This window comes from Tachyglossus aculeatus, chromosome 23, assembly GCF_015852505.1.
Source record: "Tachyglossus aculeatus isolate mTacAcu1 chromosome 23, mTacAcu1.pri, whole genome shotgun sequence".
NCBI classification, from domain to species: Eukaryota; Metazoa; Chordata; class Mammalia; order Monotremata; family Tachyglossidae; genus Tachyglossus; species Tachyglossus aculeatus.
In genome coordinates, this window is record NC_052088.1 from 9,269,275 (window position 1) to 9,488,232 (window position 218,958).

The window sequence follows — 218,958 nt, forward strand, 5'->3', positions numbered from 1 at the left end:
GTATATATATATATATATACACACACACATATATATTTATTTTTTTACGTTACTGTCTTCCCTCCTCTAGACTGTAAGCTTGTTGTGGGCAGGGAATGTGTCCGTTTATTGTTGTACCTTACTCTCCCAAGTGCTTAGTACAGTGCTCTGCACACCATTAATTGTGTGCTATGTACTCTATTTACTTTGTACATATTTATTCTATTTATTTTATTTTGTTAATATGTTTTATTTTGTTCTCTGTCTCCTCCTTCTAGACTGTGAGCCCACTGTTGGGTGGGGACCATCTCTATATGTTGCCGACTTGTACTTCCCAAGCGCTTAGTACAGTGCTGTGCACACAGTAAGCACTCAATAAATACGATTGAATGAATGAATGAGTTGGACACAGTCCCTGTCCCATGTAATAATAATAATAATGATAGTATTTGTTAAGCGCTAACTATGTGCAAAGCACTGTTTAAGCACTGGGGCTTACAAGTGGCACTCACACTCTCGATCCCCATTTTATAGATGAGGTACTGAGGCCCAGAGAGGTGATGTGACTTGCCCAAGGTCACACAGCAGACAAGGGGGCGGAGAGGGGCTTAGAACCCATGACTTTCTGAGTCCCAGGCCTGTGCTCTATCTGTTACGCCATGCTGCCTCTCATAATACCAAGAGAATACCCACCCCACTTCATCAATCAATCAACCAATCAATCGTATTTATTGAGCGCTTACTGTGTGCAGAGAACTGGACTAAGCACTCGGGAAGTACAAGTTGGCAACATATAGAGACCCAACAGTGGGCTCACAGTCTAGAAGGGGGAGACAGAGAACAAAACCAAACATATTAACAAAATAAAATAAATAGAATAGATATGTACAAGTAAAATAAATAGAGTAATAAATCCGTACAAACATATTTACATATATACAGGTGCTGTAGGGAAGGGAAGGAGGTAAGGCGGGGTGGGGGGGGGTACATAAGAGATTTCATCTTCACTGAGCACACCAGACTACCAAAACCATTTGGTACTTCCTGACGGTAAATCTTAAATTTACAATACCTCCTTAAATGGGCTCCAACTGCTTCCAGGTTTTGCAGGATTTAATGGGTCCCCGCCTTACCTCCTTCCCTTCCCCACAGCCCCTGTATATATGTTTGTATGGATTTATTACTGTATTTATTTATTTATTTTACTTGTACATATCTATTCTATTTATTTTATTTGGTTCGTATGTTTGGTTTTGCTCTCTGTCTCCCCCTCCTAGACTGTGAGCCCGCTGTTGGGTAGGGACCGATTTGAACCGATTATCGGTTGTCCCACTCGAACAGATTCCCGCCACTCTGAGAGTTCGGGGCTCGCTCCCGCCCGCCCGGTTCAATGGAAAACGGCCCAAACGCCGACAGATGGCAGTGGTTTTTAGACTGTGAGCCCACTGTTGGGTAGGGACTGTCTCTATATGTTGCCAACTTGGACTTCCCAAGCGCTTAGTGCAGTGCTCTGCACACAGTAAGCGCTCAATAAATATGATTGATTGATTGTCGGCGGTATCCGACTGGCTGCCTTTCTCACGCTTGACTCCACGTCAAAGCCCCGGACGGAGCAAACTCGATCTACTCACGTTTCGGGTCCAGGCTAAACGGTCCGTGTTGTAGCCCATCATGTTCATGAGGCAGGTCACGAACGAGTTCCACTCCGAACGATAGCTGGGACCTCCCGGGGCGTTGTGAGCGTTGTACCACTTGACCAGTAGCTGAACGGCTATCTCCTTCGGCAGGATGGACTTAATTGCTTGCAGGCACTTTCTCACTGGTTAGAGGGAAAGGGTGGGTTTGGGGGATTTTCAAACACAACATCAGCGCTTTGCAGACCCCCGGGGCGTGTTGGAATGCAGTAAGGCCAAAACAGCCAGAGAAAGTCCAGAGAAAAGGGAACCAGAAGGGCTAACCTTCTTCAGAGCAGGCGAGGAAACACGGGCGAATACTAGTGAAGTGGAAAGAATTGGCGAAATAGAGCCGAGCGCTGAGCTAAACCGAGGGGAGCAGGAGCTCTGGGGGGGAGTGGAATTCAATCAATCAATCAATCAATCGTATTTATTGAGCGCTTACTGTGTGCAGAGCACTGGACTAAGCACTTGGGAAGTCCAAGTTGGCAATGTATAGAGACGGTCCCTACCCAACAGTGGGCTCACAGTCTAGAAGGGGGAGACAGACAACAAAACAAAACATATTAACAAAATAAAATCAATAGAATAAATATGTACAAGTAAAATAAATAAATATGTGCAAACATATATACGTATATACAGGTCTGTGGGGAAGGGAAGGAGGTAAGGCGGGGGGGATGGAGGGGGGAGAGGAAGGAGGGGGCTCAGTCCGGGCAGGCTGCTCTCTTACCTAATTCTGAGGTGGCGATTTCGGGAATGGTGATCCTGACCATTAAGCCATTGCTGAGTTCCTAATCGAAACGAGAGAAAGTCAGGAAATCAGCAGCCTCCTAAACATCTGCTTCTTTTAAGTCATATTCCTTCAATCGTATTCACTGCGCGCTTACTGTGTGCAGCGCACTGTACTAAGCGCTTGGGAAGTACAAGTTGGCAAGTCATACTTAAAAATCTAAAACTTTCGTAAAAAGTAAAAGCCAATTTTTATAAACAGAGTTGTTCCACGTCTACAGAACATTCCCCGTTAATAATTAGCAATAAAAATCGCACTGATTGTCCCGGCATTTTCAAACCTGCTGTCTACATCCCAGCCATAAGGTGTTTTTCAACAGATTCCCTGAATCTGTCTTTTTTTTTATCGTATTGGTTAACACTTCCTGAGTGGCAGGCACTGTATTAAGCGCTGGGGTAGATGCAAGATAATTACAGTCCGAGACCCACGTGGGGCTCGCGGTCTTCATCCCCACTTTACAGATGGGGTACTGAGGCACAGAAGTGAAGTGACTTACTCAAGGTCACACAGCAGAAAAGTGGGATTAGGACCCAGATCCTCTGACCCCCAGCCCCGTGCTCTTTCCACTAGGCCACGTTACTCTCTGACTTTCCTTTCCTAATCCTACAGTCTTGACTCCAGGAGCTGGATACTAGTGGTGATTCAGGAAAATAAACTGTGCAAAACCCAAATAACTAAAACCCACAGCCCATAAAGATGGTTTCTTTGTTAACTGCTAATGACGGAGAAACCTCAAAACCCAAGCAGAAAATGACGCCTGACCACTTAAACTGAAGCAATGCAAAACAACACTTACTAGAGTCACCCTATTGTGGACAGAGTCTCTGACTGAGTGAATGTACGTTCCAAGCTGTTGGAAAGTACAGTCGTCGATATAGGAAGAATCGTGAAGTTTGGAGGTATCCCTCACCTCGGGAACTGGAGACAACAGCACTACCTGCCAAAAAAAAAAAAAAAGAAACCAAAAAAAAAAACCACCCCAAAATGGAAATACCGGTCATTTAAAACTGTTGAACGAATTCAGTGATGGAAAACCAACAATTTCTCGTGGCTCGGGGAACCACGTCAAAATAAGCCATGCTTCCCAAGGTCACAGTGCTGCGTCCAACCCGATTATCTCGTATTAAGCACATGGAAAGTGCTTAACAAATACCACAATTATTATTACTACCATGCTCTGCTAAGCGCTTTAACCAAGTACAGTGCTCTGCATACAGTAAGCACTCAGTAAATACAACTGATTGCTCTGCTCACAGTAAGCACTCAATAAATACCACTGATTGATTGATACAGCAAGTCCCCACCTCCACGGGGATTACAATCCGTGAGTGAAAGGAAAAATCAACCAATCCAAGCACTGAACTAAGCGTTTAGGAGAGTAAAACCTAATAGAGTTGGCAAACGTGTTCCCTGCCCATGAGGAGCTTACAATCTAGAGGCAAAATCAATCAACTGTATCTATTCATTCAATCGTATTTATTGAGCACTTACTGTGTGCAGAGCACAGTGTCCACAGCACCATACGATAACTAAAATGGACCAAGCGGGGAGAGGGAGGAGGGACTGAGCGAGGAGGATTCCTTTGGAAAACTCAATCGTTCCCATGGCTTCAACTATCATCTCTATGCAGATGACACCCAAATCTCCATCTCCAGCCCTGATCTCTCTCCCTCTCTGCAGTCTTGCATCTCTTCCTGCCTTCAAGACATCTCTACTTGGCTGTCCTCCCGTCACCTCAAACTTAACACGTCTAAAACAGAACTTCTGATCTTCCCACCCAAACCCTGTCCTCCCCGTGACTGAAGATGGCCATCCTTCTCACAAGTCCGTTCCCCCGGCGTTATCCTTGATTCCTCCTCTCTTTCTAAATATGTTTGTACATATTTATTACTCTATTTATTCATTTATTTATTTTACTTGTACATATCTATTCTATTTATTTTATTTTGTTAGTATGTTTGGTTTTGTTCTCTGTCTCCCCCTTTTAGACTGTGAGCCCACTGTTGGGTAGGGACTGTCTCTATATGTTGCCAACTTGTACTTCCCAAGCGCTTAGTACAGTGCTCTGCACACAGTAAGTGCTCAATAAATTGATTGACTGATTGATTGATTTCTAACCACATATTCGATCCATCGATACATCCTGTCAGTTCCCCCTTCACAACATCGCTACGATCGGCCCTTTCCGCTCCAGCCAAACTGCTAACGCGTGAATCCACGCACTCATCCTCTCCCACCCTGATTACTGTATCAGCCTCTTCGACGATCTCCCGGCCTCCTGTCTCTCCCCATTCCAGGCCACGCTTCACTCTGCTGCCCGGATCACTCTGCTACAGAAACATTCAGCCCGTGTTTCTCCACTCTTCAAGAACCTCCAGTGGCTGCCCAGCCACCTCTGTATCAAACAGAAACTCCTCCCCATCGGCTTGAAGGTGCTCAGTCACCTTGCCCCCTCTTACCTCACCTCGCTGCTCTCCTCCTACAACCCAGTCCGCTCATTCCACTCCCCTCATGCCAACCTACTCACTGTATCTCCATCTCACCACCGCCCTGTCGCTCACGCCCTCCCTCTTCCCATCCGACAGACGATCACTCTCCCTCCCTTCAAAGCTTTACTGAAGGCCCACCTCCTCCAACAGGCCTTCCCTGACTAAGCACCCCTTTCCTCTTCTCCCACTCCCGGCTGCATCACCCTCGCACTCAGATTTGGACCGTTATTCGCCCCTCCCTCAGCCCCTAAGCACTTACGCAGAGATCTAAAATTTATTTATATTCACATCGGTCTCCCCCTCTACAAGTAAGAAGCTCGTTATGGGCAGGGAACGTGTCTGCACTCACCCGAGCGCTCAGTTCAGTGCTCTGCGCGCAGCTAGGGCTCACTAACTGATTGACGAGATAATCCCCCCGGGGCAGAAATCCCTTCTTACCTCTTCCAAGGAGCCCAGGGGTTGACTGAGAGGCTTCGGCGTGCTGATGGTGTCCAGTGGCGTGCTGGGCCGTGGCATGGTGCTCGACAGGGTCAGGGATGGAGCCAGCAGGCCGGGGATGAAAACCTTCCCTACCTTGGGGGCCGCGTCAAGGGGGAAGAGACGTTGGCGGGAAAAAAATTCAAATGAGAAACCATCGGCCGTCTTGGCCAGAGAAACTTTCTGGGAGAAAATACAGAGGTGCTCACACTTCTTCAGAGACTGTGGTCAGTCAGTTGGTTTTATTCAGCGCTTGCTGTACGTATCTGCGATTTATTCAGCGCTTACTATACGTATGCAATTTATTCAGTGCTTACTATATGTATCTGCAATTTATTCAGCACCTTCTATATGTATCTGGAATTTACTCAGCGCCTACTATACATATCTGCAATTTATTCAGCGCCTACTGTACGTATTTGTAATTTATTCAGCGCCTACTATACGTATCTGTAATTTATTCAGCGCTTACTATACGTACCTGTAATTTATTCAGCGCTGCTTACTATACGTATCTGAAATTTATTTAGTGCCGCTTACTATACATATCTGTAATTTATTCAGCGCTTATTATATGTATCTGTAATTTATTCAGCGCTTACTATACGTATCTGTAATCTACTCAGTGCTTACTATACGTATCTGTAATCTATTCAGCGCTTGCTTACTATACGTATCTGTAATCTATTCAGCGCTTACTATACGTACCTGTAATCTATTCAGCGCTTACTATACATATCTGTAATCTATTCAGCGTTTACTATACGTATCTGTAATCTATTCAGCGCTTACTATATGTATCTGTAATTTATTCAGCGCTTACTATATGTACCTGCAATTTATTCAGCACTTACTATACGTATCTGTAATTTATTCAGCGCTTACTATGCATATCTGTAATTTATTCAGCGCTTACTATACGTATCTGTAATTTGTTCAGTGCTTACTGCACCTATCTGCAATTTATTCAGTGCTTACTATACATACCTGTAATTTGTTCAGTGCTTACTGCACATATCTGCAATTTGTTCAGTGCTTACTGCACATCTCTGCAATTTGTTCAGTGCTCACTATACATATCTGCAATTTATCCAGTGCTTACTATACATATCTGTAATTTGTTCAGTGCTTACTGCACCTATCTGCAATTTACTCAGTGCTTACTATATATACCTGTAATTTGTTCAGTGCTTACTGCACATATCTGTAATTTGTTCAGTGCTTACTGCACATATCTGCAATTTGCTCAGTGCTCACTATACATATCTGCAATTTGTTCAGTGCTTACTATACATATCTGTAATTTGGTCAGTGCTTACTGCACCTACCTGCAATTTATTCAGTGCTTGCTATACCATATTTGTAATGTTTTCAGTGCTTACTGTACATACCTGTAATTTATTTATTCATATTATTATTAATGCCTGCCTCCCCCTCTGGACTGGAATCCCGTTGTGGGCTGGGAATGTGCCTGTAGATTGGTACTTTCCCAATATGATGCTTAGTACAGTGCTCAGCACACAGTAAGTGCTCAATAAATATGACTGACTGAATGAATGAATGCAGAGCACTGTACTAAGGGCTTGGGAGAGTCCAGTAGAACAATAAACGGACACGGTCCCTGCCCACAAGGAGCTTACGGTCTGGACTGGCAGCGGTCACCAGGGGCTTCGGTCCCTTGGGGCTGGGAAACCTAAGTGGGTCTATTAAGGAAAGAGCCAAGAACCAATGGCATTTATTGAGCGCTTACTATGTGCAGAGCACTGTATTGAAGGTTGGGAGATTAATTTATCTACAGTAATGTCTGTCTCCCTCTCTAGACTGTACGCTCACTGTGGGCAGGGAATGTGTCTGTTATTTTGTATCGTGCCAAGAGTTTAGTACAGTGCTCTGCACATAGCAAATGCTCAATGAATAGCAATGACTGATTCATTCATTCATTCAATCATGTTTATTGAGCACTTATTGGGTGCAGAGCACTGTACTAAGCGCTTGGGAAGTACAAGTCGGCAACATGTAGAGACGGTCCCTACCCAACAATGGGCTCACGGTCTAGAAGGGGGAGACAAAGACAACAAAACAAAAAAAGTAGATTGATTGAGGGATTGAATCAGCTTTTCTGCTCTTTTGATCTAGTCCTGAAGGAACCTTGTTATCTCTCGTTCATTCATTCAATCAATCGTATTTATTAAGTGCTTACTGTGTGCAGAGCACTGGACTAAGCGCTTGGGAAGTACAAGCTGGCAACATATAGGGATGGTCCCTACCCAACAGTGGGCTCACAGTCTAGTCACAGTCTGCACCCACCTCAGCGCTTAGAACCGGGCCTGAAACACGGTACGCGCTGAACGGGCACCAAAATTTTTCCTCAGGAAATACTGTTGTGGGAGCGATTGGAAAAAGCAGGCATTTCCGGACTTACCCGAACGACTCCGGTGTACAAGACCAAGACTCCGTGGCCTTCCAGCACCAACATGGTGTCAATGCTCTGAAAGCACAAGCGAGGAACTGAGCTTCCCGATCCGAGGGCCCGCGCCGGCGGCCGGGAACGGCTGCGAGGCGAGCAACGCTTGCCGCCGAGGCGGGCCTACTTACCTCCACGGCGGCCGCGTCTTTCGCGGGAATGCTGGCGACGGAACCAAAGATGAGCTGGGTCTTGTCATTGCTCTCCTGAAACTTCACACAGCTAGGCGGGAAAAGTAAAAAAGAGAGACAGAGAGAGACAGAGATAATAATGATGGCATTTGTTAAGCGCTTCCTACGTGCAAAGCACTGTTCTAAGCGCGAAGGGGATCAGGTTGTCCCATGTGGGGCTCAGTCTTCATCCCCACTTTACGGATGAGAGAACTGAGGCACAGAGAAGTGAAGTGACTTGCCCAGTGTCACGCAGCTGGCACGTGGCAGAGCCGGGATTCAAACCCACCATCTCTGACTCCCAAACCCGGGCTCTTTTCACTAAGCCCACGCTACTTCCATCTAGTCCAAAATACTGCCCGAAGAAAGGAAGAAACAGTGCTTGGCACCTAGTAAGCACTTAATAAATGCCATTATTATTATTATATTATTATTATTATTAAAATGGGGATGAAGACTGTGAGCCCCCCGCGGGACAACCTAATTGCCAAGATCAGGCGATTTTGATTGTTGATCGCCTGATCGACAAGAGCATCACAGAAGCAGCGTGGCTTGGTGGAACGAGCCCGGGCTTTGGAGTCAGAGGTCATGGGTTTGAATCCCGGCTCCGCCACATGTCTGCTGTGTGACCTTGGGCAAGTCACTTAACTTCTCTGAGCCTCAGTTCCCTCATCTGTAAAATGGGGATTAAGACTGTGAGCCCCCCTTGGGACAACCTGATCACCTTGTAACCTCCCCAGCACTTAGAACAGTGCTTTGCACATAGTAAGCACTTAATAAATGCTATTATTATTAACATCAACATGATCATTTCCACCAGTTTCCATCCCAGGTTCATTCATGCATTCATTCAATCGTATTTATTGAGAGCGTACTGTGTGCAGAGCACTGTACTAAGCGCTTGGGGAGTACAAGTTGGCAACATATAGAGACGGTCCCTACCCAACAGTGTTCGCCTTCATTTCAGAATTTCCCGTGAGTGTTGATCTTCGTCAGTAACCGCGGTAATGCTGCCGCAGAATTACGCAGCCAAAGAGAAGAAAGAGGGTCTCCGCGGTGGGCTTACCGAAGTTGGAGCTGCGACTCCACTAGAAAGCACAGGAACCTTTGTCCACACAGGTCAGACGTGATGAATACTTTGGAGGCCTGAGAATTCTTCTCCCTTTGGATTTGGAAGGTAAAAAGAGGAGCCGTCAGCGTCGAGGCGGGTCGGGGGTAGGCGGGAGCCGACCGCCACTCGTCTCCGGTAGAAGGGGAAGACCTGGAAGCGGGGCTGTGGGGATTTGAGGACCCCCGCGGGGCCAAGCTGGGGAGGGGGCTTACTTGGCCCTGCCGCCCCCAGCCCCTTCTTTCATTCAATCGTATTTATTGAGCGCTTATTGTGTGAAGAGCACTGTACTGAGTGCTTGGGAGGTCCAAGTTGTTAACATATAGAGACGGTCCCTACCCAACAGTGGGCTCACAGTCTAAGAGGGAGAGACAGACAACAAAACAAAACATATTAACAAAATAAAATAAATAGAATAAACATGTACATATAAAATAAATAAATAGGGTAATAAATCCGTACAAACATATATACAGGTGCTGTGGGGAGGGGAAGGAGGTAAGGCGGGGGGGGATGGGGAGGGGGAGGAGGGGGAGAGGAAAAAGGGGGCTCAGTGTGGGAAGGCCTCCTGGAGGAGGTGGGCTCTCAGTAGGGCTTTGAAGGGAGGAAGATGTGGGGATGAAGATGTGCGGAGGGAGGGCATTCCAGGCCAGGGGGAGGATGTGGGCAGGGGGTCAACGGCGGGACGGGCGAGAACAAGGCACGGTGAGGAGATTAGCGGCAGAGGAGTGGAGGGTGCGGGCTGGGCTGGAGAAGGAGAGAAGGGAGGTGAGGTAGGAGGGGGCGAGGGGATGGACGGCCTTGAAGCCGAGCTAATCAGGTCCCACCACGTCCCTGCCCCACATGGGGCTCAAGGTCTTCATCCCCACTTTACAAATGAGGTGACTGTGGCGTGGAGCAGTGAAGCAACATGCCCGAAGTCACAGGGCAGACAAGTGGCGGAGCCGGGATTAGAACCCAGGTCCTCCTGACTCCTACGCCTGCGCTCTATACACTAGGCCATGCTGTCCCTTGTGGGGAACAAAAGGCAGGAGGTGGCCAGCCAACCAACACTCTTACTGTGATACTACAGTTCACGGGTCAACGTGCAAGTAATAATAATAATAATAATGATAGCATTTATTAAGCACTTACTATGTGCAAAGCACTGTTCTAAGCGCTATGGAGGTTACAAGGTGATCAGGTTGTCCCACGGGGGCCTCACAGTCTTAATCTCCATTTTACAGATGAGGGAACTGAGGCCCAGAGAAGTGAAGTGACTTGACTATAAACCCCGGCACCTTACGGATCATCATTCATTCAAACATATTTATTGAGCGCTTACTGTGCGCGGAGCACTGTACTAAGCGCTTGGGAGAGGGCAAGGAACAATCACCAGCCCACCACGAGCTTCCAACCCACCCGCCCGTCTTCCGGACGGAAGAGTTTTCACGGCCCCGTCCCGGAGAGGTGAGCCCCAAACCTCGTGCTGGCGAGCGCTTCGGTCCAGAGGTGATCGATGCAGAGTTCTGGGATGATGGGCTCCGTTTCCGGGGCAAGGAAGGAGTCGGCGGGATTACTGGTTGGGGAGTGGGAGACGCTCTGCCTCTTCGGGGACTGGGTGTGGCTCGCGAAGTTGGATCTCTGCGGCCCTGAGAAGGAGTGCACCCCGAAGGCGGGAGAGTAGGAGCGGCTGCAAAAACCAAACCCGGGTCACTTCATTCGGGGACGGAGCGGGGCCGTCGTTCCGGATGAAAACCCCAACAACAATTACGCTCATTTTTCTAGACTGTGAGCCCACTGTTGGGTAGGGACGGTCTCTATATGTTGCCAGCTTGTACTTCCCAAGCGCTTAGTACAGTGCTCTGCACACAGTAAGCGCTCAATAAATACGATTGATTGATTGATTGATTAAGCGCTTCCAAGAGCCGGGCACTATTCTGAGCGCCGGGGGAGACACGAGGTAATCAGGTCGGACACGGTCCCTGTCTCACGTGGGGCTCCCGGTCTTCATCCCCATTTTATAGATGATGCAACTGAGGCCCGGAGAAGTGAAGTGACTTGCCCAAGGTCACACAGCATACAAGAGGCGGAGCCGGGATTAGAACCCAGGTCCCTCCGACTCTCCCGTCTGAGCTCTATTCACTAGACCATGTTGCTTCTCTAATATATTGATTCTTTACGGGGTGGCCCCAGTCAACCCATCAGTGATAACTGAGAAGCAGCGTGGCTCAGTGGAAAGAGCCCGGGCTTGGGAGTCAGAGGTCATGGGTTCAAATCCCGGCTCCGCCACTTGTCAGCTGTGTAACCCTGGGCAAGTCACTTCACTGTGCCTCAGTTACCTCATCTGTAAAATGTGGATTAAGACTGTGAGCCCCACGTGGGACAACCTGATCACCTTGTATCCTCCCCAGCGCTTAGAACAGTGCTTAGCACATAGTAAGCGCTTAACAAATGCCATTATTGTTATTATTATTTATTGAGCACTCCCTATAGTAATAATAATAATAACGATGGTATTTATTAAGCACTTACTACATGCAAAGCACCGTTCTAAGCGCTGGGGAGGATACAAGGTGATCAGGTTGTCCCATAGGGCACTGTTCTAAGCGCTGGGGAGGTTACAAGGTGATCAGGTTGTCCCACGGGGGGGCTCACGGTCTTCATCCCCATTGTACAGATGAGGGAACTGAGGCCCAGAGAAGTCAAGCGACTTGCCCAAAGTCACGCAGCTGACAATTGGCGGAGCCGGGATTTGAACCCATGACCTCTGACTCCAAAGCCCGGGCTCTTTCCTCTGAGCCACGCTACTCCCTATGTTCAGAGCACCGTACTAAGCACTTGGGAGGATGCAAAACAACAAAATTACCGGAAGTGTTTCCCACTCACCACGAATTTACGGTCTTAAGGGCAGGAGGGAAGAAAGGTTCAGACGCTAATATGCGAAAATAAGCAATTGATACTACATCAATTACTAATATAATACTGAAGCAGCCTGGCCTACTGGGTAGAAACCGGGCTTGGGAGTCGGAAGGTCTTGTGTTCTAATCGCGGCTCTGCCTCTTGTCTGCTGTGTGACCTTGGGCAAGTCACTTCACTTCTCTGGGCCTCCGGTCCCTCATCTGTAAAATGGGGATTAAGACCGTGAGCCCTCTGTGGGACAGGGACTGTGTCCAACCCGATTATCTCGTAGCCACCCCAGCGCTTAAAACAGTGCCAGGCACACAGTAAGCCCTTAACAAATACCACTATTATTATTATATAGTTGAAAGATTGAGCCCTAATAATAATAATTATGGCATTTGGGAGAGTCCAAGGGAACGATCAACAGACACATTCCCTCAATCAATCAAAGGTATTTATTGAGCGCTTACTGTGTGCACAGCACTGTACTAAGCGCTTGGGAAGTACAAGTTGTCAACATCTAGAGACGGTCCCTAACCAACAGTGGGCTCAAGGTCTAGAAGCTTCCAATCCACCTGCCCGTCTTCCAGACGGAAGAGTTTTCACACCGTCCCGGAGCGGTGTGCTCCAAACCTTGTGTTGGCGGCTGTTTAATAATAATAATAATAATAATGATGGCATTTGTTAAGCGCTTACTCTGTGCACAGCACTGTTCGAAGCGCTGGGGGGGATACGGTGTGATCAGGTTGTCCCACGTGGGGCTCAGTCTTAATCCTCATTTTCCAGATGAGATCACTGAGGCCCAGAGAAGTGAAGTGACTTGCCCAAAGTCACACAAAAGACAATAATAATAATAATAATGGCATTTATTAAGAGCTAACTATGTGCAAAGCACTGTTCTAAGCACTGGGGCAGTTACAAGGTGATCAGGTTGTCCTATGGGGGGCTCACAATCTTAATCCCCATTTTGCAGATGAGGGAACTGAGGCCCAGAGAAGTTAAGTGACTTGTCCAAGGTCACACACAAGTGGCGGAGCTGGGATTTGAACCCATGACCTCTGACTCCGAAGCCCGTGCTCTTTCCACTGAGCCAGGCTGTTCGGTCCTGAGGTGATCGATGCAGAGTTCTGGGACGACGGGCTCCGTTTCCGGGGCAAGGGAGGAGCCGGGATTAGAACCCGTGACCTTCGGGCTCCCGGGCCCGGGCTCTATCCCTACGAGTGTGAGGACTGGGGGTGGTTCGTTGGTACCCACCTGAGGGCCGCCATGTTGGAGATAGACGGCGAGCGAGAGTACAAGTTGGGTGACGCCGTGGAGCGACTCTGGCTGTGGATGGAGGAGTAATTCTGGAAAGGGGAGGCGGCGGGGGAGTCTCCTTTGGAGAGGCTTCTCAGGTGCGCCGTCAGGGAGCTGTTGGTGGCCAGCTGCTGCGGGGTTACCCCCGGCTCGGAGAATTTCAGAACCGCGTTCTGCTCCTTGGGTGGCGGACAGAGAAGAAGAAAGCGGGCTTTCGAGGGAGGGATCGAGGTAGACCCGGCGCCTATTCTGAGGCTCTGGCTTCTGCTGGAAACTGGCATCCTAGTGCCAACCCCTCGCCCACGTCCTCCCCCATTCATTCGTTCAATTGTATTTATTGAGTGCTTACTGTGTGCAGAGCACTGCGCTAAGCGCTTGGGGAGTCCAAGTTGGCAATGTCTAGAGACGGTCCCTACCCAACAGTGGGCTCACAGTCTAGAAGGGGGAGACAGAGAACAAAACAAAACATATTAAAGTAAAATAGAATAAGTATGTACAAATAAAATAGAATAACAGGGAACTCCCGTCCCCTTCACACACGACAGACCCCCCGGCTCTCCCCACCTACAAAGCCGTATTAAAATCACATTTCTTCCGACAGGCCTTCCCCAACTCAACTCTCCCTTTTCCCACTCCCTCTCCTTCCTGCCTCGCCAACGCCCTTCTCCCCTTCTAGACTGTGAGCCCATTGTTGGGAAGGGACCGTCTCTAGATGTTGCCGACTTGTACTTCCCAAGCCCTTAGTACGGTGCTCGGCACACAGTAAGCGCTCAATAAATACGACTGAATGAATGAATCTACATCATCATCACTGTGGTATTCATTAAGCGCTTACCATGTGCCACGTACTGTACTAAGCACCGGGGTGGATACAAGCAAATCGGGTGGACACAGTCCCTGTCCCATGAGGGGTTCACAATCTCACTCTCCACTTTACAGATGAGGCCCAGAGAATTAAAGTGACTTGCCCAAGTTCACACAGCAGACAAGTGGCAGAGTCAAGATTACTACTACTACTACTACTACTACTAATAATAATGATGGCATTTATTAAGCGCTTATAATTTGCAAAGCACTGTTCTAAGTGCTGGGGAGGTTGCAAGGTGATCAGGTTGTCCCACGGTGGGGCTCACAGTCTTAATCCCCATTTTACAGATGAGGGAACTGAGGCCCAGAGAAGTGAAGTGACTTGCCCAAAGTCACACAGCTGACAAGTGGCGGAGCCAGGATTTGAACCCATGACCTCTAACAACCAAGCCTGGGCTCTTTCCACTGAGCCACGCTGTAAAGCACTGTTCTAAGCGCTGGGGACGTTACAAAGTGATCAGGTTGCCCCACGGGGAGCTCACAGTCTTCATCCCCATTTTACAGATGAGGTAACAGGCCCAGAGAAGTGAAGTGACTTGCCTAAAGTCACCCAGCTGACGATTGGTGGGGCCGGGATTTGACCCCATGACCTCTGACTCCAAAGCCTGGGCTCTGCCAACTGTCAGCTGCGTGACTTTGGGCAGGTCACTTCACTTCTCTGGGCCTCGGATCCCTCATCTGTAAAAGGGGGATTAACACCGTGAGCCCCCTGTGGGACAAAGTGATCGCCTTTTAACCTCCCCAGTGCTTAGAACAGTGCTTTGCATGTAGTAAGCGCTTAATAAATGCCATCATTATTATTATTATTATTATCTGTTCAGAGCTTACTGTGTGTAGAGCACTGTACTGAACCCCCCTAGACTGTATGCTTGATGTGGGCAGGGAACGTGTCTGCTATATTGTTAAACTGTAATAATAATAATAATGATGGTATTTGTTAAGCGTTTACTATGAGACTGGCACCGTGCTAAGCGCCAGGGTGGATACAGGCAAACTGGGTTGGACACAGTCCCTGTCCCACGAGGGCTCCCAGCCTCAATCCCCATTTTACAGATGAGGGAACTGAGGCCCAGAGAAGTGACTTGCCCAAGGTCACACAGCAGACGAGCAGCACTGGGATAAGACTCTCCCGCGCTCTTGGTTTAGAGATCGGTGCACAGTGAACGCTCACTAAATAGGACTGATTGACTACTAAGAGGGTGTGAGCCCACTGTTGGGTAGGGACCGTCTCTATATGTTGCCAACTTGTACTTCCCAAGCGCTTAGTACAGTGCTCTGCACACAGTAAGTGCTCAATATATACGATTGATTGATTGATTGACAATACAACGGAGTCGGCAGCCGGTTCCCTGCCCCTAACGAGCTAACGGTGGAGAGGACGCGGCCGGGGAGGGGGTGGGAGGAACCGACTGTACTTCCCAAGCGCTTAGTACAGTGCTCTGCACACAGTAAGCGCTCAATAAATACGACTGATGATGATGATGACGACCGTCACGACCTCGGCGAGGGCGGGGGGTGGCAGGACCCTTACCTCTGGTTTGACTCTACGCAGAGCCCAGATGGAATGCGAGCCCTGGACGGCGTCGTAGGTCATGACGATGGAGGGGTCCGCGTTGAGGAAAACGATTCTCATGGAGCTGTCCGCCACGTACTGGACCCGAGACGTGCCGAACAGACCTAGGGGAGAGGGCAAGGTGAGGAGCGCTACCCTGAACTTCAGGAAAAGAAGGGAAAGGGCTACGCGCTCCAGGTTTTTCCATTCAAGTGACTCCCAGGCCCGTGCCCTGTCCCCATGCAGCAGATAAATGGCAGCAAACCTTGTGACTCCCAGGCCCGTGCCCTAACCCTATGCAGCAGACAAATGGCAGCAACACTGTGACTCCCAGGCCCGTGCCCTGTCCCCATGCAGCAGACAAATGGCAGCAAACCTTCTGACTCCCAGGCCCGTGCCCTTATCCCAATGCACCAGACAAATGGCAGCAAACCTTCTGACTCCCAGGCCCGTGCCCTATCCCCATGCACCAGACAAATGGCAGCAAACCTCCTGACGCCCAGGCCCGTGCCCTATCCCCCTGCAGCAGACAAATGGCAGCAGACCTCCTGACTCCCAGGCCTGTGCCCTATCCCCATGCAGCAGACAAATGGCAGCAAACCTTCTGACTCCCAGGCCCGTGCCCTATCCCAATGCACCAGACAAATGGCAGCAAACCTCCTGACGCCCAGGCCCATGCCCTATCCCCCTGGAGCAGACAAATGGCAGCAAACCTCCTGACTCCCAGGCCCATGCCCTATCCCCATGCAGCAGACAAATGGCAGCAAACCTTCTGACTCCCAGGCCCGTGCCCTATCCCAATGCACCAGACAAATGGCAGCAAACCTCCTGACGCCCAGGCCCATGCCCTATCCCCATGCAGCAGACAAATGGCAGCAAACCTCCTGACTCCCAGGCCCGTGCCCTATCCCTATGCAGCAGACAAATCGCAGCAAACCTTCTGACTCCCAGGCCCATGCCCTATCCCCATGCAGCAGACAAATGGCAGCAAACCTTCTGACTCCCAGGCCCGTGCCCTATCCCCATGCAGCAGACAAATGGCAGCAAACCTTCTGACTCCCAGGCCCGTGCCCTGTCCTCATGCAGCAGACAAATGGCAGCAAACCTTGTGACTCTCAGGCCCGTGCCCTATCCCCATGCAGCAGACAATTGGCAGCAAACCTCCTGACTCCCAGGCCCGTGCCCTGTCCTCATGCAGCAGACAAATGGTAGGAAACCTTCTGACTACCAGGCCTGTGCCCTATCCCTATGTAGCAGACAAATGGCAGCAAACCTTGTGACTCCCAGGCCCGTGCCCTATCCCCATGCGGCAGACAAATGGCGGCAAACCTTCTGACTCCCAGGCCCGTGCTCTGTCCCTATGCAGCAGACAAATGGCAGCAACCCTTCTGACTCCCAGGCCCGTGCCCTATCCCTATGCAGCAGAAGAATGGCACCAAACCTTGTGATTCCCAGGCCCGTGCCCTATCCCCATGCTGTGGACAAATGGCAGCAAACCTCCTGACTCCCAGGCCCGTGCCCTATCCCTATGCAGCAGACAAATGGCAGCAAACCTGGTGACTCCCAGGCCCGTGCCCTAACCCCATGCAGCAGACAAATGGCAGCAAACCTCGTGACTTCCAGGTCCTTGCCCTAACCCCATGCAGCAAACGGCAGCAAACCTTGTGACTCCCAGGCCCGTGCCCTAACCCCATGCAGCAGACAAACGGCAGCAAACCTTGTGACTCCCAGGCCCGTGCCCTATCCCCATGCAGCAGACAAATGGCAGCAAGCCTTGTGACTCCCAGGCCCGTGCTCTGTCCCCATGCAGCAGACAAATGGCAGCAAACCTCCTGACTCCCAGGCCCGTGCCCTATCCCCATGCATCAGACAAATGGCAGCAAACCTTCAGATTACCAGGCCCGTGCCCTATCCGCATGCAGCAAATGGCAGCAAACCCTGTGACTCCCAGGCCCGTGCCCTGTCCCCATGCAGCAGACAAATGGCAGCAAACCTCCTGACTCCCAGGCCCGTGCCCTGTCATCATCATCATCATCAATCGTATTTACTGAGTGCTCACTGTGTGCAGAGCACTGTACTAAGCGCTTGGGAAGTACAAATTGGCAACATATAGAGACAGTCCCTACCCAACAGTGGGCTCACAGTCTAAAAGGGGGAGACAAAACCAAACATACTACAAAATAAAGTAGAATAGATATATACAAGTAAAATAAATAGAGTAATAAATATGTACAAACATATATACATATATACAGGTGCTGTGGGGAAGGGAAGGAGGTAAGATGCGGGGGATGGAGGGGGGACGAGGGGGAGAGGAAGGAAGGGGCTCAGTCTGGGAAGGCCTCCTGGAGGAGGTGAGCTCTCAGTAGGGCCTTGAAGGGAGGAAGAGAGCTAGCTTGGCGGATGGGCAGAGGGAGGGCATTCCAGGCCCGGGGGATGACGTGGGCCGGGGGTCGATGGCGGGACAGGCAAGAACGAGGTACAGTGAGGAGACTAGCGGCGGAGGAGAGGAGGGTGCGGGCTGGGCTGTAGAAGGAGAGAAGGGAGGTGAGGTAGGAGGGGGCGAGGTAATGGACAGCCTTGAAGCCCAGGGTGAGGAGTTTCTGCCTGATGCGCAGATTGATTGGTAGCCACTGGAGATTTTTGAGGAGGGGAGTAATACGCCCAGAGCGTTTCTGGACAAAGATAATCCGGGCAGCAGCATGAAGTATGGATTGAAGTGGAGAGAGACACGAGGATGGGAGATCAGAGAGAAGGCTGATGCAGTAGTCCAGATGGGATAGGATGAGAGCTTGAATGAGCAGGGTAGCGGTATGGATGGAGAGGAAAGGGCGGATCTTGGCAATGTTGCGGAGCTGAGACCGGCAGGTTTTGGTGACGGCTTGGATGTGAGGGGTGAATGAGAGAGCGGACTCGAGGATGACACCAAGGTTGCGGGCTTGTGAGACAGGTGCAGCAGACAAATGGCAGCAAACCTTCTGACTCCCAGGCCCGTGCCCTATCCCTATGCAGCAGACAAATGGCAGCAAACCTCCTGACTCCCAGGCCCGTGCCCTATCCCTATGCAGCAGACAAATGGCAGCAAACCTCCTGACTCCCAGGCCCGTGCCCTGTCCTCATGCAGCAGACAAATGGCAGCAAACCTCCTGACGCCCAGGCCCGTGCCCTATCCGCATGCAGCAGACAAATGGCAGCAAACCTTCTGACTCCCAGGCCCGTACCCTATCCTCATGCAGCAGACAAATGGCAGCATACCTCCTGACTCCCAGGCCCGTAACCTATCCTCATGCAGCAGACAAATGGCAGCATACCTCCTGACTCCCAGGCCCGTGCCCTATCTCCATGCAGCAGAAAAATGGCAGCAACCCTTCGGACTCCCAGGCCCGTGCCTTATCCCCATGCAGCAGACAAATGGCAGCAAACCTCCTGACTCCCAGGCCCGTGCCCTATCCCTATGCCATACTGCTTATCTATCGATGGTTATCGATTGATCTCTGGTATGTACTGAGCGCTCGCTCGCTTTGTGGAGAGCCCCACACAAAACGCTCGGGAGGGTACGCTACAACAGAGTCGGTAGATGTGACCCCTGCCCGCAAGGAATTTAGAGGAGGAGTTGGGCGTTAAAAACAGATTATTGGATTGGTTTCATCACACCCCACAGACAAACGTTTGAAGTCAATGCCTGCCGATGACAAAGTAACAAATCATCTTTAGGAGGCGTGAAGATGGAGCCATCTAGTCTCGGCTTGCTACCGCTTCAGCAGAACCCTTTCATTTTGGCCTCACGATGGCTTCTGCTTAGTTACTCAGTTTGATGAAGAAAAATTGGATCTCGCACCTGCAGTATTGGGGAGCATCCAGCTCCTCACTTTTACTCGCTTTTGGCCCGCTACACATCCGCCATACACCCCCTGGCCCGGAATGCCCCCCCTCCCCACATCCGCCAAGCTAGCTCTCTTCCTCCCTTCAAGGCCCTACTGAGAGCTCACCTCCTCCAGGAGGCCTTCCCACACTGAGCCCCTTCCTTCCTCTCCCCCTCATCCCCCTCTCCAACCCCCTCATTTAACCTCCTTCCCTTCCCCACAGCACCTGTATATATGTATATATGCTTGTACATATTTATTACTCTATTTATTTATTTTACTTGTACATATCTATGCTATTTATTTTATTTTGTTAATGTTTTGTTTTGTTCTCTGTCTCCCCCTTTCAGACTGTGAGCCCGCTGTTGCGTAGGGACTGTCTCTAGATGTTGCCAACCTGTACTTCCCAAGCGCTTAGTACAGTGCTCTGCACACAGTAAGCACTCAATAAATATGATTGATTGATTGATTGATTGGGGGCTCACAGCCTTCATCATTTTACAGATGAGGTAACTGAGGCACAGAGAAGTTACGGGACTTGCCCGAATGACTAAAATGAACAGAAATCCTGTCCCGGATAATTTGTGACTGTACATATAAGGAAGTCCACATTTATAATAACGATAATAATAATAATTACGGTGTTTAAGCGCTTACTACGTGCCAGGCACTGTCCTAAGTGCTGGGGTAGATACAAGTTAATCAGGCTGGACTCGATCAATTGTATTTATTGAGCGCTTACTGTGTGCAGAGCACTGTACTAATAGGGACTAACAGGGATAGGGACTCAGTCCCTATCCCACGTGGGGCTTCCACTCTTAATTAATCAATCAATCAATCGTATTTATTGAGCGCTTACTGTGTGCAGAGCACTGTACTAAGCGCTTGGGAAGTACAAGTTGGCAACACTCTTAATCTTACAGATCTTACAGATGAGGTCACTGAGGCCCAGAGAAGTGAAGTGACTTGAACAAGATGAAGCAGACACAGGGCAGAGCCGGGATTAGAACCCAGATCCTTCTAATGCTCTATCCGCTATGCCATTTTAAATCTACTCCCCTTAAGCTAGTGAGTGCAGAACAAAGTAATCTCAGTTTTGAGGTTTGGACGGGCTGACCTTCCAGCTCTAGGATAAAACCACCACAGAAATCTTCCGAGGACCATTCTTCCTGACGTCTAATATTCAGTTGCCTCCAAAGCTCTGCTCTGCTCAGCTCTCCCCCTTCTAGACTGGGAGCCCACTGTTGGGTAGGGACCGTCTCTATGTGTTGCCAACTTGGACTTCCCAAGCGCTTAGTACAGTGCTCTGCACACAGTAAGCGCTCAACACGATTGAATGAAATGAATGAATTTCACGTTACCTACCTGCTTCTCTTCTCTAAATAAACTTGGTTTCAGCCACCACAGATCAAGCGGTATTAAAAAAAAAAAAGTGCTCGACTCTCAACCTTTTACCCGGTATTTTCTACTTCACCCGCCATCCCCATCATGCTCTCAGTGCGCGATCTCTTGCTTCGTTCTATCACAGCACTTCACCATAATAATAATAATAATGATAATAATAATAATAATAATAATGTTGGTATTTGTTAAGCGTTTACTATGTGCAAAGCACTGTTCTAAGCGCTAGGGGGAACACAAGGAGATGAGGTTGTCCCATGTGGGGCTCACAGTCTTAATCCCCATTTTACAGATGAGGGAACTGAGGCAAAGAGAAGTGAAGTGACTTGCCCAATGTCACACAGCAGTCATGTGGGGGAGGCGAGATTCGAACCCATGACCTCTGACTCCCAGGCCTGCGCTCTTTCCACTGAGCCACGCTGCTTCTCTACTAATAATAATTGTGGTATTTGCTCCACGCTTTCTATGTGCCAGGCACCGTCCTAAGCACCAGGGTGGATACGAGCAAATCCGGTTGGACACGGTCCCTGTCCCACATGGGGCTCACAGTCTTCATCCCCATTTGGTCACCGAGGCACAGAGAAGTGAAGTGACTTGCCCGCACAGCAGACAAGTGGCGGAGCCAGGATTAGAACCCAGGTCCTTCTAACTCCCGGCCCTGGGTTCTATCCACCAGGCCCTGCTACTTCTCACAGAGTAAGCGCTTAACAAATACCACCACTATCAGGACTATATTATTACTTACCTCCAGATTTACAAACAAGAGGAGTGATTTCATCCAGGGGATGCAGCATGCTGAACATGGTGGGTAATGGTTCTCTAGGGAAACACAACAAACACGGTTATTAGCAAGACACATCACATGCAGCTTGTCTTATTCAATCATATTTATTGAGCGCTTACTGTGTGTAGAGCACTGTACTAAGCACTTGGGAAGTACAAGTCGGCAACAGACAGAGACGGTCCCTACCCAACAACGGACTCACAGTCTTATCCTGCTATAGTCAACCGCCACAATGTTACATTAAATCAAGGCCTACTGACTCCCCAGATGACCTAGCCTTTCTCCACCCTCTAGCATTCCCTATTTACCATCTCCTCTCTGACCTTCGGATTCCTACTCTTAATAATAATAATAATGATAATGGCATTTATTAAGTGCTTACTCTGTGCAAAGCACTGCTCTAAGCACTGGGAAGATTACAAGGTGATCAGGTTGTCTCACGGGGGGCTCACAGTCTTAATCATTTTACAGATGAGGTAACTGAGGCCCAGAGATGTGAAGTGACTGGCCCAAAGTCACCCAGCTGACAATTGGCAGAGCTGGGATTTGAACCCATGACCTCTGACTCCAAAGCCCGGGCTCTTTCCACTGAGCCACACTGCTTCTTCTCCACCTTTCCCAATCCTGTCTCCTCTCCTCTGACCCCTCCCCTCCCCTCTGTGCTCCTTCCCTAAGTCGCCTTCTTCCTCGCTTTGTCCTCCCAGAATCCAAAGCGAATCAAGAAGCGGCAGTGAGCAAGTCAAAACCGGCAAGGTGGGAAATGAGAAAGGGGCAGAGAACTCTCCCATACGCAGAATTTCCTCCTCAAACCCAACAGATAATTAAAATTTAAAGCCTTAATGAAGGTCCATCTCCTCCAAGAGGCCTTCCCTGACTAAGCCCTCCTTGCCTCTTCTCCCACTCCCTTCTGTGTCCCCCTTACTTGCTCCCTTTATCCACCCTCCCTCAGCCCCACATCACTCACATATCTGCAATTTACTGATTTATATTACTGTCTGTTCCCGCTTTAGACTTTAAGCTCGTTGCGGGCAGGGGATGCGTCTGTCGACTGTTATACTGTACTCTCCCAAGCGCTTAGTGCAGTGCTCTGCACACGGTAAGGACTCGATAAGTACGACAATCAGAGAAGCAGCATGGCTCAGTGGAAAGAGCTCGGGCTTGGGAGGCAGAAGTCATGGGTTCTAATCCTGGCTCCCCCACATGTCTGCTGTGTGACCTTGGGCAAGTCCCTTAACTTCTCTGAGCCTCAGTTACCTCATCTGGAAAATGGGGATTAAGACTGTGAGCCCCCCGTGGGACAACCTGATCACCTTGTAACCTCCCCAGAGCTTAGAACAGTGCTTTGCACATAGTAAGCACTTAATTAATGCCATTATTATTATTATTACTACAGTGCCTGGCACATAGTAACCGCTTAACAAATACCACAATTATTATTATTATTGTTTATGTTTATCATCAGTGAGTCCTGCTGGGCTGCAGTAGATAGCTGACATCCGGATCACCCTGTACCCTCCACAGTGCTTAGAACAGTGCTTCGCACGTAGTAAGTGCTTAACAAATGCCATCATTATTATTATTATTATTAATGAACGAGTGGATGGTTCCGCTAAAAGTGAGAATGGTGACTTTTTTAACCACTGCTTTTTTTCCCCCTGAACCAGACATACGGCAGGGGTGTTCAAGATGCCAGGGTGAAGGCTCGAGAGATCATATTTCTACGGTGCTTTCCAATCCCCCGCCAGAAAATAATAACAATAATGATGGCATTTATTAAGCGCTTACTATGTGCAAAGCACTGTTCTAAGCACTGGGGAGGTTACAAGGTGATCAGGTTGTCCCACGGGGGGGTTCACAGTCTTCATCCCCATTTTCCAGATGAGGGAACTGAGGCCCAGAGAAGTGATGTGACTTGCCCAAAGTCACCCAGCTGACAAGTGGCGGAGCCGGGGTTTGAACCCACAACCTCTGACTCCAAAGCACGGGCTCTTGCCACTGAGCCACGCTGCTTCTCTGAGAAAATGATGGAGAAAAACGGTACTAAGACACAGTGAATCTGTTGCCTCAGGTGTGTTGGGGGAGATTTGGGGTGTCTTTCAGAGCAGAGGGTCAAATGAAGTAATTAGAGTTAACTACAAACCTGGGAGGACTAGGACTGGCAGGAACTTCATGCGCACAACTGGTCCGTTCAAACAACAAACCATACTTGGTGGGCCAAACATTTGCAACCTGAAAAGCCCGTCGGTCGACACGGCAAAAGAGAGAGGAAAAGAAGAGTTAACATGATTACGCAGTTTCCCAGAAACAGAGACCTCGTATATGCTTCACGTCCCTTTTTTTAAAATAATAATAACGATGGCATTTATTAAGCGCTTACTACGTGCAAAGCACTGTTCTAAGCGCTGGGGAGGTTACAAGGTGATCAGGTCGTCCCACGGGGGGCTCACAGTCTTAATCCCCATTTTACAGATGAGGTAACTGAGGCCCAGGGAAGTGAAGGGGCTTGCCCAAAGTCACAGAGCTAAGTGGCAGAGCTGGGATTTGAACCCATGACCTCTGGCTCCCAAGCCCGGGCTCTTTCCACCAAGCCACGCCGCTTCTCTTAATGGTATTACGTGCTCGCTATGCGCCAGGCACTGTACTGAGCGCTGGGGTAGACGCGAGGCTGTCAGGTTGGACCCGGTCTATGTCCAACATGTGGCTCATGGTCTTAATCCCCATTTTGCGGATGAGGGAACTGAGGCCCAGGGAAATGAACTGACCAGTCCAAGGTCACACAGCAGACAAGGGGTGGAGCCAGGGTTAGAACCCAGGTCCACCTGACGCCCAGGCCCGCACTCTATCCGCTAGGCCTCGCTGCTTCCCATTAAATTTCTTCATGTTCAATAAGGACATAAGGCAGTGTGGCCTAGTGGAACAGCCTGGGTTTGGGAGTCAGAGGACCTGGGTTAATAATAATGGCATTTATTAAGCGCTTACTATGTGCAAAGCACTGTTCTAAGCGCTGGAGAGGTTACCAGGTGATCAGGTTGTCCCATGGGGGGCTCACAGTCTTAATCCCCATTTTACAGATGAGGGAACTGAGGCACAGAGAAGTTAAGTGGCTTGCCCAAAGTCACACAGCTGACAAGTGGTGGAGCCGGGATCTAATCTGGCTCCACCTCATGTCTGCTGTGTGACTTTGGGCAAGTACTTTACCTTCTCTGTGACTCGGCTACCTCATCTGTAAAATGGGAATTAAGACTGTGAGCCCCGCAGGGGACCTGATTATCTTGTATGTCGAAGACTGAGCTCCTTGTCTTCCCTCCCAAACCTTGTCCTCTCCCTGACTTTCCCATCTCTGTTGACGGCACTACCATCCTTCCCGTCTCACAAGCCCGCAACCTTGGTGTCATCCTCGACTCCGCTCTCTCATTCACCCCTCACATCCAAGCCGTCACCAAAACCTGCCGGTCTCAGCTCCGCAACATTGCCAAGATCCGCCCTTTCCTCTCCATCCAAACCGCTACCCTGCTCGTTCAAGCTCTCATCCTATCCCGTCTGGACTACTGCACTAGCCTTCTCTCTGATCTCCCATCCTCGTGTCTCTCTCCACTTCAATCCATACTTCATGCTGCTGCCCGGATTATCTTTGTCCAGAAACGCTCTGGACATATTACTCCCCTCCTCAAAAACCTCCAATGGCTACCGATCAATCTGCGCATCAGGCAGAAACTCCTCACCCTGGGCTTCAAGGCTGTCCATCACCTCGCCCCCTCCTACCTCACCTCCCTTCTCTCCTTCTACTGCCCAGCCCGCACCCTCCGCTCCTCCACCGCTAATCTCCTCACTGTACCTCGCTCTCGCCTGTCCCGCCGTCGACCCCCCGGCCCACGTCATCCCCCGGGCCTGGAATGTCCTCCCTCTGCCCATCCGCCAAGCTAGCTCTCTTCCTCCCTTCAAGGCCCTGCTGAGAGCTCACCTCCTCCAGGAGGCCTTCCCAGACTGAGCCCCTTCTTTCCTCTCCCCCTCGTCCCCCTCTCCATCCCCCCGTCTTACCTCCTTCCCTTCCCCACAGCACCTGTATATATGTATATATGGTTGTACATATTTATTACTCTATTTATTTATTTATTTATTTATTTATTTATTTTACCTGTACATTTCTATGCTACTTATTTTATTTTGTTGGTATGTTTGGTTCTGTTCTCTGTCTCCCCCTTTTAGACTGTGAGCCCACTGTTGGGTAGGGACTGTCTCTATGTGATGCCAATTTGTACTTCCCAAGCACTTAGTACAGTGCTCTGCACATAGTAAGCGCTCAATAAATACGATTGATTGATTGATTGATTGTATCTACCCCAGTGCTTGGTACGGTGCTTGGCACATAGTAAACGCTTAACAAAGACCACAGTAATAATAATCAGTGTAACTATTATTATTATTACTATTTAAAAGAGCTAAAGAGTAAGCTACCTATTGCACTTATAATAATAATAATGGCATTTATTAAGCGCTTACTATGTGCCAAGCACTGTTCTAAGCACTGGGGAGGTTACAAGGTGATCAGGTTGTCCCACGGGGGGCTCACAATCTTAATCCCCATTTTACAGATGAGGTAACTGAGGCCCAGAGAAGTGAAGTGACTTGCCCAAAGTCACACAGCTGACAATTGGCAGAGCTGGGATTTGAACCCATGACCTCTGACTCCAAAGCCCGGGCTCTTTCCACTGAGCCACGCTGCTCCTCACGCTGCTTTTATTTCTTATTTTCAAAAGTACGTTGGATCAATCTAAACCAAGACAGAACGCCATTTTTTGATCAACAGAATTAAAGATTTTTGAAAAAGTGGCAGACAACTATATTTTTGAACAGAGGAGCTCCAAATCAACACCCTGAAAAGTAATCCGGGCTTTGGAGTCAGAGGTCGTGGGTTCAAATCCCGGCTCTGCCGACTGTCAGCTGTGTGACTTTGGGCAAGTCACTTCACTTCTCTGGGCCTCAGTTACCTCATCTGGAAAATGGGGATGAAGACTGGGAGCCCCCCGTGGGACAACCTGATCACCTTGTAACCTCCCCAGTGCTTACAACGGTGCTTTGCGCATAGTAAGCGCTTAATAAATGCCAACCAAATACTGAACTATTTATTCCTTCTAATTTGTTCTTTCCTTTCTTCGGAAAAATAAACAAGGCTTAAAACATTTTCTAAGTAACAGGAGGGTTTCCAGATTTTAGCTACCAGGCAAATTCTTTTTTCACTATTCTGCCACAAAGTTCAACCATCTTTCAAACCCACCATCCAATATTCTCCTATGAACTTTGGAAACAGGTGAAAACGACTGCCAGCCCGTTGTTGGGTAGGGACCGTCTCTATATGCTGCCGACTTGTACTTCCCAAGCGCTTAGTACAGTGCCCTGCACACAGTAACACTCCATAAATTCGACTGAATGAATGAAGGAAGGAAGGAAATTTTACCTGAAAAGGTAAGGAGGCAATATAATCCTTTCCCTCGATGCTATGGACGTTTATGCATGAGCTTTGTAGTATGCATATACATTTTTCTACTTCATCATTACCTGAAATGACAAAATAAGCTGCATCAAGCACATCCAACCTGAATGAATCAACACACGGATGCCACACCACGAAAATAGCAACCAGGTCCAACTTCAGAAGGCATGAGGCCTAGGGAAAAGAGCCTGGGAGTCTGAAGGAGCTGGGTTCTAATCCCAGCTCCGCCACTTATCTGCTGTGTGACCGTAGGCAAGTCATTTCACTTCTCTGGGCCTCAGGGACCTCAACTGTGAAATGGGGGAATGAAGACTTTTGAATCCCATGTGGGACGGGACCGTGTCCAACCTGATTAGCCTGTACCCACCCCAGCACGTAGAACGGTAAGTGCTTAACGGGTATCACGAAAAACAAAGAGAATCGGGACACGACGGGATGATGAGGAAAAAAAAAAATCAACACCCTCAAAGAACACCACCTGAATTCAGCAGATATGAAGCTCGTATCGCAGTAGTAGCAGACTAGCCGGTGAAAGTACATTCATCCCTTCTAGACTGTAAACAGACTACAATTCTGATATACTGCTTGATCTGTACTCTCCCAAGCGCTTAGTAGTGCTCTGCACACAGTAAGCGCTCAATCAATCATATTTATTGAGCGCTTACTGTGTGCAGAGCACTGTACTAAGCGCTTGGGAAGTACAAGTTGGCTCAATAAATACAACTGATTTATAAATACTGAGCCCCCGACTTCCCCTCCCCACAGCACCTGTATATATGTATAGATGTTGGTACGGCTTTATTACTCTATTGATTTTATTTGTACATATTTATTCTATTGATTTTATTTTGTAAATATGTTTTGTTTTGTCGTCCGTCTCCCCCTTCTAGACTGTGAGCCCGCTGTTGGGTAGCGACCGCCTCTATATGTTGCCAACTTGGACTTCCCAAGCGCTTAGTCCAGTGCTCTGCACACAGTAAGTGCTCAATAAATATGAATGAATGAATAATAACTGACTGATCAATCAATCGTATTTATTGAGCGCTTACTGTGTGCAGAGCACTGTACTAAGCGCTTGGGAAGTACAAGTTGGCAACATATAGAGACAGTCCCTACCCAACAGTGGGCTCACAGTCTAAAAGGGGGAAAGCACTGTTCAGGGGGGGGAATACAAGGTGATTAGGTTGTCCCACATGGGGCTCACAGTCTTAATCCCCATTTTCCAGATGAGGTCACTGAGGCCCAGAGAAGTGAAGTGACTTGCCCAAAGTCACACAGCTGACAAGGGGTGGAGCCGGAATTTGAACCCATGACCTCTGGCTCCAAAGCCCGGGCTCTTTCCACTGAGCCACGCTGCTTCTCTGATGGCTAAAATGGCTCACATCCTCCTCCGAATCTGCTAATTCTCCCTCTCCTTTGGCTCCTTCCCCCTCTGCCTTCAAGCACGCTCAAGGCTTCCCCCTCAAAAGTAGCTTTCTCTCAACATCCCTGCAAGTTTGCTTCTCTCGCCCGTTTTCCTCCGCCCACTCCCGTCCAAACTCCTTACCCTACCCACTTGCCTTCGCTCTCCAACTCTTCTCCAGACCCTGCCATGGATTTTCTGCTCTCCTCCTTCTGCTGGGACCATACTCACCGACGACCCCAGCGACCTCCTTTCGACCCGGTTGCATAATGATAATTAATAAAGATTGTGGTGTTTCTTGAGTGCTTACTGTGCGCCAAGTACTGAATGTTAATGTTAATATGTTTGGTTTTGTTGTCTGTCTCCCCCTTCTAGACTGTGAGCCCACTGTTGGGTAGGGAATGTCTCTATGTGTTGCCGACTTGTACTTCCCAAGCGCTTAGTACAGTGCTCTGCAAACAGTAAGCGCTCAATAAATACAATTGATGTTGATGATGATGATTCATTCATTCATTCAACAGTATTTATTGAGCGCTTACTGTGTGCAGCGCTCAATAAATACGATTGATTGATTGACCAGGTCACATAATGATAATTAACAAAGAATGTGGTGTTTCTTGAGTGCTTATTGTGCGCCAAGTACTGAATGTTAATGTTAATATGTTTTGTTGTCTGTCTCCCCCTTCTAGACTGTAAGCCCACTGTTGGGTAGGGACCGTCTTCCCAAGCACTTAGTCCAGTGTTCTGCACACAGTAAGCGCTCAATAAATACGATTGATTGATTGATTGAATGAAGCGCTGGGGCAGACATAAAATAATCAGGTACCGCTTGGGGCTCGCAGTCTAGGCAGGAGGGAGAACGGGTATTAAATCTCCCAGCCCCTCAGCACTCATGTAGAGATCTGTAATTTATTTATTTATATTAATGTCTGTCTCCCCCCTCTAGACTGCAGGCTTGTTGTGGGCAGGGAATGTGTCTGTTTTTTGTTGGACTGTACTCTCCCAAGCGCTCAGCCGGCGCTTAGAACGGTACTTTGCACATAGTAAGTGCTTAATAAATGCCATTATTATAGTTAGTAGTAGTACAGTAAATGTCATTATTATTACTATTATTAGTAGTAGTAGTACAGTGCTCTGCACACAATAAGCATTCAATAAATAAGACTGAATGAATAAATCTCCATTTGGCAGAATTTAAGCGACTTGCCCACATGGAATGTTTTTGTTTATTGTTGTAGTGAACCCTCCCAAGCGTTCAGTACAGTGCTCTGCACACAATAAGCGCTCAATAAATAAGACTGAATGAATAAATCTCCATCTGGCAGAATTTAAGCGACTTGCCCACATGGAATGTTTCTGTTTATTGTTGTAGTGAACTCTCCCAAGCGCTTAGTACAGCACTCTGCACACAATAAGCACTCAATAAATAAGACAATGAATAAATCACCATTTTGCAGAACTTAAGTGACTTGCCCAACATCACACAGCAGAAGAGAAACAACATGGCAACGGACATTATATATGGGGAGAAAATGCAATAAATTCCATTGTAACGTCAAACAAAATTCCTAAAGCAATAAACTTACTGTTGGCGTCTTCGGATTTATCCTGAGAGATAATAAAGTCACACCATAATGCCTAAGATCAAAACAAGGAAGCAACTATTTATCCGCAATCGGATTATAAAACAAAAAACTTTCACCAATCTCTTCCACCATCCTTACGTACCTACCTGTAACTTATGTCCATATCTGTAATTTATTTATATTGTTGTCTCCCCCCTAGACTGTAAGCTCACTGTGGGCAGGGAATGTGTTTATTATTCTACTGTACTCTCCAAAGCGCTTCGTACAGTGCTTTGCAGATAGTAAGCGTATCGGACATGCAACTGAATGAAGCGCTTAGGACAGTGCTCTGCACACAGTAAGCGCTCAATAAATACGACAATGAATGAATGAATCCAGGCACATCATTAAGCTGTGAAAAATAAGAATAATACTTCTGTTCACTCATTTCACTCCAAATTCTCACCCCCTCACTCAAGTCACAGCTGTCTTATGATGAATACTTGACACCTAGTGATTAATAATAATAACACTTTTGAAACACCCCCCGCCGAGTATTCTACACCACTCATTCATTCAATCGTATTTATTGAGCGCTTACTGCGTGCAGAGCACTGTACTAAGCGCTTGGGAAGTCCAAGTCGGCAACATCTAGAGACGGTCCCTACCCAACAACAGGCTCCCAGTCTAGAAGGGGGAGACAGAAGACAAAACAAAACATGTGGACAGGTGTCAAGTCATCAGAATAAATAGAAATAAAGCTAGATTCATTCATTCAATCGTATTTATTGAGCGCTTACTGTGTGCAGAGCACTGTACTAAGCGCTTGGGAAGTCCAAGTCGGCAACATCTAGAGACGGTCCCTACCCAACAACAGGCTCCCAGTCTAGGAGGGGGAGACAGACGACAAAACCATACATGTGGACAGGTGCCAAGTCATCAGAATGAATAGAAATAAAGCTAGATTCATTCATTCATTCATTCAATCGTATTTATTGAGCGCTTACTGTGTGCAGAGCACTGTACTAAGCGCTTGGGAAGTCCAAGTCGGCAACATCTAGAGACGGCCCCTACCCAACAATGGGCTCCCATTCTAGGAGGGGGAGACAGACGACAAAACCATACATGCGGACAGGTGCCAAGTCATCAGAATAAATACAAATAAAGCTCGATTCATTCATTCATTCAATCGTATTTATTGAGCGTTTACTGTGTGCAGAGCACTGTACTAAGCGCTTGGGAAGTCCAAGTTGGCAGACACAGACGACAAAACCATACATGTGGACAGGTGCCAAGTCATCAGAATAAATAGAAATAAAGCTAGATTCATTCATTTATTACTCTATTTATTTATTTTACTTGTACATATCTATTCTATTTATTTTATTTTGTTAGTATGTTTGGTTTCGTCTCCCCCTTTTAGACTGTGAGCCCACTGCTGGGTAGGGACTGTCTCTTTATGCTGCCAATTTGTACTTCCCAAGCGCTTAGTACAGTGCTCTGCACACAGTAAGCGCTCAATAAATACGATTGATGTTGATGATGATGATGATGATTCATTCATTCATTCAATAGTATTTATTGAGCGCTTACTGTGTGCAGAGCACTGCACTAAGCCCTTGGGAAGTATGTTTCCGGCGGCCCCGTACCTGGAGCACGGGGCTGTCCACCGTAAAGGCCTTGTAGACGGCGGAAGCCTGGCTCTTGCTCCCTTTGCTCCAGATGACCACGTTACCGGCCACGTACAGCTCTTCGTCGTATTCCACTTCTTCTCCGGCCTCGCTCACCCCTCTGCGTAAGTGCCAGCTCTCCTGGAAAGACAAAGAGCGGACCGCTTCCGTCCGTCGCCGGCTCCGAGAGAGTCTTCTCGGACCGGCTCCTTCGTTAGGATGCCGCGAAACCCGGCTAAGGGCTTTTTTCCACGGATCGGAGACTAGGACCGCCTGGAAAATACGCTAGGGAGAGGAACGCCGGGGAATGGAAAACGGTGACCGTTCTTAAAAGGAAATGAACCAGGAAAAACTTCTTCAGGGGGCTTTTTAGAGTCTTCTAGACTGTGAGCCCACTGTCTCTATATGTTGCCAACTTGTACTTCCCAAGCGCTTAGTACAGTGCTCTGCACACAGTAAGCGCTCAATAAATACGATTGATTGATTGAACCCATGACTTCTGATTCCCAAGCCCGGGCTCCTTCCACTGAGCCACGCTGCTTCTCTTGCAGGGTCCGTCCCCCAACTACTCCGACCGCGAGCCCCGGGGATGGTGTCCAAACCCGATGAACCCCCACCCAACCCTGAGTTGAGAACGGCGCTCAGCACACCATAAGCGGGATAACGGGCACGATCGGCAGGCTCGGCGGTCGGCCTGCTCTGCCCTTGCCCCGGCAGAGTGGTGAGCCCACTGCGGGCAGGGATCGTCCCTCTTTAACGCCGCCTTGTACTTCCCAAGCGCTTAGTGCAGCGCCCTGCACGCGGCAAGCGCTCAATAAATACGGCTGAACGAACGAACGAGGGCGGGGAGGGGGGACGGGCGCGAGCCGAACCTTGCGTTTGTCGTGGATGGTGACCTCCTGGAGGGACCCCACCAGGCCGGCGGCCCCGTCCGAGGACCACAGCTCCGACGCGGGCTGCAGCTGCCGGAGCTGAAGGTTCAGCGCGTTCGGGTGGTGTCTGCAGCGCTCCCGCCCGAAAGGAACGAACTCCTGCCAGTCCCCCGCGGCGATCATCGTGACCCTCTCTTCATACGCGTTCGACATGGGTTCCAGATATCCACATTATTTCTGAAGCGAAAGGCGGGGCGGGCTCAATCAATCAGTTATATATACTGAGCGCTTACTGTGTGCAGAACACTGTACTAAGCGCTTGGGAAGCACAAGCTGGCAACGTATAGAGACGGTCCCTACCCAACAGCGGGCTCACAGTCGAGAAGGGATTCCCGAGGCCGGCGTGGGGGGACATTCGCGGGGAAGTCGCCCCGAGCCGGACGCAAACGATTCCCAAATTACTCCTCCCGACGGGCCGCGGGCACCTTGGCGCTCTAGACCTCGGCGTGATGCTGTTTCATGGCAATCATAATATTGATGGCATTTATTAAGCGCTTACTATGTGCCAAGCACTGTTCTAAGCGCTCGTGACTCTAGACCTCGGCTTGATGCTGTTTCATGGCAATCATAATAATGATGGCATTTATTAAGCGCTTACTACGTGCCAAGCACCGTTCTAAGCACTGGGGAGGTTACAAGGTGATCAGGCTGTCCCACAGGTGGCTCACAGCCTTCATCCCCCATTTTACAGACGAGGGAACTGAGGCCCAGAGAATCAAGCAATCGTATTTATTGAGCGCTTACTGTGTGCAGAGCACTGTACTAAGCGCTTGGGAAGTACAAATCGGCAACATATAGAGACAGTCCCTACCCAACAGCGGGCTCACAGTCTAGAAGATAAAAATGGTATTTGGTAAGCGCTTACTATGTGCAAAGCACCATTCTAAGTGTTGGGGAGGATACAAGGTGATCAGGCTGTCCCACGGGGGGCTCACAGTCTTCATCCCCATTTTACAGACGAGGGAACTGAGTCTCAGAGAATCAATCAATCAATCGTATTTATTGAGCGCTTACTGTGTGCAGAGCACTGTACTAAGCGCTTGGGAAGTACAAATCGGCAACATATAGAGACAGTCCCTACCCAACAGCGGGCTCACAGTCTAGAAGATAAAAATGGTATTTGGTAAGCGCTTACTATGTGCAAAGCACCATTCTAAGTGTTGGGGAGGATACAAGGTGATCAGGCTGTCCCACGGGGGGCTCACAGTCTTCATCCCCATTTTACAGACGAGGGAACTGAGGTCCAGAGAATCAATCAATCAATTAATCAAGTGTATTTGAGCGCTTACTGTGTGCAGAGCACTGTACTAAGCGCTTGGGAAGTACAAGTCGGCAACACATAGAGACAGTCCCTACCCAACAGCGGGCTCACAGTCTAGAAGATAATAATGGTATTTGTTAAGCGCTTACTATGTGCAAAGCACCATTCTAAGTGTTGGGGAGGATACAAGGTGATCAGGCTGTCCCACGGGGGGCTCACGGTCTTCATCCCCATTTTACAGACGAGGGAACTGAGGCCCAGAGAAGTGAAGTGACTTGCCCAAAGTCACACAGCTGACAAGTGGCAGAGCCGGGATTTGAACCCATGACCTCTGACTCCAAAGCCTGGGCTTTTTCCACTGAGCCACGCTGCTTCTCTAAGGTCTCTCCCAAGCGCTTAGGGCAGTGTCCTGAGTCCTTGGGAGAGCACAATCCAGCAGATTTAGCAGACACGCTCTCCACCCTATGTATGCACGTATTTATTATTCTATTTATTTTATTAATGATATGCATCTATCTATAATTCTACTTATTTATATTGATGCTATCGATGCCTGCTAACTTTGTTTTAATGCCCGCCTCCCCCTTTCAAAACTGTGAGACCCTCTGGGCAGGGATTGTCTCTCTCTGCTGTCGAATTGTACTTTCTAAGCGCTTAGCACAGTGCTCTGCACACAGTAAGCGCGTGGCTCAGTGGAAAGAGCCCGGGCTTTGGAGTCAAAGGTCATGGGTTCAAACCCCGGTTCCGCCAATTGTCAGCTGTGTGACTTTGGGCAAGTCACTTCACTTCTCTGAGCCTCAGTTCCCTCATCTGGAAAATGGGGATGAAGACTGGGAGCCCCCCGTGGGACAACCAGATCTCCTTGTAACCTCCCCAGCATGCTTAGAACAGTGCTTTGCACATGTAAGCGCCTACTAAATGCCATTATTATTATTATTATTATAAGGTCTCTCCCGAGCGCTCAGGGCAGTGTCCTGCACATGGGAAGTGCATCATAAATACCAAATATTTGAGTACTTACTACGTGCAGGGCAGTAGGGATGAAGACTGTGAGCCCCCCGTGGGACAACCTGATCACCTTGTAACCTCTCCAGGGCTTAGAACAGTGCTTAGCACATAGTAAGCGCTTAACAAATGCCATCATCATTATTATTAGTATTCTCTGGGTCTCAGTTTCCTCATCCGTAAGTTGGGGATGAAGACTGTGAGCCCCACGTGGGACAACCTGGATTACCATTTACCCCCCCCCCCCCCCCCCCCCCCCCCGGCACTTAAAACAGTGCTTGGCACATAGTAAGCGCTTAACAAATACCATCATCATTATTATGACTATTCTCTGGGCCTCAGTTCCCTCATCTGTAAAATGGGGATGAAGACTGTGAGCTCCACGTGGGACAACCCGATCACCTGGTAACCTCCCCAGGCGCTTAAAACAGTGGTTGGCACATAGTAAGCGCTTAACAAATGCCATCATCATTATTAGGATTATTCTCTGGGCCTCAGTTCCCTCATCTGTAAAATGGGGATGACGACTGTGAGCCCCACGTGGGACAACCTGATCACCTGGTAACCTCTCCAGCGCTTAGAACGGCGCTTGGCACATAGTAAGCGCTTCACGTAGGGAAGCCGCGTGGCTCAGTGGAAAAGAGCCCGGGCTTGGGAGTCAGAGGTCGTGGGTTCAAATCCTGCTCCGCCAGTTAGCTGTGTGACTTTGGGCAAGTCACTTCACTGGGCCTCAGTGACCTCATCTGGAAAAGGGGGATGAAGACTGTGAGCCCCCCGTGGGGCAACCTGATCACCTTGTATCCTCCCCAGTGCTTAGAACAGTGCTCGGCACATAGTAAGCGCTTAACAAATGCCATCATCATTATTATGATTATTCTCTGGGCCTCAGTTCCCTCGTCTGTAGGATGGGGATGAAGACTTAGTACAGTGCTCTGCACATAGTAAGCGCTCAATAAATACGGTTGATGATGATGACTGTGAGGCCCAAGTGGGACAACCTGATCACCTTGTAACCTCCCCAGCGCTTAGAACAGTGCTGGGCACATAGTAAGCGCTTAACAAATGCCATCATCATTATTATGACTATTCTCTGGGCCTCAGTTCCCTCGTCTGTAGGATGGGGATGAAGACTTAGTACAGTGCTCTGCACATAGTAAGCGCTCAATAAATACGGTTGATGATGATGACTGTGAGGCCCACGTGGGACAACCTGATCGCCTTGTAACCTCCCCAGCGCTTAGAACAGTGCTGGGCACATAGTAAGCGCTTAACAAATGCCATCATCATTATTATGATTATTCTCTGGGCCTCAGTTCCCCCGTCTGTAAGATGGGGATGAAGACTTAGTACAGTGCTCTGCACATAGTATAGTAAGCGCTCAATAAATACGATTGATGATGATGACTGTGAGGCCCACGTGGGACAACCTGATCGCCTTGTAACCTCCCCAGCGCTTAGAACAGTGCTGGGCACATAGTAAGCGCTTAATAAATGCCCTCATTATTATTATTAACAAATGCCACCATTATTATTAATAAATGGCATTATCGTTATTATTATTATTATACGGTGAAAGGAATGAATGAATGAATGAATAAACGAATGAATGACTGGCTGACTGACAGGGGTCCCCTTCCTCCCCCCTCCCCTTCCCCTTTCCCCCCGCGGGGTGGCGCCAACCTGGAGGAGGCGGGAAACTTGGGGCGCTGAGGAGCGGCGAGGGCTCCCCGGAGGCGGCGGGCGGGCGGGCGGATAGGAGGGAGGGAGGGCAGACCGGACGGACAGGATAGGCCAGGAGGGCTCCCCGGAGGCGGCGGCCGGGCGGGCGGATGGACGAGCGGCGGTTCAAATACGCGCGGCCATGTTGGATTTCCCGTCGGGCCCCGCGCCCGGCTCCGGGGGAGGCGGGGCTGTGACGTAATGGGGGAATGTGTTGTGCTGAGGGGCGGTGCCTGTGACGTCATGAGGGGCGGGTCCTGTGACGTGATGAGGGGAGGGGCCTGTGCCTTGGGGGGGGGGCTGTGACGTCATGAGGGGCGGGGTCTGTGCCGTGTGAGAAGGCGGGTCTGTGACGTAGTGAGGGAAGGGCGGCTGTGATGTGTGGGGGCGGGCCTGTGACGTAGTGAGGGGAGGGGGACCTGTGACGTCGTGAGGGCCGGGGCCTGTACCGTGTGGGAGTGCGGGCCCGCAACGTAGTGAGGGGCGGGGCCTATGACGTATGGAAGACGGGCCTGTGACGTAGGGAGGGGAGGGACCTGTGCCTTGTGGGGGCGGGGCCTGTGACGTAGTGAGGGATTGGGGCCTGTGACGTATGAGGAGGGTCTGCGACGTATTGAGGGGCGGGGCCTGTGACGTGGCGAGGGGAGGGGCCTTGCTGTGTGGGGCGGGGCCTGTGACGTGTGGGAGGGCGGGGCCTGTGTTGTAATGAGAGGGAGAAGGGCGGGGGGGGTCTCTGACGTGTGAGGGGCGGGGCCTGGGGCGGAGCAAGAGACGGGGGGGGTCTGTGACGTATGAAGGGGCGGGGCCTGGGGACGGTGAGGGACGGGGTCTGTGACGTGTGAGGGGGCGGGGTCTGGGGCCGAGAGGGGGGTCGGTGACGTGTGAGGGGGCGGGGCAAGAAACGGGGCCTGTGACGTGTAAAGGGGCGGAGCGGGGGCGGGGCCTGCCATGCAAATGAGGGGCGTGGTGAGGGGGCGGGGCCTTGGGGCAAGACGAGGGGCGGGCGTGGAACGTCATAAGGGGAGACCGAGGGGAGGGGCCTGCTATGCAAATGAGGGGCGGGTGAGGGGCGGGGGCTGCTATGCAAATAAGGGGCGTAATGAGGGGGCGGGGCTTGGAGCAAGGCGGGGGGCGGTGCGTGGCGTCATGAAAAGGGGTGAGGGGCGGGGCCTGTTATGCAAATTAGGGGCGTGGTGAGTGGGCGGGGCCAGGGGCAAGGCGAGGGGCGTCATAAGGGGGGGGTCGTGGGACGCAGGAAATGTCAATAAATAAATACGCAGGAAATGTCGATAAATAAATGTATTTATTTTACTTGTACTTCCATGTACAAGTAAAATGACTTGTGACTTGCCCAAGGTCACACAGCAGATCAGTGGCTGAGAAGCAGCGGGGCTCAGTGGAAAGAGCCCGGGCTTCGGAGTCAGAGGTCCGGGGTTCAAATCCCGGCTCCTCCACTTGTCAGCCGTGTGACTTTGGGCAGGTCACTTCACTTCTCTGGGCCTCAGTTCCCTCATCTGTAAAACGGGGATGAAGCCTGTGAGCCCCCGTGGGACAACCCGATCACCTTGTAACCTCCCCAGCGCTTAGAACAGCGCTTCGCACATGGTAAGTGCTTAACAAATGCCATCATTATTATTACTGAGTGGCAGAGTGGGGATTCGAACCCGTGACCTTCTGCATCCCTTCCCACTGAGCCATGCGGCTTCTAACACTATAACAGAGTTGGCCAAAGATCACAGCCTCTGCCTATCTAAACCTCCATAATAATAATAATGTTGGTATTTGTTAAGCGCTTACTATGCGCAAAGCACCGTTCTAAGCGCCGGGGGGGAAACACAAGGAGAGGAGGTTGTCCCATGTGGGGCTCACATTCTTCATCCCCATTTTACAGATGAGGGAACTGAGGCACAGTGAAGTGACTTGCCCAGGGTCACACAGCAGATATGTGGGGGAGGCGGGATTCGAACCCATGACCTCTGACTCCCAAGCCCGCACTCTTTCCACTGAGCCACGCTGGGGCAAGACGCGCCATCACTGGGAGTTTCGCTCTGTCCTTCAGAAGGATCAGGAAGCCTGTGAATCGCCGGAGAAGCAGCATGAACTACTGGGAAAAAAAAACCCGGGCCTGGGAATCAGAAGGACTTGGGATCTAATCCCGACTTTGCCTCTTGTCCGCTGTGTGCTCTTGGCCAAGTCACTTCACCTCTCTGGGCCGCAGTTACTTTATCTACAAAATGGGGATTAAGACTGTGAGCCCCGGTGTCGTTGTGGGCAGGGATCAATCAATCAATCAATCAATTGTATTTATTGAGCGCTTACTGTGTGCAGAACACTGTACTAATCAATCAATCGTATTTATTTAGCGCTTACTGTGTGCAGAGCACTGTACTAAGCGCTTGGGAAGTCCAAGTTAGCAACATATAGAGACGGTCCCTACCCAACAGTGGGCTCACAGTCTGGAAGGGGGAGACAGAGAACAAAACAAAAGACATTCACAAAATAAAATAGACTAAATATGTACAAATAAAATAAATAAATAGAGTAATAAATCCGTACAAACATATATACATATATACAGGTGCTGTGGGGAGGGGAAGGAAGTAAGGCGGGGGGGATGGAGAGAGGGAGGAGGGGGAGAGGAAGGAGGCAAGCGCTTAGTACAATCAATCAATCGTATTTATTGAGCGCTTACTGTGTCCAGTACAGTGCTCTGCACGCGGTAAGCACTCAATAAATATGATCAACTGACTGGCACATAGTAATAATAATAATGGTGGTCTTTGTTAAGCGCTTACTAGGTGCCAAGCACTGTCCTAAGCGCTGGGGGAGATCCAAGGTCATCAGGTTGGCCCACGTGGGGCTTACAATCAATCAATCAATCAATCAATCGTATTTATTGAGCGCTTACTGTGTGCAGAGCACTGTACTAAGCGCTTGGGAAGTCCAAGTTGGCAACATATAGAGACGGTCCCTACCCAACAGTGGGCTCACAGTCTAGAAGGGGGAGACAATCTCAATCCTTATTTTACAGATGAGGGAGCTCGTTGTAGCAGGGAGTGTGTTTATTGTTACAGTGTCCTCTCCCATGCGCTTAGTACAGTGCCCTGCACACAGTAAGCACTCGATAAATAAGATTGAATGAATAAGAAGCGTTTAGCAAATATCATTTTGGGGGGAAAAAAAGTCCTGACTTTCAGGTTTCCGTAAATACGGGAATGTACCGCTAGAGGGAGCTGCGACACTGCACACCATTCATTCATTCATTCATAATAATAATAATAATAATAATAATAATAATAATGGCATTTATTAAGCGCTTACTATGTGCAAAGCACTGTTCTAAGCGCTGGGGAGGTAACAAGGTGATCAGGTTGCCCCACGGGGGGCTCACAGCCTTCATCCCCATTTTACAGATGAGGTAACTGAGGCACAGAGAAGTTAAGTGACTTGCCCAAAGCCACACAGCTGACAATTGGTGGAGCCGGGATTTGAACCCCTGACCTCTGACTCCAAAGTCTGTGCTCTTGCCACTGAGCCACGCTGCTTCTCATCATTCAATCGTTCAGTCGTATTTATTGAGCGCTTACTGTGTGCAGAGCACTGGACTAAGCGCTTGGGAAGTCCAAGTCGGCAACATCTAGAGACGGTCCCTACCCAACAACGGGCTCGCAGTCTAGAAGGGGGAGATAGAAAGCAACATAAAACATGTAGACAGGTGTCAAAACCGTCAGAATAAATAGAATTATAGCTATATAATAATAATAATGTCATTTACTAAGCGCTTGCTAAGTGCAAAGTGCAGATGAGGTAACTGAGGCACAGAGAAATTAAGTGACTTGCCCAAAGTCCCGCAGCTGACAAGTGACGGAGCTGGGATCTGTATCGGGATTTGTATCTACCCCAGCGCTTAGAACAGTGCCTGGTACAAAGTAAGCACTTAACAAACACCGCAGTTATTATTATCATTATTATTATTATTATTCTACTCCATACCTTCTAGACTGCGAACCCACTGTTGGGTAGGGACTGTGTCTATATGTTGCCAACTTGTACTTCCCAAGCGCTTAGTACAGTGCTCTGCACACAGTAAGCGCTCAATAAAAACGATTGAATGAATGAATTGCTTCTGACTTTGGAAGCTCTTCTGAAATGTTGGAGCAAAAATCCTCAGCAGCGTGGAGAGTCAGAGGTCATGGGTTCTAATCCCGGCTCCGCCACTTGTCAGCTGTGTGGCTTTGGGCAAGTCACTTCACTTCTCTGGGCCTCAGTTCCCTCACCTGTAAAATGGGGATGAAAACCGTGAGCCCCCCGTGGGACAACCTGATCACCTTGTATCTAAGCCCTCACTTCTCTGCCTAAATCCTCACTTCTGCATCATCTACGCCCTCGTGTCTTTTCCCCTTAAGTTCTCAAGGGTCTCGTCTCCCCCAGTAACAGAGCACTTAATCAGACAACCTGATCACCTTGTAACCTCCAGCGCTTAGAACAGTGCTTTGCACATAGTAAGCGCTTAAAAAATGCCATTAAAAAAAAGTACAGATCTGTCTATAATCGATTTTACTGTACGTCTCCTCCTCCAGTCTGTAAACTCGTCATCGCACTCTCCCAGGCAATTAGTACAATGTTCTGTGCACACAGAGAAGCAGCGTGGCTTAGTGGAAAGAGCCCGGGCTTAGGAGTCAGAGGTCGTGGGTTCTAATCCCTCCACTCCCACTTAGCTGTGTGACTTTGGGCAAGTCACTTAACTTCCCATGCCTCAGTTACCTCATCTGTAAAATGGGGATTGAGACTGTGAGCCATACGTGGGACAACCTGATTACCCTGTCTCTACCCCAGGGCATAAAACAGTGCGCTGCACATAGTATGCACTTAACTAATACCAACATTATTATTATTATTATTATTATTATTATTATTATTATTATTATTATTATCATCATCTACCCTAGCGCTTAGAACAGTGCATGGCACATAGTGAGAGCTTAACAAATACCAACATTATTATTCACAGGTCACAGCTGTTCCCCTTCCAGGTTGGAAATTCCTGAAAAGATTCCGGCGACGAGGCCTAACAAATCCCTCAAGGAATATCCCCGTTGGGACCAAAAGAGAGGATTTGAAGCCTTTCACAGCAAGCCCCTCGTCCTGCTGAAAAACCATTCCAGCAAAATCCAGTCGGCAGCCAGGAAATGACAGAAGCAGGGTGTTCTAGTGGATAGCGTGGCTCAGTTGAAGGAGCCTGGGCTTTGGAGGCAGAGGGCATGGGTTCAAATCCCGGCTCTGCCAACTGTCAGCTGTGTGACTTGAGCAAGTCACTTCACTTCTCTGTGCCTCAGTTACCTCATCTGTAAAATGGGGATTAAGACTGTGAGCCCCCCCGTGGGACAACCTGATCACCTTGTAACCTCCCCAGTGCTTAGAACAGTGCTTTGCACATAGTAAGTGCTTAATAAATGCCATTATTATTATTATAGAGCACTGGTCTGGGAGTAACAAGGACCCGGATTCTAATCCCGGCTCCATCACTCATCTTCTGTGGGACCTTGGGCAAGTCAGTTCTCTGTGCCTCTATATGTTGCCAACTTGTACTTCCCAAGCGCTTAGTACAGTGCTCTGCACACAGTAAGCGCTCAATAAATACGATTGATGATGATGATGTGCCTCGATTATATCATCTGTAAAATGGGGATTCATTCATTCATTCAATCGTATTTATCGAGCACTTACTGTGTGCAGAGCACTGTACTAAGCGCTTGGGAAGTCCAAGTTGGCAACATCTAGAGACAGTCCCTACCCAACAGTGGGCTCACAGTCTAGATTATCCTAATGACCCTAGCCCCTCACACAAGATTGGCGCATAATGAGCACTTAACAAGTACTGTTCTTATTATTCCAACTATTACTGCAGAATAATTACCAGGAACTTCGTCTAGACCTGTAATGCAGTCAGCAGCGGGAACTTTTCAGCATTTTGGGTGGGAGGCTGAGGGGAGACAGGGTTTTAGGTCTGACCTGATTATCTTGTTTCTGCCCCTGCCCTTAATACACACAGTGAAAGAGCCCAGGCTTTGGAGTCAATCAATCAATCAATCAATCAATCGCATTTATTGAGCGCTTACTGTGTGCAGAGCACTGTACTAAGTGCTTGGGAAGTACAAGTCGGCAACACGTAGAGACAGTCCCTACCCAATAGTGGGCTCACAGTCTAGAAGGGGGAGACAGAGAACAAAACCAAACATACTAACAAAATAAAATAACAAAATAAAATAAATAAAATTTTAGTATTTTAGTATTTTTACTACTATATTGTATTATTTATTATATATTACATATAATATAATATGTTATATATGTAATATATATTATTATTTATCATATATTATTATAATATAGTATTATATTACTTTAGAGTCAGAGGTCATGGGTTCAAATCCCAGCTCCACCAATTGTCAGCTGTGTGACTTTGGGCAAGTCACTTCACTTCTCTGCTCCTCAGTCACCTCATCTGGAAAATGAGGATTAAGACCGTGAGCCCCCCATGGGACAACCTGATCGCCTTGTAACCTCCCCAGCGCTTAGAACAATGCTTTGCACATAGTAAGTGCTTAACAAATGCTATCATTATTATTATTATAGTAAGCACTTAATAAATGCCATCATTATTCTTATTATTATTAATAATTACCGGAAACTTCGTCCAGACCTGTAATACAGTCAGCAGTGGGGAATTGTCAGCATTTTGGGTGGGAGGCTGAGGGGAGACAGTGTTTTAGGCTTGACCTGATTATCTTGTTTCTGCCCCAGCCCTTAATACATTCAGTGCTTGGTACTTAGTAAGAGCTTAACAAATACCACAATTAATTGTGTCACTAGACTACGGACTGCAGAAAGCTCTTTGAAAAACTTTTTTGCTGTCCTCGCAGTATGGCGGCTCTCTCACTGCTTAATCAAACATCATTGGGTTTCTACCTCTTGGCATTCGCCCCCCTCCCAGCCCCACAGTGCTCATGTCCATAGTCATAATTGATTTATTTCTATTAATGTCTGCCTCCGCTCTAGACTGTAAGCAGCTTGAAGGTATTGAAATTGCTGACTCTGTATTACTACACTCTTCCAAGCGTTATTTAGTAAAATGCTCTGCACCCAGTAATCATTAAAAAATACCACCGGTTGATTGTACATCGAGCATGGGCCCGGGAGTGCTTACTGCAGGCATAGCACTGTGTTAATAATAATAACGAAAATAATAATAATGATGGTATTAAGCACTTACTATGCAACAAGCCCTGTACTAAGCCCTGGGATGGATACACACAAATCGAGTTGGACACCGTCCCTGTCTCACGGGGGGCTCGCGGTCTCAATCCCCATTTTACGGATGAGGTAACTGAGGCCCAGAGAAGTGAAGTGACTTGCCCAGGGTCACACAGCAGACAGGTGGCAGATGGAGGATTAGAACCCAAGTCCTTCTGACTGCCGAGCCTGTGCTGTATCCACTTTGCAACGCTGCTTCTCTTTTTCTTCTGTGAATTTCACAGACTGGTCTGAGCGCCTCAAAGTTTTGTCCCTTTACCCCCTTCCCTCTCCATCAGCACCCCGAAAACTAGAACCCTCTTGTCATGCAGTACATCTGAAACCAAATCATTATTCTGTCTAATCTTCTCCTCTCCCTAGGAGCTTTTTGCCCCCTGGTTATTTCCTCATTAGCCCCTCCACAAGAAAGCAGAACAAAAAACTTGAATCGGTGAAAATTAAACTAAGGAACAGGGCTGCTCATTAGCAACTGCTCTTAAGTGGGGTTATGGGAGAAAGAGTGAGAAAGAGAGAGAAAAAGAGAAAGAAACTCCAAATGAAATGATTTAATTAACCCCGCATCAAACAACTCTTAAAAAGGATTTTTTTGGTGCCTGGGATACAGGGTGTATTTTATAGGCTAAAAATCCCAGTTAATTCCACCACATTCAAATGTTCACGTCAAGTTTTTTAGGCAGGGTAACACTGCATAAGAAAATATTTTTTTGCGAGGATCCAAACCTGCCCTGGCTCCTGAGAAAGTCCCACCCTAGAGTTGGAACCAAAGAACCAGAGCTTTTGTGCATAGGATCGTCCATGATTTAGGGAATGCTCCAGGCTTTGGGAGGAAATCAGGGGACATTAGCCTCAACCTAGGAACCCGGCCAACATAAGAGAAAGAGAAGCATGGAGCGAAGCAGGACCAGATGGAAAAATACCAAGGGAAACAGCACAGATGGAAGCGATCGCTATTACCAATGGAGTCATGAGATCCCCTCTTTTTTTAGTCGCCCCCTCCCCAATCAATCAATACTATCACACCTTCCCTGTGCAAACCACTTGGGAATGGTGTAATCCAGTAAATACACTGACCCTGACCTGCAAGGAATTTACAATCTAGCAGGGGAGACAGAGGCTAAAACATTTGCAGACAGGAGGCAGAAGGCAAATAGAAACATCTGTAAATGTTTAAGATATAGGGTATGTAACATATGGACATATATTCTTCCAGGACTTGTTAGTACATGAGTGCTTAAGGTGGAGCAGAAGGGCTCGCTCCCACAGCACTTTTATACCTATCTGTAATTTATCGATATCTATATCAGTGTCTCTCTGTAGGCTGTAAGTGCCTTGTGGGCAGCGAATGTGTCTATCAACTCTGCTGCAGTGTTCTCTCCCAAGTGCTTAGTACAGTGCTCTGCACACAGTAAGAGTTCAACGATCGGATATAGGGTGGGAAGATCAGAGATTACGGGGGGAAGGTCTCTTGGAGGAGATGTGATTTCAGAATAATAATATTGGTATTTGTTAAGTGCTATGTGCCAAGCACTGTTCTAAGCACTGGGAGGGGATACAAGGTGATGAGGTTGTCCCATGTCGGGCTCACGGTCTTAATCCCCCTTTTACAGATGAGGTAACTGAGGCTTAGAGAAGTTAAGTGACTCGCCCGAGGTCACACAGCAGACATGTGGCGGAGCTGGGATTCAAACCCATGACCTCTGACTCCAAAGCCCGGGCTCTTTCCACTGAGCCACGCTGCTTCCCTAAGAAGGGTTTTGAAGACGGGTAAGTCTTATTGTTCATTCATTCATTCAATCGTATTTATTGAGCGCTTACTGTGTGCAGAGCACTGTACTAAGCGCTTGGGAAGTACAAGTTGGCAGCGTGTAGAGACGGTCCCTACCCAACAGCGGGCTTGTATTGTACTCTCCCAAGTGTTTAGTACAGTGCTCTGCACACAGTGAGCCCTTGATAAATACGATTGAATGAATGGAGATAATAATAATAATAATGATAGCATTTATTAAGTGCTTACTATGTGCAAAGCACTATTCTAAGCGCTGGGGAGGTTACAATAATAATAATAATAGCATTTGTTAAGCGCTTACTATGTGCAGAGCACTGTTCTAAGCCCTGGGATAGATACAAGGTGATCAGATTGTCCCATGTGGGGCTCACAGTTTTCATCCCCATTCTGCAGATGAGGTAGCTGAGGCCCAGAGAAGTGAAGTGATTTGCCCAATGTCACACAGCTGACAAGTGGCGGAGCCGGGATTTGAACCCATGATCTCTGACTCCCAAGCCCGAACTCTTTCCACTGAGCCACGCTGTACAAGGTGATCAGGTTGTCCCACAGGGAGCTCACAGCCTTAATCCCCATTTTCCAGATGAGGGAACTGAGGCGCAGGGAAGTTAAGTGACTTGCCCAAAGTCACACAGCTGACAATTGGCAGAGATGAGGAGAGCAGTGGTCTTGTTGGATTGGAAGTGAAGGTCAGGAGGGAAGAGAAGATGAAAAAGAACAAAAGTTTGATGGCCAGAGAGGTGAGAATGAGGTCCGGTGACGGGATGAAGAGTGGGAGATGAGAGTGGATGCGTAGGAGGGAGAGAGCTGATTGAAGGCCTTAAAACTGACAATAATAACGATATTTCATAAACATTTATTATATCCCAGGCACTGTACTAAGTGCTAGGGTAGATACGAGCAAATTGGTTTGGACACAGTCCCTGTCCCATGTGGGGCTCACAGTCTCGCTCCCCATTTTCCAGAGGAGGTAACGGAGGCTCAGAGAAGTGAAGTGACTTGCCCAAGGTCACACAGCAGACAAGTGGCAGAGTCTGAATTAGAACCCATGACCTTTGGACTTTCAGGCCCGTGCTCGATCCGCTCCGCCACTCTGCGTCTCGGTTTCTATTTGGCGCTTTTATTACCGATGCGCCTTACACTAGTTATTTACTCCTTGCCACACCCCCGCGAGGTAGGGTTGAGGTATTATCACCCCAATGTACAGCTGAGGAAACTGAGGCATGGGGCGGTAAAGCAGCTTGCCAAAGGCCACACAGGGAACGGCTGTCAGGGCCGGGACTCGAACCTGGGACCTCCAACTTCCGGGATTGTGGCTCTCCCAGAGAAGCAGTGTGGCTCAGTGGAAAAGAGCCCGGGCTTTGGAGTCAGAGGTCATGGGTTCAAATGCCGCTCCACCAATTGCCAGCTGTGTGACTTTGGGCAAGTCACTTGACTTCTCTGTGCCTCAGTTCCCTCATCTGTAAAATGGGGATGAAGACTGTGAGCCCCACGTGGGACAACCTGATCACCTTGTATCTACCCCAACGCTTAGAACAGCACGTAGTAAGCGCTTAACAAATGCCATTATTATTATCACGGGGCCAGGAGTTTTTGGCAGAGGTGGAAAGGAATGAGTATTCATTTATTCTGTCATATTTATTGAGCGCTTACTGTGTGCAGAGCACTGTACTAAGCGCTTGGAAAGTAGAATTCAGCAACATATAGAGACAGTCCCTACCCAACAACGGGCTCACAGTCTAACCACAGGAGGATCGCTCCCTCTCAATCAATCAATCAATCAATCAATCATATTCATTGAGCACTTACTGTGTGCAGAGCACTGTACTAAGCGCTTGGGAAGTACAAGTTGGCAACATATAGAGACAGTCCCTACCCAACGGTGGGCTCACAGTCTAGAAGGGGGAGAGCTGCCCCGACCACCCAAGCTCTGTGGGAGTGGTGGGTCAATTAATCAATCAATCAGTCAGTGGAATTGTTTGATCAGTTACTGTGTGCAGGGCCCTGTGCTGAGCGCTTGGGAGAGTCCGATAGAACAGAATTAGCAGATACATCCCCTGCTGGAAATGAATCCCACCCTGGATTTGGTAGAGTGACCCCTGCAAAATCTCCCAGGCCCATCCACTGGTGGACCATCATGGCTTGGGGTGATGGCATTGGTTTAGGCAGTGAATAGGCGGGGGGTTCCCCAACTCTGTGTGTGTTGTATGAGTGAATGTGTGGCATTGGCTTAGGGAGTGAGAGGGGACCCCGACTCTTGTGGGAGGTGGGGAAGGAGGGATGTGTGTAGAAGCAGATTGGCTTAGCAGATAGAGCCCGGGCCTGGCAGTCCGAAGGTCATGGGTTCTAATCCCGCCTCTGCCCCTTGTCTGTTGTGTGGCATGAATCACTTTCCTTCGTGCCTCACTTCCCTCATCCGTAAAATGGGGGTGAAGACTGCAAGCCCCATATGGGACAGGGACTGAGTCCAACCCGATTTGCGGGTATCATACCACCCTGGTACTTAGTACAGTGTTGGGCACATAGTAAGCACTTAAAAAAATACCATAATTATGAGAGGGAAAGAGAAAGGGGAGAGAGAGAGAAGAAAGTAGAGATAGAGAGAGGGAAGGAAGGAGAGATAGAGCTGGAGAGAAAGAAGGGGGAGGAAGAAGGAAAGAGAGAGAGAGAGGGAGAAAGAGAGAAAAAGGGGAGAGAAGGAGAGCTAGAGAGAGATAGGTGAGCTAGAGAGATAGAGAAGGAAGGAGAGCTGGAGAAAAGGAAGGAGAGAGAAAGAAGGGAGGAGAGACAGAGAGAGAAAGAAGGGGAGAGGAAAAGAGGGAGGGGAGAGGGAAAGAAAGAGGGGGAGGGAGAGAGGGAGGGAAGGGGAGAGAGAGGGAAGGAGAGAGAGATAGATGGAGGGAGATGGGGAGAGAGACAGAGGGAGAGACAGGAGGAGGAGGGAGAGAAAGGGAGGGAAAGAGAAGGAGGGAGGGAGGGGAAAGAGGGAGTAAGAGATAGGGACAGAGAGAGAGAAGGAAGGAGAGCTAGAGAGAGAAGAAAGGGGAGAGGGAGGGAAAGAGAGAAGGAGGGAGGGAAAGAGAGAAAGAGGGTGGAGAGACAGGGACAGAGAGGAGGAAGGAGGAAGAAGAGCTAGAGAGAGAAGAAAGGGGAGAGGGAAAGCGAGGGAGGGAAAGAGAAAGAGGGAGGGAAAGAGAGGAAGAGGGTGGAGAGACAGGGACAGGGAGGAGGGAGAGAAAGGGACATTGGGAGAGAAAGAGAGAAGGAGGAAGGGAGGGGGGAAAAGGGAGAGAGAGGGAGGGAAAGAGAAGAAGAGGGAAGGAAAGAGAGAAAGAGGAGGGGAAATAGGGAAAGAGAGGAGGAGGGAGAGAGAAGGAAGGAGAGCTAGAGAGAGAAGGAAGGGGAGAGGGAAAGAGAGAGGGAGGGAGGGAGAAAGAAGGGGAAAGAAAGCGGGGGTGAGAGGGAGGGAAGGAGAGAGAAAGAGGGAGAGGAGATAGGGACAGAAGGAGAGAGAGGAGGAGGAGAGAGAAAGAGGAAAGGAGGGAGGGAGGGAGAAAGAAGGGGAAAGAAAGGGGGTGAGCGGGAGGGACAGAAAAGATAGGGACAGAGAGGGAGAGAGAGGAGGAGAGATAGGGACAGAGAGGGGGAGAGAAAGGGAAAGAGAAAGAGGGAGGGGAGAGGGACAAAGAGAGAGAGGGAAGGAAGGAGAGCTAGAGAGAAGGAAGGGGGGAGGGAGGGAGAGAGAAGGAAGGGGAAAGAAAAAGGGGGAGAGAGGGAGGGAAAGAGAGAAAGAGGGACGAGGAGATGGGGCAGAGAGGGAGAGAGAAGAGGAGGAGGGAGAGAAGGACAGGGAAAGAGGAGAAGGGGAGAGGGAGAGAGAGAGAAGTCAGGAGAACTAAAGAGAAGGAAGGGGAGAGGGAGAGAGAAAGAAGAGGAAAGAAAAAGGGGGAGAGAGGGAGGGAAAGAGAGAAAGAGGGAGGGGAGAGAGAGGGACAGAGAGGGAGAGAGAAGAGGAGGAGGGAGAGAAGGAGAGGGAAAGAGAAGGAGAAGAGGAGAGGGAGAGAGAGAGAAGCCAGGAGAACTAGAGAGAAGGAAGGGAAGAGGGAGAGAGACAGAAGAGGAAAGAAAAAGGGGGAGAGAGGGAGGGAAAGAGAGAAAGAGGGAGGGGAGAGAGAGGGACAGAGAGGGAGAGAGAAGAGGAGGAGGGAGAGAAGGAGAGGGAAAGAGAAGGAGAAGAGGAGAGGGAGAGAGAGAGAAGCCAGGAGAACTAGAGAGAAGGAAGGGAAGAGGGAGAGAGACAGAAGAGGAAAGAAAAAGGGGGAGAGAGGGAGGGAAAGAGAGAAAGAGGGAGGAGAGAAAGGGAGGGAGAAAGAAGGAAAGAGTGTGTGTGTGTGTTTGGGAGACGCCCCCTCCCCCTTCGGGTCCCTCCGCCCCCGGCCCCTCCCCTTGTCCCTCCCCTTGTCCGGAGGAGCGGGCCAGGCTGGGGCCGGACTCCTGGCTCCCCCGCGGCCCGAGGGAGCCAGCTGGTCCCACGGACCCCCGGACCCCCGGACCCCCGGACCCCCGACATGGCCCGGCCCCGCCTCCTCCTCCTCCGCCTCCTCCTCCTCCCCGCCGCCCTCCCGGCCTGCGCCCGCGGTGAGTCTCCTGGGGGGCGTCCGCCCCAAACACCCCCTCCACCCCCACCCCACGGCAACGGGGGGCAGCCCATCGAGCAGTCAGTGAGGGCTATCTACTGAGCGCCGATTCCTGGGAAAGGGGCCAGGGGACGCGAGGAATCCACTGGCTTCAGGGGGGCAGTGGATAGACTGGCAGCCCGGGGGTGGGCAGGGAGGGTCTCGATTTCTTCCCGATTTGCACTTCCCAAGCGCTTAGTACAGTGCTCCCCCTTCTAGACTGTGAGCCCACTGGTGGGTAGGAACCGCCTTTATATGTTGCCAACTTGGACTTCCCTGGCGCTTAGTACAGTGCTCTGCACACAGTAAGCGCTCAATAAATATGATTGATTGATTGATTGCTCGATACACAGTCAGCGCTCAATAAATACGGTGGAATGGATGAATGAACAAGTACCATCATCATTATTATTAATAATAACAAATAATAGATTGGGAGCCCGTTGTTGGGTAGGGATTGTCTCGATTTGTTGCCGGATTGAACTTCCCAAGCGCTTAGGACAGTGCTCTGCACACAGTAAGCGCTCAATTAATACGGTGGAATTCATCCATTCATTCAATCGTATTTGAGCGCTTACTGTGTGCAGAGCACTGGACTAAGCGCTTGGGAAGTACGTCAGAATGAATGAATGAACAAATACCATAGTCATTATTATAATGTAATAATGATAATAATAATAATAACAAATAGTGAGCCCGTTGTTGGGGAGGGATTGTCTCTATTCGTTACTGAATTGTATTTTCCAAGCGCTTAGTACAGCGCTCTGAACACAGCGCTCAATAAATACGGTGGAATGAATTAATGAACAAATACCATCATCATTATTATTGTTAATAATAACAGACTGTGAGCCCGTTGTGGGATAGGGATTGTCTCTGTTATCAAATTATACTTTCCAAGCGCTTAGTACAGTGCTCTGCACACAGTAAGCACTCAGTCAATACGGTGGAATGAACGGTGCGTTTGTGTGACACACAGAGTATATGCTGAATGGATGTGTGTTTCGAAAGTGGGTGTAAATATGGGAGTATAATTGTGAGAGTGGACGAGTGTGTATAAATAATAATAACTGGGGTATTTGTTAAACGCTTACCATGTGCCAGGCACTGTACTAAGCGCTGGGGGGGGAGGAGGGGATACCAGCAAATCAGGTTGTCCCACCTGGGGCTCACAGTCTTCATCCTCAGCTTACAGCTGGGGAAACTGAGGCGCAGAAAGGTGAAGTGATTTGCCCAAGGTCTCACAGCAGACAAGGGGCAGATATAAAGTCAGAACATAGCCTGTTGTTGGGTAGGGACTGTCTCTATATGTTGCCAACTTGGACTTCCCAAGTGCTTAGTACAGTGCTCTGCACACAGTAAGCGCTCAATAAATACGATTGAATGAATGAATGAACATCCGAATGTAAGCGCTGTCAGAGTGTATATGCATGGTTGTGGTCAGGGGATGTGTCTGTTTATTGTTGCATTGTACTCTCCCAAGTGTTTAGGATTAGAACCCATGACCTTCTGATTCCCCAGCCCGTGCTCTATCCACTACGACTCTCCCAAGCCCTTAGTACAGCACTTTGCATGAAGTGAGTGCTCAAAGACAAAGAAATGTTTGAATGAATTCCTGGGTGTTGTATGTTTGAGACGTGTGTGTGTGTGTGTGTATGTGACTGTGCATGAGAATGAGATTAGAGTTGGGCTTTCTGCATATGTGTTTGTGTGACTGTGTATGTGTGCCCGTGGGTTTATGCACTGAAGAGTTGTGTGTAAATTTGTATGTCGGGGTGTCTGTGTAAGAGTGTGTGTGTGTGTGTGAGAGGATATTTTGAGTGGGTGTTTGTGTGAGAGCGTGTGTAACCAAGCCCAGGCTTTTCTCCCTGGAAAAGCTGCCATCTCAGCAGGAGAAATCTTTTAGCCCAACTTCCTGCCCCGGCACAGAAAGTTCATTTCATTCAATCGTATTTATTCATTCCATCGTATTTATTGAGCGCTTACTGTGGGCGGAGCATTGTACTAAGCGCTTGGGAAAGTACAGTAATCAACAGTGACATTCTCACAGTCTAGAGGCCCGGTGACGGATGTCATTACAGATAATGACACGGGCTTTGGAGTCAGAGATCATGGGTTCAAATCCCGGCTCCGCCAATTGTCAGCTGTGTGACTTTGGGCAAGTCGTTTAACTTCTCTGGGCCTCAGTTCCCTCATCTGGAAAATGGGGATTAAGACTGTGAGTCCCCCGTGGGACAACCTGATCACCTTGTATCCTCCCCAGCGCTTAGAACAGTGCTTTGCACATAGTAAGCGCTTAATAAATGCCATCATTATTATTATTAGATAAATAAAATTACAGATATTCATTCATTCATTCAGTCGTATTTATTGAGCGCTTACTGTGTGCAGAGCACTGTATTAAGCACTTGGGAAGTACAAGTTGGCAACATATAGAGGCGGTCGCTACCCAACAGTGGGCTCACAGTCTAGAAGGGGGAAACAGAGAACAAAACAAAAAATATTAACAAAATAAAATAAATAGAATAAATATGTACAAATAAAATAGAGTAATAAATATGTACAAACATATATACATATATACAGGTATAGATATCTACTTAAGTGCTTTGGAGCTGGGAGGGGGGGAAGAGCAAAGGTTATTGAGCACTTACTGCATGCAGAGCACTGTACTGAGCACTTGGAAGAGTCATAGTGGATAGAGCCTGGGCCTGGGAATCAGAAAGTCATGAGTTCTAATTCCAGCTCCACCACATGTTTGCTGTATGATCTTGGGCGGGTCACTTCTCTGTGCCTCAGTTACCTCATCTGTAAATTAATAATAATAATGGCATTTATTAAGCGCTTACTATGTGCAAAGCACCGTTCTAAGTGCTGGGGAGGTTACAGGGTGATCAGGTTGTCCCACGGGGGGCTCAGTCTTAATCAGTCTCAGTTCCCTCATCTGTAAAATGGGGATTAAGATTGTGAGCCCCACGTGGGACAACTTGATCACCTTGTATCCCCCCAGCGCTTAAACAGTGCTCTGCACATAGTAAGCGCTTAAAAATGTCATCATTATTATTATTATTAATCCCCATTTTACAGATGAGGTCACTGAGGGCCAGAGAATGAAGTGACTTGCCCCAAGTCACACAGCTGACAATTGGAGGAACTGGGATTTGAACCCGTGACCTCTGGCTCCAAAGCCCGGGCTCTTTCCTCTGAGCCACGCTGCTTCTCAATGGGGAGAGAGACCCTGAGCCCCACGTGGGACAGGGACTGTGTCCAACCTGATTGCTTGTATCCACTCCGGCGCTTAGTACAGTGCCCGCTTGCACATTGTAAGTGCTTAAATACCATTATTATTATTACAATACAGTAATAAATGGACACAAGTTTACATGCTGTAGCACCCACAGACTGAGCTCTGGGGGTTCCCGGGACACCCCAGTCTGGGCTGGTTAGAGGGAAAGAAAGTTGCAGTAGCAGAGGGTAGAATTGGTAGCATTGTGAGGGTAGAGAGCTCACCTCCTCATTCATTCATTCAATCGTATTTATTGAGTGCTTACTGTGTTCAGAGCACTGTACTAAACGCTTGGGAAGTACAAGCTGGCAACATATAGAGACGATCCCTACCCAACAGTGGCCCCTTTTTTCCTCTCCCCCTCCCCATCCCCCCTGCCCTACCTCCTTCCCCTCCCCACAGCACCTGTATGTATGGTTGTACAGATTTATTACTCTATTTATTTGACTTGCACATATTGACTATTTCTATTTATTTTGTTATTTATATTTATATTCTATTTATTTTATTAATGATGCGCATCTTCTAGACTGTGAGCCCGTTGTTGGGTAGGGACCGTCTCTCTATGTTGCCAACTTGTACTTCCCAAGCGCTTAGTGCAGTGCTCTGCACACAGTAAGCGCTCAATAAATACGATTGAATGAATTGAATGAATGACTCTAGCTTTACTTCTATTTATTCTGATGACTTGACACTTATCCACATGTTTTGTTTTGTTGTCTGTCTCCCCCTCCTAGACTGTGAGTCCGTTGTCGGGTAGGGACCGTCTCTAGATGTTGCCGACTTGGACTTCCCAAGCGCTTAGTCCAGTGCCCCTCACGCAGAACCGCTTAGTCCAGTGCCCCGCACGCAGTAAGCGCTCAATAAATACGATTGAATGAATAGTCCTGGTCCCACATAGGGCTCGCAGTCTTCATCCCCATTTTACAGAGGCCCAGAGAAGTGAAGCGACTCGCCCCAAGGTCACACAGCAGACAATTCATTCATTCAATTGTATTTATTGAGCGCTTACTGTGTGCAGAGCACTGTACTAAGCGCTTGGACAAGTGACGGAGCGGGGATGAGAACCCAGGTCCTTTCGACTTCCAAGCCCAGAGTCTATCCACTAGCCCACGCTGCTTCTCCCCTCTTCTTTCTTGTGGCGGCAGGTCCTTCTGGTTAATAGCCAACCTTCTCCGTAGGGCTGTGGGAGGCTAAACAGTCTTAAAAAAAGAAAAGAGGGAAATGCAGATTGAAAAACTGGCCAAGCATATACAGCACCAGACATTCCTCTGAGCTGAGAGTCTTCGGTCCCTTTCCACTGCGAACGCTGGACGCTGGTTCGGAGGGGCGGAGGCAGCCACTCGTTATTATAACCGTCTTCAAGGCCGCTGTGACCCAGTTCCTGGGCAAGAAATGTACTTTTCTTTGCAGAAAACAAAAAAACCCGAGTCCTGAAATATACCCTGGACACCCACACTCAGTGGAATGGCCCCGTTTGGCTTGCCTTGCCCGAGTCAGATTTCTTTTTGACTGTGAGCCCCCACCGTGGGACAACCTCATCACCTTGTAACCTCCCCAGCGCTTAGAACAGTGCTTTGCACATAGTAAGTGCTTAATAAATGCCATTATTATAATTATAATTATTATTTTTGGACCCACACTGCAAAAATACCAGCATTAAAATTCATCAGGACTCTCACTCATGAAGAGGATTGTAATGTGTGTTTGTGTGGGGGGCGGGCAGGGGAAGCTGGTAACACCCTCTTTAGCTCTCCTCTCCCCACTCTCTCTCTCTGGAAAGAGACTCTCTATTTATTTTATTACTCCATTTATTTATTTTACTTGTACGTATTCTATTCATTTTATTTTGTTAATATGTTTTGTTTTGTTCTCTGTCTCCCCCTTCTAGACTGTGAGACTGTTAGCCCACTGTTGGGTATGGACCGTCTCTATATGTTGCCAACTTGTACGTCCCAAGTGCTTAGTACAGTGCTCTGCACACAGTAAGTGCTCAATAAATACAATTGAATGAAAGAATGAATGAATGAATGAATGCACTGTTCTAAGCGCTGGGGAGGTTACAAGGTGAGCAGGTTGTCCCATGGGGGGCTCACAGTCTTAATCCCTGTTTTACAGATGAGGTAACTGAGGCACAGAGAAGTTAAGTGACTTGTCCAAAGTCACACAGCTGACAGTTGGCAGAGCTGGGATTTGAACCCATGACCTCTGGCTCCCAAGTCCGGGCTCTTTTCAACTGAGCCACGCTGCTTCTCTAATGAATGAATGAATGAACTAGACCTCACAGCTTTTCAGTGAAGAGGTGGAAGGGGGGAGTCCTTGAAGTCACCGTTGGTTATCACTTTTATGTTTTTTCTCTTTTTCACAGTGCAAGCTCTTAGAGGGCAGGGAACATACCACTTGATTTTTTCCCGTATTTCCCAGGCATCTCGTACAGCATCCTGCCCCAAATGGGCACTCAATAAATCTGTTACTACAAAGCCCCATGAATCTGAACTTAATGGCCTTCAACGAGACTGTAAACTCCTTGAGGAGTTAGAGAAGCGGCGTGGCGCAGTGGAAAGAGCTCGGGCTTTGGAGTCAGATGTCATGGGTTCAAATCCCGGCTCCACCAATTGTCAGCTGTGTGACTTTGGGCAAGTCACGTCACTTCTCTGGGCCTCAGTTGCCGCATCTATAAAATGGGGATTTAGACTGTGAGCCCCCCCGTGGGACAACCTGATCACCTTGTAACCTCCCCAGCGCTTAGTACAGTGCTTTGCACGTAGTAAGTGCTTAATAAGTGTCATTATTATTATTATTATTATTATTATTATTATTATTATTATTATTATTATTATTGAGGGCAGGCATCCAGTCCACCAACTCTGTTAATAATAATAATAATGATGGCATTTGTTAAGCGCTTACTATGTGCTAAGCACTGTTCTAAGCACTGGGGGGGATGCAAGGTAATCAGGCTGTCCCACACGGGGGGCTCACAGTCTTCATCCCCATTTTACAGATGAGGTAACTGAGGCCCAGAGAAGTGAAGTGACTTGCCCAAAGTCACACAGCTGACAAGCGGCGGAGCTGGGATTTGAACCCATGACCTCTGACTCCAAAGCCTGGGCTCTTTCCACTGAGCCACGCTGTTGCAGCATCCCCTTCCAAACACTTAGTACAGTGCTCTGCACATGGTAAAAGCTCAATAAATAGCATTGATTGATAAATAAGGGAGAATTAAGCCTTTTCTTTTTGTCCTGGCATCTGTATCTTTGCCGGGGACTTGTCTTTTGTACCTTTAGCTTCCAGATCTTGCCCCACCCCATCATGCTGTGATTTGCAGGACTTTTTAATGACTTGGCCTTAACTTCCCGCTCTCAGATCTCTGTGCAGTTACAGGTTTTGTCAACTTGGCATCTTACTCTTCTTTATGCCCCTTTTTAATGCTCCAAAATAATTTTCTCTTGTTTAAAGAGCATCTCATTCTCCCAGATGCCTTCGCCTTAAATTTTCTCCGGGAGAGCCCCAGTTGCAATCTGCGCGCGCTCTGTCGGCCACGCTTACATTCATGCGAGAGTAGTGTTGTCACAGGATATTTGCTGTCCGAGCAGAAACGAGCAGGAGGGCTGCCAAAGTTGGCAGACCGAAAACATGACGTTCTTTTCCCTGGCTTGGGCATCCCTCCTTGTCTCTTCGCTCCGATTAGTCATTATCCTTCAAAACAGAGTGGAAAACACGTGAGGGCCTGAACCATCAAACCACCAACCCGCCCTCTCGACGGGTCCCGCATGATAAAATGGAGTGTTTTTATTGTGGTGACGGGTGGGATCTTGCAGTCTGGGGATTTGACCCGCCGGTAGTGAAAAGGGTCGGTCTGTACGCCCAGCACAGTGTGAAGTTCTTATTGCTTTGAGCTCATTGTGATCATGATAATGATGGTATTTGGTAAGCACTTACTATGTGCCAAGCACTGTCCTAAGCGCTGGGGTAGATACAAGGCAATCAGGTTGTCCCAAGCGGGGCTCACAGTCTTGATCCCCATTGGACTGATGAGGGAACTGAGGCCTAGAGAAGTGAAGTGACTTGCCCAAGGTCACACAGTGGACAAGTGGCAGAGCCCAGATTATTATTAATAATAATAATGATGGCATTTGTTAAGCGCTTACTATGTGCAAAGCACCGTTCTAAGAACTGGGTAGGGTACAAGGTGATCAGGTTGTCCCATATGGGGCTCACAGTCTTAATCCCCATTTTACAGATGAGGTAATTGAGGCATAGAGGAGCTAAGTGACTTGCCCAAGGCCACGCAACTGACAATTGGCGGAGCTGGGATTTGAACCCAGAGAAGCAGAGCGTGGCTCAGTGGAAAGAGCCCAGGCTTTGGAGTCAGAGGTCATGGGTTCAAACCCCGGCTCTGCCAATTGTCAGCCGTGTGACTTTGGGCAAGTCACTTCACTTCTCTGGGCCTCAGTTCCCTCATCTGGAAAATGGGGATGAAGATTGTGAGCCCCACGTGGGACAACCTGATCACCTTGTATCCCCCTCAATGCTTAGAACAGTGTTTTGCACTTAGTAAGCGCTTAACGAATACCATCATCATCATATCATCATCATCACTGAACCACGCTGCTTCTCTGCAGCATGAATGTGGGCATGAATGTCTGTTGTTATATCGTCCTTGCCCAAGCGCTTAGTACAGTGCTCTGTACGCATTAAACGTTCAATAAATTATTATTAATATCCAATAACACAACACCAGTAGAGTAAGCAGAGATGATTCAGAGTAGTAATATTTATTGATGCCTCCTTCCTTGGGGTCTAGACACTTAACTGAACCATGGGCAAAGTAGACTGTGAGCCCACTGTTGTGTAGGGACCGTCTCTATATGTTGCCAACTTGTACTTCCTAAGCGCTTAGTACAGTGCTCTGCACACAGTAAGAGCTCAATAAATACGATTGAATGAATGAATGAATAAATAAATATGATTGAATGAATGAATTAATCCCTTATCGTACTCTCCCAAGCGCTCAGTACGGTGCTCCGCCCACAGTCAGCGCTCACCCGAGACCATCGATCGATCAGTTGATCTTTTTAAACTATTTTGTCTTGAAGGAAATTAACCACCGAGCTGACCATGGTAGGAAGTAAACCTGAATGGAAAGGGACAGCCCCTCAGGGAATTCTTGGCCAGTGGGAACTGTCCCCTGCTTATTTGGGGCCTGGCCCCCGACGATTTAGGGTCCCCATTTTGACCCCAAGACCATATCCCTAGTTTTAGGCCTTTTTCTTTAATGGTATTTGTTAAGCGCTCACTCGGTACCAGACCCTGTTCTAAGCTGTGGGTAGATACAAGCTAATCAGGTTGGCCACAGTCCCTGTCCCAAATGGGGCCCCCGGGCTTCATCCCCATTGTAATCAATCAATCAATCATATTTATTGAGCACTTACTGTGTGCAGAGCACTGCACTAAGCGCTTGGGAAGTACAAGTTGGCAACATATAGAGACAGTCCCTACCCAACAGTGGGCTCACCGTCTAAAAGACTGTACAGATGAGGGAACCGAGCCCCGGAGAATGATGATGATAGGATTTGTTAAGCGCTTACTACGTGCAAAGCACTGAAGCGACTGACCCAAGGCCACACGGCAGAAGAACGGCGGCCCTAGAATTAGGATAATAATAATGTTGGTGTTTGTTAAGCGCTTACTATGTGCCAAGCACTGTTCTAAGTGCTGGGGGAGGATACAAGGTGATCAAGGTTGTCCCACGTGGGGCTCACAGTCTTCATCCCCATTTGACAGATAAGGGAACTGAGGCCCACAGAATAATAATAATAATAATAATGGCATTTATTAAGTGCTTTCTATGTGCAAAGCACTGTTCTAAGCGCTGGGGAGGTTACAAGGTGATCAGGTTGTCTCACAGGTGGCTCACAGTCTCAATCCCCATTTGACAGATGAGGGAACTGAGGCCCAGAGAAGTGAAGTGACTTGCCCAAAGTCACACAGCTGACAATTGGTGGAGTCGGGATTAAGGGAAGCAGCGTGGCTCAGTGGAAAGAGCCTGGGCTTTGGAGTCAGAGGTCATGGGTTCAAATCCCTGCTCCACCACATGTCTGCTGTGTGACCTTGGGCAAGTCACTTCTCTGTGCCTCACCTCATCTGTAAAATGGGGATTAAGACTGTGAGCCCCCCGTGGGGCAACCTGATCACCTTGTAACCTCCTCAGTGCTTAGAACAGTGCTTTGCACATAGTAAGCACTTAATAAATGCAATCATCATCATCATCTCAGCTCAGCCACTTGGCCGCTGCGAGACCTCGGGCGAGTCGCTTCTCCGGGCCTCAGTTCTTCCACCTATAAAATGGTGATTTAGACTGTGAACCCCACGTGGGACAGGGATCGTGTCCAACCTGCTTAGTTGGGATCTATCCTAACACTCAGTACAGCGCCTGGCACCCGGTAGCATTTACTCCGTACATCGTGAGTGCTGCATTCATTCATGAATTCAATTGTATTTGTCGAGCGCCCATTGGGTGCAGAGCACTGTGCCAAGCGCTTGGGAGAGGATGATGCGACAATAAACGGACACATTCCCTGCTCACAGCGGGCTGACCCTCATGCCCCCCTCCTGGGATGGAGGAGAGACTTCCCAAGTCAGGCGGCAGCAGGCTCGGCCCCGTCTCTATGTGTTGCCAACTTGTGCTTCCCAAGCGCTTAGTACAGTGCTCTGCACACAGTAAGCGCTCAATAAATATGATTGATTGATTGATTGAAGGACTACCAAGGAGGCTCCCCATCCCCCCCCCAACCCTTACCTCCTTCCCCTCCCACAGCACCTGTATATATGTATATATGTTTGTACGGATTTATTACTCTATTTTATTTGTACATATTTATTCTATTTATTTTATTTTGTTAATATGTTTTGTTTGGTTCTCTGTCTCCCCCTTCTATAATAATATAATAATAATAATAATGGCATTTATTAAGTGCTTACTATGTGCAAAGCACTGGGGAGGTTACAAGGCGATCAGGTCCCACGGGGGGCTCGCCGTCTTCATCCCATTTTACAGATGAGGTAACTGAGGCACAGAGAAGTGAAGTGACTTGCCCAAAGTCACACAGCTAATTGGCAGAGCCGGGATTTAAACGCATGACCTCTGACTCCAAAGCCCGCGCTCTTTCCACTGAGCCACGCTGCTTCTAGACTGTGAGCCCGCTGTTGGGTAGGGACCGTCTCTATATGTTGCCAACTTGTGCTTCCTAAGCGTTTTGTCCAGTGCTCTGCACACAGTAAGCGCTCAATAAATACGATTGAATGAATGAGTGGATGAGGTTGGAAGCTCCGATCCTAGTTTCGGCTTTTTCTTGCCCCTCCGGTGTCGTGTTAGGGAAGAGTGATTGGCAGGTTGTTGGATTCCAGGCCACTCTTTCAGCACTCCCCCCTCAAGTCCTCCCCCTGCCACCCACTGTTCAAACAGATGCCCTCTCCCTCTTCTTTAGTGTGGGACAAAGAGAATTGGGGTCAAAGGGGATATTTTCAAGCCCCTTCAAAGGCCAGACCTTTCCACCCTTTCTAAATCCCTCATTCCGCTCCTCTTGTCCCTGTCCTCCGCTTTCCCCCTGCTGGGGCTCCCCCTTATCCAACTCGGCGGCAAGATAGATTTTTCCAGGAGAATGCCAGGACTAATAAAAGTTGCCGCCTCCGGCCGGGGATCACACATGGAAAGTTTTACGCCAGAGGAGAAACGTGGTTGAGGGTTACAACTGAGCGGAGGGAGATAATGAAAGCCATTTTGTGATGGTAATTCATTCATTCAATCGTATTTATTGAGCGCTTACTGTGTGCAGAGCACTGGACTAAGCACTTGGGAAGTACGTCAGCAACATATAGAGACGGTCCCTAACCAACAACAGGCTCACAGTCTAGAGAGGGGAGACAGAGAACCAAACAAAGCATATTAACAAAATAAAATAAATAGAATAAATATGTACAAATAAAATAGAGTAATAAATCTGTACAAACATATATACATATATATGGTATATGTATATGGTGTGTATATATATGGTGTGTATATATATATATATATGTATATAGTAATGTGTAGAACCCTGCGGTAGCCCATGTGTCTGAGGCACCAAAGTGCTAGGTGCTTAGTACAGTGCTCTGCACACAGTAAGCGCTCAATAAATACGATTGAATGAATGAATGAACCAAAGCAGAACCCTGCGGTAGCCCATGTGTCTGAGGCACCAAAGTGCTAAGCGCTTAGTACAGTGCTCTGCACACAGTAAGCGCTCAATAAATACGATTGAATGAATGAATGAACCAAAGCGGTGTTTTTCATTATATCTGGCCAGCTGAAGAGACGCTGAGGAGCTGCGCTAGTTGCTGGATTTTATCGCTTAGTAGATTTAAGAGCTTAGTACAGTGCTCTGCACACAGTAAGCGCTCAATAAATATGATTGAATGAATGAATGAACCAAAGCGGTGTTTTTCATTATATCTGGCCAGCTGAAGAGATGCTGAGGGGCTGCGCTAGTTGCTGGATTTTATCGCTTAGTAGATTTAAGCGCTTAGTACAGTGCTCTGCACACAGTAAGCGCTCAATAAATACGATTAAATGAATGAATGAACCAAAGCAGTGCTTTTCATTATATCTGGCCAGCTGAAGAGACACTGAGGAGCTGTGCTAGTTGCTGGATTTTATCGCTTAGCAGATTTAAGCGCTTAGTACAGTGCTCTGCACACAGTATGCGCTCAATAAATACAATTGAATGAATGAATGAACCAAAGCGGTGTTTTTCATTATATCTGGCCATCTGAAGAGACGCTGAGGAGCTGCGCTAGTTGCTGGATTTTATCGCTTAGTAGATTTAAGCGCTTAGTACAGTGCTTTGCACACAGTAAGCGCTCAATAAATACGATTGAATGAGTCAGCTTGATCCCTGCAGGTTTTTGCCAACATCTCCTGCCCCTCTTTTATAAAGGGAAGAAATCGGTGGGACCTTGGAGTCAGAGGAGCTGGGATCTAATCCCGACTCTGCCGCTTGTCCGCTGTGCGACCTTGGTCAAGTCACTTCACTTCTCCGCGCCTCAGTTACCTCCTCTGGAAAATGGGGATTAAGACTGCGAGCCCGAAGTGGGGTTCTACTGGACTCTCCCAAGCGCTTATTACACAGCACACAGCGCTCAATAAATACCACCGACTGACAGGGACTGTGTCCAACCTGACTGTCTCGTACCTACCTCGGTGCTTGAGAGTAAGCGCTTCATAAATACCAATTTAAACCAAAAGCAAAGGGTAAAATTATGGTGCCGTCGACCCGAAACTCGGCTAAAGTTTTGAATTCACTCTAAGAAGGCCACCCACCCCTTCCTCCGAGCGAAGTCGGGTGACGAACGTCTTAAATTTTAGTTGTTTACCTAGGAAACAAGCAAGCCCTTTGTGACCCGTCTTTCATGGGGTGGTTCAGGTTTGTGTTAAAGTTCTGCTTTCCTTGACATTCTTTGGAAGCGATAAACGCTGTAGTCCCCCCAGACTGAACAAAGAGTTTGTAAATGCCCCTTGTTGGCCCGGATTACGGTGGTGTACAAAAGCAAGCCTTGTTTATCTGTGGATGGCAACGGAAAGCCGGGAGAGCATGCCTGTTAAACCCTAATGGTAGACTGGAGTAGAAGCTAACCTCATCATAGTTTCCAGACTTCTAAACAGAATTGCATTTTCACAAGGAAGAACGGGCCTTTTGAAACTCAACGGGAGCATCCCTAGTCGGGTCGCCTCGTGGAAAGTTGGTCCTCCCTGCTTTTCCCTGTAGGAGCAGCCGGCTTTGTGGACTCGGGAGTCAGAAGGACTGGGGTTTGAATCCTGGCTCCGCCACGTGTCTGCTTTGTGACCTTGGGCAAGTCACATCTCTGGGCCTCAGTTGCGTCATCTGGAAAATGGGGATGAAGAGTGTGAGCCCCATGTGGGGCAGGGACCGTGTCCGACCCGATTAACCAGTAGTCAGGTGGTCGTGGGTTCTAATCCCGGCTTTGCCACTCGTCTGTTGTGTGACCTTGGGCAAGTCACTTCACTACTCTGGGCCTCAGTTGCCTCATCTGGAAAATGGGGATGAAGAGAGTGTGAGCCCCATGTGGGGCAGGGACCATGTCCGACCCGATTAACCAGTAGTCAGGTGGTCGTGGGTTCTAATCCCGGCTCTGCCACTCGTCTGTTTTGTGACCTTGGGCAAGTCACTTCACTACTCTGGGCCTCAGTTACCTCATCTGAAAAATGGGGATTGACTGTGAGCCCCCCGTGGGACAACCTGATCACCTTGTAACCTCCCCAGCGCTTAGAACATTCATTCATTCATTCATTCAATCGTATTTATTGAGCACTTACTGTGTGCAGAGCACTGTACTAAGCGCTTGGGAAGTACAAGAGATGGTCCCTACCCAACAACGGGCTCACAGTCTAAAAAGTCACCTCCTGATTTTACTCAAGGTAGGGACACAGAACATATTTTAAACAACTCTGTTCATGACCAAATAGTAATACCCTTTCCTGAAGCCAAAAAACATCAGTTCAATCCTCCCTGTTTCATGGGGAACCAGGCATTTTCATGGGGGGCAAAGGGAGTGACCAGCTGGCTTTGTACAAAAAGAATGTGTTCTCCTTTCTGCATTATTATTATTTGTTAATAATACACGTGTCTACCATGTGCCAAGCACTTTCCTCAGTACTGGGATAGATTCAAGGTAATAATAATAATACTAATGGTGGCATTCGTTAAGCACTTACTATATGCCAAGCACTGTTAATTAGGTCAGACAATCTAAGTAGCTGGCCGCAGCTGGCTGCTGGGGGTGCTCTTGGAAAGCGAGCCTTCTCTCGCGTCTTTGCACATAGTAAGCGCTTGACACCTGTCCACATGTTTTGTTTTGTTGTGTGTCTCCCCCTTCTAGACTGTGAGCCCGTTGTTGGGTAGGGACCGTCTCTCTATGTTGCCAACTTGTCCTTCCCAAGCGCTTAGTACAGTGCTCTGCACACAGTAAGCGCTCAATAAATATGATGGAATGAATAAATAATAATAATAATGATGACATTTATTAAGCACTTACTATGTGCAAAGCACTGTTCTAAGCGCTGGGGAGGTTACAAGTGATCAGGTTGTGAATGAATAAATGCCATTATTATTATTAACTTGTATCTACCCCAGAGCTTAGAACAGTGCTTGGTACTGAGTAAGTGCTTAGGAGGAGGTAGCATGGCGTATTGGATAGAGCACGGTCTGGGAGTTGGAAATTCATGGGTTCTAATCCTGGCTCCGCCACTTGTCCGCTGTGTGATCTTGGCCAAGTCACTTCGCTTCTCTGTTCCTCAGTTACCTCATCCATAAAATGGGAATTGAGACTGTTAGCCCCACGTGGAACAAGGGACTGTGTCCAACCCGATTTGCTTGTATCCAGCACTTAGTACAGTGCCAGTCACGTAGTAAGCACTTAGCAAATACCACTATTAGTAGTAGTACCCTAATTACGATTGTTATCATTTTTGTATCAGTGAAGTTGTCTAAGGGGGTGTCAGGATCAGGGGCAGGTAGAAAGTTGTGGGGGAAAGGAAATGCGGATGGGGGACAGAAACCACAGGGCTCCTGGGTTCAGGTCAGAACTCAAGGAAGTGGCGCAAGAAGAGGAAGCTCAGAGGCGAGAGGAACCTAGAGGAAAGAACACGGGGCTGTAGATGAGGGAACTGAAGCCCAGAGAACTTAAGTGACTGCCCCGAGGTCACACAGCAGTAAATGGCGGATCTGAGATTAGAACTCAGGTCCTCTGGCCAGCGCTCTGGCCACTAGTCATTCATTCATTCATTCAGTCGTATTTATTGAGTGCTCACTGTGTGCAGAGCACTGTACTAAGCTCTTGGGAAGTACAAATTGGCTACATATAGAGATGGTCCCTACCCAACAGTGGGCTCACAGTCTAGAAGGACTAGAAGTCCACACTGCTTCCCCACTGTTCCTGTCTTTGCCCTCCCTTTCTTAGTCTCCTGTTTTAGAAATGTTCTGGTTGCCTGAAAATTGTTGCCTGTAATTGATTTCTCCTTTCTTTGCATCTGATATTAATAAATGTGGAGCTCATCTCCTCCAGGAGGCCTTCCCAGACTGAGCCCCTTCCTTCCTCTCCCCCTCGTCCCCCTCTCCACCCCCCCCATCTTACCTCCTTCCCTTCCCCACAGTACCTGTATATATGTATATATGTTTGTACATATTTATTACTCTATTTATTTATTTTACTTGTACCTAAATCTATTCTATTTATTTTATTTTGTTAGTATGTTTGGTTTTGTTCTCTGTCTCTCCCTTTTAGACTGTGAGCCCGTTGTTGGGCAGGGACCGTCTCTATATGTTGTCAACTGTACTTCCCAAGTGCTTAGTACAGTGCTCTGCACACAGTAAGCGCTCAATAAATACGATTGATTGATTGATTGATTGTGTTAAGTGCTTGCCAAGCACACTACCAAACGCGGGGGAAGATGCAAGATAATCAGGTCGGACATAATCCCTGTCCCACATGGCGCTCACAGTCTAAGGGATAGTGCGAACTCAGTCAGTCAGTCAATTGTAATAATAATAATAATGGCATTTATTAAGCGCTTACTATGTGTAAAGCACTGTTCTATTGAGCATTTACTGCATGCAGAGCACTGTACGAAGCTGGTGGGCGAGTACAGTATAAGAATAAACAGACCAATTCCCTGCCCACATGGCGCTCACAGTCTAAGGGATAGTGCGAATTCAGTCAGTCAATTGTAATAATAATAATCATGGCATTTATTAAGTGCTTACTATGTGTAAAGCACTGTTCTATTTATTGAGCGTTTACTGCATGCAGAGCACTGTATGAAGCAGGTGGGCAAGTACAGTATAACAATAAACAGACCAATTCCCTGCCCACAGCGAGTTTACAGTCTGGAGGGGAAGGCAGACATTAATTTAATAAATGAAATTACAGATATGTACATAAGTGGTTTGGGACTGGGAGGGGGGGATGAATAAAGGGAGCAAGTCAGGGCGACACAGAATAGAGAGGAAGAAGAGGAAAGGAGGGTGTAGACAGGGAAGGCCTCTCGGAGGAGATGTGTCTACAGATGAGGAAACTGAGGCACAGTGCCACAGAAGTTCGGTGAATTGCCCTCACACAGCAGGATAGTCTCTCCTATCCTGATTTAGATCATAAGCCCTTTGTGGGCCAGGGACTGAGTTCCATTTGTTTATCTCGTATCTCCCTCAGTGGTTAGCATAGTTAATAAATGCTGGCACTAACTAATTATGTAGGGGGTGGAGCGGTCAGTCAGGCAATCGAATTTATTGAGCGCTTACTGTGTGCAGAGCACTGTACTAAGCGCTTGGGAGGTACAAGTTGGCAACATATAGAGACGGTCCCTACCCAACAGTGGGCTCCCAGTCTAGAAGGGGGAGACAGTGGACAAAACAAAACATATTAACAAAATAAAATAAATAGAATAAATATGTACAAATAAAATAAACAAATAGAGTAATAAATGCGTACAAACATATATACATATATACAGGTGCTGTGGGGAGGGGGAGGAGGTAAGGAGGGGGGGACTGCTCCTTTTATTCACGTGCCCCCCCCACCCCGGCCCTGCAAGCGCTTACGTTCATCTCCATAATTTATACTTGTCCATATTTACTATTCTATTCATTTTGTTAATGATGTGCATCGAACTTTATTTCTATTTGTTCTGACGACTTGCCACCCGTCCACGTGTTTTGTTTTGTCATCTGTGTCCCCCTTCTAGACTGTGAGCCCACTGTTGGGTAGGGACCGTCTCTATATGTTGCCGACTTGTACTTCCCAAGCGCTTAGTACAGTGCTCTGCACACAGTAAGCGCTTAATAAATATGACTGAATGGGAGGAGGGGGAGAAGGGGGAGGGGAGGGGGGAACGCTTACTATGTTAAGCGCTTACTATGTGCAAAGAATTGTTCTAAGCGCTGGGGAGGATACAAGGTGATCAGGTTGTCCCACGCGGGGCTCACAGTCTTCATCCCCATTTTCCAGATGAGGGAACTGAGGCCCAGAGAAGCGAAGTGACTTGCCCAAAGTCACCCAGCTGACAAGTGGCGGAGCCAGGATTTGAACCCATGACCTCTGACTCCAAAGTCCGGGCTCCTTCCACTGAGCCACGCTGCTTCTCAGGTTGGACACAGTTCCATGTGGGACTCACAATCAATCAATCAATCAATCGTATTTATTGAGCGCTTACTGTGTGCAGAGCACCGTACTAAGTGCTTGGGAAGTACAAGTTGGCAACATATAGAGACAGTCCCTACCCAACAGTGGGCTTACAGTCTAAAAGACTCGCAGTCTTGATCCCCATTTTACAAATGAGGCCCAGAGAATAATAATAATAATAATAATAATAGCATTTGTTAAGTGCTTACTATGTGCAAAGCACCGTTCTAAGTGCTGGGGAGGTTACAAGGTGATCAGGTTGTCCCACGGGGGGCTCACAGTCTTAATCCTCATTTTACAGATGAGGGAACTGAGGCACAGAGAAGCGAAGTGACTTGTCCGAGTAGTAGACGAGTGGCAGAGCTGGGATTAGAACCCAGGTCCTTCTGACTCCGAGGCCCGGGCGCTAGCTACTAGGCCACGCTGCTTCCCCAGCATTGTACGACGTACTGGGGAGAGTTCCCTCAGCAGGTTAAGGTTACTCAGCCTGGCAGAGAGAAAGGCCAGAAGGCACGTCGAGGAGCCAAGACTGATCCCGGAGGGGCCCATCTTGCTTCTGTTTGTTTTTACAAAGGTCTGGGTGGAATTCCAGGCCTTGCGGACTGCAGCTTATGGTGTGAAGTAGGGTCAGTGGGGAGGGACAGGGCTCAATTGTAACCAAACGGCATTCGGGGGGCCGCCAGAATCAATCAATCAATCAATCAATCGTATTTATTGAGCGCTTACTGTGTGCAGAGCACTGTCCTAAGCGCTTGGGAAGTACAAGTTGGCAACATATAGAGACAGTCATCATCATCATCATCATCATCAATCGTATTTATTGAGTGCTTACTATGTGCAGAGCACTGTACTAAGCTCTTGGGAAGTACAAGTTGGCAACATATAGAGACAGTCCCTACCCAACAGTGGGCCCACAGTCTAAAAGGGGGAGACAGAGAACAAAACCAAACATACTAACAAAATAAAATAAATAGAATAGATATGTACAGGTAAAATAAATAAATAAATAAAAAGAGTAATAAATATGTACAAACATATATACATATATACAGGTGCTGTGGGGAAGGGAAGGAGGTAAGATAGGAGCTGTGGAATAGGCGAAGCTCCGGAAATGCCTTCTGTTGCCCTGAAATCCGCCAAGCGGCCTTTGGAAATCGACGCTCGGAGTCGTAGGCTGGAGGCCAAAATATTCACTTGGGGACCTTTTGGAATTAATAGTTTGCCGTAAGACGAGATGCTGAGGTAACTTTTGCTGAGAAGCAGCGTGGCTCGGTGGAAAGAGCCCGGGTTTGGGAGTAATAATAATAATGATGGCATTTATTAAGTGCGTACTATGTGCGAAGCACTGCTGTAAGCGCTGGGGAGATTACCAGGTGATCAGGTTGTCCCATGGGAGGCTCACGGTTTTAATCCCCATTTTACAGATGAGGTAGCTGAGGCACAGAGAAGTCAAGTGACTTGCCCAAAGTCACACAGCTGACAATTGGCATAGCTGGGATTTGAACCCGTGACTTTTGACTCCAGAGCCCAGGCTCTTTCCTCTGAGCCACGCTGAGTAGGAGGTCATGGGTTCTAATCCTGGCTCTGCCACTTGTCAGCTGTGTGACTTCGGGCAAGGCACTTCACTTCTCTGTACCTCAGTTACCTCATCTGGAAAATGGGATTATCCATTCATTCATTCAATCATATTTGTTGAGAGCTAACTGTGTGCAGAGCACTGTACTAAGCACTTGGGAAGCGCAAATCGGCCACATACAGAGACGGTCCCTACCCAACAACGGGCTCACAGTCTAGAAGGGGGAGACAGTACAATCCACCTCCCAGCTTAACATCATTTATGTACATATTTGTAGTTTCATATATACCTGTATATATGTTTGTACATATTTATTTTACTTGTACATATTTATCCTATTTTATTTTGTTGATATGTTTTGTTTTGTTATCTGTCTCCCCCTTTTAGCCTGTGAGCCGGCTGTTGGGTAGGGACCGTCTCTATATGTTGCCAACTTGTATTTCCCAAGCACTTAGTACAGTGCTCTGCACACAATAAGCACTCAATAAATATGATTGAATGAATGAACAAGACAAAACATGTAGACAGGTGTTAAAACTGTCAGAATGAATAGAATTATAGCTATACGCACGTCATTAACAAAATAAATGGAGTGTTAAATATGTACAAGTAAAATAAATAGAGACTGTGAGCCCCACATCGGACAACCTGATTGCCTTGTATCCCCTCCGGCACTTAAAACAGTGCTTGGCACATAGTAAGTGCTTAATAAATGCCATTTTAAAAATACCATCATTATTATTATTTTTAACTCTTTTTCCAGCGCTTAGAACAGTGCTTTGCACTTAGTAAGTGCTTAATAAGTGCTATTATTATTATTATTAAAAGGCACCTGGGCCAATGAGTTTTAAAATGATCATCACTTCAATAGCTGCTAACTCTCCTACTGTTCTACTACTACACAGCAGCCCTCACACTCCGCTCCTCTGTTGCGAACCTTCTCACCGTACCTCTATCTCATCTTTCTCGCCTTCGAACTCATACCCATGCCCTGGCCTGGAATGCCCTCCCTCCTCAAATAATAATAATAATAATAATGACATTTATTAAGCGCTTACTATGTGCAAAGCACTGTTCTAAGCGCTGGGGAGGTTACAAGGTCAGGTTGTCCCACGGGGGGCTCACAGTCTTAATCCCCATTTTACAGATGAGGTAACTGAGGCACAGAGAAGTTAAGTGACTTCAAGCAGACATGTGGCGGAGCCGGAATTTGAACCCATGACCTCTGACTCCAAAGCCCGGGCTTTTTCCACTGAGCCACGCTGCTTCTCTGCTTTTGTGTGTTTTTGTGTGTGTTTTGATCCACGGATCCACATCCACGGATGCCAAAGTGTATCATCAGTGTGAATGTTGTCGCACCGAGTCCAATTGGGTCAGCCCGTCAGCAGCAAGCCAGAGCATCCCCAAAGGCGGAGCTCCTGCCATGAGTTCTGGCCGTATGGTCAGAGCTGAAGGGACCGGTGTCTGCGGGCCAGTCCACTCTCCCATTTGCCGGTCCCGCAGGGACCCCGGGGCATCCCTCCTCACTGTGGGCAATTCCTCTCCCCCGCTTCAAAGCCTTATTGAAGGCCCATCTTCTCCAAGAGGCCTTCCCAGACTAAGCTCCCTCTTTCCTCTTCTCCCAATCCCTTCTGCGGCACCCTGACTTGCTCCCTTTATTCATCTCCCACTCCCAGCCCCACAGCACTTATGTCCAATATCTGCAATTTAACATCTTCGTTCCCCTCTAGACTGTAAACTTGATGTAGGCATGGAATGTGTCTGTTATATCGTACCCTCTCAAGCGCTTAGTTCAGTGCTCTGCACCCCAGACTGAGCCCCCTTTTTCCTCTCCTCCTCCCCACCCCCCAACCCTACCTCCTTCCCCTCCCCACAGCACCTGTATATGTTTGTACAGATTTATTACTCTATTTATTTTACTTGTACATATTTACTATTCTATTTATTTTGTTACTGATGTGCGTTTAGCTTCAATTCTATTATTTGTTCTGACGACTTGACACCTGTCCACATGTTTGGTTTTGTTGTCTGTCTCCCCCTTCTAGACTGTGAGCCCGTTGGTGGGTAGGGACCGTCTCTAGATGTTGCCTACTTGGACTTCCCAAGCGCTCAGTCCAGTGCTCTGTACACCATAAGCGCTCAATGAATATGATTGAATGGATGTAAGCACTCAATAAATATGATTGACAGACTTACTGAGAAGGATGCTACTTATTAGGGTGGATTCTGAGCAGGTAAGATAGACGGAAACTGCTAATTGCTGAGAGACTCCTTAGGGTCCCTGGAGCCAGTAGTAGGGGAATATCTGATGGGGCTAAATCCGATCAAAGAGCCACATAGCCAAAATGAGCAACTGAGGCAGTTACCATGGCAACCACTGGCACCCACCCGTTGGTCTTGGATACCATGGCCCAGTTTCGCAGTCTTTTTGGCCACAAGTGGATTCCGTCCTCAGTCGCATTTAGCAATGGGCGGCCCCCCTGCCCACCTACTGACCCGTGACATTCGGTCAATCGTTCATTCAGTGGTATTTATTGAGCGCTTACTGTGTACAAAAGAACTGTAATGGAGGCCCCCCCCCCTGCCCTCCCCACATTTGGAGAGGAGGCGGCCCTTTTGCTAGTACACTGTGGGAGAGCAGCGTGGGGAGGATTTGTCCCCTCCCAAGCGCTTAGTCCAGTGCTCTGCACACAGGAAGTGCTCAATAAATATAATGGAATGAATAATGGAATGGAGGAGGAGGAGGAGGGCAGGCCTTGGGTGTTTAGTCTGGCCGGGCTGGAAGGCTGGAATGAGTTTACGAGGCTCACTGCCAACTTGTACTTCCCAAGTGCTTAGTACAGTGCTCTGCACACAGTAAGCGCTCAATAAATACGATTGCATGAACTGTACTACTACTAATAATAGTGGCATTCGTTAAGCGCTTACTATGTGCAAAGCACTGTCCTAAGCACTGGGGAGGATACCAGGTGATCAGGTTGTCCCACGGGGGGCTCACAGTCTTCACCCCCATTTTCCAGACGAGGTCACTGAGGCCCAGAGAAGTGAAGTGACTTGCCCAAAGTCACCCAGCTGACAAGTGGCGGAGCCGGGATTAGAACCCATGACCTCTGGCTCCCAAGCCCGGGCTCTTTCCACTGAGCCACGCTGCTTCTCTTACGATTGATTAATAGTCGCCCAAGGACTTCGACTCCAGTGACTTTTTTTCAGTGGCAAAAATCTGCGGCCTCAGAGCCACTCCATGCGGCTTCAGAAGGGTCTGCTCTACATATTCATTCATTCATTCATTCAATCGTATTTATTGAGCACTTACTGCGTGCAAGAGCACTGTACTAAGCGCTTGGGAAGTACGTATGTAGGGTTGGGGGATAGGGGACAAGAGGATGGACCCCAATTGAGGTAACCCATTCTCTTCTCAGGGTTCTGGCCCAGCTGGCTGGCGGGGCACTAAAGAATTTACGGCCACTTGTCTGCTGTGTGACCTTGGCCCAGTCACTTCGCTTCTCTGCCTTTCTGCTACTTCATCTTTAGAATGGGGATTAAGACTGTGAGCCGTACATGGGACATAGACTGTGTCCAACCCGGTTGTCTTGTATCTACCCCAGAGCTTAGTACAGTGCCTGTCACGCGATAAGCGCTGATCCCGGCTCCACCACTTGTCTGCTGGGTGACCTCGGGCAAGTCGCTTCACTTCTCTGTGCCTCGGCTACCTCATCTGTAAAATGGGGATTGAGACTGCGAGCCCTATGTGGGACAGGGATTGTGCCCAGCCCGATTAGCTTGTATCCACCCCAGTGCTTAGTACAGTGCCTGCTGGCACATAGTAAGTGCTTAACAAATGCCACTAGTATTATTATTTTTAATAATAACATACTGAGAGGCCCGTGCTCTTTCCACTAGGCATTCATTTATTCATTCAATCATATTTATTGAGTACTTACTGTATACAAAGAACAGTATTAAGCTGTTGGGACAGAAGCAGTGCGGCCTAGTAGAGAAGCAGCATGGCTTAGTAGTAAGAGCATGGGCTTCGGAGTCAGAGGACATGGGTTCTAATCCTGACTCCGCCACTTCAATCAATCAATCAATCAATCATATTTATTGAGCGCTTACTGTGTGCAGAGCACTGTACTAAGCACTTGGGAAGTACAAGTTGGCAACATTTAGAGACGGTCCCTACCCAACAGCGGGCTCACAGCCTAGTCTCACTTGTCTGCTGTGTGACCATGGCAACTCACCTAACTTCTCTGTGCCTCAGTTACCTCATCTGTAAAATGGGGATTGACTGTGAGCCCCATGTGGGACAATCTGATTACCTTGTATCTACCCCAGTGCTTAGAAGAGTGCTTGACACATAGTAAGTGCTTAACAAATACCATCATTATTATTACTATTACAATAGAACAATATAACAGACACATTCTCTGCCCACAATGAGCTTACGATCTTGAGCTTAAAGCCTACCAAAATGTTGACATCATCGCCGTCCCTTGAAGTCTCGGACTTGGCCAGTGAGAAAGCTACATTTGAAATAATAATAATAATGATGATGGTGATGGCATTTATTAAGCGCTTACTATGTGCAAAGCACTGTTCTAAGCGCTGGGGAGGTTACAAGGTGACCTTGTAAATCAGCAAGGAAAAGATGAGGATAGTGGGAAGGAAATTGATTAGCTTGGCACATCATCGACATGCCTCGTGGGTCCTGGAGTTCTAAGACCACAATTTGGAAAAATGAGCCAGCCAACCCACTGTGGGCAAGGAATGTGTCTGTTGTTGTAGCGGACGTTCCCAAGTGCTTAGTACAGTGCTCTGCACACAATAGGCACTTAATAAATATGATTGAATGAATGAACCAACGTGACAAGCTTGGGAGAAATTTGCCACCGGCCACGAGGAAAATTTATCTTCGCCATTTAAAGGGATAATAATAATAATTGTAGTATTTGTTAGATGCTTACCATGTTCCAGGCACTGTACTAGGCGCCAGGGTGAATACTAGCAAATCGGCTTGGACAAGGTCCCTGTCCCACGTGGGGCTCACAGACTCAATTCCCATTTCATAGATTTTATATATGTGTGTGTGTGTGTGTGTGTGTGTGTGTGTGTGTGTGTGTGTGTGTGTGTGTGTGTGTGTGTGTGTGTGTGTAGTGTGGATTATGTATATTTAATGTATATATACTCATTATATATATTAATTTCTGTGACGTCAGTTTTTTAAAAATCACTCCTGATGGTGTCTCTGCTCTACTGAATCTTCGATAGCTCTGTAATTGTGATTTGGAAAAGGATACTGTCATTATTCTCCTAGACTGTGAGCCCGCTGTTGAGTAGGGACCGTCTCTATATCTTGCCAACTTGTACTTCCCAAGCGCTTAGTACAGTGCTCCGCACACAGTAAGCGCTCAATAAATACCATTGAATGAATGAATGAATGAGGTAACTGAAGCCCAGAGAAGTGAAGTGACTTACCCAAGGTCACACAGCAGACAAGTGGCAGAGCGGGGATTAGAATCCTTGACCTCTTGACTCTCAGGCCCAATGCTCTGTCCCCTAGCCTGGTGTTTTTCTTTGCAGGCATCTCTGTAGCGAAAAGAGAAGCAGAGGCACCTCGCTGGGCCGATCCCCCGATGGCGTCGTCCTTGGAAGCGGACCTCCCCGCGACGGTCTCCCCGGGCCCCGGCCCGCTCCAGACGCCCACGTTCTTCCCGCGCCTCAGGTTCAATCCCACGGTGGGGCACATCGCGCTCTCCGAACACAACGACGGCAAGTTCAACTGCTCGATTTACGTGCCCTCGCTCTACCAGGATGTTGCCGTCATCTCCTGGTGGAAGGACGGGAAGGAACTCCTCGGGGCCCATCACGCCATCACTCATGTTTATTCGGACAACGAGATGACCGCCATTATATCTTCTATCAGGTAAAGTCCCCGATTCTCCCTGCATCTTCGCTCTCTTGGAGAGTTGGGCTCTCCCAAGTGCTTAGTACAGTGCTTTGCATACAGTAAGCGCTCAGTGAATGAGTGAATGAGTTAGGTGGTCTTCCCCAGGTGGGCAACGTCTCTTCATTCAGTTGTTATTTCATTCATTCATTCATTCATTCATTCATTCATTCAATCGTATTTATTGAGCACTTACTGTGTGCAGAGCACTGTACTAAGCGCTTGGGAAGTACAAGTTGGCAACATATCGAGACGGTCCCTACCCAACAGCGGGCTCACAGTCCAGAAGTGGGCTCACAGTCTATAGAGTGTGCCAAGCACTGTACTAAGCACTTGGGAGAGTACAATATAACAAGAAACACTCAAAGCAAAGGTTTGAACAGTTCTTTGTTGCTTTTCTGAACAGCCCCCACTTTTCACACTGTGCAGTTCCCAGGGGCTGAAGGGAACATCGATTATCTCTGTCACCTGGGTGACACTTCTACCCCAGCAGAGCTGCTGAACAATAATAATAATGGTATTTGTTAGGCACTTACTATGTGCCAAGCACTGTTCTATGCACTGGAGCATTGTTCTAAGAGCTGGAGAGATTTCTTTTTCTGTAATTTAAGTGCTTACTATGTGCCAGACGCTATACAAAGTGCTTGGGGGGATATAAACTAATCAAGTTGGAAACAGTCCTTGTCCCACCAGGGGCTCACAGTCTTAATCCCCATTTTACAGATAAGGTCACTGAGGCCCAGAGAAGTGAAGTGACTTGTCCAAGGTCAAACAGCAGGCAAGTGATGGAGCCTGGATTAGAACCCAGGTCCTTCTGATTTACAGGCCCATGTTCTATCCACTAGGCCACATGTACGTGTGAGCCCACTGTTGGGTAGGGACTGTCTCTATATGTTGCCAACTTGTACTTCCCAAGAGCTTAGTACAGTGCTCTGCACACAGTAAGCGCTCAATAAATATGATTGATTGATTGATTGATTGTAATTTATTTATTTCTAGTAATGTCTCGCCCTCCTAGACTGTAAGCTCTTTGTGGGCAGGGAATGCATCTGTTTATTGTTGTATTATACTCTCCCAAGCGCTTAGTACAATGCTCGGCATACAGTAAGCCCTCAATAAATATGATTGCATGAATGAATAATTTTCCTGTCAGAGACAGAGTTCCTGGACAGGATGGCATCGTTAATATTCCTGGCTCCCTTCAAAGCGTTCCGTAGAATTACTCTTCAGAAGAATCCAGGTATCTCACTGTGCCTGGGCAGAGACTTCAACAAAGTAATGTGGAAAGAAAATGACTCTTAAAAACAATTATCAGGCGGACAAAAATCTATGAGACCAGTATATGACTCACTTCAGGAAGGAGCTATATTTTCCCTTTTCACTTATTACTCTTGACCCGACCTTGGATAGTCATTTGCCATATGCCTAGGGAAGGCAGAAAGGAAAGGGAGAGGGGAAGGGAGAAGGAGAGAGTGGGGACGGAGTTTTGGAGAATAACATTATTCCTTCGAGGAGGAATAACCCAGGAACGGTAATTTGTCTGTCTGTCTGCTGTTCCGAGGCTCTGAAGACTGCGAATGGGGTTGTTCTTGCCAAAGCTGACTCTCTTTATCAGGGGGAGGGGCAGAGTGTCAACAGGCTCACCTTGAGAGCTCACCTCCTCCAGGAGGCCTTCCCAGACTGAGCCCCATCTTTCATCTCCCCCTCCCCATCCCCCCCCGCCCTACCTCCGTCCCCTCCCCACAGCACCTGTATATATGCCTGTACAGATTTATTACTCTATTTTACTTGTTCATATTTACTGTTCTATTTATTTTGTTAATGATGTGCATCTAGCTTTACTTCTCTTTATTCTGATGACTTGACACCTGTCCACGTGTTTTGGTTTGTTGTCTGTCTCCCCCTTCTAGACTGTGAGCCCGTTGTTGGTTAGGGACCGTCTCAAGATGTTGCCGACTTGGACTTCCCAAGCGCTTAGTCCAGTGCTCTGCACACAGTAAGCGCTCAATAAATGCGATTGAACGAATGAATGAACAGGCATTTCAGACAAACAACTTTTTGAGGATGTCTTGAACCTTTAAAGCTGAGGAGAAGATACTCAATGGGTGAATAAGGAGCAGGGGGAAAGGTTTGGCCTTGCGGAAAAAACAAACGCTTTCCAGTTGGCTTGCAATTAAGTGGGTTTTTCTGTCCCTCTGCCTCCCCCATCCCTCACCCCTAATGACCTGGCAACCTACTTTATTGAGAAAATTGAAGCCATCAGGCGTGATCTCCCTAAATCTCCCCTGCCCCTCCTCAGTCCTTCCCGGCCTCCTGCCCCTTCTTCAACTCTCCCCTCTTTCCCAGGAGTATCTCAAGAGGTGTTCTCCTGCCTTCTCTTGAAATCAACACATCCAACCCCATCCCTTTGTACTTTATCAAGACTCTGGGCCCCTCCCTTTTTCCCTCCCTCTCCGCAATTTTCAACTGTTCACTCTCCAATGGCTTCGTCCCCGCTGCTTTCAAAGACGCCCATGTCTTCCCCTATCCTAAAAAAACCATCCCTTGACCTCACAGCTCCCTCCAGATACCGCCCCATCTCCTTCCTTCCATTCCTCTCCAAACTCCTTGAGTGAGTTGTCTGCACCTGCCATCTCAATTTCCTGTCCTCCAGTTCTCTCCTTGACCCCCTTCCAATCTGGCTTCTGTCCACTTCAGTCCACAGAAACCGCCCTCTCAAAGGTCACCAGTGATCTCCTTCTTGCCAAATCCAATGACCTCTACTCCATCCCAACCCTCCTCATCCTCTCAGCTGCCTTCCGCACTGTTGACCATCCCCTTCTCCTGGAAACGTTATCCAACCTCAGCTTCACTGACACTGTCCTCTCCTAGTTCTCCTCCTATTTATCTGGACTCTCATTCTCAGTTTCCTTCATGGGTTCCTCCTCTGCCTCCCACCTCCTAACTGTGGGAGCTCCTCAAGGTTAAGTTCTGGTTCCCCTTCTATTCTCCATCTGCACTCACTCCCTTGGAGAACTCATTCACTCCCATGGCTTCAATACCACCTCTATGCAGATAATTCCAAAATCTACATCTCCAGTCCTGATCTCTCTCCCTCTCTGCCGTTTCACATTTTCTCCTGCCTTCAAGACATCTCTACTTGAAAGTCCCGCTGTTACCTCCAACTTAACATGTCTAAAACGGAACTCCTTATCTTCCCACCCAAACCCTGTCCTCCCTCTGACTCACCCTCCTTCCTGCCTCACAAGGCTGTAACCTTGGCATTACCCTTGACTCCTCTCTCTCATTCAACTCACCTATTCAATCCATTACTAAATCCTGTCAGTTCGACCTTCTCAGCATCCCTAAAATCCGCCCTTTCCTCTCCATCCAAACTGCTACCACGTGAATCCTAGCACTTATAAACTATCCCACCTTGATTACTGTATCAGCCTCCTTGCTGATCTCCCAGCCTCTTGTCTCTCCCCACTCCAGTCCAAACTTCATTCTGCTACCTGGATTATTTTTCTACAAAAATGTTCAGGCCATGTTTCCCCGCTTCTCAAAAACCACTCTGCATCAAACAGAAACCTCTTACCGTCGACCTCACCTCGCTACTCGCTAGAGAAGCAGCGTGGCTCAGTGGAAAGAGCACGGGCTTTGGAGTCAGAGGTCATGGGTTCAAATCCTGGCTCTGCTAATTGTCAGCTGTGTGACTTTGGGCAAGTCACTTGACTTCTCTGTGCCTCAGTTACCTCATCTTTAAAATGGGGATTAAGACTGTAAGCCCCCTGTGGGACAACCTGATCACCTTGTAACCTCCCCAGCGCTTAGAACAGTGCTTTGCACATAGTAAGTGCTTAATAAATGCCATTATTATTATTATTCTACTACATCCCAGCCCTCACACTTCACTGGTCTAAAATCAACCTTCTCACTGTACCACCATCTCATCTGTCTTGCTGTCGACCCATCTCCTGCCTCCGGTTTGAAATCCTCTCCCTTTTCATAATAGACAGACAATCCCTTTCCCCGCTTCAACATCTCATCGAAGGCATATCTGCTCCAAGAGGCCTTCCCTGACTAAACCCTCCATTCCCCGTTTCCCACTCACTTCAATAATAATAATAATAATTATGGTATTTGTTAAGTGCTTACTATGCCACCTTGACTTGCTCCCTTTATTCAGCCTCCTTTCCAGCTCCACAGCACTTACGTACCTATCTGTAATTTTATTTATTTGTATTCCAGTCTGTTGCCCCCTCTGGGTTGTGAGCTCATTGTGGGCAGGGAATGTGTCTGTTCTAGTGTTGTATTGTACTCTCCCCAGCACTAAGTACAGTGCTCTGCACACAGTAAGGGCTCAATAAATACAATTGACCGAATGACCGCCTGACTAGAGAACCTCAGATTTATAATGAATGGAGAAGCAGCCTGGCCTAGTAGAAAGAGCATGAGCTTGCGAGTCAGAGGACCTGAGTTCTAATTCCGGCTCCGCCCTGGCCAGTCGCTTCTCTTCTCTGTTCCTCAATCCCTTCACCTGTCAAATGGGGTACCTGTGATCCCCGGGTGGGATGAAGACCATATCCGACCTGATTAGCTCATATTTATCCCAGTGCTTAGTTACATTGCCTGGCACATAGTAGGTACTTAATAAATACCATTAAAATGAAAAAGAAAAACAAACAAAAAACAACCCTTGGAGGGTAAAGATGCAGTGTGAGTGTTTTTGAGATAGGTGCTTGCCCTACTCTTTAAAAGGTCTGGAAATCCTCAGTGTCAGAAGCTCTGCTGGGCACTGTAAGAAATCAATCAATCCGTGTTATTTCACTGTGTGCAGAGCACTGTACTAAGCACTTGGGAGAATATGATAAAACAATATAAAGGACACATTTCCTTCCCACAAGGAGCTTCCTGTCTAGAGGGAATCCCCAGTAGGGCTTCATTTTGCTCCAGTTGGCCCCTTTTAAGGAATAAATGAATCTTGAAAACGCGAAAGGCTACTTGGGGCTCATTCAAGAAGAATTCATTCTTTTAAATTGCCTCTGGGAGCTAGATTCCAAAAAAGAAGAAAAGGTCAGCCCGTACAACAAATTCCCTACCCAAAAAGCTCCGAAAGATAGCAACAGGCCTGCTCCCTGCTAGATTCGGGGTGGGGTGGTTGTGGGGGAAGGAGAGTTCAGGCCGGGCTCTGTTGCTATTTCTGCCTGCGTCATTAGGAACGGCTATTTTTGAGCAAAAGCTTCTTAAAGAATAGAAGACGAGGAGGCAAAATCCAAAACAGCACCAGGCACGGCAAGCGTCAAACATGGTTACACAACGAGGGATGGGTTTGGGGGGCATCAAGTAGGGCTCTTTCAGCTACACGTACACTCCTAGTAAAATTTCACCTTCGGTGGTGTCTTCTTCCAATATCAAGCAATCAATTGCTGAAAAGCATCTACTGAGTGCTTACCCTGGGCGGAGCATTGCACTAAGCGCTTGGGAGAGTAAAACACAATAGAGTGGTAGGCATATTCCCTGCTCACAATGAGCTTAGAGTCTAGAGAGGGAGACAGACATGAATATAAATAAATTACGGATAGGTATTTAAGTGCTGTCGGGCTGAGGAGAGGATGAATAAAGGGTGAAAATCCTAGTGCAAGGGTGATGTAGAAAGGGGTGGGAGCAAAGGAAATGAGGGATTGCCCGCAATGAGCTTACTGCCTTGAGGACAATAGACGGTGAGGCGGGGGTCTTCCGGCTCTGTTACTAACAGTGGATCAGTGCTTAGAACAGTGCTTTGCACATAGTAAGCGCTGAACAAATACCATCATTATTATTATCGACCCAGAGCTGTCTCTAGAAGGATTTATCTGGGGAATTTTCCCTAAATCCAGTTCCTATGAGGGTTTAGCCTCTCCCAGTAAGCCGGGCAGAACTCCCATAGGATTCCTAAAATCTAATATTCTTCTTTGATGTCATCTGGCAAGTAGGAGTCAAGAAACTAGGATAATGTTACCTTTGGCGAGCTCAGAAAAGAGCATTTACCAGCCTGATCTTTGAGTGGCTTCCCCGGGACACTGTCCTTGAAGCAAAAATACTTGTCAATGGTATTCAAGGAGCACACCGTAACGTGGCCTGGAAAATCAAGGGGATCTGCTCATTCAGGGAAGCAGTGTGGCCTAGTGGCTAGACTACGGGCTTGGGAGTCAGAAGAACCTGAGTTCTAATCCCGGCTCTGCCATTTGTCTGCTGTGTGACCTTAACTTCTCTGGGCCTCAGTTACCTCATCTGTAAGATGATCATTAAGACTGTGAGCCCCATGTGGAACGCGGACTGTGTCCAAACTGATTAGCTTGTATCTGCCCCGGCACTTGACATATAGTAAGAACTTAAGACTGTGAGCCCGTTGTTGGGTAGGGACCGTCTCTATATGTTGCCAACTTGTACTTCCCAAGCTCTTAGTACAGTGCTCTGCACACAGTAAGCGCTCAATAAATACGATTGACTGAATGAACTTAAGAAATACCATAAAAACAATTCAGAGAACTTTCCTTCTGAAATCAATCAATCAAAAGTATTTATTACACTTTACACTAAATGCTTGGGAGAGTACAATATAACAATACAACAGACACATTCCTTGAAAGTGAAGATGATGCTTGCAAGACTTCTGCTAGATCCGGTAACAAAGACATCCATCCCATGACCTGCTGGGAAATGCAGACCGTCCACTTCTCCTCCCATTCATTCATTCAATTGTATTTATTGAGCACTTACTGTGTGCAGAGCACTGTACTAAGCCCTTGGGAAGTACAAGTTGGCAACATCTAGAGATGGTCCCTACCCAACAATGGGCTCACAGTCTAGAAGGGGGAGACAGACAACCAAACAAAACAAGTGGACAGGTGTCAAGTCGTCAGAACAAATAGAATTAAAGCTAAATGCACATCATTAACAAAATGAATAGAATAGTAAGTCTGTACAAGTAAAATAAATAGAGTAATAAATCTGTACAAACATATATACAGGTGCTGTGGGGAGGGGAAGGAGGTAGGGTGGGGGGATGGGGAAGGGGAGAGGAAAAAGGGGGCTCAGTCTGGGAAGGCCTCCTGAAGGAGGTGAGCTCTCAGTAGGGCTTTGAAGGGAAGAAGAGAGCTAGCTTGGCGGATGTGAGGAGGGAGGAAGGGCATTCCAGGCCAGGGGGAGGACGTGGGCCGGGGTTCGACGGCGGGACGGGCGAGAATGAGGTACAGTGAGGAGGTGAGCGGCGGAGGGTGTGGGCTGGGCTGGAGAAGGAGAGAAGGGAAGTGAGGTAGGAGGGGGCGAGGTGATGGAGAGCTTTGAAGCCGAGAGGGAGGAGTTTTTGCTTGGTGGTTGACTGGCAGCCATTGGAGATTTTTGAGGAGGGGAGTAACATGCCCAGAACGCTTCTGCACAAAGATGATCCAGGCAGCAGCGTGAAGTATAGACTGAAGTGCAGAGAGGCAGGAGGATGGAAGATCAGAGAGGAGGCTGATGCAGTAATCCAGTAGGGATAAAATGAGAGATTGAACCAGCAAGGTAGCGGTTTGGATGGAAAGGAAAGGGCGGATCTTGGTGATGTTGACTACGGCATCAACCTCTTTGCTGACTTCCCAGCTTCCTGTCTCTCCCCACTCTGGGCCATACTTCTCTCTGCTTCCCGGATCGTTTTTCCAAAAAACTGTTCAGTCCGCATTTTTCCACTCCTCAAGAACATCCGGTGGTTGCCCGTCCGCCTCTGCATCAAACCAAAATGCCTTACCAGTGGCTTTAAAGGACTCAATCACCTTGGCTCCTCCTGCCTCACCTCACTGATTTCTGACCCCCACCCAGCCTGCACAGTTTGCTGCTCTTATGCTAACCTACTCCCTGTAGCTTGATTTCATCTATCTCACCACCAACCCCTTGCCCCTTTCCTGCCTGTGCTCGTTATGCACTAAATCGTATTTATTGAGCGCTTACTGTGTGCAGAGCACTGTACTAAACACTTGGGAAATACAAGTTGGCAACATATAGAGACGGTCCCTACCCAACAGTGGGCTCACAGTCTCTGTGAGCCCGTTGTCTAGACTGTGAGCCCGTTGTTGGGTAGGGACCGTCTCTATATGTTGCCAACTTGTACTTCCAAGTGCTTAGTACAGTGCTCTGCACACAGTAAGCACTCAATAAATACAATTGAATGAATGAATGAATGGAACTCCCTCCCCCTTCATATCTGATGGACCATCACTCTCCACCTTCAAAGGCTGATTAAAATCACATTTCCTCCAAGAGGCCTTCTCTGACTAAACCCTCATTTCCCTTTCTTCCTCTCCCTTCTGTGTGTCCTTTCCACAGGATTCATACCCTTTATTCACCCCGCCCTCAGCCCTACAGCACTTATGAACGTACGTGTAGTCTATTTTAATGTCTATCTCCCCCTTTAAACTGTAAGCTCCTTGTGGGCAGGGAACATGCCTACCAACTCTATTATATTACACTCTCCCAAGAGCTTAGGCAGTGCTCTGCAATCAGTAAATGCTCAATAAATACCACTGATTGATCGATGGCAGTCGAGTTTGCCAAGTCCTCTCCACCACGTGGGAATCAAACCCTCTGAAGGAAGATTAAGCTGAAGTGCAGCTTATGTGGAGAACTGTTTGGGGAAGTGGGGAACTGTTTGGGGAAGCCACTCGAGATAAAATTGTGTGTGTCTCTTTCAAGCATAAGCAACGTGCAGCGTTCTGATAACGGATCCTACGTCTGCAAGCTGAAAATCAACCAGGAGGAAGTAGTGTCCGATCCCATTGACTTCGAAGTAGAAGGTGAGACCTAACCCACGCTAAGTGAGTCTAATCTTCCATGGACTTAAGGGCGGGAAAAAAATCCGGGCCTTCCTGAGATTTAGTTCATACCCGGTTCATGATTTTGGCAATAAGTCCCAAGCGTTTGCCAGCCTGCTACGTGCTTTTAGAGAAGCAACATGGCTTAGTGGAAAGAGCACGGGCTTGGGAGTCAGAGGTCGTGAGTTCTAATTCCGGCTCCAGCCATTTGTCTCTGTGTGGTTGGGTAAATCACTTAACTTCTCTGTGCCTCAGTCACCTCATCTGTAAAATGGGGATTAAGATTGTGAGCCCCACTTGGGACAACCTGATTACCTTATAATAATAATAATAATAATAATGATAACATTTATTAAGCGCTAACTGTGTGCAAAACACTGTTCTAAGCGCTGGGGAGGTCACAAGGTAATGAGGTTGTCGCACGGGGGGCTTACAGTCTTAACCCCCATTTTACAGATGAGGGAACTGAGGCCCAGAGAAGTTAAGTGACTTGCCCAAAGTCACACAGCTGACAAGTGGCAGAGGTGGGATTTGAACCCATGACGTCTGACTCCAAAGCCCGTGCTCTTTCCACTGAGCCATGCTGCTTCTCTTGTACCTCACTGCTTAGTATGGTGCTTGGCATATAGTAAGTGCTTAACAAATGCCATCATTATTATTTCCTGGATGCAGGAGTCTTCCGAGAATAATAATAATTACAGTATTTGTTAAGCACTCACTAAGTGGTAATAATAATAATAATGTTGGTATTTGGTAAGCGCCTACTATGTGCCAAGCACTGTTCTAAGCGCTGGGGGAGATACACGGTAATCAGGTTGTCTCACGGGGGGCTCACAGTCTTCATCCCCATTTTACAAATGAGGTAACTGAGGCCCAGAGAAGTTGAGTGACTTGCCCATAGTCACACAGATGACAATTAGCAGACCGGGATTTGAACCCATGACCTCTGACTCCAAAGCCCGGGCTCTTTCCACTGAGCCACGCTGCTTCTCCAGCGAGTACTTCCCAAGCGCTTAGTACAGTGCTCTGCGCACAGTAAGCACTCAATAAATACAATTGATTGATTGATTGATTGAGTAGCGAGTGGCTAATAAGTGGCGGAGCCGGAGTTAGAACCCACGACCTCTGACTCCCAGAGGTAGGCACTGTACTAAGCACTGGGAAGAGTTGAGGTGATCAGGTCAGGCACAGTTCTGTCCCACGTGGGGCTCACCTGCTAAGGAGAAGGAGGAACAGGATTTTGGAGTCACCGGGTCACCCAGGCTGCCGGGGGGCTCAGTGGACCCTCTCTCCCCTCCCTGATTTGGGGGGCAGAAGGTGGGCCTGGCTCCCCACCAGACCCAGAGACGTTGTTGAGAGGCTGCTAGGGAGGATGAGACGGCAGGCACAAGAGGAAACGACTGAAGTGGGACGTTTTCCTCCCTCTGCCCCTAGCTAGGTTAACGATAATGATGATTACGGCACTCCTTAGGCACTTACTTTGTGCCAAGCGCTGGGACAGATACACGTTCTTCAGGTTGGACACAGTCCGTATCCCACAGACTTCATCCCCATTTTCCAGCTGAACCAAATGAGGCACAGAGAAGAGAAGTGACTTGCCCAAGGTCACACGGCAAACACTCAGCAGAGCCCGGATTAGATCCCAAGTCATCTGATTCCCAAGCCCGTGCTCTTTCCATTAGGCCACGCTGCTTCTTACCGACCCTATTTTTTTAGCGCTCATTCATTGCCACATCTCCCTTTTCCTCCTTCCTCCTGCTGAAATGATTTTAGTGTCTGACCCACCCAGTTGGTCATCAATCGCCAAAGGGCAGGGATCATTTCTGTATCCCCGAAGGCTCAGTACAGTGTTGTGTTCAGTCGATGCACCTAATTTTGTGCGTTTCGGTAATATTTTCCAGGCTTAATGTGATCTACTCCCTCTTAGATTCTCAGTGTTTAAACCTGATTTTTGTACAAGCCACCCAGGCAGACCAGGCTGCCTTTGATAGAGAAATGTAATTCCCCAGAGCCTGCCTGCTCAGGGCACTAATGAGGAGCTCAGTGACTCTGTGGTAGGTATGGCAGTCTGAGTTACAAAACCGGTTTTATTCGTGTTTTCTTCATCTGCCAGTAAAGGCCCTTTGGACGAATTTTTAATAACAGTTTAGGAATCTTCAGGGTAATTTTGAGTGGACACAGAGGTGACTTTGCTTTTGGAGAAGCCACATGGCTTAGTGGAAAGAGCACAGGCCTGGGCGTCGGAGGACCTGGGTTCTAATCCCGGATCTGCCACTTGTCAGCTGTGTGACCTGGGGCAAGTCGCTTAACTTCTCTGGGCCTCAGCTTCCTCATCTGTAAAGCAGATGTTAAATCCTGCTCCTTCCTACTTGGACTGTGAGTCCCTTGTGGGACTGGGACTGTGTCCAACCTGATAACCTCGAATCTATAGCGGCACTTAGAAAAGCGCTGGGCTTAGTAAGAACTACCATTAAAAAAAACAACAACCAAGAAACTTTGCTTAGACCAACAGGAAGTGGTCTCAGTCTGTCATATTTATTGAGCGCTTACTGTGTGCAGAACTCTGGATTGTTGAGGACAGGGAATGTGTCTGCTTATTATTGTATCATATTCTCCCAAGTGCTTAGTACAGTGCTTTGTACACAGTTAAGCTCTCATAAATTCGATTGAATGAAGCAATACTAAATGCTTGACACCTGTCTACATGTTTTGTTTTGTTTTGTTGTCTGTCTCCCCCTTCTAGACTGGGAACCCGCTGTTGGGTAGGGACGTCTCTATATGTTTCTGACTTGTACTTCCCAAGTGCTTAGTACAGTGCTCTGCACACAATAAGCGCTCAATAAATACAATTGAATGAATGAATGAGAGAATACAATACAACAATAAACAGACACGTTCCCTGCCAACAACAAGCTTATTCATTCATTCATTCATTCATTCAATCGTATTTATTGAGTGCTTACTGTGTGCCGAGCACTGTACTAAGTGCTTGGGAAGTACAAGTTGGCAAAATATAGAGACGGTCCCTACACAGCAGCAGGCTCACAGTTTAAAGGGGGAGATAGACATTAATATGAATAAAAAATTACAGATATTCCTATATATGTTCTTTAAAATGGGAGTCCACAGGACTTCAAGTGCTTAATAGAGTGTCCTGCACACAATAAGTGCTCAGTAAATACGATTGATTGATTGATAAACTGTTTTCTGCATCTTATCAAGTGGGCTGAGGGAAAGATGATGCACTGATACCCCAACTGCAATTCTTCGTCTCCTCTGTAGGACTGCCTCACTTCATTCGGCACCCTGGGAGCTTGAATGTGAGCAGAAACACCACCTTCAACCTCACCTGTCACGCTGTGGGTCCTCCTGAACCCGTCAAGATCTACTGGATTAGAAATAGCAGGCGAGTGGACACGGTGCAGGAGAAATCTCCTTCCACACTAACTGTTGCAGGTAAGCAATTTGATAACATTGTCCCAGGACCCACAGAAACTTCATACCTGGGGCCTTTGGAGCCTCTAACTTCAACAATTTCTCTTCTTTCTAGACTGTGAGCCCGCTGTTGGGTAGGGACCACCTCTATATGTTGCCAACTTGCACTTCCCAAGCGCTTAGTACAGTGCTCTGCACACAGTAAGCACTCAATAAATACAATTGATGATGATGATGATGATGATGACTCCCAGGCCCGTGCCCCGTCCTCATGCAGCAAACCTTGTGACTCCCAGGCCCGTGCCCCAACCCCATGCAGCAGACAAATGGCAGCAGACCTTGTGACTCCCAGGCCCGTGCCCTAACCCCATGCCATACTGCTTATCTATCGATGGTTATCGATTGATCTCTGCTATGTACTGAGCACTCGCTCGCTTTGTGGCACGGGCTTTGGAGTCAGAGGTCATGGGTTCAAACCCCGGCTCCGCCAACTATCAGCTGTGTGACTTTGGGCAAGTCACTTCACTTCTCTGGGCCTCAGTTACCTCATCTGTCAAAAGGGGATTGAGACTGTGAGCCCCACGTGGGACAACCTGATCACCTTGTAACATCCCCAGCGCTTAGAACAGTGCTTTGCACATAGTAAGCGCTTAACAAATACCATCATTATTATTATTAGATACATGTTGATCAGTGTGGACACAATCCCTGTCCCAAATGGGGCTCACAGTCTTAAATTGGAGGGGGGCGGACTTAATCCTCATTTATCAATCCATCAAATAATGGTATTTGTCTGTCTCCCCCTTCTAGACTGTGAGCCCGTTGTTGGATAGGGGCCGTCTCTATACGTTACCGACTTGGACTTCCCAAGTGCTTAGTACAGTGCTCTGCACGCAGTAAGCGCTCAATAAATACGATTGATGATGATGATGATGATGATGATGACTCCCAGGCCCGTGCCCCGTCCCCATGCAGCAAACCTTGTGACTCCCAGGCCCGTGTCCTAACCCCATACCATACTGCTTATCTATCGATGGTTATCGATTGATCTCTGCTATGTACTGAGTGCTCGCTCGCTTTGTGGCACGGGCTTTGGAGTCAGAGGTCATGGGTTCAAACCCCGGCTCAGCCAACTGTCAGCTGTGTGACTTTGGGCAAGTCACTTCACTTCTTGGGGCCTCAGTTACCTGCTCATTCAAGCTCTCATCCTATCCCGTCTGGACTACTGCATCAGCCTTCTCTCTGATCTCCCATCCTCGGGTCTCTCCCCACTTCAATCCATACTTCATGCTGCTGCCCGGATTATCTTTGTCCAGAAACGCTCTGGGCATATTACTCCCCTTCTCAAAAATCTCCAGTGGCTACCAATCAATCTGCGCATCAGGCAGAAACTCCTCACCCTGAGCTTCAAGGCTGTCCATCCCCTCGCCCCCTCCTACCTCACCTCCCTTCTCTCCTTCTCCAGCCCGGCCCGCACCCTCCGCTCCTCCGCCACTAATCTCCTCACTGTACCTCGTTCTCGCCTGTCCCGCCATCGACCCCCGGCCCATGTCATCCCCTGGGCCTGGAATGCCCTCCCTCTGCCCATCCGCCAAGCTAGCTCTCTTCCTCCCTTCAAGGCCCTACTGAGAGCTCACCTCCTCCAGGAGGCCTTCCCAGACTGAGCCCCTTCCTTCCTCTCCCCTTCGTCCCCCTCTCCATCCCCCTGTCTTACCTCCTTCCTTTCCCCACAGCACCTGTATATATGTATATATGTCTGTACATATTTATTACTCTATTTATTTATTTATTTATTTTACTTGTACGTATCTATTCTATTTATTTTATTTTGTTAGTATGTTTGGTCTTGTTCTCTGTCTCCCCCTTTTAGACTGTGAGCCCACTGTTGGGTAGGGACTGTCTCTATATGTTGCCAACTTGTACTTCCCAAGCGCTTAGTACAGTGCTCTGCACACAGTAAGCGCTCAAGAAATACGATTGACGATGATGATGATGATGATGATGACGACTCCCAGGCCCGTGCCCCAACCCCATGCAGCAGACAAATGGCAGCAAACCTTGTGACTCCCAGGCCCATGCCCTAACCCCATGCCATACTGCTTATCTATCGATGGTTATTGATTGATCTCTGCTATGTACTGAGCACTCGCTCGCTTTGTGGCGCAGGCTTTGGAGTCAGAGGTCATAGGTTCAAACCCCGGCTCCGCCAACTGTCATCTGTGTGACCTTGGGCAAGTCACTCCACTTCTCTGGGCCTCAGTTCCCTCATCTGTAAAACGGGGATTGAGACTGTGAGCCCCACGTGGGACAACCTGATCACCTTGTAAACTCCCCAGCGCTTAGAACAGTGCTTTGCGCATAGTAAGCACTAAACAAATACCATCATTATTATTATTAGATGCATGTTGATCAGTGTGGACACAATCCCTGCCCCAAATGGGGCTCAGTCTTAAATTGGAGGGGGGCGGATTTAATCCTCATTTATCAATCCATCAAATAATGGTATTTGTCTGTCTCCCCCTTCTAGACTGTGAGCCCGTTGTTGGGTAGGGGCCGTCTCTATATTTTACCGACTTGGACTTCCCAAGCGCTTAGTACAGTGCTCTGCACGCAGTAAGCGCTCAATAAATACGATTGATGATGATGATGATGATGATAATGATGATGATGACTCCCAGGCCCGTGCCCCCTCCCCATGCAGCAAACCTAGTGACTCCCAGGCCCGTGCCCCAACCCCAGGCAGCAGACAAATGGCAGCAAACCTTGTGACTCCCAGGCCCATGCCCTAACCCCATGCCATACTGCTTATCTATCGATGGTTATCGATTGATCTTTGCTATGTACTGAGCGCTCGCTCGCTTTGTGGCACGGGCTTTGGAGTCAGAGGTCATGGGTTCAAACCCCGGCTCCGCCAACTGTCAGCTGTGTGACTTTGGGCAAGTCACTTCACTTCTCTTGCCTCAGTTACCTGCTCATTCAAGCTCTCATCCTATCCCGTCTGGACTACTGCATCAGCCTTCTCTCTGATCTCCGATCCTTGTGTCTCTCCCCACTTCAATCCATACTTCATGCTGCTGCCCGGATTGTCTTTGTCCTGAAACGCTCTGGGCGTATTACTCCCCTTCTCAAAAATCTCCAGTGGCTACCAATCAATCTGCGCATCAGGCAGAAACTCCTCACCCTGAGCTTCAAGTCTGTCCATCACCTCGCCCCCTCCTACCTCACCTCCCTTCTCTCCTTCTCCAGCCCACCCCGCACCCTCTGCTCCTCTGCCGCTAATCTCCTCACCGTACCTCGTTCTCACCTGTCCTGCCGTCGACCCCTGGCCCACGTCATCCCCCGGGCCTGGAATGCCCTCCCTCTGTCCATCCGCCAAGCTCTTCCTCCCTTCAAGGCCCTACTGAGAGCTCACCTCCTCCAGGAGGCCTTCCCAGACTGAGCCCCTTCCTTCCTCTCCCCCTCGTCCTCCTCTCCATCCCCCCATCTTACCTCCTTCCCTTCCCCACAGCACCTGTCTGTACATATTTATTACTCTATTTATTCATTTATTTATTTTACTTGTACAAATCTATTCTATTTATTTTATTTTGTTAGTATGTTTGGTTTTGTTCTCTGTTTCCCCCTTTTAGACTGTGAGCCCACTGTTGGGTTGGGACTGTCTCTATATGTTGCCCACTTGTACTTCCCAAGCGCTTAGTACAGTGCTCTGCACACAGTAAGCGCTCAATAAATACGATTGATGATGATGATGATTATGATGATGACTCCCAGGCCCGTGCCCCAACCCCATGCAGCAGACAAATGGCAGCAAACCTCGTGACTCCCAGGCCCGTGCCCTAACCCCATGCCATACTGCTTATCTATCGATGGTTATCGATTGATCTCTGCTCTGTACTGAGCACTCACTCGCTTTGTGGCACGACCTTTGGAGTCAGAGGTCATGGGTTCAAACCCCGGCTCCGCCAACTGTCAGCTGTGTGACTTTGGGCAAGTCACTTCACTTCTCTGGGCCTCAGTTCCCTCATCTGTAAAACGGGGATTGAGACTGTGAGCCCCACGTGCGCCAACCTGATCACCTTGTAACCTCCCCAGCGCTTAGAACAGTGCTTTGCACATAGTAAGCGCTTAACAAATACCATCATTATTATTATTAGATACATGTTGATCAGTGTGGACACAATCCCTGTCCCAAATGGGGCTCAGTCTTAAATTGGAGGGGGGCGGACTTAATCCTCATTTATCAATCCATCAAATAATGGTATTTGTCTGTCTTCCCCTTCTAGACTGTGAGCCCGTTGTTGGGTAGGGGCCATCTCTATATGTTACCGACTTGGACTTCCCAAGCGCTTAGTACAGTGCTCTGCACGCAGTAAGCGCTCAATAAGTATGATTGATGATGATGATGATGATGATGGTGATGATGATGATGACTACCAGGCCCATGCCCCGTCCCCACGCAGCAAACCTTGTGACTCCCAGGCCCGTGTCCTAATCCCATGCCATACTGCTTATCTATCGATGGTTATCGATTGATCTCTGCTATGTACTGAGCGCTCGCTCACTTTGTAGCACGGGCTTTGGAGTAGAGGTCATGGGTTCAAACCCCAGCTCTGCCAACTGTCAGCTTTTTGACTTTGGGCAAGTCACTTCACTTCTCTGTGCTTTAGTTACCTGCTCATTCAAGCTCTCATCCTATCCCGTCTGGACTACTGCGTCAGCCTTCTCTCTGATTGCCCATCCTCGTGTCTCTCCCCACTTCAATCCATACTTCATGCTGCTGCCTGGATTATCTTTGTCCAGAAACGCTCTGGGCATATTACTCCCCTTCTCAAAAATCTCCAGTGGCTACCAATCAAACTGCGCATCAGGCAGAAACTCCTCATCCTGAGCTTCAAGCCTCTCCATCACCTCACCACCTCCTACCTCCCCTCCCTTCTCTCCTTCTACAGCCCACCCTGCACCTACAGCTCCTCTGCCACTAATCTCCTCACCGTACCTCATTCTCGCCTGTCCCGCCATCGACCCCCAGCCCACGTCATCCCCCCAGGCCTGGAATGCCCTTCCTCTGCCCATCTGCCAAGCTAGCTCTCTTCCTCCTTTAATGCCCTGCTGAGAGCTCACCTCCTCCAGGAGGCCTTCCCAGACTGAGCCCCTTCCTTCCTCTCCCCTTCGTCCCCCTCTCCATCCCCCCATCTTACCTCCTTCCCCCACCTTACCTCCTTCCTACCTGTATATATGTACATATGTCTATACATATTTATTACTCTATTTATTTATTTTACTTGTACATATCTATTCTATTTATTTTATTTTGTTAGTATGTTTGGTTCTGTTCTCTGTCTCCCCCTTTTAGACTGTGAGCCCACTGTTGGGTAGGGACTGTCTCTATATGTTGCCAACTTGTACTTCCCAAGCGCTTAGTACAGTGCTCTGCACACAGTAAGCGCTCAATAAATACGATTGATGTTGATGATGATGATGATGATGATGATGACTCCCAGGCCCGTGCCCCAGCCCCATGCAGCAGACAAATGGCAGCAATCCTCGTGACTCCCAGGCCCGTGCCCTAACCCCATGCCATACTGCTTATCTATCGATGGTTATCGATTGATCTCTGCTATGTACTGAGCGCTCGCTCGCTTTGTGGCACGGGCTTTGGAGTCAGAGGTCATGAGTTCAAACCCCGGCTTCACCAACTTTCAGCTGTGTGACTTTGGGTAAGTCACTTCACTTCTCTGTGCCTCAGTTACCTGCTCATTCAAGCTCTCATCCTATCCCTTCTGGACTACTGCATCAGCCTTCTCTCTGATCTCCCATCCTCGTGTCTCTCCCCACTTCAATCCATACTTTATGCTGCTGCCCGGATTGTCTTTGTCCAGAAACGCTCTGGGCATATTACTCCCCTTCTCAAAAATCTCCAGTGGCTACCAATCAATCTGTGCATCAGGCAGACACTCCTCACCCTGAGCTTCAAGGCTGTCCATCACCTCGCCCCCTCCTACCTCACCTCCCTTCTCTCCTTCTCCAGCCCACCCCACACCCTCCACTGCTCTGCCGCTAATCTCCTCACCGTACCTCGTTCTCGCCTGTCCCGGCATCAACCCCCGGCCCGCGGCATCCCCCGGGCCTGGAATGCCCTCCCTCTGCCCATCCGCCAAGATAGCTCTCTTCCTCCATTCAGGGCCCTACTGAGAGCTCACCTCCTCCAGGAGGCCTTCCCAGACTAAGCCCCTTCCTTCCTCTCCCCCTCATCCCCCTATCCATCCCCCCATCTTACCTCCTTCCCTTCCCCACAGCACCTGTATATATGTATATATGTCTGTACATATTTATTACTCTGTTTATTTATTTGTTTATTTCACTTGTATGTAACTATTCTATTTATTTTATTTTGTTAGTATGTTTGGTTTTGTTCTCCGTCTCCCCCTTTTAGACTGTGATCCCACTGTTGGGTAGGGACTGTCTCTATATGTTGCCAACGTGTACTTCCCAAGCGCTTAGTACAGTGCTCTGCACACAGTAAGCGCTCAATAAATACGATTGATGATGATGATGATGATGATGATGATGACTCCCAGGCCCGTGCCCCGTCCCCATGCGGCAAACCTTGTGACTCCCAGGCCCGTGCCCTATCCCCACGCAGCAGACAAATGGCAGCAAACCTTGTGACTCCCAGGCCCGTGCCCTAACCTCATGCCATACTGCTTATCTATCGATGGTTATCGATTGATCTCTGCTATGTACTGAGCGCTCACTCGCTTTGTGGCACGGGCTTTGGAGTCAGAGGTCATGTGTTCAAACCCCGGGTCCGCCAACTGTCAGCTGTGTGACTTTGGGCAAGTCACTTCACTTCTCTGGGCCTCAGTTACCTCATCTGTCAAACGGGGATTGAGACTGTGAGCCCTCCGTGGGACAACCTGATCACCTTGTAACCTCCCCAGCGCTTAGAACGGTGCTTTGCACATAGTAAGCGCTTAACAAATAGCATCATTATTATTATTAGATACATGTTGATCAGTGTGGACACAATCCCTGTCCCAAATGGGGCTCACAGTCTTAAATTGGAGGGGGGAGGACTTATTCCTCATTTGTCAATCCATCAAATAATGATATTTGTTTGTCTCCCCCTTCTAGACTGTGAGCCCGTTGTTGGGTAGGGGCCGTCTCTATATGTTACCGACTTGGACTTCCCAAGCGCTTAGTACAGTGTTCTGGACGCAGTAAGCGCTCAATAAATACGATTGATGATGATGATGATGATGATGATGATGATGATGATGATGATGACTACCAGGCCCGTGCCCCGTCCCCATGCAGCAAACCTTGTGACTCCCAGGCCCGTACCCCAACCCCATGCAGCAGACAAATGGCAGCAAACCTTGTGACTCCCAGGCCCATGCCCTAACCCCATGCCATACTGCTTATCTATCGATGGTTATCGATTGATCTCTGCTATGTACTGAGCACTCGCTCGCTTTGTGGCACAGGCTTTGGAGTCAGAGGTCATGGATTCAAACCCCGGCTCCACCAACTGTCAGCTGTGTAACTTTGGGCAAGTCACTTCACTTCTCTTGCCTCAGTTACCTGCTCATTCAAGCTCTCATCCTATCCTGTCTGGACTACTGCATCAGCCTTCTCTCTGATCTCCCATCCTCGTGTCTCTCCCCACTTCAATCCATACTTCATGCTGCTGCCCGGATTATCTTTGTCCAGAAACGCTCTGGGCATATTACTCCCCTTCTCAAAAATCTCCAGTGGCTACCAATCAATCTGTGCATCAGGCAGAAACTCCTCACCCTGAGCTTCAAGGCTGTCCATCCACTCGCCCCCTCCTACCTCACCTCCCTTCTCTCCTTCTACAGCCCACCCCGCACCCTCCGCTGCTCTGCCACTAATCTCCTCACCGTACCTCGTTCTTGCCTGTCCCGCCATCGACCCCCGGCCCACGTCATCCCCCGGGCCTGGAATGCCCTCCCTCTGCCCATCCGCCAAGATAGCTCTCTTCCTCCCTTCAAGTCCCTACTGAGAGCTCACCTCCTCCGGGAGGCCTTCCCAGACTGAGCCCCTTCCTTCCTCTCCCCCTCGTCCCCCTCTCCATCCCCCCATCTTACCTCCTTCCCTTCCCCACAGCACCTGTATATATGTATATATGTCTGTATATATTTATTACTCTATTTATTCATTTATTTATTTTACTTGTACAAATCTATTCTATTCATTTTATTTTGTTAGTATGTTTGGTTTTGTTCTCTGTTTCCCCCTTTTAGACTGTGAGCCCACTGTTGGGTAGGGACTGTCTCTATATGTTGCCAACTTGTACTTCCCAAGCGCTTAGTACAGTGCTCTGCACACAGTAAGCACTCAATAAATACGATTGATGATGATGATGATTATGATGATGACTCCCAGGCCTGTGCCCCGTCCCCATGCAGCAAACCTTGTGACTCCCAGGCCCCTGCCCTAACCCCATGCCATACTGCTTATCTATCGATGGTTATCGATTGATCTCTGCTCTGTACTGAGCGCTCGCTCGCTTCGTGGCACAGGCTTTGGAGTCAGAGGTCATGGGTTCCAACCCCGGCTCCGCCAACTGTCAGCTGTGTGACTTTGGGCAAGTCACTTCACTTCTCTGGGCCTCAGTTCCCTCATCTGTCAAATGGAGATTGAGACTGTGAGCCCCACGTGGGCCAACCTGATCACCTTGTAACCTCCCCAGCGCTTAGAACAGTGCTTTGCACATAGGAAGCGCTTAACAAATACCATCATTATTATTATTAGATACATGTTGATCAGTGTGGACACAATCCCTGTCCCAAATGGGGCTCACGGTCTTAAATTGGAGGGGGGCGGACTTAATCCTCATTTATCAATCCATCAAATAATGGTATTTGTCTGTCTCCCCCTTCTAGACTGTGAGACCGCTGTTGGGTAGGGGCCGTCTCTATATGTTACCGACTTGGACTTCCCAAGCGCTTAGTACAGTGCTCTGCACGCAGTAAGCGCTCAATAAATACGATTGATGATGATGATGATGATGATGATGACTCCCAGGCCCGTGCCCCGTTCCCATGCAGCATACCTTGTGACTCCCAGGCCCGTACCCCAACTCCATGCAGCAGACAAATGGCAGCAAACCTTGTGACTCCCAGGCCCGTGTCCTAACCCCATGCCATACTGCTTATCTATCGATGGTTATTGATTGATCTCTGCTATGTACTGAGCACTCGCTCGCTTTGTGTCACGGGCTTTGGAGTCAGAGGTCATGGGTTCAAACCCCGGCTCCTCCAACTGTCAGCTGTGTGACTTTGGGCAAGTCACTTCACTTCTCTGTGCCTCAGTTACCTGCTCATTCAAGCTCTCATCCTATCCCGTGTGGACTACTGGATCAGCCTTCTCTCTGATCTCCCATCCTCGTGTCTCTCCCCACTTCAATCCATACTTCATGCTGCTGCCCGGAATGTCTTTGTCCAGAAACACTCTGGGCATATTACTCCCCTTCTCAAAAATCTCCAGTGGCTACCAGTCAATCTGTGCATCAAGCAGACACTCCTCACCCTGAGCTTCAAGGCTGTCTATCACCTTGCTCCCTCTTACCTCTCCTCCCTTCTCTCCTTCTCCAGCCCACCCCGCACCCTCCACTCCCCTGCCGCTAATCTCCTCACTGTACCTCATTCTCGCCTGTCCCACCATCGACCCCCGGCCCACGTCATCCCCCGGGCCTGGAATGCCCTCCCTCTGCCCATCCGCCAAGCTAGCTCTCTTCCTCCCTTCAAGGCCCTACTGAGAGCTCACCTCCCCCAGGAGGCCTTCCCAGACAGAGCCCCTTCCTTCCTCTCCCCCTCGTCCCCCTCTCCGTCCCCCCATCTTACCTCCTTCCCTTCCCCACAGCACCTGTATATATGTATATATGTCTGTACATATTTATTACTCTATTTATTTATTTATTTATTTTACTTGTACATATCTATTCTATTTATTTTATTTTGTTAGTATGTCTTGTTTTGTTCTCTGTCTCCCCCTTTTAGACTGTGATCCTACTGTTGGGTAGGGACTGTCTCTATATGTTGCCAACTTGGACTTCCCAAGCGCTTAGTACAGTGCTCTGCACACAGTAAGCGCTCAATAAATACGATTGATGATGATGATGATGATGATGATGATGATGATGATGATGATGATGACGATGATGACTCCCAGACCCGTGCCCCGTCCCCATGCAGCAAACCTTGTGACTCCCAGGCCCGTGCCCCAAACCCATGCCATGCTGCTTATCTATCGATGGTTATTGATTGATCTCTGCTATGTACTGAGTGCTCGCTCACTTTGTGGCATGGGCTTTGGAGTCAGAGGTCATGGGTTCAAACCCCGGCTTCGCCAACTGTCAGCTGTGTGACTTTGGGCAAGTCACTTCACTTCTCTGGGCCTCAGTTCCCTCATCTGTCAAACGGGGATTGAGACTGTGAGCCCCACGTGGGACAACCTGATCACCTTGTAACCTCCCAAGCACTTAGAACAGTGCTTTGCACATAGTAAGCGCTTAACAAATGCCATCATTATTATTATTAGATACATGTTGATCAGTGTGGACACAATCCCTGTCCCAAATGGGGCTGACAGTCTTAAATTGGAGGGGGGCGGACTTAATCCTCATTTATCAATCCATCAAATAATGGTATTTGTCTGTCTCCCCCTTCTAGACTGTGAGCCCGTTGTTGGGTAGGGGCCGTCTCTATATGTTACCGACTTGGACTTCCCAAGCGCTTAGTACAGTGCTCTGCGCGCAGTAAGCGCTCAATAAATACGATTGATGATGATGATGATGATGATGGTGATGATGATGATGACTCCCAGGCCCGTGCCCCGTCCCCATGCAGCAAACCTTGTGACTCCCAGACCCATGTCCTAACCCCATGCCATACTGCTTATCTATCGATGGTTATTGATTGATCTCTGCTATGTACTGAGCGCTCGCTCGCTTTGTGGCACGGGCTTTGGAGTCAGAGGTCATGGGTTCAAACCCGAGCTCCGCCAACTGTCAGCTGTGTGACTTTGGGCAAGTCACTTCACTTCTCTGTGCCTCAGTTACCTGCTCATTCAAGCTGTCATCCTATCCCGTCTGGACTACTGCATCAGCCTTCTCTCTGATTGCCCATCCTCGTTTCTCTCCCCACTTCAATCCATACTTCATGCTGCTGCCCGGATTATCTTTGTCCAGAAACGCTCTGGGCATATTACTCCCCTTCTCAAAAATCTCCAGTGGCTACCAATCAAACTGCGCATCAGGCAGAAACTCCTCACCCTGAGCTTCAAGGCTGTCCATCACCTCACCCCCTCCTACCTCCCCTCCCTTCTCTCCTCCTACAGCCCACCCTGCACCTATGGCTCCTCTGCCACTAATCTCCTCACCGTACCTCATTCTCGCCTGTCCCGCCATCGACCCCCGGTCCACGTCATCCCCCCGGGTCTGGAATGCCCTCCCTCTGCCCATCTGCCAAGCTTGCTCTCTTCCTCCTTCAAGGCCCTAATGAGAGCTCACCTCCTCCAGGAGGCCTTCCCAGACTGAGCCCCTTCCTTCCTCTCCCCTTCGTCCCTCTCTCCATCCCTCCATCTTACCTCCTTCCCCCACCTTACCTCCTTCCTACCTGTATATACGTACATATGTCTGTGCATATTTATTACTCTATTTATTTTACTTGTACATATCTATTCTATTTATTTTATTTTGTTAGTATGTTTGGTTTTGTTCTCTGTCTCCCCCTTTTAGACTGTGATCCCACTGTTGGGTAGGGACTGTCTCTATATGTTGCCAACTTGTACTTCCCAAGCGCTTAGTACAGTGCTCTGCACACAGTAAGCGCTCAGTAAATACGATTGATGATGATGATGATGATGATGATGACTCCCAGGCCCGTGCCCCAACCCCATGCAGCAGACAAATGGCAGCAAACCTCGTGACTCCCAGGCCCGTGCCCTAACCCCATGCCATACTGCTTATCTATCGATGGTTATCGATTGATCTCTGCTATGTACTGAGCGCTCGCTTGCTTTGTGGCACGGGCTTTGGAGTCAGAGGTCATGGGTTCAAACCCCGGCTCCGCCAACTGTCAGCTGTGTGACTTTGGGCAAGTCACTTCACTTCTCGGGGCCTCAGTTACCTGCTCATTCAAGCTCTCATCCTATCCCATCTGGACTACTGCATCAGCCTTCTCTCTGATCTCCCATCCTCGTGTCTCTCCCCACTTCAATCCATACTTCATGCTGCTGCCCAGATTGTCTTTGTCCAGAAGCGCTCTGGGCATATTACTCCCCTTCTCAAAAATCTCCAGTGGCTACCAATCAATCTGTGCATCAGGCAGACACTCCTCACCCTGAGCTTCAAGGCTGTCCATCACCTCGCCCCCTCCTACCTCACCTCCCTTCTCTCCTTCTCCAGCCCAGCCCGCACCCTCCGCTCCTCCGCCGCTAGTCTCCTCACCGTACCTCGTTCTCGCCTGTCCCGGCATCGGCCCCCGGCCCACGGCATCCCCCGGGCCTGGAATGCCCTCGCTCTGCCCATCCGCCAAGATAGCTCTCTTCCTCCCTTCAGGGCCCTACTGAGAGCTCACCTCCTCCAGGAGGCCTTCCCAGACTGAGCCCCTTCCTTCCTCTCCCCCTCACCCCCCTCTCCATCCCCCCATCTTACCTCCTTCCCTTCCCCACAGCACCTGTATATATGTATATATGTCTGTACATATTTATTACTCTATTTATTTATTTGTTTATTTTACTTGTATGTAACTATTCTATTTATTTTATTTTGTTAGTATGTTTGGTTTTGTTCTCCGTCTCCCCCTTTTAGACTGTGATCCCACTGTTGGGTAGGGACTGTCTCTGTATGTTGCCAACGTGTACTTCCCAAGCGCTTAGTACAGTGCTCTGCACTCAGTAAGCGCTCAATAAATACGATTGATGATGATGATGATGATGATGATGACGACTCCCAGGCCCGTGCCCCGTCCCCATGCAGCAAACCTTGTGACTCCCAGGCCCGTGCCCCAACCCCATGCAGCAGACAAAAGGCAGCAAACCTTGTGACTCCCAGGCCCGTGCCCTAACCCCATGCCATACAGCTTATCTATCGATGGTTATCAATTGATCTCTGCTCCATACTGAGCGCTCACTCGCTTTGTGGCACGGGCTTTGGAGTCAGAGGTCATGTGTTCAAACCCCGGCTCCACCAACTGTCAGCTGTGTGACTTTGGGCAAGTCACTTCACTTCTCTGGGCCTCAGTTACCTCATCTGTCAAACAGGGATTGAGACTGTGAGCCCCCCGTGGGACAACCTGATCACCTTGTAACCTCCCCAGCGCTTAGAACGGTGCTTTGCACATAGTAAGCGCTTAACAAATAGCATCATTATTATTATTAGATACATGTTAATCAGTGTGGACACAATCCCTGTCCCAAATGGGGCTCACAGTCTTAAATTGGAGGGGGTTGGACATATTCCTCATTTATCAATCCATCAAATAATGATATTTGTTTGTCTCCCCCTTCTAGACTGTGAGCCCGTTGTTGGGTAGGGGCCGTCTCTATATGTTACGGACTTGGACTTCCCAAGCGCTTAGTACAGTGTTCTGGACGCAGTAAGCGCTCAATAAATACGATTGATGATGATGATGATGATGACGACTCCCAGGCCCGTGCCCCGTCCCCATGCAGCAAACCTTGTGACTCCCAGGCCCGTACCCCAACCCCATGCATCAGACAAATGGCAACAAACCTTGTGACTCCCAGGCCCATGCCCTAACCCCATGCCATACTGCTTATCCATCGATGGTTATCAATTGATCTCTGCTATGTACTGAGCGCTCGCTCGCTTTGTGGCACGGGCTTTGGAGTCAGAGGTCATGGGTTCAAACCCCGGCTCCGCCAACTGTCAGCTGTGTGACTTTGGGCAAGTCACTTCACTTCTCTTGCCTCAGTTACCTGCTCATTCAAGCTCTCATCCTATCCCGTCTGGACTACTGCATCAGCCTTCTCTCTGATCTCCCATCCTCGTGTCTCTCCCCACTTCAATCCATACTTCATGCTGCTGCATGGATTGTCTTTGTCCAGAAACGCTCTGGGCATATTACTCCCCTTCTCAAAAATCTCCAGTGGCTACCAATCAATCTACGCATCAGGCAGAAACTCCTCACCCTGGGCTTCAAGGCTGTCCATCCCCTCGCCCCCTCCTACCTCACCTCGCTTCTCTCCTTCTCCAGCCCAGCCCGCTCCCTCCGCTCCTCTGCCGCTAATCTCCTCACCGTACCTCATTCTCGCCTGTCCCACCATCGGCCCCCGGGCCTGGAATGCCCTCCCTCTGCCCATCCGCCAAGCTAGATCTCTTCCTCCCTTCATGGCCCTACTGAGAGCTCACCTCCTCCAGGAGGCCTTCCCAGACTGAGCCCCTTCCTTCCTCTCCCCTTCGTCCCCCTCTCCATCCCCTCATCTTACCTCCTTCCCTTCCCACAGCACCTGTATATATGTATATATGTCTGTACATATTTATTACTCTATTTATTCATTTATTTATTTTACTTGTACGAATCTATTCTATTTATTTTATTTTGTTAGTATGTTTGGTTTTGTTCTCTGTTTCCCCCTTTTAGACTGTGAGCCCACTGTTGGGTAGGGACTGTCTCTATATGTTGCCAACGTGTACTTCCCAAGCGCTTGGTACAGTGCTCTGCACACAGTAAGCGCTCAATAAATACGATTGATGATGATGATGATGATGATGATGACGACTCCCAGGCCCGTGCCCCGTCCCCATGCAGCAAACCTTGTGACTCCCAGGCCCGTGCCCCAACCCCATGCAGCAGACAAATGGCAGCAAACCTTGTGACTCCCAGGCCCGTGCCCTAACCCCATGCCATACTGCTTATCTATCAATGGTTATCGATTGATCTCTGCTATGTACTGAGCACTTGCTCGCTTTGTGGTACGAGCTTTGGAGTCAGAGGTCATGGGTTCAAACCGTGGCTCCGCCAACTGTCAGCTGTGTGACTTTGGGCAAGTCACTTCACTTCTCTGTGCCTCAGTTACCTGCTCATTCAAGCTCTCATCCTATCCCGTCTGGACTACTGCATCAGCCTTCTCTCTGATCTCCGATCCTCGTGTCTCTCTCCACTTCTATCCATACTTCATGCTGCTCCCCAGATTATCTTTGTCCAGAAATGCTCTGGGCATATCACTCCCCTCCTCAAAAATCTCCAGTGGCTACCAATCAATCTGCGCATCAGGCAGAAACTCCTCACCCTGAGCTTCAAGGCTGTCCATCCCCTCGCCCCCTCCTACCTAACCTCCCTTCTCTCCTTCTCCAGCCCAGCCCACACCCTCCGCTCCTCTGCCACTAATCTCCTCACCATACCTCGTTCTCGCCTGTCCCGCCATCGACCCCCGGCCCACGTCATCCCCTGGGCCTGGAATGCCCTCCCTCTGCCCATCCGCCAAGCTAGCTCTCTTCCTCCCTTCAAGGCCCTACTGAGAGCTCACCTCCTCCGGGAGGCCTTCCCAGACTGAGCCCCTTCCTTCCTCTCCCCCTCATACCCCTCTCCATCCCCCCATCTTATCTCCTTCCCTTCCCCACAGCACCTGTATATATGTATATATGTCTGTACATATTTATTACTCTATTTATTCATTTATTTATTTTACTTGTACAAATCTATTCTATTTATTTTATTTTGTTAGTATGTTTGGTTTTGTTCTCTGTTTCCCCCTTTTAGACTGTGAGCCCACTGTTGGGTAGGGACTGTCTGTATATGTTGCCAACTTGTACTTCCCAAGCGCTTAGTACAGTGCTCTGCACACAGTAAGTGCTCAATAAATACGATTGATGATGATGATGATGATGATGATGATGATGATGACTCCCAGGCCCGTGCCCCGTCCCCATGCAGCAAACCTTGTGACTCCCAGGCCCCTTCCCTAACCCCATGCCATAGTGCTTATCTATCGATGGTTATCGATTGATCTCTGCTCTGTACTGAGCGCTCTCTCTCTTTGTGGCACTGGCTTTGGAGTCAGAGGTCATGGGTTCAAACCCTGGCTCCGCCAACTGTCAGCTGTGTGACTTTGGGCAAGTCACTTCACTTCTCTGGGCCTCAGTTCCCTCATCTGTCAAACGGGGATTGAGACTGTGAGCCCCACGTGGGCCAACCTGATCACCTTGTAACCTCCCCAGCGCTTAGAACAGTGCTTTGCACATAGTAAGCGCTTAACAAATACCATCATTATTATTATTAGATACATGTTGATCAGTGTGGACACAATCCCTGTCCCAAATGGGGCTCACAGTCTTAAATTGGAGGGGGGCGGACTTAATCCTCATTTATTAATCCATCAAACAATGGTATTTGTCTGTCTCCCTCTTCTAGACTGTGAGCCCGTTGTTGGGTAGGGGCCGTCTCTATATGTTACCGACTTGGACTTCCCAATCGCTTAGTACAGTGCTCTGCACGCAGTAAGCCCTCAATAAATACGATTGATGATGATGATGATGATGATGATGATGATGATGATGACTCCCAGGCCCGTGCTACGTCCCCATGCAGCAAACCTTGTGACTCCCAGGCCCATACCCCAACTCCATGCAGCAGACAAATGGCAGCAAACCTTGTGACTCCCAGGCCCGTGTCCTAACCCCATGCCATACTGCTTATCTATCGGTGGTTATTGATTGATCTCTGCTATGTACTGAGCGCTCGCTCGCTTTGTGGCACGGGCTTTGGAGTCAGAGGTCATGGGTTCAAACGCCGGCTCCACCAACTGTCAGCTGTGTGACTTTGGGCAAGTCACTTCACTTCTCTTGCCTCAGTTACCTGCTCATTCAAGCTCTCATCCTATCCCATCTGGACTACTGCATCAGCCTTCTCTCTGATCTCCCATCCTCGTGTCTCTCCCCACTTCAAACCATACTTCATGCTGCTGCCCGGATTATCTTTGTCCAGAAACGCTCTGGGCATATTACTCCCCTTCTCAAAAATCTCCAGTGGCTACCAATCAATCTGTGCATCAGGCAGACACTCCTCACCCTGAGCTTCAAGGCTGTCCATCCATCCCCTCGCTCCCTCCTACCTCTCCTCCCTTCTCTCCTTCTCCAGCCCAGCCCGCACCCTCCAGTCCTCTGCCGCTAATCTCCTCACCGTACCTCATTCTCGCCTGTCCCGCCATCGACCCCCGGCCCACGTCATCCCCCGGGCCTGGAATGCCCTCCCTCTGCCCATCCGCCAAGCGAGCTCTCTTCCTCCCTTCAGGGCCCTACTGAGAGCTCACCTCCTCCAGGAGGCCTTCCCAGACTGAGCCCCTTGCTTCCTCTCCGCCTCGTCCCCCTCTCTGTCCCCCCATCTTACCTCCTTCCCTTCCCCACAGCACCTGTATATATGTATATATGTCTGTACATATTTATTACTCTATTTATTTATTTATTTTACTTGTACATATCTATTCTATTTATTTTATTTTGTTAGTATGTTTGCTTTTGTTCTCCATCTCCCCCTTTTAGACTGTGATCCCACTGTTGGGTAGGGACTGTCTCTATATGTTGCCAACTTATACTTCCCAAGCGCTTAGTACAGTGCTCTGCACACAGTAAGCACTCAATAAATACGATTGATGATGATGATGATGATGATGATGACGACTCCCAGACCCGTGCCCCGTCCCCATGCAGCAAACCTTGTGACTCCCAGGCCCGTGCCCCAAACCCATGCCATGCTGCTTATCTATCGATGGTTATCGATTGATATCTGCTATGTACTGAGCGCTCGCTCGCTTTGTGGCATGAGCTTTGGAGTCAGAGGTCATGGGTTCAAACCCCAGTTCCGCCAACTGTCAGCTGTGTGACTTTGGGCAAGTCACTTCACTTCTCTGGGCCTCAGTTCCCTCATCTGTCAAACGGGGATTGAGACTGTGAGCCCCATGTGGGCCAACCTGATCACCTTGTAACCTCCCCAGCTCTTAGAACAGTGCTTTGCACATAGTAAGCGCTTAACAAATGCCATCATTATTATTATTAGATACATGTTGATCAGTGTGGACACAATCCCTGTCCCAAATGGGGCTCACAGTCTTAAATTGGAGGGGGGCGGACTTAATCCTCATTTATCAATCCATCAAATAATGGTATTTGTCTGTCTCCCTCTTCTAGACTGTGAGCCCGTTGTTGGGTAGGGGCCGTCTCTATATGTTACCGACTTGGACTTCCCAATAGCTTAGTACAGTGCTCTGCATTCAGTAAGCGCTCAATAAATACGATTGTTGATGATGATGACGATGATGATGATGATGATGATGATGATGATGACTCCCAGGCCCGTGCCCCATCCCCATGCAGCAAACCTTGTGACTGCCAGGCCCGTGCCCCAACCCCATGCAGCAGACAAATGGCAGCAGACCTTGTGACTCCCAGGCCCGTGCCCTAACCCCATGCCATACAGCTTATCTATCGATGGTTATCGATTGATCTCTGCTATGTACTGAGCGCTCGCTCGCTTTGTGGCACGGGCTTTGGAGTCAGAGGTCATGGGTTCAAACCCCGGCTCCGCCAACTGTCAGCTGTGTGACTTTGAGCAAGTCACTTCACTTCTCGGGGCCTCAGTTACCTGCTCTTTCAAGCTCTCATCCTATCCCGTCTGGACTACTGCATCAGCCTTCTCTCTGATCTCCCATCCTTGTGTCTCTCCCCACTTCAATCCATACTTCATGCTGCTGCCCGGATTGTCTTTTTCCAGAAATGCTCTGGGCATATTACTCCCCTTCTCAAAAATCTCCAGTGGCTACCAATCAATCTGCACATCAGGCAGAAACTCGTCACCCTGAGCTTCAAGGCTGTCCATCCCCTCGCCACCTCCTACCTCACCTCCCTTCTCTCCTTCTCCAGCCCAACCCACACCCTCCGCTCCTCTGCCGCTAATCTCCTCACCGTACCTCGTTCTCGCCTGTCCCACCGTCGACCCCCGTCCTACGTCATTCCCCCGGGCCTGGAATACCCTCCCTCTGCCCATCCGCCAAGCTAGCTCTCTTCCTCCCTTCAAGGCCCTACTGAGAGCTCATCTCCTCCAGGAGGCCTTCCCAGACTGAGCCCCTTCCTTCCTCTCCCCCTCGTCCCTCTCTCCATCCCCCATCTTACCTCCTTCCCTTCCCCACAGCACCTTTATATATGTATATATGTCTGTACATATTTATTACTCTATTTATTTATTTATTTATTTTACTTGTACATATCTATTCTATTCATTTTATTTTGTTATTATGTTTGGTTTTGTTCTCTGTCTCCTCCTTTTAGACTGTGAACCCACTGCTGGGTAGGGACTGTCTCTATATGTTGCCAACTTGTACTTCCCAAGCGCTTAGTACAGTGCTCTGCACACAGTAAGCGCTCAATAAATACGATTGATGATGATGATGATGATGATGATGATGATGATTACTCCCAGGCCCGTGCCCCATCCCCATGCAGCAAACCTTGTGACTCCCAGGCCCGTGTCCTAACCCCATGCCATACTGCTTATCTATCGATGGTTATCGATTGATCTCTGCTATGTACTGAGCGCTAGCTCACTTTGTGGCACAGGCTTTGGAGTCAGAGGTCATGGGTTCAAATCCCGGCTCCGCCAACTATCAGCTGTGTGACTTTGGGCAAGTCACTTCACTTCTCTGGGCCTCAGTTCCCTCATCTGTAAAACGGGGATTGAGACTGTGAGCCCCCCGTGGGACAACCTGATCACCTTGTAACATCCCCAGCGCTTAGAACAGTGCTTTGCACATAGTAAGCGCTTAACAAATACCATCATTATTATTATTAGATACATGTTGATCAGTGTGGACACAATCCCTGTCCCAAATGGGGCTCACAGTCTTAAATTGGAGGAGGGCGGACTTAATCATCATTTATCAATCCATCAAATAATGGTATTTGTCCGTCTCCCCCTTCTAGACTGAGCCCGTTGTTGGGTAGGGGCCATCTCTATATGTCACCGACTTGGACTTCCCAATCGCTTAGTACAGTGCTCTGCACGCAGTAAGCGCTCAATAAATACGATTGAATGAATGAATGAATGAATGGGAGTCCCTGCGTGTGAGAAGAAATGCCTCCTGCTCTCCCTCCTCCCTCTCATCATCATCAATCATATTTATTGAGTGCTTACTGTGTGCAGAGCACTGTACTAAGTGCTCTCCCATCTCATGGTTGGGAATGCCTCCTGTCCAAGTGACTCGGGCTACGGGGGAGCAGTATGGCCTAGTGGGTAGAGCACAGGCCTGGGATTAGAAGGTCAGGAGTTCTGTGCACCAATAGGAGACGCCTAACCTACCCTCCTTCCCTCGGGGTGAAGCCGAGAAGCATCATCCCACACCCCCTCCACTCTCTCGCCCCTTACCCTTCTCCAGAGTCGGTGATGACCTCGTCCTCATCAATGGTATTTATTGAGCGCACGCTGTGTGCGGAATGCTGTCCTGAGTGCTTGGCAGAGTCCAAGACGGCGGAGCAGTTCATCACATTCCCTGCCCACAACCAGTTTAGAGTCTACAGCATTAGCACGGCCTTTCTGGGCTGACCTTCACTCCCCAGGCAGGTTACCCACATGCAAGCTCTTAGTACAGTGCTCTGCGCACAGTAAGCACTCAAATTCCTCTAGACTGTAAGCTCATTTTGGGCAGGGAACGTGACTCCTAGTTCTGTCGGATTGAACTCTCCCCATTTCTCGGGAGCACGCTCTGCACATAGTAAGTGCTCAGTAAACGTGGCTCAGTGGAAAGAGCATGGGCTTGGGAGCCAGAGTTCATGGGTTCTAATCCTGGCTCCGCCACTTGTCAGCTGTGTGACTTTGGGCAAGTCACTTCGCTTCTCTGTGCCTCAGTTACCTCATCTGTAAAATGGTTACAACTGTGAGCCCCACGTGGGACAACCTGATCACCTTGTATCCCCCCCAGCGCTTAGAACAGTGCTTCACACATAGTAAGCACTTAACAAATGCTAAAAAATTAGAAAAAGTAAAGACCAGTGATTGAGAAATGCGAATGATCGATTGATTGACCATTGATTGATCGAAAAATACGAATGATGGATTGATTGATTGATCCCGTGACTCTCCCGCCTTGTCACTGCTGGTTGCCCCTGGCCTGTGGTGGATGTTTTGGGCTGCTGACTGCGAGACTTGGCTTTACAAATAGATTTTTCCTCCTTTTGCCTGGAGGATCCTACTCCTCTTTTTGCTTCACTTATTTTGTTTTATTTTTCATGGTATTTGTTATACAGTAGGGGCCTTGGAGTCAGAAGGACCTGGGTTCTAATCCCAGTTCCTCCACACATCTGCTGCTGGACCTTGGCCAAGTCACTTGTCTTCTCTGGGCCTCAGTTACCTCATCACTAAAATGGGGGTTAAGACAGTGAACCCCATGTTCACTGTTAGACTCCACAGAAAGTAACCCTGCCCTCGGTGTCTTCCTATCGTACTTCCTCAGCCACTTTGTACATATTTACAATTCTATTTATTTTATTTTGTTAATATGTTTTGTTGTCTGTCTCCCCCTTCTAGACTGGGAGCCCGCTGTTGGGTAGGAACCTGCTCTATATGTTGCCAACTTGTACTTCCCAAGCGCTTAGTACAGTGCTCTGCACACAGTAAATGCTCAATAAATACGTTTGAATGAATAAATGAATGAATGTGGGACATGGAACACGTCCAACCCGATTAGCGCGTATCCACCCCAGTGTTTAGTACAGTGCCTGGCACATAGTAAGCGCTTAACAAATGCCACAGCTATTACTATTATTGTGGAGATTTATATGTGAAATGAAACAACATTTAGTGTGAGGAAGAGAGGCTTGAACTTTTATTCAGCCCCAAACCTAGCTGTAAGGGAAGTGAGTTACAAGCAAAACTTCCCTGGAGCCTCGTGATACAGTGGAAAAATGAAGCGCTGACAGTTAGACTCCACAGAAAATAACCCTGCCCTCGGTGTCTTCCTATCGTACTTCCTCAGCCGCTCTGTACAGGACGCTGCACATAAAAATTGTTCAATAAATATAATTGATCGAGTCCCCAAACAAGGGAATGAGCAGAGCTCTATATTTGGTAATATCCAGCACTACTGAAAAAAAACATTTTATAGACACAAGAAACTCGCTCTCGAGAGGGCCCCATGCTTTCCAAACCACTGAAGCACATCATTAGTGCTGACTTTGAACTCTGCCCTTCCACATCTCCCCGAGGAGAGGATGCTGATGAAGGAAGACACACCAGCCGATGTGAATGACACATGTGAAACAGGAAGTTTATAGACTTCTCAGGCTAGCTCCATAGAAATCATTTTAATTTGGTGAGGTAAGACACTCTGTCTTTAAGCTCCCTCGATTAGTGGCGGTTGAATCATTTCGAGCCCATTGAATGGGAGGCCGTAGGCTACATCTCTCTATTTATTTATTTATTCTCTATTTATTTATTTATTCTCCATTTATTTGTTTATTTACTTTACTTGTACATATCTATTCTATTTATTTTATTTTGTTAATATGTTTGGTTTTATTCTCTGTCTCCCCCTTCTAGACTGTGAGTCCACTGTTGGGTAGGGACTGTCTCTATATGTTGCCAACTTGTACTTCCCAAGCGCTTAGTACAGTGCTCTGCACACAGTAAGCGCTCAATAAATACGATTGATTGATTGATTGAGCCCTCAATCCTCTGGAGGTAGTGGGAGCCAATCGTTTAATCTATTGGTGATACTTACTGAGCCATTCCCCTGCCTTACCTCCTTCCCCTCCCCACAGCACCTGTATATATGTATGTATGTTTGTACGTATTTATTACTCTATTTATTTTATTTGTACATATTTATTCTATTTATTTTATTTTATATAAGCGCTTAGTACAGTGCTCTGCACACAGTAAGCGCTCAATAAATACGATTGAATGAATGAATGATAGTGGAATTTTCTCCAAAACAACACTTTAGGATGTCTTGCCTTAAAGTGAGTCCCCAGAAGAAATGATTCAATATGTTAAATGGTGACTAAAGTGCTTGAACGTGATTAAAGGACTTCTTAGTTTGTAAGCCCCGCAAAGGACAAGGATAATGTCTAATTCCCATCTGTGTTTTCCCTCCAAGTGCTTAGTACAGTGCTCTGCACATAGTAAATGCCTAATCAATACTATTACTACTACAGCTAATCTGGGAATTCCCCCAAATCTAACTTTTCCCAACCCGCACTTTGGGCCTTTCCCTGCTCATGAACACCCAGCAGCTCGAGTCACCTGAAGGAAAAAAAAAATGAAACTCTAAGCAGATTTGTGAGAGAAATGCCAGGTTGCGTAATGAAAAGAGCATAGGTTAGGGAATCCAGAGACCTTGGTTCAATCAATCAATCAATCAATAGTATTTATTGAGTACTTACTGTTTGCAGAGCACTGTACTAAGCGCTTGGGAACGTTGGCTCCTCCACTTAACTGCTGTGGGACCTTGGAGAATCCTCTTAATGTCTCTGTGCCACAGTTTTTTCTCTGTGAAATGGGGTTGAAATACCTGTTCTCCTTCCCTCTTAAACCATAAGTCCGCTGTGGGGCACAGCCTGATTGGATTGTACCTACCCCAGCACTTAGCACATAGTAAGCACTCAAATACCTAAATTATTATTATTATTATCATTATTTGTATTATTATCCTGGCCCTAAATGGGGTTCTAGAATATATGTGGTTTTGTGACATCCATGCTCGTCTTGTCCTCCTCACTTTGGAGATCACAGCTTGGATCAGATTACAAAACAATCAATAAATGTTTTTTATTGAGCAATGACTATATGCAGAGCACTATCTAAGTGCTTGGGAAAGGCGGAAATAGCATAAACGGTTTATAATTAACATAAACTGTAGGTGTAGGCTGAATGGTTCAGCGTATAAAGACTTTCTAGACCCAGGAGGGTTGCAAATGTTGCAATCCAACATTTGGATTGTAGTAGTGATCCTTGGGTACTCAATCATGCCTGAGTCCTTCAGGATTTTAGCAGTCGTCCGATGATTTGGTGACCGCGGAGGGTGACGTTTGGAGGGAGCCGTGTTCCTTAGGGCTACCACTCAGTTCTCTTTTCTAGATCGAGGCCCAGCTGTTGCCGGCAAGGTCCGACCCCCAATTCGGTGGTTCCTACCCATAGTCGAGGCTTCCAGCCTCGTCTAGATTGGTGGTGCATTTCGGGATGGTATTTCAGGTGTCCTTTGACTGGTCTTGAGGTATCTTTAGGTGGTCAAACATATCTATGATGGGGTGTCCCCAAAGGGTCTTTTAGATAAGAGGTAAGTCAATGGCTTGACTTCGTGAACCCTTGAGGCATTGGGTAGGTATTTAATAATAATAATAGTAATAATGATAATGGTATTTGTTAAGCGCTTACTATCTGTCAAGCCCTGTTCTAAGCGCTGGGGTAGATACAAGCTAATCAGGTTGGACCCAGTCCCATCCCATACGGGGGCTCACAGTCTTAATAATAATAATAATGTTGGTATTTGTTAAGCATTTACTATGTGCAAAGCACTGTTCTAAGCACTGGGGAGGATACAAGGTGATCAGGTTGTCCCACATGGGGCTCACAGTCTTCATCCCCATTTTACAGATGAGGTAACTGAGACACAGAGAAGTTAAGTAATCTGCCCAAAGAGATACAGCTGACGAGCGGCAGAGTCGGGGTTAGAACCCATGACCTCTGACTCCCAAGCCCGTGCTCTTTCCACTGAGCCACACTGCTTCATTTTACAGATGAATCCCCATTAATCCCCATTTGACAGATGAGGTAACTGAGGCACAGAGCAATTAAGTGACGAAGGTCACGCAGCAGACAAGTGGCAGAGGCAGGATTAGAACCCAGGTCCTTCGACTCCCAGGCCTGTGCCCTATAGACTAGGCCATGCTGCTTCCCTATGATATGATAGTCTTTTATGAAGGCTCTCATGAGGCACCAATGCAAAAAAGGTGTCGCCGAGATCCTACATCATTAGAACCGTTATTCCGATCCTGACGAGCCACCACTGACACTCCCAGTGTGTTGGGCTCTATCAAGTCATTCCGATGCTAGACTGTAAGCTCGTTGTGGGCAGGGAACGTGTCTATTTATTGTTTTATTGTACTCTCCCAACCGCTTAGAACGGTGCTTTGCACACAGTCAGCGCTCAGTTGAATGAGCGAATGATTCCTTGCTACTTAGAGAAGCAGTGCCATTTAGTGGGAAGAGCGTGGACTTGGGAGTCAGAGGACATGGGTTTTAACGATAATAATAATAATAATGGCATTTATTAAGCGCTTACTATGTGCAAAGCACTGTTCTAAGCTCAGGGAAGGTTACAAGGCGATCAGGTTGTCCCATGGGGAGCTCACAATCTTAATCCCCATTTTACAGATGAGGTAACTGAGGCCCAGAGATGTTAAGTAACTTGCCCAAAGTCACACAGCTGACAACTGGCGGAGTGGGAATTTCAACCCCTCACCTCTGACTCCAAAGCCCGGGCTCTTTCCGCCGAGCCATGCTGCTTCCTAATCCCGGCTCCACCACTTGTCTGTTGTGTGACCTTGGGCAAGCCACTTCACTTCTCTGTGCCTCAGTGACCTCATCTGTAAAATGGGGATGAAGACTGTGAGCCCCCCGTGGGACAACCTGATCACCTTGTAACCTTCTCAGCGCTTAGAGCCTTGCTTGGCACATAGTAAGTGCTTTATTTTACTTGTACATATTTATTCTATTTGTTTTATTTTGTTAATATGTTTTGTGTTTTGTTCTCTGTCTCCCCCTTCTAGACTGTGAGCCCGCTGTTGGGTAGGGACCGTCTCTATATATTGCCAACTTGGCCTTCCCAAGCGCTTAGTACAGTGCTCTGCACACAGTTAGCACTCAATAAATATGATTGAATGAATGAATGAAAAAGAAATGCCACAATTATTATTACTATTATTGGTCTTTCTGAAGACATTCATTCCCCTCCAAACTCTGTGGTCAGGTGCCTTACTGCCTAGCTCTGCACAGCTGAGAACGTAGCAGGGATCTTCGACACAGATATTCAATTAAATAAAGCTCCCCTCCTTCCCCCACCTTTGAATATTTCAAAACTTTCCTAAGACTTCCCTTCTTTTTCCTACATGATTTCCCTTTTCTTTTTAATGACTTGGTTAAAAAGCCTCCAAGCTGCAAACAAAACTGTTTTGTTCTAGAGCCGGTTTCCATTGTTAGGTTCCTATTAAGCAAAAACAAGAAATGCTTATCTGATTTATTTACTGGATTGCTCAACTCCCAACAAGTTCCACTCTGAATAACAAGATTTAACTTCCCTCAGCAACTCTGGTTGGGCTGTCCTTTTCGGGAGACATCCTGTTACAGAACAAAAATAGCCATCGGAGTTTCTGAACTCTGACACTGTCTCGTTTTTTAAAATCTTGAACGTCCAAAGAGAAATCTGGGTGGCGTCTTTGTTGCTGAACTTGAATGGTGTTGCTTGTCTAAAGGTAGATTCCCTCATATGGCTCCATGAGAGGAATCTGTAATCTTGCATTAAGTGCTTGCTCTTGTCTTCATGAGGGCTTACGGGTTCAACTCTTCATTTCTTTGGGAATCTGGTGACCGAATAGCAGCAGGCTGTGGCTCTTTTTCATTGTTTGGGGTCTCCTTTACAAACAATAGAAGTGATTTTCTGTTTCCCAGAAGGCGGTTTCCCATATTACTAATTCTCCAGGCCCATCTGCAGTTTTAGGCTTTTTACCGTGCAATTTACACGTTTCAGCTTTGTAAAGCTGATTTTCGACTTTAGAACGCTAGCCTCTTTTATGGCAGTTGCTTCATTCATTCATTCATTCAATCGTATTTATTGAGCGCTTACTGTGTGCAGATTACTGTACTAAGCGCTTGGGAAGTACAAGTTGGCAACATATAAAGACAGTCCCTACCCAACAGTGGGCTCACAGTCTAGAGACTTCAGAGACTAGAGCTTCGGAGACTAAAGGGTGTGAGGGAAGATTCAGGGTAGGTTAAGTCATAGGGAAATGGGGAAACGATGTAAAAGCCATGATATGAGGAGGACAAAGAGGAAAGTTTTTAGTGGGAGAGAGGGACATGTCCATTTTACTTCAGATGGGAAGCCAGTGTGGCCTAATGGAAAGAGCAAGGACCTGGGAATCTGAGGGCCTGGGTTCTAATCCCGGCTCTGCCCCTTGCCTGCTGTGCAGTCTTGGGCTAGTCATTTCACTTTTCAGGGCTTCAGTTTCCTCATCTGTAAAATGGGGATTCAATACCTGTTAGTCCTCTTACTTAGTGTGAGTCCCATTTAGGGCAGGAACTGTGCCCGCCCCGATTTCCTTGAATTTGCCCCAGTGTTAGTGTTTGGCTCACAGTAAGCGCTGAACAAATTTCATTTAAAAAAAAGTAAGCGGCTGCCCTACCGTGAAACCTCTCTGATACAATAAGTTAATTTGGCTCTATTTTCTTTAATGGTATTTTTTAATCAGTCAATCAGTGATATTTTTTGAGTGCTTATTGTATGCAGGCCCCTGTACTAAACCCTTGGGAGAGTACACTACGGCAGCATTGGTAGACATGCAGCAAACTTACGTCTAGAGGGGGAGACAGGAATTAATAAAAGTAAATCATTTATATAATGTATAGATATGTATTTAAGTGCTGTGAGGCTGAGGGTGGGAAGTGCTTACTATGTCCCAGGAACTGTACTAAGCACTGGGGTGGACATTTTATTTATTCCTATCAATGTCTGTCACCTCCTCTAGACTGTAAGCTCTTTGTGAGCAGGGAACGTTTCTGTTACAGTGTACTCTCCCAAATGCTTAGTACAGTGCTCTGCACACAGTAAGTGCTCAATAAATTCATTCAATTGTATTCATTCATTCATTCATATTTATTTAGTGCTTACTGTGTGCAGAGCACTGTACTAAGCGCTTAGGAGAGTACACTATAACAGAAACAGCGCTTACTGTGTGCAGAGCACTGTACTAAGCACTTGGGAAGTACAAGTTGGCAATATATAGAGACGGTCCCTACCCAACAGCGGGCTTACAGTCTAGAAGGGGGAGACAGACAACAAAACAAAACATATTAACAAAATAAAATAAATAGACTGACACAATCCCTGTCCCACATGGGGCTCACAGCATTAATCCCCATTTTACAGATGAGGTAACTAAGACACAGAGAAGTGAAGTGAGTATTTCTGTATTCTAATGGACTGATAGAGTCTCCTGCCTCGGTTCAGGAATCAATCCTCCGTTTAGAACTTCGTTCCTGTGAAAAACTAACGCCATTTCGATGAGGCGCGGTTTTCCAGGAACCAGTTGCGACAAAGTCCTAGAACTCTCCTGGCCCGACCTTGGGTTTAAGGACTGGTTTCTCCAGTTGCCGCGTCAGCGGTCCTGAAGGACTAGCGACTCCTCGTCCATGAGAATCTCGGAGCCGCTAGCCGGTTTGGGCTTTTCGAGGGTTTCCGGAGAGCTGGGGCCTCTGAAGAGAAATGGTGAGGTTGATTTAGAAAGTTGCAAACGGTGGCAATTCCCTGCGTCATTAAACTCCTTCGTGGGAAGCTGTGACTCAGTTTGGCGGCAGTCACAGACACCCGTGAATTGTTCGAGGGTCCCAGGAAATGAAGGTTTAAGCAGAGCAACAGTGGAATCAGAAGGCCGTGGGTTCTAATCCCAGCTCTGCCACTTGTCTGCCGTGTGACCTTGGAATAAATAATAATAATAATAATAATGGCATTTATTAAGCACTTACTATGTGCAAAGCACTGTTCTAAGCGCTGGGGAAGTTACAAGGTGATCAGGTTGTCCCACGGGGGGCTCACAGTCTTAATCCCCATTTTACAGATGAGGTAACTGAGGCCCAGAGAAGTGAAGTGACTTGCCCAAAGTCACGCAGCTGACAATTGCGGAGCCGGGATTTGAACCCGTGACCTCTGACTCCAAAACCCGGGCTCTTTCCACAGAGCTATGCTGCTTCTCTAGCAAGTAGTGAGGTGAGGTCAATGGTAAGAGGTTTCTGTTTCTCCACTCCAACAATAGTGCTCTTTCCATGGAGCCACGAATGGAGAGAAGCAGTGTGGCTTAGTGGAAAGGTTTGGGAGTCAGAGGACCTGGGTTCTAATCCCGGCTCTGCTCCTTGTCTGCTGGGTGACCGTGGGCAAGTCACTTCACTTCTCTGTGTCTGTTCCCACATCTGCAAAATAATAATAATAATAATAATAATAATAGAGGTATTTGTGAAGCACTTGCTTCCCAGCACTTAGAACAGTGTTTTGCACATACTAAGCGCTTAATAAATGCCATCATTATTATTATTATTATGTGTCAGGCGTTGTACTAAGCGCTGGGGTGAATGCGAGTGAATCAGGTTGGACCCACTCCCTGTCGCACAGGGGACACCCAGTCTCCATCCCCATGTCATAGATGAGGTAACTGAGGCCCAGAGAAGTGAAGTGTCTTGCCCAAGGTCACACGGCAGACAAGTGGAGGAGTCAGGATTAGAACCCAGACCCTTCTGATTCCCAGGCCTGTGCTCTATTCACTAAGCCATGCTGTTTCTCAATGGGGATTGTTTACCTGTTCTCCTCCCTCCTTAGACTGTGAGCCCTATGTGGGACTTTATTATCCCGTATCTACCCCAGCACTTAGTGGAGTGCTTGGCACAGTGTATGAGCTTTATAAATACCATAATTATTAGTAGTTTAATTATGTATCAGTCTGGAAAGTCTAGCATGATGGGATACTATGAAGAAACAAACGTCAAAGGGCCTAGGAAGCAGTGGGTTTGTGGGTCATGTGACCCCACGTCTACAGTTGGCCATACTCAAAACTGCTCTTGGCAGGAAGATAAGGAAATGGCGTGATTGTTCACGATCTCTTTGGGTCACCAAACAGGACAAAGTTCAGCCATGAAATTTTCCCGAAGCAGTTGTGCAGAAAGAACAGCTGTTCCCAGAATTTTAGTTCTCTCAGTTTGGAGTTCCTTGAAACCATTCGGAGCCGTTCAAGAGGGTCTCCAAGAATAAACAAACATTGGGCAGACCCTCTTACCTTCTGAGAAGCCAAGGAATATTCAGATACAAAAGGTGAAAGGAAGCACGTTGGGATTGAGGGAAACACCCCTCACCTTGCTTCTTGTCGGCAGGGAATGTGTCTGTTAATTTTTATATTGTAAACTGGCAACTCTCTGGTGTTTCCAGTGACAATGTGTGGATCCAAAAGCTGGACAGTGAAAAACCAGGATAGAAAGAACATAAATTCTTTTGAAATTTGGTGCCCGAAAAACAAACAAATAGATTTTGGAGCAAATTAAACCATTGTGATCTTTGGAAGGCCAAATGACTCTACTTAGACTAGCACATTTTGGACACATAATCAGGAAGGCTAATTCTCTGGAGAAGACACTAATGCTAGGAAAAGTCCAGGGAAAACGTGGAAGAGGCAGACTGGCAACTGGATGGATAGAGACCGTAACAATGATAACGGGAAAACCGTTAGAAAGGTTGGGGATTCTGGCAGAGGACAGGATGTTCTGGAGAAAGCATATCCATGGAGTCGCTATGAATCGGAAGTGAATCATCAGCACATCATAATAATAATTATAACAATAATGCTAGTTGTTATATTGTACTCTGCCAAGCACTTACTGTGTCACTATGTCACTTTTCTAGACTGTGAGCCCGTTGTTGGGTAGGGACCGCTCCTATATGTTGCTAACTTGTACTTCCCAAGCGCTTAGTACAGTGCTCTGCACACAGTAAGCGCTCAATAAATACGATTGAATGAATGAATGCTGTCCACAGTAAGCGCTCTGAATGTTGCTAACTTGTACTTCCCAAGTGCTTAGTACAGTGCTCTGCACACAGTAAGCGCTCAATAAATATGATTGAATGAATGAATGCTCTGTCCACAGTAAGCGCTCTATAAATATGATTGAATGAAAATTAATGCTACACACCAGGGCCAGGCAGAGCCCAATTTTGACCCCTCTTTTAAAGAATAATCTCCATTAGACTGTAAGCTCCTTGAAGGCATGGATGGTATTTGCTAACTCTATTATATTCTCCCAAGCACTTAGTACAGTGCTCTGAGTTCCAGGCCAGAGGGAGAACATGGACAAGGGGTCAGCAGTGAGACAGGTGAGATTGAGGGACAGTGAGAAGATTATTATTATATATTATATAATAATGGTATTTGTTAAGTGCTTACTATGTGTCAGGCACTGAACTAAGCTCCAGGGAGGAGACAAGCAAATTGGATTGGACACAGTCCCTGTCCCACATAGGGCTCACAGTCTTCATCCCCATTTTCCAGATGAGGTAACTGAGGCACAGAGAAGTGAAGTGACGTGCCCAAGGCCAAACAGCAGACAAATGGCCTTCCTACTCCCAGGCCCACGATGCCAGGCTGCTTCCCATCGCATTAGAGGTTGGCGTCAGAGGAAAGAAGTGTGCGGGCTGGGTTGGATAGATCAACGAAGTATGGTAGGGTGGGGAGAAATGGTTGCCTTAAAGTCGATGGTGATGAGTTTCTGTTTGATGTGGAGGTGGAGAGATAGTTGTTGGAGGATTTTGAGGAGTGGGGAGGCATGGATGGAACCATTTGGTAGAAAAGTGATCCAAACAGCAGAGAGACGTATGGACCGGAGTGGGGAGTGACAGAAGACAAGGAGGCTGATGCAATAATCAAGATGGACTTGGATAAAAACTTGGATCAGCTCAGTGGCCATTTGGATGGAGAGACGGGTGGATTTTAGAGGTACTGAGAAGTGTGAGCCCGCTGTTGGGTAGGGACTGTCTCTATGTGTTGCTGACTTGTACTTCCCAAGCACTTAGTACAGTGCTCTGCACACAGTAAGCGCTCAATAAATATGATTGATTGATTGATTGATTAAAACCGACAGGATTTCGTGACAAATTGAATATGTGGGTTGAACAAGAGAGCTGAGTCGAGGATAACACCAGGTTTACAGGCATGTGAGACTGTAAGCTCGTGGTGGGCAGGGGGCGTGTCTACTAACTCTGTTCTATTGTACCCTTCCAAGTGCTCAGTACAGTGTTGTGCACACAGTAAGCACTCAATGAGTGCGATTGATTGAGACAGGGAGGATGGTGGTACTGTCTACAGTGATGGGAAAGTCAGGGGAAGAACAGAGTTTTGAGGGGGAGGAAGATGAGGTGTTAAGTTTGTCCCCACACTTTACTGTCCACGTTCACAGTCCTGTTCCCCACTCTTTCCCATTCATTCAATCGTATTTATTCATTCATTGATTCATTCAATCATATTTATTGAGCGCTTACTTTGTGCAGAACACTGTACTAACCGCTTGGGAAGTACAAGTTGGCAACATATAGAGACGGTCCCTACCCAACAGCGGGCTCACGTTATTGAGCGCTTACAATGTGCAGAGCAAAATACTAAGCGCTCAGGAGAGCATAATAATGAACAGGCACATTCCCTGCCCACAATGAGCTTACAGTCTAGAGGGGGAAACAGCTCTCTGCTTCTTTGTTTCCCAGGCTCGATTCTTCTCCCAAGCCTCTACGCTCCCAGTGAGACATGACCCACTGAATGACAGTAGTAATTTGTAATAACTTGGATCTACCCCAGTGTTTAGAACAGTGCTTGACACATATTCATTCCTTCGGTAGTATTTATAGAGCACTTACCGTGTGCAAAGCACTGTACTAAGAGCTTGGGAGAGCACAGTGCAACAGTGAACAGTCACATTCCCCACCTACAGAGAGTTTACAGTCTAGAGGGAGAGTCAGACATTAATAGAACTAAATAAACGACAGACAGGTACATAAGTGCTGTGGGGCTGGGAGAGGGGATGAATAAAGGGAGGGGGACGCAGAAGAAAGTGGACAAAAAGTAATAGAGGGCTAATCAGGGAAGTTCTCTTGGAGGAGATGTGCCTTCAATAAGACTTTGAAGGTGGGGGAGAATAATTAAGTCTGATATGAGAAGAGAGAGCATTCCAGGCCTTACACAGTAAGTGCATAACAAACACCATTAAAAAAAACAAACTCCTCAGTCTGCCAAACAAACCCGGCCAGAGAAACCTCATCATGCCTTGGTAGTCATTTATTATACTCCTCTCTGAAGCCCAAATTAAAGGGACATTAATTGCCTGTCTCTGACTTCTTCCATACTCCCTTGAAAATGAAGCTGAAGACAATTTTAGCATTTTCCACATGTTTCAGGGTTTGCCTAATGAAATCGTGCCCAGTGCGGAAGTTTCTAGCTGCTGCTCTCAGTCCATCAGACACTCCAGTTCTTTCCCCTCTCTGACTTTTGACCTCCTCCTTTAACTCTATGATGATGTTTTCCTCCTTCGTATATTGATGCAGACATGCAGGGTTTGGACACACAGGTTTTGAGTGAGAAATTAAGTGCTAGGTACCATCCTTGCCCTCAGTGAATTTACAATCTAAAGGGAGAGATGAACAAAAACGATGTCCAGATAGTGAGAGCTGGAAATAAAATGAAAAGCAGTTCAGACATTTATTACATAAATATGGTACAATCTCTTATCCTATCCCGACTGGATTACTGCATCAGCCTCCTTTCTGATCTCCTGTCTCTCCCCACTTCACTGTGCTGCCCAGATTATCTTTCTACAGAAATGCTCAGGGCACGTCACCCACCTCCTCAAAAATCTCCAGTGGTTGCCTATCAACATCCGTATCAAACAAAAACTCCTCACTGTTGGCTTCAAAGCTCTCCATCCTCTCTCCCCCTCCTCCCTCACCTCCCTTCTGTCCTTCTCCAGCCCAGCCCGCACCCTCCGCTCCTCTGCCGCCGCTAACCTCCTCACTATTCCTCGTTCTCGCCCGTCCCGCCGTCGACCCCCGGCCCACGTCCTCCCTCTGGCCCGGAATGCCCTCCCTCCTCACATCTGCCAAACAATCACTCTTCCCCCCTTCAAAGCCCTACTGAGAGCTCACCTCCTCCAGGAGACCTTCCCAGACTGAGCCCTCCCTTTCCTCTGCTCCTCCTCCCCTTCCTATCGCCCCGAATCCCTCCCTCTTCTCTACCCCCTTCCCCTCCCCGCAGCAGTTGTGTATATTTGTACATATATATTATTCTATTTATTTTATTAATGATATGTATGTTTATAATTCTATTTATCTATTTTGATGCTACTTGTTTTGCTGTCTGTCTCCCCCCACTAGACTGTGAGCCTATTGTAGAGATTGTCTCTATCCGTTGCCTAATTGTACTTTCCAAGTGCTTAGTACAGTGCTCTGCACACAGTAAGCGCTCAATACAATTGAATGAATGAATAATTGAATGTATAGCTAAATAAGGAAATGAACTTATGCGTATAATAATAATAATAATGGTACTTGTTAAACCCTTACTGTGTGCCAAGCACCGTTCTAATCCCTGGGGCAGATACAAGTTAATCAGGTTGGGCACAGTCCCTGTCCCACATGGGGGCTTACACTCTTATTCTCATTTTATAGATGAGGTAACTGAGGCAGAGAAGTTGAGTGGCCTGCCCAAGGTCACACAGCAGACGCGTGGCGGGGTCAGGATTAGAACCCAGGTCCTTCTGACACCCAGGCCGTACTCTATCCATTAAGCCATGCTGCATGAATTCATGAGCTAAGGATCCTAGCAAAGAAAGCAGTCCAGTGGACAAGGAATGAGCATTGTCCGTTTTTCTTTTTTGTACTGAAACAAGAAGGGTCTGGGAGTTGAAAATGATTCTTTTAGGTTTAGAAAAAAAACTGAGCCTGTTTCCTCCACACTGACAATATTCACCGGGTTTCCTCGTGTTGCAGGTCTGACTGAATCGGCCGTGTTCAGTTGTGAAGCTCACAATGATAAAGGGCTGACTGTCTCTAAGGCAGGACAGATCAATATTAAAGGTAAGTAATACGGATGACACCATCCAACTTTTTCTAATTCATTCATTCAATCGTATTTATTGAGTGCTCACTGTGTGCAGAGCACTGTACTAAACGCTTGGGAAGAACAATTTGGCAACATATAGAGACGGTCCCTACCCAACAGTGGGCTCATAGTCTAGAAGGGGTCTCACAGTCTAATCCTTTATTCTCTTCGATGCCTTATGTAGTCGTATGCCCTAGCTTCCACCATTTGCTCACTGTGTCACCTTGGGCGAGTCACTTTACTTCTCTGTGCCTCAGTTACCTCATCTATAAAATGGGGATTAAGCGGGCAAGACCTGTGTGGGACGGGGACTATGTCTAACCTGGTTTTCGTGTATCTACCCCAGCGCTCAGTACAGTGCTGGGCGTAGAGTAAGTACTTAACAAATAACATCCAAAAAAAAAATAGAGGTAAAAGAAGCAGTCTCTGCCCTCAAGGAGCTTGCAAACATGGGGGAGACAGCCCGAAAATGATTTTCAGTTAGGAAAGGGTGAATGGAAAGGTGGATCGGTGAATAATCAATCAGTGGTATTTACTGAGCACTTACCGTGTTCAGGGTATTGTACTTAGTTCATGGGAGAGTAAATTAATAATAATAATGGCATTTATTAGGCGCTTACTATGTGCAAAGCACTGTTCCAAGCACTGGGGAGGTTACAAGGTGATCAGGTTGTCCCACAATCTTCACCCCATTTTCCAGATGAGGGAACTGAGGCCCAGAGTAGTGAAGTGACTTGCCCAAAGTCACACGGCTGACAAGTGGCGGAGCTGGGATTTGAACCCATGACCTCTGACTCCAAAGCCTGGGCTCTTCCACTGAGCCACGCTGCTTCCATACTCCCATGGGTAAATTACAACACAGTTGATAGACATCTCTTACCAACAGTCTAGTGGGCATTCATTCAATCAATCATATTTATTGAGAGCTTACTGTGTACAGAGCACTGTATTAAGCGCTTGGGAAGTACAAGTCGGCAACATATAAAGACGGTCCCTACCCAACAACGGGCTCACAGTCTAGGGTATAAAGAGTAAGGTAAATAAATCAATATCGTAATCAAAATGTACATCTACGGGTGACTGTTAGTGCAAAAAGGTTGAAGTGGCAGGTAAGAGAAGCAGCGCAGACTATTGGAAAGAGCATGGGCCCGGGAGCCAGGGGACCTGGGTTCGAATCCCGACTCTGCCACTTGTCTCCTGTGTGACCTTGGGCAAGTCACTTCACTTCTCTGGGCTTCAGCTTCCTCGTTTGCAAGATGGAAATTCAACACCAGGTGTCCTTCCTACTTAGATTGAGCATCCCATGTGGGACCTGATTATCCCTGTAATAATAATGATGGCATTTGTGAAGCACTTATTATGTGCGAAGCACTGTTCTAATCACTAGGGAGGATACAAAGTGATCAGGTTGTCCCACGGGGGACTCACAGTTTTCATCCCCATTCTCCACTTGATGTGGAGAAGGATGGGCAATTATTGGAGGTTTAGGAAAAACAGAAAGACGTGGGCAGGATGAAATTTTAGAGGAATGAGCCAAACACCAGAGTGAAGTATAGAGTGGAGAGAGGAGAGCCTGAAAAAAGGGAGGCCAGTTTAGTGAGGAGGCTAATGGAATAGTCAACTTGTACTTCCCAAGTGCTTAGTACAGTGCTCTGCACACAGTAAGCGCTCAATAAATGCGATTGAATTAATTAATTAAATTAATTAATTAATTAATTAATAGTACAGATGCCCACCTACAATTGAGTGTTCCCTGCAACAGAGGGGACTCTTGCAATGGATTCCAGGAGTTGCGATTTTTAAAAATGCATTTCTGAAATAATATTGTAGCTGGTATTCTCGATCTTTGAGTTTATCTATTTGATAAGGAAATAAAGCAGAAGCAGTTTTAGTAGGGCCTCTGGGGGAATTCGAAGAATTGGGTTTTAAAAACTGAATAAACCTTCATCTCCCCTTCTCCCGTTCCCTTCTGCTTCACCCTTGCACTTGGATTTGAGAGTGTTATTCGCCACTCCCTCAGCCCTATGGCACTTATGTACACATTTGTCATTTATTTATATTAATGTTTATCTCCCCCTCTGGACTGTAAACTCATTTGGGAGAGCAGAGAAGCAGTGTGGCTCAGTGGAAAGTGTAGAGGCTTGGGAGTCAGAGGTCATGAGTTCTAATCCCTCCTCCGCCACTTGTCAGCTGTGAGACTTTGGGCAAGTCACTTTGCTTCTCTGTGCCTCGGTTATCTCATCTGTAAAATGGGGATTAAGACTGTGAGCCCCACGTGGGACAACCTGATCCCTTTGTATTCATTCATTCATTCAATCGTATTTATTGAGCGCTTACTGTGTGGGGTTTGTGTCCCCACCAGCGCTTAGAACAGTGCTTTGCACGTAGTAAGCGCTTCACAAATGCCGTCATTTTTATTATTATTATTATTATTATTAGGGAGCAGGGAACGTGTCTACCAACTCTGTTGTGTTGTAGTCTCCCAAATGCTTAATACAGTGCTCTGCCTACAGTCAGCGCTCAATAAATAGGACTGATCGATTGATTAAGATGATAGGAAGTAAAGGATGTGAAGAATGAGGTTACAGTATTGATCGCTTCAGCAAACCAACTGGGTCGCGGGCGGCAAAAGGGGAGTTTTCCGACGGCTCATTTGAATCGGAAGCATCGAACTGAAAGTGGCTGCCGGACAAGCCACGTTAGTTCTCCGGGCCGGAACGTACTCTCAGAGTTTCCAGAGGAAATGATGGGAATTCCTGAAGTCCATGGGTGGAAGTGAGTCAGGGATAAAGCATCCCTAAGGTAAGCAGGGGGTCTTCCAGAGGTTGCGCTCTGATAGGCAAAGCGATGATCAGGTGGTCCAGCAATGGGGGGCAGGGAATTGCGGGGTTTGGTTTCCGGCCTTCCCTGCTTCCTTGGCCCATGCCCGGCATGATTCATCCCTCCAGCAGGATTGAGCGGGCTTGGAAGGCTCTGGGGGTTGGGAGGCCTGAGGAGCAGTAGTTCCCGGCTCTGCCACCTGCCAGCTGGGTGACCTTGGACAAGTCCTTAACTCCTCTCTTCCTGTTTCCTCGGCTGTAAACTGGGGATTCAGCACCTGTTCTCTCTCCCTCTCAGACTGTGAACCTCGTATCAGACCAGAAGTGCATCTGGTCTGCTTATATTGACTCTAACCTGGCTCACAGTATAATTGCTTTTTAAAAAAAATGGTATTTTTTTAAGTGTTTACTATGTGCCAGGCACTGTACTGAGCCCTGGGGTAAATACAAGATAATCAGGTTGGACACGGTCCCGGTCACCGATAGTCTTCGTCCCCGTTTCACAGTTGAGGTAACTGAGGCACCAAGAATTGAAGTGACTTGCCGGAGGCCACACAACAGACAATCAACCAATCGATAGTATTTATCGAGCGCTTACTGGGTGTTGAGCACGTACCAAGCGCTTGGGAAAGTACAATACAACAGAATTAGCAGGCCTGATCACCGCCCTTAACGAGCTCACGGTCCAGAGAAGTGGTGGAGTCAGGATTAGAACCCAGGTCCTCTGAGTCCCAGGTCTGGGCTCTTTCCACTAGGCCACACGTCTTCTAGACTGTGAGCCCACTGTTGGGTAGGGACCGTCTTTATATGTTTCCAACTTGTACTTCCCAAGCACTTAGTACAGTGCTCTGCACACAGTAAGCGCTCAATAAATACGATTGATTGATTGATTCCCCGATCCCCGCCCCACAGCACTGATGTACATAGCTGTATTTTTTTAACATATTAATGTCTGTCTCTCCCCTTCTAGACCGTAAGCTCACTGTGGGCAGGGAATGCATCTGTTCATTGTTGTATTGTACTCTCCCAAGTGCTTAGTATTCATTCATTCATTCAATCATATTTATTGAGCGCTTACTGTGTGCAGAGCACTGGACTAAGCACTTGGGAAGTACAAGTTGGCAACATATAGAGACGGTCCCTACCCAACAGTGGACTCACAGTTTAGAAGGGGGAGACAGAGAACAAAACAAAACATATTAACAAAATAAAATAAATAGAATAAATATGTACAAATAGAATAAATAAATAAATAAATAGAGTAATAAATACATACATACATATATACAGGTGCTGTGGGGAGGGGAAGGAGGTAAGGCGGGGAGGAGGGGGAGAGGAAGGAGGGGGCTCAGTCTGAGAAGTTCTTAGTACAGTGCTCTGCACACAGGGAGCGCTCAATAAATACAATTGAATGAATGAATCAATGAATAAGCCACTCACCATGGGTGAGGGGTAAAGTCTCACCGACTTTATGTCATTCCCGAGTGTAATAATAATGATGGTATTTGTTAAGCGCTCACTATGTGTCAAGCCCTGTTTTAAGCAGTGGGGGAGGACTGGACACAGTCCGTGTCCCACATAGGGCTCCCAGCATTTATCCCCATTTTCCAGATGAGGTAACAGAGGCCCAGAGAAGTTGAGTGTCTTGCCCAAGGTCACACATTTGGCAGATGGCGGAGCTGGCCTCCTCCCCCTCCCCATCCCCCCGCCTTACCTCCTTCCCCTCCCAACAGCACCTGTGTATACGTTTGTACGTATTTATTACGCTATTTATTTTACTTGTACATATTTATTCTATTTATTTTATTTGGTTAATATGTTTTGTTTTGTTGTCCGTCTCCCCCTTCTAGACTGTGAGCCCGCTGGTGGGTAGGGACCGTCTCTAGATGTTGCCGACTTGGACTTCCCAAGCACTTAGGACAGTGCTCTGCACACAGTAAGCGCTCAATAAATACGAATGAATGAATTCAATCGTATTTATTGAGCGCTTACTGTGTGCAGAGCACTGGACTAAGCGGCCCGTGGTCTATCCACTAGACCACTCCGTTTTGGGTAGCAGGGTGGCTCTAAGAGAATCTAGAGAATGGTCCGTGGTGCTTCCCCTTTGCCTCCTCTCCCCCTTCAGCTGGAGTGAGAGAGGGCTCAGGGAACAGGGGAGGTACTCCGAGAGAAGGGTCTGAAGCAGCGTGGCTCAGTGGAAAGAGTCAGAGGTCATGGGTTCAAATCCCGACTCCGCCACTTGCCAGCTATGTGACTTTGGGCAAGTCACTTCACTTCTCTGGGCCTCAGTTCCCTCATCTGGAATATGGGGATTAAGACTGTGAGCCCCCCAGGGGACAACCTGATCACCTTGTAACCTCCCCAGTGCTTAGAACAGTGCTTTGCACATAGTAAGCGCTTAATAAATGCTATCATTATTATTGAACAAATCCCACTCTCCCCAGCCCCGTCTTCCCACCACATTTCTACTTCTTTAAAGAGAAGCAACCTGGCCTGAAGGCTAGAGCCCAGCCCTGGGAGTCTAAAGGACCTGGGTTCTAATCCCGGCTCTGCCACTTGTCTGCTGGGTGACCTTGGGCAAGCCACTTCACTTCTCTGGGCATCAATTTTCTGTAAAATGGAGATTTAGACTGTGAAACCCAATTACCTGGCATTCATTCGTTCGGTCGCATTTATCAGGTGCTTACTGTGTGCAAAGCACTGTACTAAACACTTGGGAGAGTGGCTACCCCAGCGCTTAGTACAGGGAGAAGCAGTGTGGCTCAGTGGAAAGGGCCTGGGCTTTGGAGTCAGAGGTCATGGGTTCAAATCCAGGCTCTGCCAATTGTCAGCTGTGTGACTTTGGGCAAGTCACTTAACTTCTCTGGGCCTCAGTTCCCTCATCTGTAAAATGGGGATTAAGTCTGTGAGCCCCCGGTGGGACAACCTGATCACCTTGTAACCTCCCCAGTGCTTAGAACAGTGCTTTGCGCATAGTAAGCGCTTAATAAATGCCATTATTATTATTATTACAGTGCCTGGCATATAGACTATGAGCCCGTTGCTGGGTAGGGACCGTCTCTATATGTTGCCAACTTGTCCTTCCCAAGCACTTAGTACAGTGCTCTGCACTCAGTAAGCGCTCAATAAATGTGATTGAATGAATGAATGAATATAGTAAGTGCTTAACAAATAGCATTATAAACATAATAATAATTATAATAATGAAAAAGAAAGTGACGTTTGTTTCCTTGTTTTCTCTTAGCCATTCCCTCACCACCGACTGCAGTCTGGGTCCAAAACAGGACGGCCCATAGCATTCTGGTCTCCTGGACTCCAGGCTTTGATGGCTATTCCCCTTTCAACGTGTGCAGAGTTCAGGTAAGCTAGTCGGTAGTCCACCGCTTGTCAGCTGTGTGACTTTGGGCAAGTCACTTCACCTCTCTGTGCCTCAGTTACCTCATCTATAAAGTGGGGATGAAGACCGTGGGACAACCTGATCACCCTGTATCTTCCCTGGTGCTTAGAACAGTGCTTCTCACATAGTAAGCGCTTAACAAATGCCATCGTTATTATCATTAGTAGTAAGTAGTTGGATTAATGGCTCAGTGGAAAGAGCACGGGCTTTGGATTCAGAGGTCATGGGTTCAAATCCCAGCTCTGCCAATTGTCAGCTGTGTGACTTTGGGCAAATCGCTTCACTTCTCTGGGCCTCAGTGACCTCATCTGTAAAATGGGGATTAAGACTGTGAGCCCCTGGTGGGACAACCTGATCACCTTGTAACCACCCCGGCACTTAGAACAGTGCTTTGCACATAGTAAGCGCTTAACAAATGCCATTATTATTATTATTATTAACTTCTCTATGCTTCAGTTCCCTCTTCTGTAAAAAATGGATGAAGACCGTGAGCCCTATGTGGGACAGGGACTGTGTCCAACCTGATTAACTTTAATCTACCTGAGTGCTTAGAACAGTGTCTAGCACATAGTAAGGACTTAAGGAAAGCAGCACGGCGAAGTGGCTACAGCACAGGCCTAGGAATCAGGTCATGGGTTCTAATGCTGCCTCTGCCACTTGTCTGCTGTGTAACCTTGGGCTAGTCACTTCACTTTCTCCGGGCCTCCGTTAACTCATCTGTCAAATGGGGATGGAGACTGTGAGCCCCACAGGGGACAGGAACTCTGTCCAACCCGATTTCCTTGTAACCACCCCAGCTCTTACTAAAGTGCCCGGCACATAAAAAGCACTATTATTAATATGATTATTAATAGCATTTATTAAGCGCTTACTGTGTGCAAAGCAACGTACTAAGGGCTGGGAAAGAAATCCACGGACATGATCCCTGACCCCCGCCGAGGGGCTCGCAGTCTAAGAACAGAGGGAGGTCGGCAACCCTTACGTAAGAAAAGAGAGCAAATCTAGAAGACAAGGACGGCAACAGACATGAAAGGAGCAGTGGCCCTTTTATGATCAGAAGTCACAGCTGTGATGCCTGTGATGATGGGCTCGACATTCTAAAAGTTGACTTCATGCTGCCGTTGGTCGACTTCTTTCCAGACTGGAGAAGGGGTTGATGTGAATCCCAGTGGACCACAGGAGGGGAGCGACGTTATTCTCATACATCTGGGTCCTGGAGGCTGGGAGTAAGGGGAGCGTGGATGGCTCGCACGGTTACTGCCAGTCGAGGCCTTCCCCGGACTGGAGCGGGGGCCGGCGGGATTCCCGGCGGTCCAGAGGAGGCTATCACGTGGCTGGGCCCTGGACACCGGGAATAAGGCGAGTGTTGACGGCTCACATGGCCACTGATGGTTTAGACCTTCCCCGGGCTGCAGCAGGGTCTGATGGGCATCTCGGTGTCCTGTGTCCTTGGGAGGGTTTGACTCTGCTGGACCAGAGTGAATTTGTGTTTCTGCTTAACCTTGGTTCCCTTCCTCCCTCTTCCTTTCCATCTGTTAATCCACCCATTAAGACAGTTTGGTTGGAAAGGTGACAAACACACATCCTAGCAACCCTAGCTCTCCTCTGGATTTCAACAGCCAGGTGTCCTAATTAATAATAAATAATGATGGCATTTGTTAAGCGCAAAGCACTGTTCTGATTCTTGCCTGACTTCATTTTGAATCAGGGCAGGACACTTTGGGGTGGGGAGGGGGGAAGGGAAGGGAAGAAAGGGAGTATTTAGGGAAAAGGAACAGCGCTCATTAAGGGCTGCTCTAACCATTGAGCTAGACAATGTCCTCATTCATTCATTCAATCGTGTTTATTGAGCGCTTACTGTGTACAGAGCAATGTGCAACTGTTCCAAAGCACAGCCCCTTCCCCCTTTCCCTGCCCTGCCCAGCTCGGTTAAAACAGTCCCACTTTGTGTAAAGGGGAAGCCTAGGTGAATAAAGGGGTGCAGTAATGAGGGGGTTGGGGGAAAGGTGAGTGCTGGTTTGGAGGGAGTGACACCAGGATTCCCCTGTCCCAAAAGCAGGCGTAACCCCTCTGCCGATGGGATTTCTGGGGATTCCAGATTGGAATGGACCGATTTCTGGGCCCTTAAAGAACATGACGTTCTCTTTCCTGGTCATTCTGGGTGTCAGGCAGGTGACCAACAAAATGAGTGAGGTGAGCTGACCCTGACAGGATGGAGACCAAATCCCCCAAGGACACGTGGGAACTCCCTAAGCCATCGGCGGCTCCGTCTCGAGTTGGGGGGACAGGATGACAACTCTGGTGCGGACCCCCAGATCCCTCCTCCATTCCCTCATTGAGCCGTCCCCCTCGGCCCTGCCCTAATGACTCCATGACATTTGATCTGGCCCCTGACAGACGAGTCTGTTGTCAATTAATCCATGGTATTTATTAATTCAGAACAGTGCTTTGCACGTAGTAAGCACTTAATAAATGCCATTATCATTAATAATGATAATTAATAATTAGGCCTTCCCCGGGCGGCAGCAGGGTCTGATGGGCGTGTCCTTGGGAGGGTTTGACTCTGCTGGACCAGAGTGAATTTGTGTTTCTGCTTAACCTTGGTTCCCTTCCTCCCTCTTCCTTTCCATCTGACATTGATTGTCTAGCTCAATGGTTAGAGCAGCCCTTTTTTTTTTAATGGCATTTATTAAGCGCTTACTATGTGCAAAGCACTGTTCTAAGCGCTGGGGAAGATACAAGGTGATCAGGTTGTCCCATGTGGGGCTCACAGTCTTAATCCTCATTTTGCAGATGAGGGACCTGAGGCCCAGAGAAGTTAAGTGACTGGCCCAAAGTCACACAGCTGACAATTGGCGGAGCCGGGATTTGAACCCATGACCTCTGACTCCAAAGCCCGGGCTCTTTTCCACTGAGCCACGCTGCTTCTCTCTGCCCTTAATGAGTGCTGTTCCTTTTCCCTAAATACTCCCTTTCTTCGCTTCCCTTCCACCCTCCCCACCCCAAAGTGTCCTGCCCTGATTCAAAATGAAGCATTATTATTAATAATGATGGCATTTTTTAAGCACTTACTATGTGCAAAGCACTGTTCTAAGCGCTGGCAGCGTGGCTCAGTGGAAAGAGCCCGGGCTTTGGAGTCAGAGGTCATGAGTTCTAATCCCGGCTCCGCCACTTGTCAGTGGTGTGACTTTGGGCAAGTCACTTTGCTTTTCTGGGCCTCAGTGACCTCATCTGTAAATGGGGATGAAGACTGTGAGCCCCCCGTGGGACAGCCTGATCACCTTGTAACCTCCCCAGTGCTTAGAACAGTGCTTGGCACATAGTAAGTGCTTAATAAATGTCATTATTATTATTATTATTATTATTATTATTATTATTATTAACTGTAAACTCATCTCTAGGCTGTAAGCTCACCGAGGGCAGGGAACTTGTCAGCTAACTCTGTTGTATTGTACTCTTCCAAGGGCTTCGTAAAGTGCTCCGCAAATACGATTGAATGAATGAATGCTCTGCACGTAGCGCTTAATAAATCCCATTGATGGATTGAGTGCTTACTGTGTGCAGAGCTCTGTATTAAGTGCTCGGAGAAGTACAGAATAATATAGTTCATAGGCACAGCTTCTGCCTAAAAGAAGAAGCAGTGTGGTTTAGTGGAAAGAACGCAGGCCTGGGAATCAGAGGACCTGGGTTCTAATCCCGGCTCCGCCGCTTGTCTGCTGTGTGAGTCTGGGCAAGTCACTTTACTTCTATGTGCCTCAGTTTCCTCATCTGTAAAATGGGGATTCAGACCGTGAGCCGTACCAGGGACAAGGACTGTGTCCAACCCCGAGCGCTTAGCACGGTGCTCTGCACACAGTAAGCGCTCAATACATACGATTGAATGAATGAATGAACCCTATTATCTTGTATCTAACCCAGTGTCTGGCGCATAGTAAGCCCTTAACAAATACTATAAAAAAGTCTACAGTCTACGGGGGGAGGCAAACATTAAAATCGATTGCGGATTGGGAAAATGGCTGGATACAAGGATGTGTATAGAAGCACGTAGAGAGCCGAAGCGGCCTAGTGAAAAGTCAGTCAGTCAATCATATTTATTGACTGATTAATGTGTGCGGAGCACTGTACTGAGTGTTTGAAAGAGTACAATATAACAGACAGAAAGAGCTTACAGTCTAGAGGGGGAGATAGATATTAATAGAAATAAATAAATAAATTACAGATATATGTACATAACCACTGTGGGGCTGGGATGGGGGTTGAATAAAGGGAGCAAGTCAATAAAAGGAGCAAATAGTCAGTCAGTTGTATTTATTAAATGATTACTACATGCAGAGCACTGTACTAAGTGCTTCGGAGAGTACCATATAACAAAATAACTGACACATTCCCCGCCCACAATGAGCTTACAGTCTAGAGGGGGAGACAGACATTAATAGAAATAAATAAATGAATTACAGATATATGTACATAACTGCTGTGGGGCTGGGATGGGGGTTGAATAAAGGGAGCAAGTCAGTTAAAGGAGAAAATTGTCAATCAGTTGTATTTATTAAGTGATTACTACATGCAGAGCACTGTACTAAGTGCTTGGGAGAGTACCATATAACAAAATAACTGACACATTCCCTGCCCACAATGAGCTTACGGTCTAGAGGGGGAGACAGACATTAATAGAAATAAATAAATACATTACAGATATATGTACATAATTGCTGTGGGGCTGGGATGGGGGTTGAATAAAGGGAGCAAGTCAATAAAAGGAGCAAATTGTCAATCAGTTGTATTTACTAAGTGATTACTACATGCAGAGCACTGTACTAAGTGCTTGGGAGAGTACCATATAACAAAATAACTGACACATTCCCTGCCCAGAATGAGCTTACCGTCTAGAGGGGGAGACAGACATTAATAGAAATAAAAGAGCCCAGTACTGGGAATCAGAGGACCTGGGTTCTAATCCCAAACTCCGCTGAGGTCGTAGGGGCTTCGCTTGCTCGGAGGACTGTGCGTTTTTGAAAGTTTTGTGGCATTGAGTCACTGCCCTCCTAGGCTTCAAACTATTAATAATGAGACTTCTGGATGATATTCAAACAAACATGTTGGGTGGGACACACCCGCTTGTTTCCTCTCGTTGTGCCCCCCGGCCTTTCCCCTGACCAGATTAGGAGGCTCGTCCAGGGACTGCATCCTCTGACTCTGTTTTGAACTCCCCATCTCCACGCCCCGGCACGGATTCCGTGGGCAGGTGGATGATTCCGGAGCTGCCCTCGCTCCCCGGGAGTTTGACCCCCGGCCCGGTGACCAACGCCCTCCGGAAACAGGAGCGGAGGGATCGGAGAGGTTTCCTCTGATATAACTTCTGGGGCTGGGTCACCTCTAAAGGAGGAAAACAAAAAAAGAATTCCCCAAGGGATTTCCCAGGAGTGGGAGAACGTGCTTGCTTTCATTTTTTCCTAGGGCCATTTTTTCCCGAGGCCTGCGCTCTCTCCCCAGACCAAACTCCTTCACCAAACACTAGAGCACCGTTCTACATTCTCAGCATTCATTCAGTTGTATTTATTGAGCGCTTCCTGTGGGCAGAGCACTGTACTAAGTGCTTGGGAAGTACAAGTTGGCAACATATGGGACATATGGGACATATGGGACAGGGAAGGTGTCCAACCAGATTATTTGTATCCACCCCAGTGCTCAGAACAGTACTCGGCACATAGTAAGTGTTTAACAAGCACTGTAATTATTATTACTATAATAATAATTGTTATTACTGTATGGAGGGCAATGGGAATCCAAAGAATATGTGTCCTGATGGCTTTGATTGCTGATAAGAATAATCATGATGCTGATATTTGTTAAGCGCTTGCTGTGTACTAAACGCCGGGGTAGATCCAAACATAAATAGTCCCTGTCCCAAATGGGATTCACAGTCTAAGCAGGAGGCGGAACAGATCATTTAATCTCCATTTGGTCACTGAGGAAGTTAAGACACAGAGAAGGTAAATGACCTGCTCAAGGTCATTCAGTAGGCAAGTGGGGGAGTCATGATTAGAACCCAAGTCCAGTCTGCTGAGAAGCAGCATGGACTAGTGGTGGATAAGGCATGGGTCTGAGTTATTACTTTTTTTAATGGCATTTGTTATACACTTACACGTGGGTTCTAATCCCGACTCCGCCACTTGTCTGCTGTGTGACTTTGGGCGAGTCACTTCACTTCTCTGTGCCTCAGTTACCTCATCTGTAAAATGGGGATGAAGACTGTGAGCCCTACGTGGGACAACCTAATCACCTTGTATCCCCCCCCAGCACTTAGAATTTGCACATAGTAAGCACTTAACAAATGCCATCATTATTAATATTATTATTATTATGTGCCAGGCACTGTTCTAAGCGTTGGGCTAGATACAAGCTAATCACATTGGACACAGTCCGTGTCCCTCATGCGACTCACTTAATTGCCTCAGTCTCAATCCCCATTTTACAGACGAGGTAACTGAGGCACAGAGAAGTGAAAGGACTTGTCCAAGGTCAAACAGCCGACAAGTGGCCGAGTGGGGACTAAAACCCTCCTCCTTCGGACTCTTAGGCCCATGCTTTAACCACTAGGCCATGCTGCTTCTCAACAGAGTAGCCTTGGTTTCTAATCCAGGCTCTGCCACTGGCCAGCTGGGTGACCTTGGGCAAGTCACTTGACTTCTCCATGCCTCAGTTTTCTCAACTGCAAAATAGGGATTCCATACCCCGTGGCTCAGTGGAAAGAGCCCAGGCTTTGGAGTCAGAGGTCATCGGTTCAAATCCCGGCTGCGCCACTTGTCAGCTGTGTGACTTTGGGCAAGTCGCTTCACTTCTCTGTGCTTCAGTTCCCTCATCTGGAAAATGGGGATTAAGACTGTGAGCCCCACGTGGGACAACCTGATCACCTTGTAAACTCCCCAGCGCTTAGAATGATGCCTTGCACATAGTAAGCGCATAATAATTGCCATTATTATTATTATACCTGTTCTCCCTCCTACTTAGACTGTGATCCCCAGTTGGATCCTGATTGTCTTATATGTCCCCCAGTGCTTAGTACAGAGCTTGGCACATAGAAAGGCTTAACAAATAGTATTATTATTACTATTACTACCCCAGCACTAGGAACAATGCTCAACACATAGTAAGCACTTAACAAATACCATAAAAACGCCAACTCCCAGGCCTGTGCTCTCTCCCCTAGACCGCACTCCTTCGCCAAACACTAGAGCACCACTCTACATTCTCAGCATTCATTCAATTGTATTTTTTGAGCGCTTACCGTGTGCAGAGCACTGTACTAAATGCTTGGAAAGTACAATTCAGCAACAAATAGCATTCAACACCAACAATTCTGTGCTCTCCTCATCCACGTCTACGACGCTCACATTGTGTAAAAGGAAAAGGGAAAGAGTCCTCTTCCATATCATTCATTCATTCATTCAATCGTATTTATTGAGCGCTTACTGTGTGCAGAGCACTGTACTAAGCGCTTGGGAAGTACAAGTGAGACTGGGAGTCATAGAACTTGGATGCTAATCTCATCATCCACGGTATTTACTGAGTACTTTTTTATGGCATTTATTGAGCGCTTATTATGTGCAAAGCACTGTTCTAAGTGCTGGGGAGGCTACAAGGTGATCAGGTTGTCCCACGGGGGGCTCACAATCTTAATCCCCATGTTGCAGATGAGGTAACTGAGGCGCAGTGAAGTTAAGTGACTTGCCCAAAGTCACATAGCTGACAATTGGCAGAGCCGGGATTTGAACCCATGACCTTTGACTCTAAAGCCCGGGATCTTTCCGCCAAGCCACGCTGCTACTTACTGTGTGCAGAGCACCGCACTAAGCGCTTGGGAGAGTATAATACAACAGAGTACAACATTGTACAGAGCGAAAGCTTAGGGAAGCAGCGTGGCTCAGTGGAAAGAGCCTGGGCTTGGGAGCCAGAGGTCCTGGGTTCTAATCCTGCCTCCACCAACTGTCAGCTGTGTGACTTTGGGCAAGTCACTCAGCTTCCCTGTGCCTCAGTTACCTCATCTGTAAAATGGGGATTAAGACTGTGAGCCCCCCGTGGGACAAGCTGATCACCTTGTTACCTCCCCAGTCCTTAGAACAGTGCTTTGCACATAGTAAGTGCTTAATAAATGCAATCATTATTATTATTATTAAGGACTATTTCACCAAAGCAGACATGTCCCCGGATGACCCGGGCCCTTATACACAGTTTGGGAAGCAGGGAGGGTCCTCCTCTCTGGGGTAACTGCTGTTCGCTCAGAAAGGGTGAGTCACCCAAATTGGCAGCGATGGAAGGAGCCGCATTTACTAGGAGGAAAGGGCTTGCTTCCTATATATGTTTTCGAGGTAAGCCGAATCTGAAGTTCCAGTCAATCAGATGATTTGTCCTGGCCTTACTTTTGTCTTTTCGTTTAAGGTTAAGGAAGCAGAGCCACTGAATAATGCATCAGTCATGATGTTTACCACCTCCGCCTCCCCACATCTGTACCGAATCGAACAGCTGCAGGCTCTGGCTAACTATAACATTGGTATTTCTTGCACGAATGAAGTCGGCTGGTCGGCAGTGAGCGACTGGATTGTGGCCAGTACCACGGAAGGAGGTAATGAGTGAACTAGTCGAGCTCTTGGACTTTGAGGTCCTTGTTGGAAGGGACTGTGACCGGTCTGATTATCTACCCCGCAGTCTGGCACCTTGTAAGCACCGAATGAATATCATCTTCATTATGAATGTCACATGGCTTACTAAATTCATTCAATCATTCAATCAATCAGATTTATTGAGTGCTTACTGTATGCAGAGCACTGTACTAAGCTCTTAGGAAGTACAGTTCATTAACAAACAGAGACACTCCCTGCCCATAACGGGCTCACAGTCTAGAAGGGGGACATCAAAATGAGCAAGCAGGCATCAGTAGCATCATTATAAATAAAAAGAGTTATAGATGTATACACATCATTAAGAAAAATAAATAGAATTATAATTATAAATATGTACATATATACACAAGTGCTGTGGGGCGGGGAAGGGGGGTAGAGGAAATGGAACAAGTCGGGGCGATGGGGAGGAGACGGGGAGCTGAGGAAAAGAGGGGCTTAGTCTGGGAAGACCTCCTGGAGGAGGTGAGCTTTCAGTAGGGCTCTGAAGGGGGGAAGTGTGCTAGTTTGGCAAATGCGAGGAGGGAGGGGATTCCAGGCCAGAGGTAGGATGTGGGCCAGGGGTCGACGGCGGGACGGGCGAGAACGAGGCCCAGTGAGGAGGTGAGCGGTGGCAGAGGAGCGGAGGGTGAGGGCTGGGCTGGAGAAGGAGAGAAGGGAGGTGAGGTAGGAGGGGGTGAGGGGATGGAGAGCTCTGAAGCCAAGAGTGAGGAGCTTTTGCTTGATACTAAATGGTAAGCTCCTTGAGGGCAGGGATCATGACTACCAATTGTATTGTATTGCATTCTCCCAAATGCTCAGTACATTGCACTGCACACAGTAAGTGCTCAGTAAATACCACTGATTGATTTTCCCGATGCTGAGTAGCTATTTGATGTCTCAGGGCTCAGAGAAAGCAAGATTCCCCTTAGCGTGATTGAGATCAACACAGTCCAGATCAGCCCTGTCGCTAGAGGAGTTTCCCCAGTTTCCCAGGAGCCGGTCTGACCTTGGCTAAGATGTTTGTTGTTGTGTTTCAATCAATCAATCAATCAATCGTATTTATTGAGCACTTACTGTGTGCAGAGCACTGTACTAAGTGCTTGGGAAGTACAAGTTGGCAACATATAGAGACGGTCCCTACCCAACAGTGGGCTCACAGTCTAGAAGGGGGAGACAGAGAACAAAACAAAACATATTAACAAAATAAAATAAAATAAATAGAATAGATATGTACAAGTAATGAGATAGGTTAAATTAAGCATTTGGGGCCAGGCACTGTGCTAAGTGGATTTTATTCGATTCAATTCAATTCATTTGTATTTATTGAGTGCTTACTGTGTGCAAAGCACTGTACTAAGCCTTTGGAAGAGTAAAGTACAACAACAAATGAGCTCACAATCTGGAGATACAAAGTAATGATAATAATAATAATTGTGGTATTCATTAAGCACTTCCTATGTGCTAGGCACTGAAATAAGCGCTGGGAGGAATACAAGCACGTCAGACTGTGAGCCCGCTGTTGGGTAGGGGCCGTCCCTATATGTTGCTAACTTGTACTTCCCAAACGCTTAGTACAGTGCTCTGAACACAGTAAGCGCTCAATAAATACGAATGAATGAATGATTGGAGACAGTCCCTGTCCCACATGGGGTTCACAGGCTTAACTCCCATTTTACAGATGAGGAAACTGAGGCACTGAGAAGTGAAGTGACTTGCTTAAGCACCAATTGGCATAGCCAGCATTAGAACCCCGGTCCTTCTGACGCCCAGGCCTGTGCTCTAGCCACTGGGCCACCTAATCAGGTTGGAACAGTCCCTGTCCCACATGGGGCTCACAGTCTTAATCCCCATTTGGCAGACGAGGGAACTGAGGCCCAGAGAAGTGAAGTGGCTCGCCTGAGGTCCCACAGCAGATGAGTGGTGGAGCCGGGAGGAAAAGCTGAATGAAATCAAATCGAGGAAGAGATATGAGACGGGGAGCCTTGGTAAGGTGCCTAAGTCTTTTCCGGGTGAGGAGCTCAGTAAACCCAGCCGCAGGGAGGCAGACAGCCAACCCTGAGTCATCACGCCCAATTCCAGATAGGGAAACTGGGGCACCGCAAGCTCAGTCGGCTTTGTTTTTTTCTGGGTTTTGTGGTTGTTTCTTCCTAGTTCAGTTTCTTTTATTCTGATCCGATGGGGACAGAAAGGATGGCGGGACTCAGACGCAAACAAGTCCTGAGTGTCTAAGCTGACTCGGCGGGCTCAGCTGAGACACTCAGAACTTGTTTTGCCTTCGCCTCTGACTTGGCCGTGTCAAACCCAGAACGGTAGCCAGGACCGCGCCCATTATCACGGCCCGCCAGATGGGGCTTCCGATTATTCACCTCGTCGTCCAGAGAGTTGTCCCGGGTGACCTTGGGCAATTCACTTCACTTTTCTGGGCCTCAGTTCCTCAGTTTGTGTCATTCATTCTTTCACCTCTATGATCAGGAATCCCAACTCTACCACCCCGGGGCTGGTTGTCCGGTTTCACAGCTAGGGAGAGCCGCCACTGAGAGCAGCCTCCTCTGAGCTCCTAGAGAGAACCTAGAGAAGCAGTGTGGCCTAATGGAGAGAGCACGGGCCTCAGAGTCAGAAGGACCTGGCTTCTAATCCCTGCTCCACCACTTGTCTGCTGTGTGACTGTAGGCAAGTCACTTCTTCTCTGTGCCACAGTTACCTCATCTGGAAAATGTGGATTAAGACTGCGAGCCCCACGTGGGACAACCTGCTAACCTTGTATCTACCCCAGTGTTTAGAAGAGTGCTTGGCACATAGTAATCCCGGCTCCACCACTTGTCAGCTGTGTGACCGTAGGCAAGTCACTTCACTTCTCTGTGCCTCAGTTACCTCATCTGCAAAATGGGGATTAAGACTGTGAGCCTCCTGTGGGACAGGGACTGTGTCCAACCTGATCTGCTTATATCTCCATCAGCGCTTAATGAGGTGCCTGGCACGTCGTAAGCGCTTAACAAATACCACAGTTGTCGAAAAGTCATGTGAGATCATTTCTCCGTAGAGCTTCAGCCTTTTCTCTCTGTTTCTTTTCCAGCCCCGTCGGCCGCCCCTTCGAATGTGTCCATACATTTGAACGAATCCAGCAATTCCCTGGAAGTCAGATGGTTGACACCTCCAATCAAGCAGCGCGAAGGAGCCCTGTTGGGCTTCTTCATCGTCCATTGCTGGCGAGAGCCAGAGGTCAGCGTGAGTCTGAACGCCGAGTCGTCTTGGCCCAGAAATTCATTCTTTCATTCAGTCAGTCAGTCATATTTATTGGCCGCTTACTGTGTGCCAAGCACTGTACTAAGTGCTTGGGAGAATACAATGTAACACAATGAGCGTACAGTGAAGAAATGGTTTGGTCCTCTCTTACAACACAGCTGTTCTGGAGGGTTTAGCTGGTTTCTCTGTGGGAGCGGGTTTGGTCCTTCCAGTGAGTCAGAGTTGGTACGAGAGCAGCGTAAGCTCCTTCCAGGCAGGGTTTGTGTCTACCTATTCTATCGTATTCCTCTCCCAATCGCTTAGTACGGTGTTCTGGCTGATATAGAGTTGCCCTTGGCATTGGAAGAAAGCAGCACTGAAGGCAAAATTCACCCATGAGCATGTGTGTGATTGACAAGGCCAAGGCAGGGCCAACAGCCTCAGTCACATTACGCACATAAGAGATGGCCCCTGCCCTGTTGGGACAGGGGTCCGGGTTCCACCTGATTATCTTGTAACTACCCCAGTGCTTAGCACACTGTTTGACCCAGATTAAGTGCTTAACACATACCCTCCTTCAACTTCCTCATCTTCTTTGTCTCGTTCCACTCCTTCTCCTTCTTCTCCTTCTTCTCCTCCTCCTCCTTCTTCTTCTCCTCCTTTTTCTCCTTCTTTCTCCTTCTTCTGCTCCTCCTTCTCCTTCTCCTCCTTTTTCTTCTTCTTCTCCTTCTTCTTCTCCTTTTCTCCTCCTCCTCCTCCTTCTTCTCCTCCTCCCCCTCCTTCTCCTCCTCCTCCTTTTTCTTCTTCTCCTCCTCTCCTTCTCCTCATTTTTCTCCTCCTCTTACTTCTTTCTCCTCCTCTTCCTTCTTTCTCCTCCTCCTCCTTCTTCTCCTCCTCCTCTTCCTCCTTCTACTCCTTCTTTTTCTCCTCCTCCTCCTCCTCTTCCTCCTTCTCCTCCTCCTTCTTCTTCTTCTCCTTCTTCTTCTTCTCCTCCGCCTCCTCCTTCTTCTTCATCTTCTTCTTCTTCTCCTCCTCTTCCTCCTCCTCCTTCTTCTTTTTCTCCTTCTCGTTCTTTTTCCTCTTCTCCTCCTCCTTCCCCTCCTCCCTCCTCCCTCCTCTCTCTTCCCTCCTCTCTTCTTCTTCTTATTCAATGTTTGCCAGGCGTAGCACTGCTTTCTCTTTTGCCTCTTTGCCTTTTTTTAAAATGGTATTTGATAAACTGCTATTGTCCTACCTCTTGACCTGGTGAAAATCTCCTCTCAAGACCTCGCTGGCACCAAGTCCATCATTCATCCCCGAGTATTTAGAAGGGCCTTCCCCATGTAGAGCACTGAACTAAATGCCAGGGAAGAGCATGCAAGGCAGCACATTCTTTCTGGTATCTCGCTCGTGTAAGTTCCTTGTGAAGCTGCATGGCCTAGTGGGTAGAGCCCGGGCCTTTGAGTCAGAAGGACCTGGGTTCTAATCCCAGCCCTGCCACATGTCTGCCGTGTGACCCTGGGCAAGTCACTTCTCTGGGCCTCATCTGGAAAATGGGGATGAAGACCTTGAGCCCCATGTGGGACAGGGACTGAGTCCAACCTGATTAGCTAGCCTGTGCTAGATCTAGCCCAATGCTTAGAACAATGCTTGGCACCTAGTAAGCGCTGAACAAATGCCACAATTATTATTAATTATTAGTAGTACTTTTCTGAAGAATTGGCATTCACATTAGTTTTAATTGTCCATCGGATGTCATACCAAATGCCAGATTCATAGCGGCTCCAAAGCCTGTTGGTAGCCTTACCACCCAAGCTCTCGCGCTTCCCTGTAAGTGGTTCTTCTGGGGTCAGCTGTGTCCGTGAACTTTCCGGACAGTTAGCCCGGCTCATCTCCGCCTACTCGGGGAACTCCAGCTTGGTCAAACTTGGTCCCTGGGTCCTTCTGTATGAATCCCTGGACTCTTTTAGCATTTGCTAGTTTCACCCCCTTCCCCCCGCCCGGCCCCTGTCAGCCCTGTAGCACTTATGTACATATCTTTATTCACTTAATCATATTTATTAAGCACTTACTGCATGCAAAATGCTGTACTAAGCACCTGTCTCCCCCTCTAGACTGTCTCGTTGTGGGCAGGGAACGAGTCTGCTAATTCTGCCGCATTATGCTCTCCCTATGCTCTCTGCACCTGGTAAGTGTTCAATAAATATCAGTCTATTTGTTGAGCACGTACTGTGTGCAGAGCAGAGTGGTCACAGACTTAAATGTTTGACCATCTCCCCCTGCCCTGCCCCAACACACACTTAATGCTTGGCACCTACTCTTCCTAAAAGACTTTTTCCTCACCTTGACAGCCCCCTTCTCCTTCCCCCAAATTCTCCCCTGCAATTACCTGTGGGCACCAGACGTGCGATAGACACCTATGGAAACTTGCTCTAGAAACTCTCGACTTTCCTCTAGGTGTGGAGCTAGATTAATTAGCATGGAAATCAATCAATCAATGGTATTTATCGATAAATGGTATTTATCCAGCGCTTACTGTGTGCAGAGCAGTCGTAGACACAATCTCTGCCTGTGTAAGCTCGCCGTGGGCAGGAAATGTGTCCGTTTATTGTTATGTTGTACTCTCCCAAATGCTTAGTACAGTGCTCTGCACACAGTAAGCACTCAATAAATACGAATGAATGAATGAGTGAGGAGGCTCCATCACCACCAGAATTGGAGCTGAATGTATGAGAGGAGATGAAATTCCTGTTTGGTAGCAGTTCTGATCAAGGCTTTAATGGAAGAGGCACCTAGAAAAAGGCCCAAAAAATGTGATTTCTTTGGATGGTCTGTGGATTTCAGTTTTTCCCACTGTCACCATCCCCCCACCCCAACCCCCCGTTTCTGTGAAGTTGAAAGTTAACTGTACTTTTCGTTCCTTTTAAAAAAGAAACCAATTGTGAAAACAGACTTCAATTCCTGGCCTATGGGGCAATCTTGGGGTGCTAAGAAACTTCAGTTGATTAGGGCCTGGCTGTCTCTCTGGAGGCAAGCTTAGAGATACTGATTCTGTTTTGGCTCTCTAGAGCCTTTCAGTTCCCTGTTTTTTTTCTGTTTTGGTTTTTATGGTACCTGTTAAGCACTTACTAAGTGCTGAGGTTGATAGAGGAGAATCAGGTTGGAGACAGTCCACCCCAATGCTTAGTACACTGTTTGACCCAGAGTAAGTGCTTAACAAATAACTCCCCTTCAACTTCCTCATCTTCTTTGTCTCCTTCTCCTTCTCCTTCTCCTTCTTCTTCTTCTTCTTCTTCTTCTTCTTCTTCTTCTTCTTCTTCTTCTTCTTCTTCTTCTTCTTCTTCTTCTTCTTCTTCTTCTTCTTCTTCTTCTTCTTCTTCTTCTTCTTCTTCTTCTTCTTCTTCTTCTTCTTCTTCTTCTTCTTCTTCTTCTCCTCCTCCTCCTCCTCCTCCTCCTCCTTCTCCTTCTCCTTCTCCTTCTCCTTCTCCTCCTCCTCCTCCTTCTCCTTCTCCTTCTCCTCCTCCTCCTCCTCCTCCTCCTCCTCCTTCTTCTTCTTCTCCTTCTTCTTCTCCTCCTTCTCCTCATTCTTTTTCTTCTCCTCCTCCTTCTCTTTCTTTCTCCTCCTTCTCCTCCTCCTTCTCCTCCTCCTTCCCCTTCTCATCCTTCTCCTTCTTCTTCTTCTTCTTCTTCTTCTTCTTCTTCTTCTTCTTCTTCTTCTTCTTCTTTCTTCTTCTTCTTCTCCTCCTCCTCCTCCTTCTCCTCATTCTTCTTCTTCTCCTCCTTCTTCTACTTCTTCTTCTTCTCCATCATCTTCTCCTCCTTCTCCTCATTCTTTTTCTTCTTCTCCTTCTCCTCATTCTTTTTCTTCTTCTCCTCCTCCTCTTTCTTTCTCCTCCTTCTCCTCCTACTTCTCCTCCTCCTCCTCCTCCTTCTCCTTCTCCTTCTCCTCCTCCTCCTTTTTCTTCTCCTCCTCCTCCTTTTTTTTCTCCTCCTCCTCCTCCTCCTTCTCCTCCTCCTCATCCTTTTCCCATGTCCATGGAACTCACAATCTTAATCCCCATTTGACAGATTAGTTCACTGAAACACAGAGAAGTGAAGTGACTTGCCCAAAATTATGCAACAGGCAAGTGGCAGAACCAGGATTAGAACCCAGGTCGTCCCAAGCCCGTGTTGTCTTGGTACAGCGCTTAGAACAGTTCCCAGTCCTTAGAGCAGTGTCTGCCACATAATAAGCGCTTAACAAATACTAGTAATAGTAGCAGTAGTAGAAATAATAGATATTTATGGTACTTGTTTAGCTCTGACTATGTGCCAAGCACTGTTCTAAGCGCTGGAGTAGATATGAATTAATCAGGTTGGATACAGTCCGGGTCTGACATGGGGCTCGCCCTCTTTACCCTCATTTTACAGATGAGGTAACTGAGGCCCAGAGAAGTGAAGCGACTTGCCTAAGGTTGCAGAGTATCCATGTGATGGAAGTGGGATTAGAACCCAGGTCCTTCTAACTCCCAGGCCCACGTGCTATCCGCTAGGCCACACTGCTTCTCAGTAGTATTTCCCACCACATGGTGAGGCAGAGAAGGGGCCGATCATGTCCAGGAGAGGAACAGGCTGGGTTTGGGTGAAGGGGCTGTGAGATTGGGGTGCAACTAGTACACAACACATGGATGGTCTTGCATAGAGAGACCTGTTTTCCCGAGTTGGAACGCCGATATGTGGGAGGACTGATTCTGGGCCTGTTTTCTTCACCATCTTTTGCTCACCCTATTCTTTTCTTTGCCACCAATAATAGTAATAATGGCATTTGCTAAGCGCTTACTATGTGCAAAGCATTGTTCTAAGCGTTGAGGGGGGATACAAGGTGATCAGATTGTCCCACGTGGGGCTCACAGCCTTCATCCCCATTTTACAGATGAGGGAACTGAGGCCCAGAGAAGTGAAATGACTCGCCCAAAGTCACACGGCTGACAGTTGGTGGAGCCGAGTTTCCTTCACTATTTTTTGCTCACCCTCTTCCTTTCTTCGCCACCAATAATAATGATGATGATGGTATTTGTTAAGCGCTTACTATGTGCAAAGTGTTCTAAGTGCTGGGGAGGTTACAAGGTTACAAGGAGTTTACAAGGTTACAGGTTCCAAGGTGATCAGGTTGTCCCACGTGGGGCTCACAGTCTTCATCCCCATTTTCCAGATGAGGGAACTGAGGCCCAGAGAAGCGAGGTAACTTGCCCAAGGTCACCCAGCAGACAAGTGGCAGAGCCAGGAATAGAACCCAGGTCCTTCTGACTCCAGGCCTGGGGTCTGTCCATTAGGCCGTCCTGCTTCCCAATGCCTGGCACATAGATAGTGCTTCACAAATGCCGTATTAAAAAAAAAAAAAATGAAGAGGGGAGGAGGAGGAAAAATGCCGGAGCCTGTTGCATTTGATGGCTTATTGAATCTGCCATCTTTGTACCCGATTCCTGTGACTCATTGTCACATCGCCGCCAGCCCGAGTCTGGCCTTCCTCCCACTGGGTGCTGGAATGGCTTATAAACACTCTGGCCAGCTGAGTCACAACTGCACAATTATGCAAGCGGGGGAAAAAAAAACAACAACTATTGAAAGGAACTCAGATAGGGTAAGCCCTGTCACCACAGCAGTCGCACCTGGATTCCTCACACCTCACTCAATCAATCATATTTATTGTGTGCACGCAAAGGAAGGGCTTAACACATACCACAACTGTCATTGTCAACACAGTGCTCTGCACACAGTGAGCCCTCAATAAATGCGATTGATCGATTGGATGATTGAAGAGGAATAGTTCATTCTCCTAGCTAGCCAAAGGAGTCTTTTTTATGGGCAGGAAAATAGGACGAAACTCCAACTTGCTCCCTCCTGCTGCCCCGGGACTAAATGAACGTGTCCCCCATTTCCATCAGGACCGCTGCTCGGAAGACCACCGGAATTCCAGTTGGGCGTTCATTCCCATCGAGGCCACCAACGCCACAGTCACCGTCCGAGTGGCAGCCGTGACAAGCGGCGGCACGGGACCCCTCAGTGACCCCGTGGAATTCTTCATTCCGGGAGTCGGTGAGCCCGAGACCCCCGTTCGTGGCGAAGAAAAGGCCGTCCTTGGCCTAGTGATGAGAGCCCGAGCCTGGGTGTCAGAGGACGTGGGTTCTAATCCCAGCTCCACAACTTATCTGCCGTGTGACTTTGGGCAAGTCACTTTACTTCTCCGAGCCTCAGTTCCCTCATCTGCAACATGGGATTCAGTACCTGTTCTCCCTTCAACTCAGTTGGTGAGCCCCAGGTGGGACCTGTTGATCTTGTGTCTAACCCAGGGTTTACTGCAGTGTTCAGCACATAGTAAGTGCTTAACAAATATCACAATTATTATAATCATCATTACTGTTGTTGTTATTATACGTGCTTAACAAATACCGTTATAATAATGATGGCATTTGTTAAGCGCTTACTATGTGCAAAGCACTGTTCTAAGTGCTGGGGAGGATAGTAAGTGCTTAACAAATATCACAATTATTATTATCATCATTATTGTTGTTGTTATTATACGTGCTTAACAAATACCATTATAATAATGATGGCATTTGTTAAGCACTTAACTATGTGCAAAGCACTGTTCTAAGCACTGGGGAGGATACGCGGTGATCAGATTGTCCCACCTGGGGCTCACAGTCTTCATCCCCATTTTACAGATGAGGTAACTGAGGCACAGAGAATAATAATGATGGCATTTATTAAGCACTTACTATGTGCAAAGCACTGTTCTAAGCACTCGGGAGGTTACAAGGTGATCAGGTTGTCCCACCTGGGGCTCACAGTCTTCATCCCCATTTTACAGATGAGGTAACTGAGGCACAGAGAATAATAATAATGATAATGATGGCATTTATTAAGCACTTACTATGTGCAAAGCACTGTTCTAAGCGCTCAGGAGGTTACAAGGTTATCAGGTTGTCCCACGGGGAGCTCACAGTCTTCATCCCCAATTTACAGATGAGGGAACTGCGGCTCAGAGAAGTGAAGTGACTTACCCAAAATCCTACAGCTGATAAGTGGTGGAAGCAGGATTAGAACCCATGCCCTCTGGCTCCCATGCCCAGGCTCTTTCCACCGAGACACGCTGCTTCTGCTTCTCCTTACTTGGCTTCAACGTACATTTCTCCAGGTTTCGCCAACTCCGCCCCGTCGTCGACCCCGGCCCCCGGAAACTCGGATCCTGTGGTGATCGTCCTCGCGTGCCTCTGTGGAGTGACGCTGATTGGGCTGGTTCTGTACCTCACTGTGGCTATTAGGAGGAGAGCGCAGGAAACGAGATTTGGGTAAGCCAACGGCTACGGGAGGGAGAGTCAAGCGGAGGCCTACCCATTCTCTCCCCTCCTCAAAAACCTCCAATGGCTACCGATCAATCTGCGCATCAGGCAGAAACTCCTCACCCTGGGCTTCAAGGCTGTCCATCACCTCGCCCCCTCCTACCTCACCTCCCTTCTCTCCTTCTACTGCCCAGCCCGCACCCTCTGCTCCTCCACCACTAATCTCCTCACTGTACCTCGCTCTCGCCAGTCCCGCCATCGACCCCCGGCCCACGTCATCCCCCGGGCCTGGAATGCCCTCCCTCTGCCCATCCGCCAAGCTAGCTCTCTTCCTCCCTTCAAGGCCCTGCTGAGAGATCACCTCCTCCAGGAGGCCTTCCCAGACTGAGCCCCTTCTTTCCTCTCCCCCTCGTCCCCCTCTCCATCCCCCGTCTTACCTCCTTCCCTTCCCCACAGCACCTGTATATATGTATATATGGTTGTACATATTTATTACTCTATTTATTTATTTATTTATTTATTTTACTTGTACATTTCTATCCTACTTATTTTATTTTGTTGGTATGTTTGGTTCTGTTCTCTGTCTCCCCCTTTTAGACTGTGAGCCCACTGTTGGGTAGGGACTGTCTCTATGTGATGCCAATTTGTACTTCCCAAGCGCTTAGTACAGTGCTCTGCACATAGTAAGCGCTCAATAAATACGATTGATTGATTGATTGATTGATTGATTGATTCCGTTCCCAGTTGGGCAGTGTTGGCGAGTGGCAGGAAATCTGCTGCGAGTCAAAACTCCCCCGTGCTGGGCAGCAGAGGCACGGGAGTGAGTCGAGCGTGGAGACTCGAGTGAACTTGGGCATCTATAAGACAGCAACTCCCCGGTGAAGGGTTTGTTTCTTCCTGACCTTCCATTCATTCACTGCCGTGACCTTCCACTCATTCACTGTCGTGACCTTCCATTCATTCACTGTCGTGACCTTCCCTTCATTCGCTGTCGTATTGATTGAGCGCTTACTGTGTGCAGAGCACTGGACTAAGTGCTTGGAAAGTATAATTCGGCAATGGCTTCCAGAGCGTCAGCCCTTCATTCATTCATTCAGTCATATTTATTGAGCGCTTACCGTGTGCAGAGCACTGGACTAAGCGCTTGGGAAGTCGGCAACATATAGAGACGGTCCCTACCCAACAACGGGCTCACAGTCTAGAAGGGGGAGACAATCAATCAATCAATCAATCGTATTTATTGAGTGCTTACTGTGTGCAGAGCACTGTACTAAGCGCTTGGGAAGTACAAGTTGGCAACACAAAGAGACAGTCCCTACCCAGCAGTGGGCTCACAGTCTAAAAAAAACAAAACATGTGGACAGGTGTCAAGTCACCAGAATAAATAAAAATAAAGCTAGAGACACATCATTAACAAAATAAATAGAATAGTCAATATTTACAAGTAAAATAAATAGAGTAATAAATTTGTACAAATATATATACAGGTGCTGTGGGGAGGGGAAGGAGATAGGGCGGGGGGATGGGGAGGAGGAGAGGAAAAACGGGGCTCAGTCTGGGCCTTAAGACTGAATGTTCCTTATAGTATTTTAGTCCCAGGCCCGCAACTGATAGGAAAGGATCAATTGAATGGAATGACAAAATAATAATAATAATTGTATTTGTTAAGCGCTTACTGTTTACCAGGTGCAGTACTAAGCGCTGGGCTGGATACGCGCTTAGTAGAGTGCTCTGCACACAGTAAGCGCTCAATAAATACGATTGAATGAATACAAGGAAAGTGGGCTGGGCACAATCCCTGTCCTGCTTGGGTCTCACTGTCTTAATCCCCATTTAACAGATGAGGTAACTGAGGCCCAGAGAAGTGCAGTGACTTGCCCAAGGCCACACAACAGACAAATGGTGAGGTCAGGATTAGAACCCACGGCCTTCTCACTCCTAGGCCTGTGCTCTTTTCATTAAGCCTTGCTGACGTTTGTACTTGGTGGAAAGATGTATTTTCTGAGGCATCAAAGCAAGGAGATATAGTTCGATTCTTTTGCATTACCACTTTGTGAGGCATCATTTTACAAAATGAATCACAAGGGACTTTGGGGTGGGGTTTTTTTTTGTTTTTCTTTTCATTTTAGGAACGCCTTCAGTGAGGAGGATTCGGAACTGGTAGTGAATTACAAAGCCAAGAAGTCATTCAGTCGGAGAGTTATCGAACTCACCTGTAAGTGATCGCCTTCCCTTCGGGGAGGGTGGGTGGTTTTGTTTTTTAATGGCTCTATCCGGGAAGCAGAAGATAAACCTGTGGGATTCCCTCAAGGAGGCCAAGCCATTCAACAGGAGACCGCAGGGTACAGGGGGGTGAGATGAAGGTCTCTCTTTCCGCAGGATGCAGGGCAGCCAGACGCAACAACAGGGTCTCCAGTTTGGGCAGGAGATCCGTGCTGGATCACCGGAGGCAATATTAGGAGTGGAAAGGGAAGAGAAGCAGCATGGGCCTGGAATTCAGAGGACTTGGGTTCTAATTCATTCATTCACTCATTCAATCGTACTTATTGAGCGCTTACTGTGTGCAGAGCACACTTTTTAGACTGTGAGCCCACTGTTGGGTAGGGACTGTCTCCATATGTTGCCGACTTGTACTTCCCAAGCGCTTAGTACAGGGCTCTGCACACAGTAAGCGCTCAATAAATACAATTGATTGATTGATTGATTGGGAAGTACAAGTAGGCAACATACAGAGACGGTCCCTACCCAACAGCGGGCTCACAATCTAGAAGCTCCACCACCCATCCGCTCTCTGACCTTGGGCAAGTCACTTCAAGTCACGAGAAGCAGCGTGGCTCAGGGGAAAGAGCCCGGGCTCGGGAATCAGAGGTCGTGGGTTCAAATCCCGGCTCCGCCACTTGTCAGCTGGGTGACTTTGGGCAAGTCACTTCACTTCTCTGGGCCTCAGTTCCCCCATCTGGAAAATGGGGATTGCAAGACTGTGAGCCCCACGTGAGACAATCTGATCACTTTGTATCCCCCCAAGCGCTTAGAACAGTGCTTGGCACATAAGTGCTTAACAAATACTACCATTATTATTATTATTCATTCATTCATTCTATTATATTTATTGAGCGCTTACTGTGTGCAGAGCACTGTACTAAGCACTTGGGAAGTACAAGTTGGCAACATATAGAGACGGCCCCTACTCAACAACGGGCTCACGGTCTAGAAGGGGGAGACAGGCAACAAAACAATTATTTTTATTATTACTTCACTTCTCTGGGCCTCAGTTCCCTCATCTGTAAAATGGAGTGTGAACCCCATGTAGAACAGGAACTGTGTCCTCCCTGAGTATCTTGTATCTACTCCAGTGCTTAGAACGCTTCCTGGCCCATAGCAAGGGCTTAACAAATACCACAATTATTTTTATCAGCGCAGATCTCTGCACACAATAAGTGCTCAATAAATACCATGAATTGATTGACTGAATGATCAATATGTGATAGTTCAGTCACCTCCTCTGTAAAATGGGGATTAGGACCGTGAGCCCCATGTGGGACAGGGATTGGGTCCAATCTGAGTAGCTTGTATCTACCCCCGCGCTTAGTACAGTGCCTGGCACCTAGTGAGCGCTTAACAAATACCATTTGAGAAAAAAAGTAGGTCTGAGCAAGCCATCGCTGCTCCCGGAAATCAAGGGTTTGCCCTGCTAAAAGTAGATACCACTTCCCCGTGGCTCAGTGGAAAGAGCCTGGGCTTTGGAGTCAGAGGTCATGGGTTCAAATCCCGGCTCCGCCACTTGTCAGCTGTGTGACTTTGGGCAAGTCACTTCACTTCTCTGGGCCTCAGTTCCCTCATCTGTAAAATGGGGATGAAGACCGTGAGCCCCCTGTGGGACAACCCCATCACCTTGTAACCTCCCCAGCGCTTAGAACAGTGTTTGGCACATAGTAAGCATTTAATAAATGCTATCATTTTTATTATTATTCAAAACCCTACGTAAGTAGACGGCCCCGGATATAGGTTGTTTGATTACTGACCAGGAAGCCGTGGCGCTCGGCACCCCTTAGGGATCTGAGAAGCTGCAAATGGGAGACGGACTAGAAAAATTCCCGAAACATCACCCGCCTCATCGAACTCCCAAGCGGCTCACCGGAGGGCTAGGCCTGGTGAACTTTAATCTGGCAGTGCAATTAACAGATCAAAAACACAAGCAACTCTCTCTAAGGGCACGCAATGCAGAAGGGAGTGTCAGTTACTCATCACACACGCGTGTGCGTGGCTAGATAGGCTCTTCCTGCTCTTGACTTCATCTTGGAAAACGGCAGCTTTCCCTAATGGTTAGCGCACGGGAGTCAGAAGGACCTGGGTTCTAATCCGCTCTACCACCTGTCCGCTGCGTGACCTTGGGCAATTCACCTCCCTTCTCTTGCCTCGGTTACCTCCTCTGGAAAATGGGGATGAAGACGGTGAGCCCCGTGTGGAATAGAAATACAATAGAATACAAATTTGCCAATTTGTACTTCCCAAGCGCTTAGTACAGTGCTCTGCACATAGTAAGCGCTCAATAAATACAATTGATTGATTGATTGGTTGATAGGGACTGGTTCCAAACTGGATTAGCTCCTATCTACCCCAACGCTTAGTATGGTGCCTGACACATGGTAAGCGCTTAACAAATAACATAAAAAAGACTCTCATAAAAAAGACAAGGGGCTAGAGAAGGGCTGAGCTTTCGATCGGCTGCAACTTGGAGGGAGAAAAGCTATCATTTTTAGAACCTTAATAGATGTTGGAGGTCTTCCTGTTTATGCTGTCGGTGTCCCTTCGCTACACTGGACTCTGACAAAATAAATATAGTTAGCGAAGCCCCAAGAAGATATCTTCAGCGGGCCCTGATTTTGTTCCTGGGGTTTGCTTGAGGATATTTAGGGGCGTCTCTTTGTTTCCAAATATGGTCCTCTAATCGGTCAATTAGTGGTATTTATTGAGCACTTACTATGTGTAAGCATGGGGAGAGTACAATACAACAGAATTAGTAGGTACGTACTCTGCCCATAATGATGGCATTTTTTTATTAAGCGCTTACTATGTGCAAAGCACTGTTCTAAGCGCTGGGGAGGTTACAAGGTGACCGTGTTGTCCCACAGGAGGCTCACAGTCAATCCCCATTTTACAGATGAGGGAACTGAGGCACAGAGAAGTGAAGTGACTTGCCCAAAGTCACACAGCTCACAATTGGCGGAGCCGGGATTTGAACCCATGACCTCTGACTCCAAAGCCCAGGCTCTTTCCACTGAGCCACGCTGCTTCTAATGAGCTTACAGTCTAGGTGGGGAGCTCGTTTTAGGCAGGGGATGTGTCTACCAACTCTGATGTATGGTACTCTGCCAAACGCTTAGTACAGTGCCCTGCACACAGTAAATACAGTTTGACCTAGTGGAGAGAGGACTCAGGAAGACCTGGGTTCTAATTCCAGCCCTGCCAATTGCTTGATGTGTGAACCTGGGCAAGTGACTCATTCTCTCACTCAATCGTATTTATTGAGCGCTTACTGTGTGCAGAGCACTGTACTAAGCGCTTGGGAAGTACAAATTGGCAACATGCAGAGACGGTCCCTACCCAAACAGCGGGCTCACAGTCTAGAAAGGGGAGACAGACAACAAAACAAAACATATTAACAAAATAAAATAGAATAGTAAATATGTACAGGTAAAATTCATTCATTCATTCAATCGTATTTATAATAAATTTATAATTTATAAAATAAATAAATAGAGTAATAAATATGCACAAACAAATATACGTATATACAGGTGCAGAGGACAGGGGACATGGGGCAGGGGACATGGGGCTTAGAGAAGCAGTGTGGCTCAGTGGAAGGAACACGGGCTTGGAAGTCACAGGTCATGGGTTCGAATCCTGGCTCCACTACGTGTCAGCTGTGTGACTTTGGGCAAGTCACTTCGTTTCTCTGGGCCTCAGTTCCCTCATCTGCAAAATGGAAATTAAGACTGTGAGCCCCATGTGGGACAACCTGATTACCTTGTATCCCCCCCAGAGCTTAGAACAGTGCTTGGTGCATAGTAAACACTTAACAAATACCATCATTATTATTCATTTATTCTGTGTCCCTCAGTTTCCTCAACTGTAAAATGGGGATACCTGTTCTTCCTCCTACTTAGTCACAGTTATTGAGAACTTACTGCGTGAAGAGCACTGTACTAAGCACTTGGGAGAGTACAATATAACACCAAGCAGACACACTCCCCGCCCCATTTTGTAGGCGAGGGAACTGAGGCAAGGAGAAGTAATGCGACTTGTTCAAGGTCACACGGCAGTTAAGTGGTGGATTGGAACCCAGGTCTTCCAACTCCCAGGACCGGAGCCTTTCCACCAGGCCATGCTGCTTGTCACATAAGAGGAATTGAGTTATTTGGGTACATTAAAGCCATTGTCTAGGAATTTCTCCTTGGTGCAAAAAGGAGTGGGGAGCAGATTATCTTGGAAAGTTTCCCAAGGGACTCATGTCAGTGAATTCTCCCTATTGACAACTCCCCTGCACACTTCTTTTACAGTAAGCAGCTTGGGAGTCAGTGAAGAGCTGCAAAATAAACTGGAAGACGTGGTGATTGACAGAAGCCTTCTAACTCTTGGGAAAATTCTGGGAGAGGGTAAGCAATTCGAAATACATACTTCGACACAGTCGAACGGACAGACCACCCGTTTTGAGTGAATGAGAATAATTTTGTCGAATGACTGTAAGGGTCTATAGACTTGCCTGTACCCTTCCTCTTTTCAAAGGATAAACGGAGCTGACTAGAGTAGGGACGCCCAGATGTTGCGACGGAAGCTCACCACGTTTGTTTTGTGGGAGCGGAAATAGGAAAACCCTTTGGCCAGACTACTTAATCACTCTGTTCTGTTTTCTTTCTCATGCCAGGTCCCTTTCAATTTCATAGGCCAAAGGTGATCTTAGTTTCTTTTTCCTTGCTGGTCCTAAAGGAATGACAGCGCTCTTCTTATTTTGGCACTTCATTTTCAGTCCATGAGCTGTAAAACCTTATTGAAGGGCAGTGCTTTTGAGTCACTTTATTTAATCACCGGGCATAATAAATTATCGGTTCCGGGTCAACTGGGGCAAAGGTTTAGATGATGGTCTAAACCTTATTACTTATGCAGTAAAATCTGGGAATGTTTATAAAATGACCTTTCTAAAGAAATCCCGTAGATTTAGTCATAGCGGATTCATCCGAGGTGAACATTGTCTTTACAAACTACTTCGTCTCTCCTTTCTGAATGAGAGGAGGAATGTCATGGTAGTTCCCTGCCCCTGGGGCAAGGGGGATACTCCCAAAATTGTTGTGGGCAGGGAATGTCACTGCTTATTGTTGCATTGTACTTTCCCAAGTGCTTAGTACAGTACTCTGCACACAGTAAGCGCTCAATAAGTACGATCAAATGGATGAATGATTTCTTGTTTCGCTTCACAGGAGAGTTTGGGTCAGTGATGGAAGGAAATCTTAATCAGCCCGATGGGACCTGTCAGAAAGTCGCAGTAAAAACTATGAAGCGTGAGTAATCCCTGAGACTGTAAACTCATCTCTAGGCTGTAAGCCCCCCACCCTTTTTTTTTCCTCGTGATACTTGTTAAGCGCTTACAGTGCCAGGCACTGTACTAAGCGCTGGGGTAGATACAAACTAATCAGGTTGGATACAGTCCATGTACCACACGGGACTCACAGTCTTCATCCCTATTTTGCGGATGAGGGAACTGAGGCACAGAGAGGTGAGTGACTTACTCAAGGTCACACAGGACAAGTGGCAGAGCTGGGATTAGAACCCAGGTCCTTCTGACTTCCAAGCCGGGTTTCTATCCACTAGGCCATGCTGCTTCTTATTGCGGACAGGATGTGTGTCTACCAACTCTATTATATTATATTCTCCCAAGCGCTTAGAGCTGTGCTCTGCATACGGTAAACGCTCAATAAATATCATTGATTGGATCATTGATTGATACATTCAGACTGACGGGGAAGAGTCCATTTCCAACTCTTCCCTCCAAAGCTAGTCTCAGTTTTGGCAATTCATTTGTTCACTTAGATTAATTTATTGAGTGCTTCGCGAAGCAGCGTGGCCCTGTGGAAAGAGCGTGGGCTTAGCGCTTAGAACAGTGCTGTGCACATAGTAAGCGCTTAATAAATGCCATCATTATTATTATTATTTGGAGTCAGAAGTCATGGGTTCAAATCCCGGCTCCGCCAGTTGTCAGCTGTGTGACTATGGGCAAGTCACTTAACTTCTCCGGGCCTCAGTTGCCTCATATGTAAAATGGGGATGAAGACTGTGAACCCCCCGTGGGACAACCTGATCACCTTGTAACCTCCCCAGCGCTTAGAATGGTGCTTTGCACATAGTAAGCGCTTAATAAATGCCAGTATTATTATTATTATTATCACCTTGTAACCCCCCCAGAGCTTAGAACAGTGCTTTGCACACAGTAAGCACTTAATAAATGCCATCATTATTATTATTATTTTCCCGATGATTTGTGAGTGAATGCCAAGGGACAGGGGGCCTCTGGTCAGGAATATTAGTCTCTTGTTTCCGTAGCCCAGAACATGTTGGGAAGCAGAAGCAGAGGGTAAATTGTGTGCGAGGGAGGGCAAACCTGAGGCAGATATTGTCTGGATGGAAGCTGTTAACTTTGATGCCAAGTCTGCCTCATTTTGTGGCCCCAAAAATGACCATTCTTTCCTTGGAGATTCACATCAACAGGAAACGGTCTAATTGCGGTCACACAAACAAGCCAGTGGCAGCAAGCCGGTTGGAGCGGTTGGTTAAATTTCCAGGTGGAAACTTGACCCATCTGTTTGTTAACCAAGTTTTCCCCCCCACCACTCTAATTTACATTCATTTCTTTCCCCAGTGGATAACTTTTCCCAAAGGGAGATCGAGGAGTTTCTCAGCGAAGCCGCCTGCATGAAAGACTTCGATCACCCAAATGTTATCAAACTCCTAGGTATGTAATCCACCCCGCGAGAAATTCAGAAGCCGGGGCTGCCGAATGGTAATCCCGTCGGGTGAAATCACGGGAGAATAGATTTTTCTCAAGGATTTGCCTTTTAGGATTTTCCTCGGGCATTCTCCCATCCCATTTAGGTTGGTCTCAGACCTTATTGCCATGGGAGCGGGTGGTCTCTGAGGGTCCACGTGGTCTGGATGTTTTAATCAATGCACTTGCTCATCTAGGCCCTGAACAGCTTCTTACCTGACTCCTGCATCAGACATTTCTACATCAGCCTGGCTATTTTGTCTCCGTGAGTCGGAACTTTTGCTGCAACCTGCTCTCCTCCTCCTCCTCTCACGTCTCCTATCTCCCACCTATTCTTTGACTTGGCTCAGACGCCCTCTGGCCATCAACCATCAGCCAATTTCCCCTTCCTGCGTCTGTGCCTCTTGTTCTGTGTCTTGTTCTGCTTCTTCAACGGTGAGCAAAGTCCCGGTTTTCTGGCGGGTGAGGCCGAAGGGAAAATCGGGCCGAAACCGGGGGCAGTCGGAGAATAGAAACGATGCAGCCTGGTGGAAGCAGAGTTCTTTCTCTAAGGCCTTCGGAGGTTCATTCATTCATTCATTCAATTGTATTTACTGTGTGCAGAGCACTGTACTAAGCGCTTGGGAAGTACAAAAGTTAGTCTCCATCTTGGAACATTGTATTCTCTTTTGCCCAAGATGGACTTTGGTCCCCCAGGCTACAGTCACAGGCAAGAGACTGCATAGTCTGTGGAGATGGGCATATCTTTGGCATTCTTCGGTCAATCAATCAATGCTCTTTATTTAGTGCTTGCTATGTGCAGAGTTTGTGGCAAAGTACAGTATGATGGAGATGGCCAGCGTGATCCTTGCCCACAAGGAGTTTCCCGTCTACAGTGGGAGACAGACATTAAATTACAGAGAGGGGACCAGACTGCAGATAATGAACCTCATGTTGGAGATGGAGATTAAAAAAAGAAACGTGGTATTAAGCGCTTACTATGTGCCAGGCACTGTATTAAGTGCTGAGGTAGATACAAGGTGATTGGGTTGGACATAGTCCCTTTCCTTCATGGGGCCTCCTATCTTAGTCCCTATTTTACAGGCAGGGGAACTGAAGCCCAGAGAAGTGACGGATTCATTTTATAATTTTGCTTCCTCTTTTCCTAATGATTGGCAGATTTTTCTCTATTCTCCCATAGCTAAACATGGTAGTGTCTCAAGTTTTCAGTTCCACAGGCTGAGAAAGATGAAACTTCTCTAGACCCTAAGGTTGTTGTGGGCAGAGAACGTGTCTACCAACTCTGCTGTCCAAGCGCTTAGTACAGTGCTCCTGCACGCAGTAAGCGCTCAATAAATACGATCGACTGATTACTTTTCACGAGGATAGGATAATCAGAGCAGACGAAGCTTAGAGCAGGAGACTGAGACACAGTCCTTGTCTTCTCTGTAATCACAGGGAAAGGATCCATGCTGTCCTAGTTCTCCAGCGTGCTGTGGGACACGCTAAGCGGGAAAGTCTTTGGGAATCTGATGAGGTAGTTGGGAACCTGGCGATGTGAAATTATTTCCTGAAAATCACTGGAATATCCAATATTATTTAATTCTGGGGAAAATATTGAACAATTATTAAAGTCAAGAGATGCTTGTTGTGGGCAGGCAATGTGTCTGCTTATTGTTGTATTGTAATAATAATAATAATGATGGCATTTATTAAGCGCTTCCTATGTGCAAAGCACTGTTCTAAGCACTGGGGAGGTTACAAGGTGATCAGGTTGTCCCCCGGGGGCTCACAGTCTTAATCCCCATTTTAAAGATGAGGTAACTGAGGCACAGAGAAATGAAGTGACTTGCTCAAAGTCACCCAGCTGACAATTGGCGGAGCCGGGATTTGAACCCATGACTTCCGATTCCACAGCCCGTGCTCTTTCCAGTGAGCAACGCTACTCTCCTTAGGGCTTAGTTTAGTGCTCTGCGAGCCATAAGTGCTCAATAAATGATCGAATGAATGAATGAGATCAGCGGTATTACCACTCCATGGCAGTTTCCTAATACTTAGTACTGGTTTTTACATTCGTTCATCAGTTATTTGTACAAAACCAGAGTTCACTGGGAACAACGTCAATCAATGGTATTTACTGAGCACTTACTGTGTGCAGAGCACTGTCCCAAGCGCTTGGGAGAGGAGAATACAGTAGAGTACGTAGACACAAACCCTGCCACATGGTACTAAACCCACCGTCATTCCGGTTGTTCCTCACGCTTGGTCAGAAATCAATCAATCAATCAATCAATCAATCGTATTTATTGAGCACTTACTGTGTGCAGAGCACTGTACTAAGCGCTTGGGAAGTACAAGTTGGCAACATATAGAGACAGTCCCTACCCAACAGTGGGCTCACAGTCCAGAAGAAATGAGACAGTGGCATGGAAAAGCTAAGAGTAATAATAACGACGGCATTAGTTAAGCGCTTAACTATGTGCCAGGCACTGTACTAAGCGCTGGGGTTGATACGAGGAAATTGGGTTGGACTAGACGAAGAATGTTCAGGCTGAAGAGAATCCAGCCACCAGTAGGCATTGGTTTAGTTGGCCTGGGAGCGCATGACTGAGTCGTCTCTCCGTGGTAATAATAATAATAATAATAATAATAATGACGGCATTTATTAAGCGCTTACTATGTACAAAGCTCTGTTCTAAACACTGGGGAAGTTACAAGGTGATCAGTTTGTCCCACAGGGGACAACAGCTCACAGCCTCACAGCCCTACTGAGAGCTCACCTCCTCCAGGAGGCCTTCCCAGACTGAGCCCCTTCCTTCCTCTCCCCCTCGTCCCCCTCTCCATCCCCCCATCTTACCTCCTTCCCTTCCCCACAGCACCTGTATATATGTATATATGTTTGTACATATTTATTACTCTATTTATTTTACTTGTACATATCTATTCTATTTATTTTATTTTGTTGGTATGTTTGGTTTTGTTCTCCGTCTCCCCCTTTTAGACTGTGAGCCCACTGTTGGGTAGGGACTGTCTCTATATGTTGCCAACTTGTACTTCCCAAGCGCTTAGTACAGTGCTCTGCACACAGTAAGCGCTCAATAAATACGATTGATTGATTGATTGATTGATTAATCCCCATTTTCCAGATGAGGGAACTGAGGCCCAGAGAAGCAAAGTGACTTGCTCAAAGTCACCCAGCTGCCAATTGGCAGAGCCGGGATTTGAACCCATGACCTCTGACTCCAAAGCCCGTGTTCTTTCCACTGAGCCACGCTGCTTCTCATATTCCGTGGTAGACGGAATGTGATGCGCCTGGCATTTGGCTAAACTCGCTTCTCCTCCCAGGTGTGTGCATAGAAATGAGCTCTCAGCGGGTGCCCAAGCCAATGGTGATCCTGCCCTTCATGAAGTACGGAGATTTACACACTTACCTTCTCTACTCCAGGCTGAAGACCAGCCCCCAGGTAGGGACCCATCCGTGGAGACGGGGTCCGCGCGGGGTCTCTCGCGGTTGGCGATGATTAGGCCCAGGGTCTGAAAGTGATCGGTCTGGGCCCCGCCGAAATAAGGCAGCGGGTGGCTGATGAAAATCAGGGAGCGGACCAAAATCAAAAAGGAAATGGGCTCTTCCCCTCCTTCCAATTCTCTTTTGTTTGGTTCCTTAATAATAATAATTGTGTTATTTGTTAATAATTAAGCGCTTAGTACAGTGCTCTGCACACAGTAAGCACTCAATAAATATGATTGATTGATAATAATGATGATGGCATTTATTAAGCACTTACTATGTGCAAAGCACCGTTCTAAGCGCTGGGGAGGTTACAAGGTGATCAGGTTGTCCCACGGGGGGCTCACGGTCTTAATCCCCATTTGACAGATGAGGGAACTGAGGCCCAGAGAAGTTAAGTGACTCGCCCAAAGTCACACAGCTGACAATTGGCAACCAACTTGTACTTCCCAAGCGCTTAGTACAGTGCTCTGCGCAGAGTAAGTGCTCAGTAAATACGATTGAATGAATGAATTGGTAGAGCCAGGATTTGAACCCCTGACCTCTGACTCCAAAGCCCGGGCACTTTCCACTGAGCCAAGCTGCTTAAGCGCTTACTATGTGCCAAGCACGGTCCTAAGTGTCGGGGTAGCTACAAGTTAATCAGTTTGGACACAGTCCCTGTCTCACAGGGGGGAACTGAGGCCCAGAGAAGTGAAGTGACTCACCCAAAGTCACACAGCTGACAATTGGCAACCAACTTGTACTTTCCAAGCACTTAGTACAGTGCTCTGCACACAGTAAGCGCTCAATAAATATGATTGAATGAATGGATGAATGAATTGGTGGAGCCGGGATTTGAACCCCTGACCTCTGACTCCAAAGCTGTGCTCTTTCCACTGAGCCTCGCTGCTTAAGCGCTTACTATGTGCCAAGCACTGTCCTAGGTGTCATTCATTCATTAATTCATTCAATCATATTTATTGAGCGCTTACTGTGTGCAGAGCACTGTACTAAGCACTTGGGAAGTCCAAGTTGGCAACATATAGAGACGGTCCCTACCCAAAAGCGGGCTCACAGACTAGAAGGGGGAGACAGAGAACAAAACAAAACATATTAACAAAATAAAATAAATAGAATAAATACGTACAAATAAAATAAATAAATCAATAGAGTAATAAATACATACAAACATCTATACATATATACAGGTGCTTTGGGGAGGGGAAGGAGGGGGAGAGGAAGGAGGGGGCTCAGTCTGGGGAGGCCTCCTGGAGGAGGTGAGCTCTCAAAAATATGGAACGCTTCACGAATTTGCGTGTCATCCATTCGCAGGGTACCCCAAGTACTCCAAGTGTCAGGGTAGCTACAAGTTAATCAGTTTATATACAATATATATACATGTATATATACAATATATACAATATATATGCGTGTATATATGTTTGTATATATTTATTACTCTATTTATTTATTTTACTTGTACATATCTATTCTATTTATTTTATTTTGTTAGTATGTTTGGTTTTGTTCTCTGTCTCCCCCTTTTAGACTGTGAGCCCACTGCTGGGTAGGAACTGTCTCTACATGTTGCCAACTTGTACCTCCCAAGCTCTTAGTACAGTGCTCTGCACACAGTAAGCGCTCAATAAATACGATTGATTGATTTGGACACAGTCCCTGTTCCACGGGGGGGTGGGGGCAGGGGGGGGAAACTGAGGCCCAGAGAAGTGAAGCAGCTTGCCCAAGGTCACACAGCAGACATGTGGCGGAGCCGGGATTAGCCCTACTGGCCCAGCAGGCCAAGTCCCTCCTCACCAAGCCCAGCCTTGGAGCCGAGAATCGCCCTCCCCTCTCACTAGCGTCTGAGGAGGAAGTCAGAGCAGTGAGATCTATGCCCTGCTGCCTCTGAAGCGCTCCCATCTCTACCTCAAATATAATAATAACGGCATTTGTTAAGCGCTTACTATGTGCAAAGCACTGTTCTAAGCGCTGGGGGGATACAAGGTGATCAGGTTGTCCCACATGGGGCTCACAGTCTTAATCCCCATTTTCCAGATGAGGTAACTGAGGCTCAGAGCAGTGAAGTGACTTGCCCAAGGCCACACAGCAGGCGTGTGGCGGAGCTGGGATTCGAACCCATTACCTCTGACTCCAAAGCCCGGGCTCTTTCCACTGAGCCACGCTGCTTCTCAAATATGAACCCTTTTTTTAATAAAAAATATCTGTTAAGCACCTACTATGTGCCAGGCACTGTACTGAGCTCCGGTGCAAGCTAATGAGGTTGGGCACGGTATCTTGAGAAGCAGTATGGCCTAGTGGAAAGAGCAGGGGCCTCGGAGTCGGAAGGACCTGGGTTCTAATTCTAATTCAGACAACACTTGTCCGTTGCGTGACTTTGGGCGTGTGACTTCACTTCTCCGTGCTTCAGTTCCCTCTCCAGGAAAATGGAGCCCCTTCCTTCCTCTCCCCCTCGTCCCCCTCTCCATCCCCCCCATCTTACCTCCTTCCCTTCCCCACAGCACCTGTATATATATATATATATATATATATATATACAGTAAAATAAATAGAGTAAATAAATAAAATAAATAGAGTAATAAATATGTACAAACCTATATATATATATATATATATATATATATATAGGTTTGTACATATTTATTACTCTATTTATTTTACTTGTACATATTTATTCTATTTATTTTATTTTGTTAGTGTGTTTGGTTTTGTTCTCTGTCTCCCCCTTTTAGACTGTGAGCCCACTGTTGGGTAGGGACTGTCTCTATATGTTGCCAACTTGTACTTCCCAAGCGCTTAGTACAGTGCTCTGCACACAGTAAGCGCTCAATAAATATGATTGATTGATTGATTGATTAAACCTGTGAGTCCCATGTGGGACAGGGACTGTGTCCAACCTGATTACCTTGTAGCAACCCCGGCGCTTAGAACAGTGCTTGACACATAGTAACTGCTTAACAAATACCATTATTATTATTATTATAGCAATAATAATAAAAAGGACAATGATGGGGGGAGTGGAACCGGCTTCAGTGCTCCAGCATTTACAACAGTGCTTGGCACATAGTAAGCGCTGAACAAATACTATTATTATTTTTAGTACCAGGCCAAAAAGCTGCCATTTTGGATGATTTCAGCCCTGATCGGAAACCGTCGGGTCTGGTCGGACCTGGGATGAGGGGAGTGTGGGGGGAATCTGGCTCAGAAATCTATGGGGTCTTTACCATGGGCCTGGGCCTCTTAGGGATTCTGGAACATCGGGAAGCCCGCCCCAGGCTTGGAAGAATATTTAGTCTCCTCACTTCTCGTCTGTGCTGCGTCGGTGCTTTCCCAGGAAAAGAGCAAGCCACACCGCCAATTTCTGATTCTGTTGGGCCTCAGGGCCAGACCAAGCCAGCTTTCACACCTCAGGGAACTCCTGACCGATCCTCTGCTGTTTAAGCAGCGTGGCTCAGTGGAAAGAGCCTGGGCTTTGGAGTCAGAGGTCATGGGTTCAAATCCCAGCTCCGCCAACTGTCAGCTGGGTGACTTTGGGCAAGTCACTTCACTTCTCTGTGCCTCAGTTCCCTCATCTGGAAAATGGGGATGAAGACTGTGAGCCCCCCGTGGGACAACCTGATCACCTTGTAACCTCCCCAGCGCTTAATAAATGCCATTATTATTATTATATTATTATTATATAATTATTATTATTATTATCAGCATTATAAAGGACAGTCTCGAGGCGGGTGTCTAAGGGCAAGGGAGTTAGCTAAGCTCCCCATTAATCCCCATTAAATGGGGATAGTACAGTGCTCTGCACACAGTAAGCGCTTAATAAATACTATTGAATGAATGAATGAATTAGCGAAACCCTCCTCTCCCCTGCATCAACCCCCGGTGGAACTTATTTATTTATTTTATTTGTACATATTTATTCTATTTATTTTATTTTGTTAATATGTTTTGTCTTTGTTCTCTATCTCCCCCTTCTAGACTGTGAGCCCACTGTTGGGTAGGGACCGTCTCTATATGTTGCCGACTTGTACTTCCCAAGTGCTTAGTACAGTGCTCTGCACATAGTAAGCACTCAATAAATACAATTGAATGAATGAATGAATGAATGAATGATGAAGCCAGAGGAATTAAGAAGCGGCACGGCCTGATGGGAAGAACACTGGTTTAGGAGTCAGAGGACCTGGGTTCTAATCCTGCCTCTGCCACTGGCCTGCTGTGGGACCTTGGACAAATCGCTTAATTCTTTGTGCCTCAGTTTCCTCCTCTGTCAATGAGAATTCAATCCCTGTTCTCCCTTCGCCTTAGATTGTGAACCCCATGTGGGACAGGGGCTTTGTCCAAGCCAATTCAATCATTCATTCATTCAGTCGTATTTATTGAGCACTTACTGTGTGCAGAGCACTGTACTAAGCACTTGGGAAGTACAAGTTGGCAACATACAGAGACGGTCCCTACCCAACAGCGGGCTCACCGTCTAGAAGGGGGAGACAGACAACAAAACAAAACATATTAACAAAATAAAATAAATAGAATAAATATGTACAAGTAAAATAAATAAATAGCATAATAAATACGCACAAACATATATACAGGTGCTGTGGGGAGGAGAAGGAAGTAAGGCTGGGGGGATGGGGAGGGGGAGAAGGGGGAGAAGTCTTTTAGACTGTTGAGCCCACTGTTGGGTAGGGACTGTCTCTATATGTTGCCAACTTGTACTTCCCAAGCGCTTAGTACAGCGCTCTGCACACAGTAAGCGTTCAATAAATACAATTGATTGATTGATTGATTGAAGAAGGAGGGGGCTCAATCTGGGAATTAACTTGTATCTACCCCAGAATGTAGAACAGTGTTTGGTACATAGTAAGGGCTTAACAAGTACAATTATTATAGTAATATTACTACTCTCCTCCATGGTAAACATGCAGAACCCATTCTCACAGGAAGACAGGCCTAAGAATAAGAAGCCGCGGGGTCTAGTGGTAAGAACCCGAGCCCAGGAGTCAGAGGACCAGTGAACTTGTATCTACCCCAGTGCTTAATACTGCACACTTGGCACGTAGTAAGCACTTAAGAAATGCCATTATCATCTTCCCCCACTATGGGAAGAGTTCACATGTACAGGGGAATGACACACATCATGGAGACACATCGTGGGGGGTTTCAAGAGCCACACAGAGTCGGAGTGAGAAGCAGCGTGGCTCAGAGGAAAAGAGCCCGGGCTTTGGAGTCAGAGGTCATGGGTTCAAATCCCGGCTCCGCCAATTGTCAGCTGCGTGACTTTGGGCAAGTCACTTCACTTCTCTGGGCCTCAGTTCCCTCATCTGTAAAATGGGGATGAAGACTGTGAGCCCCCAGTGGGACAACCTGATCACCTTGTAACCTCCCCAGCGCTTAGAGCAGTGCTTTGCACATAGTAAGCGCTTAATAAAGCCATCATTATAATTATTATTACCCCCTCCTTCGTGCCTCTGGGCGGACAGGCCTGTGACCTTTGACCCTCACCTGACAATCCTCCAGCCGTACCTCAGTCCTTTCCCCCAGCCGTGAAACAGGAAGTAATGAGAACCAGTCAGCACTGGTGGGGTCAACGTGAAGAACTCTGAGCTGCACTTTGGGAATTTTCACCCAATGCGGGGGAAAGGTTGAAGGCAGAGCTTCTCAGGGGACAATTCTTTTTTTTTTTATGGTATTTGGTAAGTGCTTACTTTGTCCCAGACACTGTACCAAGCGCTGGGGTAGATGCAAACTAATCAGGTTGGACACAGTCCCTGTCCCACATAGGGTTCCCAACCAGGAACAAAGCCTAACAGCGTGGCTCAGTGGAAAGAGCCCGTGCTTGGAGTCAGAGGTCAGGGGTTCAAATCCCAGCTCCGCCACTTGTCAGCTGTGTGACTTTGGGCAAGTCACTTCACTTCTCTGGGCCTCAGTTACCTCATCTGGAAAATGGGGATGAAGACTGTGAGCCCCCCGTGGGACAACCTGATCACCTTATAACCTCCCCAGTGCTTAGAACAGTGCTTTGCACATAGTAAGTGCTTAATAAATGCTATTATTATTTTTTTTTAAATTATTATTATTTTTTTTATTATTATTATTCCCACCATGGCCTAGTGGAAAGAGCACAGACCTGGGAATCAGAAGATCTGGATTTTAATTCCGTCTCTGCTACTTGCCTCCTGTGGAGGGACTTGGCAAGTCGCTTCACGTCTCTGGGCCTCGGTTTCCTCAACTGTAAAATGGGGACTCAGTAACCGTTCTTCCTCCGATTTAGACTGTAAGCCCCATGTGGGACAGGGACTGTGTCTGACCCGATTATCTTGTATCAACCCCAGTGCTTAGTACAGTGCTTGACGCATCGAAAGCGCTTATCCTATGTCATCATTATTGCTGTGTATCCTTTCCCAGGCTTAGTGAAGTACCCTGCACATAGAAGGCGTTGAACAAAATACTGTTACTATTACTCCAGTCTAAGGGAGAAAATGTAGCCTCTTTACTGCATGTCAACAATAATAATAATAATAATAATTGCAGTATGTTTTTAAGGACTTACTCTGTGCCAGGCACTGTTTTAAGCGCTGGGGTGGATACAACGAAATCGGGTTGGACACAGTCCCCGTCCCACATGGGGCTCCCAATCTTAACCCAGGTGAATAGTTGATATCTCTGGTTCCATCTGATTTGGGTTTTTCATATAAAGCATCAGAGCCTTTTTAATCTGCAGAATCTGGGGAAATGAAATCATATACAGCAGCAGGAGAAGCAGCATGGCTCAGTGGAAAGAACACGGGCTTTGGAGTCGGAGGTCATGGGTTCAAATCCCGGCTCCATGAGCTGTGTGACTTAGGGCAAGTCACTTAACTTCTCTGTGCCTCAGTTGCCTCATCTGTAAAATGGGGATTAAAACTGTGAGCCCCCCGTGGGACAACCTGATCATCTTGTAACCTCCCCAGCGCTTAGAACAGTGCTTTGCACGTAGTAAGCGCTTAACAAATACCGTCATCATTATTATTATTATTATTATTAACCCCCATTTTCCAGATGAGGTAACTGAGTCTCAGAGAAGTGACTTGTCCAAGGTCATACACCAGACACGAGGCGGGGCCGGGATACGAACCCAGGTCCTTCAGACTCCCCAGCCCCAAGTCTACCCACTAGGCCACACTGCTTCTCTCTAGGCCACGCCATTTTTCAAGTTGTGAGTAGCCACAACAGCCAGATATACACGGAAGACTGAGAACTGTAGCATGGCTTAGGCCTCCTGATTCAAAGGGCCAGGAAAAAAATGATTTCCAGCTGCAACAACAATGAATGAATTCCCTCTTGCTTTATAAAAACCTCCCATGAATTCCCTCTTGCCTTATATAGAGGAAAACCCTCCCATGGCTTCTGAGCAGTATAACTCCTGACCACTCAGTTTTACAGTGGCTGCCTCAGCGTAGACCCTTGTTTTAGGAAGAGAAAAACCTGACTGAGTCTTTTCCTCAGTTAAATTCCATACAGTTGGGGTAAAAAGAGCAGTATGTCCATGCTTGCTAAATGTGGATAGTGTGTGTTTATGTCCTCCCCTAGCCCTGGCGACACGTCAGCAGTTCTGGGCTTATTTGAGCCCCAGGATTGCCTCTCAGTTGATCAGTCAGAAGTATTTGTTTGATTACTGTGGCGTGGCTCAGTGGAAAGAGCCCGGGCTTTGGAGTTAGAGGTCATGGGTTCAAATCCTGGCTCTGCCAATTCATTCATTCATTCATTCATTCAGTCGTATTTATTGAGCACTTACTGTATGCAGAGCACTGTCCTAAGCACTTGGGAAGTACAAGTTGGCAACATATAGAGACGGTCCCTACCCAACAGAGGGCTCACAGTCTAGAAGGGAGAGACAGACAACAAAACAAAGCATATAAACCAAATAAAATAAATAGAATAAATATGTACAAGTAAAATAAATAAATAGAGTAATAAATATGTACAAACATATATGCATATATACAGGTGCTATGGGGAGGGGAAGGAGGCAAGGCGGGGGGGATGTGGAGGGGGAGGAGGGGGAGAGGAAGGAGGGGGCTCAGTCTGGGAAGGCCTCCTGGAGGAGGTGAGCTCTCAGTAGGGCTTTGAAGGGAGGAAGAGAGCTAGCTCGGTGGATGTGCGGAGGGAGGGCATTCCAGGCCAAGGGGAGGATGTGGGCCGGTGGTCGATGGCGGGACGGGCAAGAACGAGGCCCGATGAGGAGATTAGCGGCAGAGGAGCGGAGGATGCGGGCTGGGCTGGAGAAGGAGAGAAGGGAGGTGAGGTAGGAGGGGGCGAGGGGATGGACAGCCTTGAAGCCGAGGATGAGGCTGTGTGACTTTGGGCAAGTCACTTAACTTTTCTGGCCCTCAGTTACCTCATCTGTAAAATGGGGATGAAGACTGTGAGCCCCCCGTGGGACAAACAGATCACCTTGTAACCTCCTCAGCACTTAGAACAGTGCTTTGCACATAGTAAGCGCTTAATAAATGCCATTATTATTATTATTATTACTGTATCAGCCTCCTTGCTGACCTCCCTGCCTCCTGTCTCTCCCCACTCCAAACTATACTTCACTCTGCTGCCCGGATCATTTTTCTACAAAACCATTCAGACCACGTCCGCTCCTCAAGAAACTCCAGTGGTTGCCCATCCACCTCCACATCAAGTAGAAACTCCTCAGTATTGGCTTTAAAGCAGTCAGTCACCTTGCCCCCCTCCTATCTCACCTCGCTACTCTCCTCCTAGAATTCAGCCTGCATACTTCACTCCTCTAATGCTAATCTTCTCGCCGTCGTTCGATCTCATCTAGCTCTCTGCCAACCTCTCACCCACGTCCTGCCTGTATCCTGGGACGCCCTCCCTCCTCGTATCGGACAATTACTCTCCCCTCCTTCAAAACCTTATTGAAGGCACATCTCCTCCAAGAGGACTTTCCTAAATCCGCTTTTCCTCTTTTCCCTCTCTCTTCTGCGTTGCCCTGACTTGCTCCCTTCATTCATTCCTCCCTCCCAGCCCTTACGTCTATATCTGTAATTTATTCGTTTATATTAAAGTCTGTCTCCCCCTCCAGACCGTTAGCTCATTGTGGGCAGGGAACATAATAATAATAATGACGGCACCTGTTAAGCGCTTACTGTGTGCGAAACACTGTTCTAAGCGCTGGGGGGGATACAGGGTGAATCAGGTTGTCCCATGTGGGGCTCACAGTCTTCATCCCCATTTTCCAGGTGAGGTCACTGAGGCCCAGAGAAGTTACGTGACTTGCCCAAAGTCACATAGCTGACAAGTGGCGGAGCCGGGACGAGAACCCACAACTTCTGACTCCCAATCAATCAATCAATCAATCGTATTTATTGAGCGCTTACTGTGTGCAGAGCACTGTACTAAGCGCTTGGGAAGTACAAGTTGGCAACATATAGAGACAGTCCCTACCCAACAGTGGGCTCCCAAGCCCGGGCTCTTTCCACTGAGCCACGCTGCTTCTCAATATGTCCGTTTACTCTTATATTGTACACTTCCAAGCGCTTAGTACAGTGCTCTGCATAAAGTAAGCGCTCAATAAATACGATTGAATGAATTTATTGAGAACCTACTGTGTGTAGAGCACTGTACTAAGCAGCTTGGGATAACACAATGTAGACACAATGCCCGCCTTCCAGAAGCTGACACTCTCCACCCCGGTGTCAGCGGGAAAGGATCATTGGAATTCGCTTCCAGGAGCAGCTTCTCATTCCCTTCTTCCTTTCTGTCCCAACCAGCCCATGGCTGTGCAAACCCTGTTGAAGTTCATGGTGGATATCGCGCTGGGGATGGAGTATCTGAGCAGCAGGAATTTCCTTCACCGAGACTTAGCGGCTCGCAACTGCATGTGAGTGTTCTGGCTTCATTTTCCTTCCCGGCGCATCAGACTCATCCCGGACCCTCAGCTGTGTTCCAGAGAGGAGCTAGTTGAAAGAGCACGGGAGTCGGAAGACCTGGGTTCTAATCCTAGCTCCACTCCTTGTCTGCTGTGAGACCTCGGGCGAGTCTCATGGCTTCTTTGGGTCTCAGTCACCCTATCTGTAAATGGGTAATAATAATAATTATGCCATTTGTTAAATGCTTACTAGGTGTCAAACACTGTTCTAAGCGCTGGGATAGATACAGGATAATCAGGTTGTCATCATCATCATCAATCGTATTTATTAAGCGCTTACTATGTTGTCCCATGTGAGGCTCGCACTTTTCGTCCCCATTTTACAGATGAGGTAACTGAGGCACAGAGAAGTGACTTGCCTAAGGTCATACAGCAGACAAGTGGCAGAACTAGGATTAGAACCCGTGTCCTCTGAGGTCCAAGCCCGGGCTGTTGCCACTAAGCCAGTATCTGTTCCCCCTTTCCCTTAGGCTGTGAGCCCCATCAATCGATCAGTGGTATTTATTGAGCACTTATTTGTGTGACTGTGAGAGAACGCCCTCCCTCCGCACATCTGCCAAGCTCGCTCTCTTCCTCCCTTCAAAGCCCTACTGAGAGCTCACCTCCTCCAGGAGGCCTTCCCAGATTGAGCCCCCACCTTACCTCCTTCCCCTCCCCACAGCACCTGTATATATGTACAGATGTTTGTACATATTTATTACTCTATTTTATTTGTACATATTTATTCTATTTATTTTATTTTGTTAATATGTTTTGTTTTGTTGTCTCCCTCCCCCTTCTAGACTGTGAGCCCGCTGCTGGGTAGGGACCGTCTCTATATGTTGCCGACTTGGACTTCCCAAGCGCTTAGTCCAGTGCTCTGCACACAGTAAGTGCTCAATAAATACGATTGAAAGTGAAAAAAGAACAATAGAGTTGATACAATCCCTACCATTCATTCCTTCATTCATTCACTCATTCAATCATAGCTATTGAGCGCTTACTGTGTGCGGAGCATGACCAGACGATGACTCTCCCCCCTTCAAAGCCCTACTGATGGCGTACCTCTTCCTAGAGGCCTTCCCAGATTAAGCCCCACTTTTCCTCATCTCCCACTCCCTTCCGTGTCACCCTGCCCCTCTTCCTTTCCTCTTCCCCCCCCCGCCCCACAGCACTTATGTATATATACAATATACATATATATTGTATATGTACATAGATGTGTGTAGATAAACACACATATATGTATGCATATAGATATATACATACATATACATATATGTGTGTATATATGCCTACACACACATATATGTATGTATGTGTGTATATATATATAATTCTATTTTTTTATATTGATGCCTCCTTACTTGTATTGATATCTGTCTCCCCCCCCAGCCCCCCAAGACTGTGAGCTCGTTGTGGGCAGGGATTGTCTCTCTTTACTGCTGTATTGTAATTCCCAAGCGCTTAGTACAGTGCTCTGCACACAGTAAGTGCTCAGTAAATATGATTGAATCACATGAATGAATAAGCGCTTGGGAGAGTAGGATAACAATATAGCAGACACATTCCCTGCCCACAGTGAGCTTACAGTCTAGGGGAGACAGACATTAATATAAATAAATTATAGATATGGGCATAAGTGCTGTGGGGCAGAGAAGCAGCGTGGCTCAGTGGAAAGAGCCCGGGCTTTCGAGTCAGAGGTCATGGGTTCAAATGCCGGCTCTGACAACTGTCAGCTGTGTGACTTTGGGCAAGTCACTTAACTTCTCTGTGCCTCAGTTACCTCATCTGTAAAATGGGGATTAAAACTATGAGCCCCCCGTGGGGCAACCTAATCACCTTATAACTTCCTCGGTGCTTAGAACAGTGCTTTGCACATAGTAAGCACTTAACAAATACCATTATTATCTTCTAGACTGTGAGCCCGCTGTTGGGTAGGGACCGTCTCTATATGTTGCCAACTTGTACTTCCCAAGCGCTTAGTACCGTGCTCTGCAAACAGTAAGCACTCAATAAATATGACTGAATGAATTAATGAATGAATTTCCATCACTATTCATTATGGGCGGGGAACATGTCTGCTAGTTCTATTGTATTGTACTCTCCCAAGCACTTAGTACAGTGCTCTGCACATAGTAATAATAATAATAATGGTGGTATTTGTTAAGTGCTTACTGTGTGCAAAGCACTGTTCTAAGCACTGGTGGGGATACAAGGTGATCAGGTTGTCCCACGGGGGGCTCACAGTTTTAATCCCCATTTTACAGATGAGGTAACTGAGGCCCAGAGAAGTGAAGTGGCTTGACCAAGGTCACGCAGCTGACAAGTGGTGGGGCTGGGATTCAAACCCATGACCTCTGACTCCCAAGCCCGCACTCTTTCCACTGAGCCATGCTGCGTAAGCAGTCAATAAATACCACTGAATGATGGTTGATTAATTTATTTCTTTTTTAGGGTACTTGTCAAGCACTTTCCAAGTGCCAGGCACTGTGCTAAGCACTGGGGTTGATACAAGCTAATCAGGTTGGACACCGTCCCTGTCCCACATAGGGCTTACCGTCTTAATCACCATTTTGCAGATGAGGGAACAGAGAAGTGCAGCGATTTGCCCAAGGTCACACAGCAGACAGGTGGAGGAGCCTGGATTAGAACCCAGATCAATCAAACCATTTATTGAGCGCTTACCATATGCAGAGCAGTGTACTAAATGCCTGGTAGAGTACAACATCACCCTCTCAGGGTCGCACCTGGAGAGTTTCCAGTCCTCTACCAGTCTCGACTACGGGAGGAAGAGTCAAGTAAAGGCCTGTCCACTCCATTCCTAGCTTGGACAGCGAGTGGAAGGCAACCTGCTGCAAGTCAAATCTCACCCGTGCTGGGCAGCGGCAGCACAGGAGAGAGTCGAGGGTGGAGACTCGGGTTTACTGCGCGGAAGGAGGCGATGGTAAACCGCTTCCAGATTTTTCCCAAGAAAACTCTGTGGATCCACTACCGGAACGATTGCAGATGGAGGTGGGACGTTCTGGGAGAGATGTGTCCATAGTGCCGCTATAATAATAATAATGATGGCATTTATTAAGCGCTTACTATGTGCAAAGCACCGTTCTAAGCACTGGGGAGGTTACAAGGTGATCAGGTTGTCCCATGGGGGGCTCACAGTCTTAATCCCCATTTTACAGATGAGGGTACTGAGGCCCAGAAAAGTGAAGTGACTTGCCCAAAGTCACACAGCTGACAGTTGGCAGAGCTGGGATTTGAACCCATGACCTCTGACTCCAAAGCCCGGGCTCTTTCCACTGAACCACGCTGCTGAGAGGCCATGCTGAGAGCTCACCTCCTCCAGGAGGCCTTCCCAGACTGAGCCCCTTCCTTCCTCTCCCCCTCGTCCCCCTCTCCATTCCCCCCATCTTACCTCCTTTCCTTCCCCACAGCACCTGTATATATGTATATATGTTTGTACATATTTATTACTCTATTTATTTATTTATTTATTTTACTTGTACATATCTATTCTATTTTATTTTGTTGGTATGTTTGGTTTTGTTCTCTGTCTCCCCCTTTTAGACTGTGAGCCCACTGTTGGGTAGGGACTGTCTCTATATGTTGCCAATTTGTACTTCCCAAGCGCTTAGTACAGTGCTCTGCACATAGTAAGCGCTCAATAAATACGATTGATGATGATGATGATGCTGCTTCTGACCCACGCTATGGGTCAGAGATGACTCGACGGCGTAAGACCTGAGTTGGTAGGCACATTCCCTGCCCCACAAGCTGATCCTCAGGCCCGTGAGTTTTCCGCTGGGCCACACTGCTTCTTGACGCGGAACACCTTAAGCCTTCAGTAATAAACTCCTCGGTCTTGAAACTTTTGTAGGCTCCGGGATGATCTGACCGTCTGCGTGGCCGACTTTGGACTCTCTAAGAAGATCTACAGCGGAGACTACTACCGGCAAGGACGTATCGCGAAGATGCCAGTGAAATGGATTGCTCTAGAGAGTCTTGCTGATCGCGTCTACACCAGCAAAAGCGATGTGGTATGTGAGCCGCGTTGAGACTCCCCCCCCAAAATAGCTCATATGTCTATAGTTAGGAGAGGGGGTGTTTGAGCTAATTGAGAAAGAGCTTGGACTAGTGGATAGAGCCCAGGCCTGGGAATCAGAAGGACCTGGCCATGCCACTTGTCTGCTGTATGACCTTGGGCAAGTCACTTCACTTTTCTGGGCCTCAGTTACCTCATCTGTCAAATGGGGAGTAAGACTGTGAGCCCCTTGTGGGACAGGGACAGTGTCCGACAAACTGATCACCTTGTATCCCCCCAGCACTTACTTTGCACATAGTAAGCGCTTAATAAATGCCATTATTATTATTAGCTTATATCCCACGCAGCACTAAGAAGAGTGCCTGGCACATGGTGCTTAGCACTATGCTGAGCCTCAGTACCCTCATCTGGAAAATGGGGATTAAGACTGTGAGCTCTATGTGGGACAGGGACTGTGTCCAACACAATTACCTTGTATCCCCCCTGCACTTAGAACAGTGCTTTGCACATAGTAAGCGCTTAAGAAATGCCATTATTATTATTAGCTTATAACCCACACAGCACTAAGAAGAGTGCCTGGCACATAGTGCTTAGCACTATGCTGGGCCTCAGTTCCCTCATCTGGAAAATGGGAATTAAGACTGTGAGCTCTATGTGGGACAGGGACCGTGTCCAACACAATTACCTAGTATCTATCCCAGCACTCAGAAGAGTGCTTGGCACGTAGTAAGCACTTAACAAATACCATTGCAAAAGCAAACAACCAAAAAACCTGCCACCGCATTCCCCACGAAAGTAGATGTGCTGAAGAGATGTGTGCCTACTGTTGGGTAGGGACTGTCTCTATATGTTGCCAACTTGTACTTCCCAAGCGCTTTGTACAGTGCTCTGCACACAGTAAGCGCTCAATAAATACGATTGATGATGATGATGATGATGATGTGTGTACCCTGAGGTTGGAAAAAGTATTCTGGGACTATAAAGCTCATCCTAATGAATAAGGAAATTTCTCTGTCAAAGAAAAAGCTCCTGAAAGGAAAATAATAATTATTATTACGGTATTTGTTACTCTATTTTATTTGTACATATTTATTCTATTTATTTTATTTTGTTAATATGTTTTGTTTTGTTGTCTGTCTCCCCCTTCTAGACTGTGAGCCTGCTTTTGGGTAGGGACCGTCTCTATATGTTGCCAACTTGTACTTCCCATGCGCTTAGTACAGTGCTCTGCACACAGTAAGCGCTCGATAAATACGATTGAATGAATGAATGAATGTTAAGCGCTTACTTTAGAACAAGTCCTGTACTTAGCACGGGGATAGACGCAAGATAACTGTTACAATCCCTTTTCCCATGTGGGGCTTGCCGTCTAAGTAGGAGGGAGAACAGGGTTTGAATTCCCACTTTCCAGATGAGGAAACAGAGGCCAGGAGAAATGAAGTGACTGGCCCAAGGTCAAGCGGCAGAGCCGGGATTAGAACCCAGGCCCTCTGACACCCAGGCCCAAACTCTTTCTACCAGGGCACAGTAGCGTTGGGGAGGAGGCGTGGAGAGGAATAAATGCGTCTGAGGTGCCCACTTGTCTCTCTGCTGAGCTCAGAGTGCATGTTTTGAGGGACAAAATACCCCGGGCATAATCCCCGGCATTGTGCGAGTTCCGCGATGAACGTTGAGGAGCTGACCTTTGGCGATGAACAGATCCCATTCAGCCTTAGTGGGAAGGTCTTCCCTGACGTGCTTCCTCCCCCTCGGTCGTAGTGGGCGTTTGGAGTGACCATGTGGGAGATCGCCACTCGAGGGATGACGCCATACCCCGGGGTGCAGAATCACGAAATCTACGACTACCTGCTTCACGGCCACCGACTCAAACAGCCGGATGACTGCCTCGATGACTTGTGAGTGGCCCCTCGCCCTCCTGCTACCCAGGCTCGCGGCCCCCGGGAGGGAGGGGACGGGGACGAGGGGGCACCAACGCGGTCTGCTTTCTGGTGTCAGGGTGGGCGCTGCCTTCAGAGCACTTATTGGGCACCTGCTGTGTACTGGACACAGCTGTAATTTACTTCTATAAGTGCCCGTCTCCCCTTCTAGACTGCGAACTTGTTGTGGGCAGGGACTGTGTCTTTTCTGTTGCTGTAGTGAACTCTCCCCAGCGCTTAGTACGGTGGTCTGCTCACAGTGAGCGCTCAGTAAGTACCTCTGACTGGCTGACTGGACACAGACTAGGCACATCCTCTATTATAGATGACGTCGTTTGGCCGAAAAGAGAAACCCAAGTGGGAAGTTCTTGAGAAGCAGCATGGCCTAGTGGCTAGAGCACGGATTTGGGAGTCCGAAGAACCTGGGTTCTAATCCTGACTCTGCCACTTGTCTGCTGGGTGACCTCGGGAAAGTCACTTGGCTTCTCTGTGCCTCGGTTCCCTCATCTGTACGATAGGGATTAAAACTGCGAGCCCCATGTGGGATAGGGACTGTGACCAACGCGATTTGCATATATCCATCCCAGCGCTTAGGACACTGCCTGACACATAGTAAGCCCCTAACAAATATCATCGTCAAGTAATTGCTTCAGAGGGGTGCAGCTGAAAATGGTAAGTATGGTATTTTTTGACCATTGGAAGATGAGAATCTTAAGAGAGAGGGCTGCGTTTCTCAGCACATATCTTCAAGTAGCTCAGTGTGCTATAAAAAAACAGTTAATTATAGTAATAATATTTATTAAGTGCTTACTGGGTGTAGAACACTGTGGTAAGCATTGGAAGAGAACGCTCATGTGAGAATTCGACCTGGGTTCACAATCTAATAATAATAACTGTGGTGTCCATTAAATGCTTACTATGAGCCAAGCACTGTACTAAGCATTGGAGTAGACACAATATCATCAAGTCAGACACAGTCCCTGTCTGGCCTGGGGCCCTCTCAGTCCAACTTTATACTATTCTTGAGAAGAAGTAAGGGAAATTGCTCCCATCTGCTGCCAAGAAGGTAACAGAGACCTACTATCACGGGTTAAGAATGCAAAGGTATAACCCTAGTGCTTAGAACAGTGCTTGGCACATAGTCAGCGCTTAATAAATATCATCATTATTATTATTACCTCCAGGAGGATAATAATGATAATAATGGCATTTATTAAGCACTTACTATGTGCCAAGCACTATTCTACGCGCCGGGGAGGTTACAAGGTGATCAGGTTGTCCCACTGGGGTGCTCAAGGTCTTAATCCCCATTTTACAGATGAGGGAACTGAGGCACAGTGAAGTGAAGTGACTTGCCCAGAGTCACACAGAGGACACTTGGCGGAGCTGGGATTTGAACCCCTGACCTCTGACTCCAAAGCCCGGGCTCTTTCCACTGAGCCACGCTGCTTCAGGTATTTGAGTTGGTTTTACAGTAGTGGTGATGGTTTGTACTGAACTATCCACGCTCACCCCTCTCAGGGTCGCACCTGGAGAGTTTCCAGTCCTTTAACAGTCTCGACTACGGAAGGGCGAGTCAAGCAGGGGCCTGTCCAGTCCATTCCTAGCCTGGGCAGTGGCTAGCAAGTGGAAGGCCATCTGCTACAAGTCAAAACTCCCCTGTGCTGGGCAGCAGCAGGATGGGAAAGAGTCAAGGGAGGAGACTCAAGTTTATTGCACGGAAAGAGGCGATGGTAAACCAATTCTGGATTTTTACCAAGAAAATCAATGGATACGCTATCAGAACGATTGCAGAAAGAGGCGGGGAGATGTGTTCACGGTGTTGCTATCGGTTGGATATTGATCACTCAAATCCCCCAGCTCTGGGTAGACTCCCGCCTCTGCTTCTCCTCAGCTCCAGGAAGACTCCTGACTTCCTCCTCAGATCTGAGCAAAGTCAGTCAATCATATTAGTTGAGCATTTACTATGCGCAGAGCACTGTACTAAGCCCTTGGGAGCGTACAATAGAATAGACACATTCCCTGCCCACAGTGAGCTCCCAGTCTAGAGGGGGAGACAGACATTAATAAAAATAAATACAATGACAATGCTGCGCTCCTCAGCTCCGGGTAGACTCCTGCCTCTGCTTCTCCTCAGCTCCAGGAAGACTCCTGACTTCCTCCTCAGCTCTGAGCAGAGTCAATCATATTAATTGAGCATTTGCTATGTGCAGAGCACTGTACTATGCCCTTGGGAGAGTACAATAGAATAGACACATTCCCTGCCCACAGTGAGCTCCCAGTCTAGAGGGGGAGACAGACATTAATAGAAATAAATACAATGACAATGCTGCGCTCCTCAGCTCCGGGTAAACTCCTGCCTCTGCTTCTCCTCAGCTCCGGGAAGACTCCTGACTTCCTCTTCAGCTCTGAGCAGAGTCAGTCAATCATATTCATTGAGCATTTACTGTGTGCAGAGCACTGTACTGAGCCCTTGGGAGCATCCAATAGAATAGACACATTCCCTGCCCACAGTGAGCGCCCAGTCTAGAGAGGGAGACAGACATTAATAGAAATAAATACAATGGCAATGCTGCGCTCCTCAGCTCCGGGTAAACTCCTGCCTCTGCTTCTCCTCAGCTCCGGGAAGACTCCTGACTTCCTCCTCAGCTCTGAGCAGAGTCAGTCAATCGTATTCATTGAGCATTTACTGTGTGCAGAGCACTGTACTGAGCCCTTGGGAGCATCCAATAGAATAGACACATTCCCTGTCCACAGTGAGTGCCCAGTCTAGAGGGGGAGACAGACATTAATAGAAATAAATAAAGTGACAGTGCTGTGCTCCTCAGCTCCAGGCCGACTCCTGGCCCTGCTTCTCCTCAGCTCCGGACAGATTCCTGGCTCCCGTCCCAACCCCGCTCCCTTCCAAGCTCCAGGCTGACTCCCAGCCCTTGCCAGATTGTGGTCAGACAGACAAAACAACAAGGCTCAAGTTACATTGGCTCTTGGTTCCCTTCAGCTAAAAAAACACCGCTCCACGCCTCCTCCTCTCTGACTCTGTTACACCCTTCCTGCTCCATGAACTGTACTCCACCTTGCTCCACACACTGTGAGTTCTGTGTCCCAAGCACCCTGCTTCGCCCAGCTGTTGTGTGCCAGAGCTGACATCGGGATATATTTATCCTGTTGTTGGGCACAATTAAAATACCTGACTCCATAGCCCGAAACAAAGTCAGGCAACAGGCCAGATCAGAAACTACCCACTATGATTATATGGTCCACGGGGGCCTCTATAGCAGGAGCTAGGCAACAGTGTGGTTGAACCTAACGAATCACATGGAAGTCTTTGGGGAAACACACCCCACGATGCAGGCATGTGTACGTGGAACATAATCCGTTGGGTTCGAACGTGCGACACTAGCAAATTCCCGACAAAGGGTCAGAGGAACACGGAGGCCATCGTGACTGGCGGATGGCTTGAAGCAAGACATGGGAGACTTTTGGGGCGGGGGGGGGGGGGGCGGTTTCCACAAAACTTGGTGACTTCCACCCAGGTTGAACAAGCTCAAACAACCTCCACGTGCTGTTGCAGTTGTTTTCTAACCCCTTTCATCGACATGATAGTTGAGGTCATTTATTCAATTGTATTTATTAAGGGCTTACTATGTGCAGAGCACTGTACTAAGCTCTTGGAAAAGTACAATACAACAATAAACAGTGACATTCCCTGCCCACAGTGAGCTCACAGACATCAACACAAATAAATAAAATTACAGATATGTACATGAACAAAGGGAGTGAGTCACAGTGGCACAGGAGGGAAAGGGAGATGAGGAAAGGTGGGGCTTACTCTGGGAAGACCTCTTGGAGGAGATGTGCCCTCATAAGGACTTTGAAGGTGGGGAGAGTAATTGTCTGTCGGATTTAAGGAGGGAAGGCATTCCGGGCCAGAGGCAGGACGTGGGCCAGGGGTTGGTGGCAAGACAAGCGAGATTGAGGCACAGTGAGAAGGTTAGCACTAGAGGAGCAAAATATGTGGACTGGCTTGTAGAAGCAGAGAAGTGAGGTGAGGAAAGAGTGGGCAAGGTGATAGACTGCTTTAAAGTCAATGGTGAGGAGTTTTTGTGTGATAAAGAGGTGGTTGGGCTACCACTGGACATTTTTCAGGAGGGGGGTGACCTGTCCTGAATGTTTCTGTAGAAAGATAATCCTGGCAGCAGAATGAAGTATGAACTGTAACGGGGAGAGAGAGGAGGCTGGGAGATCGGCAAGGAGGCTGATGCAGTAATCTAGGTGGGATAGGATGAGTGATTGCATTTACATGGTAGCAGTTTGGATTTAGAGGAAAGGGTGGCCTTTAGCAATGTTGTGGAGGTGGGACCGACAGGATTTGGGGACGGATTGAATGTTTGGGTTGAATGAGAGAGAGGAGTCAAGGGTAACGACAAGGTTATGGGCTTGTGAGGCAGGAAGAATGACGGCGATGGGAAAGCCAGGGAGAGGACAGGGTTTGGGTGGGAAGATAAGGAGCTCTATTTTGGGCATGTTAAGTTTGTGGTGAAGGGAGAACATCCAAATAGAGATGTCTTGAAGGCAAGGAGGAGATGTGAGCCTGGAGAGGAAGAGAGAGCAGCATAGAAATGGTAGGTGAAGCCGTGGGAGTGAATGAGTTCTCTCCAAGAGAGTGAGTGTAGATGGAGTATAGAAGGGGACCCAGAACTGACCCTTGAGAGATGGACATTTAGAGGGTTGGAGGCAGGGGAGGAGCCCAAAAAGGAGACTGTAGCCGACTTGTACTTCCCAAGCGCTTAGTAAAGTGCTCTGCACACAGTAAGCACTCAATAAATACGATTGATTGATTGATTGATCGATTGAGACTGAAGATGAATGACCAGAGAGATAAGAGGAGAACCAGGAGAGGACAGAGTCGGTGAAACCAAGGTTGGATAATGTTTCCAGGAGAAGAGGGTGGTCCATGGTGTCGAAGGCAGCTGAGGGGTCGAGGAGGATTAGGATGGAATCGAGGCAGTTGGATTTGACAAGAAGGAGATCATTGGTGACCTTTGAGAAGGCAGTTTTCCTCTCCATCCAAACCGCTACCCTGCTAATTCAAGCTCTCATCCTATCCCGTCTGGACTACTGCACTAGCCTTCTCTCTGATCTCCCATCCTCGTGTCTCTCTCCACTTCAATCCATACTTCATGCTGCTGCCCGGATTATCTTTGTCCAGAAACGCTCTGGACATATCACTCCCCTCCTCAAAAACCTCCAATGGCTACCGATCAATCTGCGCATCAGGCAGAAACTCCTCACCCTGGGCTTCAAGGCTCTCCATCACTTCGCCCCCTCCTACCTCACCTCCCTTCTCTCCTTCTACTGCCCAGCCCGCACCCTCCGCTCCTCCACCACTAATCTCCTCACTGTACCTCGCTCTCGCCTGTCCCGCCATCGACCCCCGGCCCACGTCATCCCCCGGGCCTGGAATGCCCTCCCTCTGCCCATCCGCCAAGCTAGCTCTCTTCCTCCCTTCAAGGCCCTGCTGAGAGCTCACCTCCTCCAGGAGGCCTTCCCAGATTGAGCCCCTTCTTTCCTCTCCCCCTCGTCCCCCTCTCCATCCCCCCGCCTTACCGCCTTCCCCTCCCCACAGCACCTGTATATATGTATATATGGTTGTACATATTTATTACTCTGTTTATTTATTTATTTATTTATTTTACTTGTACATTTCTATCCTACTTATTTTATTTTGTTGGTATGTTTGGTTCTGTTCTCTGTCTCCCCCTTTTAGACTGTGAGCCCACTATCGGGTAGGGACTGTCTCTATGTGATGCCAATTTGTACTTCCCAAGCGCTTAGTACAGTGCTCTGCACATAGTAAGCGCTCAATAAATACGATTGATTGATTGATTGATTGTGGCAGGAAGGGGACAAAAGCCAGATTGGAGGGGGTCCAGGAGAGAATTGAAAGAGAGGAATTTGAGACATCAGGTATAGACGACTCACTCAACGAGTTAGGAGAGGAATGGTAGGAGGGAGATGGGGTGATAAATGGAGGGAGTCGTGGGGTCAAGGGAGGGTTTTTTTTAGGATCGGGGAGACATGGGCATGTTTGAAGGTACTGGGGAAGAAGCCATTGGTGATGTGAGGTGATGTGAGTTTTTGCTAACATGGAGGGGCGAGCTGTCCAGGGCTTGAGGATTGTGTTGCAGCAGGATTGATAATAATAATAATAATAATGGTATTTGTTAAGTGCTTACTATGTGCCAAGCACTGTTCTAAGTGCTGGGTAGATACAAGGTGATCAGGTTGTCCAACGTGGGGCTCACAGTCTTAATCCCCATTTTACAGATGAGGGAACTGAGGCACAGAGAAGTGACTTGCCCAAAGTCCCACAGCTGACAAGTGGTTGAGCCGGGATTAGAACCCATGACCTCTGACTCCCAAGCCTGGGCTCTTTCCACTGAGCCACGCTGCTTCCGACACCTAGAGGGTTTTGTTGCAGCAGGAATGACGATTCCTAGAGGTTTAATTGCAGCAGGAATGACTCTTAGAGGGTATAGTTGTAACAGGAATGATGGTTCCTACAGGACTTTCTTGCAGCAGGAATGATGGTTCCTAGCCAGTTGATTCCTAGGCTGACCAGATTGGGCGGAGGGTGGAAAAATCCCTCATTTCCCCAACCTGGCAGTTTCCCACCTCAATCGTCTCTCGTCCTTTCTCCTCTGGCGAGCCGCGCACCAAAACGAAGCATTTCTCCCCAGGAAGGAAGGCTGGGGGTGTGGGGGAGTGGTCAGGTTGGAGATGACGGAGGTGTGTTGCTGACTTGTACTTCCCAAGCGCTTAGTACAGTGCTCTGCACACAGTAAGCGCTCAATAAATGTGATTGATTGATTGACACCCACTCTTCCCCCCATTCCAGGTACGCAATCATGTCCGGTTGTTGGGCGGCCAACCCCCTGGACCGCCCCACCTTCACGGTGCTAAAGGTCCAACTGGAGAAGCTCCTGGAGAGTCTGCCCGAGGCCCAGGAAAAAGCCGACACCCTGTACATCAACACCTTCTGGCAGGAGGACTGGACGGAATCCGCGGAGGACCCCGACTTGTCCGACTTGGACATGAGCCTGGACTCCAGCTACATCATAGCCTCCTGCTCCTCCGCCCCCAACGGCGGCGTGGTCAAGGCCGACGTCCACCAGACGCCCCTCCTTCCCGAAGAGAGGTACATCCTGAATGGGACGGCCGAAGAGGAAGACGTCCCCGAGCCGTCCCCCCCCGGCCGCGGGGATCCGTGCGTCGTCGGAAGACGCGACGGTCAGGAACGGGGCCGCGTGGTCTCAGGGGGGATCTCCGGCACCGGGGGATGCCCTGCCGGACGGACTGCTCTGTGCAGACGACTCCTCGGAGAGCTCCGAAATCCCCGTGTGAATATCCGCTCCCGGGAGGAGGCAACGAGATCATTCGGAACTATCATTCGGTTAACTCCGCGCTCTCGAGTGCCTTTGGAATGTTGTCCAGAACATACCTGGAAAATGCATAATATATATATATATAAATATATATATTTGTATAGAGACGTATATATATTTTGAAAGAGGCCGAGAAAGAGATTCTATTTTGATAAGACGACCTATTTTATTTCACCTTCCTCATCGTCATCGTCCTCAATGGTATTTATTGAGCACTTTCCGCGTGCAGGGCACTGTACTACGCGCTTGGGAGAGAACAGTACGACAGGTGGGTAGGCATGTTCCCCGCCCACAGGGTGTACCTTTTGGATCATAAAACTTGAGGGTTCAGCAGTTTCACCTCACCTCCGGCTGTTTCTTGGCGCTGCAAAGAACTGTTCATATTGTTTCTTTTTTTATGGCGAATGGAATAAATTTGTGAAATGAAATTTCCAACCTGGGTTTTCTCCCGCTCTTTAAAGTCCTTTCAGCGCACCAGTGAATCGGGCGGGTCTGGCCCAATTCCTGAGAGAGGTTTGGCCGTGCTCAGCCGCGAATTCATTTCGGGGGTGTTCTGGATGCCAGGGCCCCTGGAGAATCCGCTCATTTGAGAGTCACGGTCTTTCCTGGAGGGATTGGTCCTGCTGGGGCCCTGCCCTGGGCTCAGTCGTTCTGCCCCAGACGGAGAGTGAGAAAATCTAGTTTGTTGGAGCCTCAGGGGTTGGGAATTTCAGGTATCGCTGCTTGATTCCGTCAGAGCTCTGCTGCAGGGGCCTAAAGACTACGGTCCCTTTTATTACTAATCATTCATTCATTCATTCAATCGTATTTTTTGAGCGCTTACTGTGTGCAGAGCACTGTACTAAGCGATTGGGGAGTACAAGTTGGCAACATATAGAGACAGTCCCTGCCCAACAGCGGGCTCACAGTCTAGACGGGGGAGGCAGATGTCAAAAGAAAACATATTAACACAATAAAATAAATAGAATAAATATGTACGAATAAAATAAATAGAGTAATAAATATGTACAAACATCTATATATGTATACAGGTGCTGTGGGGAGGGGAAGGAGGGGGAGAGGAAGGAGGGGGCTCAGTCTGGGAAGGCCTCCTGGAGGAATCATAGTAGTAATAGTACGAGAAACAGCGTGGCTCAGTGGAAAGAGCCCGGGCTTGGGAGTCAGAGGTCATGGGTTTGAATCCTGGCTCCGCCAATTGTCAACTTTGTGACTTTGGGCAAGTCACTTCACTTCTCTGCGCCTCAGTTAAAAAAAAAATGATGGCATTTGTTAAGCGCTTACTATGTGCAAAGCACTGTTCTAAGCACTGGGGGGATATCAGGTGATCAGGGTTGTCCCACGTGGGACTCACAGCCTTCATCCCCATTTTACAGATGAGGTAACTGAGGCTCCGAGAAGTTAAGTAACTTGCCCAAACTCACACAGCAGACGTGGTGGAACCAGGATTCAAACCTATGACCTCTGACTCCAAAGCCCATGCTCTTTCCACTGAGCCACGCTGCTTCTCGTTACCTCATCTGTAATATGGGGATTAAGACTGTGAGACAACCTGATCACCTTATATCCTCCCCAGCGCTTAGAACAGTGCTTTGCACATAGTAAGCGCTTAACAAACGCCATCGTTATAATCATTATTATTATTAATAATAGTAGTAGTAGTAGTAAGCGCTTACTATGCAACAGGCACTAAGCGCTGAAGTAGATACAAGCTCATCAGGTTGGACCCAGTCCCCGTCCCACATAGGGTTCACAGTCTCAAGACCCATTTTACAGGTGAGGTAACTGAGGATTAGAGAAGTGAAGTGACTTGACTGAGGTCACACAAACAGCAAGAGGCGGAACTGGGATTAGAATCCACGTCCTTCTCCAACTCCCAGGCCTGTGGTCTTATCCACTAGATCACTCTGTTTTCCAGGGCCCTCCCCACAGTTCCTCCCCCTCCAGTGCTCTCTCCCTGGCTTCCTCAGTGCTCTCCTCCCTGCTCCCCCAGTGCCTTCCTCAGAACATCTTCCCCGCCGCTCACCATGGTTACCAAACCATTTTGTCCAGATGTATTTGATCATTTTCCCACAGGAGGGGAAACTTGGGCCGGGCTCTCGCCGTGGGCGGCCCAGATCTGCCATGACCTGCATAGTTGGTCCAAACGATATTTTGACTCATTTTCTACCAGAAGGATTTTTCCTAGAAAGCCGGCGGGAGGCTGGCGAGGGCCCGCCTCAGGCTCCGGGGAAACCCCGAGGCCAGAAGCGCTTTAGGCCTAAAGGAAGGAGACTTGGAACGGCAATTCGTAAGCCTCCGACGCCTACGAGACCTCAATCCTGTAGGGCGACAGACCGCAGGTTTGGATGGCCCAGCTCCGTGTGAGTCACTCGAGGGGGCTGAACGGACTGTCGTCCTGCTGAGGAGCCGTCGGTTTCCACTTGCTCCGGCCTCGGTTTCCTGATCGGAGATACTGAAAACCAGGCACGTTCAAAGTCGTAGTTTTGCAGGGGAGATGGTTTGTAGCTGTGTGTGTGTGGTGGTGGGAGGGTGGAGGGAAAAGAATATTTTCCAGTCCGAGCCCACCTGTGGACTGTGAGGGAATTTCCCATCACAGTATTTCATGGATGCGGTTGTCTTCCTTGAAGTAATTATAATACTAATTGTGGTATTTGTTAATAATAATAATAATAATGATGGCATTTGTTAAGTGCTTACTATGTGCAAAGCACTGTTCTAAGCGCTGGGGAGGATACAAGGTGATCAGGTTGTCCCACCTGGGGCTCACAGTCTTAATCCCCATTTTACAGATGAGGTAACTGAGGCCCAGAGAAGTAAAGTGACTTGCCCAAAGTCACACAGCTGACAATTGGCGGAGCTGGGATTTGAACCCATGACCTCTGACTCCAAAGCCTGTGCTCTTTCCAATGAGCCACGCTGCTTCTCTAAGTGCCGACTCTATGCTAAGCGCTATACTAAGTGCTGGGGTAGACGCAAATTAATCAGATCAGTCACTGTCCCTGTCCCACATGGGGCTCACCATCTAAGGGGGAAGGAGAACGGGAATCAAATCCCTGTTTTTCATAGGGAGAAACTGAGGCCCAGAGAAGTGACTTGCCCAAGATGACACAACACCTAAGTGGCTAAGCTGGGATTTGAACCTTGAACTCCCAGGCCTGTGTTCTTTCCACTAGGTCTCACGGGTGCTCAAGTCTTTTGAGCCAGAGATTCCCATCTTTGAAGGGAATTTCTTCCTGCTTTGTGAAACCTGAATTAAAACAGTGAGAAGCACCGTGGCCTATTGGAAATAGCCCGGGCCTAGGGGTCAAAGGACCTGAGTTCTAAACCCGGCTCCACTATTTGTCGGCTGTTGTGTGACCCTGGGCAAGCCACTTAACTTCTCTGGGCCTCAGTTACCTCCTCCTTTAAATGGGGGTTTAAGACTGGGAGCCCTACGTTGGACTGTGTCCAACCTGGTGAATTCGTATCTACCCCGGCACATAGTGAGCACTTAAAAAACACCATTAAAAAAAACGTAAGTGAACGAATGAATGAACGTCAGTTCGTTCATTCGAAAAAAAAAATAAGCAAACAAACAAATGAGCAAACAAACTGATTTCCCTATTTGGGAACTTGCCCTCCACAGCTGGACGAGGTGTGAGGGGGGAACACAGGTGAACAGGTGATGTTGTGTCTGTTTATTGTCGTATCGTACTCTCCCAAGTGCTTAGTACAGTGCTCTGAACAAAGTAAGCCCTCAAATAATACCACTGATTAGCCGAATGACTGACTGACAGGGGTCCGAACCTCTGTCAGTCATTACTTGAGAAGCAGCGTGGCTCAGTGGAAAGAGCCCGGGCTTTGGAGTCAGAAGTCATGGGTTCAAATCCCGGCTCTGCCAATTGTCAGATGTGTGACTTTGAGCAAGTCACTTAACTTCTCTGGGCCTCAGTTCCCTCATCTGTAAAATGGGGATGAAGACTGTGAGCCCCCTGTGGGACAACCTGATCACCTTGTATCTCCCCAGTGTTTAGAACAGTGCTTTGCACGTAGTAAGCGCTTAACAAATACCATCATTATTATTATTATTATTATTATTATTATTATTACTGTCGTTCTCAGCTGCCCAGACGAGAATCCGGGGCCTGAACCCCGTCGAAAGAAGCAAGGTTGTGAACAGCCCCCATCCATGAGATTCATTCATTCAGTCATATTGAGCACTTACTGTGTGCAGAGCACTGTACTAAGCACTTGGGAAGTCCAAGTCGGCAACATATAGAGACGGTCCCTACCCAACAACGGGCTCACAGTCTAGGAGGGGGAGACAGACAACAAAACAAAACATGTGGTCTGGTGTCAAGTCGTCAGAATAAATAGAAATAAAGCTAGATGCACATCACTGACAAAATAAATAGAATGGTAAAAATAAATAGAATAGTGAAGAGATCAGACACTGCAGTGTCCAGGGTCAGACGGATGTTGCTTTCATTGTCAGTCGCATTTATTGAGTGCTTATAGTGTGCAGAGCACTCGGGAGTGTACAATACAACGATAAATTTCGTCCCCTGTCTGGCTGAGTCCAACTCTCAAGGTTTGAGCAGCATCAGGGCCTTGGGACGGAGGTTCACTCATTCATTAAGTCATTCAGTCGTATTTATTGAGCGCTTACTGTGAAAGCAATGGGGAAGAGAGAGCTCTCCAATTGCTCCAGTGGCTCAACGTAAAGAGCAGACTTCCTCCTCTTGGGTGTGACCCTTGACCACTCGATTCCAAATAAACTCAGACTTTTATAGCCTCTGTTGGTCGAGCCCAGGCAAGCAGGCGCCCATCGTCCTCTGCTTAGTCAGCGGGGAAATGTCCAACCAGGCGCCGAACGGCATCTTTACTTCTGCAAAGGAGTCTTGGTATCTTGCCGGGTGCATGGGAAACAGAGGAGCATCGCGGTTTTTTGACTTCTTCGTTATTCCTCTTTCCCCGCCCCGATGGTCCGATGGTCCGGAGGCTGGTGAAGTGGGGTTTTCTACCCTCCTGCCTGGTTGCCCTGGCAACAGTGACTTCCTGCCCCTCTAATCAATCAATCAATCATATTTATTGAGCGCTTACTGTGTGCAGAGTGCTGTACTAAGCGCTTGGGAAGCACAAGTTGGCAACATATAGAGACAGTCCCTACCCAACAGCGGGCTCACAGTCTAGAAGGGGGAGACAGAGAACAAAACCAAACATATTAACAAAATAAAATAAATAGAATAGATATGTACAAGTAAAATAAATAGAGTAATAAATATATATAAACATAGATACATATATACAGCTGCTGTGGGGAAGGGAAGGAGGTAAGACGGGGCGAGGTGATGGACAGCCTTGAAGCCGAGGGTGAGGAGTTTCTGCCTGATGCGCAGATTGATTGGTAGAGCTCATTATCGCCAGGGAACATGTCTGTTAATTATTATATCATACTCTCCCAAATGCTTAGTACAGTGCCTTGCACACAGTAAGTACTCAATAAATATAATTGAATGAATGAATGAACTCTAGAATGTAAGCTCGCTGTGGGCAGGGACTCTATTCTATTGTACTCCCACCCCAAATCCTGTCCTTCCCGTGACTTTCCCACCACTGTAGATGGCACAACTACCCTTCCTGTCTCACAAGCCCGTAACCTTGGTGTTATCCTTGATTCCCCTCCCTCATTCAACCCAATTCAGCCCCTCAGCACTTACGTAAATATCTATAGTTTATTTATATCAATGTCCGTCTCCCCTTCTCTAGACTGTAAGTTAATTGTGGGCAGGGAATGGGACTGCTTATTGCTATATTGTAGTTTAGCAAGCACTTCTTACAGTGCTGTGCACACAGTAAGTGCTCAATAAGTATGATTGACTTACTAATTACTCTCCCAAGTGCTCTGCACACTGCAAGTGCTCAAAAAATATTGATTGCTCTCCCGAGCGCTTAGTGCGGTGTTCTGCACATTGTAATCATTCAATAAATACCACTGATTCATTGATTGGCAAGGAGGATAAGGGATCCTTTTCCCTGCCTCAAAATAGGGGGAGGGGCAGAGAGGAAATCAATCGGTGGTATTTACTGAGCACTTACTGTGTGCAGAGCACTGCACTAAGCGCTCAGGAGAGCAATCAATATTTTTTGAGCACTTGCAGTGTGCAGAGCACTGTACCAAGTGCTTGGGAGAGTAATTAGTAAGTCAATCGTACTTATTGAGCGCTCGCTGTGTGCAGAGCACTGTAAGAAGTGCTTGGTAAACCATAATATAACAATAAGCAGTCACATTCCCTGCCCACAATTAACTTACAGTCTAGAGAAGGGGAGACGGACATTGATATAAATAAACTATAGATATTTATGTAAGTAAATATACACTTACTGTGTGCAGAGCACTGTAAGAAGTGCTTGCTAAACTACAATATAGACACGTTCCCTGCCCACACTGAGCTTGCGGTCTACGGGGGAAGACCAACATTAAAATGAATTGGAGGGGAAATGGTGTACGGAAATAGTTGAGCCAGAAAGAGAGAAAGACTAATGATAGAGGGAGCGAATGAAAAGGAAAAAAGGATAAGGGTTAGTAGACGAAGTGACTGGAGTCCAGAGATGATATGGGGTAAGCGCTTAATAAATGCCATCATTGTTATTATTATTATTATTCTCTGGGCCTCAGTGACCTCATCTGTCAAATGGGGATTAAAACTATGAGCCCGCCCCCCGTGGGACAACCTGATCACCTGGTAACCTCCCCGGCGCTTAGAACAGTGCTTTGCACATAGTAAGCACTTAACAAATGCCACTACTATTATTATTATTATTATTCTCTGGGCCTCAGTTCCCTCATCTGGAAAATGGGGATGAAGACTGTGAGCCCCCCGTGGAACAACCTGATCACCTTGTAACCTCCCCAGCACTTAGAACAGTGCTTTGCACATAGTAAGCACTTAACAAATGCCATGATTATTATTATTCTCTGGGCCTCAGTTCCCTCATCTGGAAAATGGGGATGAAGACTGTGAGACCCCCGGGGAACAACCTGATCACCTTGTAACCTCCCCTGCGCTTAGAACAGTGCTTTGCACATAGTAAGCGCTTAATAAATGCCGTCATCATCATCATTTTGGGCAATGGCAAGGGTGAGACTTGAGGCATTTGGTTTCTAGGGATTTATGCATATTGCCCCTCCTTACCACCCCACCAACCGATTCTGAGAAGATGAGAGGTAAAAGGGAAAGTATTTCATTGCTGCTGCTTCAATCAATGGTATTTATTAGTAATAATAATAATGGCATTTATTAAGTGCTTACTATGTGCAAAGAACTGTTCTAAGCTCTGGGGAGGTTACAAGGTGATCAGGTTGTCCCACCGGGGGGCTCACAATCTTAATCCCCATTTTCCAGATGAGGAAACTGAGGCACAGAGAAGTGAAGTGACTTGCCCAAAGTCACCCAGCTGACAATTGGCGGAGCCGAGATTTGAACCCATGATCTCTGACTCCAAAGCTTGGGCTCTTTTCCACTGAGCCACGCTGCTTCTCTATTTATTGAACACTTACTGTTTGCAGAGCTCTGTACTAAGCGCTTGGGGAAGTACAGTGTAACAGATCTGGTAGACACGTTCCACCAGAGTGCTTAGTACAGTGCCTGGCATATAGTAAGCACTTAACATTATTATTATTATTAAGAGTGCTTCTTAAGAGATATTGAGTCAGAGGTCATGTGTTCAAATCCCGGCTCCGCCAACTGTCAGCTGTGTGATTTTGGGCAAGTCACTTCACTTTTCTGTGCCTCAGTTACCTCATCTGTAAAATGGAGATTAAAACTGTGAGCCCCCGTGGGACAACCTGATCCCCTTGTAACCTCCTCAGCGCTTAGAACAGTGCTTTGCACATAGTAAGCACTTAATAAATGCCATTATTATTAACTTCTAGACTGTGAGCCCACTGTTGGGTTGGGACCGTCTCTATATGTTGCCAACTTGTACTTCCCAAGCGCTTAGTACAGTGCTCTGCACACAGTAAGCGCTCAATAAATACGATTGAATGAATGAATGAATGAGAGCTGCTCTCTGTTCGTAAAGTTGGAATATTTCCAGTCAAACCCTGCTCTTGGTCCAGTGAGAAGAGGACATTTTCTTCTTTCTTCTTCTTCTTCTTCTTCTTCTTCTTCTTCTTCTTTTCTTCTTCTTCTTCTTCTTCATTTTCTTCTTCAGTGCTGAGACTTGGCCAGCGGCCGTGAAGATTTCGGACCAAAGAACCTCCTTGGACAGTCTGTGGGGTGAGTCTGAGACCAGCTGATTTAATCTTAGAATAATAATAATAATCATGTTGGCATTTGTTAAATGCTTACTAGGTGCAAAGCAGTGTTCTAAGCGCTGGGGGGATACAAAGTGATCAGGTTGCCCACGTGGGGCTCACAGTCTTAATCCCCATTTTACAGATGAGGTAACTGAGGCTCAGAGAAGTTAAGTGACTTGCCCAAGGTCACACAGCAGACATGTGGTGGAGCCGGGATTTGAACCCATGACCTCTGACTCCAAAGCCAGGGCTCTTTCGATATTGGTACTCAGGGGTGAAGTAATGTCCCTTGGAAATTCATTTGGGTACAGTGACTGTCTCACCGAAAACCAATGCTGGTCCTCATAAAAGCGTTGGTGTGACACTCATTAAACATTTGGCCAACATCTGCTAATTATTTCGGGTCCCCTTTTACTTGACTCACAATCAGTGGTATTTATTGAGCGCTTACTGTGTGCAGGGCACTGTACTAAGCGCTTGGGACAGCACAAGACAACTGAGTTGGTAGGCACGTTCCCTGCCCACAAGGAGCTTTCCGTCTAAAGTTTACTGTGAAAGAATAATCTTTAATGTTTTTACTTGTATCAGCTATATACAATGGATTATAATAGTTTGTGGATTTTTTTTGGACTAGCCTGGCTGCCTAGTAGAAACACTTAAAGTCATGAGGGGCAGCATGGGCTAGTGGCTAGAGCACTGATTTGAGAGTCAGAGGAACCTGGGTTCTAATCCTGGCTCTGCCACTTGTCTGCTGGGTAACGCTGGGCAAGTCACTTCGCCTCTCTGGGCCTCGGTTCCCTCATCTGAAAAATGGGGATTAAGGCCGTGAGCCCCAGGTGGGACAGGGACTGTGTCCAACCTGATTAGCTTGTTTCTACTCCAGCGCTTAGTACAGTGCCTGAAACATAGTAAGTGCTCAACAAATACCATAAAAAAAATAAATCATCAACACACAACAGCTGAGCAGAGATTGAGGGAGGCAGTAAGGTCTCGGGGGCTGGAATTTTGGCCAGTTCCCTGCAGCCTATGACCGTGGGCAAGAAGGTGCTTAACTTCTCTGGGCCTCAGTTTCCTCACCCATTAAATGGGGAGACTGGGGTCTTCACCAGCATGTCGGGAGAATAAAGGTGAGATCGTCAGTTAGGATACTTGGGAAAAAAATTAAAAAGGAACAAAGAACAAAATCCATGAGGATTGATTCTGCTCTCCATTGTCTATTATCTTAGATTACATTTCAGCTGACAGCCCAGGGGAAGAAAAATTCATTGCCCATTAGGAAGGATGGCTTTCTTTCAGTCGTCTGTCTCATTATTTTCAGCTGTGCTTGTTAACTTGCTCCCTTTAAATTTCCCCGGGGCAGTTGTGTTCACCTGGCTTCTTCTAACGTGGGCTCTCGTTCACAAATAGCAGGTAGGTTCCAGCAGAGAGTAAGCACAGAGAACAACGTAAGCCCGACAATCTCAAAATTGCAGGTGGGTTTAAAGGAGAATTTTGGAAAAGACTAAAAAGGTTTTTTTCTCTGCCACTCTTTTGGTGGTAGACAAGGCGCTTTATTATGGCACTGGATTCGGGCAAAGGAGAAGCTTTGGCTGTTTATTTTGGACACCAGCATAGCCTTCAGCACGATGAGGAAGGATGGGCAGCTGGAATTTGGTATTCCAAATTCTTTCATTCAATCATATTTATTGAGCGCTTACTGTGTGCAGAGCACTGTACTAAGCGCTTGGGGAGTACAAGTCAGCAACATATAGAGACGGTCCCTACCCTTAATGAGAAGCGGACAGACTGACTTTGGGTGGGTCAGTCATTTATTTATATATTCTTCCATCTTTCAATGAGTAGCTTCTCTAAACAATAATAATGGTTGGGCTTTTAAGTACTTATTATGTGCCAAGCACTCTAGTGAGCGCTGGGGTAATAATAATAATAATAATGGCATTTATTAAACACTTACTTTGTGCAAAGCACTGGGGAAGTTACAAGTTGATCAAGTTGTCCCACGGGGGCTCACGGTCTTCATCCCCATTTTCCAGATGAGGGAACTGAGGTACAGAGAAGTTAACTGACTTGCCCAAAGTCACACAGCTGACAATTGGCGGAGCTTGGATTTGAACCCATGACCTCCGACTCCAAAGCCCGGGCTCTTTCCACTGAGCCACGCTACGAGATCATCAGTCCAACTTGTACTTCCCAAGCGCTTAGTACAGTGCTCTGCTCTCAGTAAGCGCTCAATAAAGACGATTGAATGAATCAGGCCCCACGTGGGGCTCGCAGTCTAAGAAGGAAGGAGCAGAGATATTGACTCCCCGTTTCACAGATGAGGCGCAGAGAAGTTAGGGGACAGGCCCAATGTCACACAGACTAGTGGTGGAGCAGGATTAGAACCCAGGTCCTTTGAGTCCCAGGCCCACGTTCCACCCACTAGGCCACACAACTTCACCAACTTAAGACATAAGGGCTTACCCCCCCACAAGCCCCATCCCACCTGCTCCCAAACCAACCCCTTCTCCATCACCCTGCGCACCCAGCGAAGAGCCAGAGCTGCACTGAGCGCCTTGATCCTGGCTCCCTGGGGCTCATGATCCGAGATGGGGGCGGCTGACGGCAATGGATGCGCAAGGGAAGACTGAAATCAGTGACTCAGTCCAGTCGGTGATATTTATTGAGCGCTTACTATGTGCAGAACACCATATTAAGCGCACAAGAGAATACAATCCAACAGAATGAGCAGACCTGTTCCCTCCCCATGACGAGCTTACAATCTGGAGGGGGGAAGACATGGAGCAGCAGAAGGCGACCAGCACGGCAAGTAAACTGAGAAGCAAACGGTCCATTCGGCTCAGAGAATCCGTTTGCCCGCCGGAAAACCAGACAGAGGCCAACGGCCACCGCGGCGAAGAGGGAGGCAGCTACTTGTTCGTGGAGTATCGGCGAGGGTGAAGGAGCAGATGAGAAGAAATGGCCCTTCCTCTCATTTCTTCCCAAGGCCTGATTTCCTGAAACCTTGCCCCCCAGTTTTCTCCCCTACTTGAAATGTAGTCGGCACCTGAGATAAACATACATGCACAGATCTGTGCTCACACATTCACACACACGGATTTCAGTGTTCTGGGAGTGTTATTCCTTTTTTGTTTTCCTTTATGGGGTTTGTTAAGCACTTCCTATGGGCCAGGCATTGTACCGAGCACTGGGGTTGATACAAGATCATCAGGTGAGACGTTGGTCCTGGGCCCACGTGTAGCTCACAGTCGTAATGCCTGTTTTACAGATGAGGTAACCGAAACACAGAGAAGTGAAGTGACTCGCCCGAGGTCGCACAGCAGACAAGTGGAGCAGCTGGGATTGGATCCGAGGTTCTGCTTAAGAGGCCCAGGCTCTTTCCACTAGGCCACACTGCTCCATACTGCCCGCTTGTCCCAAGGTGAACTGGGGTACCCACCATCTCAAGGTCAAATGCGATCTCGTGACCGCCCGAGACAACGAAGGAGAACTCGGAAATGCCCACGCAACTGAAACCGCTAGAAAGACATCCCAGGCCAGGAATCCAGAAGATGTCCCTCACTCCTGTGCCAATCAAATAAGGTAAGGAGGAGGGGAGGGGGCAGAGATTGGGCAAGCAGAGGCTGGAAGCAGGAATATCCGTGACCTCTGACCTTCGGGACAGCGGACGAGGATCCATAGCGGAGTGGGATGCCCGCTCTGTCATCTACACTGATAGAGAGTGGCTGAGTGTCCGTGAGTGGGAGGTTGGTTCTTTGCCGGTGGTAAACATGCATAAGTGAATTCCTCCTGAGTGGGAAGCGTTCGTGGGCAGGGACTAGCTGCTTCACCACATGCGAGCAACGCCTAAGTACATTCCTTCAGATAGGGAAGCCCCAGTATAATTAAATAATCATATTCCTCCCAAAAGAGGAGGTTCAACTCTCCACGTCCAAATAATTAAACATTCGTATTCCTCCCAAAAGGGAAGTTCTCAGTTCATCGCATCCAAAATCGTTAAATAATTATATCTTTCCCGAAAGGGGAGTTCAATTCGCCGTGTGGATTCAATTTTTCCAGTCTAAGCCTTTGACTCCGGTCTCTTTTCCTCGCCGCGCCGACGCCCGAATCCATCCCCGGTTCACTAAATACCAGTGATGATCGGGGTTTGGTTACAGTGAGCGGGGGTAGTCTCTGGAACGGAGGAATCAGGCTTCATCGGTTTAGGGCCTAGGCCTGCTGTTTCTTTCGGTCTTCTCTCCCGTGACGCTCTTGCCCGACCGGGAAATGTTGACTATTTAGCAGCGAGCGCATCGCGGATCTGTACCTCTGGTTCCAACGCAGACGCGAGTGATGCTTCCTGATGCATCTGCTGGCTGCACCTGGAACCTCAGAGATGTAAACACCTTGAGAACAGGGATCGCGTCCTCTCCCAAGTGCTTAGCAGAGCGCGCTGTGCAGAGCAGGCATCCCACGCATGGGATTGATCGATGGATCGATTAGCCGATGGATTCGTGTCTGAAGGGAGAAGTCTGAGCACCAGATCTCCGGGCGCTAAGCTCCAAACACCGGCCCCCAGAACTACTACGACTGGGGTGGAAGGCAGGTCGCGATTTCAGACCTTGGAGACTCTTGAAATTCTTGAAGCTCTTTGCTGAGGATACCAGTACTTTCCCTGTTGGCCTGGATGGCAGAACTAGTATTCCACCCTCTGAAGATTCTGCTCAGATCGTTCCTACAGTTTTCGCTGACAAACACGTAGATGATTGGATCTGCCACACTGTTCACTGTGGATAAACACAGAAAGACCACCGAGGAAGTGTAGACCCTTTTCTCAAAATCACACATGTCCCCCGAGAAGCGGGAAAAGTGTAAAGCTCGGACCAGAATCACCACGTGGTAGGGGGCGAAGCAGATGAGGAAAATGACGATTATCGCTATTGCCAAGTATTTCACCTTGGTCTTTTGGCGGGGTTTCAAACTGACGCTCTTCTTGATGCTTCTGAAGATTCGGTAGTTTGTGTACACGATAATGGCGAAGGGGACGACGAAGCCGACTACGAATCTGGTGTAGTAATATTTAGCGGTCTGACTGTCGACCGGCAGAGCTTCGAAACAGGTGTGGTTCTGGGACGCTATTTGAAACACTGGGGCGTGAACCAATCCCACGGAAACGAAGACCAAGACGGAAAGGAGGACCGCCGTCCACTGCTGTCTCAGGCCTCTGGATTCCAAGGCGAACACCACGGCCCTGAAGCGGTCGATGGAAATGCAGCACAATAATAAGATGCTGATGTAGATGTTGCAAAAAAAGAGGAAGGCAATCATCTGGCAGGAAAACTCTCCTAGGTCCCACATGTGATTTTGGGTGATGTATCTTATCCAGAACGGCAGGGTGGAGATGTAGAGCAGTTCGCAGACGGACAAGAAGAACAGGTATACGGCCAACACGTTGTTTTGCTTGACTTGCTTCCACGTTAGAAACAGGGTCAGACAATTTGCCGGAAACCCTAACGCACACACGGTGGAGTACACCACGATCAGAAATGCCTTGCTCTCCTCGTACGAGACGCTGCAGTTCTGGGATTGGGCCCCAGTGGTGGTTGTGACGGTGCCGTCTGTAAGAGACGAAAAGAGATGGGTGGGAGCAGAAGAAATTTGAGTTTCCCACATCGCCGGTCCCTCGGATTTATTGAGCGCTTACTATATGCAGAGCACTGTCCTAATCGCTTGGAAGAGTACAATATAACTATATACAAGACATTCCCCACCCACAATGAGCTTGAAATCTAAAGGGGGAGGCGGACCCTAACATAAATAAATGATAGATATGTACCTAAGTGCTGTGGGGCTGGGAAGGGGGATGAATAAAGGGAGTGAGTCAGGACGACCCAGAAGGGAGTGGGAGAAGAGGAAAGGAGGGAAGGCCTCTTGGAGGAGATGGGATTTAAATGGGGAGAGAGTAGTTGTTTGTTGGATATGAGGAGGGAGGGCATTTGAAGCCAGAGGCAGAAGGTGGGCAAGATGTCGGCGGCAAGATAGACGAGCTGGAGGTACAGTGAGAAGATTGGCACTAGAGGAGGGAAATGTGTGAGCTGGATTGTAGTAGGAGAGAAGTGAGGTTTGGTAGGCGGGGACAAGGTGATTGAATGATTTAAAGCTGACTGCAAGGAGTTTCTCTTTGTTGTGGAGGTGGATGGGCGACTACTGGAGGTTTTTGAGGAGTGGGGAAATGTGGCCTGCATTTTTTTTTTTTTTTTTTTTTCAGAAAAATGATCCAGGCAGCAGAGTGAAGTAGGGACTGGAGTGGGGAGAGACAGGAGGCTGGGAGGTCAGCGAGGAGACTGATGCAGTAATCAAAGTGGAATAGGAAAAGTGCTTGGATTAACTTGGTTGCAGTTTGGATGGAGAGGAAAGGGTGGATTTTAGTGATGTGAAGGTGGGATTGGCTGGATTTGGTGATGGATTGAATATTTGTGTTGAATGAGAGAGAGGAGTGAAGGATAACGCCAAGGTGATGGGAAAGTCAGGGGGCGGATGGCATTTGGGTGGGAAGATGAGGCATTCTGTTTTAGACAGGTTAAGTTTGAAGTGTTGGTGAGACACCAACATGGCATAGAAGCAGCACGGCCTAGTGGCTAGAGCATGAGCCTGAGAGTTGGAAAGTCATGGGTTCTAATTCCGGCTCTGCCACTTGTCCGCTGTGTGACCCTGGGCAAGTCAATTCACTTCTCTGGGCCTCAGTTACCTCATCTGTAAATGGAGATTAAGATTGCGAGCCCTAAATATGTGTCCAACCCAATATGCTTGTATCCACTTCAGCGCTTAATAACAGTGCCTGGCACAAAGTAAGGACTTGACAAATACTGTAATGATTATCAATCGTTGTTATTGTTATCCAAGTCGAGATGTCTTGAGGACAGGATAGGGTGACCAATGGATTTCATTCATTCATTCCATCATATTTATTGAGCGCTTACTGTGTGTAGAGCACTGTACTAAGCACTTGGGAAGTCCAAGCTGGCAACATATAGAGACGGTCCCTACCCAACAGCGGGCTCACAGTCTAGAAGGGGGAGACAGATGACAAAACAAAACATATTAACAAAATAAAATAAATAGAATAAATATGTACAAATTAGAGTAATAAATACGTACAAACATATACAGGTGATATACATATATTCAAAAGTATTTATTGAGTGCTTACTGAGTACAGAGCACTGTTCTAGATGCTTGGGAGAGTAAAATAGAACAGAGCTGGTAGACACATTCTCTGCCTGAAACAAACTTAAAGTCTAGAGGGTGAGACAGACGTGGACGTAAGTGCGATGGGGATGAAGAAGGGGTGAATAAAATGTGCTAATCCAAATACAAGGGAACGAGTGGGAAAAGAGGAAATGAGGGCTTGTGGGGGGGGTGGGGGGAAGGCTTCCTAAAGAAGATGTGCATTTAATAAGGATTTGAAGGTTGGGGGAGAGTGTTCATCTTTTAGACTTGAAGAAGGAGGATTTATTTTATTTATATATTTATAATATATTATATATATATATATTTAATATATTTATTTATTTTATTTTGTTAGTATGGTTTTGTTCTCTGTCTCCACCTTTTAGACTGTGAGCCCACTGCTGGGTAAGGACTGTCTCTATATGTTACCAACTTGTACTTCCCAAGCGCTTAGTACAGTGCTCTGCACACAGTAAGCGCTCAATAAATACAATTGATGATGATGATGAAGGAGGGTGTCGCAGGAGCTGGGAGAGGGATTGGTGGTGAGATACCAATCTCTCTCTCGCTCGCTGTCTCAGTTATGGTTTGGGGCAGGGAGGAAGTCTCGTTAAAACCCTTCTCTCTCCCCTGAGGGATGAGGCTGCTCCGGTGGAAACGGTGGCTTTTTCCAGACCTTTCCACCCGCCGCTCTGTCCTTCCAGACGTTAACAACCCTGCCCACGACAGGTTCAAATTCTCCTGCTGAGATCCTTAGTACGAGCTCTATCGTGCCAGAAAACCTAACGGGAAAAGATTGGGTGGACTCGGAAATTTTCTGTGCCGCTTCTCAAGACTGCAGAGGACTCATTCAATCATATTTATTGAGTGCTTACTGTGTGCAGAGCACTATACTAAGCGCTTGGGAAGTACAAGTTGGTAACATATAGAGACGGTCCCTGCCCAATAGCGGGCTCACAGTCCAGAAGATCGGATGGCAGTTTCCTCCCACAAGATTGTAAACCCCTCGAGGACTGGGCTCATGTCTACCCACTGCGAGCTTAGTACAGTGCTCTGCATACTGTAAGCGCTCAATACATACCATAGATTGATCTGTTGGCATTGATCATTTATCTCTTTCTCCCCCTCTAGACTGTAAGCTCGTTATGAGGGAACGTCCCTGCTAATTCTGTTATATTGTACTCTCCCAAGCACTTAGTACAGTGCTCTGCACACAGTAAGAGCTCAGTACATACACTGATTAATTGATGTGGGAAGGGATCGTGTCTGTTTTAGACTGTGAGCCCACTGTTGGGTAGGGACTGTCTCTATATGTTGCCAACTTGTACTTCCCAAGCGCTTAGTACAGTGCTCTGCACACAGTAAGTGCTCAATAAATACGATTGATTGATTGATTGTTTTATTGCTATATTATACTCTCCCAAGTGCTTAGTACAGTGCTCTGCACATGGTAAGCACCCAATAAATATGACTGATTGATGAAGTCTTCATAGTGGGCTGCCTAACAGCTGTTGAAATGAAAAATCATCGCCACCTCTGTTGTTGAGATTGTTTACGCGGAATATGCTAGATGACTTTTTCCACCTCTTCGAGGAAGGGGTTGATTCAGTCCCCCACCTAAGGTCATGGAGCAGTTGGGCTAGAAAATATTCATTCATTCGTTCAATCATATTTATTGAGCACTTACTGTGTGCAGAGCACTGTACTAAGCGCTTGGGACGGTACAACAGGAAACAAATAGAAACCTTTCCCAGCCTACGGACGCTTTTTTTTCTTCCACTCCCCTTTCTCCACTCATTTTGTGGGGAGAGAGGGAGCTAAACCAATGTTCTCTATCCATTAGGCCACACTGCTTCGACCAGATAATCACACTAAGGTCCTGGGACGGTCGGAGCCACAAGGGCGAGAGAATGGGGAAAGTCAAAAGACTCTTTCTTACTCTGCATGTCCACATTCACGAAACCTCAGCTTTCTGCTTAGATCCAGGTTCAAACTCTCCTCGGGTAGCCCAGGAGCGCCTCTCCAAAGGTCCAAAGCCAACCGCGACCTGGAAAGTGAAATTTAAGACGGGTTATGGAAGGACCACTGAACCCCCGTCTTACCTCCTTCCCTTCCCCACAGCACCTGTATATATGTATATATGGTTGTACATGTTTATTACTCTATTTATTTATTTATTTATTTATTTTACTTGTACATTTCTATCCTACTTATTTTATTTTGTTGGTATGTTTGGTTCTGTTCTCTGTCTCCCCCTTTTAGACTGTGAGCCCACTGTTGGGTAGGGACTGTCTCTATGTGATGCCAATTTGTACTTCCCAAGCGCTTAGTACAGTGCTCTGCACATAGTAAGCGCTCAATAAATATGATTGATTGACTGATTGATTGAACCGTAACATTCATGGCTCAGGGGCAAGAGCCCGGGCTTTGGAGTCGGAGGTCACGGGTTCGAATCCCGACTCCGCCACGTGTCTGCTGTGTGACCTTGGGCTAGTCACTTCACTTCTCAGAGCCTCAGTTTCCCTCATCTGTAAAATGGGGATGAAGACTATGAGCTGTTACTCTATTTATTTATTTATTTATTTTACATGTACCTATCTATTCTATTCATTTTATTTTGTTAGTATGTTTGGTTTTGTTCTCTGTCTCCCCCTTCTAGACTGTGAGCCCACTGTTGGGTAGGGACCGTCTCTATATGTTGCCAGCTTGTACTTCCCAAGCGCTTAGTACAGTGCTCTGCACACAGTAAGCGCTCAATAAATACGATTGATTGATTGATTGACAACTTGATCACCTTGAATCCCCCCAGCACTTAGAACAGTGCTGTGCACATAGTAAGCGCTTAACAAATACCATTATTATTATTATTATCCAAAACTACCATTCTGTATCTTAAGCCGCGTGGGAGGAGCAGCTCACATTTGAGCTCAGTTGAGATCAGCTGGGGGAGGAGGGCATTGAGAGTAGGTTTTCAATCATTCATTCATTCATTCAATTGTATTTATTGAGTGCTTACTGTGTGCAGAGCACTGTACTAAGCCCTTGGGACGTCCAAGTCGGCAACATTTCTAGACTGTGAGCCCGCTGTTGGGTAGGGACTGTCTCTATGTGTTGCTGACTTGTACTTCCCAAGTGCTTAGTACAGTGCTCTGCACACAGTAAGCGCTCAATAAATACGATTGATTGATCTAGAGACGGGCTCGCAGTCTAGAAGGGGGAGACAGACAACAAAACAAAACAGAATAGTGCCTGGCACATAGTAGACACTTAACAAATACCATCATCACTATTATAACACCGTAACAGACACACTCCCTCCCCACAATGACTTTACAGTCGAGAGAGGGAGGCAGACATTAATCAGTCAGTCAATTGTATTTATTGAGCGCTGTGTGCAGAGCACTATACTAAGCACTTGGGAGAGTAGAGAAGCCAATCAATTGATCAATAAATGGTATTTCTTGAGCGCTTACTTTGTGAAGAGCATTGTATTAAGCCCTTGGGAGAGTACAACAGAATAAGCAGGCATTGCCACTTGTCAGCTGTGTGACTTTGGGCAAGTCACTTAACTTCTCTGGGCCTCAGTTCCCTCATCTGTAAAATGGGGATTAAGACTGTGAGCCCCACGTGGGACAACCTGATCACCTTGTAACCTCCCCAGCGCTTAGAACAGTGCTTTATACATAGCGCTTAACAAATTTATTCTATTTATTTCATTTTGTTAATATGTTTTGTTTTGTTGTCTGTCTCCCCCTTCTAGCCTGTGAGCCCGCTGTTGGGTAGGGACCGGCTCTAGATGTTGCCAACTTGGACTTCCCAAGTGCTTAGTACAGTGCTCTGCACACAGTAAGCACTCAATAAATACGATTGAATGAATGAATGAATGAACTAATACCATCATTATTATTATTCCCTGCTCCTAACAAGCTGCCTGCCTACTTGTTTTGTTGTCTGTCTCCCCCTTCTAGACTGGGAGCCCGTTGTTGGGTAGGGACCGTCTCTGTATGTTGCTGACTTGGACTTCCCAATCGCTTAGTACAGTGCTCTGCACACAATAAGTGCTCAATAAATACGATTGAATGAATGAATGAATTGTCTCTGTTGCCGAACTGTACTTTCCAAGCGCTTAGTACAGTGCTCTGCCCACAGTAAGCGCTCAGTAAATATGATTGAATGAATGAATGAATTGTCTCTGTTGCCAAGCTGTACTTTCCAAGCACTTAGTACAGTGCTCTGCCCACAGTAAGCGCTCAATAAATATGAATGAATGAATGAATTGTCTCTGTTGCCAAACTGTACTTTCCAAGCACTTAATACAGTGCTCTGCCCACAGTAAGCGCTCAGTAAATACGATTGAATGGAATTACGCTCCAGAGGGGGAGGCAGACCTTCAAAGGAGTAAATAAATAATTTGTAATATAGAATTTAAAGCTATGTACATAAGGCCCTGGGTGAGAGGGATGAGAATCCCAGCTCTGCTACTTGTCTGCTGTGTGATTTTGGGTAAGTCGCTTCACTTCTCTATTCCTCAGTTATCTCATCTGTAAAATGGGGATTAAGACCGTGAGCTCCATTGGAGACAGGGACTGTCTCCAACCCAATTAGCTTGTATCTATCCCAGCGCATCCTTAGTACAGTTCCTAGCAAATAGTAAGCACTTTCTAGACTGTGAGCCCGCTGTTGGGTAGGGACTGTCTCTATATGTTGCCAACTTGTCCTTCCCAAGCGCTTACTACAGTGCTCTGCACACAGTAAGCGCTCAATAAATACGATTGAATGAATGAATGAATGAACAAACACCATAATTACTAAGAGGAGTAGTAGTAATAGTAGTTGTGGACAGGGAATGTGTCTGTTATTATTGAGAATTATATTATTATTATTAATGTGTCTATTATTGAGAAGCAGCGTGGCTCAGTGGAAAGAGCTCGGGCTTTGGAGTCAGAGGTCATGGGTTCAAATCCCGGTTCCACCAATTGTCAGCTGTGTGACTTTGGGCAAGTCACTGGGCCTCAGTTCCCTCATCTGGAAAATGGGGATTAAGACTGTGAGTCCCGTGTGGGACAACCTGATTACCTTGCAACCCCCCCCCCCCCCCGCAAGCGCTTAGAACAGTGCTTGGCACATAGTAAGCGCTTAATAAATGCTATCATTATTATTATTATTATTCTATGGTTTTATTGCACTCTCCTGAGCTCTTAGTGCAGTGCTCTGCACACAGTAAATGCTCAATAAATACAATTGATTGATCTAGAGTAGTAGTATTTATTAAGTTTTTACTATGTGCAGAGCATTGTACGAAGCGCTGGGAGAGAATACACCGGTGAAAATGAAGCACGGTCTCTGGCCCTGGTGGGGCACACAGTCTAAAAAGTGTGGTGATTGGCCCAGAGCAAGCCCTTCAAAATATATTGAAATTATTATTGTTGTTGTTATTGTTATTATTATTATTATTATTATTATCATTATCATTATATCGGGAAACAGCGTGGCTTAGTGGAAAGAGCCCGGGCTTGGGAGTCAGAGGTCAAGGGTTCTAATCCCGGCTCCACCACCTGTCCGCTGTGTGACCTTGGGCAAGTCACTTTACTTCTCTGGGCCTCAGTTCCCTCATCTGTTAAATGGGGATGAAGACTGTGAGCCCCCCGTGGGACAACCTGATCTCCTTGTAACCTCCCTAGCGCTTAGAACAGTGCTTGGTACATAGTAAGCACTTAACTTATTATTAATAATGGGTTCAAATCCTGGTTCTGCCTATTGTCAGCTGTGTGATCTTGGGCAGCTCACTTCACTTCTCACAGAGAAGCAGTGTGGCTCAGTGGAACGAGCCCAGGCTTTGGAGTTGGAGGTCATGGGTTCAAATCCCAGTTCCACCAATTGTCAGCTGGGTGACTTTGGGCAAGTCACTTCACTTCTCTGGGCCTCAGTTCCCTCATCTGGAAAATGGGGGTGAAGACTGTGAGCCCCCCGTGGGACAACCTGATCACCTTATAACCTCCCCAGCGCTTAGAACAGTGCTTGGCACATAGTAAGTGCTTAACAAATATCATTATTATCAGTCAGGCCAAGAGTGTCTCTTGTCCTCCCCATCCCCCCCGCCTTACCTCCTTCCCCTCCCCACAGCACCTATATGTATATATATATATATGTTTGTACATATTTATTACTCTTTATTTATTTTACTTGTACATATTTATTCTATTTATTTTATTTTGTTAATATGTTTCGTTTTGTCGTCTGTCTCCCCCTTCTAGACTGTGAGCCCGCTGTTGGGTAGTGACCGTCTCTATCTGTTGCCAACTTGGACTTCCCAAGCGCTTAGTACAGTGCCCTGCACACAGTAAGCGCTCAATAAATACGATTGAATGAATGAATGTTGGGTAGGGACCGTCTCTGGTGCCAACTTGGACTTCCCAAGCGCTTAGTACAGTGCCCTGCACACAGTAAGCGCTCAATAAATACCAATTGAATGAATGAATGTTGGGTAGGGACCGTCTCTGTTGCCAACTTGGACTTCCCAAGCGCTTAGTACAGTGCCCTGCACACAGTAAGCGCTCAATAAATACGATTGAATCAATGAATGTTGGGTAGGGACCGTCTCTGTTGCCAACTTGGACTTCCCAAGCGCTTAGTACAGTGCACTGCACACAGTAAGCGCTCAATAAATAGGATTAAATGAATGAATGAATTCATGCTCCGGGGCTTTGCTGCCACCCATTGACCAAACCAGATAAAGTCAACTAAAGTGCCTGAATGAAGCCAATCAATCAATCATATTTATTGAGCGCTTACTATGTGCAGAGCACTGTACTGAGCGCTTTTTTCTATGGCATTTGTCGAGCGTTTACTATGTGCCAGGAATGGGGTAGATATAAGCTAATCAGGTTGGACACAGTCCATGTCCCCATGAGGAGCTCACGGTCTTAATCCCTATTTTACACAGAAAAGCGCTCAATAAATACCACTGATTAATTGATTCCAAAATCATTTCTCCCTTCCCCGTGAGGTTCAGGCCTTCTCCCATCCCCCCGCCCCTGGAACTGTTCTGGTCGCCCCTAATCTCCCCACTCCTCTCCCACCCAAGACAACTTATGACTTCTTCAATAACTTGATAGTAATATTTGTTAATAATAATAATAATGATGGTATTTGTTCAACTTTTGACTTCTTCAATAACTTGATAATAATAATAATAATTGTTAAGCGCTTACTAGGTGCCAAGCACCGTTCTAAGCGCTGGGCGAGATACAAGGTAATCAGGTTGTCCCAGGTGGGACTCACAGTCTTCATCCCCAATCTCCAGATGAGGCAACTGAGGCCCAGAGAAGTGAAGTGATTCGCCCAAAGTCCCCCAGCTGACAAGTGGTGGAGCCGGGATTAGAACCCACGACCTCTTACTGAGAGAAGCAGCGTGGCTCAGTGGAAAGAGCCCGGGGTTTGGAGTCAGAGGTCATGGGTTCAAATCCCGGCTCCGCCAATGGTCGGCGGTGTGACTTTGGGCAAGTCACTTCACTTCTCTGGGCCTCATCTGTCCAATGGGGATGAAGATTGAGGCCCCATGGGACAACCTGATCACCTTGTAACCTCCCCGGCGCTTAGAACAGTGCTTTGCACATAGTAAGCGCTTAATAAATGCCATCATTACTCCCAAGCCTGGGCTCTACCCACGGATCCAGCCTGCTTCTCTGAACATGATTCCCAGCTGCAGCCCTTTCCCCTCCCCGACCTCCGCAGAATCAATCAATCAATCGAATTTATTGAGCGCTTACTGTGTGCAGAGCACTGTACTAAGCGCTTGGGAAGTACAAATTGGCAACACATAGAGACGGTCCCTACCCAACAGTGGGCTCACAGTCTAGAAGGGGGAGACGGACAACAAAACAAAACATATTAACAAAATAAAATAAATAGAATAGATCTGTACAAGTAGAATAAATAGTGAGGCCTAGGCTAGAGCCCGGGCCTGGGAGACGAAAAAGGACCTGGGTTCTAATCCCGGCTATGCCACTTGTCTGCTGTGTCACCTCGGGCGAGCAGCTTTATTCGTCTGTGCCTCAGTCTCCTCAGCTGTAAAATGGCACTTAAGAAAGGTGAAGGTCTCAAAGGGATGTGGTTACTTCTTCATTACAGGGAGTCACCCGGATGGGATGACACAGCCCTTCAAAAAGGAAATGGTTTTAGTGCTCTTGTAGTGAAAGCTCTTTGTGGGCAGGTGAAATATTCTTTGCATCCCCAATTGCCACCGTGGCACCGTGGCTCAGTGGAAAGAGCCCGGGCTTTGGAGTCAGAGGTCATGGGTTCAAATCCCAGCTCCACCGATTGTCCGCTGTGTGACTTTGGGCAAGTCACTTCACTTCTCTGGGCCTCAGTTACCTCATCTGGAAAATGGGGATTAAGACTGTGAGCCCCCCGTGGGACAACCTGATCACCTTGTAACCTCACCAGCGCTTAGAACAGTGCTTTGCACATAGTAAGCACTTAATAAATGCCATCATCATCATCATCATCTCTCTCGTCTAGCCCTTCCTAATAATAATAATCGTGGTATCTGTTAAGTGCTTACTATATGCCAAGCACTGTTCTAAGCACTGGGGTGGATGCAAGGTAATCAGGTCAGTCCCATGTGGGGCTCACAGCCTCAATCCCCATTTTACAGATGAGGAAACTGAGACACAGGGAATTTAAGTGATTTGCCCAAGGTGACAGGGCGGACAAGTGGAGGAGCCGGGATTAGAACCCATGTCCTCCGCCCCCCGGGCCCGGGCTCTTGTCTCCAGGCTTTGCTGCTTCTTAATCTCACAAGATTAAAGGAGAACGCACTTCTTCCAAGCAAACTCGCTCTGTGTTTCCCACCCTCACGCAATCCCTCGAAGCCAAATCCAAGGAAACAGAAAGGAGAGGCAAGGCATTTATTTTCCATCTGACGCTTGGGTTGTTTTAGGACTCCCGGTTTCCTTTATGTCACGTGAGCGGCCGACTCTGGAGCTTGGATTCATCTTCTTGGAATCAGAAAACACCTCCTCGCCCCCGCCAGATCACGGCAAGAAGCAGAGCGAGGAGGAAGAAGAGAATGAAAATGGCCATCAGAGTGTCATTGCACTAGCAAGATACATCACCTCTACTGATGGCACTTATTAAGCGCTTACTATGTGCCAAGCACTGTTCTAAGCGCTGGGGAGGTTACAGGGTGATCAGGTTGTCCCACGGGGGGCTCCCAGTCTTCATCCCCATTTTACAGCTGAGGTCACTGAGGCCCAGAGAAGTGAAGTGACCTGCCCAAAGTCACACAGCTGACAAGTGGTGGAGCCGGGATTTGAACCCATGACCCGTGGCTTCATAGCCCAGGCTCTTTCCACTAAGCCACGCTGCTTCTCTAAACCGTAAGCTCATTGTGAGCATTCATTCATTCATTCAATCGTATTTATTGAGCACTTACCATGTGCAGAGCACTGTACTAAGCGCTTGGGAAGTCCAAGTTGGCAACGTACAGACGCGGTCCCGACCCAAAAATGGGCTCACAGTCTAGAAGGGGGAGACAGAAAACAAAACAAAACATGTAGACCACCAACTGCGTTAATATTGTATCTCCTAGCACTTAGTACAGTGCTCCGCATACAGTAAGCACTCCCTAACATTGATTATGATGATGATAATGATATGATCCTGGCAACTAAATGACCGACTGCCCCAATATTTTCATTAATAATAGTAATGATATTTGTTAATAATAATAATAATGATGGAATTTGTTAAGCACTTACTATGTGCAAATCAAAATATTTCCTCTCCACTGCCTGAGTTTCCATGGATGGCTCACCTGCCCAGGGGGATTCATTCTTGGTGGATGGGGTTGATAGGAAATAATAATAATAATAATTATTATTATTATTATAATTCTAGGCTGTGAGCCCACTGTTGGGTAGGGACCGTCTCTGTATGTTGCCAACTTGTACTTCCCAAGCACTTAGTACAGTGCTCTGCACACAGTAGGCACACAATAAATATGATTGAATGAATGAATGAATGAACAATAAACATGTACTTCCCAAGTGCTTAGTACAGTGCTCTGCACACAGTAAGCGCTCAATAAATACGATCGAATGAATGAATAATAATAATTATTATTATGGTATTTGTTAAGCACTTACTATGTGCAAAGCACTGTTCTAAGCCCTGGGGAGGATACAAGATGATCAGGTTGTCCCGCGTGGGGCTCACAGTCTTAATCTCCATTTTACAGATGAGGTAACTGAGGCACAGAGAAGTGAAGTAATTTGCCCAAAGTCACACAGCTGATGGGATTTGAACCCATGACTTCTGACTCCCAAGCCCCTGCTCTTTCCACTGAGCCACGCTGTGTTAAGCGCTTACTATGTACTAAGCACTAGGATAGATGATCAGGTCAGATACGGGCCCTGTCCCACATGGGGCTCACAATCTTAGGATGGAGTGTGGCTCAGTGGAAAGAGCCTAGGCTTTGGAGTTAGAGGTCATGGGTTCAAATCCCGGCTCCGCCACTTAGCTGTGTGACTTTGGGCAAGTCACTTAACTTCTCTGTACCTCAGTTACCTCATCTGTAAAATGGGGATTAAGACTGTGAGGCCCCATGGGACAACCTGATCACCTTGTTACCTCCCCAGCGCTTAGAACAGTGCTTTGCACATAGTAAGCGCTTAATAAATAACACCATTATTATTATTATGGAGGACAGGTACCTAATCTCTTTTTTACAGATGAGGAAATTGAAGCACAGAGATGCTAAGTGCCTTATCCAAGGTCTCACAGCAGACAAGCGGTAGAGCCAGGCTAAGGACCCAGATTTTTCCAATTCCCGGGATCGTGCTCTTTCCACTTCTCCATCTTTGTACTCCGCCCGTTAGCCCTTGCTCTTTTCCTTCCTTTAATTAGTGCCGGGATCTGGGTTAGACTACAAGCCGAACCGGCTTCAGTCTTGACGGTTTTCATTCAGTCTTGGGGCTATGTTATTGGGCCCCAAGTTGGTTGTGCGGATTACAGTGGCAATCCTGCTACTTGCTATGATTGCTATCGATTGAAGCGCTTAGTACAGTGCTCTGCGCACAGTAAGCGCTCAATAAATACGATTGAATGAATGAATGATTAAGGAGAACCACACAGATCAGAGGAAACACTAAGTATTTCAGTAGAGACTTAAGACTGTCTTCCCTCTTGCCCTGAAATGCCAGTTTGAATCAATCAATCAGTCGTATTTATTGAGTGCTTACTATGTGCAGAGCACTGTACTAAGCGCTTGGGAAGTACAAGTTGGCGACATATAGAGACGATCCCTACCCAACAGCGGGCTCATAGTCTAGAAGGGGGAGAGTTTGAAGATATTACTACGAAAGGAAAGAGATGAAATGAATTCACTTCTAGCCTTTTACTCAGCAGTTAAAGTTTTCGCCAAGCGTGAATGACAGGTAAGTTGAATTTTTTTTACCAGTCCTGTAGTCTACAGTTCATTAGATTTCTATCAGTACCAAACAATAGTCTTCATCAACAGAGGAAAGGGCGGAGTGCTATAAAAATAACTTCTGAAAGGAATTAAGGAAGTCGCAGGGGGAGGTATGGTTTGGCACATAACAGTCATGAGGGGACAAAATGTCACAACAAAAGTCAAAGCCCTTTTAGCATTCAATGTAGCAAAAAGGAAGAGGGGTAAAATGTGTAAAAACATTGTGAGCCCCTTTTTCCTCCGCTCCTCCTCCCCTCCCCATCGCCCTTACTCCCTCCCTCTGCTCTATCCCCTTCCCCGCCCCGCAGCACTTGTGTATATTTATACATATTTATTATTCTATTTATTTTATTAATGATGTGTATATAGCTGTAATTCTACTTATCTATTTTGATGTGATTGACGCCCATCTACTTGTTTTGTCTTCTTGTCTGTCTCCCCCTTCTAGACCGCGAGCCCGTCGTTGGGTAGGGACCGTCTCCATCTGTTGCCGAATTGTACTTTCCAAGCGCTTAGTACAGTGCTCTGCACACAGTCAGCGCTCAATAAGTACGATTGAATGAACAAAAGAAAGGGCAGGGAACATGTCTACCAACTCTGTAGTGTTGTTTCTCCCTGGTGCACACAATAGGTGTTCATTAGATAGTAGTAGTAGTCGTATTTATGAAGCAGCGTGGCCTAGTAGAAAGAGCATGGGCCTGGGAACTCCCAGGAGGTCATGGGTTCAAATCCTGCCTCCGCCACGTGTCTGCTGTGTGACACTGGAGAAGTCACTTCACTTCTTTGGGCCTCAGTTACTTCATCTGTAAACCGGGGATTGAGACTGTGAGCCCCACATGGGACAGGGACTGTGTCCAACCTGATTAATTTGTATCCACCCCAGCACTTAGTACAGTGCCTGGCACATAGTAAGCGCTTAACAAAGACCATCATCATTATTGTTGTCATTATTATTACGAGCATTGTACTAAACTCTGGGGAAAGGTTCACAGGTGGAAATTATTCATTCATTCATTGTCATATTTATTGAATGCTTACTGTGTGCAGAGCACTGCACTAAGCGCTTGGGATTTATTGAGCTCTTACTGTGTGCTGTACTAAGCACTTGGGAAGTAAAAGTTTGCAACATATAGAGATGATCACTACCTAACAGCGGGCTCACAGTCTAGAAGGGGAAGACAGACAACAAAACACATTAACAAAATAAAATAAATAGAATAAATACGTACAAATAAAATAAATCAATAAATAGAGTAATAAATACGTACAAACATATATACAGGTGCTGTGGGGAGGGGAAGGAATTAGACACAGTTCCTGTTGATTGATTGATTGATTGATTGTTCTTGAATTTGCTAGGTTGCTGTGGGAAGCGCCCGTATATTTACAGCCTCATACTTCAAAAGGGGGGAATATTCCATTTCAATGACATTTTGAGCAGCCTCTAAATTTTAGGAAATCTTCGCTCACAAGGAGGTAGTTTCGCAGTACCCAACAAAACCCCCTTTTTGTTTTCTCTGCTTAGCTCTCAGCCCACTCCGTCTCAGCATCCTTTGATGGTTCTTTGTTTTCTTCTCAGCCTTTCACTTTGAGCGTCCCCTCAAACCTCACGGTTCTGGGTCTTTGACGACTCTAGCTCTGCCCTCATTCTCACGACGAGGTTATCCACTCAGAGGTGTCAACTCCCATCTCTAATAATAATAATAATAATGATGGCATTTATTAAGCTCTTTACTATGTGCAATAGGTGGTTGTCCCTCTGCTTACCCCAAATCAACCTCTCTAGGCTCTGAACTCTCATCTGATTAGCTTATGTCTACACTGGCGCTTAGAATAGTTCTTGATCCGTAGTAAGGGCCTAACGCGGAGAAGCCGCGTAGCCTAGCGGATAGAGCACAGGGAGTCAGAAGGTCATGGGTTCTAATCCTGCCTCCGCCCCTTGTCTGCTGTGTGACCTGAGGCAAGTCGCTTCTCTGGACCTCAGTTACCTCATCTGTAAAATGGGGATTGCAACCGTGAGCCCTATGTGGGGCAGAGACTGTGCCCAACCTGGTTTACTTGTATCCACCCCAGCGCTTAGTACAGTCCCTGGCACATAACAGTGCTTTGAACATAGTAAGTGCTCCATAAATGCCATTATTATTATTATTATTATAAGTGCTTAACAAATACAATCATTATTACTATTATCATTATTTCTGGGTGACCTTGGGCAAGTCACGTCACTTCTCTGGGCCTCAGTTTCCTCAACCGTAAAATGGGGATTCAATACCCGTTCTCCATCCTAATTAGACTGTGAGCCCCAAGTGGGACAGGAACTCTGTCTAATCTCATTCATTTGTACTTACCCCAGCATTTAGAAGGGCACTGTACTAAATGCTTGGGAAGTACAAGTTGGCAACCTCTAGAGACACTCCCTATCCAACAATGGGCTCACATTCTGGAAGGGGGAGATTCGTATCAAAGTTCTAAAAACATGTTGTCACATAAGGAAATCTGAATTGTTACAGAATTCAGAAAATCGTTGAATGGAGAAATTTCTACATTCTCTAGAGGAGGTTATTAATAATAATAATATCATCTGTGGCATTTAAGTACTTATGTGCCAAGCACATAATTTAACTGGGGTCAATACAAGACAATCAGGTTGGACCCAGGCCCTGTCCCACATCGGGTTCACATGTAAGAAAGAATAAAGGCCTTTATTCTTCATTTTACAGATGATGACACTGAGGCTAAGAGAAGTTAAGTGACTGCCCAAGGTCACACGAGAAAGGCAGCTGTGAGCTCACTGTGGGCAGGGAGCGTGTCTGCCGATTCCGTTGTGTCGTACTCTCCCAAGAGCTTAGAACAGTGCTCTGCACATAGTAAGCGCTCAAAAAATACCATGGTTTGCTTGATTGATCATCCGCTATAATAATCCTGTCTAATCTCCAGCCTCCCTGACATCTCCCCTGGGGAACTGTGGAAACCAGATGAAAATTTGAATTCCTCATTTTCCCTCCTAAGGTTTCTCCTCCTCCTGTTCCATTAATGTTGACAACCCTCCACCCTCCCTTACCCAGAGACTTTTATGTTCTTTTAATGGTATTTGTTTAAGCGCTTATTATGAGCCAGGAACCATACTAAGCCCAGGGGTAGATGATTAGGGGTCTACCCCTGGGGTAGCTAACCAGTTTGGACACAGTCCCTGTCCCACAAAGTGCTCTGAGATAACTGAGAAACAGAGAAATGAAGTGACTTGCCCAAGGTCATACAGCAGACAGGTGGTGGAGCTGGGATTAGACCCCAGGTCATTCTGAGAGTTCACCTCTTCCAAGAGGCCTTCCCAGACTGAGCCCCCTTTTTCTTCTTCTCCTCCCCATCTCCTTCCCCTCCCCACAGCACCTGTATATATGTTTGTACAGATTTATTACTCTATTTGTTTTACTGGTACATATTGACTATTCTATTTATTTCGTTAATGAGCTTTACTTCTAATGTGAGCCTGTTGTTGGGTAGGGAGCGTCTCTAGAGGTTGCCAACTTGTACTTCCCAAGCATTTAGTACAGTGCCCTTCTAAATGCTGGGGTAAGTACAAATGAATGATGATTAGACAGAGTTCCTGTCCCACTTGGGGCTCACAGTCTAATTAGGATGGAGAATGGGTATTGAATCCCCATTTTACGGGTGAGGAAACTGAGGCCCAGAGAAGTGACGTGACTTGCCCAAGGTCACCCAGAAATAATAATAATGATGATAATAGTAATAATGATTGTATTTGTTAAGCACTTATAATAATAATAATAATAATAATGGCATTTATTAAGCGTTTACTATGTGCAAAGCACTGTTATTATGTAAAGCTTTACATCTAGCTTTACTTCTATTTCTTCTGATGACTTGACACCTGTCCACATGTTTTGTTTTGTTTTGTTGTCCATCTCCCCATTCTAGACTGTGAGCCCGTTGTTGGGTAGGGACCGTCTCTATAGGTTGCCGACTTGTACTTCCCAAGCGCTTAGTATGGTGCTCTGCACACAGTAAACGCTCAATAAATACGACTGAATGAATGAATGACTCCTAGGCCCGAGCTCTATCCACTGGGCAACACTACAAGCTTGCAAACCACACAGTCACGCCCCAGCCCCAGACTATAAACTCACTGTGGGCAGGGAACCTGTCTACCAACTCTGTTGTATTGGGCTCCCCCGAGTGCTTAGTACAGTGCTCTGCACACAGTAAGCGCTCCATAAATACCACTGATTGGGGCTCTTTTTAACTCTTCTTTGTCTGTTACCTCTCCTATTCAGTCAGTCTCCAAATCTGGATGGTTCTTCCTCCTTAACATTTCACGATCTGCCCCCTTCTTCCCCTCGCTGGTCTTTCCGTCTCAGCTTTTTTCCATCGACAGCCTAACCCACGTACAGCCATGTGCCTGAGTTTAAGCAGTCATTGCTGACATTTACCTCACTTAAAAGACTTAAACTTCATTGACCCTTCGATGCCCTCCATCCAGTCAGCCCATCCCAGTCCTCCCCTTTCCACGCTTCGCGCCGTCCGCACCCCACAGCCTCAAAAGTACGTCCTCTCCGTCATGGGGAAGCTTCCCTTCATCCTTTACCTGTTCCTGAAGCAGTCACCCCTCCTCCTCGCCATCACTTGTAACTTGTCTCTCCCTGGATGACACGGTCTCCCCCGCTGCTCTCTCCAGAGGGGCCTCATCTTCTCCCACTCCCCCAGACTCACTGGGAAAGGAGGAGGTGTCAGCTTCCATCTCATTCCCCACGGCTGCTTTTACCCCATTCCATCTCCCCCATCCCTTTAATAGTAATAATGGCATTTATTAAGCGCTTACTATGTTCAAAGCACTGTTCTAAGCACTGGTGAGGTTAGAAGGTGATCAGGTTGTCCCACGGGGGACTCACAGTCTTAATCCCCATTTTACAGGTGAGGTAACTGAGGCCCAGAGAAGTTAAGTGACTTGCCCACCCAAAGTCACACAACTGACAATTGGCGGAGCAGGGATTTGAACCCCTGACCTCTGACTCCAAAGCCCGGGCTCTTTCCACTGAGCCACGCTGAGCTGCTGTCTTTGAATCCCATATTCATTCATTCATTCAATCGTATTTATTGAGCACTTACTGTGTGCAGAGCACTGTACTAAGCGATTGGGAAGTACAAGTTAGCAACATATAGAGACGGTCCCTACCCAACAGCGGGCTCACGGTCTAGAAGGGGGCCTAGTAACGGTCATCTACTGCCCCCCAGGTCCCACCTCCAACTTCTTTAACCATTTTCATCCCTTTCTCCCGTTCCTTCTCTCTTTCTCCATGCCTGTATTGATCCTTGGGACTTCAATATCCATGTAGAGATTCCCGATGGTGCTTCCGCTGACTGCCTTCTAACACTCCTCAACTCCACTGGCCTCCTGCTCCACTCCACCTCACCAAATCACCAACTTGGACACTCACTCGATCTCCTCATCTGTAGCCACCGCGCAATCTCACCGCTCACCGACTCTGAACTCCCTCTATCTAACCACAACCTCCTCCCTCGCCTCCTCTCCTGCACACTTCCTCCCTGCAAATCTGTGCCGTTCCCCTCCAGAGACCTCCCATCTTTTGACCCCATCCAGTTTTCTCAACTCAACAGGCCCCACTTAGTCTCCACACCCAAACTACCTTCCCTTGATGACCAAATTGATGCTCTCAACACCACCCTCTCTACTGAATTCAACTCACTCGCTCCCCTATCCCTTCGTCGATCTCGTACTTCCAACCCACAGCTCTGGATCACCTCCACGGCTTCCTTTCCTTTCCTTTCCTTTCCTTTCCTTTCCTTTCCTTTCCTTTCCTTTCCTTTCCTTTCCTTTCCTTTCCTTTCCTTTCCTTTCCTTTCCTTTCCTTTCCTTTCCTTTCCTTTCCTTTCCTTTCCTTTCCTTTCCTTTCCTTTCCTTTCCTTTCCTTTCCTTTCCTTTCCTTTCCTTTCCTTTCCTTTCCTTTCCTTTCCTTTCCTTTCCTTTCCTTTCCTTTCCTTTCCTTTCCTTTCCTTTCCTTTCCTTTCCTTTCCTTTCCTTTCCTTTCCTTTCCTTTCCTTTCCTTTCCTTTCCTTTCCTTTCCTTTCCTTTCCTTTCCTTTCCTTTCCTTTCCTTTCCTTTCCTTTCCTTTCCTTTCCTTTCCTTTCCTTTCCTTTCCTTTCCTTTCCTTTCCTTTCCTTTCCTTTCCTTTCCTTTCTTTCCTTTCCTTTCCTTTCCTTCCCTCCTTCCCTCCCTCCCTCCCTCCTTTCCTTCCTTCCTTCCTTCCTCCCTCCCTCCCTCCCTCCCTTCCTTCTTTCCTTCCTTCCTTCCCTCCCTCCCTCCCTCCTTTCCCTTCCTTCCCTCCCTTCCCTCCCTTCCTTTCCTTCCTTTCCTTCCCTCGCGCCCGACCTCCTTCCCCTCCCCACAGCACCTGTATATATGTTTGTACAGATTTATTACTCTATTTATTTTACTTGTACATATTTACTCTTCTACTTATTTCATTTTGTTAATATGTTTTGTTTTGTTGTCTGTCTCCCCCTTCTAGAGTGTGAGCCCACTGTTGGGTAGGAACCGTCTCTATATGTTGCCAACTTGTACTTCCCAAGCGCTTAGTACAGTGCTCTGCACACAGTAAGTGCTCAATAAATATGATTGAATGAATGAATACTAAGTGCTTGGGAAGTACAAGTCGGTAACATATAGAAACGGTCCCAACCCAACAACGGGCTCACAGTCTAGAAGGGGGAGACAGACAACAAGACAAAACATGTAGACAGATGTCAAAATCATCAGAACAAATAGAATTAAAGCTAGGTGCATACCATTAACAAAATAAATAGTACATATGTACAAGTAATAAATAGAGTAATAAATCTGTACAAATATATATGCAGGTGTTGTGGGGAGGGGAAGGAGGTAGGGTGGGGGGATGGGGAGGAGGAGAGGAAAAAGAGGGCTCAGTCTGGGAAGGCCTCCTGGAAGAGGTGAGCTCTCAGTAGGGATTTGAAGGGAGGAAGAGAGCTAGCTTGGCAGATGTGTGGAGGGAGGACATTCCAGGCCAGGGGAAGGACATGGGCTGGGGGTCATTGGCGGGACAGGCGAGAACGAGGTACAGTGAGGAGACTAGCAGCAGAGTGCACGAGCCGTGGAGTGCTGCTGGTGGAAATCTAGATCTCAGGCTGATTTTGTCCACTTCAAGTTTATCCTCTGCCCAGCAAAATTATTTCTCCACCCTTATTGACACCAATGCCCATCACGCTCACCAGTTGTTCCAAACATTTAACTCCCTCCTCAAACCCCCTGTCCCTCCACCTCCTCCCATCCCTTTTCCCCAATGACCCGGCCACCTACTTTCTTAAGAAGATTGACACTGTCAGGCGTGATCTCCCTAAAATCTCTCCTGTCCTCCCTCAGTCTTTCCCCCCACCCCTTCCTCAACTCTCCCCTATTTCCCAGCAGTATCTCTAGAGAAGATCTGCTGCCTTCTCTCAAAATCCACGCCCTCTCCCATCAGTGTCACCCTGACATGCTCCCTTAATTCATCCCTCCATCCCAGCCCCACGGCACTTTTGTCCATATCTATCTTTTACTTATTTATATTAATGTCTGTCCCCCCCTCTAGACTGTAAGCTCGTTGCAGGCAGGGCATGTGTCTGTTTATTGTTGTATCGTACTCTCCCCAGCTCTTAGTACAGTGGTCTGCACACAGTAAGCGCTCAGTAAATGCGACTGAATGAATGAATCAATCCCCTTCATCTGCACATTCGACCCCATTCCTTGGCACCTTATCAAAACACTCACCCCCTCCCTTCTTCCCTCCCTAACTGCCTTCTTCAACTGTTTGCTCCCTAATGGCTTCTTCCCCACTGCTTTCAAACATGGCCATGTCTCCCCTATCCTAAAAAAAAACCCTCCTTTGACCCCATGGCTCCCTGCAGTTATCGCCC

At 47.6% G+C, this 218,958-nt stretch overlaps 3 protein-coding genes across 3 annotated transcripts in view; 1 reads left to right on the top strand and 2 right to left on the bottom strand.

Annotated features, from left to right (window-relative positions):
* Positions 1-36,899, bottom strand: part of ANAPC1 (anaphase promoting complex subunit 1) — a 116,832-nt gene extending 79,933 nt beyond the window's left edge. The window contains exons 1-17 of the mRNA XM_038765774.1: positions 36,806-36,899; positions 32,800-33,036; positions 31,907-32,068; positions 30,279-30,330; positions 27,255-27,355; positions 23,940-24,028; positions 21,761-21,834; positions 15,731-15,876; positions 13,291-13,511; positions 10,616-10,825; positions 9,112-9,207; positions 8,007-8,097; positions 7,834-7,899; positions 5,373-5,507; positions 3,242-3,382; positions 2,386-2,446; positions 1,611-1,798 (exon numbers count right to left, since the gene is read on the bottom strand). Of these exons, the coding sequence (XP_038621702.1) occupies positions 1,611-1,798; positions 2,386-2,446; positions 3,242-3,382; positions 5,373-5,507; positions 7,834-7,899; positions 8,007-8,097; positions 9,112-9,207; positions 10,616-10,825; positions 13,291-13,511; positions 15,731-15,876; positions 21,761-21,834; positions 23,940-24,028; positions 27,255-27,355; positions 30,279-30,330; positions 31,907-32,068; positions 32,800-33,012 (2,046 nt within the window). The 5' untranslated portion in view covers positions 33,013-33,036; positions 36,806-36,899. The remainder of the gene's footprint in view (positions 1-1,610; positions 1,799-2,385; positions 2,447-3,241; positions 3,383-5,372; positions 5,508-7,833; positions 7,900-8,006; positions 8,098-9,111; positions 9,208-10,615; positions 10,826-13,290; positions 13,512-15,730; positions 15,877-21,760; positions 21,835-23,939; positions 24,029-27,254; positions 27,356-30,278; positions 30,331-31,906; positions 32,069-32,799; positions 33,037-36,805) is intronic.
* A 13,645-nt stretch (positions 36,900-50,544) lies between these two features.
* MERTK (MER proto-oncogene, tyrosine kinase) lies at positions 50,545-184,144 on the top strand. Its single transcript, XM_038765628.1, is given in 20 exon segments — positions 50,545-50,579; positions 75,295-75,637; positions 84,347-84,447; positions 87,748-87,921; positions 122,716-122,802; positions 128,891-129,006; positions 137,483-137,666; positions 140,777-140,922; positions 146,829-146,979; positions 148,082-148,235; positions 150,356-150,441; positions 154,787-154,882; positions 155,702-155,782; positions 157,138-157,230; positions 160,588-160,706; positions 170,509-170,618; positions 174,523-174,682; positions 176,446-176,582; positions 183,502-183,847; positions 183,849-184,144. Coding segments are annotated over 19 exon segments (2,790 nt in total). The 5' UTR covers positions 50,545-50,579; positions 75,295-75,347; the 3' UTR covers positions 184,008-184,144.
* A 12,664-nt stretch (positions 184,145-196,808) lies between these two features.
* LOC119944755 (probable G-protein coupled receptor 132) lies at positions 196,809-201,568 on the bottom strand. The gene is made up of 2 exons (XM_038765891.1): positions 201,478-201,568; positions 196,809-197,926 (listed from the first exon to the last, which is right to left on the bottom strand). The coding sequence occupies exons 1-2, from the start codon at positions 201,482-201,484 to the stop codon at positions 196,893-196,895; spliced, it is 1,041 nt and encodes a 346-aa protein (XP_038621819.1). The 5' UTR covers positions 201,485-201,568; the 3' UTR covers positions 196,809-196,892.
* Between the last annotated feature and the right edge of the window lie 17,390 nt (positions 201,569-218,958).